General features: G+C 29.7%; 2 protein-coding genes across 2 annotated transcripts; both read right to left on the bottom strand.

Annotated features, from left to right (window-relative positions):
- Positions 1–67,721: 67,721 nt before the first annotated feature.
- LOC129966433 (transcriptional regulator ERG homolog) lies at positions 67,722–227,713 on the bottom strand. The gene is made up of 6 exons (XM_056080857.1): positions 227,650–227,713; positions 223,015–223,095; positions 134,055–134,105; positions 105,164–105,244; positions 75,190–75,237; positions 67,722–70,566 (listed from the first exon to the last, which is right to left on the bottom strand). Exons 1-6 carry the CDS (start codon positions 227,711–227,713, stop codon positions 70,025–70,027), a joined length of 867 nt encoding a protein of 288 aa, XP_055936832.1. The 3' UTR covers positions 67,722–70,024.
- Positions 227,714–227,832: 119 nt separating this feature from the next.
- On the bottom strand, positions 227,833–247,094 carry LOC129966432 (uncharacterized). The gene is made up of 3 exons (XM_056080856.1): positions 246,799–247,094; positions 244,984–245,276; positions 227,833–228,083 (listed from the first exon to the last, which is right to left on the bottom strand). Exons 1-3 carry the CDS (start codon positions 247,092–247,094, stop codon positions 227,833–227,835), a joined length of 840 nt encoding a protein of 279 aa, XP_055936831.1.
- Positions 247,095–255,950: the final 8,856 nt, after the last annotated feature.

The raw sequence follows: 255,950 nt of genomic DNA, 5'->3' as shown, positions 1-255,950 counted from the left end.
GCTATATCAAGCGATTTACAGATATTTCTGTCTACAAGCATTATCATGTTAGTTTAAACTATAAGGTCAGGCAGGATAATTGCTGGCAAGAAGTAATTGGGAATGATGACTACAGTACACAGGACCGGTTATTTAACCGGTTGGACCAATTGCTTCCAAATGAGTCTCCCATTAAAGTGCATTTGATTCTCAGCTCAGTTCCGTGGTATTACCAGAGTTGATAAAGATAAAAGCCTTGCATGCATTTTCAGAAGGTGCAAAATTGAATGAATGAATTTAAAGGTCACACTTTTTCTTATTTTGTAGCAATCTTCAATAAGTTCAACCTAGCGAGGTTGACGAATTTCCACATTTTAAATCTTCATCAAGCAGAAAAATAATAACTTTTTTTTTTGCATTAAGATATTTTAACACGAGGGAAACACGTGAGGAATCTGATGATGATGATTTTAACTCTTTTGAACAAGAATGACAGATTGTGAAGATGAAAGGCGTAGCTTATATTTAATCATCCTTGGTTGATTTTTCAACAAATATATATTTTTTGATAAATTGTGCTGAAGATACCAGAATGATTTTTTTTTTCATACTCTTCAGAATCGATGGAGTTGACTCTGATTAACTGAATGTTACTGTTAGTCACCGTCACCATTGAAAAGCACCAATTTGAATAAATTGATGTTTGTGGTTAGTGATTAATGATAGTTTGCGATTTTCGATAGTCAGACAAAAACTATGCTACCAGATCTAGTCATTAAGTAGAGATTTTTTTTAAATTTATTATTTTTTATAGGTAATGTAAATATTAAAAAAAATAATAATAAGTTGAATGAAATATTGAACGCTCTACTTACAGTAGGAGTTCTATTTTCTCATATACAATTGAATTATGAGTTTTTACTCATTTTAAAGTACCTTTTTATACATCTCAGATCATATACATCTGAGACACATCCTGTCTGAGATATTTATTGTTATTTTAATTCCTTAATTTAATAATATAAGGAACATGTAAAATATTGAAAGGTTCTTAAGTGGTTTTTGCAACTTAAATTACTTAATATCTTCACACAATTCATTATTTACAATTAAAAATTCGCTAATTCGATGCGCGAGGCAGACTCGTCATTGGATGTGAAGAGTTAAACTGAAGTCCGGTGAAGGCTATTTCGGTTTGGATCTCGCCTTTCTGGTCTGTAATCTGATACTGCTTTTGCACCTCCAAAATCGAAATTGCACCTCCAAACCTCCCCATCACATCAAAAGCAGAACGTTGTACTTCTACAGATTTCACGTATATTTGAAACAGTAGAAGCTTGGTAATATCGGTGCTCAAACAAATAATCCTCTAGTCACAAACATCAGATCCTATTGTTAGGTGAAAACCCTATATCATTAGCGATGGTAAAGAAGTTTGATATCGTTGAAAGGATCATAATTGTCATTCATAATCTCGGACGATACTTTTCTACCCTATGAGGAGGAGGAGGATTAAGGAAGCATGGAATGCGTGAGGAACAAGATGTGGGTGTTTATGTGTCTCCGCACCAGCTAACACTTATGAAGAATAAATGTATTTTATATGCTATTTTCACATAATTTTGGTATTAAAGTTTTTTTTTTTTTTTTCGTTCTATAGATGAAAACAATTCATTTTATCGTTAACATGTTATTTGCTCTTTTTTGCAGAAATCTAAAAGAATATATAATTACGTCTACTTATTTGATGATGTCGTGCCCGCGTTACCACGGAAAGGGGATGCAGTAGCTTCTGAGGGTAAAGACCCCTGAGCAACCCTGAAGTCTGACTTCTAGCTCATATGAAGATGACACACACACACATTCACTTGCACAACTCTTTTTACAGGGGGTGGGGGGCACATTCACACACCTCACTGATAGAACGCAGATGAAGAACAACCATGCCTGAACCGGGATTCGAACCCGGGACGCTCAGATCACAGAGAAGATGCGCCCCCCTTATGCCAGGACGCCGGCACATCTACTTATTTTTACTGAAAGAAAGAAGTACGTGTGCAGCATTAAGAAAGTTTAAAATCTATTGTCATTCATTTCCATTTTATCAGTTGTGCTATTCAGCTAGACCTGTGTTATTAATTCATCGGATCGGTTTAGTAAAATAAAAATTTGAGTTAGTCGTGAATATTTAGGTAACAGTATATTGTTCTCTTTTCTTTAATATTTATGATATTTAATCTCTTTTTTTCAAATTCTCATTTAAAATAACCTTGAAAAGCATTTCCTGTAGTGCAAAGGATTTTATTTTTTTATATTTTCTCCTCTTCCCATTATTAGTTCGAAAACAGGCGGAAATGGCAAACGTAAATCTGTATGTTAAGGTTTATTAATCTGTTATTTTATTTCGAATTTTTTAAAAAAAGCTGCTGAAAGTTTCATGGCACTATGGATGAATATGTGAAGCCTCTAAGGTCCTTGATTCCCTTTGGAAACGCGTCAAATGCTGTTTGTCATCAGAGTATTTAATTCACTAACGAGTGGTTCAGAATTAAAATAGACGTCTTATTACATTTGACGAAGAAAAGGCGTGGGAAAACAGATTGGCGTAAAACAAACAGAGAAATCTTACATGCAATTGATGCAAACCTGAGGAAGCCAGATGATGTGAAGTGCCAAACACATCGCCAAACAAATTGCCAAATGATGTGAAGAATGAAAACAAATTGAATTGAAGTTTCTCTTCGATTTCTTTCTCTGATTCTCTGCTACCAAATCATAATGTTACGGCTGACATTTACATAATATTTTAGTTAAAGTAAATAATTTTATAGTCTATTAATATTGGAACTTCCATTACGAAAGCACCGATAATGGGCATGCAATTATAGAAAGGCATCATAATAGAATGGACATCCATTGTTTTTCGGAATCCTGGATAATACTGTACGGCGCCTTCTTATAAAGTAAGACAATAACTATCCTTTTTTTCCATCTTTTTTCCACTCTTTAACATAGCTCTATAATTTATTAGATAAAAATGAACTGCACAGCAAGATAAAACTTTAAATTTTGAACAATTCTTCACGTTCAAGTCCATTTGAGAATGTCAGAGACGTTTCCGAAATTATATTATTCAAATTATTGTGGAACTTAAGAGCACCTATTTATTCAGATATAATTATTTTTCTATTGCTTGTATTTCTCATTACATCATTTATATTTGTAAGATATAATGATAGCTTCTCAAAATGAAATATTGATGGATGTAATCCAAAATTACTAATTTGTAGTAAGTCACCCAACTAATCATTCTTTTCCATAGTTTTGACTAAAAAAATTTACTTTTAAATTTGTCAAGTACGGATTCTGAATTCAGAAAACAAAAGACTAGCAATTGTTACTCAAGAGAATTTGATGTAGTAAAAGTAACTTTGTTGAAAGGAATGAAAAATTTCAATGTGTCTCAAAATTTGTATACTCTCAAATTTTGCTCAACATTTCTCAATAAGGCTGGAACAATGCAAATATATCATATATTTTTTTCACACTTAAAAATCAGAAATTCAATGGCTTTTGAATTTATACTTTCCAAAATAATTTGTTGTATCTCAAATATTGTTGTCTGAACTACAATTGCCAAGTTATCAAAGACATTGATATATAGTTGGTTTGTATTCATTAATTTCATTAAATCAAACTTCAGGTTGATACTTCATTATTCTTAAGCGATATTCGCATGTCCCAAAAATGGAATTGCCCCATCTTCCACCATGACATGATTTTTTTTTTTTTTTTTTTGCATTTTTGCATTTAGTTTAACTTTATTTACATCCTGCGAAATAAGAAATAGTGAAAGAAAAGTAAAAAAAACAAAAATGCCAACAAGTTCCAGAAGGACTGATGTTGGCAAGAAACAGTAAGAGATTTCTTTATCTTACATTATTTTTCGTAAAAAATACTCATGCATTTTCCCTTTGTCAGAAACAATTTAATTAGTTGTTGAAATGTCACAAATTCAAATCTTGCATACTTTAAAATGTATTTGAGACATTAGTGGTCAGTTAAAGAGTAGATTGTAAAGTGACCTAAAAGATATCTACAGGGGAAAAAAAAACACATCTTGCAACACTTGCATTCACTTTTTATTTTATGCATGAACGAAAGACGAATCTTTTTCGAACGAACATCGAACCCAATACCCGCGTACAAACATTCCACAAACTAACTCTCGAACCGGAGCCTCCAAACAATTTTGGAAGCGATGGAATGAAACACCTCGACTGGCTGAAAAGAAAAGACAAATCCTTTCCAACGAAAAGCTGACCAGAAAACACGTGACCCGCTCCTTAATCAAAAGCATCGTCTGCCTCCCCCACCCCCGGAAGCCAAGTTGCGCATGCAGAATGTCTTCCCACCTAATGGATCCACTTCCGGTGACACACTGTCGCCGGAAGCACCGCCATCTTACCTTTCTTAGCCTCGAGCCCAAAAGTCTCCCGCCTCTGTGTACGGAGCGATGTCTGATTTTAAACACAACCTTATCCGCTTTTGTTCACGGCTCGAGTTTTCCGTCGGAAACGGTTTGACTGTTTTACAGGCAACTCAATTCCTCACCGGTCGACTTAAAACTGCTCGGGATAATAGAAAGAGGTCTCTCCTCTGTTTCGAGTTGTGTTTCTGTGTTTTCTTAAGGGACTTCTTGGAGGAATTGAAAGAGCAGGGCACGAAGTTTTTCCTTCTTCCTCCACAAACATTAAATGCAAGGCTTCCGACCAGAACCTTAACTAGACGCGACGGAGAAAATAAAATTCTTCTACGTTCCACTTTGGAGAAAGAGAGGCTGATTTATCGGAATTCACTTTGTCGTATGAGAAATGAAAACAGAGCAATCGCTAAGTGCAAAGAAACGCGCCTGCATTTTTTAAGGCTTATCTAGATTGTTTTCTTGAGGCGCGACTTAAAAAGACTCGAGGAATTTAAAAATGAAGTGATGAACGGCAACAAGCAGATATTATATTAAGTTGAAGGGAAACGTTTTTGATAATGTAATCCACTGGGCCGAATTATCAAACAAGCAAAGAGGTTATCTGCTTATGGGTCTCACAACATTAAAGGGGGGGGGGTAGCAAAATTCCAGTAGATTATTTTAAAAGATATTTTCTGAATATATTGTGCTTTTATTTAGTTTATAAGGACTGCGAACACTTAAAATAGATCCGGATTAAAATCAAATACCGTTTAAATGTCTATACATATAAAACGTTAACGTAATTGGCACAGAAATCGCTCTTATTACATACTAGTCGCCTTTAGTGACCACTTGGTTCGCCAGGAGTAATGCTTAAAGTTAAAATTTTCAATTAAATATTTATATATCTTGCACTCTTAATAGCTTCTTCAGTAAAATATTTTTAAGCTTCAAATTTTGATAAAACTCATACTATTAGAAGCCTTAAGATATTCAACACATTTTACTATATGTCTCTTCTTACATTTCTGTCTGCTAACATAAGGTTTAAATTTGAAATAGAATACATTAAACTTAATACATAAATACGAAAACATTTTTGTTGGAACCAAACATATTTTTTAAAACTATGTCAATAGAAAATCGAATCCTTATTATAATCTTAGCATTATAATCTTATGTGTAATTTTTTTATATTTTATGCAATATTTCCGAGAATTATTCAACAAAAATTTTTCTAATTCATCACAAAATTCAATTTTACCTTTTAAAAGATTCAAAGGCCTAAATAATGTTTTATTTTATTTCATTCAAAAGATGTACTTCTGAAAACAATGATGAAGTCTAAATTTTAAACAGTCCTTTGATCTTATAAATAAAATTATCCAATAAAATTATCTTGACAGTCTAGCGTTTCAATCTTCTGAGGTCATGCCTGACCGAGTTATGAAGCTTTGAATATCATTATTTTAGGACAGTCAACAATTTCATTACATTAGGCAATCAGTCGCGAGAAAAAATCTTCAAGAAATAGTGCGTATTTATACAGATTTTCAACATTTCATAACTCAATAAGTTTTAATTACAAAAGAGTGGAACTTTTTATCTTTAACTTTTAATGACTCAAAGAATATTTTATTAAATATATCTAAAAATCTAAAATCTAAAAATCTAATCTAAAAATCTAAAAATTTAAAATTCGCATTCATCATTTAATAAAATTGGGCTTAATTAAAGCGGATATCCTATTTATATCAAACTATGTATGCCTTAAATAAAACATAATTACTATAATTAATAGCTATCTAAGATCCTCACAGGAAACTTTTTCTCGTATTTTTTTTAACAGTAAATATCACATCTCATATTTATTCCATTTCATACAAATATGATCTATTGCCCTTTCCTAGGTTTAGTTTGCAGTAAGAGTTAACTTAATCTTTCAATTTGAATTTTTGTCAACGTGATGGCAACATGCTGATAAAAGTAACTACAACAAATTATTTCACGTTATGCGAAATAAATTGCTGGAGGATATGTTAAAAATATTTTTAGAAAAAATAGAAGCAAATTATAAGTTAAAACATTGATATCATTGATAAAATTGTTTTTTGATCTTTAAGATGATGTCAAAAAAAAAAAAAATCAGTTTTGTACTGTAATATTTCAGACCGTATCGCAGAAAAACACCAGAATTTTGCTTAATTTTTAATTAATTAAAATTCATAAAAATCACTCTAAGATGCACATTCCTATCCTCCATAGTATATGTGAGCTAAGTTCGGTAATTGTAGGTCATATGATCTGACGCGCAGAACGTCAAAACATGCACACGCACAAAAACACACATGCATCTGATAATCAGCCTTGGAGAAATTGGCACTGTTTGGAGCGTTTTCTTTAAAACCGTGGATGGAAAGTCTAAAATCGTACGTTTTCATAGAATAATGATAATCAAGTTATCATAAATCTGTCAGTTTTAGTGATTGATTCAGCTGAATGGAGTGAAACTTTTTTTATTTAAAATATTAGTTTCCCAAAAATAATTCGTTAAATGTAACCCACACAGCAGATGAACTATGTAAAAATTCAAAATCTGTAATTCATCAAAACATTTATTAATGAAAACTATATTTATTGTTTTTCACTTCATTTAAACTTCATTCCTTCATTTAAACCATTTTGTTAGCAGGTGTATGTTTATTACTAAAGGTTTACAAATTAGCCGTTTTACCCGGATTTGAATGCATATTCTGTAAATATTAAACCGTGCTTGTCTTAAATAAAGTAGATTTAATGCATTAATAATATAGATAATGTAAAAGATCATAGAAAACTTTGTCTTGCATTTATTTTTTAAAAAATGTCATATTTCATATTTATTTTATTTTATGTAGACACATTATGAAAATTATACTTTTCTAGTTTTAATTTGCAGTAATGGTTAACTTATTTTTTAAAGGAGCTTCTGTCAATGTGATGACATTCGGTGATGAAAGGGAATTTTTTCCCATGCGCATGTAACGTGCCCATCTAGATTAAATTTTATTTTTATTTTCTGCAAAATAAATTGTTGGAAATTTAATTAATAGATTTTTTTAAAAATTCATTAAAAATAAGAATTTAATTTAGAGGTTAAAACATTGATATCATTGAAACTATTGTTCTTTGAGCTTTAACCCTTATCGTGGCAAGATTGCTTTTTTGAAGAAAAGCAAAAAAAAAAAAAAAAAAAAATGTATATAGGTAGCTTCTTTACGCTATAAAAATCATCAAAAAATAAATAAAAAACGTCTAGAAATGTCATGTGTTTAATAAAACCAAGCTAAAAATTATTTTATAGTGGTAGTATATTTTTATAAAGTTGTATGTATGGTATACTATACAAAATGAACATAAGGGTTAAGAAGATGTAAAAATAATTTTTGTCCAATAATATTTTTGGAAGTTATCGCGAAAAAATGTCGAAATTTCTATTAATTTTGATTAATTAAAATTATAATTAAAAACTTTAAAAAATATCTCCAATGTGCTCATTTTTGACCTCCAAGATATACATACATGTGCCACATTTGGTAGCTGTAGGTCAAATGGTCTCTGCTATAGAGCGTCAATACACACATATGTCACGTAGAACTATAGTATAGAACTCAAAGACACACACAAGAGGTAGAGCTAAACCAATTTATTAACTGAACTCTGAACACAGTAACTGACAAATCTTCTGCTTTTATACAAGCAGAGAAAGTTCCAGAATACTCTTCTGGACACAGTAAGAAAAGTCCAGAACACTTGTCTGGTAAACTAAAGAAATGTCCAGTATCTTCTGGAACATGAAATAAAGGAAAACATAAAATGAAGTAATTCAGTATTTACACATACTACTAATCGCATTGTCTCTAGCGGTATTCGAACACAGGTCTCTTGATCATGAGACCAGTGCCATGACCATTCGGCCATGGAGATTCGACTGTCTTTTTTCAATGAGGCAAAGATATAGAAAATAAAATAGTCGAAATTGCTGGAAAATAAGCCGAAAATATTTTTTGAAAGTTAATTAAAAATAGAAAACAATTTCAGCAACAAAATAATCTTTGTCATTGAAGAGATGATTTTTTGAAATTAAAAAGGATGTAAAAATTAAATTTGTGTTGTAATAGATTCAGAAGTTATCGCAGAAAAAAACCAAAAATTTGTTTAAATTTCATTAATTAAAATTTCTGATTGCTAAATAATAAATAACAATAATGAATTAATTATAATAAATAACAATAAACTTTCTCCAAAGTATATATAAGTCAATTTTAGTAGTTTAAGATCAAAGGTTTTGACCTGAAGAGCACTCACAACACATTTATCTTTATTATAAGTAGCGATAAAGATTATATAACTTTACATTCTGAATTCAATATAATTCTTTGATTTAATATTATATCAATGTATTTATATTCAATAATATTACTTAAAATTATTGCTTGAGTTTTAAATTCTTTTCAACTATAAACTGAAAGCGTTTCTGGCTTTCATCAAATGTTAAATGAAAACATGTTAGAGAGAATAAAAGAAAATTGCTTGTTGTTACCATAATTACTCTTTTAAAATTTTTAAATCGTCATTTTCAAATGAGGATCGCATTTTTATTATTGAAGCTTGTTATTTATAAGGTGAAAATGCAACACTGTTTCTGCGGAATTGATCATTCAAGTGGAACATTCAAAAAGCGATTTAAGACATTAGCAGGGATTTTTAAAATTGAATTGACACCATTCAATAAGCAATTCTTCCTCCTGGTCCGTTAATCAGATAAATATTAGGTTGTAGATGTGCTTAGAAGAAAATATGGATTCAAGATGCATCATTGTATGAAACATTGACTCTTTCTTTGCCGGGAAGCATGTTTCACTACCAGATACAAAAGCTAGCACTGAAATAAACTCTACTGTGAGATTTGGAGAAGTCAATAAGTATATATTTTTTTTTGGAACAAGATGTGATAAAATAAATTTATAACGTTATTTCATACACATGAATTTTAAAAAAATGCGACATTGTAATTAATATGGTAAAAATTCGAAAAAATTCCACGGCTTCAAAATGCGAAAATACTTATAAGTATGATTTATTATTATTCTGTTCATTTTAATGATTTGAAATCAAAAATTTATATTTTCATCCCATCAATTTCACTTTCACTCATTGTCAAAAAATTGATTTTCTCAAAATCGGATAAATTAGTGCCGAATTTTTATGATTCGAAATTCTATTAAAGTATAAACTTGTAACCAATCAAAAGATGCAATTCAAGACAAATGAAACCTGAAAAAAAAATTATTGCAAAACGAAAAGAAGGGATAAAAAAAGAACAAAATGGAGGAAAAAAAATCTGAAACTTAAAAAACCACTTAAAATCTGAAACTTAAAAACACTTTAAGCTTTTTATAATTCATTTTGTGAAGAATCATAAAACTGTCAATTCATAAAACTGTCTCAGTATAAGAAATTTCATAGAAGCTTTTAAAGGATTGCACGAAATAAAACTTGTATTAAAATAATAATGCTTATAGCCTGGATACTATCTACAAATTGCATGCTGAGACATATGGGATGCAAAAAATATCCTTAACGCCATACTAATTAGGATCTAGGGTTGATTAATTTACTTAGAGCTGCGAGATTTGCCAGGTGGTTACTTTTTGGATAGTAGGTACTCGGTAAGAAAGACATTTTCAAAATATTTTCTAGAATTTTAATTAAAAATTTATCGTGAATAATTTTCCTCGATAACCTAGATGCATGATATAGAACAAAATTATTTCCATACCAGTGAAAAAAATTAACTTTTTAGTGATTTTTAATTTATTTCCATGCAGTTTATTGTAATACCTTTTTTGTTGTATTTGATTTGTGTACATGCGCGTTGTAATGACATTAAATATGTTTTTTGGTGCGCACATTATCTTTACTATGATTAGAGGTAAATTTAAAAAAACATATTAGGAAGAAAGACGAATCAAGTCTAAAACATCATTTTGCTACAGTTATCTTACTATTTTACCTTGCTGTAATGCTTTGAGTTAGAGGTTCAATTTCTTTCTTTCTTTTTATTGTTTAAATTATTTTTCAATTCCTTTAATTTTTCATTTTCCTTTATACTTTCAGCAATGTAAAAAGATGTTTCAGAGAGCTGAAAAAACTTTTTCATTCCGAAAATAAAAGACACGTTAAAGATGCTCTGTTTGGAATATCTGTTCCATTAAGACTCACTTCAACTCATAGCAAATGATAAGAGCGGTTTCATCACATATACGGTCCCTCAAAAAGATGAGGGGAAAAAAAAGGGTATGAAGAAGAACACCTAAACTGTAATTTCTCTCTGTTTCATTTCATCCCTCTCCCAAATCCAACATTTCAGCGTTTTTTATACCCTAACCGTAAGACGATGAGGGCGAAAAAGAAAAAAAAAAAAGTCATTCATATCTTTTTTCATTCGCGTGTCGAGCCAGTTTCGCTCGTGTTTGCTTGCTGTCTCGATTTACACCCTTCTCTGTGTCGGTCCGTTTTACTTCAATATTGTTCGCCAGCCTGTTCCACACCTCTTTTGATAGTGTTTGACTAGGCCTAGGGGTCAAGTGTCGGTAAACAGCGAAGGGTTTTAAATTCTTTTTCATCCCCTCCCGAGACTTGCTTCCTCCGTTTCTTGTGCTCTTCTCACTTTTTTTTCTTCTCCCCCCTCCCCTTGGTACCATTTTGTACCAAGATATCAATTGACTTTCTCCTCGTGTGTTCTTTACTCGCGTGTTTTGAGGCGGAGACTGCGCGTATATTGCATCGTGGTAATAGTGAGATAGATTTTTTTTTTATTTATGTGTATTAATATAAAGTGGTTCTCGTCTTTTTCAATCTAATCATGAGCCAATGTGAAGAACAAATTGTGACGATGACCGTAGTTTGTGAAGTACCAGGCATTTGAAAATAATGTAGATATATATTTTTTTAATTAGCGGGGTGGTCTCTCCAAAATTTTCTCGCATACTTTCTAATAAATTTGGCAAGCCAGAGAACGCCTTGCATGGCATTGGTATGCAATCGTTACGAAATATTTTTTGGGGTGAATTTAGCATTTTTCCAGAATATATCATGTCAGACTTGGTGAGTTTTTTGGCGATTAAACCTTGGCATGCTTTAATAATATTCAAAAATCGAATTTGTGTTTTATGAACATTTTCCTCAACCGATTAGAACAAAAAATTGACACAAAACTGCACTTGTAGTCACAAAATCCAACATCAAATTCGATGTATTTAAGTCATTACGTTTTCGAATTATTGCGTTTTACATTCCAGAAAGTTCAGACAGACAGACAACCAAGTCGTACTTGTATTAGGCTCAAAATTTGATAGTTCTCTACACTGGCGAGGATAAAACTGTGTACCGAATCTTATCTATCTAGCTCTCTTCGTTTTGTAGCTATCGTGTTAACTTATATTCGAACAGCCGGATTTCCTCTGAAAAATTTTTACTCACAATTTGATAGAAATGTGCAAACTTGGTGTAAAATTCATATAACAAGATTATTTTTAATAGCACAAAAAGGTTTGAGTTATCTTTGTCACACACAGACAGACAGATATTTTCCACAGAAATGTGTTTTTTGAACTCAAGGTGGTCTAAAACATGGAGATTCGTTAAAATCTCGAGCTCGAGTGTTATGATGATTGCTATACTTTCTCTATACTACATGTACGAGAAAGTTAAAAAAATCTGTTGGATTAAAAACATTTTGTAAGGAAAACATTCTATATATATCATTTTTTTCTTTTTGAGAAAGTGAAGTAAAATAATTCACATTCATAAAAATTCATATATTAAGTGAATTAATTTTTTCATATTCTTCTTCTGAAAGTTCCGAATTTGAATTCTTATTCATAATTCGGAATGTGAGATCGAAATTTGCAAGTAAATACTTCAGATATCAGAGAGCAAAATCTGGAAATAATTTGTGATTCAATTTATTTGATAAATCCAAAAATATTAGAATTATGAAATATCCATTTATTACGTAGCCCTTTCTAGGGCCGTTGGAAGTATGCTTTCCACCAAATTTATCAATCTTTGTATGAAATTATGTAGGTTGGCATAAGTTCTGACGAATTTTTTTTAGAAAGACAGAAACTTAGATGCTTTAGTTCTTTATCTTACACAAAATGCCATTTCTTGATTTGTTACTTAATTATTAATTAACCAAATTAATTAATGAATCAAATTAAATTTATCTAATAAGCTAAATGAATCCCTTTTCTTATTCTTAATTCCAGTCTAAAAATATTTTAACATAATATGACTAGAAAAAAATGGACCTTTAAAGGGTTAATAAAGTAAGCATGACGATGCCTAAACAAACAGCCAGAAGTGGTTCCCCTACAAAAGTAATTTTCTCGCATATCTTTAATGAGGGTTAATTTGTGTTTTAAATAATTTTTCCCCCAAACCAATTGTAGGCAACAATTGACACAGAACTACAGTTACAGTCACAAAATCACATACCAAATATTATATATTTAAGTCATTGCATTTTTAAGTTGTTGAGTTTACATGCTTCTGAAAATACAGAGCGACAGACGTTCACTCTCTCTTCGGATTTGACTCAAAATTTGATATGCGTCTACAATATAGATAATAAATCTATGTACCAATTTTTATACCTGCATCTCTTTTTGTTTTGTAGTTATTGAGCTCCCATGTACTCGAACATTCTGCTTTCTTGGCTATGAATTTCGTTCAAAATTTGATAAAAATCTATAAATTAGGGCATAAGTATATATACCAAATTTCATTCGTCTAGTTCAAATGAGTTTTCTTTGTCCCAGATAGACAGACAGGCAAACATTTTTCAAAAATGGGTTTTTCGAACTCAGGAAGATCTAAAACATGGAGGATCGTCAAACTTTTGTGTTTTGACGAATGCTATACTTTCTCCATGCCTTTTATACACGAAAGTAAAAATTAGAAATGATTGAGTAAAATTTTTATATCTTTTAAACAATACTTTTTTCTTATTACATCTTAATAAGAAAAGCAATTTATTTATTAAGATTTAATAAAGTTGCTCAACAGTAATAAATCTTATGGTTACCAAAACACTCAAATTAACCTTTCCAAATTAATCTTACAAGCTCTCTTGAGGCAACTGCTGAGAATGAACTCGTAACCGAGACTGAAATTTGACGGACGGGTTGACGAATTTCCATTTCCACTCCCCGTCGCAATAAGGGAAGCAAAAGTGTAGAAAGCTTATTAGGTGGCACAACTGACCCGGGATTTAATATCGCCGCATTCGCACCGATATGTTGACGCTCACAGCGGCATTAGCATGTAATTATACCCGCGGGGTTCTCCGCACCTCTGCGCATTCTGGACTAAGTCAAAAATCGAGGCCTGCAGTCGGGTCTGTAATTGGCTATGTTAAGCAAACAGGGAAGTATCAATAACAGCAATTAATCCTTTTGGATAATATGGTATTCAATGAAAAATGGATAAATAATGCGAGAAACATGTCCAAATTTCAGAACCAGAAAGAATTGTTATAAAATTTGAGGTTTAAAAAATTTATTTTAAAATAACCTTTTTATTTATTTTAATATCCTTGAATGGGAAATATTCATACAGAAAGCATTGCTATTGTCAGAATATTCGTTCAAGGTTTTTAATAAATTTTGGCATTTTAGATTTAATTCTAAAATAAAAATAAAAGTGTATGGTTGTCTGTTTATCCGTGAGTATGCAAATTTAATTCTTCAAAAACAATGAATTAGATTAATGGAACTTGACATGTGGTTCTCACATCAAAATTTTAATCATGTTTCGAGTATTAGAGAAAACTTTGGCTACACTCGATTTTCTTTTGTTTTACTATGAAATAAAAAGAATCGGTAGTTTTTCAAGTTATTTCAGAATGTGCGTTGATATTGGAACTAAATAAAAATGTGATATGAAATTTTAATTATCGAGTAGGTTTTTTTCTTGCATTGTCACTTCAATCTTAAAAAAAAAAAATGTTATCAGAAGAGATATACTAGAAAATGAGGAGGTAACTGTAATACATTTTTAGGTAGATTCCTATAGGAAGACTATCTATTGCATTGGTTCTCATGACAAAAATTTCTGCATTTTTTTACCGATCATAGTCCCTAAAAACCAAAACTACACCGGAGCCTGTTTAGTTTGTTCTCCTTTCCGCATTTTAGCACTCAATTTGAAAATTTTGCATGACTTTTAATTTTTTGCTATGGTGATTACACAGAAAAAGTTTTGTGGTTTTAGGTTAATTAGGAGAAATTTTACAATTAAATATATCTAAAATGTCAGCTGGTGTGATTTCGACAAGGCAATTTATCATTATAAATAACTTACGTTCAACAAACGATTGCTCAGAGTAAAACAAACTTCCCAAACTACTATCGCACATTTGTTTGACCTTGAATGGAGTGTTATTGGGTTCACAGCGCAAATCAATCAATTATACTAACTTTGTTGTGTCTAAGTGTTTTGTTACAGAGCATTTGCTTATCTGCTCATAAAAAAAATTCCATTCTGTTTTCGAGCCTTGTGCAGAGCAGACACCCTGAAACGATACCTCGTAGAAAAAGTCTCATCCATGATGAAATGGCTAATTTATTGCTAGAACTTTCTGAGAATGAATCGGATGGTGGTGAGCTGTCTTGTTCTGATTTAGATTCCGATGAAGACATAAGATTGCGTGAAAGTGACTGCGAAGAATCTGAAGAAATAATTTGTTTTGTTACAGTTTTTTATGATATAAAGGGTCATAATATATGATAATTACATGAAATAATATTAAAGAGTTTTAAAACTAAATCCTACTGAACAGTAGTCCTGCAATTATTTAATTATTACAATTTTTTCAATATTTGCAATTGTTTCGAAATCCAGGACTAATTAGTCTTTCCCATGCCCTAATTCTATCATTAAAATTTATATTTATCTATCAATAAAAATTTAGGTTCCCAGTTTTGAAAAAAAAATGAAATAAAACTTCTAGGTTTCTTTTATTTCCAGAGTTAAATGCTCGTGAAGTACAGATTAAAATCTTGAATAAAAGTAATTAAATAAAAACAAAGGAGTAGAAAAATTGAATGGCAACATTATATAAAAACGATCAGCTTACAAATTTCAAGAAGCTGCGCATTTTTTAGTTTATATATATATATAATGATATTTTAAACTTTAATTTCAACTTAATTAATTTCCAAGATTTTATTTTAATTTATCCCATAGTAACTTCATTCTAAAATATTCTCTTATTTCGTGATCCAATTCCACTTTCTCTACTTAATTCATTCAAGAGACGCTTCATAAAATTGCTTAATCAGCTAAACGCCGATACTTTCACACGCTCGGCGTGAAGGGGTAAAAAATGTCCAGTAAGTACATTCTCTCTTAAAAGATCCCTGTGTTTCCCTTACATGTGATTTACATGCTTCAGAAATCCCTATCAGAATCTTATTAATATATTAGCACAATGAAGAAATATTTTCCCTATCAAAATCTAAGGTTATAAAAGGCGAGGGATAATTTATTTCGGCCTTTTTTCCCCACTTCGGCTTTTCTGCTGCTCTGTGGCGGACGTCTTGGCTGCGTCCGCCACATAGCAGCAGAAAGCAGACAGAGCACGTCCGTCCATATATATATATATATATATATATATATATATATATATATTAAATAAACCTCATTATTCCAGTGCTTTTTTTAATTTGATGATGTTTTGGTTTGACGTATGCCGCATTATTGAAATTATACTATTTTAAAAATATTGTAATAATAAAGTACAGCCATTATGGCCAAATGGTGTGAATCGGTGTTTAAAAATGCCTCGAAAATATGTATTCTCAAACTGGATTTAGTAAAAATGATAGATTCAGGACAAAGTTCTATATTTTGTAACTATCATCGGATCTGTAATTTGTAACTACTTTTCATAGTGTTGTGAACGCCATGGTATTCGTGACCTTATCTACGGTCCACAATTTTATGCGGGAAAAGGGGGAGGAAATTAATTGGAGGATATTCTGGAATGTTTCGGGAAGACCTTTTCCCTCATAAAATTTTATCTAAGAATTGAAAGGAATTTAAAAATAACAATTTAGATGAAAAGAAATTTACCTGTGCCTTCTAGCTTGCTGAAAACATTATTTTTTAGAAGCAATTGTTGCGAAAGTGTGATGTTATCCAAAATACTTTCTTTTAGAAATTTTCATATTAAAAACAATAACGAGGCCTAAAAAGCGTTAGCTGAAAAGTACTGTAATTATAATGCATTTCATTCCCCTTCATTTTTAATGCTGAAAAACAACAGCAGAATTTAATAATTATTTTTTTTTTCACATCTAAAATAAAGAGAAGTATAATTCGAAAATTCCCCCAAAGCACAATAATTTAATTTAAAACTCGAAGTTTTTGATTAATACTTCAGAAAAACCTCAAAAAATATAAACTAACCATGAAAAGATAAAAGTTCATATTTTCGTAATGAAGTAGTGATTTTAAAAACGGCAAAAAAAAAAAAGATGGAGTGAACAATTTGCGTTTCCTCGAAACACTGCTTTTTTTTTCTCACGTTATTTAATTTTCTTGTAGAACTAACTTCATGAAATATCATGTTCTAATAAACTACGAAAAAATGTTCTTCAATTTCTTTGAAAGTATTTATTTAAAGTAGAAGGTTTTACCCAATAATAGCTTCTTATATTTTAATAACAGCAGCGCATGAATTTTGATATTAAAGAAAGTCAAACTCTGAAAACTAAGTATTAAAATTAAAAAAAAAGTTTTTAGGAAAGGGCCTTTGATTAATTACTAACATGTAGAAAATATTTGTTTTTCTTTTAGAATTAAAAATAGAAAAATCAAGACAAAAAGCTTGAGAGGCTAATATAAACTATATTCTTAAGTATAAACTAAATAAATGGAAATTTTCAACATGTTCATTATTTATCTTAATTTTTAATGAATGATGAAGAATTTTTTTTATTTGATCTGTATTGTTTAATTTTTTTATACTGCTTTTTGCGCCTTTCACCTTATGATTTTTATTTAAAAAATATTTTCTGTATTTTAATATGCTTAAAAACTGTGGTTTAGAAAAATGTTTTCTTACTACCCTTTAATATTTAGTTAATGGTATATTCTATAATTCATTATTATGATTATAATGGAACCTTGTAATCAGCATTTCTTAAATTCATTATCAGATAGAATTTTTCGTTTTGTATCACAATTAAATAAAAGGAAGCGATTAATAGGCTCTAGAATTATTAAGATACTAGCCGCCTTTGGCGACCAGCCGGTTCGCCAATCTTAATGCTCTTTAAAATTTTAATAATTAACTATTTTATGTAATTCCTACTTTAATAGCTTCTCCATTAAAATATTTTAAAACTTCACATTTCAATTCACTCAGAATATTATAAAGGCCTTCAGTCATTACGTAATCTTTATCTCTCCAATTTTCTGTTAGCTCCCGTAGAATTTATGCTTTAAATTAAAGTGGAAAGGATTAATCTGCAATTAATACAATAATATTTTTTACTGATACAAAGCATTTTTTTTTGTAATATGATTACTGAAAACAGAGTCACTGAGCATTTAAACCTTATGGGCACTAAAGAATATCTTTCTTAATTTATGTCATATCTCAAGAATTTGTCAACAAAATTTTTTCAGATTTATCTTGAGCAGGTATATTAATTAACAATGTTAAATTTTAAATGCATCAAACACTAAGAAAATAAACAGAATCGTTTAAAATAATCGGTCGAAAACAGGTTTAAAAAAATTACTTAAAAAATGATGAACTTAAACTAACATAGATGCAATTTAATTACAAAAGCATACAACTAACCCAAAATAATTTAAATCCTTCCGTTGAAATGTAAACAATCAGAATACAATGCGCATGCGTGAATTTTTTTACGCCAGTTGGGGTAACGCTATGTAGATTAGAAATTTTTAATTTCCTTTAATCTGTTTTATTTTAATTCAAAAGTACTTCAGAATGAATCTGAAAGATCGATTAATTAACAATGTTTAATGTTAAAAGCATAAAACATTGAGAAAATAAACAGAATCGTTTGAAATGATCGGCCGAAAAATGTTAGCCCTAGCCTCATTGCTGTTGGGGAAAAAAAAAAAAAAAAAAAAAAAAAAAAAAAAACCTTGAAGCCTTACTCATTTGGAGGTGGGGAAAATGGAAGATTTTTTGGCGGGAAAGTTAGTTTTTAATTAATAATTAAATTCTAATTAAAAATTCGAAAAAAGGAGCCCCAGGTGCACATTCCCAACCTCCAAGGTGTACACGTACCAAATTTGGTAGCTGTAGGTCAAATGGTCTTTTCTGTAGAGCGCCAACACACACACACACACACACACATTGAGCTTTATATATAAGTATAGATTATACTATCACTTAAAACACATAACTGTTGAAAATTATCCCAAGATTCTAACAATGAAATGAAATAAAAATCCATCGTTTAATTTTTTATTTACAGTTATGAAACTATTCTAGTTGAATAAAAATATGTAATAAACAGTAAATTAAATTTTTAAAAATGGATGAAGTTCAAATTTCGGAAAATTTCAGATGAAACTTGAAGTCCTTTTCGAGGAAAATAAAATTAAAAAAAATATAATTACAAAACTTTAGTTCATCTGCAAAGATTTTTAAAGTACACTGTACAAATTTTACAATATCCAGAATTTTCGAAAAATACCCAATAATTTTAGAATTTAACATGCCTCTTTTAAAGACTGTAATTGCATAAATTTATTAGTGCCAATTAAGATAACTAGGAATTAATTTTGCATAACGAATTCTGGAGGGTTCGTTAAACAACGTCTATTTTTCCAAATTTATTTATTAATAAACTAGTTTTAGAGTAATCATCATAACTACTCTGGTATGTTCCCAATTATTTCAGAATAAATAAAGTAATTAAAAATGCATATTTTGGTTTCTAATCACCATAACAAACTGATATATTTGTGTTGATAAGAAACTATTGCTTATTGCCTTAGAATTTATTTTCTCGCACTTTTGCAAATTCCCAACCTGAACTGATTTATATTCAAATCTATTTTTCATAATATAAGCATACAAAATTTGGACAAAAGGGGCTTTAATGATGAAAATTTGATCGTGATAGATCGAAGGATAACATAATTGAATGGTATTGATACCCATTTCTCGACCAAACATATTAGATTACAAGATAACTTAAAAACTGCAATCCGTTTCAAGCCGACATCCTGGCCTAGTGGTAGCGTGTGTTCCCCATGTTCTAGACGTCTCAGGTTCGAGTTCTGGGTTGGGCATGTTTTTTCTCTTCCTTGGTTCTTCCTGTGAGGTGCGTGAATGAACCCCCTTCCCCCATTATAAAAAGGGGTTGTGCAAGCGATTTGAGCTAGAAGTCAGACTTCTGCCCTCGGGTGCTCAGGGGTCTTTATCCTCAGAAGCTACTGCGCAAATTTTGGCTTAAATAATCATACGACAAAAAAAAAGAAAAAAAAAAAAAGAATCGGACTGTAAAATATGGTAAACAACGCGTTATAACCAGAAGCTTATCCGGGCAAATTCAAATTATCGATTTTTTTTTTTTCATCGCAATTCAAACAACTTCATTTTTATGTGCTTATTATACCTTTAATAATGGTAACAGACAAAATAATGAGAAAGTTAAAGATATTTGATTGGATTCGGCCCACCATTCGATAAAACCCACAATGCCTTTCGCAAGAAATGCACCAGGAGTATTTGCAAGCGATTACGGTCCACCTTTCCGTGAGTGACACTGGTGAGCACCGTTGATCACGTGTCACCCGAAGAGCCCTATAGATGTGTGCCTAAGATCGGTCTTGCTCGTTTTCAAAAACTCTGCAAACAGTCCCTGGAAAAGAGCCCCACTTTTTCGCTCCTCTGGTCCGCTGACCTCCCCCCACTCCAGGTTTTCAATCCCCCTCTTCAGAGGGACTCACTCCTGATCTGTATTCTCGAAACGCTCGCTCGCTGGAGTGTTGAGGCAGCTTGGGGTGACGTGTAGAGGGTTTGCGGATAGAAGTAATGTTCTGAACGAGCACAGATTGACTCGAATTGTGTGGAATGACTCTGAGAGAGCTAATTTTGCTATAATGTATTCTAAAGAATAGAAACGTCTCTTGAAAACTGAAAGTTCCTTGAAGAAAATTTTGGAATTGTCAGGGTTGGTTTTGACGTTAGTGATGCCGCAGCACTGGGGAAGATTTTCTATCAAATAAATTATTTTATTATTTTTTCCAGCAAAAAAATGTTTATTTTTTATTTTTTATTTATTTAATTATTTTTACATAATTTGAGTTCAGATTCTGTAAATGAAATGAAATGTGAAATTAGGTTTGATATTATAACTTTAGAAATTAACTCATTCGACAGAATTATGATTTTTGAGCTGTATGTTAATAATCTATATTAGTGGCATTTGACATATGCTTGAAGGAGATGCACAGTTTGTTCTTTGAGAAAAAATCTTACCAAATGAATGAGCTAAATTTCCTTTCTATCAAATTTTTTTTACGTAGTTCAAAAGTTTTGAAAAAAAGAAAAACACAATTTTAGATATATTTTTAAGTATTTAAATAGCTTTTCCATTTTTTCTTGACTAGTAAAAACCGAACGGAATTAAGAGACAGTCTGTACCTGAAAATTTCCCACAAAATATTCGAATTGGGAAAATATGTTCCGCTACAGAGATTCTTCCTTTATAAGTGGTAATTCTTTTATTATGTAGTTTTGGCCAATGAATAACCCCATTTAATTATAAATAAAAATTAACTCAAATCATAAGTCATGTTGCAATTACTCTATTCCGCCTCTATCCTACTTGCCTCTCGTGGAGGCTCGTCTCATCATCCGTAGAAGGTAACTCGACCCTACACCATTACTTAACCCACCCAGGATGGCGCGAACCAACTACCGTATCGGACGCTTCTCATCTTCATTTTTTCAAGTTGGCCTACGATGTGACTAACTTAGATAATATTTTGTAAACAAATTTCGATTAACTATTATTTCTTAATGTCATTTTCTTATAATTTAAAACAAATTTCTTCTAAATTATAGTTGAAAGCTAAAACTTGCTCTGAAAGTTTTAGTGATCTCAAAATTGTTCTACACTATCCCATTTGGGATAGAGGGGTCGCACCATTTGGAACTAAAGATTTAAATAAATTATCCTGAATTAGCTTTGAACCTTACCCTTGTAATACTGTGCTTTAAAACTGTATGACATGAAACTAATATTCCTTCTCAACATACTGTCACTCATATGAAGAAAACGTTTCCTTCGTACAAGTTATTATGTAATTTTAATGGTAACAAGGTTTGAGTCTAATCGATTGAAAATATTTCCTCAATGGGCTTTTTTTTCACTTCTATTTAGTAGGAAAACATTTTTATGAAAATTGTACTTCTTTTACAATATATATGGAATGATGAAAATCTTGTAGCTGCATAAATAATTTCGTAGACATACAAATACACTTCGGATATTTTATATAATATTTCTTTTATAGATAAAATTAACCCTCTTTTTAGATCATGGCTAAAATGTTGACCTTCCGTATAAATGAGAGAAAGTTGTCCCAGGAGATATGCAAAGTGAAGTGACACGCTTAAAAAAAGAATAGAGTTAGTCGAAGGGGTGGACGAGCCTTCACTCAGTCAGATTTCCCTAGAGTTCCGTTCCTCTGTCACTTTCATTTACGCAGAATATTGAGAAGCAATTTAATTAATAGAAAGAGATAAATTTTTGTTATTCCTTTTATTCTTTTACAGTTCGTTCAAGAAAGCAGACACAATTCATTGGTTTTTTTGGTAGTTTTGTTTAAGATTTTTAAGAGCTTTTTTTTTTATCTCATAAAGCGTAATATTTGGTTTAGTTTCATGGAGCATAATCGATTTATTTTCCATTAAGCGGAACTCAAGGCTAATGCGCCATTTATAAATTAAACTAAGTCAGATATTTAATCGATTATTTATTTGAGAGAAATAAAATAATTTTTTTTTGTTAGAGAAGTTCCTTAAAAGAAAAAATTACATTTTTGGTGGATTTTTCTTTAAAAAAAAAACGATGACTTAAAGAGAAAAAAAATATGAGGTTATTTCTATAGGGACAGCAATTTTATTTTGTGTTCCACCCGTGGAACAGATTTCGCTTTGATTTTAACAATTGTTATTTAGAAAATCAGTTGGAAGCACTGAAAAATTATTGTGCTATATTTGGTCACACTTAAAATTAATGTTGTTAGCATTCTCCAAAAAAGCATACTTATTAGAGAAATTTATTTTTGATGCAAATATATTAAGGCTCCATTTAATGTGAAATAGAACGAAGAATGTTTTAAAAGTATCATGAAGTGAAACATAAAAGAATGTGAACTGTTATCCGATTTCATTCATATCATAGATTTAAAAAAAAAGAACATTATTATATGATATCCTAAATTACAGTTATGACAATGTTTCATGCTTTTTTCCTTTAATATCTTTAAATAATTATTCATTCTATCTTTTTGTTTTATTCTTTTACTTTCATATTCTTAACTTCTTTAGTTCAAATTTTAAAAGTAAAGAAGTTGACGATTCTTATTTTATACAACAGATGCTCTTTTCTTCTTTTTTCTTCTTGGAAAATAGTTTGCACATCCAAAGGAAATATTTTTAAATTTTTTCCCTTGCTCATGCTGCTGTTTAAAACGAATCTTCAATTTAATTTTGTCGTTTACCCTTGAATTATCTCATCTCAACAAAGTAAAGCAAAGCATTAGTTGTCTTCTTTTTTTTTTCCTATTAGTATCACTTGATTTAGAGGATTTAATTGCATATTGTCTAAGTAAATTAAGATCTCATGATAGAATGAATTATTTAAAGATCAGAAACGTCTGAAGAAGTGAAGAAATTTATTAAATTATTTAAAGGTCAGAAAGATCTGAAAAAGTGAAATTTTTTTACTCTGTAAAAAGAGATATTTAGATAAAAGACTATCGGAAATGGGTAAGAAAATCAATATTTTAATTGTTTACATTCATTATATTTCATCAGTATAAGCGTTTTTGTTTGCCACTATTTCTGATAAGATACAATTAGGGATTGCAATATCGGATCAAAATTTCAATACCCGTATTCGGTATTTTTTAGATCTTAATACCGGGATTCCGGTTTTAATACCGGTATTATAAATTTTAGAAAAAGAAAGAAAACACAGGCTTTTCTTTGTTTTACTTGCCAGTTTTATTAGAGAATGTAAATATCACAAAAAATAATTTGTAACTTATAAATTATAAAAGTATATAAAGAATCACAAAAGTGTAAAGGAACATCTTATTTATTTAAATCACAAAAAAAGTGTAAATATTACTATTTAGTCTGTGGTACTATTATAAATTTTTGAAATGTGATCTTAAAAAACATAATGCATCAATTGTACTGTCATTAAGTCTGAAAAGTAATTTTGTGCAAAAATTACTAGCTGTCAAAAACGCTCTTTCGACATCTACGCTAGTTGGTGGTACTGTTAGCAATTCCGCGATATACTTTTTCCAAATATTCACCTCTAAATCCCTTATCTTCAAATAAGTCGATTTCTCATCGGATGGTTTTGGATATAGCTGATTTCTGTATTGTATTTTGGTTCGTTGAAACTTTTTTATTTATCGCTAATTCTAATTTTTGTTCAAGAGACAATTCCTTTTCACTATCGATATTAGTGTCATCATAATCTTCGATAACTGAACCGAATTCTTCTGAATGTAGATAGGTTTGTGGGTAAAAAAAAATAGTACAAATTTAATCAGAATTGAATTGGTTCTTTTTTTTTTCATTTTCATTTTTAAAATCATTAGAATTATGTAAATACCATAAGACATTTTCTATTTCGGTATGCCTTTCTTCTGTGCGATTTTTCAGTGTAATATATAATTCTTCATATAGTGATGTGTGCTGCTCTTTCAATGACTCCACAGCATGAAATTTATTGTTGCATTAGCTGTTAGTAAATTAGAATCTCTCCGACATAATGCCTCAATAGTCAGTTTTATTAGAAGTGGAGCTGATATAGTTCTGGAATAGTCGAATTCACTATCTGAAAAATTAATTTACAGGTTTAAGTCGATTATTGCTTTTTGGATTGGATTTCTCAGTTTCAAAAATCGTTCCATCATTAGGAGTAAACTGTAACGTGTTTTAGAATCTAATATTAACATATATTCTGTTTTATTTTCAATTAATATATATTTTAGTAATATGTCATTTTTTATAGGGGAACATTTAAGTATCTTAACAATTTTTCGAACTTTATAAATTATAGGAAGCAATTCTTGATGGGTAAATATTTCATTCTCATTAGCAATATCTTCTGCAACAATTACATTGTCATTATCTTCATTCTCAATATCACTCTCACTCTTACTCTCTTTAAAGTTGGAATTCGAAGTTTCTATATCCATAGTATTTGGATTCTTCAGTTCTTTATTTTTTTATATAATACATCTATTACTCCTAATTGAATTCCATGAGTATAGAACAATTGCTGATTTGCACCAATCAACTTTCCACATTTTTCAATAACTGTTGTTCCATCAGTCGTTATGGATAGAATATCTCCTTTCAGGGATAATCCATGTTTCGCTAATTTAGATTTAAGCCATTAATTAGCTAATTAATTTCGCCCTTAGGGAGACATAAAAACAAAAACATATACTGTTTTGCTATGTTCCCGATCCCTGAACATATAGTGGAGACAATTTTAAAAATTTCTAGTAAATTCCGAAAAAACAGTATTTAAACTTGTAAATACCGGAATTACAAAACTGGTAAATCAAAATACCGGCATTCGGTATCCCGGTATTGCAATCTCTATATGCAATTAATAATACACATTAAACCGTATCCGAGAAAGTTTCGGGGGGGGGGAACGTCCCGATAATTTCTATTTATTTTCAGAAATTTCCAAGGAAAAACTGACATGTTAATTCTGTATAAAAAGCAGCAATGCTAATTCCATGATTTACTCTTTTCAATTAAGTTTCAGTGATTCAAAAGTGGAAATGCATACCATAGTGAAGATGAAAACATAATTCACATTTTCTGTTAAATTTTTGCTCTCATTTATATTTTCCCCTACGATAAAGGATTATCGAACATACAAAGCATAAACCTGATTATAATACTTAAAATGCATTGCCATTTTACATTTGGGAATATAATCATTCCGATTCAAAACCTACATCTGAAATTATCCGATTCTAACAAACGCCAATGAAATTTTGCAAAATTTATTTTAGCCTCCCCCTTTCCGAATTCATATTCTAAGTCATAGAATAGCTTGCAATCTGTCAAAGTTTTACTACATCTTAAGATTAACTAAAAAGCAATTCGTCAATCTTTTAAATTTCCATTTTCAACCATCACCAAAAGCTTTTTTTCTACAACAATATAAGTTACAACAGCGCTTAAAATAGAGTATTATGCTTTGTTTTCTGGTATTGTGAAACAATATAAATAATATAACACTGATTCCTTAACTTACAGAAACAATGTAATTTTAAACAGTGAGAGTCTTTTAAGCAGTATCTTTGTTAAAGGATCATTTTTATACTCGGAAACTGTTCGAAGTGTTGAGTTTGAATTTGAGCTCTTGAAAAACGTATTTTTATTGTGGAATAACATTTTTCCGTTCTTAGAAATGGGTGTGCTGGAATATGCATCTGTGGGCACATTCATGTGGATTTATTATCGTGTTTTTGTAATGAATGACAGGATTTCTTGCTTTTTGTTCGTTCCGTATATTCTGATATTGAAAAATTTTCTGATGGATGAATTGAACAAAAGGTACATTGGTTGTCAAACAGCAATGGATCATGAGCCATTTAATGCCAAGATTGATACTGCGACCTCTATGGATGAAGCTATCTTGCAACCTGACGAGGGAGCATTTGATTCCTATTCCAGTATAGACGAAGCTGCAGCCCTTCATCAACCAGAGTCAACTGCCACCAAAATCAACATAAACCCATTCACTAACCCATTTTTCGATTTTATGATCTTTGATAACCCTCTGGCACATCTTGATGCGACTGAACAAGATGAAATGACCATCTGTGCCGAGTGGATTCTGAAACATCAATCATTTTTCAAAAAATAAATGCAGCTAGGAAGACTTCATTGAAGTATCCACAATAGCAATCTTTGAAATATATTTGATCACCGCTTCAAGACATCTCTCCATCCAAAGACAAAAGATATCCTTCAACCTTAACTAAATACAACAGGAAAATATCTTGGAACTTTCTAAAGTTATGAACAATCAAAAGCTCCTAATCGTCATAAGAAATCTCTTACTTCAAAATAACTTTTTGCATTTAACCTTCCAAGCTTGTTGATTGAAAAAGGGAAAAAACAGTTCCTCAAAAGAGAAAAGAAATCCAGTCATGGATATATTTTTTGTACATAGTGTATATAGTGTTCTTGTATATATTTTTTGTTATTTGTATATATTTATATTTACTCTGCGGACCTTTTTTTATCTGTACAAATACTTATATTTATTGATCCTCATGATGGACATTCTTGTAACCGGACTTGACTTTATGACCGCATGTGGTTACCCTACTAGTGACTTTATGTATTCCTGTATGGTGATTGAATGTAAACGAACTTTGACGAGACTTTGCCGAAGACTGAGATTGTTGGCCTGCTACCATAAGATCAAACGTACTGAACATAGCATCGTTGCTTGAAGACATGTCATTTTGGACTCTTATCAATAGGCGCATTCAATAGTATTTAATTTTATTCTTATTTCGTCCCCTCAACCCTCAAAATAAAATAGGCTCAACACAAAAATTGTCTCTCTTATTGTGTTTATTTTCTTTAATATTTATAGTTAAGTAAATTATGAATTGATTGCGGATTTTATATATATATTTTTCAAATAATATTTCAGATGTTTCATTTATAAAAGAAAGAAACATTATTTTGGCCGGGATAGCCTGGTTAGTAGGGCTTCGGATTCGCGTCCTTTAGGATGCGAGTTAGAACTCCGCCGGCCGAAGATTCCCCGCGTACTTGGTGGCTGACTCGCGTTAAATCTGTCGTGGTCACAAAGTCCTCCATGTCGAGAGTAATACCACTGGGGGTACTGGATCAGGGGTGATCGTTCTCTGATTCAGGTCTAAATGACGATCTGTAGTTGAGTGAATGAAAAAGGCGTGAATGAAGTCCGCTCCGTAAAAAGGGTTGTGACGTGTGTGTAGCTAAATCGTTCTCTTGGTCCTAGATGGCGCTACTATAGAAACAAGAGGCTCTCCCCCTCAGGCTTAAATCGGCTGTCTTCAAACAGCGGGCTTGTCCATGGCAAGTGCCATAAGAAACAACAGAAACATTATTTACTTTTACCTTCACTCACATCTCCGTAGAGAAACTTGTGATCGTGAATACCTATGCGCGTAGTAAAGATATAAGCGTTTTTTATTTACTCTCACAAACTAATGTTTTACAAAATAAGTATTTTCAAATTACTTTTTTGATGAAAGTTACATAATAAAATAAATATATATATATAAAATATTCAGAAGAATACTAGTTTTCATGTATTTTTCTGAATATATGAATCAGATCTGTTATATATTCACCCAACCAGCTATTAATTTGCACTTACTTACTTTCTTTTAGATATTTTCAGAAAAATTTGAATTAGACTTTGTATCTGAAATAGCATCGATATAAAGCTTTTCTTTTTTAATTATGTGAAAATGAAGCCGAGACCTTATCGCCAGACCACCTCTGCCCTGTTGATTAGTGGCGAACTTCCAATTAATTCATGACTTTAAAAAGCGTTCGTTCTAAACAGAAAGTGTATTTATTCTGCGGTATTATCGTACAGCTTCTCCGAATTCAGCAATGGAGAAAAAAAAAATTAATCTTTAATCTGGGGAAAAAAAAATTAAGCATATATATTTTTTTCTTAAATTTTTGAAAAAAAAAAAAAAAAAACATACATCTTTCATTTTTATTATCTTTTTTGACTAGCGTCATAACAAATTTTGTGAACGATATTTATTTAACTTTAATTTCATTATTTATTAAATTGCCTTATGAACACCTTAATAATATCTGCGCATTTTTTCAAAATTAACACAACATTGCTTTTTCTTAGAGAAGACCAGACTTTAAGTACATAAAAATTCTCTAGAATTATTTTTTAATTTTTAGCATAAAGTTCTTTATTATATTTGCATTTATTAATTTTCTCTTTTTTAATTTGCAGCTGTTCTCTATTGTCACCTTTTTTTTACTCAAGTCCGAACGGCATTCAAGGAATTAAGGAACATTTGAAGTTGCTCTGTTCGTCCTCTAGCTGGTGTAGTGTGGAAATTTCTAGAGGGGAATGCCATCTCAGGTGTTGTCGCTCAGGTCGAAGAATTACGAAAGCCGTCCCAAAATAGCCCCAATGTTGCTTTAAAACGGGACGTTAATATAAATAAACTAAACTAAGTTGCTCTGCAATGAATTTATGTCAAAGTCAACAGCCGTAGCAGTCGCGTGTTGTTCTTCGGATTAAGCTCACTGGTTCGATTTCTTAGGTATTTTCTACTTCCTCTGTTTTTTTTAAATAATTAATTTAAATGATAAAGTTCATGCCTACGCAAGCAATTAAAAAAGGATAAAAAATATATGAAATTTTTTTTTAATATTAACTTTGATTGCGAAATGATCCTGAAGTCCAAGCGGGAAAAATTTTCTCTCTTAAAGCTGGAGTGATTGAGAACTGAGAGTAGAAAGGTGCAAAAATGCAGCCGCACTTCCAAAGGAAATGAAAATTTCCTCTTCACAAGTGCCGTAAACTCGAATTTACTGTCCTGACTGGCTGAAACACAGCGAGTCGTTTGGAAAACTTCCGGATTTCGAATAAATTCGCCCGCCTGGTCTGAATTCCACGACGAGCCTTTGTGAAGCCCTCTTTTCCAACTGCAACCGCACCGTTCCTAACGACATGTCTGCCAAAAGGACGAACAGGAGTTGCTCGAATTTTATGATAAGCTACTTCATTACAGCGACTTCTGGAACGCAAACCCTTTCCGCCCTCCCCTCGACTATTCGAGATAGGACCACCCCTCCCTTCCCTTCCAGTCCATGGAGTTGCGATTGTAATTTAGAGTGTGGAACTTGTCGAGGGATGTTGTAGGTGTATGTGTCGTCTGAAGCGCCGTTAGAAATCAAATTAAGTGCTGAACTAATATCAGTGCTATTCTTCTCTAGAGTGGAGGAATGTAATAGAAAAGAATGCAATCGGAGGTTATTTCGCATAAAAGGTTGAGAAAGAACTTCGAATTCTAATAATTCTAACCGGGAGTATTAATCTACGAATCCAGCATTTCCATTCCTTCTCTTTATATTACTGTTTAGAATAAACTGTAAAGAACTTTTTTTTTTTTTTATCATGCCTTTCTATGAACTGATGAAACAAATGGGATGAAGTCTTTTTTGTTGTTAAAATGTATGTTTGATTTAATAAATACACCTATTTTCATTGATTTTATTGATACTTTCACAATGTAAACTTAATCAATCTTTGTATTGTGCCAACAACAAAGTATTCGCTAGATATCCTAAAATTTAAAGCAAATATTCTTAATATTTTATCTGCCTTAGCAAGACATTTTACTCAAAAGGAGAATGATTAAAATGTAACTTTTTCGTTACTTTATAACATTATTTAACCACAAACGGAAGTCATCAACGGAGTCAACGTTCCAACTTAATTAAATAATGATTTAATGTCGCCTTTTCATTATTTTATAATATTATTTGAACACAAAAGGAAGTGTGTTGTCTAAATTTAACTAGCTTCGTTAAAAATATATTAGGTAAAATAATGAGATTTCATTGTTTAATGTAATGTTAAAAAGTAGGAAAGAATTATGGTTTGAGTTAATGCCATTCTCAAGACACAAGTTTTGGAATGAATCATTTTCGTTACTTTGCAATGTTATTTCTGTCATTACATTCTTCGTTTGGAATGTAATATTTAGAATATATTGCTTTTACTGCCTAAATCATATTTCGACGAAGTGACCCAAAATACAAAATAGATTTATAAGTATGGTATCGTTAAATTAATAATAGATAAAGAAGATTATGTTAAAAAACAATTTTAAAAAGCATGTTAGGATAGTAATATACTAGCAGCAGATACTTTGTTTATCCGTTTTTTTTGCATGACAACAAAATGTGCATCATCTAATAAACATTCTGAGATACAATATAAGGTACGTTATCTCTTTCTATAATTATTCCACATTTTTTGTAACAATTATTTTTGCTCAGTGATAAATTTGTTGAACCTATAAAATGACTCATGATTTATATAGGAGATTCAGGTCAGTTTTCAGCATTCAGTTATTTTAACGAGAGTTAAAATAACTGACAATTTAGAGAGTTTAACTGACAGTTTTTTCAGTTATTTATTGACAGAAATCTTTATTTCTTGAATAATGGTTATTTTTATGCAAAACTATAAATTTTTTTGACCATTATTAATAGTTAGTTAATAATGTATTGTATTAAAAAATTTCGCATGAATTCTAAAATCTTTTCTGCTTAAGAAATACGTGATATATCCAATAAAAGCAATTTATCATTTTCAAATACATTAATGGTCAGAATACTGCAAAGCATTAATATTACAATAGCAATTATTTTATCGGTCCGGCATATCTTATTTTGAGTCGAAAATTGTTAATTTCCTTAGAATAGGCAATCTTTGAAAAAATATTAAATATAAAAATGAATTTGACCTTTTGTTTCAATTAAAAGATGATGGTGTATGTAATGGGATAATGTCTGTTATGTGTCTCATTTCTCAAACGTCAAACATAATTAAGTTTATAATACAAAATTCAGATGCATGTTGTTTTAGTCTTGGTTGTGATATCGTGTATCGTTTATTCTTGATTTTTTTAAAATTAAAACTTAAACGAATTTTGAATTGTATGATGAAATATTTCTCAAATACTCATTTTTAAAGACAACTTTGTTTTATTTATTCATATACGAATGACATGTACTTTAGTGAAAGTTAAAATTGCTGGTTTCATTAAATCTATAGAGGGCAAAAGAACCAGAAAAATAAAAAGCGTTGCTATCTGAAATTGCTCATTTATTTCTATATTATGTTATTTTTTATTTCTGTTTTCTACTTTATTTTAACAATCAACTTCATAAACAGCACCGATTTGATTAAGAGATTTAGAGGAGTTTGGAGTTATAAATTATACTATTTTTTCATAAAAATTGTTATTTTCAATAATTTTTAGATTAAAAAAAATTATTTTTTGAAATATTCCTGAAATCAGAGTATGGGCTCATAAATTCGAACACATTAAAGTACCAATGTAAAATGAATTTTATTTTTGAAATCAAGGAAATTTTTTTCAAATGTGGTACATACTATTTTTATTTGTTTTTCATAATTATGACTTTGCATCGTGAAAGTCACCTCACTATTATTTCTCTTCTCTATATTTATCACTTGTAATTTATACACAAGAAAGACATTTCATTAAATATGCATTTATTAATGCATTCTTCAGTCCCTGCAAAATCCAGATTATTTTTATATCACTTGGTAAATTGCGGCTCATTTTTCTTCCAGCAACAAAATAAATACACACACGAGGGGAAAAAAAAAAGAAAAAAAAAAAGGAGCAATCTTTCCAATTCTCTGTCTCGCCTAATTCATACCGATTGTTCATCCGCAGCAAAAAAGCAAAACATCCAAAAAATAAAGGAACACAGACAAAAAACAAATAAAGCAAAGTAAAAAGAAAATAAGAAAAAAAAAAGAGGAAGGTACCGAAAAGCAGCATCTCCTGCTCGTTGAATGGCGAATTCATATTTATACTGTCATCTTTCGCAGCCCACTATTTACCCCTGGATTCGAATTAACGAGGCAGGCGTGATGACAGCCAACACAATAAGGCCTGATAAATGGCGTCGGGTGTCCATCCCTCCCCTTCCATTGGCACTCCCTCTCCGCCCTTTCTTTCACTGCGCCCCTGCGAGAGATAGGGGAGCGCCTTAAAAGCACCTAGGGGCGGTGAAACAGATTCCAGGCGGTGGCGGGGGAAGGAAATGGTAGTGAGTTCTTCTTAGGGAAGGATGTAAGGTTTTGAAACGCGGAAGACGAGATATTGGTTCAACCTCCGAGTAGGAAAATGATAAATTCGGAGAGTGAGCAGTAGGTGATGCGATGAATGGGAAAGGGCTTAGCTTAATCTGGAGTTATAGTCATTTCAGCCTTCTTTTTTCTTAGTTTTTAGATATAAAAATCGTCTTTTGGAATGGAAACATATTTCTCTAATTTTACATAATTTTGGATAAGTATTTTTTTATTTAACCTTTTCTTTTTTTAAATCTAAAATTAATTCCAAAATTCACCAGGAAATTTTGTTCTCTTTCCCAGCTCTTTTTCCAGATGTCTGTTAGGAAGTCAGTCTTATTGAAAATAAGAGAAATTTTTTCTCTTTTGATAAATTTGATATGTATAAAAAGCAATATTTGTAAATTTATGTCAAATACTTCTTTTGCGAAAGAAGTTATTGGATATATGCAATAAAATAATTTCTCATTAAAAATTTTAAAAAATTGTCTCATTGTTTTTTACTGTAAGCTTGACTGTGATGCACTATAAGTTTAATAATGCTGAAAGAGTTTTTGATGAGAGTTATATTTCCATATGTAAGTGGGTATGCAATGTGAAATATTCAATGAATAAGGAATGGAATGTTTCAGTCATCTGTCTATGGTCTTATCATTTTTTTTAAACTGAAGTGTTGGATCATTTGAGTCTTTCTCAACTACCTATGTAATTTCTACTATTGGAATACATTACTTTGGAATACTTACTTTTACTTTCTATACATTACTTTGGAATTATATATTTTTAATAGGCTCAATAACTGATTGAAATAACTCTATAAAACAATTTTCTCTCTATCTTTCTTGGGATCATCTACAGAAAATGTATTTTATAGTCTTCACTTCGCCTTGGCAACATATTTTTTAAAAGAAGAAAAACTCGGCTGATTTATTGAAGGGTGCTTTTTTTTACATTTACTTTTCTAATTTTGCAATAGTAATAAAAGTTTTGGCATATAACAGTACTTGAGTTATCGCACTGACGTTCCAAACGTTTATTCACATTTTCAAAATATTACATTCACAATATAGTTGTTTGTTTTAAAACTACAAAAATTAGTTTGTGCACGATTTTATTCGAATATTTATTTTAAAGTTCTAATAAAGATTTATTTGCACCATGGGCTCAGATTAAAAAGAATGTATTATCACAGCTATCACATTTTCAGTAACAGTCTGGATCGAATAACCTTTACAATTAGTCAAAAAGAGAACTAGAGAATTGAAGTATTGTTTAAAATCCACTCATTTCTAAACTTCATGGATATCGAGAAATTGTAGTTATTAACTTAGACAAAATACCATATAGAGGAATATTGCTTTTTATGTAGTTTCATTAGTCCAAAATTTACTATTTCTGTCAAGATTTTGGAATGGGTGATGAAATTTGATTTAGATTAAGTTAATATTTTTTTGTCTTGTAATTTCTTTGGGTTAATGATTCTTTAATTTCTTATTTGTTAAAAAAAGCGTTAACGAGCAAATAAAAAATTTGGGTTTCGGCCATTACTTTTTCATACACAAAGAGAAAAAAAATGCAAAAAATTTGAGTTCGATTTTTTAAATCAGTTTACTTATTTTAGATATACTCGAGTCCAACGAAATTTTTAAAAAATAATGTCTGTCTGAAAAGACAGCCAAGAAGATAGATGGAACTTGGTATATGGCTTCATCACCAAAGTTGAAGATACGTTGTTACGGAAAATAATCCAAAAATCCATTTGTACGGTTTAAAGTTCAGCAGACTCAGTAACAAATAAAAACGTTTTATTTTATTTGAAAACACCGGCAATTAGAAAAGCACACATACACCCAAAGTCTATGCAAGGTTTATACTTTCAATAAATAGCTGCAAACAACCGTAACAACACAATGAGAATTCAAAGGTAAGCTTCTCAACAACAGATCAGCAACAAGCAACAACAACTTAACAACTCGCAGATCAACAAATCATCCTCTCACCTTATTTATTGCTCCCAATTGATTCTACACTGATAGATTTCAGCTTTGTTTCTGGTTTTTTATAATTTACGTGACAGGGCAAAAACGCCTCAGGGAAAAATTGCTGAAATTCGAGTTCAAATGGACATATCGCTAAGATACTTGTAGTTTCTGGGATTTTTTATTTTGTCGCCAATTATGTCACCAAATTGCTATATGATTGTCAAATTTGTCACGCAGGCCCGTGGCCACTAACACACATTCATTTAGTTGCCATTATTATTTCTTAAAAACTGTCTTCCTACCAGCTGACTTATTGTGCAAGGAATCGACATTACGAATTTGTAAAAATATATTCACTTTACATCAAAACTGCAGATCTATATCAAATTTATGAACCAAAGTGAAGAAGTTCAAAATTTTCATTTTGTTTTCTTCAATTTATACGGATTTCCTATTTTTGAAAGTTTGATGTATGGGAGGTGACTAGGGATTGCAATACCGGTATACCGGGATACCGAATACCGGTATTTTGAGTCATTTGTATAATTTCGTAATACCGGTATTCACAAGTTTAAATACCGGTTTTTCGGTATTTACTAGAAATTTTTAAAATTGTGTCCACTGTATGTTCAGGGATCGCGAACATAGCAAAATAGTATACGTTTTTGCTTTTATGTCTCCATAACGGACGAAATTAATTAGCTAATGAATGGCTTAATTAATTGCTTAAATCTAAATTAGCGAAACATGGGTTATCCCCGAAAGAGGATATTGTATCCATAACGACTGATGGAGCAACAATTATGAAAAAAATTGGAAAGTTGATTGGTGCAAATCAGCAGTTGTGCTATGCACATGGAATTCAATTAGGAGTAATAGATGTATAATACCAAAAAAATAAAGAACAGAAGAATCCAAATACTGTGGATATAGAAATTTCGGATTCCAACTTTGAAAAGAGTAAGAGTGAGAATGATATTGACAATGAAGATAATGACAATGTAATTGTTGAAGAAGATATTGCTAATGAGGATGAAATATTAACCTATCAAGAATTGCTTCCTATAATTTATAAAGTTCGAAAAATTGTTCAGATATTTAAACGTTCCCCTATAAAAATGATATATTACTAAAATATATACTAACTGAAAATAAAACAGAATATATGTTAATATTAGATTCTAAAACACGTTGGAACAGTTTACTCCTAATGATGGAACGATTTTTGAAACTGGGAAATCCAATAAAAAAAGCAATAATCGACTTAAACCTGTAAATTTTTTCAGATAGTAAATTCGACTTAATATCCAGAGCTATGTCAGCTCTACTTCCAAGAAAACTGACTATTGAGGCATTATGTCGGAGAGATTTTAATTTATTAACAGCTAATGCTTAATGCAACAATAAATTTCATGTTGCAGTCACTGAAAGAACAGCACACATCACTATCTGAAGAATTATATATTACATTGAAAAATCTCACAGAAGAAAGGCATACCGAAATAGAAAATGTCTTATGGTATTTACATAATTATAATGATTTTAAAAATGAAAACGAAAAAGAAGAAAAGAAAATAACCAATTCAAATCTGATTAAGTTTAGAGTAAATTTTCTTAAAATTTTTTTATCCACAAACCTATCCACATTCAGAAGAATTCGGTTCAATTATCGAAGATTATGATGTCACTACTGTCGATAGTGAAAAGGATTGTCTCTTGAACAAAAATTAGAATTAGCGATAAATAAAATTTCAACGAACCAAAAATACAATACAGAAATCAGTTATATCCAAAACAGTCCGACGGGAAATCGATTTATTTGAAGATGAGGGATTTAGAGGTAAATACTTGGAAAAAGTATATCGCGCATTGCTAACAGTACCACCAACAACCGTAGATGCCGAAAGAGCGTTTTCAACAGCTGGTAATTTTTACACAAAATTACTTTTCAGTCTTCATGACAGTACAATTGATGCATTATGTTTTTTAAGATCACATTTCAAAAATTTGTAATAGTACCACAGACTGAATAGTGATGTTGACACTTTTTTTGTGATTTAAATAAATAAGATGTTTCTTTACTTTTTGTGATTATATACTGTTATAATTTATAAGTTACAAATTATTTTTGTGATATTTACACTCTCTAACAAAACTGGCAAATAAAACAAAGAAACACCTGTGTTTTCTTTCTTTTTCGAAAATTTCTAATACCGGTATTAAAACCGGTATCCCGGTATTAAGATTTAAAAAATACCGAATACCGGTATTGAAATTTTGGTCCGGTATTGCAATCCCTAGAGGTGACATGTATTGTATACATACATATATATATTCTGGTAATCTAATATTTATCTTCTATAGAAGAAACATTCTAAATGCACTTAATTGTAAGTAATTAACAATTTAAAAGAACAGCTAATTGAAAGAAGTTTTCCTATAAATTTTGTTCGAAAAATAACTCAAACATTGATTTTCGTTATAGCTGCATTTTTTTTATCTTTCAGTAATCTACTAAAATGATTGGTAACACTAGACATGCAAAATTATTTTTGATGCATTTAATTGTTTGAATTGTTTTTATTTTCTTCCATTTCTTGTGCATAAATAGTTAAAGCTGCTTATTCTTCCCCGCCCCCACTTTTTAATGTTTTATGTACATCCAACTTTGTATTTAAAATGTATGTTTATTAGCATATGTTTTAAAATTTAGGATTTTTTAAAATGGTATTTTTTAAGGGATAATTTCCTACATTTTAAGCTTTTATTTGCTGTCGTTATGCAGGAAAAAAACTTTTTAAGTATCACTGGGATATTTTCCGATTTTATAAGCAATAATCCTTGATAGACTTCCCATGCATTAACAAATAAATAAATAAATAAATAAAATAACAAAGATAACAAATAAAAGAAAAGTTAAACTATTTGAGTACAAAAATTTGGCATATACTAGTTAACAATTTTCAAGCAATATCAACTGAAAATAAACAAGTATCTGCCTTTAATAAAGGCATATAATTATATGTTAACAAAACATTTTACATAAAAAAAAATATGGGATAACTATATGATCTAACTCCTACATCTAAAATATGGGGAATAATACATAGGAATTAATATATAACGTTGAGAATTTGAACGTCTTATATTAGAAAATCACATCATATCATTGAAAAGGTGTTATCTGTAGCTGTTCATTGTTTTATTGACAATTCCTATTTAATTGATATGTTTTTATTTAAGTCATGTAATATTTGGATACTTAAGGAGCATGTCAGAGATTTATATGAATTGTATTAGTAACATTCATCTTCTTCTGTTATGGAGATTGCCATTCAAGGATTTTGAAATGGTAAGAAGAGACAAGAGAGCAGGGGGTCAGTCTTTGCTTATTGAGAAGCTGGACACAAAAAGTTTGATTTTTGGAGTACAAATTCGAGGGGAGAATGCTTCCGGTGCTTATATTTACTTTTCAGATTCCTTTCGTCAACATCTGATAAAGATAAATCGATTATCAAATGGTTGTGAAATAATTATGAAAGTGACTCTCAACGCTTCCATTCTAATAAAAACGACCTCTAGAAAGACGGAAAAAAAGGGCACATTCTGCTTTAAAAAGACAACTTCGAGGTCTCTCTCATGCAAGCACTACTCTCGGTTTTATTGTCACTTTCCTGCAGCGCAGTGTGAAAGGGAAAGAGCTATCTGTTAAAGTGGCTTCTTTGCGGTTTCGCTGAACATCACCATCCGACGAGTGACACCGCAACCGCTTCAAAAGGGTGATAACGAGCTGAGTTTGTATTCACTCGTCGAAGCTATCGAGTTAGGCGCGGGGATTTACAAAATCAGAACATGAACATTGCTGGGGGTTGAAGGTGGGGTGCATCACAATGGAAGGAGGGAGGGGAGTGAACACTTGTTCGCTCCGGTGGAGAGATGTTGCTGGAATTAGGAAGGACAATCGCGGGGAATGGACTCCTGGGAGTTGGGGTGTGACACGGAGGGTTTTTTTGCCAACTGAAATGAGTGTTTCATTAATAGAATATCAGCTGGAAGTTACACTTGGGACATGTGAGCATCAAATTTAGATATTTGTCTGATTAATATTGTAGGGTTTGCCAGTGGTAATACCCTCTTTTTTTTTCACTCCCTTTAAAAGTTTTATTCTATGCATCGAATAATTCATTCTAGAATTTAGGGCCCTAATTGCAGAGGTTCGGATTCATAAGCCAAATATTTGGTTTCAGTTTTGATTCCAACCAAGACCTACAGTGCGTGAGAACTTGATGCACGTTTTATTTGTCTGGAGAGATTCACTTTTTTTTTCATAAGTTTGATGTAAAAATTTGAAAAATAAAATTCCGTGTCAAAAACAAGTTGATCATTTCTGTGACCAAGAGCCTTTGCTCCTTTTAAAAGTCATAACTAAACTAAAGAAAATTATAATCTAATTAATTATGACAACAAATTAAGCAATATTTTAATTTATGATTTTCTGCATTATTACATTATTCAACAAACGAAAAGATTTTTCTGTGAATCCTTTCAGACACTCTTTCAAAAAATATAAAGGTGCTTCGAATATGGTTTTGAAAACATTTTAGCCATTTTACGAAAGCATCCAAATTTTTCAAATTTTGAATATGTACAACAAAACTGTTGCCAATGATCAGTATGGAGGATTATTTTTTTTTGTCTTAAACAGATATACTCTATAATATTCAAACTAGATGAGGAAAAGTTTGTCATATTTGTTATCTTAATATAATTAAAAATCATTACGGTTGTCTATGCATACATATATGTTTATATGTTTCGCATCTCCTCTTAATCAATTCGATCGAATTTAACCGAATTTTGAATACTTATTGTTTAAGGCAAGAGAAAGAATATTATCAGCTTTTCAGGATACAAAAATAAAATATATCTTCATTTAATTAGAAATTAATCAGAATTTTCTTTATTTTTTTACATTAACTTCAAGGAAAATTATTCCAAACGAAATATTTTTAAATCGTCTAAAAATACAAATTTTACCACTTCATTGAAATGGTATTTTACCATTTCTGCACAATATTTCTGTGTTCTGTTGTGAATTATGGCACTTTACAAGCCTGCTAACAGTTATCTGTTAGCGATTTAAGTCAAATGAGCGTCTCTTGTTTTTCCAGTAGCGCCATCTAGGGCCATGAGCCCGATTTAACTACTCATGCATCACAATCCTTTTTGCGGGGCGGACTTCATTCTTACATTTCATTCCCTCATCTACAGATAGTAATTTAGACCTGCATCAGAGAACGATTACCTCTGAACCAGTACCCCCAGTGGTATTACTCTCGACGTGGAGGACTTTGTGATTATGACAGATTTATAATAGATGGAACATGGAAAGTATTCGGCCTCCGGGGGTTCGAGCTAACAACCTAAGGGATGTGAGTCCAACGCCCTACCAACAAGGTTATCCCGGCATGTATAATATTTCTTCCTATTGTTATTAACTTTAAAAAAATTAAACGCATAAAAATTATTTAATTTTAAATTTCTATTTTGTAAATATTTTTTTATATTTTATTGCATATAATTTTTAACTAGTCTCTCATGCTTTTCAAACCAATTATTCAAAATAATGCATAAAATTAGTCATCTGTGTTTGGCAATCGCTCAAACACAGACCAGGAAAGCAAAATTCTTGCGAACAAATGAAACGGAAATTCGACGAGAGAAGGTTTCTGCTCTCGTTGGTTACTAATTTTAGATTTTTTTTCCTCCACAGAAACTTCTAAAAAAATTATTTCGAAAAAAAAAATTACAAAATTTTAATAAAAAATCCCTTTTTGTCGATAATTTTTTTCTTTTGTGCCATTTTTTCTCAATAGTCTTTAGAAAATTTAACGCAGACGATTTTGAAATAAGGAAATTTTTAGGTATTATTCTTTTAATGGACAAAGCGAAGACTTTGAATTGTTCTACCACTATTTTTTCAAATTTCTCTTTTATTTCAATACACATGTTTTGGAATTGGGTATTGTATAATATAATATTCTATACAAAAATAGTTTGCGTTTAAAGCATTGTACAAGAAAGGATTTTAATCCCCAGAAACGCTAGGTATGTCAAATATTTGGATGATAAAAATTTAATTTTTTCCCTTTCTCTTCTAAACGTTAAGAAATTTAGATACATGGTATTGTTTATTAATACATTCATTGCCATGGTTCAAACCTTACATCCGGACTACCTGCCTATTTAGATGACCCCTTCTTTGCTATCTCTTAATTATAGTAGAGAAAGGATCATTTAATTAGATAAATATTTCCGTACATTTAGAAGGTAGGCTTGAGCCACAGATGATGTTCACGGCAATGAACGTGTCAAGCTGCGAAATGCTGTTTGCTACTGCTGCGACCATAACTGCTTTTAAAAAATGAAAGCTAATGAAGATTATAATATTGGATGAATTTTTAAACACAAGGACATAATAAGGTGAGATTGATTCCCTCTATTTATATTCATTAAATAGAAAGAGCTTTTAAAATAACTTTTAAATTTTAATATTTTGTGTGCAAAATATCTAAAAAGAATTCTATCTATATAATCTTGTATCGATTGGAGAAAAGTTTAGCCTTTATAGAAATTTTTTGAGATATTTAAAGATGGAAAATTCATTTGAAAGAATTATTTTAGCAATTACTGAAATAATTAAAAGAAACCCAATTTACTGCTTTTTTAGTTAAATACATTTAACTAATAAATAGTCTTAGTACAATGACCGTGTTAGTAAGATGATTTCTGGGCAAAAAAAGTGGCTCAATGTTTGCAAAAGCAATTAATAATCAATATAATGACAGACCATCTCATTTAAGATTGGTTAGTCCGTGGTTCAAATAGCTGGTCCATGGTTTGGTTTTTTTCCCAAAGACTGGAGTTCTTTTATTTAAATTGTAATATCTTGTTAATTTAAGACATAGAAAGTTCTAGATCTTTCTTAAATAATAAATTAGATTGTTCTCGAACATTCTATATGTGTATAAAAACTGGGTCCCATCAATGATGGGTAAGTTCTCAGTCTTTTGCTGTTGCGAGTTGCTTCGTTCTAACAAATCTAATTGTTTGTTTAAACTAACGGTTAAGTTCTTTGCATCTTCGTGACAATATTATTAATGATTCCATTATCAGCTATTCGTATCCTTTGCTTTAATAATTGAAATAATTAGTCCTTCGTAAGATATGTAACTATTGTCAATGAATGGAAAAAATTCTTTCAAAACTTGACATTCGTAGCAAGAAAAATAAGCCATATTAAATACTGATACTATTAATAATAGCCACTTAAATAACCAGTTAATTCGCAATTCAAATAGCTTATTTGTTTCTTCATAGTAATACTATATGCGATAAGTCCAAGCTATACACAATCATAGTAAATGTTATTATTATCAGAACTTTTGGCTAATCAACAGGAAATAAAACAAGAATTTACGGCAAAGGTACGAAAATAATTATAGGAAATATTCAACTTTCGTTATTTTGATAATAAAAGTTACTTATGAGTTTCTTCGGGAAAAGTCTCATTCGTACGACTTAACTCCACGAAATTAAATGTCATAACATGTTTTTACAGAGATCGCATTTCATTGCAACCAAAACAAAACCTGAATTTCAAAATATTTGCAATACATAAACCGAAAAGTTCAGATTCATCCTAAAACGACATAACAGCCATTACTTTTTAAAAAAAAAACAGGGTCGAAGTCTTGAAATCTTCGATATTAAAATGATATCAATGCTGCCAACCATCACGATATTAAAAGTTGTTACCAATTGACAATAATAAACGTTCCTTCTTCTTCGATACCTCTCACTGTAACCGCATACATCCCAGCTCGAAATCTTAAATATTTCCGATGTTAAGTGCTCAAACACCAAAAAGACACACCAGCAACAGAGCATATAAATATATTTGCTCCTCTAAGATACACAGAGATAAACTAATACATCCTCTCCCCTCCCCAAATCCTCAGAAAATCTTTCCCGACGAAAACTTCTCAAAATTCAGTTTTGAATTTTAAAAGGATGTAGGGGCAATAAAATCTACCACCGGGCGTTTACGAGGAGTAATCTATGTATATTTAAATATTGACGTGAGCCTTCGCCCTTCCCACAGAATAAATTGAAAGATTTTTGCAAATCTTCCCCTGTGTAATTGGCCCCAGGCTATTGAAAAGAGTAACTCGCAAATTTATTTTCCGAAAAGTTTAAGGATATTAAATATCAAGTGAGCTTTATGAAAAGTTGCGGATAAGTTTTTATTTTTGCTTCTATCGCGCGAACCTCTTTTACGTTTACACCACTTTAAAGGCGTTATTAGCAAATATTGAGATCTGTAAAGCGATATTGATAGGGATGGAAAGTGGTTTTGTGTGTGTATTTTTTAAAGTACAAATATGATATGTAAAATGTCTTGATTTACAGTTCTAGATGTTTTGCAAATGCTTAAAGTCTGTCTATTTAATATGTCGCATAGGTACTTCACATGCAAATGAGTTTTTACAAAAAGAAATGCATTGGAGTAGACGTTATTTATTACAGCTTTTCTACGACTTTAACCTAAAATGTAACGCATAAAAAAGAAAATCTAAACTATGATTTTACTGAAAAGAAGATATTATATCCATAGCCTTCGTTTTTCTTAAGTTTAAGTATTTTATTCACTCAAAAATTACCTGCTATAAGTTTTTTAAAAAAAGATTCACGTTGTAAAAGGCTTAAAATGCATAAATGCTGCTTTAAAGTAGATTTGTATAGCCTATTTTTCTATTAAAATGTTTTCTTTATCTCAAATTTACTCATTTCTCTACGATTGGATATTATTCCATTCTATCGATTCAGCTTCAAATGAATATTTTAGTGCAAATCTGTCTAATTTGTGTGGTATAAAGATTAGTTTTATGAAATAAGAGAAGGCCTTCTTAATTGAACACCTTAAACTTTTTTAAAGTACCGTGAGACATAATTTTAATAAAAACGTAGTAGAATTTATTTATATAAAAAACACATAACTACTTTTAAAGAAATAAAAAAAAGTTAATTAAAATTATATTATTGGTCCGGTTAGATATTCTGGGCTTCTCAAGTTGGATATTAATTTTTTTGAAACAGAATTAAAGTAAAAGTAGTTTTTGATTCTCAAATTGCCAACAGCACACTATGTATGAATTTAACTCGAACATTTCATGCACATCATCTGTTCTTTTCTTCCTTTGTTTCCGCATAGATGATATAATACCCCAAAACCCTAATTTTTAAATTAGTATTTGATGTCTTTCATTTTCCTTTATTATGCTTTTTACTTCTCTCGTCTACGAAGTACAGAGAAACTATAGTGATTGTCAAAAAATTCGAACTCGAGATTTTGACAAATGTTCACATTTTAGATCTTACTGAGTGTAAAAAATTTATGTTTGACATTATAATCTTTATTAGTTAGTTTGTCTATCTGTAAATACGATAACTCAAAAGCCATGAAGTGTTGAGGAAGACAGATGAAATTTGGTGCATGGACTTACGACCAAATTTTTGGATTTCTATAAAATTTTGTATGAAATTCATTCAGAGGACGCCTCTGTCTGGCTGCTAGAGCACAAGTGAAATCGACAACTATAAAACGCAAAGAGCTATGTAGATAAAATTTGGTATATACAGATTTAGCATCTAAAAATATGGATTTTTATTAAATTTTGAACCAAGTTAAACGATGGAGCTTAGTCGTCTGTGCTTTTGCAAGAATGTAAACACAATGACTTAAATAAATGAAATTCCGCATATCATTGTGTGATTGCAACTATAGTTCCGTGTCCAATTTTGGTGCCAATCGGGCGGCAAAAAGGCATCCATAATGCGTATTTTCCTGATGAATTCAATAAAAAGGCTAGATTCATACCAAAGATCGACATTTCGTAATTATAATTCAACCATGCTATGCAAGGTATTCATAGAGTTTTATCTTTTTTGAATACATTCTATGTAATGGGAGTCTATTTTGCATGCATATTATGTCAAAATGCTGATTCTGTGATTTACATTCAAAACCAAACTTAATGGATTTTTGCCACATATGTGTGCCCGCTATTTAAAAAAAAATTTCGTCATGAATTTGTAGTGAAGGCTTATAATCCAGATAACGGGTACGAAACACAAGCAATTGCTTTTGTCTTGGGGTCTTGTTACTCGGCTGCGAACCACAAGGTTCCAGGTTCTAACCTCGCTCAAAACCACCCTCTGGAAATTTAATGTCTTCTTTTTACAGTAGAATGGAAGTTTGAGTAAATGAATTCTGGTCATGCGCCTTTTCATCATCTTATTACTGCCATTGTGTTTCTTTAAAGCTAAACGCTAATATAATACTCCATATTAGAAAAGAAAGGGGGACATGAAGTCATAGCATAATATAAATCAACGTGAAGTTGTATTATGATATAAAGTTGTATTATAATATAGCATAATATAAATCAACGTGAAGTTGTATTTTTCTTGAGTTTGTAAGCTTCCATGAATTGATTCCATGCAAAGGGTGATATATAAGGCATTTTTATTGAATATGCTAGGAGGATGGAAAACAAATTCAGTATTACCATGGTGAAATGATAAAATGATGCACTTTTGAAGAAATGCATTTTTTTTCTATAAAATGTAACGATTCAAAAGTATATTTTATGGGGAAACAAAGTTAGTCAGTGAGAACAAAGCAATTAGATCAGTATTTTATAATTAAGCCACTAAATACAAAACATGTTAAAATATTTAAAATGAAGATCAAAATCTGTGACAAGAGTGGATTCATAACATACCAATACCTAAAACGAAATATAATTTTAAAACTCTTTTCGAGAATCGAAATTATTTTGATTAAGCATTAATTACATATTCTCATCTTAATTGGAATAATATAATGATATTCCCGATGATGCCTATAGTTTGCATTTAAAATTCATCGTTCTAGCTTTGTAAGATTTACGAAGTTAGTTTCAAATTTGACCTCACCGACAAGATACATCCTGAAGACATTCCTTCAACATAAAAGTCGTTAGAATGGTTATGTACGCATCAATGAAACGACTGCAAATGCGAACATAACCTCCTGAAAAAAAAAAGATTTTAAAAGAAGTTGTTAGCCAGTTCCTTCTACGAACAACCATTTCCTGAATTTTTCTGCTGAACTCTACTGCAAGGAGTAAAAGAAAAAAAAATGCTGAAAAGCATTTAAACGAAACCGAGAGGAAAGAGGAAGAGCGTTCGGCAAACATAATTGTTTCCTCTAGAGTCCTGCACTTGGTCATAAAATCTGATTTGTTGACTACTTTTGATTGTGACAACTATCAGATCATCACATTCAAAATGGAAGTTCTTCCATTCATTGTGTAGAAGCGAGAAGAATGTAAAATGCCACATAAAGGAAAAGTGGAATGTTTTGGGAATGGAAAGGAGTGAGGGTAACTGTGACATCTTGTTTTGTACGATTGTTGAATTTCCCTTTTCGCTATCTTCTTTTTCTTAGGTCCCCCTCCCTTGACAACAAGTAGCCATAGCGTTTGCTTTCTGCAACAACGCATAATAGATATGCTGCATTTTCTCGCTATTTGGAAGAATGAAACGCTTAGGATTTATAGAGATGCTTCTTTTTCTCTCGTTTCTATCTCCTTCGGAACATAATTTGTTTTGGAATTTGTTGCAAAAGAGTATTTTCTGCTTTATGATCACATGCTTTTTAGCTTATTTCCTAAATTTAGAGTGTAATTTTTTTTGTGATAACTAAACAAATGCTGTGTAAATAAAGAATTGAATTTTACTAATCTATTATACTTGGGATCCAGTAAAATTATTTTAATGTCATCATAAATATTATTATAGAGCAGTTAAAGAAACCGCTCTTATTTTTCATTAATCAGATAATATTCTAACATTTAGTATAGTTTAAAAAATTAAATGCCTTCTTGAAATCCATGAAATTAATTTTTTGAAATTTTATTCAAACTATATAAGCAATCTGAAAATTCTTGAGGTTTTTAAATGCTAATAACAATATACTTTAATTACTTACTTGTTTTTAAATAAATTAATTCTTTGTTTTATATCCGTTGTTGATTATCTAACAGAGTCTGTATCTGAAATAATTCTATAGGGAACATTAAGACAAATCTCAGATTTATAGTTTTGCTTGTTATTTCTTCAAATCTGTGGCAAATTTGTATTCTAAGAAACCCTTCAATTTTGGAGGTAGTGCACATTGTGCAATACAAAACTTTTCAGTATTGCACAATGTTTTACTGAAAATTTTCTTACAAAGACTTTGAATTTAGGCTTGAAATGGATATAAAGGACAATTTAATCAGGTATGAATTCTAAAGTCAATGATAATAAATAATTTTTGAAAAATCATTCTTTAACAATATCTATTTTGCCTTCTTTATCGTTAATTGATGTTAGTATATTTTCCACTTTTTGCATATTTATAATTAAATTTCCATACTACACTTTGTTTTTCTCATAATGAAATGATAGCTGTTGGCAAAAGTTCGATTTTAAAGCATTCAAGGCCCGATTCTGATATAGAGACTTAGCGTCAAAAGGTTCTTAAATCTATCGCTAAAAGAACAGAGAATCAAACGTTCTCAATTTGAACGTGAATGTTTGCACAAAAGTATTGGAGCAATATTCATTAGATAGAGGTTGAAAATTTCCAGTTCGTTCTCTTATATTTTATTATGTTCGAACAAAACCTTTTTATTTAACAGACGTAACTAATCAAAACTTTCCGCATGTTGAAACGCGAGTGGCTATCATTTGTATCTGATGCGCTTCATCTTATTCTTTCATATTTTTAGTCGCTTTGTGTGAAAGTCACTTTGTGATCTTATTTTGAAATTTCTATGACAGCAGAGAATTCCAGAAGATAATGGAACACTTCTTATATATGTGTATCTTTTAATGGAATAAATAATTTATAAGGTAATAAAACATACATTTCGGAAAAAGAAAATGTTTTTTTTTTTTTTTTTTTTTTTTTTTTAATTTAATGATTTTGACTTGCTGAGCTTATCGGTTTTTTTAAAGGCTTTTCCATCTAAAGATATTTTAATTCATCTATCATAAGCAATATGGCTGCCATCGGAAACACGTGATCGCCGCGTCATCTGAGGCAGTCGGTAGAACGGCTGATCGGTTTTGAAAAGGTCACCGAAAAATTCTTTAAGAGATTCTCTGGACTGTTCTATATTCCCCCGCCCAGCCGATGTTCCGCCTTTGATTTTCTGGGGAACTGAAATGAAGTGAATTCAACTACTGAAGATAACTTTTCTGGGAAGAGTTTCTGAGGAGGGAGTCTTTTGTGAATGGATGTTCTCGAAGCGTTCTGGAATTGTTTCTGATTTCAGTTACTTCTTGGGATCAAATGAATTTGTTCTTCAGTTTTAAACGAAAGTCAATGAAGAATTTAATATATTTCAGGAATGAAAGATATTTATTTACGTTAAGTTAAAAAAAATTTTTCTCCTGAGAGTGCTGGAAAAGAATTATGTTTGCAATCTCTAAGGGAGAATGAGTGAAAAAAAATCATTTCATAAATTATATCAATAAGTGATGTAATAAATTAAAAAATTAACCAACAAAATTTCAGAATTTATTGATTTGAAATCATTATAAAAATATCAATTCTCATTATATATACTCATTTGGTAAAAATTGCAAAGCAAATTTCATATCATTCATCCTTTAGTGCGTATGAAGCCTATTCTGTCAATGCATGAATTTGATGTTATACTTCTCCGCATTGGCCATATTCTCTTCACGCAGACACTCTGTGTTTGACGAACAACTACCCACTGTTTTTACCGCAGCACATATTTTAACTCAATGTTAAGCGTTTTTAATCCTCATCGATTACGTTTCTTTGGCAGTTTATCTTTAATCATTCATGACGTAATTGGAGAATATTTCCATCCATTTTTTAAGAATTTCTTAAAAACCATTGGCATTCTCCATTTAGTTACAAATTTTCATGAAAATTTTGAATGACACCTGAGCTGGCGTCCCTTCTCAAAACTTCCACACCACACCAGCGGGTAGACGTTTATCACCGACGTATTAAACATGAACCAAACCCGCTTACACGACAGTTCTTCGGTGGAAGCGAGTCTCAAACCTGAAACCCTCCGATTCCAAAGCCGGGACCTTACAACCAGGCCGCCGCGGCCTCATAAAGTAAAGGATAAATTAAAAAGGGTAATTTTCGTTCGAAGTTGTGTGCGGTCAAAAGAAGTTTACAGAATTGTTAGACATAAAAAATAGGTATTACTTGCTAGTTAATAAATATGCAGATATTTTGAACTTGGTGGCATACATATAAGTGCCATAAGAAAATAAAAAATAAAATAAAAAGCCAACGAAAAAAAATGTTTTCTTTATGCAGTTGATTTATGCTTTTTCTTTCTTTGATAGAAAAATTTATGCTTTTAGTTACTTGTATAGAATAAGTATCATAACTGTAAAAAAATTGGACATTTAAATTTTGATAAATCTATATTTCAAACCTTCCGAAAATCATATTTTTTTTGAAACTATATTTGTTTATCTGCGAACTCCACAAATTAAAAACGATTTGAACTAAACGGATGAAATTTGGTACTTCGCTTTTGTTTTGTTACAAATACATGAATTTTTTTCATATTTTGAAAGAAACCTATTAATAGGAAGCTTGTCTTTCTGTGTATATAAAATACGATAATTACAGAGCAAAAAGAGCTAGATTGATAAAATTTGTCGCAAAATTTTGGCATCTAAAGTATATATCCGTATCCAGTTTTGAATTTAATTGATCAGACCATCTGTCGTTCTGTACATTCGCAAACATGTGAAAGTGATAGTTCAATTACGCACCAACTTCAGCACCGAAGTGAAGATTCGTGAGATTAGTTAAATGCAAGTAGAAGTGCTCTTACTTTTGAAATTATTTAAAGACGGGAAAAAATTGAATTTATCTTATATATTTTTATATAATAGAATGGAAAATACTTAAAGTCGGAAAAAAAATTGATTTTATCTCATATATTTTTATACGATAGAATGGAAATTATTTAAAGACGTGAAAAAAATTGATTTTATCTCATATATTTTTATATCATAGAATGGAAATTATTTAAAAAAAGTGAAAAAAATTGAATTTATTTCATACATTTTTATATGATAAAATGGAAAATAATTAAAGACATGAAAAAATTGAATTTATCTCATATATTTTTATATGATAAAATATTTGCAATTGTAATTTTTTGCAGAACAATTAAATGCTTTTGGGAAATCAAGAATTAGATTTTACGTATATAAATGAAAGGATAAAAAAAATAGGTTACAAATACATATACATTCCTTTTTTGGTAGTACGAAAATATTATATTTTGTTAAATCCTCTGAGAATTCATGATATTTATAATTTAAGAAAAGAATAAATTTGAATTTCTTAGTTTAGTTATAATTTAATAAATTTTTTTTATAGATGGAACAAAATTTTATTTTTAATGAGAATTTTTACTATTTTTCTACAGTTTTTTCGAAATTAAAACGTATGTTGAAATAAATATTATTTTCAGAATACAAAATATTTTAGATGATTGAAGCCTTTTTCAGTGACGAAAGAAAAATGTAGATTTAATTTTTTATTCAAAACCTGACTATTCTAAAATCAACAAATTTCAATACCTTTAGAATTTTTTGGTATTTAACTTGTGGAACTGGATTGTATGCGAAATGAGCTCTATAGAAGTGTATTTTCCAAATTATGTCTCAAGAGTTCCCAGCCTTTATTGAAATTATTATAAAAGAACAAATCTTTGTTTCTTTTAAATTTCTCAACATCCGGTGCATTAACATTTAATTTTTATATTTTCATGAATTCATTTGTTTACTTTCATGTTTAGAGGAATAGTTTCTTCTAAATAGTCTCTGTCGTTGCTTAATAAACCAAAAATCACCGACTTTAAACATTTGTATCTGTATGGCAGTCATATCTTTGTTCGTAATTATTTTTAAAGAATTCTCTAAAGCAGGGGAAAGAAGTCAAGAAAAGAAGGGTTTTTTTTTCATTTAAAGCAGAAGGGAAAAAAATCTATGACTTCAAAGAGTTTCATTTCTTTAAAATGGAAATATCAGTTACTTTTAATTTTCTGTTAAAAAACGTCTTTTCTATTTACAGCAAGAGCAAAGAGACTTTTCTTTTACATATCTTCTTTTATTTTTTTCCCCTCTCTCCTGCTTCTTCTTTGCAGAGTTTTTCTAGCGCTATTTCCGCATTAAAATTCAGTAAAAAGGACCTTTAAACGCAGTTGTAAGATAGCAAAATTAAAAAGGCAAAATGAGGATGATAGAAGAAGAGGAAAAGAAAAAAAAAATTGTAGAAAGGCGGGGAAGAGAGTAAAAAATTAAGAAAATGAAAAATACGCCAAGTCTGTTAAAAATGAAAAATGTTTTGTGTGTAAAACAGTTTTTTATTAAAGCGAGATGAAAGAGAAGCTTAAAATAAATAACAAAGATAAAAAGCAAAGAAGGTTTGAGGAGAAGAAAAAAACATTATGAAAAAAAGAAAAAAAGTCGACAGGAATAGGAGATAATTTTCAGTTCGTAAGAAACAAACGTACATTCGTTTAAGAAGAAAAAAAAAGTTAAAAATCAAGAGAAAAATAAGGCAAAAAATGAAATGAAAAGAAAGGAGAAAAAAGAAGCTAAAAAAAAAGATCAAAGCCGTTTTTTGAAACATTAGCGATGCTTGAGTCATTTATATCTATTGAAGTGTTGAAGAAGGGAGGGGGGGATTCGAGATGTTGGAGGGGCGAATAGATGAACAGAGTGGGGCGGGGCAAGGATGACGTCACAGTTGAAAGTGAAGAAAGGGATCCAGGGTTATTTATTGAAATGATAAGTCTCAAAATCCGCCATTTCGGCACTTAACTTCTAATACAAGGGGGAAAAAACTCACATGCTGAAATTCTGAACTGTTTTGTAGTATGATTTTTAAATCTGATGACTTAAAAAATTTTTGTTTAAATTTTAATTTCGTGTAAAGTATGGAATCCTTTATTAAAGATTCTACATATTTGAAGAAACTACTATAATAAAATTATAAATTCAGCTTAATTGTATTAAAACTATAATTTCACCGAATTTCTCCATAATTTGCAGATTAATATAGCCATGCATTGTTAGTTCTTGAGATAATGTATTTTTTAAAAATTTTTGATATACATTTCTATAAACTGAAGTTAATGTAAAATATTGAACGGTACTATTCAGAGAACCAGTCATTTAAAATGGATTTTTGACACTTTCTTATAAAATTTTTATTTAATGAATGTTTTTTGTTAAATGTATTAATTGTTTAGAAATAGATGCTATTATTTCTTTTATTTTGTAATCCTTTATTTATATAGAATTGTCTGTAAGATATTATTACTTATGTTCAATATAAATATAAATGTGCCTTGGATTGTATTTAGTTATTATATGATTGAATATGCTTTGTTCCTTCAAATATCTTGTCAACCTGCTAAAATATATCGTGGATACTACATTGAAGAAATATTACTATAGAAAAAAAAACCTTTAACATTTTTCTTACTTGCGATACTCTTTTGTGCTGTATCCAAAGAAATTTATTTTCGTGCACGAGATTGTTCAGCTGTTCTACTAATAACTTATGAAGATTTCTTACTCTCATTGGATTAATCATTGTGTAGATAATTTTGTTTCATAAAAAAACATATGAACTATGCACAAAACGTAATAAAATGTGTTAGGTAGATGTATTTATAATGAGGAAAGACAAGAATAAATAACTCATTATGAAGTTAAAATAAAGAACAGAATTAACCTTGCAGTTGCTTAAAAATATCTTTTACCGTATTCTTAAAAATTCTACCTACTTCCTCTAATCTTTCAATTCCAAACGTACCTTCTCTAATATTCACATTTCCAAAAGAAGTTTTAGAATTTACTCTTATGTAATTTAAATAAAAGAAGAATTAAAATTTTTATTCCCGGCAATATTATTTAACATTCCGTATATTTTTCACAAGGGATTTCACGTGATTTTCTATATATAAAGCTGAAAGGAAGAATTTACGGTCAAAGCATACAAGATGTGAAACGGATGGCGAAGAAAAATAATAACCATATGAGGATTCAAATGCAGCTCTAAGAAATTTTATTCAACAGAAAAAATAAATAAAAATAAAGAGCCAAATCAAGGTTGCAAAAACAAGGATAGACATTACTTGAAAGCGTTTGATGTTATTCAATGTTATGAAATTATTATTATCATTATAACATAAACGTTTATGGCCATTTGCTATTATCTCTTATGTTTTATCACGCTTTATTGCTGTCTTTTTTTTCGAAGATGGTGCATTCAGAATATCTGCTGAGTCTGACTTTTATAAAGAGAAGTTTTTATAAATAATATATCTCTTTGTTAAACAAGACATTTCGTAAATCAATTCAATAGAACTTTACCAGTTTTTGCAAAATCAATAAGGTGTAACTTTTTATTTCTTTTTTAATGTTTCTCCTGACTGAAACAACACATACATTAAAGAGCTTTGATCCGTCTTTGTCAGAGATCGGTTGCAGAATGAAATATAAACGAAAGATGTTAGCGAAATATTCAAGAGAGCGCATCATTTTGGTAAATATGAAAAGCTATTTAAAACATAAAAAAAAGTTCTTTCATAGTTCTATTATTCCGTATGTGGACACAATATTGCATATAAAATAGTGATGAAACCTGAGTATGAATTTCGAGCATCTTCCTTTACACCGACTGGATTGTGATAGTAATGCTGAGATCACATATCAAATTCAGTTTGTTTAAATAGATACATACTCGACAAACTATCAACTCTTTGACTGATTGGATCCAAAATATGATAAAAATCTACAATACTAGTAATAACATATACACTTAATTTCATGCCAATTTGTACTAATTTAAGTGAATTCACCTAAATTTGTATTAATTTAAGTGAATTCTCTTAATTTCATTCTAATTTAAGCTAATTCAAGTGAGTTTTAAATTTGAATTTCTCTTAATTTCATTGCAATTTTAGAAAATTTAAGAGAATTTTAAATTACAGTTTGAGTTTGCTCTTCATTTCCTTCCAATTTGAGCTAATTTAAGTGGGTTTTAAATTCGAATTTCTCTTAATTTCATTTCAATTTGAGAAAATTTAAGGGAGTTTCAAATTTAAGTTTGAATTGCTTTTAATTTCCTTCCAATTTGAGCTAATTTAAGCAATTTTAAATTCTAATTTGAGTAACTCTTAATTTCATTCCAATTTGAGCTAGTTTAAGTTACTTTTAAATTCCATTTTAAATTACTTCTAATTTCATTCTAATTTGAGCTTCTTTAGGTGAATTTTAAATTCCAATTTCAGTTATTCTTGTTTTCACCCCAATTCTTTTTGAGTTAATATATTCACAGACCAAGAGATAGATCAAAGCATAGATATAAAATTTCAAAATTGTGTTTTCTGTAGTCAGGGCGGTTTGAAACATAGAAATTCTTCATAATTTCGAAGTAGAATTTTTAGGCGATAATGGTGCTTTTCTTTTAATGTAATTAGTATGGGATAAAGTTAAAATGGACGCAGATTAATACACGGGGGCTGTCAATTAGAAACCACTGCAGAAATTCCTATCTTTGAAGTTTTCTGATTTATGTTTAGTTCATGGCTTTTTTTTTAAATTCTTGGTTGATTGGATTGATAAATACAGTTCATGTTTTAAAATTAGATTTGTATCAATGCTCACAAAAATATAATCAACTGTTTACCACCGAGACCAGTGTATAAAAAAAAGAGCATAAATTATATGTGGATATTATACCTTTTCTAAATATATTTACAGGATAAATTTAGCATTCCGTAGCTCTTTAAGCATGTACACATTTTTGTTTTGACTGAAAACTTGATATCTGTGACAATATTTCTGCTTAAGAAACGAAATGTTTTTAAATACAATAATAATGGTACGCAGTACAGTAAAATCTAGACAATGAATTACTTGTGTTTTACTGTACTGTTTCTCAAAACAATTCACTGGCATTAAATATGCATTTAATATGCCAATCTGTTTTTTAAAAAATATTATAAGTTGTTGTTAATTTTTTTCCTACAATCCAAAATTATAGTTTATTTTTTATAGTTGATTATATAAAATTAGTAGTAAAGTGTTTTCAATACATTTTGTATTATAATTTATATCATCTTTTTGCGTAAGTTATGTTTCAATAGTTACTGAGTCAAAATCTTTGCTTCAAATAGTCTAATTGCTTAATTAAACAAAGGGAACCTTTATTAATTCGTCACAAAATATAAAAAAAAATAATGAAAAAAATAATAACAATAAAATAAAATGTTAAAAAAAAAACACGTTATTTTCCCGACGGTATTTTTCAGCAAATGTTTGGCTATTACGGTCTTAGCTGTGATATATTAACAATATAACCATCTGTTTTTTTTACCCGAGGAGGCTTTGATTAAACTACATATTGTTTAGACAGTTGTCGACAGAAAAATTGTTTTACAAACTCTGGAAATCAGATTTTTTTTTAACTTTTAGGATAGCAGTAGAATTTGTAAGCAAAAATTCCATTGAAATAATGAAGAAATTAAAAAATTTTTTTGGCTATCAATTCCAAATGATCAATAAAAAAATATCTTTGTCTTATCACTTGTCAAAAAAATTTATTTGATATTTTTTGATTATTAATATTGATATAAAAATTAAATACAATGTTTTCCCCCTTCTTCTGTCTATTTAAATAAACATACTTCTTTTATTGAAATGCATTCTTTTAATGAATTAAAACATTTACAACTTTATAACTTTTTTTAAAGAGGGGATAAGAGGGTATACAGAGCTATTTTTTGCAATTAGAAGAACTTTCCTTTTTCTCCCTTCATTAAATGTATTCTTTGCTGTTATTAAGCATGACTTACATCATTGATTTCGTAGAATATCATAAAAACGCATTGGAACTAGGGATTGCAATACCGGTATACCGGGATACCGAATACCGGTATTTTGAGTCATTTGTATAATTTCGTAATACCGGTATTCACAAGTTTAAATACCGGTTTTTCGGTATTTACTAGAAATTTTTAAAATTGTGTCCACTGTATGTTCAGGGATCGCGAACATAGCAAAATAGTATACGTTTTTGCTTTTATGTCTCCATAACGGACGAAATTAATTAGCTAATGAATGGCTTAATTAATTGCTTAAATCTAAATTAGCGAAACATGGGTTATCCCCGAAAGAGGATATTGTATCCATAACGACTGATGGAGCAACAATTATGAAAAAAATTGGAAAGTTGATTGGTGCAAATCAGCAGTTGTGCTATGCACATGGAATTCAATTAGGAGTAATAGATGTATAATACCAAAAAAATAAAGAACAGAAGAATCCAAATACTGTGGATATAGAAATTTCGGATTCCAACTTTGAAAAGAGTAAGAGTGAGAATGATATTGACAATGAAGATAATGACAATGTAATTGTTGAAGAAGATATTGCTAATGAGGATGAAATATTAACCTATCAAGAATTGCTTCCTATAATTTATAAAGTTCGAAAAATTGTTCAGATATTTAAACGTTCCCCTATAAAAATGATATATTACTAAAATATATACTAACTGAAAATAAAACAGAATATATGTTAATATTAGATTCTAAAACACGTTGGAACAGTTTACTCCTAATGATGGAACGATTTTTGAAACTGGGAAATCCAATAAAAAAAGCAATAATCGACTTAAACCTGTAAATTTTTTCAGATAGTAAATTCGACTTAATATCCAGAGCTATGTCAGCTCTACTTCCAAGAAAACTGACTATTGAGGCATTATGTCGGAGAGATTTTAATTTATTAACAGCTAATGCTTAATGCAACAATAAATTTCATGTTGCAGTCACTGAAAGAACAGCACACATCACTATCTGAAGAATTATATATTACATTGAAAAATCTCACAGAAGAAAGGCATACCGAAATAGAAAATGTCTTATGGTATTTACATAATTATAATGATTTTAAAAATGAAAACGAAAAAGAAGAAAAGAAAATAACCAATTCAAATCTGATTAAGTTTAGAGTAAATTTTCTTAAAATTTTTTTATCCACAAACCTATCCACATTCAGAAGAATTCGGTTCAATTATCGAAGATTATGATGTCACTACTGTCGATAGTGAAAAGGATTGTCTCTTGAACAAAAATTAGAATTAGCGATAAATAAAATTTCAACGAACCAAAAATACAATACAGAAATCAGTTATATCCAAAACAGTCCGACGGGAAATCGATTTATTTGAAGATGAGGGATTTAGAGGTAAATACTTGGAAAAAGTATATCGCGCATTGCTAACAGTACCACCAACAACCGTAGATGCCGAAAGAGCGTTTTCAACAGCTGGTAATTTTTACACAAAATTACTTTTCAGTCTTCATGACAGTACAATTGATGCATTATGTTTTTTAAGATCACATTTCAAAAATTTGTAATAGTACCACAGACTGAATAGTGATGTTGACACTTTTTTTGTGATTTAAATAAATAAGATGTTTCTTTACTTTTTGTGATTATATACTGTTATAATTTATAAGTTACAAATTATTTTTGTGATATTTACACTCTCTAACAAAACTGGCAAATAAAACAAAGAAACACCTGTGTTTTCTTTCTTTTTCGAAAATTTCTAATACCGGTATTAAAACCGGTATCCCGGTATTAAGATTTAAAAAATACCGAATACCGGTATTGAAATTTTGGTCCGGTATTGCAATCCCTAATTGGAACATCTAATGTACTTAAAATTATAATGAAAACTTTAAAAATTCTCCTAACAATTATATCTTGTTTCTTCTCATCCGGTTAGAAACCGATTTATTCGAAATTCTATCTACTAAAATAAAATGTTAAAAATGGGACAGAATTTTTTTCCGCAGAAATTAATTTTAGGTGACTATTTTATAATACACTTATGACATTTCGAACATATAAGAAATCAACGAACGGACAATTCGTCATTCAGTAGCAAACAGATTGGTAATTTTCAAATAATCTTTTTATTTGATGGTATCCATTTGGTGACAGATTTCACTGTTATAGCTCATTTTAAAAATTATTTACCGATGTCTTTGTATTATAAAAAATAATATTGTAATTTCATAAAATCGCTCAAATGTGAGTTATTTGGCAATTTTTTTCGGTTCGTAATGATCTTCTTAATAGTTTGAATATGTGGCAAAATTGCGTGTAATATATCTTGTTGCAAATCGTTAGTTGTAAAAAACACTGCAAAATATTTTACATTTTTTAAAATTTTGCTGTGTGTAAAATATATTTAAAAATAAATATATTTGAAATTATGTTCATTGCTAATTTCAGAACAACGAGCACATAGAATATTTTTGCACATTTTATTCAATTGGAAAAATGACAATGAAATTATTAATGGGCCAAGATGAATATTCAGATAATTTACAGAGGCTAGGAATAAAATTTTTGCTGATAATTTCACTTGCTGAAGAAAATTTGAAATTTGCCTTATTTGAATAGAGGCAATGAGGCTATATACCAAGGTTTCTATCAAAAGATGAAGCACGTTGTAGATACATGATTGTATCTATTTCTTAGACGATGCCCCAAAATTCAAAATAAATGTTGTGTAACCTGATATCAAAACATTAATGAAATATACATTTTTTGAAAGAAAAATAACATTTATAGTAAAAAAAAAAAGAGAAGCGGGATTTGAAAGTTAAAACTAAATTTTTTAAAAATATAAAATAACGTTTTAATTCGAGAATTTAGACTGTATATTCAGTACTGATTTGTAATTAATTTTTTCTAGTTCAGAATTCTTATGGGAAGCTTTCAAGTATTAAAAAACCAAATTTCCAGAAATTACAAATTTGTATTAAAATCAAAATTATTATTCTATTATCACTGAAAATATCAACATGGTAATAGGTTATTATTAGATATCATAGGAATGGCATGGGAAATCAATTTTATTAAAACAACGCAGGAAGAGCTTTGAAGGAACAAGAAAACGCTACTTGAATAGCATTAAATTTGAATAAAATAACAGTTGAACAGATTTTTTAAAAAAATATTTTGAATAAAAGTTGAATTTAAATTTTAACTTAAGTTGAATTTAAAAGTTTTGGAAATAAGGTTAGGAAGAAGAATTGAATAAAAGTTGAACTTAAAAGTTTAGGATAATTTTAGACATGGAGACATTTAAATAACCGACAACATTTTCTGATTGAAAAAAATTATATTTTCTGACAATTTATAGAAATTTACGATTAAACTTTTTATTATGAGCTATGGCTTACTGATTTTGGTGATTTTGGCTAGAGCTGCTGTTATTATTGTTGAAAAATGTAACTGTAATTTATTTGCCCACTTTCAAAGAAAAGAAACTATGAAGTCGATCTTGTTGATCCAGTATTTAACATATGAATTTATTAAACATTTATGTTTCCAGTACTATATCAGCCATTCTAAGTTTAGGTAAAGAAATAAGGAATATCATTCTGCTATTCCTTCGGTCGGTCCCTAAAACTTTTTGTTTGAAAAATTTCTTTCATTTAATGATTGTAAATTTAATGTCTATAATTTGCCATTATTTTACCAAGAACTTTCAATGAAATTCAGTTTTATTTAAGGAAAAAATATTATAAATATCGCTATTGCATGAATTTTTACTGCAACATATTATATTATTTGGATCTGATTGGAATTTTGCATGATAGTTTGATTGTTTCAATTTTTTCTAATACAAATCCTTGGTAATTCTCAAAATATTATACATTACTTCTTTGAATGAATCCTGTAAAGTACATCCATTTCGATTTTATGCGCACTGTAAGTAAATGAAACTTCAAGTAAAAATTTTTATATTTCGGTTTTTATAAATATATGATTGTTTTTGGAAGTTGGAACAAAAGTATTTGAAGCATTCTTCATCATGTGTCAAAGATATAAGAAGCTATTTCATAATTCTTATTTAATGTGTAATAGCAAGAGTATGAATTTTACCTGCAGAACGAAGTTTTTGTAAATATCACTCTTTTAATCCGAATTTTTGTAATACACGGATGCAAATAAGTCTTTTTGCCATTGGCTCAACTGGTCCGTGAACAAAGTAGATAATGGGACAAATTAATTTGAACAAGTTAATTTTGCATAGCTCGATTACTCACTGAAAAGAAGACTTGATACTTGGATCCCACCCCCCCACCCCCCTCCACTGACCATCCAATTGTCTTCATCATTCTTTATTTTCTACAGAATTAGAGATTTTTTTTTTAAAATTTTTTCTCAAAATGAATTGGATGCTTCAACAATGACTGAAGTGACTTTATTACTATGAATAACAAAATTACATCGAGGCTTGTTTTTGTGGAATCTATAAGTAGGTACCACTCGTCATAGCAATGTTTGAATCTTAAATTGTCCAATAAATAAAGATCAATGCATTAATAAATTCCCTCTGTGGTGATTGCCATAAATTCCAGTGTTGTTTGGTGGGACAAAAACTAATTCCAAATGATGATAGAAAATCTGATTCGAACAAGCCAATTTATTGTTTTTAAAAGTTACATATTGTGAATGCTGAATTAGAAAAATGATTGCTACTACACAAGCGTTTATAAACAATTTAAATTGACGACACTTACGCTATCTACATTCACAAACTTTTGCCTCACTCTCTGTTCATAAATAAATAGAATGGCAATTTCTCTTGACGCTTATAGCATGGAAATAATATTTCCGCAAAATAATAATAATAATAATTTGAAAGATAATTTAGAAAGGAAATTTTTAAATAATCTGGGAAAAGAAATTTTCCTTAATAAATTATGATTGAAAATTTATCTTTGAGAAGAAAGTTTTTTAAAGCATTTTTTTCCATTATCAGCATAAATCAATCAATCAATAGAAACAGCCATTAAACTGCTTGCAATTTATTTTCAGATGTTTGAGTCACCTTTCATTTTAAAACTGACCATTTTATTTGGTCCCCCACACATACAAAACGTTGATAATTCACTCAAAAAATTTTGTCCATAGAAAATTTTTAAAATTTGGTTTAATTAAATAATTTTAGCTTTTAAACATTAGTTGACATTACGTAAAACTGAATTTGAAATATAATAAAGATATTGCTGCTATCTAAGAATGAAATTTAAATGAGATTAAATTTCATTCCTAGAAAATTAAATCGCAATTCTAGAAATTTAAATCGCAATCTTCTTAGGATAATCTGTTTATTATGTAAAGGACAACGATTTAATTCGAAAAAAATTTAGAGAGTTTTCTCTTTTTTAATTTGGAGATGTATGTATTTCAAATTCATTAGAAATTGTGTGTTGCGGTTGTTCGATCTAATAATGAATTATTAATATTTTTATCATTAACGTTTTATTCACTGAAGTTATACCAAGTTTCAATATTTCTTAACCATAAGCGAGATATACCTTAACTTTATTTCTTGACCATAACTGAGTTAAGCCTTAGAATCATGCGCAGAAAGGTCCCGTGTGAAGTCTTAGATGTCCTATTTGACCATGAACATAATGGCTGACTCTTACAGGTTGTTTAGAGCCAACTGAAACTCAGCAGATTAAGAAAACAATAACAATATTAGTGGAATATTTTAGAAAACCATGTGCATTAAGGAATAAAGAAGTAACTTTGGAGATTAAATCAATCAATTGCCAAAGGTTAGAGAGGGCGATTAGAGAGGAACTGATCAGTGTGGTTGAGCGGATGTCAGAGTAGGTGGATCTGTCTATTATGGCCTTGAATGAACATATTATACCTCTTATACTAACGAATTTTTTAAAACTTTAAATAGAGAATTTTATAAATGTTTTTGTTGATTGGATTCATTTTTGGTTGATCGAAAAATTGATTTATCAAATTCGAGATTGATTATAAATACTTTCCTTCATAAAAAAATTATCACAAGAGAATCGATTTAAATGTAAATTTTTTTCTATTGAACAGTTGTGTTCTTAAATTATTCCTATATCAACATATAAAGCAATTAATATAGAAAGAGAAATTTTATATTCGTTTATAAACAAAATGGCGTAAATGAAGGAAAAAGTTCAACGTGTTCTTTAGTTCCATGAATTCAAATCTGCCATTACTGCTCTCTATCAATTTTGGAGTCACATAAAGGACAGAGCATCTGCAACGCCAGTTGAAGATATCGATACAATCAAAGTTCAGAACACAGATGCTGTGTTTATTGTGAAGTCGAAATAGTGGACAATATTTGATTAGAATTGGAATATAACCTTGATATTCTTCGAACTAATTAGGGCACTCATAACAAATTATTAACATAAGTGCTTTTATTAAAAGCTTTATTAGTGTCTTTACGATATAAGAAAATAAGCATTCACCAAATTATAATAATTTTTTATAATGAAAAATTTTGTGCTGACTCTTATATCGACGATATTGGTTGTGCTACATCAGACTTCTGTTATTTACTCGTCTTCATATAGTTTTTAATTACTTATTTTTTATTTCTTTGCTCGCATAAAATCACTCTTTTCTATACACAAACTTCCGATGCTAAAATAAGACTTAAACCACTTGAGTTGCTCTTCTTTTTGCGCTAAGTATCAGCCATTCATTAAACTTCCTGCAAACAAATAACATCTCTTGAAGCGTTTTATGAAATATTGGAGCTATCACTTGGAGTGACCAAATATGTCAGAACTTTTCCACAATAGCGAATGGGTTCCCGGCGAATCAATTACTCCCCTCCCTTCTTTTATGTGCCCCTCACTCTTTATGTTTTTATTTTTTCCCTTCTTAACCTCCTCCTTACTGTCATTAGCAATGCAAAATAACGGCTCCAGAAGAATTCATGCAAAGTAAATACAACCGGAAATCAATAAATGTGTGCGAAGCCTTAAAGACAAATCTTCTCCGATAGAAATAATATATAAAAAAAAGGTTGAGTTTTTCCTCCTCGGTCTTTCATTTTTTTAAAAAAAAGCAGCTTCAGTCGATCCAAATTTTAACGGTTTAGTGAAATTTCCTCGTGTTAAAATTTGCTCTCCATTTATTTTTATGTTTTCAGTTCGCTTCCTGTATAGTCTCCTCGTCGAATGGCGGGGCTTTTCTCGGGACTTCGTTTTCTCGAATTGGAAAATTCAAATTGATTTAAAGTGTCAAAAGAAAAATCGTTGCCACTGGCAACGGTAGCAAGATTTCTTAAAAGAGGTGGCTGGTGTGTTTCTAAAATACTTTTGTGGGACATTCATAATTTTCATGTTAATGAATCTATGAGATATATTTAAGTTTTCTTTTAATACAGGATTAAACCAAGAACGAAGAGTTTGAAACTAGATAAAAAATGGCAAGGAAAATAATTGATCTTTTGATTTTTTTGGGTTTTTTTTTATTCAAAAGATAGCAAATTACGCTATGGATAAAAAAAGCAGAAACAGGATAAAATAATCTTACTATATATATATACTAGTCGCCTTTGACGATCAGCTGGTTCACCAGGAGTAATGCTCTCTAAAATGTTCAATTAAATATTTACGTACCTTAGGTTCTTAATAGCTCCTTCATCAAAATATTTCTAAGCTTCAAATTTTGATAGTCCTATAATTCATACTATTATAGACGCCTTACTATATTCAGTACATTGAGCTATATATCTCACCAATTTTCTATCAGCTCTCATAAGATTCAAAGGTGATTTTGAAATGGCAGAGATAAATCTACAATAAATACAAAAATTTTTTTATTTGAAACCAAACATATTTTTTAAAAATATGGCTAAAGAAAATCGTATCCTTTGTCTTTCAACCTTATGTGCCAAGCAGAACATTTTTTAAATAATTTATATAATATTTTCACGAATTATTCAATAAAAAATTTCTGATTCATAAAATTCAGATTTACCTTAAAAATATTTAAATGTGGTAAATAATATTTATTTTATTTCAATCCATAAATGTAGTTCTGAACATGGTTATGAAGTCTAAATTTTGTACAGTCTTTCTATCCTATAATTCATATTCAGTAAAATTATTTTTAAAATCTAACATTTCAGTCTTTTGAGATCAAGACTGATCGAATTATAAAACTACGAATATCATTAATTTATGACATCCAACAATTACATTGTTTTAGACAATCAGTTTTAGAGAAGTTCCAACTCCTTAATGGTACAATCAAAAATATCGATGGAGAGATCTTTTTTTTTTCCAAGCATTTTTTTTAAATACAGGCATTCAGATTTAAGATTTTTATGAATCTCCACGTTTCAGACATTCATGGGTTCGAAAAGCACATTTTTAGAAAATTTCCGTCTGTACGCCTCTGTCAAAGATAACTCAAAAGTCCTTTGAGCTAGACGGTTAAAATTTGGTATATGGTCTTTACACTAAATTTGTCTTCCCCGTGTTCTGGGCGTCCTGAGTTCGAGTCCCGGTACGGGCATGGTTGTTCTTCCTCCGTTCTATCTGTGAGATGTGTGAATGTGCCCCCCTGTAAAAAGGGGTTGTGCAAGCGAATGAGATGTGTGAGTAGCTAATACGTACTCTTGGTCCTAGTTGGCGCTACTAAAAACAAGAGACGCTCCCTTGGCTTAAAATCGCTGACTTCGTCAGTGAGCTTGTGCATGGCAAGTGCCATTATAAACAACAACAACACTAAATATGAGATTTCTATTAAATTTTGTGTAAAATCTATTCAGAGGTTGTCCGTCTGTCCGCCTGTTTGAATATAAGTTAAGCGATAAAACAAAACGGAATAACTAGATAGATAAAATTCGGTACATAGATTTGATATGTATAGTGTAGACACTCTTCAAATTTTGAACCAAATACAGTTACGGGCTGACTGTCTGTCGGTCTGTAATTTCAGAAATATGTAAACGAAATAATTCAAAACCGCAAGGACTTAAATATATCAAATTTGGTATGGGATTTTGTGATGACAAGTGCAGTTTTGTGTATATCGTTTGGAAAAAACATATATAAAGCACAAATTTCCCTTTTGCATGTCAAGTTTGCATGCAAGCATGTCAAGGATTCATCGCCAAATAACTCGTCAAAAATCACACAATAAATACAGTAAAGCCTAAATTCAAACCAAAAAGTTAATATTTCGTAACTATTGCACGCCAATGCCACATAAGGAGTTCTCTGGCATGACAAGTTCATTAGGTAGTATGCCAGAAAGTTTTGGAAAGATGACTCCTTCTGGTTTGCACAAATATTTTGAAATTTTGGAAAACACATTAACAGGAAAGTAAGAAATGTACTGTGGATTCCAGAGATTCTTGAAATTTTGAACAAAATTATATTCTGATTTGAAAACAGTTTTTGAACAGAAAAATAAATGCTCACTTTCAAGAAAAATGTAATTTTTTGCCTTGAAATGGAAACGCTTCAAAAATGCATTTCTTGGAAGAAAAGAAAATGATACGATTTCTTCTGGAGAAAATGTGAAAGATCGAACTTTCACTTCAATGTTCAGTAAAATATAGTTTTGGTATTAAATTTCCATATCAAAGTATTTTTATAAAATTTATTTTTATTCTCTGAATTCCTATTCATTTGAAGTGAAGGAATTTTGATAACTTGTTAAGATTTTCACCGTGAACAGTGCGTCATAAAAAAGATTTTACCGCATTGCTTGGGATATATCTCTTCAATTCAACTCTTTACATTAACTTCATTTTAACTAAATTACTTACTGTGCTATATCATTCCTTTTTTGTAATTATAAGAACTTCATTGATAATGAAACTATTCTTCTTAATCATGAAATATCGTATTCGTAGGAGTTAATGAAGCAGTCCCCCCCCAAATCCCCATTTGGATCATAAGGGCACTGGAATGACGGCATTATTTTCCTTCTCCAACTTTTTATATTTTTCTCAAACTATTAAATAAATTTAAAAAGAACTACTGTTGAAAGAAACTCCTCATTTTTAATTTTTATAACCTTATTTGAGAAAAATTAAAAATATATTTTAAAAATTGGCATCTGTATACATTTCAAATGATTTATGAATGGTTTGAAAGATTTTTTAAATATATTTTCGGAGATTCTCTTGCACAAGTCATATGCCTATACGGAAGATTATTTAAGCAGTTTTGTCGGGGTCTTTGTTTATTAACATTCTGACCGTTCGTCAAATATAAAGACTTTAAAAGTTCGATTTTACATGGAATTTTGCTAAAATGTTATCTTTTCCTAAAAATATTAAAAATTTCACATTTATCACTTTTATTTTAATAGCTATCCGAATAAGGGATTCTAATTATGGTTAAAAATTTATGAATGCATATATATACAATTTAGTAATTTGTCGTACGTTTGAAATACTTGTACAGGGATTTGTGGTTTTAAGACTGCTTAAAAATTGTAATGTATTTTGCATATATTTGTAAGTTTTGCATATAATATATCGATATCTGCGATTAATTTTTTTTATCAAACCTTTTGAAACTATTAGTATAAAATCTAAAACCATTTCACTTAAAACTGGTAGCATAAATTTCTTCTTTTGGAAAAAAAATCTGCTAAAATTTCGAGAATTTGATCATAAGAAATATTGAAAGAAGCAATAATAGAAGTTCCCTGCCAAAATATTCATTTAGCACTTTACCTTTATTGGAAACATAAATCTTCTTCTTAAGTTTGTTCATAATTTTTTTTTGACAGCGAATATGTATATAAACAGCGAAAAATTTTTATAATCATCAAAATTAAAAAAAAACTGATAAATGCAGCGAAAACTCAATCTTGAATGTTTTAAAGATTCTTAATTTAAGATTCTTTATAATTTATCTTTAGATTATCTTGCCATTATATTTTTTTATAAACTTCTCAGGTATTGTAAAAGAATTGTATAAATAAGGTTTATAATTATTTTTTATCTTCCGTTTTAATTATTTTTGATATTTGGCAGTAGTTTTATACAATTACTTTTGATAATAAGTAAGTTTTAAACTTTCTGACGTAATTTCATTTTTATTTGGACTAAATTTTGAAATAATGAACTCAGAAACAAGTAACCGTTTAGAAGCCAGTTTATATTAGGATAATTTGTCAAAACGGTTCTATTATGAATTCCAAACTACGTATTTAATTTTATGGTCGAAGTATTATATAAGAAATGCTATAAAAGGTATAATATGTTTTTTTTTTTAGTTTTTACTTTTTATCCAAACGATGGTTTTTCTAATCAGTTATTTAATATGTTTACACTTTAATGGTCACTTCTATGTTTCAGTCACAATAGCTTTTATGTTGTAATTTGGGTTTTTTTCTTTACAACCAAGTTAGAAAGAACCGTTTTTAAAATTGGCTAATTAGTCGGTAGGTGGAATTTTTTTTTAAGAAAAAAGGAACAAAAATTCCCCTGCAATTATGAAAGTTTTTCAGGAGAGAACAAAGACTTTTTGTACGTCTTGTTGTTAATTGACTTAGAAAAGCCGCAAGAACATGTTTCATTAATTATTCTCGAAACATTAAGCTCTGAAAACTTTATGAGTTACTTTAATGACCATTTCAAGAAATGGTGAAACAATTAGCGTGGTTGGGGAAAAAATAACGTACTATTCACTATTCTTCGTGGAAACACTATATTTTTATTCTAAGTAGTACACATTACATAAAAAACAAAGGAAAGTATGCTAAAGTTAATTTATAGGAAACTAATTTTCAAGTCTTTAAAAAAAAAGGGAGTATGATCCAATACTTTTTTCTTATAATTATATTTTAATTGGCAACGGATGCGGAAAGCGGTTACGTAAGCTACTAAAATTCAGAGAAAATGAAACCAAGAAAGATATTGATTAAAAATGCAAACATTTCAAATCACTTTATTAGACAACATGTTACAAGGTCTTTAGTTTTGATGACCAGAAGCAAAACTCTTTTCTAAAGAATAAAAGGAAAATTCATGACTAGATCATCCTTGCAGAAAATTCACTTAGAAATGCCATAATTGTATTTGGAACAATTTCTTTTATTCATGTTCGTTAAGCCAATATCTTTATATTTTTTCTTATAAAACACGCAAGCTTTCTTGTAAAAATAAAAATTTTATATTCATTAAAATTTAGTTCATATTAAGAAAATAGGTTTGAATTTCGTATTTGGTATATTCTTTTTCGATTTGTTAATGTTACATTTGCCATGAGATTATTGTTCTTAAGCTTGGATTTCTTGTAGGCAAAACATATCTTTCAATTCAGCAGAAATATTGTTCTTAAGCTTGTATTTCTTATAGGCAAAATATATCTTTCAATTCAGCAGAATGAAGCAGGGCATTTTCCTATTCATTCATTCCGTCGAAGCTCTATGGAGCAACATTGTTTTTTTAATTTATACTATCATTTTGTTGTATTAATTTTTTATATTGAAATGTTGCTACCAAAATGATTCTGAATTGTAAAATTATCGAATCAATTCTGTCCTGTCATTTAGTATTTCGTAAATTTTATTTACATGGTAAAATAATTAATTAGGTTTAAATGCTCATTAAATGTAAATGCACAGTAATATGAAGCACAAATTAAAAAATTATAAAGGTATATTGCAATCTGTGTAAGCATATTATGATGATTTTGAATACAATAAGAACCGTTTGTTGAAAAATAAGTGACTATGTTATAAATTGCTTCCTTTCGGTGCTCAGAAATGTACTTATAAAAAAAAATCGCATTTAATAATGGCATTCCTAAGAAATTTTCGCTAAATTGCAACGGAAACAAACAAATAAAATAATAATAATAAAACAATATTTCAACAAATTGAATAAATAATGAAATATTGACATAAAACATTATTTGCTTTGAACATGAAGACTTAAAAATGATATGTAAATAAAAAAACATATAAAATAGGTAAAATATAACATTTTAAATTCTAATAAAGTCTGATACAATTTAAATTATACAAGTCTCTCCACCCTGTTCATTTTCTTACAATTTTTTGAACAAGATGCAAATATTTCGATACAGATTCATATTACTTTCTAGGGATTTTATATTATTGGCTTCATGGCTAACACCGACACCTCTAATATCCATTTTCATAGACTTTAATCTTTGTACAGGAAAGGTATTCACTCGGTACAGCCATAGCGCACAAAGTGTATTGCAGTTTTTCATCGTTGTAGTTATCGGGAGCCTCAAAAGTTTTTGAGAATCTAAATGAATCAAGGGATGTCTCAGTCTTTGTAAACCGAATCCAACAAGTGATTGGAAGGATTAAATCTTGATGTAGTCTCTTGATTAAGAATCTGACGTTTCTAAATATTTTAATAACCAATGGTGATAATTAAATGGAATTTTTTGAATATAGATTTCATCATTAATTGCAACCTGTTTTTTTATGTCATATTAGCTGAAAAGCAGTTAATATAACTGTCTTGAACAGGTTCGCGTGAATTTAGGGGGAAAAAACTGTATATTAAATAATAGTGATTGATGATTTCGACATGCATTATGAAATATTTTTGGACAGTTTAAGGGGAATAAGAAACACCGATATTTAGAGTAACAGTGTTCGATATGAGGTAGTAGAAACTTTTCGCTGTTCTGAAGACGAGAAACCTGTCAAAAGAAAACTGTAAATTGTTCCCTATTATAAGATATTTGGCAGATGTAAGAGTGTTTAAAGGTCTAATGGCCTAACGAAGTTTAGAACGAATTGAAATAAAAGAATGTTTTAGCCTCGAGTTGAACTGATTCCTTTGTAAAATGGAATTAAAGTCATTTTGAAGATATTTAGCCAAGATGAAATCCAATGAACCATTTGTTGATTCTGTTAACACTCAGTAGTCCAGTTTCTCCAGAGTTAGTGTCTCTTATCACTACTACATTTGTGTGCTTCGAATCTATCTTAATTGATCTGTACAGCATATGTATATTTTATGACCGATTAGTCTTTCGGAATGTAAAATGCAGTCACCTCTAATTTTGATATTGATAGTATCAGGCTTTGCTGATGCAATAGTTTGAGCGGCAAGTTGAACATCATTTTTAAAAAAACTCAAAAAAATAGTCATTCTTACACAATGGACCACCGTAGTACTGAACTCTTTAAGTGCTCTCTGGCAAGTACAGCTCGGGTTTCACCAAGGGACTTGGCGCCCATTCTGACTGCATCCACTCTGGCACCACAGCTAGGTCCTGGCTTCGTCGTCATGCATAGTGGGGGTACGACCCAATGTGTGATGTCACATGTCCTGGATGGTGTGGCATCGTGTGAGTGGATGCCGCCGCAATGTTCGAATACAGATTGGCACTCGGATTGGTCCAGTATGAGGTGGGGGCAGGGAATATGCTACCCGTTGTCGACGGTATACCCGTGTGATGGCCTACGAAGTTCAGTTTGGGGCTGTGATGGTAACCGGACATGAAAAGATCCGACTGGTATTTATAAGTAGGATCGGCTGCAGTAGGTTGAGTTGCCTGGGCGAGTCCCTGGAAGTCAAACTTGTAGGCGTATCGTTTTCCGTGCACCTTGGTCATGATATTCTTATCATAGTAATAACGCAAGGCTCGACTGAGTTTGTCGTAATTCATATTGGGCTTGCTCTTTCGCTCGCCCCAACGCCTGGCAACCTCGTCGGGATCGGTTAGTTTGAATTCGCCGTTAGTGCCTTCCCACGTTATACAATTAGCATTGCTGCTGTCTGATAGAAGCTCCAAAAGGAATTGCCACAGCTGGATCTGTCCGCTTCCTGAAAATTGGAGAAATAAAAGTTTATTTTATTTTATAATTACTTTTTGGAATTATTCCGTACAATATCTTATTTGGTATTTGAAAGTTTTATTTTAAATTAATTTCTTGAAAGATCAAATATTTATTCTAACAAAAAATGCTGTATGATATGAACTGCATTTGAGGGTTTGTTAGTTGGAAAGAAACGCTTTTTAAATTGTGTTGGAAAGTCTTATTTTATATATAAAATGTTGATAAAATTACTATCTAAATGAACTTATTTTTTAATGCAAGTATCCTCATTTTAAATATCATTAATAAGGATTTATTCATTCACTGAAAAATAGGCAGTTATTGATTACTTTGTAATACTATTATTGCAAATTATTTTCTTCATAATATTGCATTAAGTATAATTTTCGTACAGCATATTAATGCAGATATTGAGCAATTACTGAATAATGCCCACATTCTATCATGAATAAAGTCAATATAGGTCAAAATCATCGAAAAATTTATTACATAATAGCTTTTTCTCACTTTATATAAAATTATTATCAATTTCGCATAACATAATACCACTGCATGCCCCTGCAATCATAACTTTAAAATTGTTTAAGCAGTGTCGTGAACATGAAGTGGGATATAAATCACAATCCCTAAGGGAGTGATTTTTCTTAATTCTCGCCAGAGTACCAGCGTCAAAATTTAATAGTTTAAAATATATAATTTGATATATATTTATGAGTATCGGATAGGTAAGGCGTGGCTAATCTTCTGTGTTACAAAATTTTACAGAATATGTTTTTATGTAAATATTACTAACAGAATGACCAATTATTTATATTTCCTTAAATTTGATGTATCAAAAGATAACGTGGAAAAGGATTCAACACCCTGAAAGAAAAGACAAACAGTGATTTGAAGTAATGTAAGTTAGCATAAATGCAAAAAAAAAAAAAAAAAAAAAATTGCAAAATAATAATTGATGCTTTTTTTTTGAAGAATTACGAGATATTCTATGATAATGAAAGATTTGAGCAAATACTTTTATTGGTTATTACTGAATTCCAATTTTAAACCATTGGGAAACCATTACTATAGTTCTGGAGGAAATCATGAAGTACAAAATTCAACTTGATCATTTTAAAACAATAATTTGAATTACTGAATTTAAAGGACTAGCTACAACATTAAATATGGCTGTTTCAACAAAGCCACTATAATTTCTTAGATTAGTCGCTTATTCCATGTAGAATAATTACAAAACATGTGGGTCATATGTACATGATGCAAAATAAATAAATAAATAAAAATTTAAAAAAAAAACGAAACAGAAAGGAAATGTGAGCTTTCTGCCTGTTATGGGCCTTTTCCATGATAAGAGCGTAATTATGAACATTTTTACATGGATAATCTGAAAAATAAGTGTGATTTGAATATGTTAGTGATGAAACGCTTGAATCAATATATCTCTTTCAATTCGTATTATAATTTTAGATTCATAGCAAGAGAGGGTGGTTAATCGAAAGAAATAACGCTTTTTTCTTTCAAGGAATTTAAGCACTAAAAGGTGCGACAAAAAAAATCGAAGAAAGTATAAAGTATTGCATCGATATAAGGAAATAGATGTAAATTCAGAAAATCTAGATCGAAACCATGTATAGACTCCACCGATGAAGACACTGCAGTTTTGGTTCCAGCAACACCCCCTTGACCTTTTAATGCATACACGAAACCCCCTCTTCCCTCTCCCACCAACGAACAGAAAAGAGCAGAACGGGGATTGGGGAGTGGGGTGGACGAAACAAAGCTTAGGCCTAATGACATGGAGCCCAGCGAAAATTGCTGCAGCGACATCACGAAGGCAAGGACACGTGACGACATGTAGAGACAATTAGCTGCCATCAGCCACCCACCCCTTCTGCTTTCTGTCGGAAGATAAGACAAAAGGGGGGCGGAGAGCCCAGAAAAGAACGCACAGGGGTGGAGGAAAAGTCTTCTGCAGTATCTATAAAAGGGGATCTTTTCACTGTGGGGGGAGAACCTTTTGGACGCAGCAGAGAGGAAAGAGCATTAGAGCCAAGACGCTGCGGCTTATTTAATTCCCAGGTTGGAAGTAGAGATCATTTTCTGTTTTGACTCCTGGACACATCCAGCTTTTGTTTCCTAGGAATGTAATTTGCCTCGAATTGCGATTTAAACCTCTCGTTTTGTTTGAGAAGTTTCAAGAAGTTGTTTAAGGTAATGAAACGTTTTACAGGTTAAGGTGGATGTTCATTTACGCTGCGATGGGAATGCTTTTGATGGAAGAAGTTCAAAGGGGACGGCGTGTCCAGCGAGTCGTGAAAGACTTTCTTTACCGCATTAGGTGAAGAAATTAATTTGGAGTGCTTCATAATGTGGTGTTTCATGTCGTTTGTCGTCACGTCACGATTCATTTATGGAATGAGTAAAGCATAAGATGTGACATTTTGAAAATGAAAATGGTCTGATTAAAAACACTCAAAATAGAAATGGAGTGGATCAACTTACATTCTGTTACAATCTAGGAACAAGAAAGTTCCTAAAATTTACCTTTAGGTAATACTCGTAATATTCAAGCTTTATAGAAAAGAAATCAAAAACTGTTTGTCATGTCACATCAGCATGTTATTTTAAATTTAACTTCTTAATTTAATGGAAATCTTCTAAAAATCATGGAAATTGCAATATAAAAATCTAAATGGACAACGATCAAATGTAAATGAGAATCCCAAGAGATAAGCGCTTCTTCTTTTGTGGTTTATCAGAATGAGACATCTTGTTCACCATTATTTTGTAGCATCATCTTCTCTTTTTTTTAAATATCACTTCTACATAGTTAACAAAATATTATAGAGAAGCCTAATTTTTCTCAATTTGAAGCAAACATCAGTCTAAATGGAAAACAGAATAGACAAGCTTTTCTGGGATATTTTGTAAAAAAAAAGATTTCTAAATGAACAGGGTTTATAAGTTAACTCATGAAACTTTGGATGCTTTATATCTATTTAAAGTTACAGATTTATAATAAATAAAATTTATTGTTGTTCTTCTAATTTTTCATTATCGTACAAATTAATTTGGACAAACACAAAAATTTCCACATATATAGCTTAATCTGTATAAGTCTATTTACACGCATGGTATGGCAATTTAGTGGAAAATATTTTCTCAGATACCTTTAATGTAACCAGTATATATTTCGAGCTGGATTAAATCAACCTTAAAGGTTTATGCAGTTCTTACGAAATGAAACATTTATGACAATTTTTTTTTAAAGTTCAGATTTTGCTCATATTTTCTTCACAAAGTGTGACAAATTTTCGAAGAGATTTACATCTGGAGAGTTATCAGGTCAATACAAAACTGATAATTTCCTTTCTGGCAGGAAGGAAGATCTTGTTGAAATGCAGCAACGAATTCAACAGAGAACTTCATTGAAAGACTCAGATTTATCTTTTAGTATTGAAATTTATTTTTTGGAATTCGTCATTCCCTCCACTAGTACTGATCTGATCGGGCAAATTCTCCAGATGTGAAATAACCTACAAAACATCTTCTTTTAAGGATGCTTAACGGTTTGATTAAGCTGTTATTCTCCGTTCGATTCTCCAGCGATTCACTTAACAAATTTTAATCTCAACCCTTGCATGAAAATGTGCCTCGCCTCTGAATATAACCTTATTTAATTCAAGACTGATTTTTTCCCGACTTAATACAAATGTTTTCTTTTTAATTCAGGTGTTAATAACATTTTTTTAATCCTTTGCCTATCTCCTTTCTTTAATATGTCTTGAGCCAAGAGTAACCACTTTTTTTTTGTGTGGATGTATTTTACTATTTTGGACAAGAAATTTATCTATCCGAAATATTATCTTACATTTGTACTCACATTTTCTTTTTTATTTTCTAGAAAGTGCTCCAAACTTATTTTGTCGATAAATAATCTTAGAAATATTAGATTTTCGAACTGCTGCAGCGACATTCCTCGCAGTGATACAGTCATTCTGACTGGGGATAACAATTCTAATTCTATTCTTTGGAATAATGTATTTTTTCATACATTTGATAATTAGACAATTAGCACAATCAATCTATTTTAACAGCATCTGAAACACAACGTATTCAAAAATGGTCAACTTGGTTGTCAAAAATGGCCATGATCACTTTGTTAAATTTGTTTAAACTAATTAAAGCCAAACCTACTTTTGTAACAGAATATAGTCGAAACCATTTTCAAACAAGAAATCCCATTAAAAGAGTGAGTTGTATAAAAAATGAATTCTGTTCCAATCAAGTTACCTATTACTGTAGAATTTTATTTCATCAGCACTATATACTTTACTAAATAAAAATAGTCTCAATATCTCATAAATAATTAATTTAAAAATTTCTTAGAACCATAATGTCGTATTATCTGTCAAATCATCAGATGTTTCTTTTTTTCTTCTTCATAACACATATGTATGTATAATACTTCTATCTGTTGGTGTCATAAGGTGTATTTTGCACTGAGCTTGACATTAAATAGTTTTACTATTGTTTTATTATTAACAAAACAATTATTGTAAAATAGTTCAAGAACAAATAAAACCATTCATAAAAATTTTATTCTTACCTGAAGTTGCTAGCCGACTGCTTGTTGGACCAAACATCTGATAGGGATCTAGAAATAAATAAATAAGTATTCTAATTTCATGCACTTAAGACATTCAATAAATTATAAAAGTAATGTTTCATAACTGATTCATTTATTCAATGACTTTTTCAAAACAAAGCTGTAGTAAATTATGCGTACACTTATTTAGATATACAGATTTCAATCATCTTAAGCGTTACTTTTAACTAAACGATGAAAAATAGTTTCCACTTGATAATTTAAAATAAAATCAGTGTTGAATCAAAATTTCTTAATAATGGTGTGTAAATTTGAAAAAGCAATGTGCCAAGTTTGATATTATCCAATCGCATCTTAAAAATGCGTGATCCGTTCCAAATAATTCTAATAAAATTTCAAAATCAGCCGTTAATTCAGTGAAAATAAAAATAAAATTTATGAAATTTCCAGAGGTGCAGGAACAATTGCGATAAATTATTAAAAGTGAAGCACGCTGCCATTAAAATTGGGATTCGGTATCCTGAAGATGAAAGATAAATTTTAGTCCCAGATTACACTTTGAAATTCAAGGATGCTACTATCAATAGTAACGAATCTAAGTTCATTTTCTATGAAGAGTATTATGACATTTCAAGAAATGTATTTACTTTTTAAACTGCAGAAAGGAAGAATTGCCAATAATTTGCTGTGTAAAAGCTCTGAAGGAAACAAACTTGACATGTTTCAATTTTTTTAACTTTTGGAAGATTCCATAAAAGCAGTATAATGAATTTTTATTTGAATTTAAATTGGAATTAAGTGATATTTTAATTCTTTTATGAAACATTTCAAAACAATTACATCACTGTTGCTGCATTAGGTCTTAAAATTGTTTTAAAGGGGCAAAAGTTTAAAAAAATTACATAATTACAAACAATGCAGAAATTTGTAAAATTTTTCAAACATATTAAATGCAACATGTTTTGATTGATAGTACGGCTGTACAAATAGAATTCTGTCAAAAATGTCTTTCATAACAGTAGTGTGTCGAGTTTATATTATATTGAATTCCTTCTTACAGCTGCCAAATATTATTTGAAGTCACTAAGTTACTGTTACCAAATTTATAAGCAGGTTATTTAACTTTATATATTTCAACTTGTCATTTAAGTAAAATAATAAATCTCATTCAGATTTTAAGAATTTTTCTTTCCAGTTTTTCCGAATGAATAATTTTAAAAATATACAATGAATTTAAATGAGTCCAGTCACATGAAACAATAACAACATAATATTTTGTTGTTTGTAAAGAGTCTCTATTTTGTCATTCTATTTTCGCAAAGATTTTAATTAGGTAATTTAATTATAAAACGTGCATCAAAATAATATTTTGATAAGCTTTATTATTTCTTTAGAACACTAATTTAATGTATAATATTTCTTTCCCTTCCCTCCCGATTTTATTGCTGTTGTCATACACTGAGTAAAAAAAGCAAAAGGGCACTAGATTTTTTTTTTAAATATAAGGATTTCTTATTTTTATTTTTACTGCAATTATTTTTATAAGAATCGTTTTTTAGATTTTTCATCGAAAAAATATTAGTATCATTACCATGATATTCAAAAATAAAATATAAATGACAACAAAAACTGTTTTTTTTTCATTTGAAACCGTGTAAAAAAGTAGGACAGTTATAGAAAGAACAAAATATAAGCGGGTTTAGTAAGGAATACTCTTTTCATTAGCTTTTATGACTTTGAACACTCTGTTTCGAAGTGAATCATACAAAGATTGGATTTCTGTTTGACAAAAATTACCCCATGAGGTATTTAATGCCACCCGAAGTTCATAGAGCGATCCAAACTGCTTCCCACCAGTGTATACTCGATGAACAAGCATTGCCCAGATTATTTCTACTGTATTCAGATCGGGGCTTTCAGCTGGCCATAGTAAACCCTGCACATTATTTGCAGCGAATCAATTTTTAACTCCACTGGCAGTACGGATTGAGGCTGCATCTTGCTGAAACATCCACAGTTTTCCTTCGAATCCGCAGCCATAAGGAAGAAGCTCAGAATTCAGAACATTAATGTAGTCTGTATGATTCTGCCCACAATTGATAAGACCAAATTTGTTCTTCCTCCATAACCAACTGCTAACCAAACCATCAAACTTTCTCCTCCCATTTATCTAGTTGAATGATATTGTCCTGCATTCTTCAGACAATGCCAGTAGCATTGATAACCGTCTGGACCCTCTGAGTTAAAAGTTTTTTCATCTGAAAATATCACAGAAGTCCATTTTGTGATCCATGACATGTGTTCCTTAGCCCAAGACAAACTATTATTAATATGTGTTTGTTTCTACTTAGGATGATACCTCCATTTTTTTCAAACGAATCTTTTGGATCTTTAGATGTAGTTGTATACTATTTGCTTGGACACATAAGACTTGCTTGATTCCGAGCTTTTGCAACGCTTCCACTATTCTTTTTAAGCTCATGTGCAAGTTTTCTTTCACCACGAGGCGTTAACTTTTTAAGCCTACCACTCTTCTTTCTTATTCCGTTTCTGTTTGGATTTTTAATAAAGTTAGAAATTGTATTGGGACTGACGTGCAGTACACGAGCGATCACTCTACTATCTTTACCTTCATTTTTATATGCAAAAATTTGACTGTTTTGAAAATCATTTGAGAGTATACCTCTAGGCATTCTGAAATTAAAGCATCAGTGAAATTTTTTTTAAAAAATACGTTTTCTTGAGAAAAAACAGTTTCAAAAAAGTATATACTTATTCTTCTAGTGCACATTCCACCAAACAAAAAAATGTAGTAAGTGTCCTTCTACTTTTTTTCATACTGCAAATCATACATTCTCGTCTTTCTAATTATAAATAGTGGTAGCTATTTCATTTTTACATGAAAATAAAGTAAACACTGTTAAATAAAACCTACACAAGAATCTATTAGCCAGGATAAAAATATAAAAGGAAATTTACAGAAAACCACTGCCCTTCTACTTTTTTTACGAAGTTTATAATATTCTTATATTCTCGGTTTAGTAAAAAATATAAGTAATTAATAAAGCCAGATAAATCGATTTTTTAAGACATAAAGGACTAGTCGATTTTTAATCAGAAAATTTTGATCATAATCTAATTATTTTAATCATAATTTTTCAATCATAATTTAATCGATTTTTAAGAATTAAGATCGATTTTTTAAGACCTACCTGGCCAGATATTTGATAATTCATTAAATCAATTAACATCTCGAAATTTCGTTTAAGCCTTTCTCAAGATTTGAGAGACAAATCAAAGTAGACATGAAAAGCAAACGTGAAATAGCTTGATTGAACAAATCAAGGTAGACATGGAAAGCAAACATGAATAGTTTGATTGAACATGTGATCTAACTAACGACTTCTTCATTACAAAAATATCTTTTTATACTCGCGGGGATGCGAAAAATTTATATCTCCACCATCCTTACTCTAGATGCAAAGTATCAAACACCGCGAGCAAATGCGAAACTTAATTAATCACACTATCCCTCCATTAACGACATCCCTCTGGCTGTGGGCAATTCATGTCAAATATAAGAAAACTCTTCTAAAAAGCGTATGAAGAGATTAAATAAGAATTCCTTCCCATTTCCATCGCTTTGAAGCGGAGAAATAACACGGAGTTTCCCAAATCCAATAATCTGCGTGCTCGGACGAGTCCAAACATAGGCAGATATGTATCAATATGCGGGTCGAGGGGGGAGGGAGGCCTGCGTGTCCTAAGGGCAGGGCCTGACATGTCTGATATTAATACTCGTGTGCGGTTGAAGAGCGGAGCATCAATATTAGTCATATGCTCCATGTCAGATTGGTATAACGAGACCGTATGTTTACTTGGCCCGATGGATCATCCTATGAAGGATGGGGTGGGGTGGGGGACGATTTTCTGCGTGAGGCCTGATTCGCAGTGACATTTTTTTTAGACCTTTGTCTTTGATGTTGAATAATTCAAAAGTTAAAAGTTAGAAAAAAAGAGTTTTATTTTTAAATTTTATTTTATATAGATTTGAATTATTTTTTAAAAAATGATGTAGTTAAAAAAAAAATGTCCGTTTGTTTTTTCGAATTTTAAAAAATAAACTGATTTGCTTAAATGCGATATAACAGTTTTTTATTTTTATTATCCCTTAAAATTATGTCAGATAAATGAAACAAGAATGATTCATATTAAGAGAGTTAACATTTTATGACAAAACAGGAAATATATGCTTACCTTATCTATATAATGCCATGAAATATGTATTACAGTGCACCTAATATCTTTAAAATGATTTAATAATTTCCTGATTATCAAAAGAAATAACAACCTGCTCTAATCACAATGTAAAATTTTGGTATTATCATAAAATAAATTCAATAATAGAACATTCAATATCCAATTAAATAATTACAAAAATTGGTTATCATTGTAAGGTTTTGATTTTTTTTTCAATTAGATTTTCATTTTTAGATAATTTTTTTAAATCGAAATTTCTAATTTTTTGATGAATTTTATATTAAGGTACGATGAACTATTTAAAATCCCATAGGTGATTCCTATATGCTCTTTCACTCACTTAAAACACAAATCATTTCAAATAAGACCATGAGAAATATATTCTTAATTGTAATTTTAATTAATAAATTCAATGACATCATGTTAAATATATAATTAGATAACTACAAAAATTTGTTATCATCGTAATATTTTGATTTTTTTCGAATTATATTTTAGTTTTTAAATAAATTTTTTCATCAAAAATTTTAATTATTTGGTGAATTTTATATTATGCTATGATAAACTATCTAAAAACCCATAGGCGATTCCTATGTGTTCCTTAAATAAGTTGAGAATCTCCTGTTGACTGAGAAAGAATATTGGATTAAAAAATATTTTGTTATATCAAAAGATGAGTGCCCGTTAAGACATAGATAACTTCAATTTAGGTCGTAAGAAATAATTGTATTTTCAAAAAATATCGATTAATTTTTATTTATTTATTTTGTCATTAGCCCAATTGAAATAACAGTTGCCATGATGAAAATTTTACCCAGTAAGGCGGCAACTTTTCGAGACGAAAGAGTAGGAAACAAAATTTCTGTTAACTGTTTTTCTTATTATTTGCTTACAAGAAAGGAAAAACAACCTTTACAGTTTCGCCAATATAAATTCGCCAACAGTTTCGCCAATTATTTGCCTCTAATGCATGTATGGTTATGGTCTCATTTTGAATCTTGATTCGCTTCATTTTTGATCATTTTTATCCCGAAATCGCGAAGATGACCGAAATTTCTTCCGATTCCTCAAATGAAAGATGACGGCGACCCGTTTATAAATTTTTCTTCCACTTCCGCTCATTAGGGCGCGCAGTTCTTAAGGGAAAGTCTCGCTTGTCATTGGGAGAAATCCAATCAAGTCGTCGTAAGTATTCACTTCCGGGCGTGTTTATTCGATAGAGCGCGCAGTGAGGGGCGGAACAAAAGAAGAGAAATGGGAGCATTGTAAACAAACGTCGTCGCCACATTAAGCATTTTTGACTAATGATTCCGCGATCTTGCTCGAAAGAACGATCGAAGGACATAACTCACGCAGATGCGTGTGCCACTATGAAGATCATTAACAATCCTCATCGTACTCTTTTTAGAACGCGGAGCGAACATTCTTCTAGAATATTTCTATCCCTTTTGCGCATTCTACTGTCTATATATTATTGAACTTGAGATATTTTTCTTGCCTCATGTAATCACAAAATGAAATGTATAGATGAAACCACGTTAGACAATTCAATCATTAAACAATTCTTTTAAAAACCGAAATAATAGAGAATAAATAAAATATATAACGGTTCAAAAACAGCCCCCTCTGTTCTATTATAGCAATAAATTATTCTTTTTTTTTTGCAATTTAACTTGAATTCATATGCCTCTAAATAATCACTTTTGAAAATGATTTTAGTATTGTTAACTACAAAAGCATTTTGTTACCAAAAAGGCATTTTATATTTTGCGTTGTGTTTTCTTTTGAGACACTTTTAAGTATTACTACAGAATATAAATTGCTATAGAATATTTAGTCTGATCATTTATCATTAATTTTGTTGCTATTAAACATTTCAAGATTTAATGAGAAGGGGAGTAGGATGTAGATTTCAATTTAATCACATGGCACTAAGCGAGTCAACCTTTTGCATTGGAATGCTTCCTCTTAGGCACCATTTAAGACTGTTAATAATTTTGCATTTTATTTATTTATTTTTTATAATTAAAAGCATCTACAGAGTGGTAAGAAGATGTAGATGAATTTTTTGGGGAAATTCAACTAAAAATAAATATATATTTACTTTTCTTGGCAATAAACAAGTCCTTTCATTGAGTGAATAATTAGGCATTGAATTACTTTTCCAAATGCATGCATATTATGCACACTGTAACAGTATGTTCTAAAAGAAGTTATCAAAAGGGTTAAACTGTCCTTGAGGGCTGTTTGGAGGTAAAACTTCTTTATTTGTATCTTCAGGGAAGAAAACTAATTTATCTTTAAAACAATCAATATATTTCAGAGTATTAATTTTTGCAAAGGCATACATTCAATCCACATTTTCTTTTTAAAGTGCGTGTTAATAGATGCCTCCCCTTTGGTTTTATTTCCATTTTCTTCTCTCGTGCATTGGCTAGACAGCTCACTTCTGAAGTTTTGATAAGGGACTCAAACTTCCACATTTTAAATTTATAAATGTTAATAATTTAAATAACTCTATTACCAGATATATGATTTGAAATTAAAAAAATAATGCAGTAATATTTTCTTTTAAATATATCATAAAACCAAACGATAAAGAATTTTAGAAGAATTTTTTTATTTATCTCATTAACATTTATTATATAAATACATGGCTATGTTAAGACATAATTTAAAATTATGTTATGCTAAGATATGAATTTTATTTTGTCCACCATTTTCGGCAATTATCGATTAATTTTAAAATAATTGTAAACATTTAAACTGCAACAAGAGATATGAATTAAAGAGAATAGGATAAATTTAGATGAAATGTAAATATCATTCAGATTCTTAGCGCCTGCTAAATTGAATATTTATAAATTTATTATATTTATACATATTATTACTGCGGGAGGTTTGATAACTTAAAATTGGGGATTTTTATCTAATTCTATTTAATTGGTATTCCATTTTTTTAACGATGGATATATCTGATCGTATTTTCATAGGCTTTCTAATGTAATAGGATTTTGAATTTTTGTTTTCGATTATAACTTTTTAATATTTTTTAAACTTAATTATGAATTATTCCATTAATTTGATTAAATTTTGATTCAAACAATATTACTGCCTTGTGATGAATTTGAGGGATAAAAACTGATTTGAGGATTCAATAACATTTACATTATGAAATATTAAAATTAAAAAATAGAAAAAAGTTAAAATGAAGAAAAAAATTATAAATTAGTAAGCTTGTTTCTATTTAATCGATTAAAAGTGCTAATTAATTGTAAAAGCGTTTCTAATAAATTTATTCATTTTGCGAATAAAGCTATTCGAATGCTCAGCTATAATTTCAATAATCGGATAATTTTTCTCTTATAAATGCCTTTTCTTTTCCTGCAATATATCTGCAGATTTCTTTTATATCTTCTTTTTTTTTTTTCAAATAAAAGAAAAAACAAACAAACAAACAAAAGTAAATATTTAAGGTTTTTTTTTTAAATTTCTTATTTTACAATTCTATGAAAGAGGCTGTTTTAGGTTCTAATACTTCTTACAATGAATATAATTTAGTATTGATTATATATGTTTACTTGTACTGATACTGATAATGATCTAGTAAAAGTATTTAATGTATGAGCAAAAAAAAAGATTTTCAAAAATTGCATGTCTCATAAATACATATTGAAGGTAAATAGTCACTTGCCTGATCCTTATCAGCTTTATTTGGATAATGTAGCTCGAGGAATTCACAAAACTACTCAGTCGATGGCAAAGAAAAATAGTTAACATGACCTCCCATTATCTCTTTCAAGTGGAGATTCGTCGATGGAATATGGGCTTGAGGGCCAAATCTCGGTCCCTTCAGGCTCCGAGTAACGAAGCAGAAAACACATTTAGCGATTCTTCGCTTTTTTCCCTTTTTTTCTCCCCCCCCCCCCCCCATCAATGTCGTCAAGGTTCCGGATGCGAGTCATGAATCATTTCTTCTTTCTTAATGACTGTTATTGTTTTTGGCTATACCGCATCAATAAGGAGTAAAGTTTGATTTCTAAGTTAAGGTGCACTAGAAACTAAATGCAATTTTATTAATTATATTGTATGACAATAGATTATTTTGAATTGATTGACATTGAATAAATTGATAGTTAAATGAGATAATAAAAAAAGTCAAATGAAAGCATCAGTTCTGTATAAATTCAATTTTCTAATTAGTAATACTTTAAATCGATTATTCTTTCATTATTATTTCATATCCAAATTGTTTTTGGATAGTAATCGATAAGCTACAGAGGTTCGATACATCTCAGATCAAAATGTGTACTTTCATTTCATAAAAAATTACATTTCAAAAAATAATCAGGCATATAAGAAATACAAATCGGTTAAAACATATTTATTCATTAAAATTAAAGGTGCAAATTTCCTCCGTATTCAAATATTAGAAAAAAAGGGCCGCGAGCCGCGGTGGCCTGGTGGTAAGGTCTCGGCTTCGGAACTGGAGCATTGCAAGCTTGAGACCGGATTCTACCGAAGAATCATCGCCTAAGTGAGTATGGTGCACGTTAAATCTGTCGGGGCCAAACGACCTCCCGTTGATGTAGTGTGGAAAGAGTGCCAGCTCAGGTGTCGTTTTCGTCATCATATCGCGTTTCAAAATGAAGAGGTCCGTTTCAAAATAGCCCTAGTGTTGCTTTAAAACAGGACGTTACTATAACTAAACTAAACTAGAAAAAAATCCCCAAAATGAAAAGTCCAGATCACGAGAGAGAAACAGAGTAAAGTGAGTCATATTTTTCTATTACTGCTGTTTCTAATTATTATTGTTATTTCTAAGTTGATTATTTTAAATATACAAATTTATTGAAAATGCTCAAATAAAGAAGCGTACAAAAATTCTCTTCCTTAAATTCCTCCAGTAAATCCATCAAGAAATGAATCTAAAAGGAAATAAGAGCAGTTTAAGTTATTTCTTAATTAAAAATTTTCTGCTGATTTGACTGATAAAATTATTACAGTTTTGTAAAAAGATATCAATTAATTACAGAAAGGAAAATATTGCGCTGGTTCGTTTGATATTTCAATAAAGCAATTTCATGTGTGTATAAAAAGTCTGAACGAACCTGCGGAAATAGGAAAGAAAAATGTGAAAATTTGTATGTTTTATTATTATTCGCAATACAATTTTTCTAATACTACTATTTCTGAAGCAAAAATTTCTCTTATTGTACAGTAATTACTTTTCTCTCCTCAAATAGATTGGACATTCAAAAGAATTTTTGTTTCCTGAAAGAATCTACTTCCGAATTAATCTAAATCCGAATTAAAAGTTTAGTTTTATTAAAGCCCCATTTTAAAGCAACACTAGGGCTATTTTGGGACGGACCTCGTAATTTTGAACCAGGGTCAGATGATGAGGACGACGATTGAGCTGGCATCCCTTCTCCATACCAGCGGGAGGACGTTTGACCCGGACGGATTTAACGTGCAACAGATCCACTTACACGACGGTTTTTTGGTGGAATTGGGTCACGAACCTGAAACCCTCCGGTTCCAAACCGAGACCTTACTACCAGGCCACCGCGGCCCTCCGAATTAAAAGAATTTGACAATATCTAACTTCAGATTAGATTACCAAATAATGAAAAGATACAGGGATGTCATAATTCCTAAAAACCTAATTTAAATAAAAATACAAAAGAATATAATAAAGAATAAATGGTACACATATTCTTCATTTCTAAGTCATTTCTAGTATATTCTGATCAAATTATGACAATAATTTTTGTCAAAATGAATTTTTGTTATCCTTTAAATCAACCGAATACATGGCGATTTTTATTTTTAAAAAACTATTTTTACGTTGACATATGTAAGAAACAGACATATGAGGCATTATAAAAAATAAATAAATAACTTAAATTCCAAATGTTCCAAATTTTTGAACTAAACATTATAAAAGACAACGCATCTATATCAGATAAGAAAATAAATTAAGAATATATCAGAAAATATTTTTAAAAAATGGACAATGTAAATTTCCCTGCATGATTAAACAAAAATAAAAATGATGTCTGTTATTGTTTTCTGTGTCTTTTACTTTTAAATCGAATAAATGAAAGTTCAAAATTCATTAAACTTTGGAAAATTTAAAATAGAAACTCTTTTTTCTTTTAATTCTTTTATCTATTTTTTTTATTTAACCCCCGCACATGGACAAAGCAACCTTAATAGCGTAATTATTAAAAATGAAATCGTGTTAAAACATATTTTACATATTTTTTAAACATCTTATTGAAATGAAAATATCTTCGTTCTGATAGTTATTTTATTTTCCGATAAAAATAATATATTGCTAACACTCTTCGCATGAAGTTCTGGCATTTAGTCTCTTATTTCCACTAAGTCTTTGAATATCATTAATCGACCGACGGTCTCTCGCTAAATTCCCAAACTTCTGATTCACGTGCGAGAGTGACAGAAAAAAAAATAATAATGTTAGAAAAAAACTCTTCTTTCTCCCTCAACACCACGAGATAATTACTTTCCAATCGAATTTCGCAATTATCGCAACAATAATTCGATCGAGGGGTGAGCGAAGGAGAAAGGAAAAATCAGGAAAAATGTGGCAGCCACCTCTTTTGGACATACATCACCCATTGGCTGACGAATATTGAGAGGGGGTAGGAGGTGAAAGCAGAACTGCTTGATGTTGAAAGGTCGCTCGGCTACTCTGGATTTAAAGAGGTCTAAGTCAAAAGGGAGATTTAATTTTAATAGTTAATTTCTTATGGTTAATCTAAGCTCCTAAGAATTGAATTTCTGGTTAGGTTCGATTTTAATTATTATTTTTCTTTTGGTTGCCTAGTTATATCCAGAATGTTTCTGCTCGAATTTTATAAAATAAACTTTTTGATTTTGATTAATTTCATATTTCTTAATGTAACATTAATTGTCATTCTTTATTTGTTAATTTAAAAAATATACTTATAAGCTATCTTTTCAGAAACAGTATTGTTTTTTTATGTAAAGTTATTTAAATTTTCAACGTTTTTTCCCTGTACAAGTAATTTTTATTTTTCTCATTTTTATAAATTAGCTGAGTATTCTAAAAAAAGAATTGCACTAAAATCGTCTAAGTAAAACATATTCAAAGGAGTTCCATTTCCTGAATTTTTTTTATCTTTAATTAAATTTATTCTATAATTATATATATTCTATAATTTATAGGCATCAAAATGTGAAAGGATATGGGTTAATTGTACTTTATGTTGTATATAACAAGTAGTAATAAGTAAATTATAAAGAAAAAATATGTAATAAAATGTTCTTATATTTGTTTTTTAAATATTACTTTAAAGACTTGGTTTCAGTTATCATTTCATCACCAAAAGACTCTATATAAAATATATCCAGGTACAAATGCAATTCAAAGGGAATCAAATAATATAGCACTGTTTTAAGAAATTTGCAACATAAATAAATGGACTTCAGATACTTGTCATTGACCAAAAATCTGAAATTTCATACAAGTATGTTCTGATTCGAATTATTTTATTAATTATTTTGTCAAACTCTTTGAAGCAGGATTCAATAAATGTAAAAATTATGCATAGTCAGTCGATTTCCAAGCTGTTTCATACATAATTTTTTTTAAAGTACGGTTAATTAAATGTGAAGATAATTGGGCTATAGGCTGATAATTGACTTTTCCCCCCCTGAGGATGGTATTTAACTTCTTTCCTAGTATGGGGAAATTATTGGCCTATAAAATACCTATTTTATTACGAGTTTCATGTATTTTTTTTAATTATCAAAAAAATTCCAGAAACTGATTTAATTATAAACTTAAAATGTGTTTATATGAATTGATTTTACTCTTTTGATTGCTTCACTTATCAGAAAGATGTAATAAGAATGACGTCTACTAATGTTTAAAAAATAATTAAAATATCTTTAATTTTTTTTTTTTTTTTTTGTAATTTTTCCTTTGCTTAAAAACATATGAATAACAAAGAAAGAATATATTTACTTTTTCAAGATCTATAATACAACATTTTAAAAATTAGAATTTTTTTTATTAGAGATATCATTATCATTTTAAATATAGCATTCGAAACACAACCTTGCATCAGATTTATTTATTAAAGATAGTTTTCAAAGAATATTTTCATATCTCTGATCATTCATATTTTTTTTATTAGATATCTCCTTTTCAAAACACCACTCACGGTATTTAACTTTAAAAAAAAAGAGTTCGAATAGTTACTGTGCTAAATGAAATGTTAATATAGGTTTGTATGACATGAAAAAATATGTAAAATGGTTATTAAAAAAGAAACATTTTATTCCTTAGCATATTCTTAGTTAATAACTATGTATATAATTCTTATTGGGAACAGTTTTCTTTTTTCCTTATCCTGATTTCCATTTGAATTGTGATAAAATGAAGGGAAAAAAATGAATCAATTGTCACCCTTGTTTGTAAGAAGCATTATATCGAGGAAGGAACATATTTTGTGATATCAAAGCAGTCACTTGATTTTTAGATGGCCCAAGAATGAATAAGATTATTTTTTGCTTATCCCATTTAATTTTTTTTAATGTCAATCTCTATAATTAAAATTAACATCCAGACTCTTAGATTCTATAATTTTAGAAAGAATCTTATGTTCCTTGACATATCTTCCACACAATCTATTCATTTTTTCTTTGAATTCATCAGCATTCATATGAATTTGTAATCTGTTTTAAAATACAGAGTTCTGTGCATACATATTTTGTTTACTATTTTTCATGCAAGTAATTGATTTGGTTTGAAAATTTCCTGTTTTAATTACTTTATAATTTACCTTATTCCTCTTTTGTTGCGATAACTTGGATATTTTTGATTATATTCATTACAATGGTCCTAACCAGATGTACGTGGAATTCCTTAGATTCAGAAATTTTTTTATCAATTAAATGTATCTGCAATGGCCCAAAACGTTGGTAAAATGGCCCAAACGTTACTGATTCAATAAGTTTCTGTTTTATTTGAGAAGCTTGTATTTTTAAAATGAAATTACCCGTTCATAAAGCTGATGAGATGACTTCTTCACTTTATTTATATAGTACTTAACATAATAATAATTTAAATTTAAAAAAATTCAAAAATTCAAAAAATAATATGATGCTTAACATTTTGTTTTTCTAATCTACTTTCACCCTTTAAATGGCCATTTTTTTCTAGTCATATTATGTTAAAATAATTTTATGCTTGAAATTAGAATAAGAAAAGGGATTCCTTTATTAGATAAATTTAATTTGATTCATTGGTTAATTTGGTTAATTAATAATTAAGTAACAAATCAAGGCATCATTTTGTGTAAGATAAAGGACTGAAGCATCTAAGTTTCGGTGTTTGTGAAAAAAAATTGTCTGAACTTATACCAACCTACATAATTTCATACAAAGATCGATAAATTTGGTGGGAAGCATACTTCCCACGGCCCTAGAAAGGGTTAAAGAGTAACAAAACACGTTATTTATTCTTATTAACCCTTAGCACTCGGTTGTCTCTTCTCAGGCACCATTCAAGACGGTGGATCATTTTGACTTTTATTTATTTATTTAATTTTAATCGTTAAAATTGTCTATAGAATCGCACAAAGATGTAGATTCATTTTTTCAGGGAAATTCAACTTAAAATCATTCTATGTATTTATTTTTTAGTGTAATAAATAAATTCATGTACGTGAAGTGAATGATTATTCAACTAATTACTTTTTCGAGTGCAAAAGGGTAATACATATTATTATCCTTATAGTTATATATATCATTATCCTTAAGACTACATCTAATTAATCCAAAAGAATTTTCTGAAGTTTGATATTTATGATTAAGTAACCGTGACAAATTATTCTACAGATACAGCAGGATGATCTATCAGATGAGATATTTAAAATATATAAGATATTCTGCCCATTCCAGAAGAAGAAAAAATAGTCGGTATGTCTGCAACTTTCGCACGAATGAGTATTCCGCAATACCCCCCATTCCGTGAGAGACGAATTTAATCTGATGCAGACGTCTCGAAAACCCCCAGAGACCCACTTCTGGGCCGCACATATCACGCGGGAGGTCATCAAAACCTGAAGCCGGCACCCAGCAATAGTGTCGTGTGAGAGAGCGAAATCGTCATTTCGCGAGCGAGCGAGAGAGGTAAACAGTTTCCAGGAGGACAGAGGGAGAAAATTTTCTGCCGAGGAAAGTGAAATTGCCTCCATCCTCCTAAAAGAGATTGATAATATTATTCCTTCTAACAAACTCTTTTAGCCGGGGCCTTTTCTCGGCAACGATGCTGGCAGTCGACGCAAAATAGAAGCCGTCTGAAGCAATTTCCGTTCCAGGGCACCCCGGCGCCCCACCCTTCTCCTTGGAAGAGAGAAGGCCTCCACGCAAAAATCATCATTCACTTAATTATGAGAGTTCGCTACCCTAAATGCTTTGGGCATTCAGAGTCGGAAAATCAATTTACGGAGGGTGCCCAGGTGGAGGACAGGTGCGGAGGAAGGGGGGAGGCTGAGAGAGGAACCGCCTCTTTCGAAGCGTAAGTTCGTTAAGTTCTTAATCTCAGGTGCATCGGCTGGAACTGTTGCAAGTTCCAAGGCACAAGTAGAAAGTTCGGCGAATGAAACAAATAAATGGAATGATGCGGTAGATATCGCTCGTTCCGTGCTCAGTGAGAGGTTGAATGGCATCGGAAAATAATGATTTGAAATTATAAAAATGATTCGAGAAATAAAACTTAAAATGTTCGCTTGGAAAGAGTTATTCGTGAAAAATGCTTGAAGATGAGATATAGTTTTCTGTAAGAAACTCATTGAAATTTGCTGTTTAAAAGGCATTGTAAGATTCTTGGTAAAGATTAGTAAGATAATGGAGGGCAATTCCAATTTTTTACCCAATGTGACAGTTGATTACTATTATATTTACAGTTCAAAGTTCTAAACATTTGTTTCTGTTACGCAAAGTGGTCAGCGGCTAGTAATCAATGACATAGAAAACAAACTAAAAATAGACCGTTAAAATAACTAAATTAAATTGAGTTGATTTTCACAATCTGTCAAGTTAAAAATTTAAAGGAATTACGAATTTCCAGTCAGAGGCATCGTAGCATAATAACATTTCAAGATTGAATCATCTATATTCGTATTATTTTAAAGCTTTGCTCTAAATTATAGAGCAATAACAACGCACACACGAAGAATTAGAAACGCGCACACTTAAATCATTGAAACAACGAAAAATATTCTAATAATTACTTTAAGTATTTCAAAAATTTATTACAGAAGAATATAATGGAAATAAAATCATGTCATAACTCAAAATTTACAGAGTTTACACAGAAGAAATAAAATTTTAAAATATGCATTTTAACATTTTTTTTAATTAAAGGTTTTTTAGAAGTGTAAAGGAAAATTTGTGACTTCTATTAGACGTATTGAACAAAAACATTTTACTCATTCTAGATAAGTAAGTATGTATACATAAGTATAAAATTTTATTTTATAAGATTGGAAACTTGATGTTATTGTAGAATCTTTTGTCTATTTGCAGCGTTCTTAGTTTAGATAAATGCGTTTTAGAACGTATTTTATAATAACTTTCAATGTAACTTATGCATTTGGATATATTACATATTATACTATACGTTATCTAATATTAATAAACATTTATCTTGTAAATGTTTCTTTTAAATATTAATGAAGAAAAATATTACCTTGAGAAATTATTATGATGAGAAATATTACCTTGAGAAATTATTATGAAGAGAAATATTACCTTGCTTTTAAGACCCATAATTTATATTTTAAATCTGGGCAAATTTATTTTTGGTCAATAGCTCTTACCAAAACAGACAAATGAATTGTAGTTTTTTTATCAATAAATTTACCTCCAAATGCGTTATAAGTTCCGAAAAGTTCATAGAAATAACTATGATCATTTTCAACATTTGATAATTATTTTATCTGAAAATGTATCTAAATGCAGGATACTCTTTTCAAAATATGGAAATTTCCTAGTAGCATTGTTGAAATTTTATAATTCTTTCAGAAAAAAAGGGAAAAGCTTTTAAAACCGTTTTATTGGATCTAATTAGTGAAAAACTTATTTTTAAAAGTAACGATGAATAAAAGAAAACCAATTTTTATCCGTATTAAACACAAGATATTAAACAGAATCAAAATAGATTTTGATTTCAACCATAAGAACATCTAATCTTCATGGCAGTGTTAAATATTCTTTGATCTTCTAGTTCCGTATGTGGTTGAGAACAGCAGAAAGATATTCTTAATTTGAATGTTATTTTAAAATTATTTTATTATTTTGAATCAATTGTTTGTAGCCGATGCTCTTATTTCATCAGTGATCTGATTATCTAAACCTTTCAGACTAAGCATTCATATCAAAGAGGAAAATAAAGACTGCTGATGTATCATGCAATCTTAGGTTACTCTTAGATGAATGAACTAGTCTAAGAAGTGCAAAAATGTGATATTTTGGAGGATTTCTAATGAGCAATTAGAACACATAAAAAGATAAGCTATGAAAATCACAACCAGACTGTTTATGTTTTGTGTTATGATACACCCCTAATGTACATTTTGTCTACCCCATTGTTATGTGGTGCACGTTGAAAGTAGGACACTATTATATCCTCCGCCTTCAGTAAAACCATGGTAGAATAAATATAACCACTTTAGTTTAGGTGAGATCTCAATGACTAAGCGATTAAATCTTTGCTAAATCAAAACTCTAAATATATTTAAAATTAAATCTTTAAATTTTTTTTATAGTTTTATATACCTTTCAATTAATGCAAGGAGTCTTTTAAGAAATACGCTTATTCAAATGATATTTTAAATAAAGAAATCAGTGGCCAATAAGAAAAACCGATTTACTTAGATGCACCGTTGATAAAACTTGCTTACCATTTTTTTTATACTTTAAGAGTTTTTCTAAAATTGTGTCCTTTTAAAGGTAATAATCATTTTACTTTCTTGTATATGAAGTATGCGAACAAAAATTATTGTATAATCTTCAAAAAATTCGAAAGTCAAAATTTTGACGAAACTCCAAATTTCAGAACTCTTTGAATTCAAAAAAACATAATTTTGGAATTATGTTTGCATATATCTTTCTATCTGTCTGTCTATCAGCCTGTCTATGAACACTTCACTCAGAAAATTTTGAGCGAAACATATAAAATTTGATATGCGATCCTTACAAAAGTTAAAGGTCGGATTAACCAGGTTGGTAGAGCCATGGACTTGTGTGTCATAGGTTGTGAGTTCGAACCGTGTGTGTGGTGGCTGGCGCATGTATAAATCAGTCGTGGTCCCAAAGTTCTTCTTATCGTGAGTAATACCACTGGGATACTGGATCAGGGGTGATCGTTCTCTGATTCAGGTTTAAATTATGATCTGTGGATGAGTGAATGAAGTGCGCCCCTTAAAAAGGGTTGTGACGCGTGAGTAACTAAGTCGTACTCTTGGCTCTACTTAGCGCTACTTGCTACTATTGCAAACAAGAGACGCTCACTCGGCTTAAATCGCTAACAGACAACTGTCAGCGGGCTTGTAAAGTGCCATAAATCACAACACAAAATTTGTAGATTTCTGTCAAATTTTGAACGAAATTCATGCAGAGGAAATTTTTCTGTGTTGTTGTACAAATTTAAGATAACACAATAAGTTAACAAAAATAGATGAGCTAGATGGGTAAAATTTGGTACAGAGATTTAAAATATGAAGTGTAGGTGTGTATCAAGTGTAGTGCCAAATCTGTCAAGAGGTTGACCATCTCTTGATCAACCTCTTCTGAATACATATGCATGCGTTAATTCAAAATCAAAACAAGGTAGATAAATAATATTAGCTCATGTTTTCAGAATCTAAAGAGTGAATATTTATAAAATTTTAAACTTAAACCTGTATAATTATTGACGGTCTAACAATCTGTAAATTTGCATACATGTAAACGAGATAATTCAAAGTTGCAATCACTTAAACAGATGGAATTTATAGTATTTTGCAATTATTATATCATTTCTTGCAAAAGTTGGTTATTTTTCTCAATATTAATTCAAAAGAATTGAAATAAAGATACTTTTTCGATCTGGACATTGGTCCATATTCGGAAATTCTTCCTTAACAAAATTTGTCTCCGTAATCGCGAAGCGTATGTGACTATCTCATTTCGAAAAGAAAAAAAAAATGTATCTGTTTTGAATATTCTGTTAAGTTATTTTTATTTTACTGAACCTTCTAGTCTCTCCTAGCGTCAATATTTTAAGGACAGACTCCCGTTACGGACCTTTCAAAGATCACTGTCGTGAAGTAGGATCCGAAGAAATGAAAAGATCTCAACAGAGATCACAGTCAGAGGGCGAAAAAAAGTGGAGAGATGGGAGAAATTTAGGGGATGGAGGACGGAGGAGTGGTGTCAGAGAGAGAGGGAGGGAGGATGGAAGAAAGAGAGAGAGTTCCGCACGTTCGCCGGCAAAAGAGTGCGGAAGAGCGCAGAAGTGCGGATTAGAGCGGTTGCGGAAATTGCGGAAAAGCTGCAGCGACGCGCCCCGACAGATCTAATAGCGGACGACTTCCGATACCAGGATCCTCCCTTTTTTATCTTCACGCCCTCCCCCTTCCCTCGTACATTTCTTTCTCGCCCCAGGACCTGCGAGACTTTTCAATTCGCAGACATATTTATCACATCTGCAACGTGGGATGGAATCTTAAGCAATGAGCGAAAGTGTGCAGACGGCATTCAGAAATGCTTATTCGAACTGCTTTGAGTGCCACCGGAAAATAAAGGTTGTCTGAAAGGTCACTGTCTATTCGTCTTTTATCTGTGAAGTCTGCTGCTAATTCTAAAAAAAAGGATTATTTTTCTCCTGTATTAGGTTTGCATTTAATAGTGTTAAATAGAAAAAGCGTATATAAATTTCTTTAGCAAAATCTAAACGCCTTCAGATGTATCTTTTCGCTTGAATAATTTAAAGAATTAATTAAAAAATTAGGATAAATAAAAATCAAACTGATCTCACCTTAAATTATACCTTTTAAATTAGTTTTAAATATCTGAAAACTGTGAGATAAGTCATCAGTTTATTTAATCTAAGGTCTACATTAGCATAGTCGCTGATTTTAAAAATTCTTTGGAATCAAAAATGATGAATGCCTAATCAACGTTTTATACCAATACTCATTATAGATTATTTATTATTTTTTGTAAGTTTTTTTTCAGTGGTTAATGACTGGTCCAAACATTAATGCAAAAATTATCTAATTTTTTAGAAAAATAATAAAATATAATGTTTTTTAGTAGAAAATAAACAATGAAAATTGAATCGTAAGTTTGAAAGACGCAAAATATTATCTGTATCAGATAATTAAAAAAAAGATTATCCATAAACAGTGTTTAGTAAAAAGATATCAAGCATTATTATTTTCTCATACTTGGAAAAATTCAGCTTGCTTACATTTAATAAAGAAAAAAGATAAGAAATGAACTCAGAAACGTATAATGTAACACGAAAACATGCCGTTGAAAATTATTTACTCATTATTTCTAAACTGTCAAATTTTTAGGGGAGTTGATAAAGAAACAGGTAATATTTGTCAATATCACTTGAATGAGGTAAAAGACGACAACAAAATGTACGTAACAAACTTAGAAAAACAGTCACTTATCCTGCCATCTTCAGTTTAAATTACTACTAGCAATAATATATTCAATGCACTGTATTGTTGCAATTGAATGGCAGTAACAACTCACTTGGACTCTTATCCCAAGTATGGTTTGAGTATAGTGACCAAAGTAGTTAATGATTAACATTCATATCCTTTCATAGGATATTCATATTAAAATGGTATAAAAATCTAAAGTTATTGAAAATTAAACACACACACACACACACACACACAGGATATTCATTTTAAAATGGTATGAAAATCTAAAGCCTATTGAAAATTTAAACACACACACACACACACACACACACACACACACACGCGCGCGCGCCAACTTGAATATTCATTAATCAAGAATTCAATTGTACCAAGGTAAAGAAATTTCTCCAGTAAATATCAATTTCCTTGGCGGATATTAAAGTTGTTGTTTGTTTTAAATAAGAATAACATAAGGTGAAATTTGTTTTATGCAAAAGTTCAAATTAAAATCAGCTGAAGATAGCATTTAAGAAAACTTTTGTCGTAGGGAGAACAGAGGGAAGAAAAGATAGAGATATACGGGATGTTTGATGGTAAAATGTTGACTGAAGGTGGTAAAATCTGTAAGTTGAGATGGGGAAATGGGAAATTATAAGAGATTATTCATGCTGAAAACTCCTTTATGCGCTCTTTTGAACTATTTAGAACAACACCAGACGCTTTTCATGTTTACTATGTTACCAGCATAGGGATAACAGAGCGGAAACACCAGCATTCCATAAATTACCTAGAAACAGAATGCTGGGCGTTTTAGTCAGTTTATGAAATATGAGTATTATGTACTTTCTATGGTATTGTGTACAATACTTAGACATTCTATAGAATACTATTAATAAATACTTAAATAGAATACTATTGATACTAATTAATCAAAATATGAAGAAAAGATTATGTTTTTGCTATTATTTAAATAGTTTTAACCGTTTAAGAACAATGAATGAATAAAATATAATTTTCGTCATCTTTAATATAACTGTCATAGAAAAAGATTTTTTGAGGATACTTCGCGCATACTTGTGCATCTCTGATTTCCCTTTAAACACGCACATCAGGTAACAGAAAAAGAAATCTCTTTGTTAAACTAGTCATTATCCTATTGGTTTAATCTACCATCAAATATAATGCCAATCTTGGCTTTTGAAACAGGCGTTTTTGCATCGGACCTGCATTTTATATTTCGCTGCTTTAATATTTCTCATTCTATAGAATACCCAAGAAATACGTGAAATATTTAATCGTTTCATACATTACCGGTCAATTCTCGGTATTCTATGAAATACTGGCGTTCTATAGAATGCTAGATTTCATATATTGAAGGTGATAACCACATTATAAAGCACTGTTCTTTTGATGCTTTTTGGTAAAAATATTTTGATTATTTTTTTGGTTTTTTTTAAACATATTTAATCATCAATGCGCATTCAAGTAACAAAAAATTGTGATAGATCAAAGAAAGGCAAGCATAATTAAGTAGAAGATATAAATGAACAAAGTGCAATTGTAATTAAATCAGAATAAACTATAGATGAATGGACAGCAAAAACTGATCTGCAGCTGAAATTTTGATCAGAAGCATTCCTTTTACCTTACATAAAACGGAACCATTCATTAAATGTCTATTTGGGTGCAAAATCTGAGAACAGATTCGTAAATATATCCAGAGGAAATAAAATACATGAGCACTTATGCCAATATTTTAAAAAATGCACATAATATTTAATCTTTTGATAAATTCAAAGAGCTCACATTTTTAACAACGCCTTTAAGGAAACTGCATGAATGTTAACAACCGCATTGCGGTGCGGCTGAATGCGGCCTCTTTTCGAAAGCAGAGCTGCCTGGAACAAAATAAACCAAAACGGAGAGAAGAGAATTCATTGCGTGGTGGGAAAATATATCTCGCAGCTGTACAAAACATAAATTATTCCATCCAGCAGGCGAATCTGGGGAATATTTCACCCGTAGAAAGGAGTCTGAAATTGGTCTGAATGCAGTTAGGGAACATTGTTAGGGGAGACTTTTCACCACGAGGACCGCAGGGAAATTTTCAAAAAGAGACAGTCTCGCAAATCTTTGGGCATCTCTGTCACGTTCTTCCACCAAGAATGAGAGGATTTCGAGCCCAAAAGAAAACTCACTTTTAAGCAGAACTTGCGAAAATAGAGAGAAAAATAAATTGTAGCAGAATTTGCTCCTTTGCTGTTTTTGAAGGACTCTGTCTTTCTCTCAGATGCGTTAGCAGGAGAAAAAAAAGTTAACATTCTTCACAAGTTATATGAAGCTGCAAAAGAATTTCAAACAGTAGAAAACACTTCAACAAGGATGGTTCGCGAATACTCAGCATGACTTTGATCGATGCCTGTACAGAGTAATGTTGCGCCTTTATTACAGCCCGAATGAAAGAATAGATTGGTGCAAGTAAAATTAAAATAGGGTTGAAACTTACATTTTATATTGCATTGTTGTATAATAAGCAAACAGGGATTATAATCATATGCTTTTTATTATTAGGTTAGAGTATAATATTAAAAATTTTCAATGTTGTCGAATTTTACAAATTTGAGATATTTCTGCAACTAAATCATGAGTAGTTTGATTTTAATTAAAATTCTTTTTTGCTTATCAATCGAATTTAATTTGATATCGCATATAAAAAACTTTTTTTATTACAGTCAGTCACCCCGTTACCACAGAACTAAACCGTACAAACAGGACGTATTGTGACTGGCTGTTATGCGCATTCACTATCCAGCTTCCGCATAGGAGCACAACGGCCAATAAAAGTTCAAAGAATCTTCACATTGTTGATAAAAGGTTAGAAATATTTTCTATTATTTTTAATGCATTTAAATTTTCAGGGTATTGTAATATTTTGTTAACATTAACGGTATCAATAATGAGTTTTCCTCTACTTTTATTGAGTTCGACACATTCTGTTATGCAGTGCTAAACCGGGCTTACTTCCCCACAGATATATAGTTGTTGTCTCCTTCCGAATCTGCAGAAGTATTCAGGAAATCTTCTATGTCCTGGTGTAATTCACACTAACATCAAATGAAATATTCTTTTCATTATTTTTGGTTCCGGTATGAATTCATTTGTTATGCGTTCTTTGCAAGGCATTACCCATCTATCCTACCACTCCATAGTCATCTCTCTTCTCATTTGCTTCTTTAATATTTCGAATGACTTTGGGACTCCAACAAATCAAAAGCTATTGCTATTTTTTCTATTTGTTGACTATGAAATTAAATTCGAAAACTTGCTTATTTATTTTTCAGATTAGTCATACTTTCATTTAAATCGCATTAATATGTTCTGTGAAAACCCTGAATCTGAAATAATTTAATTTTATGGTTGTATTCAATCGGATGTTAATAATAACTCCGTTGTAGATTTTATAATTGATCAATTATTTTCTATTATAAATAGCCGATTAAAATTTCGAAACTTCAGAAAAGACATTATTACGAAAAGTCACTTAATATTTAGAATTCAAAGTACTTGAGCATTTACTAAAAAATGAATTGCGAAAATCAAAATTTCAAGAATTTTCATTGCATTACAACATAAAAGCCATTTAATTATTAAAATTTTAAATAATATCAGAAACTGACAAGTTGACCATTTGACATTTCACATTTGCAATATAAAATAATATTGTAATTTAAAGTATACTTCCTTTCAGTTTTGCATGAATAGCTTATTTTTCAACAAATTGAAAACTGCTTAATAAACAGCTTAGTAAAAAAAAATCAAAATTTATAAATATTAATAATAGTGTTAAAATAGTAAGAAGTTACAGCACGTATTTTCTCGTTATAAATGCATGAACCTTTATTGTTATTGGGCTTTTTTTGTTATTTCTCATAAATTTTTATGCCTGAGAAATAAAACTGTTATTTCATTTTGAATTTGCAATTCATGCATTTTTTTTCATAGAATGGTGTTTTTTTAAATCGTTTATTTCATAAAACAAATTCAAAACTCCTGCTCTTGTCCAGCCTTCTACTTGTATTTTCCGCGATTACTTTTTAAATCACTTCCTCCTCGCTACCTTTTTGTGAAATCCCACCAAATCCACAAAAAACAATAATCTTTTTTCCCCAAATCCTCTTCCACCATCCACTCTCGATATACATAAAAAAAAAAAAGGAAGAGAGTGGTCACCCGAGATGTGGTCATTGGGCACTTAGGTGATTTTACAGTCGGCTGGTTTTCGGACTAAGGGGATTGGAGTGGCTTGCAATGTTTTTATCTATAAGCCTTTTTTTTCCTACTGTCGATGCTCGGCCCCATCAATATGCATCGAAATCCTCGGCTAATGAAGTGTTACCTTTAAGAAAGCTTTATCGCAATATTGGCGACATTTTCTGTTGGACAAAACAAAAGTTATTTAAATCATGTTGATCAACTGCGATTAAATCCTTGCTGCAAAAAGCAATAAAGACATTACATAGACGATATTGAAAATAGATCAAAAGGGTGATATAAAATATGTTAAAATTCCTCAAATGAATGAAACAAGAATTTTCTTAACTCAAAGTGACTATCACTTTTTTCAGTTTTATTTCTGTGCTTCATTTTCTTTTTGATAAATATAGTTAGAATCTTTCACTTGAGGTGTATAATTATAATTTTTTTTAATGTTTCTTAAAGTATTTTGGTTTTTACTCATGTCAATTAAAACCAGATATATTAAACAAAAAATGTAATTTAGCAATAATGATGCTCGTAAAAAATATTTAACCTTTTGAACTGCAGTTGTTTTCAGTCAGCACAATTCAAGCAGATAATTGATCTGTCTTAACTTTAATATGAAAGATTGATATAGAATCTTATGGGGTTTTTTTTTCATACAAAAACTTTTCATAAATAAAATTTTTCATAAAAAGCATTAGCTTTCAATAATTTTAGGCTGGTGCATCTCTTAATTGTCTGTTTGCTCTAGGAAGTTCAGGAAGACCGGACTAATGGTTTCTGTTAAAGTGTTAATATTGCTGTAACGCACTTTCGTATAAAACTGGTAATTAAAATTATGATTATTATTTACTTAAAATATTTTTTAAAAAATTTCACATTAGAAAGTACTTGTTCATTAAAAAAAATTAGTCACATTGATAATTAATATATATATATATATATATATGTGTGTGTGTGTGTGTGTGTTAGCTTATTTTGGTTGAAGCAGAATGCAGGTTTGACAAGCAATGAAGAGACTTAGTATTTTTAATTTCGTTTTATTCTCTCCCGGGATACAGGCATCATTTATTCACAAGAAGGCGTAGAGCGGCACAAAAGCAGAAGTAAGAAAGAGTGCGAAACAAATGATCACTTGTCTTATATAACATGGGATTTCCGGCCACGCGCCAATTCAATACACGTGATGACCTTTGACAAGGGCAACGAAGGGATCACTTTCATTTGATACGTAGAAGTAATTCCGCAGTAATTTTTACACAGCTTCAGTTGAATTAATTAAACAGGAAGTGGAATTGTATCAGGAAATAAGTGAATGAAATTACTATGGGCTAAATTAAGATAAATCTTTGGAAATTAATTTAGATTAAATTATATATATATATATATATATATATATATATATATATATATATATATATATATATATATATATATATATATATATATATATATATATATATATATATATATATATATATATATATATATATATAACTTTAAAGTGATGTGATATTTATTTTAAGCGATAATTTATGTCATATCATACTTTCATATCATACTTTTTTATGATTCCAGCAAAAGTAAGCCTATGACATTTTCATAAAATGTTAGAAAACATTTGGAAATAAAAGTTGGAAAACATTTTCTAAGTGAATATCATTTATAACTTAAATTTGATGTTCTAAGTCCCAATCTATTCTGTAGACAATTTTATTTAATTTTACATCATAGAGCATCACAAATTTCAGAGAACCTGTAAATATTTCCCCAGGGGGTCTCAGACTGTTGGCGACCATTATGGCGCTTAGCCCTTTTTGGCGACGGCTATAAGGATAAACAACCCTGCTGCGGACCTTGTATGGGATTATGTCGGGAGTAAGAGTTACTTAATTCGAGAGTTCCCCTCGCAAACACAAACGATCACACGGAGATCATGACCTCATGGGATCTTCCGAACGTGACGCGAACACCAACAGGGTGAGGGAGATGTCTAATTTGCTAATAAAAAAGAGAGAGAGGCTTTGATTTTTTTTAAACTACTTTTCACAGTTAAATTGGTAGCACGTTTTTACAGAATATTACAGTCTAGAGTTATGGATGAATCAGAATCTTATAGAAAATTCTTAGGGTATAGTGGGCCATTACTTTCTAAAGGCGTTTTTAAAAGTTCTGTTTAAAGAAATAAGATAAAAAGTTTAGCAATAAGAGGAAATCCTGCTTCAAGTGTTGAAGAAATGTATCGGAAATAAAGATGAATATGCACGAATGCATAAAAATGCATTTCGTGCTGAAGATGAATTTATAGAGCCTAGAAGTTTATTAGAGAAACAACGGGAGGAAAAATATTTTTAATGTTTTAATGTGTTTTTGGATACTATATATTATTCATTAGCATTACAGGAGAAACTAACGAATTTAGAGTTACCAAATTTAGTACTTGATACTTGGTTAGAGTTTATAAAAACCTAAGTACCAAATTTATATTTAAGGCTATCAAATTTGACCCTTAGTTTCTTGTTTAGAGTTTATAATGAAGCAAGCTTTTATCAAAATTTTAATTAGAATTCTTAGTGGTTAGAATTCTAATTAAAAATTAAATGAAGTTTTAACATTCTTCCTTAATATCTTCGAAGAAAATTTTATCACAAAAATTCATTTTTACATTCCTTTAAAATTTAATAAATAACTTTTCATTTATATCATCTTTTTGATACAATGCTTTAGCTAATGTTAATAAAGTTTTAAAATTATTTAAAGCATATTTTAGGAAAGTATTTTTCATTGCTTTAATTATTGCATTAATATACATAGGTGGGTTGCGATGATAACAAATTCATTCTTTTATGTGAGCATTTTATTTTTTATATAATTAAAAAAAAATTTTAAAAAAAATTAAATAAACGATGCGATAATAATTTCTGTCTTATATTTGATTTCTCAGAGTCGCAAAAGCCAGAAATTCCAAGCTAAAATCGTGTGTTTAGCATTCTTCCAAAACCATCCAAATATGAATAGAGTAATTTAAATTTCAATCGAGATATCTTTCAGAAATATGAATAAAGCACAATACAGCTTTTGTCAAATCTCATAAACAATTATTCGCGGCAATTTAAAAGTTGATTATCAATTTAAAGAATGTAAAAAATGATTAAAGTTAAAAGAGCTAGGTTTTATGCGGAGAGATTTCCAGCCAGAAAATTGTGATTCTTAGTACGCATTGAAATGTGATGTAAAAAGTTTGAGAATGTATGAATTTTTTCTTGTTTTATAGCGTTGAATAGAGGCTTCTAACACTCAAACAATCTTTTTTATTCTCTTTTCTAAATTGTTTATTTGGTTCTTGATTTTCCTTTTTGGCCATTTTATTATAAAGTAATATTTTCTACTTAATAGGAATTATTTTAGTTGAATTTTTCAGTATTTTTTTGATTGATTAATATCTACTTTAACTATTTAATAAAGAAGTTTCAAATTAATGAAAGACAGATAAAGTTTATTTTGTATTTAAAAAAATCATCTTCTTTCAGATCTACAGAACTACTTTCTGCAATGTTTGATTCAGTTAACAAGTTATTAATACGCTCACATAAATATAAATAATTTTTTCTTCTCGATGGACGAAGTCTTTTAAACATTGGTACCATTTCGTAAGCAAATTTTTGATTGCTCTTAAACATTGCATTCAAATGATTCTTAGACTTTCATATATAATTTGCAAAATTCTGTTTTTAATTAAGTGAGACATATAGGCCGTCACTACCTTAATTTGCAATACTTCCAGCAATTCTCTGTTTTCCGCAAATTTTAAAAAAGTATTATGCAAATATTTGAATTGTTCAAAAGACTTTCAGAATAAATTTTAGGGTTCAAATTCCGGTCACGGATAATGTGATGCTTATGCTTTATCAGATTTTTTAAATAATCACGTATAATATAAAAACCGTCGAATAAATTTTTCTGTCAAAAAAGTATCTAAAATATTCCGTATCATTCCTTTTTGAAGTTGTTTGTTGTATAAATTACATGTCGAACTAGTTCCAGGAACAAAGAGATACATAAAGGATTTTCTCAAAGAAACCCACTAGTGCATCTAAAACAAACGAAGAAATGTAATTCAATTAAAAGTTTAGAGCACTCTAACTAATTAACTGTTTTTGTACAGTGTATTCGTCACGGAAAGAATACAACATTTTGCGTTATTACGAGTTTGTTCGTCAGGAGTAATAAGTAGTAGTATTGCTAAATTTTTGCGACACAGTTTAGATGCGCATTTTCCGAAGAAGCCGAAACAATTAATTGGTTAATCAATTTAAATAGAATGCCGCGCTAACTTGTCAATCAGAATCTTGACTTCCTTATCAAAGGATGGTAAAAATTATTAAATAATAATTAAAATTGATATAGATTGAGAAAGATTTTCTCTCACGAAGAGTAGTTATATTAGTTCAGAAGCTATATTAATCTTGTCCGTGATTGTATGATCTCAGAGAGTGATGTTAGTCTAATGGTTGGAATTCAATCCGAAATCAGTTAAAGAGAGGATAATCTAAACTGAATAAATTAAATCTTCAATTATAGAAAGTTTATTCTTAGTTATCTTTATAATCTTAAACATCTCAGAGACTTTGAAGGTTAAAAATGTATTCAGATACAGTTTTAGATCAATATCAGTTTTTCAATTTAGAGATACAATCAGGTAAAGAGACTAACATATAACCCGTAATTAAATAAGTTAACATGAAAATAAGACTGAAATCTCACACCACGCTTTTTAAATATAGATATTCGAATTCATCAGAGTTAATAAAAAGCATCTTATCTTATATATGAAGTGAAACCAAAATTCTCTTCTAAAATTAATGTCCCGGGGAAAAATAGAAGCAATCTTTTTTTTTTATCTCAATATCACTAATACTTTTTAAAAAGGATATAAAATACAAAAATGATTTTAATTTAATTTTTAAAAATTGGTATTAATCATGGTTAAAATATTTTATAATTCTTCTGACGTATCGGGGGAAACCGATCTTTTGTTAAAATAAGCTATATTCGAAAAATAAAATTTTAATTAATACATTTATAGTTATCATAATTGTGTCTTTGAAATATCACCAAAACAACATGGAAAAATTCGGGAATTTAACATGAATTTCAATTCAACCTTTTTAAATTATAGTCTATTAGCAGTTAAAATATAATTGTAGCCGGCGTCCTGGCCTAGGGATCGCTCGTCTTCCCCGTGTTCTAGGCGTTCCGGGTTCGAGTCCTGTTTCGGGCATGGCTGTTTTCTTCCTTGTGTTCTCTCTGTGGGGTGCGTGAATGAGCCCCTGTAAGAATAGGTTGTGCAAGCGAGTGTGTGTGTGTGCTATCTTCATTTGAACTAGAAATCAGACTTCTGCCCTCGGGTACTCAGGGATCTTTACCCTCAGAAGCTACTGCGCAAAAATTTGGCTTAAAATAGTCACACAACAAAAAAAAATATATAATTGTATTGAATTCAATATTTCTATGATCTATTAATTCAATGCTATACAGTTAAGTGAAATTCTAAAGCACTTGCAGACAAATATCAGCTCTTATTATAACACGTTGAAACACTTTAAAACTTTCTTATGATAACGCAAGTTGAAAACTAATATAAAGATATAATAGAGGTATGAAAAAATGTTCAACTTGTTAAATAAAAAAAATAACCTTCAGATACTAATATATCTTTTATGAATCTCTAGGAATATTTCTCTTACCTTGCATGTTTCGTATATGAGGATGTGTGTGAGCATCTAACGAGGATTTCGTCATCCCTCCGATTGCATTGTGAGGATAACCTGGGAAAGAAAAAGAGATTATATTAAAGAGATAATATTCATAAAGAAAAATCAAAACTTCTGATATCCTCTGAATATTAAAATTTAAAAGGCTGATTAAAACTATTCTTAATAGAAATTATATGGCTTAGTGTTGAATCAATGAAGTGTCATCTCCTCCAGTTTTGCACAATTATATCACAATATTTTGCTTCGAAATAAAAATCATAAGAGAGTGAAAATAACTGAATGTGTATTTGGAATTCAATTTTATGGCTAACTAGATTTACACATTTCAATAAATGTTTCAATGAAAATGAGCATGAGGTTATTCTTCAAGAAAAAAAAACATTTCCCAGTAAATCATGATGAATTCATTAACAAGATGCAATGGTAAGCTAGAACTAACATATTGTTAGCCAAAACACTGACACGAATCCGAAAATGGAATTCATTCAGATAAATATCCGTATTTTATCTCATTTAAATATGATAACGGGCTTCTTCATCTATCCTCAACAATTAAATATTTGTCATCTGATTTTTTTTTCTATATTTTTCGATCGCATTTTCTCTCCCTTCCTCCCCAATCGCTGTGCGCGTGCTATCGCTTGCCCTTTTCTACGGTCATTCAGCGGTCCATGCAAAGCAGTTAGGCACACTCAATATCAGCGCCCATATCGTTCTGTCCGCTCGATTAACCGCGAGTCTCTGATGATGGGAGCTCATTATTCGGAGAAAAGAAGGGACCTGGATAAAATTCGGGTCTATTAACCCTCGGCTAAAAGGCTGTCACGAGGGAATCGTAGGCACGTGCTCCATCGTATGCGGTTCACTGGTTCGGGGGCGAGCGTGGATTAAAGTCCAGATTAGAGAGGTATTTAAAATGTAAGTGTTTGTGTAATCGATTGGGGAATATTCTTGTGAAATGAGAGTTAGGATGACAGAGATTAATCTAATAATAATGAACAGCTTTTCCCTTATTTACAAAATACATGGATTATTTTAGGAATTTAAATTAGTTATTATTTCGAGATTGATTTAAAAGACTCGTATAGATGTATTCGAATTACAGTGAGTTTGGTAGAATTAATTTATTAGTTCAATCACCAATTGTTTTCTGAACGAAATGCGAAGTAAGTTCTAAATGATATGACCAAATGACAGACGAGATATGGCCAAGAAAATAAGAATATTTAAAAGAGTTCTGCAGCCAGCATTTTATAATGCATAATAAAAACAGATTTAAACTAATTTCCATTATAGATGATGATAAATTTAAATGTAGAAAAAGTCAGGTATTCTAATAAAAATGTCTAGAGTAATCAAATATTAAATTTAAAAAATGGATCTTTAAAAGCTAAAAAGTTTTTGTTATAGAAGTCTTATCTTATCCATTACTAAAGTTTTAAAACTATAGAATTAAAATTTGTTGCCAATCATGGTTACAAATTGGAATATTATAATATATTTTACAAATTATTTATTATATTACATTATTCATATATTATATTATATTTATATATTATAATATATTTTACAAATTATTGTTACAAATTGCATGATTAAAAATTGTAATAAATCTAAGTGAACTAAAATATACCATAATAATAAGATATATGGCATGCTGATGAAACTGGAACGCTGTCACCAAAGAGAAAGATCTTCTGTGTAAAATTTGTATATCCAATGCTTTAGAGGATTATTAAAAAAAATCTTTCTTTTTTTTAATTATTTGTTGATATCATTAATGGTTCATAAAATAGAAAAATATGAAGAATGTGAATACATAAAAACAAAAGCCCTATTGCCAATTGAAATTAAGCACCCCATTTAGATATAAATTTACAGAAACCCTAGGAAGAAGTTCTTGTATTATCATATACCCTAACTGCCCTCAGAAAACTGCCAACTTTACTTTCACAGCCAAAGATATATGAAACTAGAAAAAAAAAAAGAAAAGAAAAGAAAAGAAAGAAACGTATTGTACGTACAGTACATAAATCCAGTCGACTTCAAAACTCAACTTGTCATAATATATGCGATGTTTCTCATGTAACTATGAATCTATTTCACTACGAATATGTTATATAGCAAAGAAATTCATTTTCTCACTGAGAAATAAAACTAAAACACAATTTTAAATTAATATTATGTATATTCAAGAGTCAGTTTACATGCTCAAATTAGGTTTTTTAGATTCTACTATAACTATCATTTAGTAAATATCTTCACATAACTATTCGAAAATTAACAGAATTTTTGAACGAGAATAGATTCTAGAGGATACAGGGCCCATGATTAATTACTAAGCCACAAAATAGTATGTTAATGTAATTTAATAGCAGATTTTCATATGGGCGAATCTTTACTGAAAAAAGAATACATTAGTACTCTAATTCTTAAGATTCTAAGATTAAGAACTCTTAAGATTAAGAACTCTTAAGATTAAGAATTCTTAAGATTAAGAATTCTAATTCATTAGATGATATCATCTTAATTTCGTTAAGATGATATCATCTAATGAATAAATCTTCCACTTCGCAGAACGCATGAATCGTTGCGAAGAATGTTTTAGAAATTAATATTGTTTAAAGCGTATTTCTGCTCAGTTGTTCAGTGTATTTTCGTCGTAGGGAAATCTGTATGTTTAAAATTAAGTAATGGCTAAAATTATATATACTCGGAGCATCTTTTATTTTGTACTACAATTATGATATTGTAACAATAGTGTACACCCAAAATATATATATATAATGCTTGCCCACTGCTTTTGATTCGACAAAACTCCTGAAAAGCAGTAAAGTGCAAAGAAAGAGCAAACACGAGCTAACGGCGCATTTATATAAGCGATCCTGTTCGTGCTGTGTGTGATCTGTTCATGAATCACGTGACTAGGAGGGGAATCGCGTGAGAAAGACAAACAAGGAGCCACATCCGAGAAGAAACACCTCGCCGGGAACACGAGACCTGCTAGATGGCTTTTCCACTGAAAGCATCTTATGAAGGAAGAAACTGTTGTACAGAAAAAGGGGTTTAGTTCTTACTATTTTTGGTTTTCTAGTTAACGGACTGACAAGTAAAGTCGACCAAAAAAGCTGCTTGTTATTCAAATTATTAATCGCTCATTAAAACCAAAACTTTCTATCTACTAAGAAAATTGGACTCTAAAAGTATCCATAATTTTTATTTATGCATGGGATTGCCTTCTTATTAAAATTTGTATAAACTCGATTATTTGAAATATTTCAATCATAAATTTATATTCTCCAAATTTAACTGATTCGAAGATTGGTAAGACTTTTCTAAGTAATAGGTTTTATAAAATGTTACTACTTAATGAAGGGGTTGTTGAATTACGAACTATTGAAATTTAGGCTTCCTAATCTTAATATAATTAAAAATCACTGTGCCTGTGTATGTTTTATATTTCTTAAAATAGGCCAAACTCATCCTAATTTTACGCATTTATTTTTAAGACAAGAAAGAATATAATGAACTATTGAAAGCTTAAAAAGTAATTAAATATTATAAATTAGATATTAATCAAAATTTTATCCTTTTGAGACAGTAACTTCAGGGAAAATTATTCGAAAGGAAATATTTTTTTAAACATCTAAAAATTCAAAATTTTAACTTTTTCATGATGTTAGTTTCATTTCTTCATAATATTTATTTCAACCATTGTATTCAATTTTTTAAAAAAACTATGATTTTGCGTCGCTTTGCTAATAATTTCTGTTTTATTTTAATGCACATCTTTTAACAATGCCTTTATTAATTTTAAGATAATGATTTAATGACTACAAGAAAACAAATGTCCGTCGCTTAAATTCAGACAAAGACCAGAAAAAATAAAACTTTTGAAAGCAAATGAAATATTTTTTATTGTTAAAGTAAAAAGAATATATACGAAGAAGTTTTGCAGTAATACATTAGCAAAGTTCTGAAAATAAACTAAAAGCAGACGATTAATAATTTCAGTCAGAAACAATCCTTAATCTGGTTTATTTTTATGATTTTATTAATGGAAAATTAACTAATTCTTACAAAATGATTCTTTAAAACCCTTTTTATACTTCGGAATTTGTGAAAAAAAATTGAAAGACTAATGTGACAAATAGTAATAACAATATTCCAATATTAATAATAATATTCATTTTTCATTTTCAAAGGTTTCTCATTATGAGAAACTTTAAAAAAAAAAAAAGACGAAGTAAAACTGATGGTTGTTAATGAAAAATTTGAAGATGTAAAATAAATACAAGTTCCAATGTAAATGTGATTGACATACATTTAATCTCCTGATATTTTACTTTTTTAATTATCTTATTATATAATACTTCCTTTTTCGAGATTATATTGACTTGTTGATTCAGTTAAGAATCCATAGAGCACTTGATGTGTTTGTAGATTACATGTGATTTACATTGCGAATTATAATCGTTCTGTGCTTGATAAATTTGAGAAACATCGTCTATTTCTATCTAAAGTATGGGCATGGTAATTACAGAAAGTATATTTCGCTAGATTTTGATATTTTGTAAATTGTAGAGATGCGAAGTTTTCAAATATCTATTTAATAGACTGTACTTCATTGTCTAAAGATTTGTTCTTAAGCTTTTATTAAAAATATTTTAGTGGATTGTACATCATTTGTTTAAAGATTTGTTCCCAGATTTTGTTAAAAAAACTCTTTTGACAGACTGTGCCTCATCGTTTAAACACTTGTTCTCAAGATTTTTGTTAAAAATTTTTTAGCGGATTGCACCTCATCGTCTAAAAACTTTTTCTCGAGATTTTGCTGAATAATTGTGGTTTATTTGTTGATTTGTGAATAGTAAAATGAATTATGGCGATGAAACTTAGGGCCAATTTATATCATGAATTGCCAATTCGTGCACATGCGAGCGTACCAATTTAAATACATGACGAGATATATATCGACATTTGATGCATTTGAAATTTGATCTTTACTTCAACTTTTGGATCTCTCAAAGCGAAAATGTCCAATTTAAACTCGGGTTTCTTTGAAACAGAATATAAAAAGCGGCTGTCGGTATACCTATACGAGGAAAAAAAATTTCACTCGAAAACACCTCAGCCTGAAAATTCAAAACAGATTTGTGAAATGAAACACCTTCGAAGCTATCGTGTTGCCCTGTCTGGAAAGTTAACAATGGGAACAAAGGTAAACTTACAGAAATCGCATTTTGAAGTTAACAGTTTAATGTGAAGAAAAAATAAAAGGCATTTAATCTGGCATTTGTGCCTATTTAGAGAATACTCTAAAAATATATTATTACTGTTTTTATTCACTATCGGGTAATTAAGGAAGTCGAGAAAATTAATAATATTCTACAAAATATTAATTATCTACATCAAAAAAATGTTTATAAGAACATTTACAGCTACTTTTGTATTTATAAAAAAAAAGCTGTTGCCTGTTCTTTTCATTTAAAATCATTTGAGCTTTCTCGCAGTAGTGAATAATCAATCAAAACTGATATAAAATATGAAATGGATTCTAAAATCTCGACTTCAAATCTGGAAATGAAACGAATTTTCCATAAGAAACGATGTCGGAATCCCTTATGTGTTCTTTAAAAGGCAGATTTGTATTTAACTGTATAAAATAGTTCAAAGCCAATCTTTACAAAATTTCATCAATTATATTTCAATCATATAACAGAAAAATAAAATAATTAAAATGAAATCTACGATCGCAAATTTCAAGTTATCATATGAGAACATTATTATTTTTTAAGTCATTATTTGTCTTAATTAATTTAAGTCATTAACCAGTTTAAACAGGTTTGAAGCAATCACGAGCCTTCTCTATAGGTCTCTCTCTCTCTCTCTCTCTCTATATATATATATATATATATATATATATATATATATATATAATTTTTTTAAACTTTCATTTTTGATTCTTCTAGCTGACAGACAAAGTTTTGGAGCTCGACCGATTTTGAGATGAAATAACAGCTATGTTGTCATAGTTCTAAGTCAACCTTTTAAAAACGCATCGACTGTCAAAGAAGCATACGCAATAATAAAGCAACACTGGTAAAAGCAGGTCAACTTTTTTAAAAAACGCATCTGCTTTCAAAGAAGCATACGCAATAATAAAGCAACACTGGTAAAAGCAGGTCAACTTTTTTAAAAAACGCATCTGCTTTCAAAGAAGCATACACAATAATAATGCAATACTGGTAAAAGCAGGTAAAAAAATATATGCGATTAAAAAATGATGATGAAAATTGTCATTTATGCTTTAATTCCTTGTCAACGCGATTTCGAGCTTCAAAGCCCCCTAACCAAAACAACATTATGTTCTCACATGAAAATAGTGATAGTAAAAGCAAGCTCTTTACTTATGAATTTACTAATAATATAATGCCGAATCAAGATTTTTACTAATCATATAATACAGAATTTTTTTAAAAGATCAACTTTTATAATTTAGTCTTTATATATAAAGAACATATATGCTTAAAAATAAAGGTATTTATTATTTTAGATACGTAAATACACTCCAACTCAGTATTCATAGTTGAATGAAAAAACTACAACATTGCAATTCATATGCAAATATGTTACTTCTAGTGAAATTTTACTGAATTCAAATTTTTATTTCCTCCAAATTTGTATTTATACTTCAGCCTGATTTTAAAAAGTCAATTTGATCTTAAGTTTTCTGATTTTTCAAATTTTCTTTATAATAAGACCAGTCATGGTATTATAAATTTTAAAAAATGAAGAAGAACATAAAGATTCTTATTAACTTTAAGGTCAGTTTTAGTTTTTGAAGTAAATATAATAAAACTTATAATGCGTAGCCATTCGAATAATAATTTCGAATAAATAATAGCGTAAATGAAATGAAGGAAAAATATCGGGATTAAAATTGGTAAAATACAGTGACATTACTTTTCTAGTATACATATGTACATGCAATAGATAAATCTATGAAACTTTAAAAGTGTTACTACGACATTTCCGTACTAATTAAACTCTCGGTTTCGTTTTAAAATGGACAAACAATAACTTAACATAGATTCAATTTTTACTTTTCTCATATTATACATCTAATAATAGTGAAGCATAAAGTTAATTCGATATTAAATGAACTGATGAAGTAGCCACAACCTAAGAATCTGAATTTGATCGAAATTCGTCCTTTCTCCCAGTCCATACCACTAAAAAACTCATCTCTTCCAAAGAGGGAATGTTTCAACGCCAAAACCGGCTATTTGGCATCGTTCCAGTGGGAAGTTCCGAGACAAAACCGAACAAAAAGAGTCGTCACCGAGCAAAGGTATGGCGGGCAAATTCATAATCGTCCTTTCTCCTTTTCTGAATATTGAAAATTTTCGCCTTTCCACGAGTGCTACATTATACTCGCATTGTTCGTCAAACAGCAATTCCATTTCCTTCTCCGCCATTATTCGTCACCCAGGCAAAATGGCCAGCCATAACCGGTCAGCGCCTCGTCGCCAAAGTCCCGCTGCCTTTTTGGCTTCAATTCCTTATCGCTATAACCAGTTTCCCCTTATATATTTACTCGAATTGACGGAAACATTCGCCAAGTCTTCATGGCTTTTGAAGCGGCCACCACAAATTGAATTGCCCGACGCATCCGGTACCATTTTGGGCGGACTCTTTTATTACGCCGGTCCGCGTGAGTTTTAACGAGCGCGCAATGATATTTCTCTGTGATTAGAACAAACCTATGGGTGGGTAGGAAGAGAGAACCTTGCTGGAATTTTAATGATGATTCACCCCAATGGACTAATTTCGTTAAACTTTTCTCACTCTCTACAGTTTGGATTTGTTTAAGGGAAAGCTCAAATTTCAGTGGGAATATCCTTTTACAAATTATACGCCGTTGCTTCATTAAGACGTTTATTTGAATAATATGATTAGGGAGTGAGCAGCCGACTATCGGCCCTTCGTTAATTATGGGGATTTGCTTAATTGGCGCCGTCTTTGTGGAGGCCTTTCTTAATTAGTTCAGTTCTATTCCGTGTTCTCTCGTTCGAATTGTTAATCATATTAGTTGCTCTTGACGCAGAGATGCCAAGGTGCTAATGCAAATATTGTTGATGAACTTTTAATTACCTGTTTCGTAACTGTAATCACCACGTCTGCTTCATTAGGATTCGAACGGGAAGGCTTAATTAGGGATTCGAATATCAGGCACAAATACCATTTCGAATTATTCGAAGCGGGAGCGTATTGTTTTGAAAGACAACAAATCAAAACTTTATAATTCCGTTGATTTGCTCATTGGATGCATTAACTAGGATTACTTCTAATTAAATAATGCTGAGAGTTGATTGTAAATTATTGCGCGGATCGTAAGAGAAGTTGCAATCTGAGTATTTTTAGTGTTATTTGCATTAATAAAGGCAAAGATTTGATGCCCAATTGATTATTACTTTTGGAATTTTTGTTTGCAGTTCTTGTGTTATGTGATTATTACCTATTTCGATCGCAATGGAAGAACATTTTTACTTGATTTGTAGATAATGCTAAATATCAAATGCAGCTATAGTTTCTTCAGTCATTTCAGAAGATTCTCATTAATTTTAATTCTACGTATATTTATTCACCGATTGCTTATTTAAATAGATTTCTCTATCCTTTCACCTGAATGGGCTGTTTCAAAGCTTTTTGTTTGTTACCTGAAACTAAATTTCAGAAGCGTTTCACAGATATTCGTTTATTGAGATATCTAGTTTCATAAAATAAAATAAAGGGAATTTCTTGTCTAGGGAATCATAAAATTAAATTCCAGTGTTACCCTACATGCAGTTTTTACAATCAAGCGCGGAGTCGATCAGAAGAAAAAAACTTTCATAATTATTCCTAAAAAATGATTTAGAACAGAAGTAATGTTTAGTAGGAAGATGAAACTTTATTTCATAAAATTTATGTCTAATATAATCGCTAAAATATCTGAAATTTTGTTTTATCATGCGCAACAGAGAACCCTGTTGATATAAATTTCAAATGTATTTAAAAACCTGTTTCTCAAATGAATACAGAAGAAAAATGCATTGAAAATCAAAATTATTCTGCTTCTCATAAAATGCAACTTTCATTGTATTTTATTTTCTCACTCTTTTGTATGATTACCAAAATTATCGTATTTTAGACTGAATAGGTTTAAAGATCATTCGCTTAAAATTTCTACTGACGCTTCTTACACGAATTTATTCATTAACAAAAATAGTAATTTCGATTACTTCTTTCTTATGAGAACATATTTAGAATTATAAAACAGCCACTTTTGATAATTAACTTGGTTTGCTGAGAATACTAATTATTTAATTTTAAACTAAACCCTTTATAGAAGACTTTGCAGTTATGTTTCCTAAACAAAGTTAGATTAAACTTCAACTTAAATTAGAATTTAAGTTGTCTTATTTTAATGGATTTACACTTTCTCTGTTTAATGCGAGCCTGCCTAATGAAGTTATGATATATGTTGTCACACATAAAACGCAACTGGAAGCGCCCTCTTGTTTTATGTTGGCGATGGCGATGTTTTAACCTCACTTTCCTTTTAATTTTGCTAATTTTGCAGTAATATAAAACTAATAGAATATAAAACTAAAGCGGCACATTTATTTGTAATATATGAGCATGCCAACAAATTGCTAGCTGAATTGAAGATTAATTCAAAACTTTTTTAAATTATAGCATGTATTATTATGTAGCATATTTTAAAATGTAATACTTATCAAATTAGAGGACTTTGTTTATAGATTGACACACAATGAATAGTAAAATAAAATAAGTAAGTGAAACTCCATTACGACTTTGCCACATGAAAAAAAAAATCTTTTCGTTTGTAACAAGAGATAAAAACTTGTAGAAAAAAAGAAAACACTTTAATTTCATTGCAATGTTAGAAAGTATTGTTATCAATATTGCTAAAAATGTATCAAAATTGTGTAAGAAATAGCCTTTTTTATATAAAAATTCGGTATCTTTAAAAAGACAATGTTTTGAATTTTGAAAGGGAGTAAAATAATTTTGATGTAATAATATTCCGGAGATTATAAACGAAACAAAAACCAAAATTTTTTTTTTCATTTTTAATTAATTTTATATTAAAAAATCGCTTAGAAGGGCACATTTCTGGCCTCCAAAGTATGTCTCAGTAAAATTTTGGGGCTCCCAGTTTGCCCTGAAGAGCCCCAAAATACACAAAAACACACATTCGTCTTTATTATTAGTAGAGATCGTTTGTAATTTAAAAAGTGACATAGTGAATAAAAACTATTAAGAAATGTGAAAAAAAAATTGAAACGCATTAAATGGCTAAAGAAATTCAGACCAAAAAAGAATTTTGTAATGGCGAGCTAAATTTACTATTCATTTATACCGAATATATTAATCATTTGTATTGAGTAAATTATTCATTTATAATGGGAATCAACTCTACCGTGTGAAACTTTACTTAACATCCCATCTGTTATATTTAATTTATTTTTTAATTTTAATTTTCCAATTTTTGACAAACGGTAATAAGTAAGTTTATTTGATGATTGTTTCTAAAACTTAATTTTCGTATTCATTTAATATCTTACAAAAGAAAAAAGGATATAAAATAATAGCACATTGTAAGACCATATGAAATTACATATCAGGCATGCGCATTTATGCCTTTCCTCCATCAGCAGTGTCACTCAAATTTATTGTTGTTTTTTCTTTTGGCACTTGCCATGGACAAGCTTGCTGACGAAATCAGCAATTTTAAGCCGAGGGTGCGTCTCTTGTTATTTTAGTAGCGCCAACTAAGGCCAAGAGTACGTCTTAGCTACTCACGCATCACATTCGCTTGCACAGCCCCAATTTACAGGGGGGCACATTCACACATCTCACAGATAGAACAGATAAAGAAAAACCATGCCCGAACCGAGGACGCCCATATCAAGAGGAAGACGCGTTACCCCTATGCCAGGACGCCGGCACTCAAACTTATTCTAATACAAAGTCAAAGTTAACAAACTAACACTTAAAAACTGCAAGATGGTGAGGTATTAAATATCTATCACAATGAGAAGTATGTATTTTAATGGATAACTATGAAAATCAAGTTAATTATATGATATTTAATTGAAAGCAAATACTATTTCTGTCGAAGCTGGTCATCAAAGGTGGCTAATTAAACAATCTTAAAAATCTTTATATATATATATATATATATATATATATATATATATATATATATATAATATTAATAAAAACTAAGTGAGTAATAAATGTGTCACCAACATTGGTAATTGTGTTAATCTTGGTGTAAAGACGTAGAGAAGATATCTCCACATATAAAGCAATCAAATATATAAAATAACAATAAAATTACAGAAGATACATTAGATGTGGTGAACGTGGATAAATTCAAGAGGATTTCTTAATATATATATATATATATATATCGTATATTTTAAAATGTTTGTAAGACATGTGAATGAAGAAGAGGAAATAAATGAATAATCGAACATAGGAATAATTCTTCAAAATTTTAGAAATGTACTTGGTTTTTGTTGTAAAGAAATGACAAAAGTATATTTTAGAATGAAAAAAATAACAGTAATAAAAGGATATAGATTTAAGAAAGAGATATAAAAAGATGGAATTAAAACGAAACGTTGTGAATCTTGTTACATTGCAATAGTTCTTTATTAAAAATCAAGTTTATTTGAAATCCTTTTAACTGTATCCTTTCATGGCACGAACGGTCATCTTTCTTCAGGATATTGGTGACCCGGCATCCATTGGTGATGTGAGCAGATGCAAGCTGGTGAATTACAAGTAAATATATGTATTTTTGGATACAGGAGCTTTTGCACTGTAAGTAATGATATTTTATTTGCTAAAGGAATATTTGGTGTCTCCCCCCTATTTGTGAACAGTTTTTTTTTGTTGTTGTTGTTTTGTATATATGCACAACTGGGTAATAATTAATGATGACCATAAGATCTCTGCTGCATTCTATAATCAATAACATTCAAACTTTTACTTTTTGAAATGCTTTCTATTTTATAAACATCAAAGTGAATTAGAAAGAATTCAATTCAACTGTTAAAATCCAATTCCTCTCCGTTTCAAACGTGCATTTTTAATACTGATATTGACAATACTTTTTCGGTCGTTAATTCAGCCATCGGGTGTGAAGTCCTGATCAGTCCACACCAAGCAATCCGTGACCAAAAAATGAGCTTAAAATTTCATAAAAAGCTCTGTTGATATGTGGTTTGGAGGAAAATGAAGACTGCGGCATTGCTATCGGATGACAATGTACCCCGAACAAATAGCACGCCTCCACACCCTATTGACTTTGATCAGCGAAACTCCGTGTTTTTTCATCCCTTTGGGGGCCTTTCATTGTGGGCCCGCGGAAGGGCAAACACCAAACGTTAATGACTCAGTAAATAAGGTTCGTCGGACCGCCTCCCAGCGTCAATATGTCGAGTTACGCTCAACACCCTACATCTCCCCCCCCCCTCGCTATTACGAGTCTTTGGGAGGGGGGCAAAGTGTCTCCTATCACTAAAACACTGTTGCTTTTAGCTTTTTGGAGTGGAAATTTGCATGAATAACAATGATTGATTTTAAAATTTTGTAACTATTATTTATAAAAAATTGTGATGTTCTTGTTATATTATTATTGATCTTATTTTGATAATACCTCAAAAAATTATAAGCATTTTATTTCAGCATTTATTCAGGATTGGAATGAGAAAAAATTGCATTTCGGAAAATGAAATTTGAAATTTTCATCTAGGAATTATGAAATTGTTTTCGAAAAGTGTAAACAATTCGAAGAAGATAATACTATATCTATTCGCAAACGATAATAAATGGCAGTTTTAGTTCCAAACTTTTAAGTAAAGTGGCAGTATATAGAAGAAAATTGACTTAAGAAACATTATTATCAATCTCATACAAATAGAATGTAGTGACTTTTTTAAAATTATTTTTAAATAATAGTTTATTAAAAAAAGTGAGATTTTAACATATTCATTGCCATCATTTACGCCTGTGATTCGAATCATTCTGTAATTAGATAAACCCTTTTATCTTTACTATCTTATTGCAGTAGACAAGAATTCATCTAATTAAATGATGTGCGAACAAATTTGAGAGCAGTTGTGAATCACATTCGTATCGTGAATGATGAATGACACTAATCATTCATCATTCAGCTAACATTAAAAATGAAATTTATTTAGACGATTACTTTATCTCATTTTCACCATTGAATATTTATTTAAATTTAAAAATTTTTTTATTAGAATAAAAAATAGTTAAATATTTTGAAAATATGAAGCATTCATTTAAAATATTGTTCCAATTTTTTTTTCTAAAGAGTCGGCTTTATTTGTCGATTTAAATGCAATCAAAAGAAGGGTTTAAAAAAATACGTAAGCGCAACATATATCTAGAAATAGAAATCTCAAACAAAACAGATGATTTTTTAGGCTTTATAAAGATGAATGCAATAAAAGGACATAATTAAGGGGACGAAGGGAGGTTATTTTGATATTAATATGCATATATTTCATTTCATACTGGATACTTTTTCCCCAAAGGATCCTTTATTACATGTGCTTATTTCAAAATTTTCCTTTGAAGCACAAAATTTAATTTCTAATTTTGTTTGAAACTACTTAGAGTAACCGGTAAAAAAGTCAATATTACTTTCAAGAAATTTTAAAGCGGATGGTGCATTTACCAACAAAGTTATTAATTGCTGTTAAATATTATATATATGTCCGTAACTTAAAAATAAACATATATATTATAATGGTGCTTTGAACGCTATATTTTATAGAATCTTTTCAGAAAAGAAGAAGGTGTGAATCCAAATAAAAAAAATAAAGCATAAAAAATAATCTCCAACATTTTTTAGAACCTATATAACATTTTTTTAGTTTACCCACAGATAGGAAAAGTATGCGGATTATTTAAGCAGATGAGTTCTAGATATTTTTCTGATATACAAGTAAACATTGATGGCATAAATAAATAGATATAATAGTGGCGGAATGTGAGTTTCTTTGATAATTTTGAAAAAGTTGCAAATTTTAATAACTGTGACTGGACTTCGAAATTTCTGATTGATTCTGGAGAAACTGTGGTCAGGCGTATGTTCAGCCGGCAATCAATGGCGAGATTTTTTTTTTAGCGATCAAATCCCTGAATATGATGAATTTATACCTAGCTACAGTATGCAACATCCCATTATTTTATTATATAAATATGTTTCCTACACTCAATAGCTTAGTTATTTCCATGCTATACTCTACATTAGTACTGCACTTAATATTAATACATAGAAAAATCAAACTTTTAAAAATTAACACTTAGTTGAAGTTCCTATTATCGTGATTTTAAGTAGCAGATTTTAAACTCTGTAAATGTTGCTTAACAGCTGATGAATGCCTCTTGCAGAGAAATCATATGCACCGACTTCATAGCCACTTGAGACCCCAAGTTCATTTCAATGGACGTTTGTATTTCTTTCATGAAAATTAATTTTCTATTCAAAGTTCTTAAATTCACAGTTTTATTCAAAGTCCAGTTCTTTGAATATGCTATAATTTATAGCAAAAAACAAAAGAAGTTTCCTGTTTTGTGAAATTAGTGTTATCGTCTAGGTGAAGACGGCTTTTGGTGGGAAAAAGCCAGTAGAATAAGTTGGTTCTTGTGTTTTATTTATATCTCTGTGTAAATTTAAATATCATGGACTAATATTTATAAGATTTAAAGGAGAAACTAAAATGAATGTTTTGATTTCAATTTTAATATTTTTTTGAACAACTTATTCATTTTTGCTCGTGTTTCATAAGTTAATTTTAACTGATCCAATTTCATGCCATTTTTGAGTTTTAAAACGATAATTTTTTTATATATACAAATAGTTATTTCTTATTCTTTTTAAATCAATATATAAATTCATAATTATATAAAGTTAATTCTAATTTGAACAAATTTTTATTAGAAATATTTGAAAATCGGTAGTATTTGGATGTAGATAAAAATGCTACACAAATTTTAGAAGCTACGCATTTTTTTCCATTATCTCATCCCGAATCACTGTGAAACAAGATAACGCATCTTTTTTATAAAACGTAAAAATAAATTCAAACTTATTTTTTTTTATTGCAGAAGTTTTTATTCATATTTTGAAAATTAGGCATCCTTTTTCTAAGATTAAAATCCAATGGCCACTCGAATGGGCAAGTTGAAACAAAAACAAATAAAAAAAAGGATAAATTAATTATATATAATATTATGTAATCTTATAAAAAGTATTTATCTGAATTTTTATGAAGTTGAAAATCATTTTTGTGTGTGTGTCTCAAGAGGATACTGAAAATCAACTTAAAATCCAGAATTAGCAAGCACTTATTTGTAATTGAAATAAAAAGCTAAACCAAAATAAAAATCACTAAAAATTAAATAAATAAATAATTAGAAATAATTTTAAAAAATCGAAATATAGAACAATGATTAGTTTTTTTTTCCTGATGAGCACAAACCCTAATTTAGTGAAGATAACGGTTTCTCACAAACAGTTTGGACTTAATATATCTACAATACATTTTTACATGTTATTTCACTCTTTTATATGATATCACGCTTGTTTAAGATTACACACAACAACAGCACCACCGAAACAAAAGTAAACTTTTTAAATCTGATTTTTGAAACAACAAAACAAATATACAAGAGATAAAATAAAAGTTTTATGAAATTAATATATCAATTCTTTTTTAGAAGATAACTCAAGAAAAAAAATGAATTATTCATTAGCATCATTTTCAAAATCAAAATCATAATTTTTCGAATTCGACCATCTCATTTTCAATCCCAACATTCCATTCCTCTCCCTCTTCCTATATCCACGCCTAACAACTTGATGCTCACCCACACTAAGGTGTCATCTCGCCATTGATCACTTTTCCTCCCGACTTAAAAGACGATCTTCTCCAACAGAAAAGGGCGAACGGCCCGGGGGCCCTTCCTCCCACCCTCAGTATATGAACGATGGAGGGAGCGACGCATCTTTTTAAAAGCGCCTTTGAGACACTATATCGGGTGGGAGGGTCCACTTGCACGAGGGGTGGCTGAGAGATGGGCGCATATGGAGACTATTTGTTTTCGTTATTCAAAATGCTCCAACAATATTTTTAGAACGAGATTATAAGATATTTTCACGCGCTATCGAATGTATTACAAAATGGAGGGAAGGAAGTAGTTTGTAATTGATTTTCAGAGAAAAATTGTATCAATAAGTAAAAGATTTTTCATTTTGTAGACATTTATTTTTTCTGTATGCATAAAACAAATGCAAAACAAGGAAGTTTTATCTTCGGCATAGACTGAAAGGTAGAAAATTATAACGTTTAATAATATCTAGAATTTTTTTGTTCTTTTATATTTTGTCAGGCATAAAAAATGCTTGTTAGAATTCTAAAAAAATATAATTGTTCATCTCATATTAAAATTCAATCAAAAAAAATAAGAGCAAACTAATTGCATAACTTAAATTTTGTAAAATGATGTACTATGTAGAATGAATACTTGCCATTAGTTTAGCATAAATATTTGTGAAATTATTTCAAGGAAAAATTGTTCAGGGGCAAAAATTGTTGTCCTTATTTGCTAAACTAAATGCAAGACACAAAGCTCTGATATCTAAAATCTAAGAAAATGAAAATATACAAATTAAGAAAAAATACTGATTTAAATGGAATGAAGCAATTCCATCAGTCAGTCTTGACCTTTCTCCTATCATAGAAGTGTGGTTTCTATGACGACGATGCTACATTAAATGCAGTTTTTATATGTGTGAATATTTTAAAAACATTGTTTGATTTATTGCAAGTTATTATATAGAGAAATATTATTATATTCCGAAATATTCTGACTCTCATAATGAATTTTTCCTCAAATTAATCTAATAGATTTTAGATGAATAAAATGTATTGTATTTATATCAGATTCTCTAAAAGCTAAAGACTTAGAAGACGATTAGAATTAATAGTTAATGACATCATTATATTTTTCTTTTTCTATTTTGTCTTTTTCATTTCCTTTTTCCCTAGATTTTACATGTTTCTTATTTTTACTTTTTTATTATCAACTGTTTGATTCCATTGTTTGACAAATCGAAGGACATAAGAATAAATTAGTCGGCTGCCGGTTGTTGATTTTGTCATTTGGTGCCTGGCATTTTCTTGGGTGCTTTCCTACTGGAAAATTATTTCGTAGTGAATCATCTTTTTCTTTTTTTATTTCAGCTGAGTTTCAATTTTAGGATTTAGATCTTGCATATATGTATCATCTTCTCTGTGATAGGAACCTTACACTTATTAAAACTTATTCAACTTAATAAAACTGCAGATCTATTCAATCTTTTGGCACCCATTAATGACTCACTCCTCCTGCTGGTTTTGAACGAAAAGATTTCTAAATCACAAGCAATGATAGCAACCATTAATAAATAAAATGTAATATATTTGTATATGCATCTGTTGGTTTTCTATAGAGCCTAACTCTTGATCCAAAATTACAAAATTTGGCTTAAAAATACTTTGAAAAATGGAAGCGTGCACTTCAAAAAAAAATTCAAAGCTGAATTAGAATTTTAATTAATAAAAAAATGAATGAACTTTTGGCATAAGTTTCAAAAAATATTTTTGAATAAATATTTTTAAAACATTTATTTAATATACAATTATATAATATTTTTTACTCCATTTGAGATTTCAAATAAATATCTTTTTAGTGTTATCTATATAATTTAACAATTTTTTGAAAAAAAAAAATTATACGTAATTTGCAAAGATACTTTTTATTGTTATTTTGATATTTAAGCTGTTTTTATATTCATTAAATTTTAACATATGTTTTCAGAGTTAAAATTTGAGGAATGAGATTTTATTTATATTTCCCTTTAAGTAGAATACCCCACACTACAATAGTCAGTTTTAATAGAATCAGTTGATTATTTTACATCAAGAAAGCAAAATTACAACATCGTATAAAGTAACATGCACTTAAATGTTAGATGGTGTGATCAATTGTGTTTCCTTGAGATTGCAATGCCTCGTGTGTATACTCTATTAGGCAACTTCAGGTATTCAAAAGAACATAAGTGTACTAAAATTACACAACCTAAATATATATCAGAGCTATGCTGTTTGAAAGGGCTGTATTAAGAGAATCGTGAATACTGATTTATCCATATATTAAAATTAAATAGAATCAGGATTCTCCTGTAAACGAGCTGCTCAACAAGGGCATTTATTAATCTATAAACAGCTTTATTTCTATTATTCACCGTGTCAGCTTAGCCTGTCATTTACTATAGGTGTAGTGAAAAAAGTCAATCATCTTGTATTTTTAATCGGAATACAAAATGTTAAAAACAGATGGAACAGATTTTTTTTTCGGTATTACTCAGAGCACACCGTTTTTTTAAAAAATAAGATAATTGTTACAAGAAATGAATTATCAATGGGTTTAATTTTTTACACACCATAAGATATTGATTTCATAAAGTAATATGTGTTTTATGTATGTCTTAAAAGTGAATTTTTCTCCGATACTATTATTTTAAAGCGAGTCTTGTAAAACACAGTTTCATCAGACTGATCAGGGGCTTTGAAAAAAAAATCAAAATTATACATTTTTTTAAAGATTTCTGTTTATTTTAAAGTGACATTTGAGAGAAAAAGAAAAGAAAAATTGACATAGACAATAGTCAATTCCAACATAAATTTTTGTGAGGATTTCATTTGGGCATGAAGTTGATCATTCATATCATTGTTTTATTTTAATAATTGTCATATGATGTTATTGATTAAATTCTTGCTAACAAATGAATTAATTCATAAGAATAATTTTAAATATATAATCTTTAACAGTGATGAATATTTTCTAACGCTAACGTAACATATTCGCCTCAAAAAAAACACGTCTATCTTTAATAAATAAAATAGTTTAATTTTGATTAAAAATTAACTAAAATTAAGTCATGTCAAACAAAATGAAGTTTCTGATTAACAGTTACACCTATTTTAAAAGCCAGCTCTTTAATAAAATAACAGCTTTGTCTATTATATCTGATAGAAATACCTAACTATTAATTTTTTTAAAATCTGGCTTGTAATGCATATCACATCCCTCATTAGAGCCAAATATATGTTAATGACAAAAATCTGACATGTATCAAGTTTAAGGCACGATAATTCAAAAGTTACATCAGCATATGCCTCAGCGTTAATGTATAGATAAATTTTCTCATAATTTACAACCTAAATGTATATGAATATGTCATCATTGAAGTCAAATTACGATATCGTGTCTGTTTCTAACAGAACATCCAAACTCTATTGATTCCAATTCGGGGCACTGTTCAGGAAATAAAAATTCACCCCATTCCCCAAACTCCGATAATTTCCATTTCCTTTATTACCGGCACAAATTATCTCAGTTTCCTCCATGGAAAAAAAAATCGAAAGACAACCCATAATCTTTCAGATGATATTAATGACTGTTGGCAACATATAAAGATTTATTTAAACATTTTTCCCCTTGTTGTCTATCCGTTTTTCAGCAGGACTATCCTCGGCATCGACCCTGGGGAAGTTTCCAGGATCGGGATCTTATCCGGAATTTTTTTTCCCGATTCCTGGAGTGCGACATCTCTCAGTTCCTCTCGGCACTTCCGCTTCCTACTCTCATCACAGAGATTTGTTACGTGGTTCCTGATTGGTTGATTCTACTCCTCCAATCGGTAGCCTGCCAATAAGACACGTCGCGTTTTCTTAGAATGATTTGTCTTGTTTCAAAGAGTAAGCCTTTTCCACTGAGCTGCTATTCATCATTCAGTTGACATGTTTTAATAATAAAAGGGAAATAATTCAATAATAATAGGCAAATAATAGACTGAGGATGTGCTTTTCACAGTTTTCATTGTGTTCATTTGAGATATCTGAACTTTGATCAAACTATTTTTTAGTATATAAGGTATACTGAGAAAAACAGTTTAGACAGATCAATAGATGAATAAATTAAAAAATTTTATATTAAAGTCTCTAAAACAGATATTTGATTATACAAATATGTTTAGATATTTTTTTATACTTTTGCATAACAGATATTTATTTAAAACAGTTAACAGATATTTTATTATACAAATATCTGTTTTGATATTTGTTTGTACTTTTGTATAACAGATATTTATTTATAACAGTTAACAGATATTTGTTTAAACAAATATCTGTTTAATGTAAGCAGATATTTGTTTATACTTTTGTAAATATAAAAAGAATGATTCATAAAAAGAATACCTTAAACCAATTTATCTCTTCTATTATTATCATATTCCAACCAAAAGATGTATATGATATATCTAAAAAGTACATATAATTTATACCTTCTATTAGGTTCAATATGAATCAGAATTACATATAACTTATAAAACTCTATTTAAAGTTTCATTTCTAAGTATAGCGAGTTCAAGGATTCTTTAATATATTCTTCAAGGAAATACAACTCAGTCATTTAATTTGCTTTCAAAATTCAATGTAAATTTCAATAAAATTCTGAAATGATGTTGCTTTGCAAAATATAACCGATATTTAAATTGCAAAAAAAAAAAAAAAAAAAAACTGTTTTCCCAGAAATATAAGAATATTAAAATAAATATAAGATAATTGAAATTAAATTTAAAAAATTTGAGTTCGCCATTAAATATTATTTTATTGCTTTGCATTTCAAAACAATAGGAAATTTATATTATTGCGTTTGATAAAAAATTATCTATAATTTTGATTACGAGTAAATGCCAATTTTGATTACGAGTAAATTATGCTTAAATATACTTCAGATACAAACAAATAACAGTTGACCAGAATTAAAATTTATCCCAAAAATTAGGGTACCTCTAATTTTTAAGTAAACATGCTAGTCATTTAGTATTAATAGTATAATCTTTATTTATCTGTTAAATTTGAAGCAAAAATTTCTGAAATTTCAAGTAACTTTTTGAAATAAGTTCAGTGAAGTTAAATGATTATAAGAATTTTTTTTTGGAATACTTTATTTTTAATTAATACTATACTTTAAGAGTATAACTCACTATCAATAAAGGTGAAAGTAGAAAAAATTACGTCACAACATTCTCATAATGGCTTTATCATCTTATGTAGTATAAATCGTAGATATTTACAATTTTAAAATTTTAAGAAAAACGAATTAAGAATTTTCATTAAAAAGGAGACGTCAATTTTTTTTTTCCTTTTCTGTCAAGTTTAATGTAATTTATGAAATGTATTCGCTTCAAAGAGCGAGATATTAGTTTCTTCAATCACTAGAAACGTCAAGCATTTGGAGTAAACCAGTTTGAGTCTTGAGAAGTCCTTACAGAATAATATTCAAACATTTTAAAAATTACATTCTAGTAAAAAGTTTTTTCTTTTTACTTTAGCCTGTGAATTTGTAAAGTTGCTTTACCTTATCAATTGATGAAGAATTTTATTATATTCGAAATTTAATTTCTTATATCAGTGAAACCCGCTTCTGATGTTATTTGACTTACAATGTGGTTGTGAATGTAGGGAAACTACATTTACAGAAATGTAAATCTGTATTTCCATTCATGAATTTGAAAACTGATCAACGCAGTGTAATAATTTTCGAACTTTAAGACCGTCTTCTCTTTTGAACATATGTTTTAATTTTTAAATCATCCTCCATTACAATTACATTAATGATGCTATTTTATTCCATTAAGACAATAATTTTAAAAGAATTTTTTTGGGGCATTTTAAATACAAAACAAATTAAATACAATTATTATTGCTATTTATTTCCCAATGGAATTTCTTTGAAAAATATTTCTTGATAATTTCACATAGGGTTTTTATTAGAATAGTTATTAAGCATTATGATTTATTCAGATTTATTTTATTGATATCTTTTTATTCACTATCAGCACACAAGATGAGATTGTGTTTCCTCTTTCTGAATCGCATTTATTCAGTTGATTCATTAAAAAAATTATTCTATGTAATTTTTTACTCACTTTTCGGAATTTTCTATCCGTACTATTCGGGATTTAATTTCATATATTCGATTTACTAATATATTTGTACAGTTACTTTTTGAATTGACATATTAGTAAAATTAATTTTAATTCACTCTGATTCAGTAAGGCCAACTTATAAAAGCTTTTGGGGAATTTTTTAAAAAAAATCATCAATAGAAATTAAATTTATGATTAGCGAAAGTTTCATTTAACATTTTATTAAGATCAGAAAAATCGAATAATAGTACTTATAAGCTTGATTATTTCATGAAATTTAAAAGCAATATCACCCGGCTTTCATGCTGTAGCCTTTAATGTATTCAATTTGTATATAACACTTTTTGTTTATTTTCTCAAATTTCCTATATTCGTTAAGAAACTTTTGACAACAAGTTAGTTAACCAGCATTATTTTTTTTTCTATTAAATCTTTTGCGCAGAGTTTAATTTAAACGATTACCCCAAGAAAATTTTAAAGCATCAAGTTGTGACAAAAATGAAGGCCGTGTTATTTTGATACCTGATATCTGTTCTGTTCATTGTATATACGAGTCATCTTAATAGAGTCACATCCTATAATACAATAATGCTATTAAAAATGTAACTTACGTGATAATCTATCTTGTAACTTATAGAACTTTTTACTTATAGAAATGGTTTTTGTGGTTTACTTTTTCTCATCATATATTCCACAATTCCTCTGTTCTCTTGAAAAGTGTAAATGTGGAGGAAAACTACTTCACTTTCATGAAATTTCTGATGAGAAAATTTGATATTCAAGCCAGTTGCTTTGTATTTAAATTTAAACAAGTTTAATTGCATTAAGTTAACGTTTATCTTTAATTCATTTTGTTTGTTTCAGAATAAAACTAATGACTGTCTTATGATGAAATTTGCGTAGTTGCCTTTCTTCAGCCCAATGTTTTCTTTTTGTTATTGTTTATTACTTTTAATAATGAATTAAAACTTAATTATTATTATTCCTTTAAACATTGGCACATATTTATAAAGTAAAAAAATTTAGATTTGAGTAATATTATTTTTATTAGCAGTTGTAGTTTCTTTTTCTCAATCGAATAAAAAGATTCTGTCGTTTCTTAAACTAATAGGCAAACCACTCGTTCCGTTCAATTTCTATAGCGTTTTTATAAGGTTCTAGTTTATGAATTGCAATGAGGATTTAAGTCTCTTCGAATATCAAATTCTATTACTAAACAATTTAATTTGTTTTAGATTATTTTAACAGTCTTACTTAATTTCATTCCACTGTATTGAATTAAAATTTTCCCCATTGAATTATTAAACTTCAATCCTGGAAAGATAACACAAACAGAAATTAATAACGAAAAAAAAAACTTGTAAATAATCTTCTCTGAAACATTTAAAACCATTTGCGAACTGATTATATCAAGAATAATTGAACAAATAAAAGTGATGCAACGAATTTTTGAAAAAAAAATCAGATGTATTTAATTTTGAAAAGATAGCAAAGCAATTATACATTTACATTGCATCATTCACTTTCTATTTGCTCCGGTAGAATGTTTCTTTCATAACGCATAAAACTTCATTTACCCCTTCTCCACAAGCAACAAAGATATTCTTCAATTCAAAAATGGATTTTAACATCTCCTTCATAAACAGCATCGAACCGTACCTAATGCATCCAAAGAATTTCGCAAATTTCATTTACGATTTTCCCGTGATTCAATTGTTCCTCATTACCGAAATTGGAGGTAACTCTTTTAACGAGCTCCATCAATCCGAGCGGTTTATCAAAAGGAAGCGGCAAATATTCGTCTGCGGGCGCGAACACACCCCTTTTCTCAATCCCATTGCTACTCAGGAGCGTCTCGCAGACAATGGTAAATAAACCGAATTTGCTGGCACAGTGGGACTCACACCTGCGGCTTTTTCGCCCCCCCCCCCTTCCTTCTCATCCCCCAACCAGCCTCGTTCGTGAAGTTGTATACAGGGAAATTCAGAATCAGGATTTTAGTATCTAGAAATACTGGGAATACATGATCAGCAATTATCCATGCAGTGCCTAATCTCACAAAGGCACACATGATTACTTTATCATAACTTTGCATGCATGTTCACCTACGTGTATGTAGATATCTGAAGATTATAGATATCAGCTCAGATACCGTCCCAGTTTTCTGACATATCTGACTACAATATAATATTCGTTCTTAAAAGTTCTGTTCCGATTGCTATTAAAATTTTGTTTACTTTGAGACTGCTGCAGAATGATGGGTTTCAAATCATTTTCTGTTTCCGAGTCATGTCGGCATCTTGGGAAATGAGAGGGCAGACTTGGCTGCAAAATCTGCATTGATTTTTTTATGCATGGCTCTTCCCTTTTATAATGTCAAAAGGTCCATCGTTCATCACTTCTAACTGGCAAAAGGTATGGGATTTGCAGATCGCAAATAAATTGCAACGGACATTAAACGGACATTAAAACGGACATTGCTTTGTGACCTGTTCATCCTATACATGAGATGGATGTTAAATTGACTCGTCTCCGTATAGGGCATACGCGCCAGTCGGCCACAACAAATCCTGTCGATACTGCTACGTTCAGTGGTGGCGGGGTGGTCGGCTGTACGCAAGAAGAAGAAGGGCATACGCGCTTCACCCATAAACATCTCATATTTGGAGAAAATACGCCTATGTGCAATAGTTGCAACGTTCCTTTTACTGTTCATCATGTGTTAATTGAATGTCCAGTTTTTCATTCTTATCGTGCTCGTTTTTTTACCTCGGCATCTTTGACATTACAAGACCTGGTGGGTGAAAAATACCACCCAATTATTTTTAATTTTTTAAAAGCTATTGGTTTTTTCACTTGCATTTAGCATCTTTTTTCTCCTATTGTGTTATTAAAGATTAAATGAATTACTTCTTTGTATTGAATTCTTATGAATCATGGTTTTAAATTTTAAGATTCTAATCGTATTTGTTTCATCATTTTTCATGTGTTTTTATATTTACACCCCTGATCTTGTTTTTTAATAAATGAATGTTTTATAAACCTTTTTATAATTTTACGATTTGATTGGCGCAGCATAGCCAAGCATGGCTCTTGCGCCAGAAACCAACACAAAACAAAACAAACAAACTTAAAAGTTATGGTCAAACGATGCGTTGATTAAGTAATCGATTTCATATACGAATTAAGTTCAAGTCTAAGCGACATGGCTGGAAAGCTATTTGTTCAAGACTGGACCGAATTAAAGGTTTGTTATTTTTATTATTCTGATTTCATTAAATCTTTCTAGGAGATTTGTCCTGTCATTAAAGTGAGCTTCTGGGAGTTTGGATTGAAGGCTGTCATTACCGAAGTTGTCTAATCACATTTTAAAATTATGATATGTGTCTCAAAATAACCTCCATGTTTTTTTTTCAGAACATTAGTTTAATGAAACTAAAAGAAGTTAATAAAATAATTAACTAATCTAAAAAGAACTAATCATGAAATTTACAACTCGGCAAATTCATAGGGGCAGATCATAACATTACGGTGTCGCAAGATTCAGCACTCTATTTAGTTTATCAGTATTAATTTGATTACTACGTTGAATTGTTTGCTATGCTCCGTTCTCATTTCTTTGTTAATAATTTTCATGATTTTAAACAAGTAGATTGAAGAGAAAAAAATTGTTTTGAGAAATTCTAATGAATTAAGAAAATCCCTTATTTGTTTTTGGATAATTATTTTTATTTGATTGATTGCTGTGTAAAATAATTTTTCTAACCAAATTCACTTCTAAAAACCAAATGAATTTAAAGTGATGTACTAAACTATTTCAATACAATAATATTATGAATCGCCTATTTAGATTTTTTAATATTAAACTAATTGTATAATTTTCTTTAAAAATTCAAAGATTAAAAAGCTGCAAATAATCCTCAATAATTCTTAGTTGAACTAAGATACTCACATGATGTGGTAATATTAATTGATTTTTATATGTATATCGCTCATTACTTAGTAAAATTAATTGGTTCAATTCTTTGCATGCATAAATTTCAGCCAATAAAATTCTATTTCTATTTATTCAGATGATATTAATTTGATTTCTTTACCATATTACTATACTAGTAGAAAATGCTATAATTATTCAAAAATTAAACCACGAGATTTTGATGATTTTCCATATCTGGAGAAATTATAATTTTGTGCTTATTTTTGAATATAATAACTAAAAAACGCATACATTGGACGAATAAAATTTGACATGAAAGCTAATCATCTTGTAGATTTGAATCAAAAATTGTAATCAATCAATCTATTATCCTGTACTTTCATTCGCTTTGATACTGACTTAAAAATGCAATAAGTAAAATAGATGAAACTCGGTTTGTTACTGTAAAGCTAAGCTTGTAGTTTTTTTTTTCTAGAATTTTGACCAAATCTACCGAAGAGTTGACTGACTTGTGATTAATCTATTCGCATGAATGTGAAAAAGATAATTAAAAATGCAGCAAGCTAGAATGCTGAATTATAGTATTTGACCTTTTCTAAAAGCCTGTGAAAACATTTGAACTCAAATCATTCGATGGAGAAAGATTCTAGAAACAGTCGATTCTTTTCTCTGTATAAAATCCTACGCCGAAAAGGCGGTATAAGTGACAAAATAGAAATTCAAGAGAAGAATACGCCTGCTGTTTAAAACTAGATAATTATGTTTTCTTTTTATTGTAGACTATATATAATATTTTCTTTGTAACACACTACATCAAAATGTATTTCAAAAACGTTATTTGCAAAAATTTTCAATGCCATTTCTAGAGAAATTCTAATTTGAAAAAAGGAATTGATCAATTTATTAAATTTAGAAAATTAAACTCCAACTATCCAACCAACTAAAATTAAACTATCGACTCTATGTTGATATCAGAAAACAGGCATGACTGTAATTTAAATGGAGAATCATGACCTTAATACAACAACGGGTCTTTAGTAAAAGAATTAAGAACAAAAAGATTTTCATAGGATCTTTTTTCATAACCTTCCACGATTGCAAACACAAGTAACTCAAAAGTCATCTTGGCTTAAAAGCTTTCATTAAAATGTACCATAAATAAAGTTTCTCAATTAAAATTATTTTTAACTTTTACTAGCTAAGGCTCTTTTATCGTATATTGTGTTTCAATTTTGCAGTAAAAAAAATCGTCTGAGGAAAACGTGGTCATGAAATTTTATCCCATCTGAAAAAAGTTCTGGAATGTAAGAAGTTTATGAAATCGTTCTCTCAGCTGATAAATTTTGAAGCAAATTTTACTTATTAAAATGATATAGCATTTTGTCACTCTTTTATAGATATGCATGATTTATGCTGAATAAAAAAGTTCCTATGAAATCTCTTTTAAATTGTAGAAAATTTCCATATAACAAAAAAGCATATCATGAATCGCCTTCATATATTCTTGCCTCATTATGCTTATTATTAATTTCTATTCAAACTTGGTAAGGAGACTGCACGATGCATCAGCTTTATTTTAACTCACGCTGCTAATTAATACCTCGGCAAACAAGAATGTCTGCGCGCATGTTAGACAGCAAGACCTACGTTCGAGGTTATCATCGGCATTTGATGGAATTAGACTGGTGTACCATTTCGTACCACAAATTAACCAATGTGCTTACACACGTTGATATCGGATCCTCAAACATGAGGTAGAAGTTTGAGGTAGAATTGCGTTAAACATGATTATAATTTATTGAAATAATAATTACATCATTATATTAAGAATTAATTTGCAAAAATAGGAAGCTTAATATTGTCAATATATCTGATTGCAAGATGAAGCGATTTAAGAACCATGATTCACTGGCTTTATGGTTTCATCATAACTTACTTCCATCCTTCTAATGGGCAATAAGTTGTTTTTTTTCATCGAAATCAAGGGGCAGCTGCCATGATACATTATAAAAAGTCGTGCATTTATTGACGTTTAAAACTGTCCTCTAAACCTATGACATAGAAATGAGTTGCACGACCTAAAATATGGATTGGGCTTGAAAAAAAATTATATCCAGATATACTGTTCAACACAAAGGTAAAAAATGATTTAATCTAAAAGACGAAGAAAAAAAACATTGTGGTATACGCTACCGAATTAAATCAGAAAGTCTAAAAGTAACAGACCAGCCCATCTAAACCGTCAACAGAATCGGTTGCTTCGGGTATTCTATGACCTCCATATAGCTTGCAACAAATTTTACACTCCATTAAAGAATTATAAAAGTTTCAAATATCCATGTTGCATCAACCGTAATCACATGGCTGCCATCATTATATTTCATGCCCTCGTAATTTAATAGTCTATTTTCTTAAACGACTTCGATGTGTGTGTGTGCGCGCGCCTTTGTTAAAAATCCTGACTAAAAAAAATTGTTAACAGCTTATTTTCTTAGATAGCAATATAAATAAATAAAAGTTAAAAACGGGATCCTACTGGTAAATTTTTGATTTAGAATTAGTGGTTAAAGGCTATTGACAATCTAACGTATTCCCGCTGGAATGGCATGGTAGTTTGGTAAGTAGTTTCACTCTTGTTCTTTGAATACGGCTTAAAATTGAATATGGCTTTGAATATGGCTCCATCTCAAATTGGTGTCAGTACAGATTTCAGAAAAGATTTTAATTTAAAGCATCGATCAAAAATCAGAAGCGAAAAGAGTGCTTACCTTGTGCTTGTGTGGGCGAGGGAGAACCCCAGGCACCTTTATAAGCAGGCTCTACAATAAAGAAAAAAGAATTGTGAACACTCAGGTATATTAATACACAATTTTAGCCTTGAAGGAAGAAAATACTAAATATTATAGATATATACAATACGTTATTAAAAACATACAAAGTTGAAACATAATTATTGTTAATAAACTGAAAATATCATCAAGCAGTTAATAGCTTGATTATAAAAATCATATAAAACTGAAGCATAATTGTTCTTAATAAATTTAAAATATGATCAAAGAATGAATAGCGGGGACTACATAGACGAGAGTTGGGAAATTAATAGTGGAAACCTATAATTATAGCCGGAACAACATTGGAATCACTTTCAGTTGTTTATAGCCCTTCAGTGTAGCTACTTGCTTTCTGTGTAATTTGTTTCCAGTGATGTAACAGAATGTCTGATGTTGATGGTTCAGAGAGAATCGTCTACAGCTGTGAAGAATTTCTATAACATTTCAGAAATCGCTTCTGATTTTGTTTATGTCTCTCGTTTGGCTAAGAATTGATTTAATCGAATTTAAACCCACGTGATCACAAATCGGTTTTAAAGAAGAATAAAATACTTTGTGAAATTCGCTGCTGACAGTAACAAAGATTCTTAGATTAATAGACCACTATATCCAAACAATCAATAGAATCTATACTATTTCAGTTATTAAGAAACATCGCTGCAAACAAGCTACACACATTGTTGGTAACTATACCGAAGACCTATAAATACCCACACTAATACCAATTTTGTATCGATGTCACTTATATGGTTGCCAATATTAAATTTCTAATTCATGTAAAAATGCAAATAAGTTTGTGAGTAGCATACTATTTATCAATAAATTATTGATGGAAATCTTATTTGTGGGGTGCGATAATATTTTTGAGTCTAACGGCTTTTAATGATTTCAGTTTGAAAAGAAACTGTAAGCCAGTATGACCAGATGTGGAATAGTTATATGTAATACTTCTGTCAATTGTGTTAATCGTATCATACAATCTAAAAAGAGATTTTATATCAGAAATCGAATATAATTTGTTGCATAAAATTATATTAAAGGTTTCTTGTAGCTGAAGTTTTGCTTTCTTATTGTATTACATTGCATTTTTAATTAAAATTTTTTAATAACTCTTAGGATTAATTATTATGTCATATACTCAAAAATTCAAAACTGAATGTGATTATATTGATCATATTTATAAAATTTCAAAAACAAGTTTTGTTTCAGTTGTAAATGAGTTAGTTTAAATTTACTTAATTTTTGGTTTCATTTTTTTTTCGATGATAGAAAGAATTTAAAAGGGGCGTAGCCCAATTGAAATATTTTCGGAATCAATAATCTGTTGGGTAAATCAGCTGGTCGCAAAAGGCGGCAGGTATAAAATATTTAAATCTAATTAAAAAACGCAAAAGCAAGTTGTTAATTAAATAATCGAGTTGAACAACTAATAATTAATTGAAAATAAAGCTCAATTGACTACTGATATATAGAAATAAAACAATCATATTTCCCTTTGCATAGCAGAATACAATATTTTTCTCGTCTTTTCCCTGGTTTGTAATTGTTGTCCACTCTTTTCATATTAATTTTTTGTTCATTTTTTGTAATTTTTTGTTGTTTTGAAAATCATATTTTTTTTTCGTCTCTGCTCTCATAGATAAGCTGAATTGAAGAATGTTTCTTAAATGTATTTGATTATATGATTCACTAGATTTATTATTAGATTAAAAATATAAATTTACAAAAAAAAAAAATAGGAAATGTCAATTTATTTTTTTTAAAAAAAAGATAAAATTTACAAGAAGCTTGGAAAATTCTACATCAAAGCTTTTGTGAATATTGAATTCTGGAAAAAAAAATGTCTCGAATGTTTATAAGCTGTGAATTCTTGTTCTCATAGAACAAATGCAAATTTGAACCATGCCAACAATTTGGCTAAAATAATAAAAGTTCAATTACATTTCATGGAGGAAATTTACTTAAAAATGTTTCCAATCTGCTAAAAAACCTAATAACAGCAAATTTACAAAACAACAGAAAAGCAAAAATACCACTAAATAACTATACATACTTATATTTAAAAAAGAACACAGATATTATTTAAATATAAATAACCGAAGAATCCTTTATTTCCGATGAAAGGATACGCTCTTTATGAAGATTTAATTGCACAAACCTAGTCACAATTCTATTATTCAATAAAAGCAATTTTTTTTTTATATTTGAGAATTCTGAATATGTACCCTTTTAGAATTTTGCTTTCATTGAATAAAGGTTTCTTGTCTAAAAATTGATTTTTTATGAATTATATACTAATCACTTTTGACGATAAACTTGTTCAACAAGATTTTTATACATATTTTTACATTTAAATCTTTTAAGTATAATTTAACCTTCTCAATGAAGTATTTTCAAATTTGAAATTTTGATAGCCATGTAAGTTACATTAAATTAGAACCTTTTATTTACCTTTATTAACCTTTTATTACCATTTCATTCATTAAGCTATACCTATGTCTACTACCTCAGCCTGTGATCTCACAAAAATTCAAACTTTATTCCGAAACATAAGAAGATAAAATTTCAGCTTGCTAAATAGGAGCTTACAACGAAAATATACAAGGATAAATAGTGAAATCTTCCATTTTGTATTTTTTGTATAATATCGAATATATCATAATTTTTGTAATGTCTTTGAAAACTTTCGCTTATTGATTTAAAAAAAAAGCAGCAACGAGATGCAATAAAGAAAAGATGAAGAAAATGGCAAGCTTAAAAAATGGTAATATACTATTATGTATTCAGATATATTACAGATAAGAGCAATTGTGCTCTGTAGCACTCAAATTAATTTTTTATTTAAATACTTATTTTCATTAATTTTTTACCATTACATTATTTTTAAGTTTATTCCTCCATATCATTATTATTGCAAAACTAATGACTAAAGAAAAATCAAAGTAGTGCTTTAAAAAGAAGACTATTCATTGTAAACAAACAAGCAAATCTTCATGCATCGGCAATCAAAAGCGAAGATAAAGTATTTTTAGAAACAATAAAAGCGATTCAAATTTCTTTACAACAATAAAAAGCACTGTTGTAAATTTTATTTTTAAAATATTTTTAAAAAAACATTAAATTAGAGAAAAAAAATTATGTGGCAACAAAACTGGTAATATAAAAAGATAATATTTTGAAGATTTAGAAGCTTTGAAACTCTTACAATATACTTTCCAAAGCTATCATGCTGCAACACGAAAATTACATTTATTTTTATTTAACTAAGATTTTATAAAAAAAATTCCCAACTTATAATTTCACTTTCCCAACCTATAAAGTTCTTTTGCGGAAAATTTTCTCGTTCTAAATTCAGAAGTATATCATGTAGAACTCGAATATACACACATAATTCTTTATTATTATTAGAAATAAAGACGGTATATCTAAATAAGCTATGATTATTTTTCGTTGTCTATTTTAATTTATCAATAGCGGATTGAAATTAAAATAGGAAATATTTTAATAGAATAAAATAGATGGATGACAAAAAAAAAGGACTGAATTCTAGTTTCCTTTAGTAACATCAAATTGTACGGTATTGAATAAAAATATAGATTATTTCAAAAATAAGATTACTTCATTTACATATTACAATGTAAATGAATATTACTTACTAAATAATAATCTATATAAATATATAGATTATTATTTAGAAGGCTTAACAAAGTGTAAAAATTTTACTATCAAAGCCATGAATAAAACATAATAAGTCCATTTTTTGTTCAGTTATCGTTTCAGAGACTTTGAACCATAAAAATTCACAAGAATATTCCAATGAAAAATGAAGCGTCTTAATAATCTTTCATATTTTACCATTTGCGAAAAATTCTTTCAAAATGACGTCCATTCCACCATCGCTGTTATTGCTGCTCTACAACTTGACTATCAAAACAGTAATGAACTCAATATCCAAGTTTCAAAAATTCCAGTGACGATGAGATTTGTCACAAAGCAGAGCAAACATTAATTGTGCATCCTTAGGAAAAATCAAAAACACAGTACGAAGAGTGAAAAGAGAAAGAGAAAAGAAGAAATAAAAAATCTGTTCTGAACGAGTTCCCTAATGAAAAACCGAAACTGTTTTTGTGTCGCGTAGAATAAGAAGGAAGTTCGCGAAATTTGCTCAAAAGCGATGGTTTGTCAAAAAATATTGCACAATTTCCCCCTTTTTCTCTGCATTGAGAATTTCCTGACGACCGAATCCTCTGTACTGAAGAACGCTTTATTAAACTCCGAGCGATAACATCGATTTTTTCTTCTTTCTGATACTAATATGCATAGATATGAAATGCGTACGATGCTTTCCACGAGCCAACTTGTTGTGAGAATGTTTCTGAGGAGCTCTCTAAAATCTTTTCTTATTTCGTATTCCAAGAAAGAATTGAGATTGTATTATTTTTATAGATATCTTTTGAATTTGAAAGTCTTGGTATTAACTTTGAAAAAGAAAATTAATATTTGCTTTTTAGATTTGCATTGGGGGGTGAATTTCAAATGAATTACTGGTTCCATGTCTCATCGCTTGAATTCGTTTTCAGTTAACAAATGAAAGTTTAAAGCTTTTTTATAAGTTGCAGCTCAAAACTTTCTATTAATCAAACGACCATGATATATTCATTAGTTTTAAAAAGTTGAAAAAATGTTTCTTAAAATTTCGCATCAGACGGAAAACCAATTTTAAATGAACTTTATATTAAAATATTTATTTTCAATTTTTATTTCTTTATAAATGTGGGTGTCATATTTAAATGGTTGAAAGTATCTGTAATCTGCCTGAAAAATTTTAATTTTGCTTTTGTTTTTCTTTTATCTGTTATTATGTCAAACGATGACGAAGAAATTGACTCCACCTGAAGGAATATTCTGTATGAATTAAAATAACATGTATAATTTTGAGACTTGTTTTTTTATATGCAGATTAATATTTATATTAAATGTATTTATGGATTTGAGATTTTCAAATTTATAAGTAATATATTTCTCTCTAAGTAGAGAGAAGAGTAAAGAGTCTCTAAGTAGACAGAAGTATGGTAGAAATATACTTCTACCGTACTTAGTATGGTAGAGAGTATACTTCTCTCTAACCATATGTCAACAGAGGCTATTAAAAATAATAGCCAGTGTTTTTTATCATGATTTTAAACAGTGCTGATTAAAATTATAATTTTTTTTCAAGCATTAGCTGATTACATCGTAAATTTTAGCGATTTTATTAGAATAAGAAACAAATAATCATATACCACATTTTCTTAAGCATGTAAATTCAATATCAATTCTTTAATAAAGAAATAAATATGCTTAGAAAATAGGAAAATGTATATCAATTGATTACTAGCGTATGGATTTAAATGGAAAATTCTTTTTTCTTGAATCCATGAATTCTAATTTTCCATCTATTTTTTAATGCAGCTTGAAAGAAGAATTTAAGGAGAGGAAAACGAATTTTTCAATTAATTGAATGACAGGAATATTAATCAAAATCTTCCATAATTAAAATAATTGTTAATTTAAAATTACATTGATATGCACACAGCGCAAAATTTTCTAATTTGAAATAGATAATAAAATAAAGTTTAAAAAAATTTACTTAAAAAAATAAGGGTGAATTTGGATTCCCGTTTCATTAAGCTCTCTGACATTATTTGCTAAAAATATAAGAATGAATTCTTTTAGACTGTAAATTCATAGCTTTACTTTGACTTATATACACATACACACACACGCACACAAAAAGACTGAAACAATACGAAACTATCCTAAATATCTAATATTTATAATACCATTTGCTGCTGAAGTAAGTAACTGTGTGAAATGTAAATAATAATACCAAGAATTTGTAAAGAATTGCAATGAAGCAACTTTCCAGCATCCGTTTCATTTTTTTAAAAAGAAAATAATGATAAAGGTTGATCGCAATTCTATCAGCAATCGTGAAAATGGATGGATCACTTTTTATATCAGAAAGAATGGCTTTAATTTTTGGAAGAAAAAAAATAAGATACAGAAGCTTTAAATGTGTGTAATGCTGAATAGATGTTTGTGATATACTTTTTACTTTTCTTGGAAATTCAATTAAATAAGGAACTAAATAAGTACTAATACAATATTTTATGTGCCATGATAAAGGAATTAAATCGAATAGGTTGTCAATTACAATTAATAATGATGATATGTAAATAAATAGAAACTCTGTTTTTATATTATACCTTTCTCTCATTTCCAAAGTTTATATATATAGCAAATAATTCATAAGAATTTGCACCTCAAAAATAATGAAGAATTTCCATCTAAATTCATAATGAAAGTGGATGTATGTGTGTTTGTCTGTGTATGTAGGTGTTCTACAGGTGAGACCATTTGTCCTAGAATTACCAAACTTGGAAAATAAATACTTTAAAGGGTAAAAAAAAACGCACCTCAGAGAGATTTTTTTAAATTTTACTTAGGACTTTAATTAATTAAAAATTAAACAAAATTTTAAAAATCTTAAAATTAAAAAAAAATCTAATTATCATGTTACTGATAGCTATTATTTTCCTATATAAGTTTGTTTTCGATTTTTAATCAATTTTTAACAAATATTTTTCAACAATATAATTTCGTTCAAAATAAAAATAAAATTTGACTTGCACGAGCTCGTTATATATACAGGAAAAAAATCAGCTTTTATCAATGTGTTGTCATTACATTGACAAAAGCTTAAACTAAAAAATTAAATAAGTTCTTATTTGTAATTACATCTAGGAAAGTGTAATAGTACATGATTGGATGAAATAAAATAAATATTAAATATGATATTTTCTAGGAAAACAAATACAAGAAAAAGATTCTGAGATTTTTAAAATATCTATGTGATGTGAAGGTATGTGAAGAACTATTTGTTCTATAATTTTATAACGCTAAATTATTTAAAACAAAAATTATTTAATATATACAGGATATCTACTCTTATTCCAATAATTTATTTCAAACTGCTAATATTAGCAAACACATCCATTAAGAAAAATGGTGTAAATGAGATAAAAAAGAAAATTATATTTCATGTAGTTTGAATCAATCGATGTTCTAAACACTATAGAATTTTTATTTTCTATACAAACCCTCGGTCCTAGGAGTAATATTTAATCAATATTCTTGAGTCAATTACATTTTAAATAAAAAAATATCTAATATTTGCTACAAAAAAACACTAATTGAACAATGAAAATTTGAATATCACAGCTTTATTAAATTTCGATGTAATAAAGCGCACTATTTTACATCATTCCAATGAACGCAATACTAAAGATTAATACGAGTATTTGTTTCTGTATGCATGTCTTTCTACTATACAGGGCAATTGGCACTCTCTCTCGTTTGACCTATAACAATTAAATTTAGCACATATATATTTTGAAAGAAAGAAAATTGGACATTTTTCTAGCAAATTTTAAATAAAAATTAAATGAAATTTTGATATTTTAATGCAATATATCCTAAAATATTACAGTAAAAAAAATAATTTTCGCATCATCTTAAAATTAAAAATAAAAAAAAAACGATATTTTCAATTATACCAATTTAGTTGCTGTATCATTTTAATATATTTTTAATTAATCTTTAAACTTATTTTAAACATATTTTACAATATATTTCATCCCTTGCAAAGAAACTCAAATTGTTTTCACTTTTCATACAAATATTTCATGCTGATCATTCTTCCATTGTTGATAATAAATATATGAAATCACGAGGTATAATCTTCATATATATATATTTTGAAATTTGTTGTACTTACAATTAAGACTTAAATTTACAAGTAAACAACGATAGAATATTTTAAAGTTCCTCCATTTTTAAACGCAGCGACTCGTTCCTCTAATGTAATAGAATGCAATATATATATATATATATATATATATATATATATATATTAATCAAGGAAAGGGGAGATCTGAGGATTATTCATTTGAATTTTTAATGCAGTTATACGCATGCAGTTTTAATAATGGATAATTCTGTTTTATATTTTTATATTTTAAATAAATATGTTCAGATTCAATAACAAAGTTTTTGTATTATTTAAAGTTGAAACATTTGTGGTTTTTCGGAGAATAGCTTATATTTTAGGAGAGAAGACAAAAATATTGCAAAGATTCATTGCACAAATAATGGAATAATGCAACGTTTTAAAAATAATGTATTTTACGTATTTAAATGTTTATTAATAGTACGTGTTTATTAAATTTAAAATTTAAAAATTCTTTCCTTAGGAAGCAAGTTAATAAAATTTTTAATTGAAAATTTCAGTAATGGCTAATCCCGGCAAACCAGTTGGTCGCCAAAGGCGGTTAGAACACAATGAAAAGATGTACAGAAAATCCAAAAATCTGTTGCATTGCTTCGAAGCAAGAGAATGACATCACATAAAGTAATACAAAGTTTCATCACAGAAGTAAAGTTAAAAATAGAAAAAGTGAAAAAAAATAGGATTTTTTGATCTTATGACAATAGAATCGTATAAATTAAATAAAAAAAAATAAAAACAATTGTAAGAAAATGTATTTTAAACGATTTTTAAATATTTATTTAAAGCAACAGAGCTTCTGAAAGTACATTAATGGGGAACTCTTTATTAATATTTTCTCTCTAGACAAGGATTTTCTTTCATTTTATATTTTCCTATTCGATCTGTGTCATAATTTTTTAAAAAAATTTTTAAGTAATTCTAGAAATTTGCTAAATCGTTCTTTTTAATTTGTTTAAATTTAACCATAAATTTCAAAACTTGATAATGAACTTTTTTATATGCAATTAATACATTTATGCATTAGTTATGTCCAAAATGTTGTTGTATTTTTCTTAAAAATATTTAAATATTTGTTTGATTCTATATGGTTTCTTATATATAGATATGATATATCTGCAAAGCAGCTTATGAGAATAAGAAATAACTTTCAAACTTAGGAATAAGAAAGCATGTGGGAAAAAATATTTGATCGTCGCGTTATCTAATTTTTTAAAATATCCTATATTCTCTTAAGACTTTGAATGAATTTCAATCAATGAACTACCTTTCATCATTGATTTTACATTTCCTTACATAGTTGATTTCCTTTATTTTTTACGTGTTTGTTACTCCAATTTCAAAAACAAATATATTTTCCGTCAGTTTTCAAACTCTGCATTTATTCAAAAGCTGTTTTTACTTTTATAAATATTTTGCTTTAAAAAAATATTGATCAAAAAACATTTTGCTTTATAGGGAAAAAAAAATGCGAAATTATTTTTTTCTTATAAACATTTTTAATAAATTTAAGATTTTGAAAAAAAAATTAGAATTCATTTAAATGATAATTATGTATTTATTTTGAAACATATTAAAGGTTTTCTCAATTCTGGATTTATGCATTTCAAAAATAATATATTTAACATTTGTTTGATTGCGATGTTGGAATGATTTAAGTTTAATTATTTTTTAAAAATACATTCATACTTCTAGATCTAAAAATAATTTACTTCTTGCAAAATTAAACGACACTTTCAATTTTTATATACAAAATGGGAAACATTACTTAGACCTAAAGTTAATAATTATGGTTAATACTTATACAAATTTTGAATGAATACTAAATAATCTATAATATGCATCTTTTTTTTTTCTGCTGAAACTAATTGCAGTAAAAACATAATAATCGCATAAAAAGTTTTCTAGTGAATTATTAGAACAGATGTTTTATTATACAAATAATTTTATATTTAAATTGTATAAATATAAAATAACAATGTCAAATATGTTTAACGTGCATTATAATTTTAGGTATTGCTTCATTATAATTAAAGGTATCACTTTAATACTAATAGATATTATTTATTTTTTCTTGTAATCTTTTTAATTGTTTAGATTGTTGCAGCTGCAAAATGATATGAGGATTCTTATGATATTAGATAGAAATTCGTAAAGTTTTACATATTTTTTTTAAGGAATAGAATGAATTGTATATAAATATTATCTGAAAATTCAAGTCAATACAATTCCATGCTATTTTCACGCTAATTCAATGGTTTTAAATTCTAAACAAAGGTTCTATCCTGCTTTTTAAGAAACAATCAAATGAAAAATATTTTACACAAGCATAATTAAAAGATTTATTGAAAAAATTGATATTAAAATTGGTTTGAATTGGTGTGAAGAAGTCTTAATTTTAATAAGAAAACTATTCACACTATAAAATAAACTTACTTTTGAAATTTGTATAAAGAATTAAAAGGGAACATTTTATCAAAATATTTCCATCATATATATATTATTCATTATGTTGTATATTTTAATCTTGGTTTGTATTTTGTAATCTTTATATTATAATATATTTTAATCTTTATTTTTATTTTATAATTTTTACTTTATATATCTTATTTTATCAAAATATTTCATTTCATTAAATGTATAAATAAAATAACCTTTCTTTGAACGTTTTTAAATATTTAACTTTATTAATGGTAATAATTAAGATACATAAAAATGAATTTTATATGTAATGTTTATGAATGGGCCTTCAGTTATGTTTTTATTTAACACATATATAATATATCAGGATATGCATTCTATACATAATTTCACTGATACAAATATCATCATTAGCTACTTCAGAAATTTGATATCAATATTTTTAACAAGCAAGGACTGAAAAGAGGAATTCTTTTCTTTGAGGGTGGGTGATAAACAGAATTTTAATAGATTTTGATAACTTCTTGATCATACTCATAATATTCATAAAATTTTATCCCAAAGCAAAAATAATTCTAGCTTCAATTCAAAAATTATTCTAGCAAAAACAAAATGTAAATTAAGGATACTTTTTTTCCTTCCATTTTCTATGAAATTTAAATTAATGTTATCAACATTAGAAAAGATAAAACAAATTTAACAAATTCATTCATAAAAGAAAAAGTCCCAATAAAAAATGAACACCAACATTAATAACGACAAAAAAAAATGCTACAGAAGTAAAAAGAGCTTATGTAATTTTATCGTTTTTATAATAGTGTTTTGATCATTATTGAAAATTGTAATAAATAATAATAAGGAAACAAATTTGATTTTAAGAATACATTAGAATATTAAATTATTTAGCTGATTAAAAATCATTTGAAGCTCTTAATTTATTTAGCACAAAAGTTAAGCAAAAGTCAAAGTTGACAGGAAAGTTGTACGAGATTCACAAGAAATCTCTATTTCTATGTTTTAACGTATCACATATCATAGACAAAATAAAAGCAGCATAAAAATAACCATTTCCAAATAAACAATAAATCACTTTTCTTTTATAAATTTCCATTTATTCAGAAAAAGTTTTTAAAATAATAATAATATAATTTAGTAATTTGACGAAATGGAAGACATACTTGATATATAAGAGTAAGAACTTTTAATTTTCATCAATGGATCATACAGATTTTTGATAATAATGTGTTAATATTAAGAAATTGTTTTCCGGCAATGGATATTTATTATATATTACAGGACAAATAAAATTTTAAAGTACTTTTTATGACTTTTTATAAAATTTTTACATTGCTTTATATATATATTCCTTATTATGACTTCTAAAGCATAATCTTAATTCTTCTTTTGGGACTTAGTATCGTTTTTGAATCAATGAAAATACAAATATATATAACAATGTTTCAATAAAATCTCATATTAGCTTATTTTAGAATAAACTTAACATATTTTACAGACGTAAAGAAAAAAAAGGGGGGGGCAAATAATCATAAAAGCAAAACATAATTGGGAGAATATCTCCCCCCCCCCATTATTGAAACAAATTCATTATTACATTCAGAAAACTAAATTCTCAAATTAACTCTGTTATAGAGAAGTTAAATAATTTTAGCTGGAACATAAGTCACGTATGGGGCAGTGGTTTGAGCAACTGAGGTTTGTTTACCTGTGAACAGCATTGGCAGATTGGCTACAGGCGAAGTGCTTCCGTAGAATTCGGTCTTTCCTTGCATCCACAGCCGATAGACGTCCGCCGTGGTGGCCCCGTAGCGGCAGGGCAGTTGGTGGGGACAATCTCCGTCGCGAGCCACGCTGCTCTCCCGCTCTTTGGCGCCCACGCCCCCCGTGCAACGCAGCTTCACCTCCCCTTCAATGGTGACCGGTGCGGAGGAACGACTGTCTCGCGACCACGCTCATTTCCCTTTTTTCAAACAGTTATTTCTTTTATTGCAGGCAAAGAATGTCAATGGAATATTTTACTTTTGATGAATAGTAAAATTATCGACTAACTTCAGTTCATTTTTCTTTCTTGTCATCAGCTGAATAGTTTCAATTTTCTCAAATTTTTATTTGTGGAAGTAGCAGCTTTGTTCAATCAATTCTAAAATATTTAATTTTTAAATATCATTGTTAGAGCTCAAAATAACTTCTGAGTGTTTCTTTTGTTCGTAAGAGAACAAATGAAAAGTTTATAATATGAAACGATTTCTTCACAAATTTTGCAAATAATGACAAATTGTTTCTACCTTGATTAATTTTCGGTTTGCGTGAAATCCTCCAATAGAATATTTTTGCTGAAGATATTTAGTCTGTAAGAAAGAACACTCGTCATCTTTCAGAGAATACAAAATTTCATAAGGATGTCGATATGCTTCTCAAGTACTAAATTAAATAGTATAAAAAAATTAATGAATGAAGATAAAAATAACTGCTTCGCTTCTCTATGAGATCATTTTAAGCAGTTGAAAACATTCAACAGCTAGTCATTTTATAAACAAAGAGCTCATCGTTTAAGTAAACTTTTACCAAAAGAAAGGATAGACTGCTTCTGTATCTTAATGACGCGTAAACTCAATGTTCTGCATGTGCTTACATAGGTCATCCAGTTCAACAGGTGTTTTTCATCCTTTGCAGCAATAAGACTAAGAAAGGTTTGTCTTCATTTCCACGCAATCAAGATTGGGGCTGATAAAAATGTCAGATCTTGACTTGTTGAAGATATTAATACAACTCTGCTTTGACATGCTGCGGTGCCATTGAAAGGTTGGATCGTCTGCAGCCGGTGTGGTCCACGGAAGGAACACTAGTGTGAGGCCAGACGAGCACGCTTTTCAAGTGGGGAATCGATCCTCCCCCCGATCGCTACTACTTCTAAATGCCCTACTAATCGCGTCGTACCCCGCGACCGCAACCGCGCGCTCCCAGAATCGACCAATGGGAGCTCGGAACGTCCGATACGCGTGTCAAGTATGTGTTGTTCCCCTCCACCCCCTTCCGCCAATCAGAAGGCCGGGATTTCTGCTGGTGGCAAGGCCCAAGAAATGCTAATGAATTGTAGCTGGCTTCCTTCCCTTCAGGAAAAGGGGGTCTTCCTCGTGCGGGGAGATCCCGGATACCCCTGGATTTCCTCAATCTAAGAACTCCCCCCCCCGTCATGTTTGCGTGGGAGTAGGGTTTTTCTCTTTCTGTGTAAGTGTTCTTTTTTTGTGTGTGCCATCACCTAGGCCTGCTAGGCATGAAAGTGTTGTGGAGCTTTTTGACAGAGTGAAAGAGACGGATCTTTGAGGAGGAGGTGGTTATTTATGTTAGAAAAGGGGTGCTTGGGGAGGTGGAGACTTTTTGAACGGTACACTAGGAGCTTGACTTAAGTTTCCGAGGTGAGTCAAACTGGCAATACCGACCTCACTTAAGATCCATTTCACAGAAGAAATGTTTCCCCTCTTTTAATCAATCTACTTTTAATTGTTTCAAAGCCAACTGGTTCAACCCAAATATAAAAAAAAACGACAACAACTTTACATTATAAAAATAAAACCAGAAAATGTTAATCTGACTAGGTTTAAAAATTTTTGTATATAATCTTATACAGAAAACTATGAGGGGAAAAAAACTTTCAGATGACCTTCTCAAATCTGGTCAAATAGACAGCTTCATAAAAGGGTCATTCTTTTTCAAATGCTACCAATATATTTGTCCTTCCTTATTTATCAACATATTTTAAAATATCTATATATAAATTATTCAAATATTAAATGGACTAATTTAAAAAAATAGACTAAAAATTCTAATAATTAAGAATATTTAATATAAATTTAACTTTTATAGATGCATTGAAAATGTTAAAAATTTTTACAAGGGTGTACAAATATGATAGTGACTTCTTTATATATACATGCAATAAAACTGTTAAATGTATAGTCTAGAAGTTCTGCCTCAAGTCATGGCTTATTCTTTTTCATGATTAGGCAGAGTGTTCAATTTCTTAGCTACTTTAATTATTATTATTATTATTAATGTTTAAACTATGTCCTAGGCTCATCATAGCGACATAAATCACTGGAAAAACTAACGTGTATATATATATAATTACTCGTAAAAGAAGAAAAAATTTTTAAACAGAGTATGAAATGGGCGATCGACACCTCAGTCGCTCATCAGGGGATGTAATTAAAATAAACAATAAAAGCAATTACCATATTTTTTGCAAACTGCATCAAACGATTAAGTGAAAAGATACATCTTCATACCAAATGCTATAATAGACTAATGTTGTAAGATGGAATAATTAGAATTTACGATTTATTTTCACAGCGTTCCTTGAATTGCAGCTTTTTGGGTACTCGTTTCATACTTGCTTCTTATTTTTTATATATGTTTCTGATCCTTTTCTTCTTTTCTTTGGTTTTCTTAAGACTTTTTCTGTTTTATTTTTGTTCTTATATTTTTACTTGTGTTTCTTACTTTTGTTTATGTATTACTGTTTTTTTTTTTTTTTGTATATTACTTTGTCGATATATACATAGTCAAAATTTCAATAATACATTGCCTCAATAAAATTCAAACTATTATCAGGGCTTTATAAGCACTAAATCAGTAATAAATCCTGTAGTAAAAATAAATCAGCGCGTCAAATGATTTATTTTTTCCCATTATTGAAAACTGAGAAAGAAATACTATTCATTAACTGTAAAGTTCACAAGCGGAATCAGAAAGTCAGTTCTAAAACTGTGAAAGGCTTAGTGTATTTAGAATATAGATTACCTATAGAGTAACATTTTTAATTGCATTGTCATTGGATTCGAGCAACGCCATCGAGAAAACTTGTGCACACAATAAACAGAGCACATAAAGCTATAGGTATTATGCCTTAGTGTTATACTTTTCATTGCTTATTATGATATTAGATTACGATAGATAATTTTTTAAGTCTTTTGACTAGCATATTTCTTCTCAGTAGCATTCAGTAGTATGCTGTAAGGCACATAAGCCTTAGTGTCATTTTTATGTTGAAATTAAATGCCTATTTTGCATAAAAAGTGAAGAGCGAAGCTAACGCAAACAGCACGTAACTACGGACTAGAACGACACAGATAGTTTCTTGATTCTGTTAGGAATGCTCAAATCTTTCAACATCTTTCATACTAATATTTTGTTACTGACAATAAACTGAATAAATACGTCTACTAAAATAAAATTGTTTAAATGCCTGTTAGCATTTGAACTTCAAAAATACTATGTTATGCTATAAAATACTTTACTATATCCATAGTTAAAGAGCTATGGATATCTAATTAAGCATAATAATTCAATTGATATCAACATACGTTATTATATTGCAGATGGTCAAGCTGCTACCGAAGTTATTAGTATAAAGCTTATAGCGTAGAAGTGAAACAGCGGAAATTGTTACATAGAAGCATTACTCTTTCTCAATTCACAGCACATACGTCCCAAATACATTCTTTCTATTAAATCCAAAAAGTAGATGATATCTAAAATGCTCAGTTGTTCATTTTGTATTCTATATTAACGGCTAAAAAATATTAAAAATCGAAATGCAATATATTGTAGAACATTATATTTTCTTTAAAGTATTATAAAACATTTTACGAATAATCTCTATGCGCATTTTTAGATTCAGAGGGAAAAATCTCGTGAATATTAATAATTCATAGATTCCATTTTTTATGTAAATCTACTAAAATTACAAGAAAAATTATATAAAGAAGAAATTATCATTTGAATATATTGGTTTGTTATTTGCTCATATCCTGCAATATTTAATAAGATTAATCAAAACACTCATTGGTTTTCTTTTCATTTTTTTAAATACAAATTGCTAAATTCGTTCCCAGGTTTTCAGATTTTGATCTCAACTAATCTCTATCATTGGCTTTAATTCTTCAAAAGAAACAGGTTCAATGCAGCCGATTACTTTTATAATTGGAATATGTTTCGGAAAGCATGTAATTTCATAAATTATTCGAAAATATGTATTTAAAATTTATTTAAATACAAATGTCGATATCAGTTAAATTCAGAATATCGCCACAATATTTCTTTTATTTCCAGTTAAATTTAATTTTTTTTTTGACTCAAATAATCTGTACTAACGAAATGTGATTGGAAATAATGTAACTCGGAAAATTATTATATAGTGACGTACACTACATTAATATGACTTTCATTAAGTAAATTAAATTTATTTTCCCATTTTTTTATATTAAATATATTAATGCTAGTTGTAAGGACCAATCCTTTGTATTCGCATCTTTCAATGCTAGATTACCATAACTTACGGTATCTAAACTTGGTTCCAGTTCCTTCTAAATACCGAATCAACGATTTCTTACCTATTTATTTCCTCATTTCTAACATATAAAAAGTCGAGCCAATTATTTGATGATCACTTTCTACTATTTTGTGTTCACTGTCGATACACGCAGCCAACATTCAAAATGGTGATGCCTTGAAATTAATTTAAGTTCAAATAAATCATATATAATCTTTAAAATCATTGTTTATACTTTCCATAATCTTGAATTTAAAAAACTTAGTGAATTCTAAAATAAAAGACATTTAAGGCCTTTTAAAATAATGGTATCGCCAATTTCATTACTTGCATATACAATTGTATAAAATTTTCATATTTATGATAAATGTAAGATGAAAAAAATCATGTATTTTTAAGAACTCTCTGCTGGAAATTTTCACCCATTTTATCTCCAGAAAATATTGTTCTCATCTCATTTCTTTTCTTTTTTTAATTCAACAATTTAAAAGCATTTAAAAGATTATTTCCACATCTTAATATACACTTCTCTGCACAAAAGGATTCAGCGAGCGGTTTGAGAAACCGCATCCTTTTATTCCCAGTGACGTCTGCTCAAACAGAAGGTCTGGACTGCAAACAAACAATTAAAGCCCTTCGGGGTAACCAGGCTTTTACCTCGGTCTCCTATTTAGTTGAACAAACAGAACGATGCTGGCTTCTTGCAAACTCAGAGCTGTCAGGAAAACGTCCTCCAGCCATTCTGAAACCCGAGAACTGCAGTCTTTGCTGTTCTATTTCAGACTGAATGAAAGTATTGGATGGAAGTAACTGGATCTGTATCGATTGCAATTCATTAGATGTGGACTTTGATCGTTTATTTGAAATTATTTTATTGGAATTTTTATTGATATATATACTTTTGTTTGTGTGTATTTTTATGAACATAATTTAGCATTTATTATGTCACAAAATTAATGTCATTTGTAAATATCTGCTTATTTTTAAAATTTTGATAATAGTTTTTACTGAAATTTAAAGTCGATTTGCATAGCTAAAATTATTGCCTTCATTAAATTATTACTTCTGAGATAAGCTGCTGATTCCTTACGTCTAAAATCAATTTTTAAATTTTGTGTACATTTTGCAATAATCTTTGCATTATTTGTTCTATTTTCGCTACTGTGCAACAAAGTTAAACATTATTAGATATATTCTTCTTACTGAAATCACTTATATATTATAAGAATACAGGATTTTTAAAGTTAAAAAGAGACTGAGTGAAACCTGTGAGATGATTTATGATTCAGCTCCAAGTTGCATACTCCGAGTTAAAAATTCTTTGAATCTTTCAAATAATTAATGATTTTGGAAACTACGATTCCTCTTCTTATCAATAAATTAAATGTTTATTTATTTTAGAATAACATCCATGCAGAATTTGGGAAATTTATTGTATAAATTATGTTATAAATTTGTCTGTTAAATAACTTTAAAATCACCCGCCTCTAACTTTTAGATAATTGGTTACGCAAACATTGTCAGGAGAATATTTATCTAAGTTGATGCTTTTTTTGGATCATGTTATATGTATCGTATAATAATATATGAATCTTTATGTCATCGTGTTTAAATTAAATGTATGTTTTTCATACATATTGTTTATCTCTGGATTGTTTTGATATAACTGTTGTGTTTTGAACGTCTTTAAAGAAAATGTTTCAAAAAAGAAAATAAAGTTTTTTTTTTTTTCAAAAAATTAGCATTTTTATTTTCTGATAACAATTTAAATTACCTAGTAACTGCTTCAGCTTCTTTAAATAATGAAATCGTCAAACTGCCATCTGTAAGCATTTCGATTAATATCGAATGCCATAATTTTTTTATATATTATTTACAATCACATCATCTGAATTATTTTCTTACTGTTGCCTAAATTATTTATTAAAAAAAATTAAAATTTATTCAATTTGTAGTACTATAATTCAGAAAATAAATTCTGCTTTCGCATTTTCCTTTTTTTTTTTTTTTTCCTTTTTTTTTTTTTTTTGAAAAAATTCATTGAATCTTGCACTTTCACAATTCATGTTTTAATCAATTAAACATTCACAAAAATAACATTTGTATATATTTCGAATTATAGATACAAAAAAAAATTGTGCTGACTGGGACAGCATTGTAAATTCTGCTTGAATAATAGACTTTCCTGATTTTAAAATACATACTATATGGATAAAACATGTGTTTGTCTCTGTGTGTGTGGGCATGCATGCGTGTGTATTATTTCTTGATAAATTATATAAGAACAGCATTGTATGATATAGCCTCTATAATGAAAATGAAATAAATTGGTAGATATTTTAGTTTTCAACTACAAAAGATCTGAATACCATTAAGAGAGAACGGAAAAGAAGGTTGCCATCTTTAGTGTAGACATTGGTAAGTAGGGAAATCTCATAAGTAAAGCATCGTTCAATGATTACAGAAATGCCTGGATTAAATCTCATCATACCCCATCAAAATGAGCATTTGAATTTGATTTATATTTTCACTCTCTTTTCATATAAGGTAATCATTTTAACTGTAGGTTCGATGCAAAATAAAGACCCGAGCCCATGACACAGGAGTCTTTATTATGTTTCTATGCTATTGCACTATTAAGTTTCATCCAATTTAGAAAGCTCTTTCTGAATCAAATGAAGCCCATGCTTAGATTTGTTCAATAACATTTTATTGCTTAGAGGATAGGAGACGTGCCTGAGCGCCTGAGGAGATATGTCTGCTCGGCATCATCAAAATCACAAATTCACTTTCATTACACTCTATCATCTCTTCACCCTCACTGCACTTCTCCATCACAATCCCGATTACTCTTCGTCGGCCGACCCCTTTCTTTCTGCGAGACACCCCCTGCAGGAGTTAAAATATTTGCTCTATCTCTTGTGCCGGGGCGGATACAGAGCATTAGTTTTCGTCCGGAGGACCCCTTGACCGATGGTCAGTGACTTCCGCGCGCTGACCCCATTGAATTTCCGGTGACTCCCCTCTTTGATGCCGTAACTTCATTTCCATGTGTATGGGGATGAGTGACCCATTACGAGATGGACGGTGGTCAAGAAAGATGAATACAGAGAGAAAGGCTTAATGACGCAGAAGTTTTCGGAGATTCGCATTAGCGTTGTTTGTTGTGGAGAGCAGTGTATTATGGCCGGCAAGGGCGAATGGAATGGGGAATGTATTCGCAAAGAGTTGGGAGAAGATCAAAAATATCATTTGATTTGGGAAAGTTTTCTTTTATTCAGCTATTTTTTTGAATAGTTTTTTTTTTAATGTTTGGAGACTCTTTAAAGACCATATCGGTGATTAAATTATTATGTGAGGCGAGATAAAGAAAATAATCAGTACTAATTTCATAACGAAAAATAAAAGTATTAAAAACAATATAAAAAATTTAATTCTATTAATATTTCTCCCTTTTCAAAAGAAAAAAAACTCTACTATTTAACATTATTTTTTATTTTATTTTCAGTAATAAAAAAATGAAATCAGCATTATGAATTATGTTCACTCTTATTCTCATAACTTTCAAACAAACAATAAATTTACGATAATAAACTACTCATATTTGAAGGTCAAATATTAGTTATTTTTAAATTTCTAATGCTGTAGTAACTTTTTTTAACAGAAAATTAATAAGCTTCTTTTTACAGGTTGCTACCAGGTCAAGTAGTTGTGTAGTTCTGCATTGCACATTCTTTCCTTGTAATATATCTTACGAAATTATTTGCTTTTCTTAAATAAACTACAATGCTTTGCAAAACAAATGTAGTATCAGTATATATATAAAAAAATTATTTGGAAAAGTTCATAATTAAATAATTTGCGAAATATAACTGTAAAAATAAATAACACTGTATTACAGGCCTATAGATACAATGTTATTGAAATCCACAAATCCACTTCTAAGTGAAATGTAGACTAATGTTATGAATCATTTTGTGTTCTCACGATGGAGAAGTAGTACAACAGATATGAAAAAGAAATGGTGTAAGGTGTTTCTCGAAACTCATTCTGCTGTGAAAATACAACTAAATTTCTTTAAAGAACATCTAAAAAGTGCCCTAAAAACTTGATATTTTTTGCTCTGTATTTGGTGTATTCGGTGAGAATACACCAAATACCGTTATATCCAATAATTTTTAATCCAAATACCTTTATATCCTTTCAGAATAGCAAAGGAATTTAATGGAACATTTGTGAAAAAAAGTAAACTTCGTGTGTTTTTCTATCTTATAATCTTGTATACTCTTATATTTGGTTGGATAACTTCATATAATAAAATATTATTTTTGCCCAATCAATTTGAGCTCACATTGAACTAATTAAAGAATGTAATAAGATGAAATTAAATGATATAAAATCTTAGCATTCATTCGAATGGTCAGCTGAGATTAGTTTAACAGCAAATATTATAGACTCTATTTATTCATTAAACCGGCATCATATTCTTTTCTTTATCACCAGCTTGTAAATAAGCCAATAATTTCCTTACAAGAATGCTGAATCATTTGTTTGAATGAGCGTGTCTTTTAATTTCTCTCCAGAAATCTTACATATTAATTAAAAAACATTCTATTTGTGAGAACGTGTGTTCTCATCACCAAATTCATTTCATTTTATTTTTCTTCCTCACGCACACGAGGCTCAGAAAACATCCGACTCCAGCTCCAGACTTGACTGAAACTTTCTACCTATCTTCGAGACACGTCCAGTCCACCCACCCTTCATGATCCGCTATCGCAAACAACCGAAATCGACTCTTTACCTCTTCGACTCTCCATTTAAATCGCTCTCGCTCGTTAGTTTCCATTCACCGACGAGACAAAAGAATACTTCTCTCTCTTTTTTTTTTCATTGTTCATCTTCAGCTCCGTGCTCGACTCTGCCACTCGGCGCTTTGCCGGTCCCGCCAAGAGGACTTTTGAGGGCTCTACTGAATGCGCTTTCAAGAATAGGAGAGAGGAAGGGGATGGGCACGCGACCAGACAGAATGCAAAATGCTGGGCACGTGCAGCTCAGAGTAGGATTCTGCTGGTAATGACTAGTGGTTGAGCAACATTCATATGAAAAAATTATGGTGTTTGCAGTCTTTAGTTATAGCTTCAATAAACGTGGAATTAAAATAATTCATTTCAGGATGAGCCCTTAGCCTATAAGAAACAATTAAGAAGACAACTGAATTATAAGTCAATTAATTTTATGATTAAGTAAGCTGATATATGCTTGTGTTCATACGAATTCTGTCCACTGGCATTTCCAAATAATATTAATCAAATTTTCAAGTACAAAACTAAATTAAAATAATGCAAAGCAAAATTTGATATGCGAAGGACTTCTTCTTGTATACAGCCGATCATCCCGCCACCATTGAATGAAGCAATATTAACAGAATTTGTTATGGCCAACAATATAAGTGAAGGGTTGATGGATGACAGAAGATATGATTCATTGCTTCAGAAAATATTTGAAATACTGAAAAAGGACTAAAGTTTACAATGAATATTCCCTCTCATGCACATGATATGCTTCCAAAACAACTTGTAAACAAGAAAATAAAAAAATAAGATTTAGGAGTGCATGAAGTATAAATCATACAAAGAAGTTTGCAGCTAACCTGCAAAAAAAGTATTAATAATAAAATTTCAAAAATTTGGCAAATAATACAATAGTTGCACAAATAATTAATGTTTGCATTATAAACATCTATTATACGATGTTTGAAAGTCGCATTTGCTAAGTAACTGCTAAGTAAATTTGTTGAATCTCTCTATAAGTTGTAACGCAAATTATTGAATCTAAAATGACAAAGTGTTATTGAGAAATAATTCTATAAAATTGTGCTAAAAAGGTTGGAAATGTATTTATTGAAAACTATTAATTCCTATCAAAATGCTTATTTATAACTGAATGCCTAAAGATTTAAATTGTGAAATGATTTATTAGCATATTTTTATAAAAAAACAATTCCGTTTTGTTTTAATACAAATATTTTTGTGTTTTTAAAACAGAATGGCATAGAATTGTCCTTTGAAATTGAAATTTTTTAAATTCATTTTTTATCAGCTAACTGCTTTGTTTTCCTCTTTCTTCAATAGAAAGGAACTTTTTGATTTGAAAATGCTTCCGAACTTTCATGTATTTCTGATTCAATTAACGATAATAGAAAATATTTTGTTTCAGAAGAATAATTTTTTCTTTTCATTTTTCTCTATTAAGTAAGTAACATGTCTCTTTCACTTCTTAATTTACATATGCAAAGAAAATCAAAGAAAACGATATATCAACAATTCATAAGAGAATAGTTTGCGAAGGAATGGGTTGTAAAATACATTTCATTTAATGTCAATGTAAAAATTTCATGGTATGAATATAAATCTAAAGACAAATAAAATCAAGATTGATGAAGTGAAAAGAAATTTTGGGGGAATTTCAAACATCTTAATATCTTTTCAATCACTCAGTGAGGTCATGCAAACTATCATGAAGAGGATGATATATTTAAGTTTCAAAATTTCTGCAATGTAATCAACAATTATATTATTCTGCTCTCTCAGATGTAATTACCTTGTGCAAAACTAATCAAATTTAATGTCAAAAATGCCCGAATATTAAAATTTATTACGTTACTAAACTGTCTACTATGAAAGAACTTTGTCGGCATATAAGGGACGCCTTTATACGCAAGGTCTTTTTGTACACACATGGTGAATTTGTCAAACATAATAATTTGGTTTGCTTTTTAAGTTGTTTCCCTGCAATAATTGGTTGTTTCCTCCTTACTCTTAGTCTCTGCAATGTGCCGGCATTTTCAAACTTCAAATACCCTTCCAAATATGTATTTTTTTTTTTTTTGTAATGATTACATTTGAATGAAGAAAAACAAAATGTTGCTCTTTAAGTTTTTCTCTCTTTTGTTACTATAACCCTAACTGTGAAAGGTGATTTGCAGCTTTTTAACATCATTCTTTAATGCATTTCTTAAAATAGTTTCATTCAAAGCTCATTCCGCTTATTTAATCGATATGATCACAAATCGATAGATTTTTTCTTCTTCTATACACTGTTACCTTGTGACTCACTGAAAAAGATCCCCATGTAATGCGGCTCTTTGACTTTGCTAATTGATGATCTGTTGTGAAAAATGACTTTTTTGTAGACATATCTTAAAAATTTATCATATTATTTTAGAGGCCATCTATATAAGATCAATCCTGCAGAATTATGCCGAAACTTTCTTCTCGCTTTTCAAATGAGATATATATATAAAGAGTTTGAAAAAATACAAGAATAGTAGTAGATCAGAAGGTTGCGTGTTCATATCACGTCCGGGTCATCAATGTTGCTATTGGTGATAGCGAGGACCGAACTCGCAATGTTTCGGTTATTAGAAGCGTAACATGCCCACAAGACAAGAGTAATCACTCATGTCTCGTAGTTGTTATCGGGCTTATAAAGCGTCACCACAGTATCGATTGTGTTGTGTGAATGCTTTATTTATGAGATTTCTATTCTCATAGGTCAAAAATTAAAATTCATCAACAGTGAATATCAACGCTACATTGATTGGGAAATACACTTTTTAGTTAACTGCGTCATAGTTTTTAAAAAAATTTCTTCAGAAATCAGAAATATAATTATAATCTTTCTCATACCTATCAATTACATATGTTCAATTCAGAAAAAAAAATTCCTGAATTTACAAAAAGAAATTTAAGTACCAGTATTTGAGTTCATGTTATTTTTTAAAGTTTATAAAGTTATTCCTTACCTCGCTGTAAGGTAAATCTGGCTTCACAACTCTTATTATAGTGACATATGATAATATTTAGAATCTTGTTACGTTGGGATATTAAAACATTTATGTTACCGGCTGTGAAAACATAATTGTTTATTTGCCTATTTCAAATATAACTCACCTACTTATTATATGCGAAATAAATATTAAGTTTTCTTTACCAAATATATTTTAATATGTTGATAACCTCGTGACTCGCTTATGTTTTACACCTACTATTTAATTGGATCTAATCATTTATCTAATTAGATTGGCCTTTCTTTTCTATAGTAAGATATAGCAAAGAAGAAGCATCTAATTAGATACATTGTCCTTGTTGGATGTATTTGTAATTTTAATTATAATTGTCTTTATTTTATTAGTTCTGTTCTCGTGTTGTTTTTTTCCTCTGTGTTGTCTCAGTATTTTTTTTATTATCATTTAAATGTATGACATTGTATCTGGCAACCAATTTAATGTTCAATTTGTATTATGTTCGTGGCAACGGCTGTTATGTTGTTTTTTATAGGCTTGAGCCGCATTCTGAAGCAGATGTTCTGTGAAACTTTTATTCTAAATGGAAATTAAACTTGTTTGTACCTTTAGAAGCTTTTAATTTGATCTGTAATGATCAGTCCTAAATCGCTTCATTGAGCGCGCTCAGCATTCGATTTAGTTCAAAGTCTCAGAAAATAAGTCTAGAACTGTATGTTGATTTGAAAACTACCTTAAAAATACTAAAACCTATTTTAATGATTAGATTGTGAACAGTCAGTTTGTGCCCTCAAAACTGTGAAAAGGGAAGATTTCCCTCAAAATTAGCATAAAGGAAAGACTGTTGTATATTTATTTCTTTTCCGTTCATCTTTTATTTAAAAACGAACGAGCGATTCTTTCATAAAAGTCAGCACTCTTCTTTGTGAACGGATTTATTATTTCTGCAGCCCTCATTAGAAGAAAGAAACGAGCAGAGGAAATAATTGCCTGCGGACAATATTTGGTTGCTGTTTCTTGTTTCAAGGTAAGTTTCCCCAAGATCGGTGTAATTAAGATTTCGAGTGAACAGATAAAGTTTCTAAATGGTTGGTTTTCTAAACATTTATGGTAAAACTTCATTTAACAAAAGATCTAAGAATGGCTTTCAAGATATTCATATTTTAGAGGTACAGATTATGTCTGCTCGTATTATCAAGAAAATCTGAATTTATGTTTCTATGTTATGTTTAATTTTTTTCAGATACTTATGCTCATCTGCTTTTATTTCGGTTTAATGTCATTTTTGATTGGAATTCGTGATTTGGTTGAATTATTTTGCTATGTATTGTGAAGTCACCAATGTTCATTAAGCTTTTTAGTTCAATCGATAAAACTGTAAGAAAACGCATAAGAATAGATTTATATTTCTTCTTTATTATAAATTTTAATTGAAAAATATTTATTAAAATCTCCTTTTATCTTGAATTTTCTGAAGTAATGAATTGTATAAATGGTGTTTGAATTTAGCAATATGATGTTTAATTGTTTTGAATGTTTTTTTTTCCATATTGGATGTTTAAAGATCGCACTTTTTCGCAAAATACAATTTTAAAGTATTTAGTATTAAGCAGGATAAACCAGCTTAATGGTACTTGAATGATAAAAAATCCTGAATTTAAATTTTTTTCTGTATGGTACATCAATTCCCATATTCAATCATCAGTAAAAAAATCACGTAGTATCTTTCTCTCAGGGAGTATCTAGATGAAAAAGTAGAATTATAAGGTATTCCCGTACTCTTGGCCTAAACTTTAAAAATTATAGAATGTATTGAATCTAACAATAGTTTGGGCATAGACCATGCAGTCACAAACTAAGCCTATTTTCAGATACCAAGCATATTCTCGTTATTAGATGCATTCTTGGGAGAAAAAAAAGAATATTCCAACATTCTTGGCCTAAACTTTTGGAAGTGACAAAATGTGTTGAATTTAACAATATTTTGGATGTAGACTAAGTGTTCTCAAAATTCAGCATATTGTGAAAAATCGGGCACAATGGGTCAGAGGATTCATTGTATAAGATTTTTAACACCTATAACCTTCCTACATAATTTTTTTTTTAAATTTTTATTATCTTTTTATTAAAACTCGAAAAAATGATGTTATTTTTATTCCTCTGTACCTGGTATCCTAAATCCTAAACAATGTTTATTTCAATATACAGGAGCAAATATAGTGGTTTGTTTTGGATATCCAACACACAACTTAAATCAATAAAATTGATGTTATTATGTATTTTCCCACATTATTATACATCTTATTATCATGCATCTTTTCCACATTTTGATACGGTTACTTTTGATAACAATTCAAAAAGACTATATGAGTTGTTAATTATCAGGGAATATGATAAAAAACTTTATTGTTTTTATAGAATTTCAGCATGGATTTTAAATTTTACAAAAATTGTTATACCACAAATAATTATAAAGTTAGTTGCGATGGCATGTCTCTGCTTCAGTACTGGAGGATCCAAAAACTAAAATCCAATTATTTTAAAACAACTGTCATACTTTGAGTTTGGTCCAAGTTATTTACGTCTTTCAGTATCAAAATTCTTAGTGCTAATTTGGCGAAGAAGTTTAGCAAGGGAATTCTATTTACTTTATTATGGCACAAAATGACAATTTCTGTCTCAAAAATAGCCCTTCGGTTGCTTCAAAAGGGATGCAGATAAAACTAAATTTTTAATATATATAACCATTTCCTTTTTATATCTTTTGTTGCTTAGTCAGTAGGAGTAAGATAAATACAGTACTGTAAATTTGCAATAAAGAATTCGCACCATCAAGCATCCATTTTCAACAGTTTGTATACTTCTAATTTTGTCCTTAAACCTCGATTTTCCCATTGGCTAAACAGGCAATATCATCGAATATTGAGATTAATTCCGTCGTATTCAACAGAGCCTATCATCCAAAATATGCAGTTTAATAATTTCTCCAATCAGATCGAAACTCCCCCCTCTTCCATTAGCTCTCGAGTCTGGGGAGGGATGCTCTCCCCACTTATTAAGAGTGTTTGACTTGCAGGCCTCCCCCCTCATCTGACCAGGGCACAAGAGGTGTGTACACAAGAACTGTTGCGCCGTTCCGCTCCTATCCGACACGTGCAGGTGGGCCTTTTGTAGGGTCTGGACACAGCATTTGCAGGTTGTTTAAACTGGTAAAGGAGTACAGTCTTTAAAAGAGGGTAATGTTCAACAGAGAACAGCCCTTTTTATCAGTATAGTTCGGTTCAACAATTATACGAAGGGATCGTTCATTAAAAAAGGCTCCTTTAATAGGAATATTCACTACTTTTTTGTGTACAAAATATAGAGAAAATTCTGTAATCATCAAAAATTTCGAACTCGAAGTTTTGAATCACCATATTTTTAGATCTTGCTGAGTTCAAGAAACATATTTTCGAAAAATCCTGTCTGTCTGTGACAAAGATAACTCAAAAACACTTTGCAACTCAAAGAAATGATAATGGTGAAACACATCAAATTTGGTATATGTTCTTTAAGCCAAATGTGTAGATTTCTATCAAGTTTTAAGTAAAATCCGTCCAAAGGAAGTGAAGTCTGTCTGTCCGGCTGTTCAAATATAGGTTTACACGATAATTATAAAACTAATAGGGTTAGATAGATAAAATTCGGTACGCAGATTTGAGATCTATAGTATAGACAACTATCACTACTGAGTCAAATCCAACAACGGGATGATTGTCTGTCGGTCTTTAGAAACATAAAAGAGTAATTACTCAAAAACGTATTGACTTAAATATATCAAATTTGTTATGGGATTTTGTGGCTATAAATGCGTTTTTGTGTCAAATTTTTGTTTCAATCGATTCAAAAAAACGCTCCAAGGCACAAATTCGATTTTCTGATACCACTAACTGCATGCCAGGGATTAGCAGCCAAAAAACTCGCCAATCTGTTGTACGCCAATGTCGTGCAAGGCGTTCTCTATAATAACAGCTTTATTAAAGAGTATGCGAGAAAGTTTTGGAGAGACCATTATCTCTGATTTTTATTACAGTTGAACAAGGTTAACCCACAAATAAAGGCGAAAAATAATAATTCAATTTTTTGAATAAATTGAATTTAAGAAACCTGGATTTAAATTAAGTATACAAGAAGACTCTTCTAAAAATTTCATCGAAGTTTTATTTTTAATAAATAAGAATTTTAATAATGATAATGAACAAACAACTAGTTATTTTTGTACATAAACTGATACTAATCATAATATAAATGTTAAATAATTTTGAAAGAATATAAAATTATTAAATAAAAATTATAGTTAAATATATAATTTTAATAAAAACAACTCGCCAGTTTTTAATAAAACTATAGTGCTATAAAATCTCAAAGAAAAGAAGGCGATTCGCAACTAAGATGCTTAAACTGAACAGTATTTTCATCAGTTTCTGATTAGTTATAAAATAGCGGAGTCCTGCAATTTGTTGTATATACGTCTCATCTTTGATAAAATCTTTGTGCTTTTTGTAGAGAGAGCGAGAGATAAACAAAACCTTTAATAATCCTTTGGCAATCCATTCATTGTAGTATTACTGATGATCTTATTTATGCTAGCTGTAAAATTTGCCTTTTTTCGACTAAGTAAAAAAGATTGTGGTCTGAAAATGCATTAAGTACAAGGTGAAATTTTTCAGAGATACAGAAAGGAACTTTTGAATACTTCAAGAGATATATTTTAACCGATGTCCAAGCTGATTTAAGAAATCTTGCTTGTATATTTATCCACGTCAGTTCTCTTTGATTTGATCTTTTAACCAAAGAAAAAAAAACGCTAAATATATTTTCCTTATATATTTAATAATTACATATTTAGATTCGTTTCATATAGGTTTGATTCGTTAAAAACTATAAATTGAATTGTGAAATTAAAATTTGCTTCCAATACAATACAAATGAATTAAAGTTTTAAAAGTTATTCACCCACAAACGTGGAAAAGACAAGATACAGAAACACTTAATTTACAAAAACAATTCGGGTATTAATATATATATATATATTTTTAAGTTTTGATTAAGAAGGAAGACCAAAACTTGAGATGAATAACTGCCAATAAAAAGACTTAAAAACTATTGAGATACAAACTGCAAAACTTTAGATAAAAACAGGACTGCAAGGATTGAAATTCTGAGAAAGGTCAGGGCCCTCTCACGAGCTGTCGCGACATTGCGAAGGAGTTTTCATTCAAAATTAATTACATATTTTTATTATTTTGATAATAAGAAGAGGGAGAAAAAAATGAATTTTTACGATGAATTCAAATTAACTATATGTTATGTCAACAGGAATTACGCCAATAAGAGTCGCATTTATAAAGATATAATAATTTATTTTAAGTTATAGATGATAATTGTTTGATTTAGTAAGAATTCAGTTCTATTTTCACTGCAGAATTAAATAAGCAGTTAAGGATATAAATATATATATATAAGCAGTTAAAGATGCATATTAAAGATGCAAATTTAATAAATACATTAAATTTGCTGAAATTAATTATTTTTGATTTGCCCATTGCCCATTTTTAATATATATAATTCATAATTATTATTAAAGGATATTTATAATTAATACTATTTCATAATATAAATTATAAACGTTATGAAAATTTGAATCCTTGTTTCTTCTCAATTTCAGTAACAGCGATGGAGTAAGGAATCAAAATTTAAACTAATCAATTAAATGACAATTTAGTTCTGAAGATATCAAATTAGTTTATCATCAAAAAATTCAACACAAATGTAGAAAAGTTCAAATTTCAGGAGCATCTGGCAGTGAGTGAAAAAAATCGATTACGGAATTTCATTTTTAAAACCCAAGCATACATGCACGAAAAAAGTTTTAAAAAATTATCATAAAAATTCAGTGAAATGTTTTTAGACATTGCATAAATATTAATGATAAAACAGTCTTTGTAACAATTTTTAGTTTATGTAGTGTCTGCTGTTTTAAATTCCATAATAATCTATTCAATTATCTCTAGTCATTGCATTTTGTGTAATTACTTCGGGAAATTACTTTGGTCATTATAGTAGAAATTCCATGAAAATAAATCTTATACAACTAAAGTTTATTAATTTTGTACGCTTCAAAACATATTTGTAGTCTGAAACATGCTTACTATCATTTGGGGCTCATTATAATCGAAAACGGTTTTTGCACCATAAAATCTCATATTTAGTCACTCATTATTGTTTGGATTTGTGTTTCTTGATAAGCAACTGTTCAGAAAAAAATCTCTTATTAGCACAATTACAATCTTGGAAAAAGAATGAAATTTATTAAACAGAAATCATTCACTTATTTTCATAACCGGCCATCTCTTCATAGTCACGACATCTTTATACAAAGTTTTATGCTTCCTTCCTTTCTTTTAAAACATAAAGTCCGAAACAGCAATAAAAATAAGATCTCAAAAACATATTTTATGCGATTGGCTCAGATATATCGTAATAAATCTTTACCATCATAGAGAGCCAATACTATTCCATTCTATCGAGTCTCTATCTTTTAATACCCTCTAGAGGACTATAAATCTGTGTTCTCTTTCAGATGCGACTCATCCAAAGGCTACTTTCCACCCAAGCCAGATAAGAGGGACGAAAATTCGAATTTTCGAACAGAATCTTGATCTTAGTCTCCCCCTCAACGCCCCCTCACGTCCCCACTCGTCGAATGGAAATCGAAGGAACCCACAGCCAGAGGTTTTGACAAAACGGCCTATCTACTGGTTCATAGATTTTGACCAGAATACACCATCTCCTATTTTATTCCCCCTTATATTTTCTTCTGCTCCTCTCTCTCCCTTCACTTCTCTTCACCTCTCGGCTCAAAAGAACATCATGTCCGGATTTCCACCCCAGCCCTCGCTCATCCCCCCTTTTTCTGGGTTCTTTCATTCCTTGTGGCCCCCGGGCAGTGGTTCTCCCCCTCCCTCTGCCTTTCGTCCGTCTGTCCGCCTCATATCCTGATGCACTTCCTGGAAACGCGTTCTCATCTTACTGTATACTGGCTTTTTTTCTTTCCTCCCAGCCTCCTTTACTCTTGGTCTTCTTTTCTCTCCCTCTTTCCTGCCTCCGAGAATCCCTTTTTTTGCTCTTGCGCCTCCTTCTCCATCCCAGGGCATGTCTTTGTTGTGGGCGCTCTCGCAGAGTGGGATTCGGGACAAACCACCGGGGCTAATATCGCGGGTCACTTTCCATGAGAAGAAGACGATCAACAGAATGGGAGGGTGGATCGTACATAAATTATTGGTTCGGCCTTGTTGCTATATATCGTCTGACGTGAGTCTCATACCTTCAGATAATATTACCTTCTTTTTGTAAGGGGAATTATTACATATTAAGTAAAATAAATAGTAATTATGAATTTGCAGTGTCAATTCTAAAGATGCAAGACTATTTGCTTCTAAATTTCATACACTGTGTGATATTCAATACAAGCATTTGTAAGAATTAGCTATCATTTCAGGTATATTGATATTCTCTTTAGATGCTATATAATCAGATATATTTTTTTTAAATTTCCTTATTGAGTTTATAATAGATACAATAGACTTAAACCTTAACTTATTATAGAGAAGCGAAGATCATTTTACCCAAAACGGGTATAGAGATCAGTCTAATACTGTAAAAGTCAGAATTTAACATCAGAGTATAAAGAATTGCAGGAACAAATCATTTTAGTTCTTTTTTATATATTAATTTTACAAATTTATACTTGGCTTTCATAATATTTTCAGTGAGATATATGCCTCTATAATAACAAACAAAATAGCAGTAACTAGTAAATACTCTTTGAAAGTAAACAATATTTTCTGAGTCTAACTATCAGAATTTCTTTATAAGCAAATTAAAAAGTTATGTTCCTTTTTTACTTAAACGTTACCTTGAAAAACAGTTATTTGCTTTACAAAAAAATTGTAATGTAGTACAAATAGAGCTGTGTGAAACGCAGTACTACAAGAAAAGGAAAACAAACTTTAAAGATTATAAAAAAGGCTTTTAAAGATTTCAGTTTTCAATTATTTGCATTATTAATTCTAATAATGGAAAGGGCATTCATTTTTTGATTTGAGACGTTTAAAATTATGAATGCCACGTAATATTTTAATATATTTTTAACTTATATGAATCATTTAATTGTAGATTATAAAAAAATATTCACTATAAAATAAGCTTAAAGCTTAAAAAAAATGTCTTTTTTTTTTGCTTAATTTAACTCGAAAATGTAATAGATTTTAATTAGCATTAAATAAGGCTTTCTTCACCATCATAGTCAGGCACTTAGAGTATCTTTTTAGTAAGACAACTTTTCATTCAGAATTTTTTTAGAGTATTTTTTGTTCTTTTTTGCAAATAATCTTTTTATTTTGTCTATTTCTTTTCTTTGTCTATTTTGTCTATTTGGCTTTCTAACCTTTTGTTCATTTTTAGACCAATTATTTCTTTTCATACACCACGTGATTTTTGCGACGTGTGAGTTTCTCATCCTGAGTTTCTTGAAATGCCAGTTAAGAAATGCTTATTTCTGTCAAATATATTTTAGAAATAATGAATGAACCGCGTGATTTCAAAAGTCATCCTGCCACTGGGACGACATCTGAGTCCTACTCTCACTTCAAACTTCTCACAGCATAAGGAAAAGATTGGGGCTGATTCCGACATATTCCGTTGGAAGACATGGGTCCATTTGTATGGCGTTTCGGACTTGGAACTATTTATCCCCCCCCCCCCCAAAAAAAAGCTTAGTCTTTACAAAAGGGCCAATATAGACCTTCGACTATCAAAGATGGAATGCCCTCAAATATGACACCCTCTCAGATCCATATTTGAAAAAAAAATTGTAAACTTACTCCATTCAGGATTTTTCTGTATTTTGAATTATATTGAAGTTGGATCATGTTCAAGCCTGTCGTGTTATGTGGAAATTTCTTTTTCTCAAAACTATATTAGAGTGAAATTAATATAGGAGGGCTTACTATACTGTAATACTATTTGAGGAGTGCTATGTTATACCGTAGTATTATTTCATAACTCGTTTGTAACTATAATATTGTTTCGGCTTAAGTCTGATGTACAAATGCATGATTTTTTTCTTTTATTACACATTTGCATTTTATATTGAATAAGTGAAGGGGAATGGGAGTATTTAAAATATGTGTGCAAACATTTTTTGCTTAAAATTATAAACGCATTTTAAGTAAAAATATGTGTTAGTTAAAATGCAATATTAATAAGTTTTTAATAGAATCAATTCAATTTCTTCGCTGTCGTTTCAGCTGGTTGGACGAAAAATTTAACAAACTGATTATTTTATTTATTTTTTTTAATTTGATAAAAGAGATATTGTAGAAAATTTCAAAATATATATGTTTCAAAAAATAATTAAAAATATTCTTTAGCAATAAAGTAGCAGTTTTAAAAAATAGTAAAAAATGAATAACGCTGTTAAAAGTATAAAAAAAATGAAAGGAGTATCAAATGTGGAAGACATACATCAATATCAAAGCTAAATTACCACCTCTGACAAAAAAAAATTTACACTGAAATTACAACTCTGAAAAAAACCATCAAAGAGTTTTGATTTATTTCTTTTCATAAAAAAAAATTCAACATTTTAAAAGCTGAATTTTGCTTACATTCCCAAAGTTTCATGGTGCTTGCCATGGTGCAGAAAAGTTTTGGAGTTTTGGCATGGGTCGCAAATGAAAACCCTTAGTATCAAGAAATTTAATGTTTTTTTTAGTTGAAAACAGAATAAAATTTTACTGTCATTAATTTTTTTCTCTTTCCTTCAATGTCCGAATTCTTTTATGAATTGTTGTATTTTTTTTAATTCTAATAGATAAATAAGAGTTCAAAAGTAGTACTTCTAGGATCTAAATATAAAATATTCTAATATTAAAATAGAACATAAAACAATCTGAACAAGGCTCCCATTAAAAGAGTTTTTCAAAAACTGGAAACAAGATAAAATTGCAAATCAATCAGGAAGTGTATAAATACATTTTGGAATAATTGCTTGCTAAAGAAATGTTAATTATTTTTTAGAAAAAAAACATTAGCTCGTAGAAAAAATGTTTTTATAAGCATTTTTTTTCTTGATTTGGAAGTATAATATCTAATTGGTGTGTAATTTCTGTAAAATATTTTGACGAAAAAAAAATTTTAAAATGACTAAAAATTTATTTGTAATCAATCTTCTATTTATATGAAATTTTGAAAAATGAAATAATAAAATTGTGATTCATTAAGTTTTTTTTAGTAAAGTTTTAAAAGTATTAATATATAGCATATAACTTATATGAAATATATCATTTATAAACTATATAATTAATTTTATGAAATTAGTATGATATTAGAGATAAAAGTTATATAAAAATATTTACACAATTAGTTGTATATTTTAAATATATAATTTCGTATCCTTTCATGCAACATTTATTAAAATAATAGTTTTTAATTACAGTATTTCAAATTCTAATGATAAAAAAAAAGACTTTCTGGTTAACTTCAGAATTGATTTTGAAGTTTATTACCATATTTTGCTCAGACGTGAAATAAATTTGAAAGATCTTATAATACAGTACTCGCCCTCAACAGTTCTTTATTTGTAAATCAAGCATTTCTATATATGTCAATGATTGTTAAAAAAATAATAATTATCATATTGGTGATAATGTAAGGAACTACGCATCTAAAACATGAAATGGCGGTCATTATTTTTAATTTATCATAATAGCTCTCATCATTGTGAGAGGTAATTTAATTGAAAAAAAAATAATGATGCCAGTTGCTGGTTTTCTTACAAATTTAATACAAAAAAGTGCAATAAAATATTTCAACTCGTTGTCGAATATATACTTTCATCCATTTTGCTCATAATTATTTTAATTTTATTTAGCACAAGTAACTCAATACAAATTTCAATATGGCAATCTCTAATGTAGTTTTTGGAAATTAATTATTCAAAAGTGATTTCTTCATAGACTATAGCAAGAATATTTTTAGAAGCAAGATATTTGCAAAAGAATAATTTCTTTATATAACGATCTTTTTTGGCATTTCAAATTTATTACCATTTCGACCAGGTTAATGTACCATATTTTAAATTAGTAGCCGGCTTTCCTATGAAATTTATTTATTGGACCCATTCTGAAGTAATTTTTCGAAACATTGTCTGATAATCGAATACAAGTCATTTTTATGCTTTTTGTTTCAATTAAATCTTTCCACTTTACGTTCTTCAACCAAAGATGCAAATAATTTATATTCATCTGTAAAAGAAAAATTCATTGATAAATTTTGATGATATAGTACCGGATGGAAAATTGCAAAATAAAAATAATCATGGGTTATAGAAATGTTTTATATGTTGAAATTTATTAAATTTATAAAATTACAAATTTATAAATTTGTAATTTTATAAATTTAATAAATTTCAATTTTGAATTTGTTTTATATATGTGGGCAAATCATACTAGTCACATGCTAGTTAAGCATATCTCTAACAACATAGTTCCTTCAATACCCAGTTGACTTCAAACCCAGTCAAAATGGGTAAGTGTTCTAGAAGAAGACATAAAATTGCATAAACTGGCTATGTTGATACGAACTTAGTAAATATCAGATCAATTAAATTACAATTGTCACTGAGATCCAGCCAAGACCGGATCAACTTATTGAGATAATTAATGAGTAAAACCAATAAAAAAAATATTCTAGAAAAAGGCCAGAAATTGCTTGAATTGATAGGATTTTAATGAATATCAAATCAAATAAGTGGCAACTGTGGCTGAAATTCTTCCAATACAGGATAAACTTGTCGAAATGGTTAATAAATGAAAGTTCTAGATGAAGGTTTGAAATCAGTAGAATTGACTGTATTAATAGAATTTTGAACTGACTGTGTTGATAGGAGTTTAGTAAATATTAGATTAATTAAGTTGCATTTGTCGCTGAGATTCGGAAAAAATGGGATAAATGAATTAAAATGGTTAATGGATAAATGTTCTAGATTAAGGCCTAAAATTGGTTGATCTGACTATGTTGATAGGAGTTTAGTAAGTATGAAATCAATTAAATGGTAACTATAGCTGAAATCCAACCAAATCGGGGTACATTTATTGAGATGGTTAGGTTCCACTACTGATTGTGATGGTGAAAAAAGAACCAAACGGAACTTCAGCTTGTGGACGCCCCCCGATCGCTGGCAAAATGAGGCGCTCGGAGATAGGCCGTATCGCCGGGAGCCTTTTTCCTGGACTCGAGCTCGGCCTATCAAGAGTCCTCTAATCGTCTATCTGGACACGGGTATCTCTCTTCTCTTCCATCGGACGGATCAAAAAACGCCTCCTCCACTCCACATTAGCCCCCTCCGCCCCGCCAGAAGAGATTGAAATTTATTGCTGCCCGCTGATGACGATTCTTCTCGCCACCCAAGTTAGATTAGGTTAATCTATTCGCCCACAGAGGTACTTTTCATCGAAAGGGAATTGTTTACATAAGCCAGGCGGATTCTTTCCAGGGTGTTTTTGTACCTTCGCAAGAGTGCACTCGTCCATATTTTAAGCTATGCATAGTTAAGGATAAATAAATAGATATAAAGATGAAGTTCAGTCAAAGAAATTTGCAATCAAATTTTATTTCATAAAACATAATTTAATAAGATATAAATCTTGTTAGCATCCGTTTCAATCTGTCCTAAATGGAACATTTTTTTTAAATTGCAGATGTTATTTTTAAATTAATATATCTTTAATATTATTTTCGACTTGTACTGAGAGTAGATAAAGATGTATAAATCTTTTTGTTTTTTCCAAAGTTTCTTTAAAAACAATCTTTATATTTTTCATGTATAAAATTTATATTGTATAGTCACAATTCAAACAAGGTTTAATAGTGAAATAATGCTTGGCTGAATTGGAAATATGTATAAAATTTATATTTTAAAGCCACAATTCAAACAAGGTTTAACATTGAAATAATGTTTGATCATATTAGAAATCTGCTAAAAAGTACTTGAAAACGTTTACTAGACGACGAAGATTAAATTTCTCTAAGTTCATGTTCCTTCTACTACCTTTAACGAGAACCAGTCAACCATATTTTAAATTAAATTCATAAGAACTTCTATCAATATATTACAACAGAAAAATTATCAGAGTTTTGTCTCTGTTATTAGCATTGGATTATTTATAATGTGATAGTTATGGGTTATTAATAATAACTTTTATAAAATTTTAAATAACATGCTATATACTTAATTAAAATGATATGTTATAACAATATGTATTCAAATAATATATTATTGTTAAACGATTATAAAATTTCAATAAATTTATATATTTTAATATCTTTAAATTATAAATTTTATTTCAATAAATTTGTCGGCATTTTAATAAATAACGTGGCATTTTTGAAAAAAACATTTGAATCTAAATTTTTCGTAGTTTGATTGAAAATTATTAAACTGGCATGAAGATCATGTTCTATATTAATAAATATATCAAAATTATTTCCAAGCATTTACATTACCAACTGAAAATCATACAATGCAAAGTTGTGGCTTTAAATGGTTTTTTTAGATGGTGGCGTGGTATGAATGGAATGAAATGCATATGGCGTATTGTAACAGCCGCTTTAAAGATTTACTTTTTATCATTTCAAAACGCATATCTTCTTTAAGGATTTGAAGTATAACAGAAATGTTTTCTTAAACATCATTCAGATACCTGATCTATTTTTTTTATCCCTCATTCTTTGAAAAATTCTCAATTTACAATTTTATACTGGTTTTTAATATATCAAATGGTTCTTGATCATAAACTTATTTTCCAATAAATTGTTTCTATCCTGCTTAAGAAATTTGACTGTTAGTTGACATTAAAGATAACCTTGAAATGATTTATTCGATTCCAGTTTTTTCAACTAAAATGTATTTAGTCTGGAATTGCATCCGTTTGTTTCGTATAAAAATACAATCGCTTTCTCTCAAAAACTTTAGATCGATTGTCTTTTGACATAATACTCTGTCAAAAGAGGAGGATCTGTCGGAAACATCTTTTCTAGTTCCTTTTCCGCCCCCTCATTTTGTTCTTAAAGTATCTATTTCCTTTTTGACTCTGAAAATATCCTTTCAAATGACACTCCAGACTGTTCAGAGACTTTTTGAAAAAGAAACCGACCTATCGTGATTGGAAATCAAAAGACTTTCTTTTAGAAAGCTCGAACGTGGTGAAATGTTAGTTTTCTACTAAAATATAGAAAAATGTTTTTTACCAGCTTACATGGATAAATATATTAAAGTTTTATGTTGCTTAGAATTACTGTTAATGTCGTTCTTAATACAGAGTACATTAGAACTATTTGATAATATTCTTCTTACAGTAGTTGTTGCTTAATGTTATCATTTTGAGATTAAGAATTTTGATAACATTAACTTATTGATAACAATAATCGAATTCGGTAAGATCAATTATGTTTTTATCGCGCAAAGAGAAACGAAGAGCAATGAAAAATCACGAACCACAGGTTTCTGTAATTTATTTCAACAACAATTAAAATTATTTAATTGTTGCTCATTAACAATTATTCAACGATTCTCTTATATATTGCCAGCACTTATATTGTTTTATTACTGCGGATTTCAAAGCATCAAGTGCTAGACCTATTTTGGCGTTCGTTGACGGATTTTCTTCAACATTTTTATGCCTATTCGAATCATTAACGTTTATTGCTCATAAAAAGATCACGGAAAAAATTTTACGGATCATGGAATTTCAAAATTTTAGAAAGTTGAGGTTGTGAAATTCTTATCTGCGCCGTAGTGTTTGCATTTGCTCCTTTTAGGTAAACTTTTATACCTGTAAAGAATTTCAATTTTATATTTAACACTAAAATTATTTGTCTTTTTTTTAAATTTTATTTTCAAAATTCAATCACAGATAATATTTATTAATGTTCTATAGAACTGCTTTCAAATTACATCTAATCAGTTTAAACCAATCCAAATCACTCTAATGTAAACAAATAAAAGTGAACTCCATACCATACAGAAAATTGATCCCAGAAAATTCTTTATAAATGTTTAAGAAATTCCGTGAAGTCCAATTATTAACACTGGTTGAAAATAAAAAATCGGTCAATTATTTATTTCGAATATATATTTGATAATATTAAGCTATGCAATGGTCATATTAAACGAATACCTTTGTAACATTGGAAATCCTTCTTTCCAGACCATTCGTTTCATAATATAAAAGAGTGACAACATTAGGCATTATCTCAGTAAGATTGCCACGATTACATTATTTGTGCCATAGCAATGGCAATAGCCATGATGTCCATGATTCATTTTAATTGTAGACGATAAACAGGAGACAAGGGCAATATCTCGGGTAGCACCATTTTCTCAGAACTTCCTCTCCAAACCAGCCAAAGTATATTATGGTGAAATATCAAATGACTTTTTGTTGATAAATACTTTTTTCTTTGAATGAAAGTAAAATAACAAATCGTAAGAAGGTTAGTTTGTCCAGATAGCAAAAATAAATTTAGAAACAAACAATGAAAAAAAAAGACGTTTCCTTGTTCGTCAGCGATAACGTCAGATTTACTCGCAGTTAAAAGGTTTTTTTCAAATCAAATATGCATTCTAAATGCCCCCTAAAACAGCAAAATAATGCTTACCTATAAACATTCTTTTTAATAAAAATGTCTAAAAATTATTTTCTATATTTTGAGATAATAATCTTGAAAGTTTCGCATTTATAATATAAAATAAAATTATGTATCAGCTGAAAATCCCTGCAATGAAAACTTTCTCTGCTAACAAATTATTGCATAGAGAAGTCATTCCCGAATTTTTTATGATGACATATGCTAAAAATGTCACTGTATTATTCTTCAGATTAAACATCTTTCGAATAACGTTATATGGCAATTGTGATATCTCTGCATATTTGTTCTCTGTCACTTTAAATCATGCTTTACTGCAAGAGATCGGAGTTAAAGAATAAAAACAAAATCCACGCTGTTTGAGAGAAAGGCAAACCCTAAAAATTACTCTTATATCGTACATTTTTGGAAAAGAAACGCTTATCATTTTTTTTTTAAACAAAGTCATAACTTACTGTAATTCCCTATTTCTCATGACCTTACATTAAAAGGAACGAAATCTAAATTTCATCATTTAAAGAGATTATATTGTAAGCAGTTTGTATTTCAATAGGATAAGCTGTAGGATTCAATAGGGATTCCCTAAAGCTGTACATTCTAAGAATAGCACACATTAATTTTGTAATTATTTCAAAATATTATAGATCTGAATATTTAATTAATGCAAATATAATTATTGCCTTTAATAGAAAAGGTTTTGTGTGTAGATTTCAAATATAAATATTAAAGAGTCAGATTTCTTGCTTACAAAAAGAAAAAGAAAAAAAAAAGGGAAAAAGTTGCTGCCTTTGTTAATGAATTGTTTTTACCACGTCTTTTAAATCTGTTTAAGATAGTATATGTTAAATAAGAGGGGAAAAGTATTCAATAAATATTCGACTTGAAGTAACTGCTTCGTACTTGAGATAAAAATTTTATTTAACTTTTTTTAAATAATTGCCAGTAAATTATGATAAAAATTAGTATATTATATAAAAGAAATAATTATGCTATAATTTTATCCCTTATCATTGGATGCTGAAGTTTTAATTATGAATATGCTTAATAATGACATAAACCTCCAAAATTTGTAATAATGTAAAGAAATATAACATCTCGAGAAATGTTTCCATTTTTGTTGTCAATCAACTCTTAAGAATCGCCCATCTTTTTTGCTGTGTAAGTCTACATTCAATTATCGTTATAATTGTTTTTAAAATTATGCATGTCGCTAAACGGGATTTAATTTAGTTAAAAGGAAATAAATTTAGTTAAATTATTTAATATAATCGAGATGGTAAAGAAAAAAGTTTCGTCTCTTATATATATAAAAAAAAAATGGTATTTGCCCTTACCAGGCAGTCATAATACGAAACAGAAATGCTACATTAAAAATTATTAAATTTAATTATTTAGGTCTCTTAGACCTAAGATTCCAGGGTGTTGACTTAACTTCAAGAATTCTTCTACTGCTCTCCCCATCGGTAAATATTGCAGCTGAAATTGTGACAATATTGTCTCGAGAAATTTATTTTCGAATTTTTAAATATTTTAAACGAAAGAATGAGAGAAAAGAAAAAAATCTGAGGAACATTTTGCATTGTAACAATCGATACATGATGTTTATAAATTTAATAGTGGCAACTATGCAATGACAGGCGATAAAGCCCAGGTATTATTTTGAAATGTTGACAATATTTTGATGTACTTATCAACATTGTATACGGAATATTTTCAGAGATATAAAAGTCAAAAGTTGTCTAAAGTCTTTACATTTTTGCTGGTTGTATGAATGGAGCATCTTTTAGAGGTTTTTCTTCTTCCTATTATCTTTGGAATCCAGTGATTGATTTGTTAGCTTGTTGGGATTCGATAATACTCTACCATCTTCTATACTCATCTGATTAAAGATTATTATAGATTATTATTTATTCTAAAGATGTATTTCAAGTTACTTTGGAGGGAAGCATTTATATCAAGCTGTTCCAGAGATTCTTAATTTGTGGACCAGGTTATAAATAGTACTAGTATTGTTTCAATTATTCGACGACTTTCACGTCGTTAGAAACAAGTTGCATACAGTACTAATGATTACATTAGTAGATTAAATTCACAATTATTCTTATGTTGTATCAGTATACGTACATTACGATGTATCAGCTGTTATAACTTGGTTGCCATTATAAAATTTACAATTGTTGAGCGTCAATTATTTGCATGAGTTTGCAGTTTTTAAGCATGCAATCTATGAAACATAAAATAGGTTATAATAAATAAAGAAAAATTTATTCGTGTGAATTCATCGATTATTGATGGTATACAATGAATGGATTTAAAGACGTAATCGAAGAAAAAAATGGGAAATTGTAACTAGTGATGAAGCCATATCTTCAAAGTTGATACTTTCTGAAATCCAAAATTTCTGTATTTGTAAGATGACATCTCATTTTACTTTACAAATTTTTGTGAGAACAAATAAATTATTCAAAAATGATATAAATTTAAAATTTTAAACTATTTTGAGTCTAATCTTTTCTTGGTGAAACTTATTATTACATTTACACTGTTATTACCATTATCAATCTATTTAATCTTGTTAGATAAAATACAAAAGTAGTTTATTGAATAGAAAATTCCATATTGGCAAATATTTTCTAAATAATTTTTTGAGTAATGTAAGACACATTAAATTCTTTGCGCAGTATAGGACGTTCACTTCCTGCTAACAGTTCCTAATTCATAATTGTTAATGTGTTGTAAATTCTTTATAATAAAAGAATTAATTGTCTGAAAAAATTAATGATATTGTCTACATCAAAATCTCTTACTAATCTTAATAAATTACAAATTGTTGGGAAAGTAAAAACTAAATGCAATCACTCTGAGAATTTAACCACCTCTATCCACATAAACGCAAAATAAAGTTGAACTTTGAGATGTTTTTTTTTCATGGTTTTTAAATTAAGAAGAACAAAAATAACGAACGAAAAGATGTCGAAGTATTAGATTAATAAATGAATAGTAAATATTTGAAAGTTGCATTTCTTACTTCCCTAATGATGTTATTTAAAAATAAATAACTATGCAAGCAAAAATTACTAACTATGCACGTATTTAAAAATAAGTAACTACACGCGTATGCATCTATAACTGACTATTCCCTACTCTGTCTGGTTATCTGGATTGTGAATAGTAGAATAAATTCAAAAACGATCCATGTATCAAGGTCTCTGTACATCCATGTTAGAACCCTTAGGACCCTAGCGGGTTTACAAATCCCAGAAATCAGATTTTATTCTGTATTGGGAAAATGTCCTACTTTTGCAGGGGTTGACGTAGAAAGAAGCAATTTTACATAGGATTTAAAATTTTAATTATGCAAAAAGGGTGAATGTATTCTCCGTGCATGTCTCTACGAAACTATGTACGATTTTTACTGCAAAGAAATTTTCTAAATTTTCCAAAAAACAGAGTGCGATTTTGCATGTGCAATTTTCTGCTGTTCTAAATATCAATAAAAATTCTCTTACCAAATTAAAAAAGATTTGAATTTTTTTATCAAAATTTAAAAAAAAACTTAGTATAAGTTAGATGTTCTCCCATGATGACCAACTTCTAGAAAAAATGTAAGACTTTGGTAAGAGAAACATTTATTCAACGAAAGATTTGCAATCATAACTAGAACATGACGGTAATTAAGGATATATATTGTAATTTGTTTGGCGGAAATAAAATAATTTAATTGATTAATAAACAAGCGCAAACTTGAATCTAGATATACAAATTAAAAACTTACAGAAAAAATACAGAAAACACGAATTAGCATTCGTAAAAATAAATTACTACATTACCCAACGAGTAAACGATATAGTACTCTGTACAGAAACATCAAGTAACAAAAAAATTACAATTTGAAATACAATCAATTTATTAAAATTAAAAAAAAGGGAAGAAATAAAATAAGAACTCTTTGTGAAGCCATGTTTAATTCAGTTCATGCTTATCTCTTTTACATAACAGAAACAAAAAAAGCACGCTTTCTCTATTTTATATTCACCTCCTTGTTTACCACTAAGATTTTCTGTTCAAAATTCCACAACCCTTCCTAAAAATTGCATTCCCAACCTCTGAGAAGATTTTTCTTTCTGCAATCAGGACTTTCTTCCCCGCTTGAAAGCATTTCAAATGGAGAATCAATCTACTATCGCGACTCCATGTTTTCGTTTTCTCTCCCTCTCTCTTCATTCCTATCCCCCGTGCGTTGTTTGCCAACCCTTAGGTTACTGAGATTGTTGCAGTCGTTATTTTCAACAGCGAATCCCTTGATTACTCCCTGGTTCGGTTTCCAGTCCCCTACCCCCTCTTTTTTTAGATTTACGCAGCAAGCGACTCTTGTGAGGAAATTGTTGTCGTTGTGTGTGCGCGCTACAAGAATTGGACTGAAAAATAAACAAGACGACAACAGAAACCCAGGCTTAAGTATTGTATATAAAAATGACACTGTTTTCTTCGACGCTTGATGATGTATGTCCCCCCCCCAGGCCAGACTTGACTTCTGTATCCTAAATACAATGTGTCCCAGATGTTGATGGTGTGTTGGATTTAAATTTTTAGGCCGAACTCAGAAGGTTTAAGTGAAAAGTTTCTTTGAATTTTCAGTTCAAATTTTGTACCAAAAATAGAAAAATAATGCTCGACTAAAATTCTTGCAATCTTAAATCGCATGCAGAAATTAATACTTCAAACAATACATTTTTTTAAAAAAAAATAAAATATTATAAAGTTATGCTAGATGTCACAGCTAACATCATGAAAGGGATTATCAATAAATTAGAATAGTTAGTATTAGGAAGCTTTGTGGGCGTAAAAATTAAGAATCAATTGAATTGTAATACCTTTAATCAATATCTCTTTTGCTTTTCGTCCATTTAACTGCATTTCTTAATGTGTTTCTAAACTTTAAAAAGTAAATCTAAAATCGATTCATTCTCATGAATTGCTTTTTTTAATAACATTGCTTTTGAACTATTTTAAACATGCTTTATTTATAAGTGAGATATTGATATTAATAGTTCTATCAAACAAGCGAAATAGAAGAAGAAATATTTAAAAATTGTGACAATTATTTATAATTTAAATATTTTTTGGATATCAAAATACAAATTTTTTTTAAATAATCCATTTATAATTGGCAGTAACTGATATAAAAATTCTGCGTTATTCTCAATAAAATTCTAAAAACTACAAAGTATTTATTTGCCTTTATTTATAAATGAATTCCAATCATAATATATTTCGAATAAATAATTACATTTCAATAACCTAGGTTTGAACATTAACCATCTTCAACATTGCATAATCCTAAATTATTATATTTATGCAAATTAAATATTCCTAATTTTCAAGAAAAATAATGAATTTCCAAATGTAATTATTAATAGTATCCCCTTCAAAATCAAGTAATAAATAGCAATAGTTCAAACATTACCTTTTATTGGCAATTAACTATTTCTAACATTTCTAAAAATTGCTATAAATCAAAATAGTCAAAAAAAAATAATGTATAACTCTCTTTAAATATTTCTTTGCCTAGTTGCTAGAGTAAATTAATTTCTTAACCGCATCAAATAGTTACATTTAAAGAATTAAGAATACTCAGTACTATTCGTACTAATGTATCAAAGACAAAATCATACATATGTCATACAAAAACAAATCTAATAAGAGAAATTAAAAGAATTTCCATAAGAAAATTTTTAAAAAATCTTATAAGAAAAATATGAAAAATTCTTATTAAAAATTTTTTCGTTTGATTATCAGAAGTAGTTCTTTCGCAAAAGGCTGTGAAGTTCTTAAAAGTAAATTGATAAGTATACATTAAAATTTGAGATCCTTCGTCAGTTTTTTTAATTACAAAAAAGAAAATTAATACTGGATTATAGTTAATTGCACTAATCATATAAGAAAAACAACAATTATAAGGAATAATCCATATTAAACACTTTAAAGGTTTCATATACCTCAAATTCTTCCGAATAAAAGAATTTCCAAAATAATTTTATAAAATATTTTTTCATTCATTACTGACACTTTTCATTTAATTTCAATGTGAACATTTTATTTATGTATTACAGCCCTACTTTGAAAAAAAATTCATATTTACAATACATTTTTCTATTTAAAAAAAATTCTGAATATTTTAATAAATAATTAGTAAACAATTTATTCGACATTTCTTTGATTTGAAAAGTACTTTTTGATTAATAATTTTAAATTACTATTTTTAATTATTTTCTACTACTCCTTACAAACATTTATATAGATTTACAAGATTACTGCAGTTAAAAAGGAAATGTGTATATTTAGAGTTAATTCTTAGCATTTAAACTACTGTGGTCAATCTTTTTTAAAAAGCTTTATAACAATTTTCTTTTTGTTACAATTGCATGCAAGTTTTGTTTATAAATTTTTTCATTCAAAAAGTGTTTTTTTATTACTTATGGGCACTTTTTTTATTTTATTGTATACACTGTGAAATAAAATAATATTGTACCAACAAAATAAATGAATGATTACGCAATATACTTTAAATATGCAGTGAACTTAATTTTGGAATCCATTGGAAGTATCGTAATGGAAAAAACTTAATGTCGTAAAACAAATACAGAAAATAATATTATATAAAACTTCTTATAATAATAATAATATAAATAATACTTAAAAATAATATAAAATGTCATATTACACTTGGAATGCGATTTGTTATATATAAATAACCAATGTAAAATTAGAAATATTTTGATAACGAAACTAAATAGTTTCGGAATCGCAACTAAAAATTATTTCTTATTCAAACTAAAACCAAAATTACTGGTTTGAGTCTTATTATATGGTTATTTTATGTTATTTTTGTTATTGTATTTTTACTTATTAGTGGATGTATTCTTCTAATTTATTGTTTTGTATTTTCCTTTCTGTTAAAATGGTATATCTCTTAGGCCCAGTTTCAGGGGATTTTCGGGTCACGAGGAATCGTTATTAGACTGTTTAGTCTAAATTCCTTCACAGGGAAAAAAAATCCCTTTTTTTTAATCCCTGCCTGAGGGTGACCCTTGAAAAAGTCTTCAGGCCGGATTCTTTTTCCTTTTTTTTTTATTTTGTTTAATTTTGATTTTGTCTTATTAACTTGGTTTATATATATATATATAATATAATTTGTTATTCTTATTTTTTTTAATTTCTTCATATATTTTAACCTAATACTCTTTTTATGATGCATCTAAAAAGAGTATTATTTTATTTTCTGGAAGTTAGTTATGTAAAGCGCAAATAGAGTTATGCATGTTTGTATATTTCCTTCCTCTTTGAAAGGAATATATATATATATATAAATATTTGAACATACCAAAAAATTACCGAGCACCTAGATCAGAATCTAAGAAATCGTTAAAGAAAAACGTGGTAACTCAAAGATGCAGTGAGTTAAATATATTAAATTTGGTATGGAATTTTTTGACTACAAATGAAGCTTTTTAACAAATTTTTATTTCAATAGATTGGGAAAAACACGTCTAAAATACAAATTAGATTTTCAGATGTTACTAACCGCATGCCAGGGCTTAATAGCCAAATAACTCGCCAAGAATGACACAATAGATTCAGTAAAGATGCTAAATTCACGCCAAATGTTAATATTTCTCAACTATTGTACGTCAGTGCAAAGCGTACTAAGGTATAATACCTGTATTAGAAAGCATGCGAGACAGTTTTATGGAGACCACTCCCGTTTGTTTTCTAAATAGTCGCATTTCTTAAAAAGCATTAAATGCACATAATATTTAATCATTAATGACTTATGCTTGTCAAAAAAGTGTAAACTAACTCCTCGTACAATTACTGGAAAACTCAGTAGATTTTTCCTGAAACGAAACCTATTGAGGTCCCCAGAAGCCGAGGTTGTGCTCACACGCCCCCAGCTTGCGATAGTAGAGCAAAATCAATTGACCTCCCGAATCGAAACAAACCCCCATGTGTATATAAAACAAATTCAATAACAAAATAGGGGAGAAAAAAAAGAGGCAGAGAAAAATAGATGAAAAAAGAAGGGAGAACAAAAGTCGAGGCGGCATTTTCGTGCAATCGCTTTGTCAATTTGCGACGCTGTTCGGCACGAAATTGGAAGCAAATTGAGCTGGGATTTCCTCCTCTGTCGAACGTGATTACCCACCCCGGCCCAGTCCTAACGAATTTTTGTCCAACGAACCCCTCGGCCCGCAAAAATCACCACCCCGATGACTTTTTGGGAATGCTGAGAGTTTGGGTGGTATCAGTGTAGTTTCTAAAAGTGCAGCAAAACTAGAATTGTTTCCTTTGTTCGATACCACAATAAAGAAGCTTCTAAAAATAGATATTTTTAGTAGTAAATTGAAAAGCTGAATTTCTTTTATTAAAAATCTGGAGGGAGAAAAAAAAACTACAAAAAATGAAGTGTAAAAATAAATACTCTTATTAAATATAATAGCACATTCATACTATATTTTAATTTTTATGAATGTTAGGAATTTTTTTTATTATAATATTCTCTGCAGTTTAATTCCCTTGTCACTTTCATCAATTTAATATACTGACGAAAGGAAATCTCTTATTTCTTGTATTTTTTCCCCTTTTTAATTAATAAATTATTTTTTAAAACATTATAAAAACTTTTAATAAATTTTTCTGAAATTCTAGAGTTAGTTAAACCCACATTTGAAATCAAAAGTTTATTAAAATGAATAGCCAAGTAGGCATCTATGCAGAACTTCAGAATTCTGACACAACAGGAAAGGATTAGAAAATCAATGAAGCATTGCAAGCGTTAAACAAATCCATTAAAAGCATATAGAATTGCAAGCTTTTGAATTTTTAAGCGATGAAAAGTTATCGTGAGCTGCAATTAAATTACCATGGTAATATAATTTTATAATTAATTTAACATAAATAATTCTATAATCCTAATTTAGAGTTTATTAAACATTTATTTTTATATACAGAAACTTTTTTAAATTGAACACAAGACATTATTAAAAATTTTAAAAATACAATTTATATGGATTTGTTTATTTTGAAATTGTAATGCATTAAGTAACCGAAATTCCTGAAAGGATATAATTTTTACAATTAGATAAGTTTTAATTAAATCTTTAATTAAGAACTTAAACATAACCGCATTCATTTTTTAAATAGTTTTATTTGATTAATTGCTATATTCGCATTTCAATACAATAGTAAACAATGCTTTCTTTTAAAAATTAAGATACACGTTTTAAAAAAATTTTCTGCCGATATTTATAAATGATGAGAAAAAAATTGAAAATTTTGAAATGCTGTTTGACAATGTAATCTCCATAATACTCTAGCGCGAATAAACTTCTAAATATTTTTACTATAAAAGTATAAAAATGTTTCTGATAAAAATTTCTTAAAAATAAACTGCAACTGCAAATTTACTTCTGTAGCGACGCATTGTATTGCGGGGAATTTTAAAATAGTAGTGATCTTATTAAAGAGATTATAAAGAGAGGGTTAAAAGTAGTGAGTGGATTGAATTCTTTATGCGTTCAATTCTTTTGCTGCTTTACACTGAACTCTATTGTTGCTGTTTGATTGCCGATTTTTTTTTTTTTTTTTTTTTTTTTTTTTTTTTTTGCTAGTGTGTCACTGATCTTTGAGAGTAGTGCCTTTAGGCATGCTTAGATTGTATTTTAGTACCTGTGTTTTAGAGCTTTCTTGTAGAATAAAGCATCGGTAGATGTATGTTATTGAGCTTGCTGGACCTATTACTGTATACCCAAAGACGGATTTCCGGTAATAATATACACTTTAGCACCAAGTAAACATAAATAAGCCAATGTTATTGTTGGAAACATAAATATTAAGCAAAATGAGTTTAAAGAAAATATCTAATTTCAGCAATTAATAACAATTATCAGCCAATTAATTTTATGGATTGAAAGCAACCCATCACCATTTTTTACTTTCTCGTATAGCAATCGTATTGTAATCGTCAAACAAAATCCAACTCGAGATTTTGACGAATCTGAGCGTTTCAAACCTCTCTGAGTTCGAAAAACATGTTTTACTAAAAAATGTTTCATCTGTCTGTCTGTCTGTCTAACTTGACAAAGTTAACTCAAAAACGCTTTAAGCTAGACGGGTGAAATTTAGTATATGTAGTCCTTATTTTTAGTATATGTATAAATTAAGTATACATCATATTTATAGATTTCTATCAAATTTTGAGCAAAATATGTTCAGAGTAAGTCTATCTGTCCGTCTGTTCAAATACAATTTAACACGATAACTACAAAATGAAGAGAATCACAGATTTAACATCGACATTGCAGATACCCTTCAAATTTTGAGCTAAAAACAACAAGAGATTGGCCATCTGATGTCTGTATTTCCCGAAACATGCAAACGCGATAACTCAAAACCCAATGACTTAAGTATATCAAATTTGTGGTGTGATTTTGTGACTACAAATGTGGTGCATATCTATGCCAAATTATTGTTCCAATCGGTTGGGGAAAACGTATCTGAAACACAAATTCAATATTCGGATACTTTTAACTGCACACCCGTGATGGATCGCCAAAATCTAATTATTTATAACACGATGGACACAGTAATTGTGCTTTAACCCTTTCTAGGGTCGTGGAAAGTATGCTTCCCACCAAATTTATCAATCTTTGTATGAAATTATGTAGGTTGGCATAAGTTCTGACAAATTTTTTTAGAAAGACAGAAACTTAGATGCTTCAGTTCTTTATCTCAGACAAAATGATGTGTCTTGATTTGTTACTTAATTATTAATTAACCAAATTAATTAATTAATCAAATTAAATTGATCTAATAAGCTAAATGAATTCCTTTTTTTATTCTAAATTCAAGCCTAAAATTATTTTAACATAATGACTAGAAAAAAATGGCCCTTTAAAGGGTTAAATTTGTTTTCTGATTTTTAATTATAACAACTAAACGTGCTTTCAAAAATATACCTAATATTGTCACAAACGTATGAATAAAAATTCTCAAATCGTATGAATAAAAATTGTCAAATCGTATGAATAAAGTTACTGTACCAACAGAAAATTTTTATGAAGTATATTTTAAATTATTTCGAAAAATTGATTAAAATGGGTAAAGGTAACTGTGGTAAAAAAATGATATAATTGAAAAAAAATCCTTCTGTTTTAAATTTTTTAAGATTATTTTAATACCCTAAATAAAATGAAGCTGTTCAGTAATAAAGCTTCTATTTCGATGACTTCATGGGTAGGAGACGTTCAGAAACAAGTTAGAAATTAATTTTTTACGAAGAAGTTTTATCATGTTTCTTCAGTAATTTGAGGGTATATTGTTAGATGAAAATCAATTTTATAAATCTTTATATTGAAAACATTAATTCAAAATATTAGCTTGCCAATGATACCTTTTTATTTCCAAGAATAATTTTTTTTTCTAATTTTAATCATTTTTTTTAAATATTTTTATTTTGTAAGGATATTTTTCATTATTTTAATTACAATGTTTATATGTCCACGCATTGTGACTAATAAATACATTTGTTAAGTTGTGGTTTGTTTCGTTTTTTAGCACACGTTATCATAGTTATAATTTGAAATAACTATTTTTAGAAATGATTTAAAAACAGCTTAGATATTATTATACTGGGAAGTTTCGAATCTGAAACTCGAATCTACATAAAAAAATTTGTTTTAGTAAGAACTACTTATATTAGACATTTGTTTGAAAATTTTCAATTCAAATTACAAAATATTTAAGATTTTTCTTTTATCGATTATCTTCTTGTAATCTATATATAATCGATCTTTTCTAAGATACTCCAGAATTGTTTCCTTTTTTTTATTATTATTATCATGAAAAGAATTAAAGTCTGTAAGATCATGTCAAATGGCATAATTCTCAAGAAACGTTTCCAGTTATCTGCTTAATTGGACAACTTTTCATCATTAGCAACCTAGTTTTCACATAAAATGTTCTTGGTTTTTATATCTTTCACTATAACTTGCATCGTTTTTCAGAAATTTTTTATATTTGAAACTTCTATGCCATGAGAACAATCATTTCACATTTCTGCTTTTATTATCTTGTGAATAAAAATGAGTGAAATAAGAGAACAATTTTTAAACCAAAAATATCAGTATAATTAATAAATCAGCAGCAATCAAATCAATAAAAGGATAATAATTCAAAATCAGCAATACAATTTACTTTTAAACGTATTCAGAAAAGTTTTTAAACAAATAAGAAAAATTCATTCAATATTTTTTTTTACAGAATACATCACAAGTAGAGATATTTTCGAATAAGTAAGAGTCGCGATAATTATTCGCATATTATCACTAGTGTCATAAGCTATGGACATGTATAACTAAAGAAAAGAAAGTGCAGGCCATATTTTAACATTATTTTAAAAGGATTTTTCAATTTGGCGACGAATTTCCGAATTAGCCACGCTTTACTGTATTTCATTTCTCTCTGAGGAATTACAATTTTCGTCCCAGTAAGTATTTTCAGCAAACCACACACATCTGAAGAACATACCACCCAAACATAACTGTTTCTTTCCTCCCATTCTTCTCTGTTCTAACAAGAGAAGCGCCTCGTGAAAAAGAATTTCGTTTTTTAACTCTCCGGATAGCATCGCTCTTGGATCAACAACTGCAGTGCGAAAGGAGCCGCTTTCTCCCCTTACAAGGGCGCCATCAATCGAATCATGTCACATTTCCTATCTTTCCTGTATCGATGAGGAAGAGCACAAAAGCGCGCCTTTTGGCACGAGCCCCACCCCCACCCCCCGTCATCCCCACTGAGAGACAGGGAAGAGGAATTTCAGAGGTGCCTTTTTTTCTTTTATGAGGGTGCGTCATTTCGTGGAGACCTCTGCTTGTTTGGAAAGAATTCGAGGATATTTTCTCCATGAAAAAGCGCAGATGATTTTTTTTTCTCACTCCTAAAAGAACCAATTTTATTTTATTATGAACTAGCTGGGCTTTTCAACTGATTGTAGTCAGATGTACATAAAAAAGTATTATTTTGTCTAAAATATTATTTCGAGACCTCTGTCTTAGATTTTCACGAATGCTTAAAAACTATTACGGAAAAATAATCTTATATTCACCTGTCCGTGTAGATGTGAATACAATAATTCAAGAAATAATGCAAGAAAATCAATGTACAAAATTCAGCGTTTGGTCTTTATACCTAAAGCTGAAGACCAGCTTCAAATTTCGAATTATGGTTTTCTAATTTTAAGATTGTTTAGTTTTAAAAAAAAAGGAAGAAAAAAATCTATCTCGGTAAGCTGGAAGGCAAAGGTAGATTTCTTGACATCTAATTTAGTATCTGGCAACAAATTGTTGATATTAGAAGCGGTCAATATCTGGTTTGTATTAGTGAGGCGCTAATTTGGTCCATTTTTCAATATTAAAACAGTTATAATGAAATGAAAATTTCACTTCCCCCAACATTTCTACACCCTTAGAGTTAGATGGCCATTTACGAATTGGTCCCAGATTTTTACATTTCTAATAACATATTCCAAGCCAGTTAAAATTTACTCTAGTTATCCTGTTCGCAAGATAAACTTTTGAACGAAAGGTGGGATTATCGATTGAAAACATAAAAATTACTCAAGGAAAAAGCATCAGTGATAATTCGTCAAAGAAGAGATCATTTCGATAATTGTCAAAGCACATTTAGTAATTTTTTTGAAAGTATTCTGTTGCTTACTATACAAAAAAATTATTTTTTATAAGAGAACGTAAGAGAGTAGAGTCAATTTTTCATAAGAAACAAGTTATAAGAGAAATGTATGAAAAAGCTGAAAAAACATTTGCAATTTATTTTTTCAACTTTGAAATCACAATTTTCATTTGTTGATGAAGCAGTTAAAAGGATTTAGATGCATAATATGCCGTAAGAAAAACCATCGCGTAGAAGCAAATTATGAATTTGAATTCAGATACACACTTATCTATTATTATTTAAAACGCCGATTGATCAAGTCTATAGTTTATCCCCCACCCAAAAAAATTATCTACTTTTTTGCATCCAGAATAATTATTTTCAGCACTCAAATACGATCTAATTCTTCTCTTGGCGCAATTCTACCCTTCTAATTTTACCCTTTAGATGTCATTGCTAAACCTGGCATCTAAACCTTTTCTCCACTTCGGATTGATTTTTCTCCACTTCAGATTGACCATGAACTCTCATGTATTCTTCTTGCCATGAGTATTTAATCCAATGCGCTGTGTTCACCTTTGAATTGATTAAATAAAATACTTACAACAATAGATGATTAAACATTTTACATTTTGATATTTAAGGACATCTTCTAATCGCCTCAAGATGGAAGACACGAAATGAAAAATACAAATTAATGGTCAATTTACATTATTGTAAAAGAAGAAAAAAATGCTTGTCATATCTAATGAAATCTGATTCATTCGGAAAAAGATGGGTATCGTTACCGAAAACTACAAAATCTATTTTTCTGTCAAACAAACCATTAAACCGCCTCTGCCAACGCATTCTGACTTTCGAAACAACCCATCCCCAACCTTCCTCGCATCCCGTTTTCCCTCCCCTCTCGAACGAGGGGGTGGGGTGTAAACAGGGAGCAGATTCGACACGGGCTGTAATTTCTGCATAGGCTTCCTGTCAACCGGACAAAGTGTTGTTGTGATAAATGCGAATGGGACAGAGTGGGACAAAACCGCCCGGCCCGGGATCTCTCATTATCCATAATCCCGGGACATGTCGCGGCGCGTGGGAAAAATGCAATCAGAGCATGCGTGGATTGCTCGCTTCTATGGGATGCCCCACAATGCATCATTAAGTGTTACACACGGAATCCAAGTGAACATGCGTTTCTCATGCGTGCTTGGGAAAGGACATCGTACGACAAGACATCAAACAAAACGCTGTCAATTGAAAAATGCCTCTTTTATCTGACATTTGTTTTCTCTGAGTACATCCAATCTGTGCATTAAAAAAAAAATGCTTGGAATTGTATTGACCGAAAAGAAGGGAAATGTATGATATGTTTTGAAACGTATTCCAAAAATAAGTTATTATAATGATACAAATACAATAATAAATAGTTAATATAAAGTTAAATGTATAGAAATAAGTAGTAACAGAAATAAGTAGTGAATTGATTCGTTTTTTTAAGCAGTGAAATGCACATAAAGGAATCTGAAAAGGCTTCTACAATGTACGTTCAAAACGTCCTACAATGTTTTGCCAATTTAAATGCATTCAAATTGGCAAAAGAAATAAAATGAAATGCTATAATTTCTAGTTAGTGCGAGGTTTGATGATCGATATAAAAAATTCATTAAACGATTTACATAAAATTGCATCATTCTGGCTTTCCAACCACTTTTAAGTAAATAGTTTTCCCTAAGAGGTGCGAAACTATAACCTCATTCTCTTGTGGCTTTTGTAAATAGCTTTTTTCTGGAATTGATTATTTCATAACAAAGTATTAAAATGTTTTTTAAGTGTTTAGATTTATGAAATGTAATTTCTCAGGAAATTATTTCTTAAAATTTACTTTCAATGTGCAGTTAATATAGTGGCTTATTTTATGAATCATATCGTTTTGTTTTTACTTTCTCTGCAATTCCGCATTTTTATATGTGGCACACATCCAAAGGACTGCGATATTTTGGCTGTAATTATTTCCAGAAAAATTTGTAAAATATCAAATTTAAGTAAATTTGCATTGTTTGATTCAGATATATTGTCTATTAAATTAACCAAATTTATAATTACTAGCATCTAAAAGAAAACAAAAATATTAAAACTTAAAAAAAAAATGGCTCGATAAAATCTAGTGATTGTTTGAAATAAGTGTAGAATTATCACGTGATAGTCTTATTCCCTCTGATCTGATAAGTTGAAAGACAGAATAGGAAATCACTGATAAGAAGTTGAGTCATTATCTAAATTAAAGTTTTTACTTATCAAATTGATTCGTTTTGGTTTTTCACTTTTTTTTTTTACTTATCATATTTATTCTGTATCGAAACCTTCTAAAAAAACTTCATTTACTCAATTTATACAGGATGTTTAAAAATGAATATCCCAATTTTACAGAGTTATTAAAAGAATACAAAACCAAGTATAAACTTTTTGTTAATCAGAAATTAAAATAACAATTGAAAATAAATTTAACTCAGTTATAAATGTTCGTTATAAGGCCCTTCAAAAATACAAACAAAATGAAGGCGATACGATAACTCAACCCACGCTCTTTCAGCATCCTCTCATTTGATGCCTTCAAAGCCTGCAGCTGAAACTTGTCTTAATTTTATCAACGTCATTTGGTAGCGGTGGAACAAACAACTGCTGTTCGACGTAGCCCCCCCTCCCCCCCCAAAAAAATCAAGCATCGCCATACAAGCCTATCTGCATGTTTCAAAGCTTCACATTAGACATGGAGATAGGCATTGTACTGCTTCAATATTCTTCGTATTTCTGAATGGGTTCACATGAAACACATACAACCGCTGTCTTAACTTTTTGCTGCTTAAATTTTAAGTTGTTATTTTTGATTTCCGATGAAAAGCAAGACTATACTTTGTTTTGTTTCTTTTAATGGACTTGCGAATTCGGGATATTTATTTATAAGCAGCCTATATTTAGTTCAGGTCGAAAACTGCATATGAATATTTCTGAACACGTTTGAATGATGTAAACTTCCAAAAGCTAACGATTCCATTCTATGGTTTTAATATTCATTCGCATAAATTAAAAAAATATCCGAGTAGACTTTTTAGGGAAAAAAATAAAAAGGATCCCAAAATAAAAAAAAAATTTTAAAAAATGAACATATGATGCAATAAATTATTGGCAGTAACAGCATCAACCTTGTTCCTAAGACAATATCATGCTTTTTTGTAATAATATAGTTTTATGGAGGTGAAATATGTTGTGTTTGGTTTAAGTTATCCATCTTGATGAGGCGATTTAGAAAAATATCAAACTTATTCACAACACAGTCACTCATATATATAACTATATACATAAAGACATGTTTGGATATTCAGTTGATTCCAATCAATAAAGAAATCACCCAGTAAGACAGTAAACTGAATATACAAAATTCAAAACAAGAGTTGAGTTGTCTCTGACATTCAAATCTGATTTTGTCCAATATGATAAGTTTCCACCACAGTTTCAATTTTTATTTATCTTCATTTAGCAATAAAATAGACAGATAAAAGTTTTAATTATTTGTATTACTTATTTATTATTTAAAGACAAAGATAAATCATTTTTAGAAGCAAAATTGAGCAATATATGTTGCCACAGAGATCTTTAGAATGAAAAATATTGCTCCTTTTAAACCATTGTAACATTTTAATATTTATGTGAAAAACGAGTAACACCGTTACACTTTCCCACGTTGCCAACGAGAAATTACAGAAGCGGAAGTCCGTTCCCAATTATTCTCGAGGTGGAACACGCACCCCTTTCACTTCCTTGTCAATCAACGCACCAAAAATAACCGCGGACATTTTTATGTGGGCAATAACATGTTCTTACAAAACTCTTCTGCCGTGTAATGTGAATCAGAACCCTCTGATTACTGGTGACAACCAGCAGGATCAAAACAAGTTTCAGTCGTTTCGACTGTATTTTGTACAAACCGTATTCTGTTGTGATGTATTTGCAATACTTTCGATACAGCAACAGAATACAAGATTTCAAAAAACTAAAGCGCTTTTTGCTATTTTTTAAAGAGAATAGTGATATAAGAACGAAGAATCATTTTAATGCTCCGAAAAGATAAATATATGATTTAATTTACAAAAAGTTTAGATTTTTCAAAAACCGAATGTTCGTTTCCGTTTAATTAAATTTTTTTCTGACGTTTTAGAATTTAGTATCACTTACTTTTCTTTAATGTTTCAGGAACAAGATTTTCCTGTTATCTTCTGATGGGAATTAAATATAACCAAAATATTTATAGGATAAATTTTTTACACACTTTTTATTAGATATTGTTATAATAAATTCCATTATCTCAGTTTAGTCACTTGTGCCTGATGAACTTATATATAAATCTACCCATAAGTGTTATAATTTCCAATAATTTTATGTGATAAATACATGTGTGTGTGTGTGATCTATTATACCACATAAAATATAATTTAAAATAGTGAATTTTATTTTAAATTTTTTTAAAGTATCATTATAATTTTTAAGTATTATTATATATATACATTATGGTATATATGTATATATATTTTAAGTATTATGATATAGATACTTATCATAATATATATATAATGATAAATTTTATCTTTTTTGTGATGACAAAGTTTTATAAACTAATTCCTAAATATGATTTATAAAATTTCCTTCTTTTGTCGCAATATTTAATATAAAATACGATGCATTTTCTCTACAAAAAGTAGTACGACTGATAAAAGGCATTCATTTTTATAGATTTTCCGAGTATTTTTTTCAGTTAAATATTTTCCATCAATTCGTTAAAAACAATTAAGGATAAATAAAAAAAATAATAAAAAGGAATCACTCAGTATCAAACGTCTTAAAATTATCACCAAGAACAAACATAAAAAAAATATATATATACAATTTATTTGCATCCTTAAAATTATTTATTTTCTTACAATTAAAAACTAAGAAAGTACCTTAATTGCAACTTTTGAATTGCGTGGGCGTTTGGTTTTTCCGTACTTCTGAAGATTTAATTTGGTAATTCTAATTATTCAACTTTAAGCGCCGCAGTATCATGTGGAATTCAACAGTCAAAAGCAATTACTTGCTCAATTACATTCCAGTACGATCCATTTTTCAAATATAATGTAAAGAATTCGTTCCCAGATTGCATTTTTTTCTGTTTGCTGCATTCACTACAGGAGATTGTTTTTATTTAAACAAAGAGCCTTTAAAAGCTGTTAAAAAATCGGGCAGTCCGCATAAATTTGAAGAAGAAAGCTATGATTTCAATGATAAAAGCAGAACCTTTTTTCTTAATTATGAGCTAAAAGAATGAATATAACTGCGATTTAGTGACACAATCCTCTAATGTTTTAGAGTTCCTAATTTTCTCTTCTTTTAAATCCACGATTTCAGTTCAAACTAGAATAAGATAATTCACTTATGTTCTCAAGCAAATTTGTAATTTAAAGTTTTTTTGTTTGTTTCATTTTCTTACATTTGATTATTGCTTACGAACAAAATCTGATGCTGGGAAAGAAACTATTATTTTTAAACTTTTAAAGGAAATTACGATAACATTATTGTTTAACTAGTTTTAGAATTGCAATTCCATTAAAATTTGTGAGGCTTTTTATTTAATGTAAACGAAAGAAGTGACGTAATTTTTATGAAAAACTTCAACATTTTACAAATTATGATCGTTGTTCAGACATTCCAAATCATTTGTTATGAATACTTTTGCATTAGAAAAAAGGAATACAGTGCCATCTATTAGCGACCGCTAAAACTAAATGCTCCTTCTTTAAATATTTCTTCAGCATGTTTACTTTCATTTAAGGGGAAGTTATTATGTACGAAAATTCCTTGAGTATTTTTAAATAATTTTTCCCATTCTTTTCCACGATAAAAGGGTCTCTGTTTAGTTTGATTCTCATAAATTTAAAATAAAGTTAATGTTTTTTTATTATTATTTTACCTCTTTTATCTATGACATGTCGAAATATAAAAGAAAAGCAGTATCTTTCTAAAAATTAGAAATGATTGAACACCTTAAATAAAATACTTAAATACTTTTCCTTTCCTTCTCATTTTCAAATTATTCATTTTATCATGATTTTCTTTAAAATGCTCATAGAATTACTAGCAATTCCAATAAATGGGATTGCTTGCGCCATCTATGAAAGACAACTGAAAACAAAAGAAATGTGCATGAATTACAACTATTTCGACAAAATGACGAATTAGTTGATGAAAGAATATTAATTCAATCGAAGCAGTCATAAAATTTTAATGAAAATTTTATTTTTTATGATATGATAATTTGTTGCTAATCGTGGATATATTCGACCATTTTGTTCATATTTTAATTAAGAAAGTCATTTTTTTTATTTCAAGTTACATAATTAATTATTGTGTATTTCACGCTTTATGAAATACCAAAAAAGTTTCCTTATATCTGTCCAATTACTTATAAACTTTAAAATTCTAAAAAATATGCTTTTATATTGTTTATAAAATTTCAGTGTGTTAGATACAGTTTGTTGAGCAAATTAAAACACTTCTGAAAATTTATCCAATTCATTTTCATTCTCTGTCTATAGGAGGATTACAAAAATAAATGTCGTCTTTAATTAGGAATTTTCATATATAATAACAGTTACTTCGAAAAGAAACCAAATTTAATTATAGGATTTTCTTAAATGTAATAATGTTTATTGAAGTAGTGTTTTATTAACAAAAGATTTTGATACCCTTTTCTGGAATTCGAGTTAGAATATTTACTCTCATATTACAGTGAAATGAAATTTGTTTCTGTTCATTCAGTTGTTGAGATCAGATCGGAGAATACATTCCTATTTATCGTCCTTTCTCCAAACTTCTATACCACATCAACGTGAGATCCTTTGATATACAGTGGAGATTTAAAATTCCATATACATGAAGGATTTTTAGAGTAAGCAAGGCCCGCAATGCATTGAGAAAGATCTTATACCAGATAACTATGCCTTAAGTCTTACATAAAGCTCGAATGCATTTACAATGACATCGTACTGTTATTTGAGATAAAGTTGTAGTGTATTAAAGGGCTCGTAATATTTTGCTATGATTAATGATGAGCACATTAACCCTTTCCACTCGGATCGCTCTTCTCAAGAACCATTCTAGATCGTATATCATTTTGAAATGTTATTTATTTATTTTATTTTTATTGCCAAAAATATCTACAGAATGGTTAGGAGATGATAAATTTTTTGAGGAAGTTGAAGATAAAGCAATTATATACATTTATTTTTCAGAGCAATTGCCAAGTTCTTGCATTAGATGAATAATTATACTTCGGATTACCTTTTCGAGTGCAAAGGATTGAGGAAATGAATAGGATATTTCTTAAGATCAGACTTAGAAATGTTAAAAGATATTTATTTATATTTTATTCTGAAATTCCAAGGATTAGAAATTTAGTTCAGTTTATGATTCTCAAAGTTATAGAGGGTTGAAACTTTAATTATCTCGACTAAGTTTTACATATGTATTATAAAATCTCTCTGTCCTGTTTGTCTTTTGTTATTTTTTAAAAGCAGATCCCAGATTTTTTGAGATTTAAGCATTAGAATAAACCGACAAGCTTACTGATACAGAAGTAATTTCTAGATAAATTTCATTCAAAATTTAGCATTTTCTTCCTTGTATATTGAGTTAAATATTTGCTAAATTATTTACAAACAATAATTTTCTCCAAATTCTAATTTAATTTTTTAAAAAATTAAATTATCTATTGGTACAAGATATTGATTTCACAATGTTTTTTTCAATGCCGAACAGTAATGTGAGGGTATAGTAACAATTCTGTTGGAATTGGTGCTATAGAGTCTATTTCGTGCTAATAGGGTTTATAACAATCACATCTTAATTTATTAAAGGATTTAGATTTTTAAAAAAGGAGGAATAAGATTTTGTTTTATTTGAATCATAATCGTCTAAAGAAAAGACAAATAGATTTTTTTTAAAAAAATTAAAAATTAAGAATAATTGTAAACTTAATTTCAAAAAAAAAAAAAGAGGGATGGTTTTTGGGAATGCATCATGTTTTGTACAGGGTGCGGCCATTGAAAGTGTTCACCATACGTTTTCTTTCACTTCTTGCACTTTGACCATCATTGCCATCTTTGAAACGATAGATTGCGTCAGACACTGTTTGCCGAGGCGCATTAAGGAAACGAACGACTTCGTACTGTTGTTTTCCTTGCTTAATCGACTCTAAAATAGCAGATCTTTTGCTTCGCATTGTACAAAAATAAAAAATAGAAACCAATACATAAACTAAAAGGTACATTATAAAATATATATTTTATAATTGAAGAATAGACAAACAGGAATGAATAAATATTAAAAAGAAATTAATTAATTTCTGTTCGATGATGTAATAACATTGTCCGATTTTTTTTTCCGCACCCTGTAAATGTTCTCATGTTTAAATCTACGCGAGGACTGTTGAGAACTGAAGCAATATATTTTTTTTTTTCATGAAGGTTAGATGGACTAGAAAGTAACTAAGTATTACACGATTTTCAGACTTTCGTATGAATTGAGGGACGTTTGATTTAAGATAATGGATTTAGCTTGTATTAAACCCATATGCATTCGAATGAAATGGACATAGAATTTAAGATTTTTGGTTTCAAAAATGGTATAGTGGAAGGCATAGAGTTCGTGTTTCTAATGCACCTTTTACGAATGGTGGGTGAACTAGAAAAAGCAACTCTAAAACACAGCAAAAACGCTCGTATTAATAATTGGAAATCCATCGAACGAAGTGTGGATTCTTTTATATACGACTACAGTGCATGCGAATATACTTTTGACTAGGCTCTTGCTGTATGGCGCGAAATTTGAAAAGGGGGAGTACATTCTGGAAGTGTCATCGCGGTTATTCAATTTATAATCAAGGCTATTAGGATTTTCATAGCATTGCTTAAAAATGGTATGCAATGCTAAAGGATTTAAATGAAGACTGTGTTTTACTTAAAAGAAATTATTAGGTTAAACTTGCCCAATTAATTTAATGCGTGAAAAATTGAATAAAAGATTTAGTTAAATTTCACGATGAAAAATTAAAAATAATTTGATAAAATCTAAAGATGTATCTCTACTTTAAGCTTTCATTCAATGTCTGAAATGTGCAATTTTTTTTGTTTGAAATACTAAGATATTCGTATAGTAATAAAACAATATATAAAAAAAATTATAAAGCTCATAAATATACGGATTATTAAGAAAGACGGAAAGAAATTTTCTCTTAATTTCAGATTCATAATTTATCGGAATTTTATTCAAAATAGCACTTTTGATACGTTTAATATAAATAATAATATCTATTGAAAGGACTACCTATTCCGTTTATCTATATTTTTAAAAGGTTCTTTCTCTCTCTCTCTCTCTCTCATATATATAATTTTTATATTGGGAACTTATATATATTTATAAATTTGCAATAACTTCTTTACCATCATAAAAGTCTTCTTGTAAGTGTAAAAATATAACTTTTTTTTTTCATTTTTCAAGATAAAAAAAATTTAAATTATTTTAACTTTATGGCCGAATACTTGCATTTACGCTATTAAAAATCGTGATATAATAATTTTTAATGACAGCTTAAAACAATGATTAAAAATAACAGTCATGTAGAAATATAAATATATACATATTCTCTAATTTGTATCGTATTCATATAAATTATGCGAAAACAAAGATATGTATTACTAAAAAAAGTATTTGTATCAAAAATAAATTTTTGTTAACATTTTAAAGAATTTTGTACTCGACTATGGAATCAATCCATGTAAATATTCCCCGGAGGGGTTTTGTACAAACAAATCATGTCTTTACAACCCTGAATCTAGTCACTTCGATTCAAACCATTTTCCCATGACACTCACCATTACAACTCCATAAAAGAACAGTCTTGATTCACACACACTTCATCACACACATCACTCGAATTGGATCCGCAAAACCCCCTTGAACAACAATCACTTCACTCGATTAAAAGTCAGGGACCATCAAAAATCACACTCTCTATTTACGGCATCGGTTACCCTTCAACGGGTACCAGCCCTGATTTTTTTATCGTTTGTTACACCCCCCTTTCAAATTGACATGAAACGTATTCATGATGTTCCGTCCAATCAAACCTCATTGATAGTGACACGCGTGGTCATGGGAATACGGGGGAGAGGAGATGACAAAGGGAGGGTGCACGCATCGCCGGTCATCCCTCGTGCCGGAAGTGGGAGCATCAGAATCGTTTGGCCGACCTCCCGGATTCGATTACTCCTCGCCCATCAAGGGAGGGTCGAGTAATAAAGTCGCTGCACAAATCGCAATTTCTTAGAATGATATATAATATGGAGACTAGTCGTAAAATATGATACAAGAAGGTTTACAATTTTAAAAAGTAGGATTGGGAACTTTAGATATAAAAACTGTGTTACAGCATTGAGGAAAATAAATGAATGAAAAAAAGTAAAGGAAAAAGAAAAGGGTCTCCCAATATCTTAGGCAAAGTTTGGGCTGGGGAGGTGGGGGGGGGGATAGTACAAATCTTCTTGCTTCATTACAAAAATATGATATAATGTTAACTTTTATGGAGCAATTTTTTTTTCATGTGCTATGTCAAAAATACAAATACGTAAATATATGTTTATTTACTCGGGAAAGGAGAAATTTAAATTCCCCATCGTCAGTCTCGTATTTATTATATGAAGCAATATATTTTGGCATCTTTTCTACAGTTATAAAATCTAAATTTCATCAACTCATTTTAAGAAGCATAATGAAAAACCGAAATCATTGAAACTAAAATCGATTGAGGATATATTCGCTATAAAAAGTCACCTAGATCGATCTGATTAAACCTTTTCATAAATTGATTTTATTTACTCCTTTTTTACTTTCTCGTATATGTAGTATAGAGAAAGTATAGTAATTGTCAAGAAAATACACACTCTATTTTGAGTAAAATCTGTACAGAGGAAGTCCGTCTGTGTGGCTATTCGAATATTAGCCCAACAAAGATAGCTAGATATATAAAATTAGGTGCACAGATTTAACATCTATGATGCAGAAATCTATCCAATTTTGAGGCAAATCCAACAAGGGATTGACTGTCTGTTGGTCTATCTTTCTGAAACATATAAACGCGATAACACAAAAACACAATGACTTAAATATATCAAATTTGGTATAGGATTTCGTGAAATTAAGTGTAATTTTGTGTCAAATTTTGGTTTCAATCGGTCGAGGAAAACGTGTCTAAAACGCAAATTTGATTTTCTATTTTTTTTATATACAATTTACCCATTTATACATTAATCGCCAAATAACTCGCCAAGGATGACACGATAGATACAGTAAAAATGCTAAATTCATGCCAAAATTTAATATTTCCTAACTATTGTACATCAATGCCATGTAAAGCATTCTCTGGTATGACAGTTTGTGCGAGAAAGTTTTGATGAGACCACTCCCTCTGGTTACTTTATCGTGTACCAATTATGGAATGTAAAACTATTACATTTCAATTTGATAAATTCCTAACTCCCTAAGGCAGCAGCTAACTCCCTAAAATAGCAGTCTTTGTAATTATGTCCTTCTATTTGCCTATGGCAAATGAAATTTGCTGTGTGTCCTTACATTAAAGTTATAAATAAGTATATGCTGGATGAATACTATCAACAGGAAGTCTGTTTCTCTTTGTGCATATGAACGTACCTCGGAAACTCACCAAGCAAGATGGACGAAAGCTGGCATCGTCAGAATTGTAAATGTTGTTGTTTCTTATGGCACTTGCCATGGACAAGCCCGCTGTTACGAAGGCAGCGATTTAAGCCTGTAGGGGAGCGCCTCTTGTTTTTTTAATAGCGCCAACTAGGGCCAAGAGTACGACTTTGCTACTCAAGCGTCACTCATTCGCTTGCACAACCCCTTTTTACAGGAGGGCCTATTCATACATCTCACAGATAGAACAAAGGAAGAACAACCATGCCCGAACCGGGGAACGAACCCAGAACGCCCAGATCACGGGGAAGACGCGCTACCTTTATGCCAGGACGCCGGCATTGTAAATGGGAAGTACATTTCTTATCAAATTCGTCAACTGGTTCATTATTTGTCTGTCGTTCCATTCGTGTGCATGTAAACATGGTAATTAAAAAAAACGCCGATAAACTAGGTAAATAAAATTTAGAGTGAAATTTAACCATCAAATTGTTGATATATCAAAGCATATACTCATTTCTCTTGATTGCAGAACATTACAGATCAATACTTATGCATCATATTACTAAAAGGACGACTTCTGCTAGTTTGTGGATATGTTGATTTATATTGTTTTTGAAAATAAATGTAGAATTTATATAAATGTGTTTTATTTCAGTTTCATTATTTTATTACAACCATAGCAATATCATGCTTGAAATAGGTTATTTTTGCTTCGACCCAGCAGAATTAATCTTCATGGCATACACATTTTATTAGAAATGATGCCAAGAAAATGAATCTCGCCTTTTAAATGATGTTACATATGCCAATAAAATGAAATTACAATTTCTAATTTTACAAAAAAAAAAAAAAAAACATTAGCAATAAAATTATTTGCAAAAACTTTGTACTATCAGTTGCTGTCATCATAATAGTGATTACGACGCCAAAATGGTAGACTTCATCCACGAAAGATACGCCATCGAAGCTTTCGACGATGAGGATAGAACGATGGAAACAAGATGTTTTTCTGCCACTCAGGGGTATGAGGAGAGGGGAGGGGAGGCTGATACGCTTAATTCATCAGGGAACGGCTGGGTGGACCAGTTGCCCTCTGACCCTCCTGGCAAGAGCTCTATTCTTTTGATTGAGAAGTCAAATGTAATAGAACGGAGTGGGGTGGGAGGATTTTCAGTGTTAGTTCGAACAAGAGCAGGGAGTTGGCGCATTAGTTCCAATACTTTGTTATGTTTTTGGCAACATTTTTGTAAAAAATTTTGCTGGATGGAGTGCTTTGTTTTGATAAACTACTGGAGCTAGTTATTATATTGCAAGTCAATAATTGTTGTGTTTTTGTCAGTTGAAGATATTTTAGTGAACAGAGAAAAAAATTAATCTAATTAGCATTCATTGTACAATATATATAAATTGACGGAAGTGTCATGGTTGACAATTTTTTAAGAAAGGAATAAGAATCAAAATAAATTTTTCTTATTTAAAAAGAAATTTTTATGCAACCATTTTCTTTAATTATAGTAAAAAAAAAATTAAAAATCATGCATAAATTTTCTATGTCATATTTCTATAAATATTTGGTAATTTGCTGTATTAATATAGTGTTTAAATAATGCTATTATATTATTTCAAGAACTGTACTATGTAATTTCTTTAAAATGTGATAGAGATATTAAATTCTCTTGTAGCAACAATTAAGACCGGCCTATTTCTAACGGTTTAGAAATAAACTATAGGGTCACAATTAAATTGGTAGCCGTTTATATTCTCTTAGAAAAACGTTATCAATTTAAATGCAGTGTAGAATTAAAATTAGTCATAAAATAAAAATCTCATAAAAAATTCAAACGATTTTTTTCTCTTCGAGCATTGCAAATAACTCAATTGCAACAATCTTTTGCATTTAACAAAATTCTGTTCTGAACGTAAAATGAATAATAATGCATTTATACTTCTTATTATGCAGGTAATCTTAGCTTATGTGATACCTTTTTTAGATTATTCCTACCCTCCCCCTTTTCTTAAGCATTAAATCTGAGCTGCGCTTCGATTTAACAACGAATCGGCACGCCACTATCATTACGTCTGAGATCTCAGAAGATGACTACTGCTCGTTCCGCGCCCTTTTTATATCCTTCCGTGTGGCAACACCACTTCTTCGAGTCAGCGGTCATTTCCTGGAGTGACGCCATATTGGCGATGGCAGAGTCTGACTGACAGATTTGTCTTTTCATAAGCCGGCCTTTTTTTTCTTTCTTTTCATCTTTTTCTTTTTTATTATTATTATTATTGCAGGAAGGAACATTAGTTTCCGAGAAGGAAATAGAATGGTTCTTTGCCAAATAGTATGGATTATCTCCACAGGTATTACAGATAAAAAGAATTTCCTGCGAGCTGTAAGGTAACGCACGTTTCTGTGTCAATCATACATTTGCAGCAGCTATTGTGAAGCCTAAGGAGGATAGTTTTCGACACGAGTAGGCTTATATATTTTGTCCTTCATGTAAACGTGGAAGACCCGTGCATTTTCCTTATAATCTGATGCTATAGAATTTTTTATAGTTTATCCATCTTAAGAAATTAAATGAGGTTAAGAATATTTAGTTAAGGAAAGTGACATTTAGAGGCAAGCTTCTACAGCACAAAATTTCAAGGATAAACTTTAAAAAATGTTCAGTTTCTTTATATGCTTTGGATTAATATTAATTAAAAAGAAGTGTAAATCCGGGCTTATACTATTAATTAAACACCTGTGTGTAAGGCTGGGATAGCCTGGTTGGTAGGGAGTTGGTTTCGCATCTTTTGGGTTGTGGGTTCAAACCCCGCCGGCCGAAGTACATGGTGGCTGGTGCACATATAAATCTGTCGTAGCCAAAAAGTTCTCCAAGTCTAGACAATACCACTGGGGGTACAGAATCAGAGGTGTTTGTTCTCCGATTCAGGCCTAAATTACAATCTGTGAATGAAATGTATGAATGTCCGCCCCGTGAAAACGGCTGTGACGCCTGAGTAGCTAAGACGTACTCTAGGCCCTAGATGGTGCTACTGAAACAAGAGACGCTAAAACTCGGCTTAAAATCGCTGACTTCGTCAGAAGACTTGTCTATGACAATTGCCATAAGCAACAACAACAAAACAGCTGAATTTAGATTTGGATTATAATCAAGACGTGGCCTGAAAATCTCACGCCATTAGCTGTCACGTTCGCCATTGTTGATAAGGTAGCGAATTTCGATCGAAGACGTCCAATTTGGACCCCATGCTAAAACTTTTCGAATAAAGTAGCAAAAGTTTATCGCTTTTATCCTGTTAACAAATTTTATACTCTTTAAAATTATACAAGAAGAATTTAATTACCTCTCCTGGCCTCAGCACAGTAAAACTATATTTTAAATTGCTGGATCGCAATTTTAATATTCTATTTTGTTGGATTCCAGGAAACGTTGGTATCCCTGGGAACGATCAAGCTGATGTTGCCGCAAAAACAGCTAATTCAAATGAAGAAATCTTTGTTCCGTTTCAAGACTTAAATCAAATTTTAAAGCAAGGTTCGCTTCGTATATGGCAGAATACTTGGGACTCGCAACTTGATAATAAATTGAATTCCATCCAACCATTTATTCCTGGGTTTAAGAATGACTCTCTCAGCCGTAGAATGAGTGCTGTATTAACAAGGCTTCGCATAGGTCATACTCATTTTACTCACAAACATTTACTTCATTCAGACACAGCTTCAATTTGTGCAAAATGTAGTATTGTAATTTCAGTTCGACATATCATATGTGAATGCCCTAAATACCGCTTTCTAAGAATAAAATATTTCGGCAGTGATTATCCAAATTTGAAAGATATAATTAGCGAACCTTTCCATATTAATGTATTTTCATTTTTACTTGACATCAATTTCATGCATAATGTCTAATTTCCGTTTTCACTTTGTTATTTTAACTTCACGTCCCCTTACTGAAATGAGTATATTTTTTGTATTTTAAGATAACTCGAGTTTGGCACAGCTTGGCCGGTATTAGCCCTTGAGCCATAAAAAAACAATCAAATCAAATCAAATCAACCTCTTCTGGCTCCGGGCAGCATGATCCATATTGTTTCTTTAGAGAAAGTTGCTTTTGCAGCTACAATACTTGTTAAGGTCATCAACAAATCATTAGTAGATTTATATATTATTCTTTATACAGAACACACGCAAGCGTTTCATGTGTTTATCAGGATGTTTATTCTCAGAACCTTTAAATAGGCGCATCTCTAAAATAATGCCTCATTTACTACTTTTTTCTTTATAGAACGCAGTATGGGTTCCGCAAAATTACTGAGAAAAGCTTATTGATTTCCCGCGCTACATTTGAGTATTTTCCTTAGATATGAACGAAACTCTCAAAAAAATATATCAATGTTTTTGATTCTGCAATTTTAAATAAAAAAATGTTTCTTTCTTATTTCGATTTATTATCTGATATTTTAATTTTTTTTCATTTCGAAGGAAAATATTAGTTTATTTTTCTTATTATCAATCGTACTGATTACTCTTACTTAATCATTTCATTTTTTATGAGAATTTGTTTTTTGCTTCCAACTTTCCTCTTATTCATTCATAAGACTTATCTTAAAGAATCGATTGATTCTATCTGTAATGTGTCAAGTAAAAGCAATTTAATTTCCTTCTCGTAGATGTTGAGAAGATTGAATTTAAAGAGATTTGGGGATATGAGCGAAACAGAAATGACTGTACAAATAACATCGTGCAACAAATTAATCGCCAAATTCTACACTCGGCTACTCTTTTTTTTTTTTTTTTTTAACAAACACCTGTTAGAAGCAGATATATTTAAAGCCCAACAGAAAAGATTGTCTGTATACTTCTATGGCTCTAATTCAAATTATAGACATGTGAATACACCTGTTATGTTATGATTGTCATACGCATTAAGCCATTAGTATGAATCCATGGTTGTAGTAAACTCTCTCGTGACGGTGAACTCTCAAATAACCACAAAAAAGATTACAGTTGAAGAATAATTCCTTATGTATCCAAAGATTGATTTTGATAATATTTATCATCTCTTGGATCAATGAGACGCTTTGGCAATCAACCCAAAAAGTGATTATATTATGAGCAGTAGATAGTATATTTAAGATATTATATCACCTGAATAGCATTCTTTAATTAGCAAGTATATTTATATTCTCACAAGCCATTACAGAAATTTATTACAATACTTTTGCCATTTGGCATGATTTATATTTATATTAACCTCTTACGTAACGCGTCTAGCGCGTTCAAGTGAAACTTCTGCAGGGCAGCCGTAACGCTCTTCAAGCGTTCTTCAACATTTTAAAACTTTTAAAACGCTTTGTAAATGTGTACTTCTTTGAATTTTTATTTTTGTTTGTTCTGATCTGTATAGAGATATCTGTACTAATAATTTATAATATACAGAGTATATATACTATTATAATACAGTTAGTATACAGAGATATATACTAATCTGTACAGAGAAAACAACACTACATGCGGCGAAAAACAAGTACCCCAGAGGAGAAATTTTCGAGAACAGGAGAAAATGGCGGAAAGGTTAATTTTTGTTGATGAAATTTTTAATGAATACTTTTTGTATTTGACCCTAGAAAACAATCGCATATTTTTTTATTAATAATCACAGTGAGATTAATTTAATCGTTGATTTGTTTTCTCAAATCAAATGAATTGCCATTTAAAATTTTAAATTCTGCTGCCTTATAACACAATACACAGATTTAAAAAAAAATTGCAAAGGAATAACTACAACTTTGTACTATCCAATGTTTTTAATTTTTTAGGGAAATTTTCAAACTTTAAAAATTAATGATGAGAAGTTCAGAAGGAGTTGTGGAAATAACTTCAAAATCAAAGAATCCAGAATGAATACTTGAAAATTAAAAACAATAATGGCACATTTCATTTTGTTTCTGATATCATTTACTCAATTCATTAATAAGTAATAAACTATTACATGTATTTCAGAATTAAATTTTTTTTATGATATAAGTAATCTATTATTTAACCCTTTAAAAGGTCATTTTTTTCTAGTCATATTATGTTAAAATATTTTTAGGCTTAAAATTAGAATAAGAAAAGGGATTCATTTAGCTTATTAGATAAATTTAATTTGATTAATTAATTAATTTGGTTAATTAATAATTAATTAACATATCAAGACACATCATTTTGTGTGATATAAAGAACTGAAGCATCTAAGTTTCTGTCTTTCTAAAAAAATTTGTCAGAACTTATGCCAACCTACATAAATTCATATAAAGATTGATAAATTTGGTGGGAAGCATACTTCCCACGGTCTTAGAAAGGGTTAATGGCAGATGTTTCAACAGAAACTGGGTAAAAATCGGGTAGATGGAACCGATTGAATTACAGCTTTTGAGATTGAAGCATAAAAAGGATAGTTTAAAAAAACGATGAACGAAAGGAATTAAAAAAAACTTTTTGTAATCTAGAAGACAAATGCAGATTCATTTTATTAGGGATATAAGGAAAAGAAAATTTCGCCATTTTCTCTTCTACTCTGATGAGAATAGAGTTTGAGGATGAAACTGAGTGCCGGAACACTGCATCTTCTAATAACTTCCCAAATACATTTGAGCAGTTATTTGAACATCATTTTTCATCATAAACACAACAGTTTGAAGATCATTTTCACCCTCTAACGTTTAAGCATTTGTAGCTATCAAAAACTTTCAATACAAAAATTGTTTCGTTTCAAAGTTGAATGTTTTGCCCCGTTTACTATTAGAAAACTTTTTCCACTTCAATTTTTCCAATAACAAAAATTATACATAAAAGAAATTGAATAATTTAACAAAATCCAAAATAAAAAAATTAGTTAGAGAGAAATTTAATTCAAAATAAGCTTTTCTTAACTAGTCTTGCCTCCAGATAAAGAACCTGAAAATAGCGATTGTGAATTAAATTCTACAACCAAATATTTTTTTACATGATTCATCTGCTGATGTTAATCCACTTTTTAAGTTTTTTTCCCCTTCCTGGTTATCTATACTTATAATAAAGCTCAATGTGTGTGTGTGTGTGTGTTGGCGCTCTACAGGCCAGACCGTTTGACATACAGCTACCAAATTTGATACATGTATACCTTGGAGGTTGGGAATGTGCACCTGGGGTTTCTTTTTTCGAATTTTTAATTAGAATTTTAATTATTAATTAAAAACTAACTTTCCCGCCAAAAAAATCTTCTATTATCCCCAGCGCCAAACGAGAAAGGCTTCAGTTTTTTTTTTCTCCCAACAGTAATGAGGCTAGGGTTAAAATTTTTCGGCTGATTATTTCAATCGGTTCTGTTTATTTTCTTAATGTTTGATGCATTTAAAATTAAACATTGTTAATGAATCAATCTTTCAGATTCATTCTGAAGTACTTTTGAATTAAAATAAAACAGAATAAAGGAAATTAAAAATTTCTAATCCGCATAGCGTTACCCCAACTGGCGTAGAAAAAATCACGTATTTGCGTTACGTAACCGGCGAAGAAAATTCACGCATGCGCATTCTGTTCTGATTGTTGCCATGACAACGTTATCAATGGATGATTTAAATTATTTTTGGGTTAGTTGCATGCTTTTGTAAGTAAATTGTATTTATGTTAGTTATATATTTTTTGTATATGCTTATAGTTTTAAGTACATCGTTTTTTAAGTAGTTTTTTTAAAACCTGTTTTCAACCGTTTATTTTAAACGATTCGTTTTATTTTCTTAGTGTTTGATGCATTTAAATTTAAACATTGTTAATTAATCGATCTGCTCATAATGAATCTAAGAAAATTTTGTTGACCAACTCTTGAGATATTACATAAATTAAAAAAGATATTCTTTAGTGCCCATAAAGTTTAAACGCTGAGTGACTCTATTTTCAGTAATCAGATTATAAAAAAATGCTTTGTTTCAGTAAAAAATATTGTTATATTAATTGAAGATAAATTCTTTCCACTTTAATTTAAAGCATAAATTCTACCTGTGCTAACAGAAAATGAGAGAGATACATATTACGTTATGACTGAAGGCCTTTATAATATTATGAATGAATTATATGGTAATCAAAATTTGAAGTTTTAAAATATTTTGATGAAGAAGCTATTAAAGTAGAAATTGCATAAAATATTTAATTATTAAAATTTTAACGAACATTAAGATTGGCGAACCGGCTGGTCGCCAAAGGCGGCTAGTACAAGAATAAAAATTAAATTCTATGCTACCAATTTTTTTTTTGCTCTAAACTAGCGGAGTTATTTGTTATTTGAATTTTTAAAATCCTCATAGGATGCAATGCAAACGTTCACAACATTACTATACTTTAAACAGTCAGTAAATAAAAAATAAAAATTTTAATTGAGTTAAAATTAAATTCTAAACTTTTCTGACTATGCATTTTCCAACATTTTGATATGGTGAAAATCCAATTGCGTAAATATGAATTTTAACGAGAATCCCTCGAACGAATTGTGATGTGTCCTCAACGATCCAATGATAACGATATAAAAAGTATATGTTTATAAAATTGACTGAAATATTGGCGGAAGCATATTGTATGTTCTTTTTTTACAATAATTGTACACTGTTAAATTTGACAATTTTTTCAACAGAGAGAAATGAGGGAAACGTAAAATCGTAAGTATAATAAAAAAAGATGAAAAAAATTTAATAGAATCATTAAATATTATTTATTATTATTTAACGCTTTGTCGTCTTATCGTCTATGCGTAAGCAAAAGTAAATAAATATTTCACAAATAATAACTCTGAATAAAAGGATATAAAAATGCTGCTTAGCTGGATTTTACTCTATTATGATTTGATTGTACCGAGATGACTGTCATAATAAAACTTTTCATGCAATGTCGTTATAATTTACCTTTCCTAATGTGAGATAGATAAAATTAAAAAATAAGTTGCTAGATTTCCAAATTTTTAGGTAAATGAAAGAATCAAAGTGAAAAGAAAGTATATTGTGTAAAAGAATCATTACAAATTAATTTACTTCAATAAAAAATATCGCGAGATATTTCAAATAAATATGTGACAGATTGTATTTTAAGCTATTAGTCATTAGTTCAAGATCCATTAGCTATTACTATGGTATTTTTATGTTCTTTTGCATAAATTTTGGCCAGACGATATTTTTATAAATTTCGCTTTTTAACAATAATTGAATTCATTTACAATTCTAAAAATAAAAATTTCTGATCCTGACTTTAAAAAAAAAAAAAAAGTAACCAGTACGATATGTTGAAATATTAGTGTTCCGAAGTATATTCGCACTTTCCACTGAAGTGATTAAGTGAACCAAAAAGTTCTATTTTTTATGCTTGAAATCGATCTTGTAATAAATCAAAACTCCACCGGAAATACGTAATTTATTTTTGAAACGATTGAAGAACGCGAAACTTTATGATTATTTTTGTATTCGAGAGGGGGAAAAAAACACATCGATTCTCCTAGAATAACTTTCGAAATTTAAAAATCCATATTGTTATCAAAATAGATTAACGTGCATCGGGGCTTTCGAGTTCGAAATATACTTTTAAAAACTACGAGGTTTTATCGAATATTTTATTTCGGTTGTGTATGGCTTTTGGAATCTTCGAAATATTTTTTTTTGTTATTATTAATAATAAAATTTATATCATTCGTTGGTTCGAATATCGGAGATTCTTTTTTTTTTTCACCCCCAACTTTCATTTTCTGTCCCCCCCCCCACTCGTAATCCTTTTCCACTTCCTCTGTCAGACGACATTTTTGAAAACGTGCTGCCCCCTGGCGGCTGTCGACAACCTTCGGTTTTCAGAACCTAAAAGCAAAATGAGATAACCGAACAAAAGATGTCAGGAATTTTTTACTTGCTTTTTAATTCTAGCAACTCGGTGGGAATTTTTAAATTAAAGCTTTTGCGAAAAGGATCAGAAATAATAATAAAAAAACATTGCCAATAAAAAGAAAATGTGGCTTCGCTGCCTGCTTGGTTTGTTTTTATGCGGGCAGCATAGAGAATATTGGGAAAAATTCTGACACTGAGTTAATTACAATGAAAGTTCACAGCGCCCTCTCACACAAACGGTGGAGACCTTGTAATCGTTCATCACGTGTATTTTTTTTATAAGCTGTCTATGACAACGGTGGTCTCTCTTTTGTTTTAAGTTCACTCGCGTTACTCAGTATGCTGATACTGCTATAAATTTTAGTACACGATTTTTTTTTTTTTTTTTTCCATCACGGCGTCTTTTGTTAGAAGGGTTGCAGTGACTGGCGACAAGCGCAGTCTGAAAACATAATTAAGTGGCTTAGTATCTAGGAAAAAATGTTCAGATAGTTTTATTAATTGAGACTGAATACTGATAAATAATATTGCTTTTTATATCAAGCTGCGCATTTTCGAAGCAAACTCTTGTTGAAATATATAAGTAAAATTTGGTTGTTTAATGATAGATGTGATGTAATAAGTTTAATTTTTTCGACAAAATTGTTTAGAATAATTAAATTTTATATTTTATGCTATATTTAAACATAACAAAATGCATTAGATAAGATAAGAATCTATTGGGAGAAATGTATGACTTAACCAGATTAATTCAATTTACTGGATATTGGGAAACAGTCTACTATTTAGTAAGAATTAAGAAGAAATTAGAGCATTTGAGGGAGGGAATTACGCGTTTTATAGCGTTATTTTAAGGAAAGGGGCTATGCTTTTGATTTGATTTGTTTTACAATCTAAAAACAGCTAGTTATACATTTAATTGTTCAAATCTAATTGTTAATTGTATAGCCCATAACCTGAAAAAGAGTGTGAATATATTTTTACAATAAAAAAGAAACCGCTTTCTTAATTTGTAGCAGAGGCGGCGATAGCAGGGGGGCAATTGCCCCCCTGTCGGCAGCCTTTTGCCCCCCCCCCGTCGGCGAGAAATTCAGAGTTTCGTCGGCAAAAGTGTTCACCGTTTCATAATGGTTGTTGAGAGTTGATCATTATCGAATATGCTTATTTAAAATCCACCTTAAAGTTAATATAATGTAAACAGTTGAAATATCCAAGTAATGGTTAAAGTGTTTTGGTTATATTTGGCAAAATCAAGTGGGGTAGGTCAATAATATGCCGTATTTTGCAGACAATTTTTGATTGACCAAACTAAGAACTGAATGCAATGGATGTCGAAGACGTTACATTCGCAGATTTTAAGACATCTGATTCAAATGTCTGTCATTAAGCTTAGAATTTGTACTACTTTTGGTAATGTAACCGACAAGGTAACAAGTGAATAAGATATTGACAAGGTGATATTCTCATTTTGTTGGTAATTTTTGGTCTGTCGAATAAACTCAATGCTGTGAGTGCCGAAGATGTTAAATCTGCAGATTTTTCAGACATTTGATTAAAATGTCGTTCATCAAGCCTTTAATTTGCATTACTTTTGGCAATAGAACCGACAAGATGACATGTGTATAAAACATAAGACATGTCGTATTTTGTCAAAAAATTTTGATCGGTTCTGAGAATTCAATGCGAGGGGATGTCGACGAGTCCAAATTCACAGTCATATTATTTAAATGTCATAATGTTCATTCAGCATATAATTTATACTATATTTAGCTGAATAGTCAATAATCTGGCAAATGAATACGACGTCACATTTTTTCCGACTAATCTTTATCCTTCGGCTAAGATTTTGTCATAGATTATGAAAAAAAAAATTGTTTTCATCGGGCACTTCGATTACCTGCCAGTGGAATTATTAGAGAAATTGAAGCTTTTATATTATTCATGAATAGAACGATAGAGTTGTTTTCCATAATTCATCATTCAAATTCAAGTTCTAAAATTAATCATCATCTTATTCATATAATTACTACTTCCTCGGTAACGAATTGATAAATTTATTTTATTCATTTCACTATGAGAATTGCCTGACTAAAATCTAGTTAATGGTTAAACTAAATTAAAAAACAACAACAACACTGTTTTCTTTTGACACTCTTGTGAGTATGCATGCTAAGAAGAGTTATTTTGCTGTAACCAAATTATGTGAATTCATTATACACATAACATACATATACACTGGAGTAAGTAAATTGTATAATTGTAAATTAAATCCATTTAACAATAAAATATCTGTTTTCTTTTGCAATCTAATTTATCATGCTACAATTATTACACTAAAGAAATATTACCGACTGCAGTTGACGAAAAAAAAAATATTTTTGGTATGGCAGCTTTTTAGCTACACTACAAAAGTTTATCCAATTTATCCTAATTTTTTAAAAATAAATTATTACCTAAATGCTTAAGACTCTGCATTCAATATTATGACTATGTAATCGGAGAACGTATCATTTATATATACTTTTCTTTTAATTAATATTATCGGCAAAAAGTATATAATTTCAGACACTCCAAAACATTTAATAGACTTTGAATAAAGATTGTTTGATAAAAAGATGATTGAAATAGTTATTCTTAGAATATTCATAAATAACACGTCAATCCCTTGATATACGCATTTACTTAATTTCCTAATTAGATGGCAGATCTTATTTGGGACAATTATTGTTATCTTAATCCTCAGAAAAATATAAGGGCATTTGAGGTAATGATGCGTTTTCAAGTGATTTTAGCTTTTTAAATTACTTAATACTTACATTTAATTGCAGATTTAAAATTAAAAATTAAATAATTCCATACGCGAGTTAAACTCGCCATTGTATATGAAGGAGTTCAAAAAAGCTTATGCATGCAACTGAGGGGATAAAACACACCTATTGGTAGGAATATTAGCTTGTAATTACTTTGAATTAAGAAAGTACTTAATAGTACATAGAATAGTCAGAAAGTGCATAAATAAAAATGAAGATAGGTAAATTCATGTTTAAGATCTAATTTTTTTTCAAATAAAATGCATTGATTTTTTAAGCCTAAATATATATAGAAAAATAAATCCAAGGGGGATGTAACGTTTAAGCAGTCCATTTTTCATAAGAATATTTTTCATATCTTACATAAAATAATAAGTTTGTACATATATTTACAAAATGTTTCTCCGGCCTTCTTAAAAAACAAAATATTGTATCTTTTCTGTTTTCTATATTGTTCGTGTCCGAACTATAGTACATTTTTATTGAGTGCGCGCACTTATTCTCCTCGGATTCGAAACATATCTTAATTCTTGCTCGTTGTTGCAATTCTTACTTAACAAATATTTTAGGTAGGGGACTAAACAGAAAAATCGGTTTTTGAAGAAAACATCAAATATTTTTTATTTATTATTCTGTATTTCTAAAACAGTTACTTTTGAAAAACTTTTTGTTTCAACATTCATTTTATATAGCTTTTGATATAAAATAGTAAGAGTATGCATTTGTACATTTAGCATGACACGTCATTCTGGTACAATCTGTGTTTCTATCTATATACTACAATCTAGAGTAGAATATGACTATATTTTTTTTCTAAAATTAGATCGCAGAGAAATTAAATCTCAAGAGTCTCATAAAAAATAGACTCAAATGTTGACAATTTTTTAATGGTTAGTAAAAAAAAGTGAGAGACATTTTTTTTTTACAAATACCTTTATAAAGTTTTAACAATAAAAAAAGGATCAGCATCTGAATAAAAATGAATTAAATAATACTTGATTTTCTTTAATTAAATGTAAAATTAATTATTAAGAGTTATTTTGATGCCAAATTAGAGATATGGTGTTTGCCCCCCTGTCGGATTTGTCTTGCCCCCCCCCCCCGTCGGAAAATCTCTACCGCCACCTCTGATTTGTAGCAGCAAATACAAGAAAAAATATTAGCAAAATCCGCATTCCACGATATCCGATTATTTTAGAACTAAGAACTAGAAAATTAGAACTATCTCTTGGAGCAAATCTAAAAAAATGCATGAAAATGACTGAAACCTACGTTCTTTTTATATTTAATCTTGAAATGTTTTTTATTTAACCCTTTCAAGACCGACGGGACATTTAAAAGCATTTAAACCAATAAGAATTTTCTGAAATCGGTCTTGAAAGGGTTAAGAAAAAAGATAAAATAATACGAATGGTGAGAATGCTTAATTTCTTTCCGCTAATCGATAGCTGTTTGTAAAATAGCAAATTAAAGATCTATTTCACAAAATAAGCAACAGAAGATTATAAAGAGTTCAGGAATTGAAAATCTATTTAGAAAAAAAAAATCAGAACCATTGGATATTTCATACGAACAGTAAGTGATAACTGAAGTGTAAAAGTTGTTCGTTTCTGTCAATTGAAAATGCATGAGTTGATATTGAATAAAAAGCGAATACTATTCTTCGAAAATAGAGAAAATACAGAGAATCAACAGAAGGGTAATGTTCATTGCAAGTATTTCAGTTTAGATTTGTATATCATTTACATGACTCAAAACATATAAACACATTTTTTTTTTTAAAGAAAACCTTACTAGAGTGTAAATTTAGCTTTTCCAGTGTTAAGCGGAATTATTCTTTCAGCTATGAAACTTTAGAATATTAGATTTGTCCCCATATATTATGTTTGTGGCATAGAGTAAATTTTAATGCTTTTGTATACTAGTTGTATGAAAATATTAAAATAATATTTTCAATCTTTTTAATGCTTTTTGTCGACATTTCTAGACCTTTTTTTTAGTGGACATAATCTCGCTTTAGCAAATATAGTAATATAACGAGTATATTTCAAAGACACTTGACATAAATTAAAACGTTTGAAAATAAACGAAATAACTATTTTATTAATTTCAGTTTAAAAGCTTTTGATGCATAAATTGAATGCTATATTTTTGTAAAATCTTTTCCATTAAAATAAAATTAAATTAATTTTAAAAAAACCTGCAATTTTTATCTACTACTATTGGCGAATCAATTGATCGGCAGAGACAGATAGTAATAAAGATTATGTTTACAATAATCTACGAAGAACGCGTTTTATTTTTCAAAATCTACAAACCTAAGAATTAAACATATCCATGAATATTTATATCTTATGGAAAACTGCTTCTTAAATATTCTATAAATATTTATGAAAATAACCTTTCATTTTATTTTTTCTTAATAAAATATTTAGAAATTCACTTTTCTAAAGATAAATTTGTTGTACCTTCAAAGCGTTTGGTGTCTTACGAAATTATTTCATGTTGCAGATCTTAAAAGGTAAGCTTATTTAAGTAAAAATTTTAAAGGGATAAACGTTATTATTTTACTAATTGACATTGTAAATATTAAATTTCAGTGAAAGATCAATTTCTACTGATAGAAAAAAAAAATCAGTTTACTCGGAATTTGAAATTTAAATCTGTCATTCAAATAGGAAACGATTTGTTATAAGACTATTTTTTTTCTATGCATGTTAATAGCATATATATTCTTTGAAATGGAATAAAAAATTTCAATTTATTTTCAATAAACAGCATCTCATTTCTTAAGCAAAGTTTTTTGCAATATAAAATTAGCATCTTAATTTATCTGAGTACGTTCGAAATGAGATTTTTGAAAAAAACCATAAAGTAGCTATATCTTTAAATTTTTACATAAAATAGATTGAAAAACATCTATGAAATTAAACTGTAGCGGTTAAATTTTTGAAAGAGTTTTGAAAGTTCGAAAAAATATGATGATTTCTAGGGTAAAAATATGTAAAGATTTTTTTTTTTTTTAATTTATCGGATGATTTGTTCCAAATCTTGCAAATATCTTAAGAAGTATATTACCTAGAACCAAAAATAATCTGTATTTCTATTTAAATATTAGAGTTCAACTAATAGGTAATATAAAATTTTAAATTTTTTTTTTTTTGCATACTGAACGATTAAAACAACTATAGACTATTTCTAAATAAACAGAATGCATATTCTCTAATTCAGTAACTGCAGAATATATTCAGAAACTATTAATCCAAATCCGAACAAAATTTATGCATTAAATTTTAATTTATGCATTTTTGGCTTTAAAAAAACCCTTACTTTCTACCAAAATTTAAAATATGAGGAAAGGCATTTAAATGTTAAATAGTATTAAAACGCGTATTATGTAAATATAAAAATCAACGAAACTTTCCAAAGAAAGAACTTAAAAATAAAATTCAAAAGAGTTTTGAAGACTGTTTTGAAATTAAGAATGTTATTTGAAAAGATGTTATTTGATGTTCTTGCAAAAGATCAACTTTTCAATGTAATCACCTGCTTTAAAGTCAAAATAACAGTTTTAAGCTTAAAAAAACTTAACTTAAACAAAATTTAAATTACTGTTTATTATCATTATTTCCGAATTGTAAACTGAATAAACAAATGCTCTTGATACGAAGAGCACATAAAAGCGATTAATAGCCAAATGTTGTAACTTTTTCATCGCCAAACGCGTTCTTCTCGGCTAGTGAGCGGGGTCGCTTCAACTTCCGGAAGTGCGTTTTGTGCTCGTATATATCGTGACACGAAATAGCGGGGAGCAGAAAATGACACAACCTTCCACAATGCCTCCGAAGAAAAAAGAAAGAAAAAAATTGCAAAAATAAATTATTTTCCATCGACCTTCAATATCGGGTGGTCTGCCTTTGTGACGTGTATTAACGAGCGTTATCGTCTGCCTTTTGCGCGTTTTCAAAGTATTGCAAGCGGGTAAAAATTTTATCGTCTGACAAAGTCTGTTTTTCTAGATTTTTTTTCTTCCCCTTTTTCTTTCTTCGTTCTACTGTTTTTCGCTCCCTTCTTTTATTATAAGCGCGTGTTTTTTTTTTTTTTTTTTTTCTTTCTTTTTTACCCATCATAAACTCGATAATGTTTGTTGGTTTTGCCAAACTTGTATTTTTTTTCTTTGCTCTTTTATTTTTTCATTAATCCCTTGTTAAAAAAATTTCCCGCCCTTTTTTTAGGTCCTTGCTACACGATAGAGATATCCCCCCTCCCTTCATTCTCTCTTCTGATTTGTTCGAGCTTCACAAAGAACTGAAGACAGTTTTAATTCTGATAAAATAAGCAAGACTGTTTTTTTTCTTAACCCAGGAAGGATACATAGAAAAAAAAAAACTGCTTAAAAGTACGTAAACAAGACTCGCTGTCAGCTTTGTGTTTAGAACAATAAGAACGATGACGGCTTTTAAAAATAAATAACTTCTTTCAAATCTTGACACAATCACTGTCGAAGTCTGAAACCAACAAGTCATCAAATTTTCTGGAACTTCCTGTTTGCAGTGAAGCTTGATTGTTTACCCAGGACGTTTCCATGGGATGAAATATATATTGAAATACAGATTTCTTATAATGAGAGGAGCATATTTCGAAACTGTATTACCTATGCGGAAACACGTCATTCAGTTGTTCGTCGGAAATATCTCGACTTTTTAATGGCACACATCCTTTTAATTGTGTTAAAAAAATAATATGCAGATGAATAGGCGGATTCCCTCTAATATAATTTATACTTTTGTCACATTAGAATTTGCTGTTATTAGCTATATGCGTACACAAACAAATGCATAGAATTTGAAAAGAAACGCTTCGTTATCATGAAATAAATAATTTTAAATATATCTTTTTGACAATTTTATTTTATCTTTAAAAAAACTATTTTTAAGTCATTTATCTAATTTTTCCGCAATACCTAATATTATCAAATAATTCAAAGTAGGATTTTAATTTATTAATAAGTCTTAAAGAAAGAAAAAAAATCCGCTTGCTACACAATACTTAATTTAGAAGTTAATAGAAAATATAAGATACAATACTATATATCGCAATAAAGAAACTTATTACAATGGATATAGCTCAGTATGATCGCGATAAATGTTATTATTCGCTTTGTGTTATCAAAAACCGTTGGTTCCGAACCGATATATTCATATGAATTCAAAAATATTCTGTCGTGGCTGGTTCGTGAGTGCTTTGAAGAAATAGGCAAATAGAAAACTTAACAACAAATTTATTGCAGATTCGTTCGAGTTACTCTGCTCAGTAATTCCTTCTTCTCCAAGAGCAAACATTCGAATGACATCACTCTTTTAATTATACTCGCGCTAGTGGTCTAGCGCCATCTATTAACGTTTATTTCCTAACTCTTCAAAATCCAACCACTACATATTCCTTTAGTGGGATCAATATATTGTTTAATGTAATTAGTTTTGAAGAAGAAATTGACTAATATTTTTTTAATCAACGTTAATAAAAGACATTACGTGGAATTCCTTGCTCGTTTGTAAATCTGAGAATCCTTTTATTTATTTATTTATTGTCTGAACTAGAGTGATCTGGATTGAGTTGGTTAAATTAATCAGCTAGGTAACCGACCGGGTTTGAAATATGTTGAATAGACTTAAGCCGCTGTTGCTGCGATTGAATTGAAAAAGCAAAACAGAAAAAAAAAAAAAGGAACCGATTTAATGGTAAAGACAAGAATTAAATTCTTAACAGATGTTGAAAGTTTACCTAAAATTAGTGGATGCGATACTGCAAGGTAATTGAAAATATCATTACTTCTTTTTAATGAAATTCTGAAAAACCATGAGCATTTTGCAATTCTTTATAGGTGTATTCTTTTGCTATTCTCTTGAGATGATAAAAATACAGTATGTATTACCCAAACGGGCTATTGTTATAAATGGATTAATTTTATCAAAATTCTTGAGTCTCAAAGGGGACACATTAAAATGCAACTGTATATTTACCCATAAATGGCATCCCACAGCATCAAAAATATCTAAGTAATCTAACTTCTAATTACATAATACCATTTTTAGTGCTGTAATTTATTTTCATATTCAGTATGTTAATTGCGCAGTAAACAGAATCCATTTTCATTAGTTTTAAAAAGTGAAAAAAATTACCGATTTAAATATTTCGTGAAACAATGAAAATAATTTGAATTTCACTGTAACAATGAAAACTATTATTAAAAATGTTTTTTTCAAAATTGGAAAAAAAAATTAATAATTAAATTAGTATAATTAAAAAAAGAGATTCTTAATTTCAAAATCTGCTGAAAACGCATTTTGTGGATTCATATTTTTGTAAATTATTGAGGGATAACGTCAAAATCTCTCATAATTTTTAATAAAATAAAATTGAAATGATGTGTATATTATCCATCCCCAAATTGTACTTGCACTATTTAATAAAGTCATTATAGATAAAGTCTAACCAGTAGAGAGCCAGTACACACATTTTCTACATAATTTATCTCTTAGATGATCTCTATAACTAAAAAGTGAGAATATGTGTACATGTGTGTAATATTATAACCATTTAATATCCAAATAGAAATAGAGGAAATGCATGCCAATTATTATAAAATTTAGACACTAACATTCGTATACAAAAAGAAAAAGAATTCTTAAAGGAAATATTTTCGACTCATGTAATTATGTTATCAAATATGCGATATGTTATATGTAATGAAATATTTTTTCAATATGATTATTGCAAGAAGATTCAGTGATGGGAAAATACAAAGTAAATCCCGTCACCATTATTCATTTTTGCATAGTTCATGCAAATAGCTAGGTAAGAAACTAACAATATTACTATTTCCTCTGAGAATGCGATGTAAAATCATTTAATGGTTCTTGTAGTAGAAATATTAAAATTAACACTAAAAAATAATTAAATAACTTTAAACAATAATAACTTAATTAGTTAAATTAATTAATTTAATTAAAACCATCTTTGTTTATTGCTTAATTTTAAAAATCTAACAGAATATTCCAGCAATAACGAAATAAGTTTAAAACCATATTCTAGTACAATTTTATAAAACGTTTCTATTCCTCGTACACTTAAAGTTGCTCAAAATTCCCCACGAATCTCTCAAGCAAAGTCTCTTAAAATATCTTTCAGAAAACAACTCCAAATATTAATCCAATTCAACTACTTTAGTATTAGAAAAGTGTCAATACTCCAAAACCTCTCAATATCCTCTGAACAAAGTGAATCCCTCCTAACAATCCCTTTCCGTTGATTTGAAGTGAAATAATGCGCCCTTTATCACTTTCTCACACACCTTCAGGAAATTGGCCACAACACTCCCACCTAATTTTACAAAAGATAAATCCAAATTGAATTTCGCAGAGAACGAATTTTCTAAGGAACCAGACCTCCTTCACCACTTTATGCGAAACGAAATTGCGAAACAAGGCACAATCGATGAAGCATTCTACCTTAACGATTCAATACTTAATTTTGGACCTTATCAAACTTTGCGGCACCGACGATCCCAAACATGTTTTACAGTTAAACCACCTTATCATCTTCATTATCAGCCGCACCCCCTCCCCACACTCGGGCCGATTATGGCAGATAGCAATTCATTCTCATTGAAGAATCTTTTGGGCATGATAGTGGGGGGATTTATGCGCACTACAAAGTGGTTTGTTCTATCTTTTCACTGTCGAGGAGGGGAAAAGGGGGTGGCTATGGTAGGAGGTAGCAGATGATAGCATCTAGCGGGGAACATTCTCCCTCCCCCCTTTTCAATTAGCCGGCTGGGAGCAGCAGGTAATAGAGCGCAGTGGTGGTGATGACTTGATAGGGACGCCACAACTCAATCTAATGTAATCGCTTGTTTCCATTAGTGGTGACTGTTCGGTCAGTATTTGCCTGGACAGCTTCACAGGGGTAGATATAATTTTTAGTCAAATTTTGGCTCAAAGTATCACTTATACACTATAACTTTTTCTTTGGGTAATAGTCATTTAATTTATATCAGCGTTATCTATATATATATATATTATAAATTCTGTTCATTATTTTGTTTATGGCATTATCTTATTTGACACTAATATTAATAAATGTAATCTTAAAAGGCTGGTAAATTTTTAAATTTGAAGTGGGAGAAGGGGCGAAAATGTTAAACTTACTTTTCAACAAATTCTATCCAAAATGCATGCAAAAGTTTAGAAGCATATAAAACAGTTTTCAAAAACCGATATTGTTATATAAAATGAATACCTAAAGGAATGAAAAACTAAATATATTTGACATTTTCTTTTTTAATAAAATGCTATTTGCAGACTTTAGAATGTTTTCAGGTGCCTCACGTTTTCAGAAAATTATGTAAATTTCGTAACAAAAAATAATCAATAAAAAAAGTTTCAAATAATTTTAAACACAGCTCACACTTTACTTCGTAGCCTTCGATTCAATTTATTTTATATAATCGAACTTCTGCCAAAAAGAAACGAGCTTTGTCGCATCAATACAAGCAAATCTGTTCATCATCGCACATTTTGCCACCAGCGAGCTTGTTGCTGCAACCATTAGCGTGACCACTCCACCCGATTCAAATGGGTCACGTTCCGGAACGCGTTCACGTTTTGCGAGGGCCGAGGCACGTGCTAGCATTGGATCATCCTTTTCAAATTGGGCTCCTCCCGTGTCCACAACAGGCATTGTAATGATATCATTTCCTACACACTGATGACAGGGCACACTTTTTAGAGTGAGATCCCCCACTGTGGGAAAGTGGGACGTGAGTTGGAAGGCGAAAGATTTGCATGTTGTAGCCCGTTTCCGTGATCAAATGAGCAACAACGTGGGAAACGATGTTGTCATTTACTTGATAAGCTTCGTTTGCGCGTATTATGCTTAATTTGGTATTATTCCGGTATAATGGGTGATATCTTTTTTTAGTTGTTGCTGTTTCTTTCTGTTAGTACAACTGATCAACAAGCACACGGACTGGAAACTAGTTTGTATAGAGGTCGGAAGAAGGCTTTTGTTGCGCAGGCTTTATGAATTAGCGAGTCGTCTGAAGTCTATAAATGGAACTAATCTGTTTCAGATAATCTCCTAATTCCGCATACAATTGTTTATTTAGTACGGCATAATTGATTAAAAAACAGGACCTCTTTGATTTGTTCGTTTTTCAAGAAATAAAATAGAAAAAAAAAGAATATGGATAAAAGAATCTGTTTATCCTCATCTTTTACCAGCAGGAATCTGGAATTATCTTTTCAAGTGACTTTGTGCACAGCAATGTTATGATCATGATTGCTGGTTTACATTTGGAAAGACAAAGGCCTCATTAAGAATATAAAACAAAAGTTATTCATTTTTTTTAATAGTTACTCTTTTTTTTTTATTTGAGAACAGAAAATTGAATAAACATTTACTTTTAGAAAAAACAAAAAAAAAAAAAAATTAATAAAAAATTTAAAATACTTTATCATACTGAACAGTTTTTAAAATATTTCATGAATATTTAATTTATTTCAACGGCAAGGAAGCAAAATATCTTTTCCTGATTTCGAGTGAAGATCTCCTTTCAAAACCGGGGAGAAAAGAAATATATTTCCTTAAAAGTATTTTTTCAATATATTGATTGTTTATTTTCTAAGTGAAAAAAAACAAACACAAGGTGCTTTTTGATCTATAAAAATCAGCATTACGAATTGTTTTAAAAGAATATAATTATTACTCAGATGAAGCCAACAAATATTTTCATTTTTTTTAAATATCTGAAAGATGTATTGATAACATTCAAAGCATACATTTGTAAATATTACATGTATTCCTTTATAATTTTTATTCGAAACCTGTATGTGACAGAAATTTTAATCCTAATGGAAATTCCTGAATAGTAATTAAATAATTAATAGTAATGTAGTCTACCTTTTTTCTTCCAAATAAAACTGTCTTCATTAATTTATTTAAGATGAATGTTATTCTAAAAGGGGAAAAAAACCCGCTTTTTGCATTCCAAAATATTGCGCATTACAAAGGGGTAAACTTAATCAGCAGCTTCTTACAGAATGACTTGCTTTATTTATTAACTTTATTTTCTTCTGTTCAACTTGGAAGTCCACTCTACTATTTTTATTTTTTGGTAAAAAACGTCAAAAAATGAGTTACAAAAACAAGTGCGTATAAAAAATTTTTTATAAAATCTTTCAGATATGCGCAGTTCTAACATTATATCAACAATCCGAAACAAACATTTATACTTTCATCTAGATTGACTTTTGTATAACATTCCATTTCTTTGAAATCGATATTATTAAGTGTCAAGACACATAAAATATAGAATGATGGCGTTAAATAAATAGTCTTTTGCAAAGATAGATTTCATAGTGTAAATTAACTTTAAAAATAAAATTAGATAATCCTATTTACTAAATTGCGCATCCTTACAAAAATGAGTCTGAATATGGAACTTTCAAACTTACCAGACAGGACTTGTGAGGGGCCCGTCTGCGCCGATACTGGAGGCTTTTCCCTCGATGCAGGTGGCAAAGATGCTTCTGAAGCTGAAACAAAAGTAAAATATATTGGAAACGAAAAAACAAGTATGTTATGGCACAAAAAAATTAATGAATTCGTATCAAGCAATAATATAGGCGGAAATTCTTACTTTAAGAGTATTTAAATACTGAAAGACATTCTTTATAATAATTAGAAAGTAATTAATGGGTTGAAATTTTTTTCAAATGCATTTTTTTTATTTGAGATCAGAGTTAACCTTGAAAACTTTAATTATTTTGATTTATTTAATAGAAGTCCCCTTTATCTCGTTATTTAGAGTTAGAATTCAATGAATTAAATAATATAAGGCATAAATGAAATTTTGAGAGCTTCCAAGGTGGTGAAGTAATACGAAAATTTAAACGAAATACATATCTTCTGCAATAATATATCTGCACAATATTTGTTTTTTGTAAATATGATGTATTACTTTTTGACAAATAAAATTTTAATAATTTTTAACGAAAAAAATATATGTGGTTTTTAATTTACTTATATAAAAATGTTTTAAGAACAATATGGAATTGATTATATTTCTTTTTTAATGTATTATGTATATTCCAAAATTAAAATTCTTTGAAATTTATACACCTTAGGAGAAATTTCAGACTCAAATATAGAAAAAATATATAATTATTTATGCCTTTGATATGTGTTGAGTAATTCTGCATTTTGGAAGCAACTTCTAATATTAAGTATTATTTTATTTCAAAACAAAATTAAGATTAAGAGTGCTTAAATAGAATAAGTTTTAATTTAGTTTCTAGCATGCATAAGCATTTTATTTGTAAATCAAAGAAAATTCTAATTTGTCGCTGCCACTGAAATTATAAATACACTTTTTATCCCTTTTTTACCCCTTATTTTACACTTTTTCGATCCAAAGCCATTTCTGTAAAGCTTCCAACAAAATTATACTTGAGCTTCATGCGCTTTCATTTATTAATTATTTTTTCTTTTCTTTTCTTTTAATTTAATTAATTTCAGTAACAGAGTATAATGTCCTTATTTCTTGCAAATAAATTTTATAAAAACTCTTTTTTTATATTTCATATCAAGTTTGATAAGAATTCATTTGTGCATCAAAAGAAACAATAAACTGTATAAAAGGCACAAAATAAGAAATATAATTTTCATCCTTTCTTTTTTTGATAATAATGCATTTTTTACAATAAAATTTGGCTGACAAAAATGTCTTATCACTGCTAACAATTTCCCCATTTATTGAATGTGTTAGAAAGAATGGAACTTAATATAAAAAATAATGGAATTCTAACCTGTTATATACACTATATCCTTGATAATAAAAAAATCTACCGAACAGGAATCATTTTCTCAACATAAATGAAAATAATTCTGACACCATATAAGCTTAATCGAATATACATTTTCACCCTACTTATTTTCCAAACAGAGAAAAAAAAATTCTATAAATTTTCAAAATTCTGAAAATGAAGTTAGTTTTCGAGAAATGTGCAGCCTGATCTGGTGCTTTCAATTAATTCATTGGAAATTATCTATTTTATCGAAATTCAATCAAAAATATTAAGATATATTTTAAAAAATACAGAATCTTGACTGATATCCATGTTAAATACAGCATTTCTAATAATGCGATATGGAAATTTTTGCAACAAAAATATTTTTTTAAATAAATGCAACAGCAATTTTTGTAATAAGTAAGGTTATGGAATACAACACGAAATATAAATAATATGCGATTATTTCTTCTGATACTTAGATATTTTTTTGCTTCGTTTTACAGAGATAAATTTATTGTTTAAATACAATGAGAATTAAAAAAGCATTCAGTTTAGATCTGAAGTGACTTTCGAGCTGTTCCAAATAGTGTTAAAAACTTTTTTATAGAAGAATTTATTATTTTTAATGTTAATGTTTTTATTATTTATTAAGTTAATGGATAATTTTTTCAAACCAGGACCTTTAGAGTTAACACAACAGAATAACTTAATAAAAAAAAGTTGTCACATATTATTTGGACCTTAGAAATTGCATCATTTATTTACTGACGAGCTTTAACTTTTTTCTATTTATAATCCGAAGAAGTATTTCTCTTCCCTAGTTGGCAACATATTAATTTTGATTCAGCTGACGTGCATATTAAAATTAAATCGTTTGATGATTTGTATTATTTGTTAAAAATATTCCTAATTATTCAGTTTCATGTTGTTTTATTTTTCATACTTTGTAAAAAAATTATTATTGTTCTTACTCATATTAAATGAAAAAAATAGGCTTTCGTATATCCCAAGAATTTATTTAAGTTCACGGACACATATTTTAGATTCAAGTTTTCCTTCTTTATCCTTGAAAATGATCCACTTACAAATTTTGATAACGGAATAAAATCTTTGGTTTCTTTTTGTATACCAAATCTTTAATATGATTCGAAATAAATAAGTTACATTTTCAGGAGAGCAATTTGGATATTTATAAGTAGTAAATCGCATTCCAACCTCATTATCAATGACCTAAGTCTGTATTTGATAGCTGAATGATACTAACCCAGACATAGTTTTGCACTTTCATTACATAAATAAGAATTTCTGAAAATAGCTATTGCGCTTCATTTCAAAACAACGGCTAGGAAAATACTTTTTTTTTATGATACGCATTAGTGAGGCTCTGAGAAATTATTTCAGATCAAATTCTGTCTTAGTTAAAACTCACTTTATATTAGTAGAGTTTATGTTTTTAGAGTGGATGGTTTGTCTTTGTTGTTTTTATGGGGTATTCCTTTTATCTTTCTTTTCTATTAATATATTTATATTTTTTTATCCATTATAATCTAAAATATTCTATTCCCGAATTATTATTATTTTCTTCTTCTATTTCTATCTGATATTATTTTCTATTTAAATTTTTATATAATTAAGATGAAATTGTCTCTTTATTTGTTCATAGCCAAATCATTTTCAGAATATCTTGTATAAAGCATATTACAATAAAATCCTTAGTATTGTACTGCCACGAGTATTTTATCAAAATTAAAGCTAGTTGAACTTACATAAAAAATAAATATGATGGAGTTACAATGTTCTCTAGTTAATTTTTGGTTGGTCTATGTAATGCATTTTGATAGTTATTACTTCGTTCTGTAATAAAGTATAGAACATCTGTTCCAATACATCAATTGGGGTGTTTCTTTAATGCGTGGGAAAAAAACCACAACTGTATGTGATTTCGTTAACAACAAATTAAGCATTTTCAAATCAATACTTCAATCAATCTGAGTAGATTTAGATGAAAATCCAAGTAAGCAGCTATTGCACGAAATGAGCTATCAACTCTTTTTAGAAATGAATAGACATATCAAATGCCAATCGAAATATAAAAAAAAACTTTGAACATTAGATCGATAAATATATCTCCAATAAATATAAGTCGCATGAAAAAAATTAATTCATTTTGCTAAATATCCAAATTTTGTAAATTGTCAGGTAGGAATTTATCTGGATAAGCTTTTAATTAGAATTTAATTTCAAAAAGTAATAAAAATGTTTCCTCAATTCTCTAGTAGAGAAATGAAAACAAACAAACCGTCATTAAAACAAATTTATTAATATAAAATTTTACATGCATAAAAAAAACCCTAATTCCTTTCTTTATGCCATTTTTTTTTTTTTTTTTTTGTAAAACATTACGTCTTCTATATATGTGTGTGTGTGCGCTTGTTTGTGTGTGTGTGTTGGTTTGTCTGTGTGTGTGCTTTCGCTATACACAGCTATATATATTTTTTTAAAAACCTAATTCCTTTTTGTAAGCTACTTCATTTTTAATGGAAAGTGATTTCCCCTATATATATATATATATATATATATATATATATATATATATATATATATATATATATATATATATATATATGTAGCATATTTTGATTGAAGTAGAATGCAGGTTCGAAGCAGTGAAGAGACTTGGTATTTTTAATTTCGTTTTATTCTATTCCGAGTGGCAGGCAGGATTATATACAAGAAAACGCAGCGTGACCCAAAGCAGAAGTAAGAAAAGGGAAAAAAGAGCCAAACAGATGATCACTGGCCTTATATAACATTGGATTTCTGGCCAGGCGCCAATTCAATACACCTGTGACCTTTGACACCTTTTGAAGGGTAAAAGTATCACTTTCATTTAATAGTAGTACTGATGGCGCATTATTTTTACAAAGGGATTAATTAAACCGAGAGTGGAATTGGATCACGAAATAAGAGAATATTTTAGAATGAAGTTACTATGGGCTGAATTAAGATAAAATCTTGGAAATTAATTAAATTGAAATTAGAATTAAAATATCATTACATTTATATATGACATTATTTCGCCCTATATTTTCTCGCTCTTACTGGTGTGAAGCGGAAATTTGACGTGAAAGGTAACATCTGAGCTAATGCTCACGCTATCGAATCAAAATTCAAATATTGCTTCGAGATGATATGTGAATACAACTAAACAAAACGTCTCTTACTGATATTTTTTAGGCAGAAATGCTTCAATGCATGGTACTTAAAGTTTCGAAAATTCTTTTCCATTAATCGTACATCTGGGCTGAAATAGACGATAATTGAGAACTACTCGAATATTAGGAAATTCATTTACCACCATTATCCGAGCAGCTGTATCTTTAAAAATACAAACATCTCCCGAAATATCTTTCGGAATCGGATCATTAATCGACCTTTTCTCCTATCGAACCGGAAGGCCCCCCTCCACCCCGAGAGCACTTAAGGACGGTCCCGTTGCTTTTTCCAGGGGAAGAGATCGATGCACTTACTCTGTCGTAGGAAGTTGAGATGCGCGTACAGGACTTCCCCGTTGTACGGATTGGTCAAGCGGCTGAAGTCCTCGCGGGTCAGCTGACAAAGCTCCCGGCCAATGACGTTGAAGCGGGCAGCGTCCACCTCGTGCAGATTGTACTCCTTCACAGCCCACTCCAGCCATTGCTTCACGTGCTCCGGGTTCCACAACACAGGATCTAGGGGGAAGAAACAGTGCCTTGAGAGTAGGTGGACGTTAGAAACTCTCAATTTGCCTGCTAAAATACGAGAATTTTCAGACTAGAAATCGAATTAAATTATGGCATTTGAACTTAGAACTGAAATAGAAAAGTTTTTGATTCAAACTAAGCGATATGGATTTTTTTTTTTTTTTTTGTCCTTTAAATGCCCTAGTAATTTGACATTAAAATGCCGTCTATAATTAGAATTTTCAGTAATTGAACTAAATTATTGCAGTTGGAATTGAAAAAAGGAAGGTTTTTAAATTGAAATAGGAAGATTTTTAATTCGAACTAGACGATATTCGATTTTTTTTCTGCCCTTTAAATGTCCTAGAAATTAAAATGGCATTAAAAGGCTGTCTATAATTAAAATGTTCAAAAATTGAACTAAATTATTGAAATAGAAAGTTTTTAATTCGAACTAGACGATATTCAATTTTTTTTCTGTGCTTTGAATTTTCTAGTAATTTGGCATTAAAATGTCTGTAATTAGAATTTTCCGAAATCGAACTAAATTATTGCATTTGGAATAGAATAAGAAAGGGTTTTTTGTTCTTTAAATGTCTTAGTGACATTAAAATGCTGTCTATAATTAGATTTTTCAGAAATCGACTAAATTATTGCAGTTGTAATTAAAATAGGAAGGTTTTTAATTCAAACTGGATGATATTCGATTTTTTTTTTCTGTCCTTTAAATGTCCTAGTAATTTGGCATTAAAATGTTGTCTGTAATTAGAATTTTCAGAAATCGAAATAAATTATTACATTTGAATTTGGAATTGAAATAGGAAAGTTTTGGAATCGAACTTGGCGATATTCGAAATTTTCTTGGCGATATTCAAAAATTAGAGCTCACATAAATTAATTTAAAACAAAACTAAAAATTGCAATCGTTGTATGTGATTTTTTTATTTATTTATTCCCAACTGTTTTAGTCTGTTAAATACGTCCTCACCATGTGCTTTTGGTAATTGTGATTTTAATACCTTTAATTTTATTTTTTAATTCCCTTCAATAAGCTTCAGAACATGACTTTTACAAAATACAGCCAATCTAAAAACTCATAAAATTTTTACTGTTTTAAAAAGTATTTGATAATTTGAGATGTGAAAATGTAAATTTCATTATTTATTATACAGTTTTATTGTGCAATTATTATTTTCGAGGTGAAGTATAATGTTAGTTAAATTATTTTTTATTGAAATCACAATAAAATTGTTAAATATTTTCAAAGGATTCTAAATTCCTTTTGAATTTATAAACATCTATTTCCTCTTATTTTATTCAATTTCTCAGATCCTAACATATGAACAAATTGTTTGATCTTCATTCAGCAACCCAATATACTCCATTAAAACCACTGAGAAACATTGTTTATCAAAACATTAATGAAAAAAGCGTTTAACAAAAGTAATCGCTATTCATAATGCTATATTTTATCTCTCTGAAAACCAGCATGTCAATATTATTTTAATTTAACACCTTCTTGCGTACACATAATTTATGTGGTTGCACATATGCACGTATGAAATAAGAAATGTTATAATTGATATTCAAGATAAACAATGAAGGTATGGTTTTTCTCTCTTTTATAATAAACGTTTGAACTCTAACTGATTTTTTCTATACTATGTATAAATTTATTATTATTTTCTTAAAAAGAAACTTTGAAATTATTATAATGAATTTGCAATAGTAGGAATAAATGTGTATTATTTAAAAATGTTTGTGACTATCTCGGTTATACATTTTTTTCCATTTATACGTGGTTTTACTTCAATCCCTTGAAAGTCATATAAACGGTATTGTACTATGAAGTGAATTTGAAGGCCTCTCGGTATAAAAAATGAACTAGAATGGATAATGTCAGTTATTCTTGTGAGCCCATTCTTGATTCTGGAAACTCAGATTGCTCAAATGCTATCTTTCTATCTTTTATTTGGAGCTGTAAAGTGAATGCTTATTTATCTATTTTATTAATTTATGAATTATTTATATATATATATATATATATATTTCAAAATACTTATTTGGGCACAAAAATTGCATCAAAATATCAAGTTTATCGAAAAAATTGCATTTATCTCCATTCAATTCATGTTTCAGCTACAAATAAGTAATATCTTCGGTAAATAACGACCCCATGAACGCAAGATATTGTACGATATCTCCATAAGTTTGTTCGATATTCTCCAAATATCGAAGCATTTCTCGTAAACATACTGTTTCAACAAATATCTGAACAACAAGATTCTCAGGGAAATCTAGTTAAATATTTTTACCAGTGACTCCATCGGCTCTAGCATATGAAATTTCATGGAGGTTGATTTGAATAATTATTTGCAATTTCTAAGAAATATTTTCCAATGTTGCATCCATTTAAGCTCCCTCTCATTTATTTTTTGAATTTGTGTCTTATGACCATTCGTTTCTGTAAAAAATTTCTTCTTTTAATCTTGAAATTTATCTCAAGATTTCTGAAATATCCTGCAGTTACAGATGTTATTCGTAAATTCTTTATTCGTAAGATAATGATGTAATTATTAGAGAAAATCTCAAAGATGCTTCTTGCTTTGAAGAGACTTAACGGTTCAATCAAATACTCAAATTCCATTTCCTTCTTAATTTAATTACTTTCACAATTGATTTTAATTACTTGATAAATTAACAACAACAAAATGTTATTGCTTCTATGTATCAAGCAATTGCGTAATTGTGTGGAATATTGTTTGATGCCTTTCAAGCAATTGGTTTATCGAATTTGTTGTGGCAACAATGATATGTATCTATTTATTTGCTCAGCATCTCCAAGACAATTTTGTTAAATTCTATTGACGAATGATTGGCTAAACAAGACTCGTGTTCCACTTCAAAAATAAGTATATAAATAACAACAAAATGGAGATTTTATTCTTTGTGCACAGCAATGAATAAGAATCTCGTGATACATGCACCCTCCTCTCTTTTACCTCCTCTGATATAATAGAAACCCCAGCTCCATGGAAGTTCCAGGAAGTCTGAGACACGTGACAAGTGGCGTCACTTCCGCCACCAGACAAAAGTCAAACGCTCGCCATCTACCGGCGGGGAGGAAAATCAAAAGAATGGAGTTAGATAAGGAAAGAAAGGAGGGAAAAAAAATAAATAATAATGGTGGGAGGGAGGCAATGAGTGCCATTCGAGGCAGAAGAATTGATGCCGGGGGTGGTTCATTGTGTGGGTGCAAGAGCGCAGAAGGAAGACCCCCTTCCCTCCGCCCTAATTGTCATTCGGCTCAATTTATTCCCAATTCTCACTGCCGGATAAAGCACCGTCCACACGTGTGTGGACGATGCTCGTTTAGGGTCACCGGCGGAGGATTTTTAGTTGAACCGAAGAGAGACGGGAAGAACGAATGCTGCCTTTAGTCCGAACTGTTTTAATTGCCCGATTATGTAACAGGGGTTTCTTTTTTTTTTTTAACCCTTTTAAATAAAATGTAGATTTCCCATGTGTTGTTAGATATCAGTTCTACACTGAAGCATTTCTACATGGAAAATAATTATAAAATCCAACTTAAACCACCTATTTTTTTTGTGTGTGTGTGCGTGTGTGTGCGTCTATAATCATCCAGTTTGCATAAATATCTTTGCAATCACTCAGATTCTTGATCTTGTTTTCTCGATCGCCGAGTTTATATATCTCGGCTCGAGTTTATATATAAAATTATACTGTACGAATTAAAATATCGCAATCGACTACTCCGTCCGCCCTTAGCACACGGAAAAGGCAACGCTGCGACAATATTGGCCGGAACTATTGTTGATTTTTAAAAGCAACGGTACAATTCCTCTCGTACGTCCCGTCATCGGTAGATAGTAACCAACTCTACATCATTTCTGTGGACACCAGACAGCGAGAAACAATTACCGTATACCAGAAATTTCTCATCTCCATATCCGAGATACCCCCAGGGGCAACGAATTGTAATATAGAAGAAGTCCTCAAATAGTCTTGAGGACTGCAAAAATGAAAAAATTAATTCTACAATTTTTTTTTTTTTTTTTGCAGAGAAAAAAATAATTTAACAGCTGAATTAAAAAATAACACTTAAATGGTAAACAAACAATGTGCCTCTGTTAAGTAAAATGAAGACTATGAGATAGTTTTGACAGTCACGGCCAGACGACATCAAATATCGGGATAGAGTTTAATGACCCAAGGCAAACTATGTCCAAAATATAATATATGATAAAAATATATAAATAAAAATGAGAATAGAAAAAAGGAAGAATCAATAAATGTTGGAATAGAAACAATATTCTGCAAGGAATAGGAGAAAAAGTGAATGTGAGATATTATCTGTCGGGCACCAGATAATCTTTTATTTCGAGATAAAAAAAAATAATGCATTTTTAACATGCATTACATTGGTCAGAAGAGTTTTAATATGTGGTCCGAGGTAAGCAAACCTTATACTTTATAATTAAATGTTTCTCTAAATTGTTATAATAGTTGCATTTTTTAATTCTTCGACAAATACATTTTCCTTCTAGCAGAACTTACATAAATATACAAGAAAAAGAGTAATTTGTGTGTCATTCAATTTTTAAATGCTTTTCTTCGAAGTATATTAAATCAGCACTTCATTTGATTTATTAGAAATTTAAAAAAATATTTATTTATAAATAATCGTTTATAGTTAGTCATAAAAAAACTCAGTTCTATCGAATTAAACTCATTTTTTAATAAATTAATGAAATAAAGTGCAATCCACAAATAACATATGCTAAATTGTTAAATTTATATTACATGCAGTCTATTTTGCATCTAAAATAATGAAGATTATGAAGAGATTTTTGCAATCAGAAAAGGTAAAATGAAGGGAAATGTCTTTTATTAAATCTGGATGAGCACATTTCAAATAAATTCGCTGTAATGTTTAGCGAGAAATATAAGTAATCCTCATCATATTTGACTAGACAGCTCAGGATGGACCAGTGCCTCCCTCTGAATTCTGTTCCCCCGCATTCTATTTTTGAAACTTGTGCGCCAGTTTCTTTAGTTGTTTAGCAAGAAATATAAGCAGTCATTCATTGAAATAATTAGTTATTACTTTTACTTAACATCACTGAATTGCCTATTTTTAAATCAATAAAAGGTTTAAAAATGGAAGTATGTTAAATCTATTTCAAAGTTTTAAAAAAATTGTTTTGCCCAAATTTTTCAATTTTTTCCTGTTCTTGAACAACTTAAGTTGTTCCAGAACAGGTTCAAAATAAAAGCTTTTAGCGTTCAAAACGATTTCGATTTGATCAAATTTCTTAATTTTCTGTATGAGCAGTTTTATCTCAAGATACTACTTTGTTTACAAAATAATAATAATAATTTTAGTTTTCTAATTACTAAAAGTAGTGGGAAAAAAGATAGCTTTTATTGACCAAAAAAGGTGGAAATATAATTTTTAATCCTATCCTTCGTATCTGTCAGACACACAAATAGCTGAATGCATTTTAGAAAATAATTTGTCTAAATATGTATGATCTCACTTTTTTTTACACGAAATGTTTTCAATTATCCTATATTAATATGGATTGCTGCTGTTAAACAGTATGGAGTAGGAGAAAAAAAAAGTGGAAATATATATATTTTTTAATAAAATTTGAGGGCTTTGTCCCTTGCTCGCTTTCTTTCACCAACCCCGATGTTGTCCTATATTCTAAGCGACGTTCGTCAGTTCCAGTTAGCAAGTTTTAAACTCCACTGGCCTTTCGTTCAATGTTGGTAGTTTAAGCTTTCTATGATGAGAACATAATTATCCGATTCAAAATTCAAAACCCCACAACAAAGAGAATTTTATTTGTTTATATCTCCAATATCTAGATACTGAATCAATTTTTTACATTTTCCACCGATCAGCTTTTCTTTTGAAATTACCAGATTCTCGGTCGGTCTTTTTTCCCATTATTTCTTTATCTCATATCGTTTTACAACCCATTACTATTTAAAAAGCAATGCAGGCTTAACACATGTATTGCTTTGGTATTCAGACTGTTGCAAATCGAGAGACAAAAAATTTCCATTACTCGAAAAAGACAAACTGGAAGATTATTCATTAGTGTTGCCACAACCGTGTCTCTAAAAGTAGAATTAACAAATAATATTTGTTTAATTTCAATTGCTGTTAATTTGGTGTTAATTAAAGCTTTACTTTTCCTTTTTGTCGCCAATTCACCGCCAAGTGCAATATCAATACTTATTACGACGATTTAATAATTCCCATTAATTATATCAAACAAAACTGACAAAACCAACCTCGAATGTCATGGGTCAAGTGACTCACTATCTACCAGTCACACAAAGCGAATAAAATTCAATGTTTACTTCAAATTTTTTAAATAATAGATAGATACCCTGTATGTAAACTTGAGGTGGTTTACTCTCAGTGAGTTATAAGATTCTAATAAGTCACGCATGCGCAGAAGGAAGATTGCGCATGCGCTGAGAGAGCGGACAAGAGCTCGTCGAGACAATAGCAAGCCCTTGTCTCTATGGGACAAATACTTGTTACTGTATAGTTTCTGCCCATGTGTGGTCTTAATGGGTGGTTTGTAGCTGGTTAAGTGTAAACCTGCCATTACAATCATTCCTGATATTATGTATTTTAAAATTAATACAATAACTTATATAACCATCTAATTAATTATCAAAGCCGATCATAGTAAAAAAAAGTTGTGAGCTATATTAAAAAAACAAGTTGATTAGTTTATAAAACATTATGAGAACAAATTTCTTTACTGTAGATCGCTGTTTTCCAGCTAATATATCACGCAGTCTTATGCAAAACACCATGCCTATATTTGAGGTTTTGCAGTATTTCAAGATTGCCTTAATAAATATTTGGTTCAATCATACGAGCAATATTTTCATTGCTGATATTCATTACATATCATTTAAGGAAATAGCAATTCTTTTCCCTTTAACCCTTATAAGAATACAAACATATAGAAACACAAATGAAATTTTTGATTGGTCAGCACCCAGAAATGTCCACAAACATTAACGAAACATTAACAACGGCAATCATTAACATAACGGTCAATACAGCTTGGTGTCTTCAGAATATTTCTTTGATCATATCAATTTTTTAACTGAATTTTCACAACTTTTAAAGACTTTTTTATATATAATATTTGTAACAATATTTTTCATTGTTGAAATGAAATCTAAACCTTTTCAAATATTCTTAAAAAAATTTAATTCCATGTTTATCATCCAAATTTGAAAGCTAAAGAATGAAGATTCTGATTACTTTTTTCATATTTTAAGCGATTTCTTTAAGAATTTAAAATTTTAAAAATTTTATTTCATCAAACATTTTATAGAATGCTATCAACAAAGTATTTTAATATATTAAGCAATATATATTATGTGTGAAAAATCATAATTTGATTTTTATATTATTAGTATGTTCCAATTCACTTAATGTACTGTTAGATGTGCTCATAAAACAGTATAAAGTATTTGAGCCTATTCATTTTAATGTAGAAAATAATTTTTTTCAGTCAACTCTCATTCTATATGAAAAATAAAAAATAAAAATATTGCTTTTGAAAAACTCAATTAGTGTGACGTTAATTAATGCGTTGATAAGTGCAAATGAAATGTGGCGTCATTTAATCGGACTCTTAGGGAAGTTCATTTTGTGCAAAAATTAAAAAGAGTGTAAAGTTACTTAAATAACATAGTTTATACGTCTATTACAGTTTGGTATTTAAAAATATTTTTCGGTTTGAATAATTAATTTCAAATTATGTTTAAAAAATTTAATTAAAATTAAGCAAACCAAGATTATTTGCAACCCAGCTGATCGCTGAAAACGAAGCGTTTTCTGACAAAAATAATCAATAAAAATAAATTAATATAAAACCAAAATGGTGAATAATAAAGAAATAAATTGTATTCGAAAAAATATTGAGTAATGCATGCAGAATCTTTTGAGAAAAGCAATTAGCAATTAATTACTATTCTTTTCAGAATTTTTTTTCTTTCTTTTTTACTTTTTCTTTTCTGCTTACGTCGAATTATTGTTTCATTTAAATTCTCATTAAGAACGACATCAAATAAATTAATAACTCAGCAGCTCGTAAGTTATTTCATTCAGTGGGAATGCAATCTGCATTCGAGCAATTAGAAAAAAAAAGGGGGGGGGAGGAACATAAGCAATTCCAAATAAACAACATCCCAAAACCCACACCGGCGTAATTTTCTAATTAGAACATCCAAAAGACAATCAGTTTTTCGTTATCTTCGAACAAAATAAAATGATAGCATCGCACGGTTGAAAAGCGGCGCTTTCCAAATTAGGAAATCGCTAATTGTCTTCAAATCTCTTTTTTTCCTACTGCAGCGACGGTGGAAAGAAAGGCCGTATTATTATGCCAGGAAGCTGCATCTTTGCACGCTGTTGAACCTATTCCTGCGTCCGATGATTGGCTAGAGGCCTGCGTGACGACACTTTTCTTGGATTCATGACGGCTCTGATTGGTGGAATGGCGGAGATGACTTAGCATTAGCTTTCGATTTCGTGGAAACAAGGGATTTCCGCGATCTTTGCTCTATTCGAATTCGGAGTGGAGAAAGGAATATTCTGAAGAACATAAAAATAAATAAATATTTTTTTTTAATTTTTTGGGAAAGACAATGATTAATTTTCCGTTGCAAAGAGAAATTATTTATGAACAATTAATTAAAGCTACTGGAAATAAATTGACAATTGTTAAAATGATTATACGGAACATATAGTAGTTCCTTTACTATTGTAGTATATTCCTTACGAAACTGATGTATCTGTTTCCTTTAATAAATTAAAATTTATATTGCTCAGTTTATACAGTTTATAAATTTCTAAAATTTCGAGAATATATTTTTTAGAAAAAAAAGAAAAGAAAAAGAAAGGAAGAAAGGAAGGAAGAAAAAGAAAAAGATAGAAAATAAAAAAAAAATTTCGTTTTCGTCTTTGAACGTTAATATATTTAACAAGTGTCGATTTGTAGAACTGGGAAAGAATTTTGCAATCTTTGTCATTGTTTCGGTTTCAACTGATCATATTGTCTACAATTTCTGTAAATGCGTTGTTATGTTCTGCAAAGTTCATTAAACTAATATATTATTTACACTAATGCTCACTACAGTAACTCTTGTTTACAGTAATGTTAATGTTTACTCCAGCATGTTTCCAATTGTCTCAGAGAGTTTTGTGGTTTAATCCGGAAAGCATACTCTGATTTCTGCTGTTGTTTCTAAAGGCATTTGTCATAGACAAGTCCATTGACTACTTTCATTTCTGATCACCATAACAAACTTATTTAAAGAGATTATAGTTCACATGATGTGAAATTACTACTTATTGCCTTAGAATTTATTTTACTTAACGTTCCGAACTATCCCAAAATACCTTAGCTTTTTTTTGTTTTTCAATGAAAATGCAATTTATTTAATAGAATACTGCGTATAAATAATCATAATAATTTAATGTCTTCAATTTGGAGCAATTTATAATTATTCTATCTCTGATTTGGTCAGGAAGTCTAGAAATTATTTATTAAAACAGAAATAATTGAGAATTTTGAAGCATAATAGGAAAATCTAAGGCTTAGAAACACCCTTTAAAATTAGCATTTCAGTTTAATAGTTAAAAAAAGTTTCCGTTCCAAGTAGAACATTCAATCTTCAATTCAGATATTTAGATTTTTCCTGAACATTCAATTCAGATATTCAATCTTTTCATGTTTAAGTAGATTTTTTTTTCTATCAATATATATCTCAGATGTGTGTGTGCGTGTTTGTGCGCGCACCCGCCCTACCCTAAATACTTTTTTTTAATTCATAAATGAAAATACTGATTGAAGAAATTCAAGACTTCTCAGAATCAAGAATTATAATTATGTGATTAATTAGATAGATTAGATTTGGAATTAAATTTAGACATTTCTTTTTGTCTTCTTCGGAATTTTTTTAATTGATTTCTTTTAACCGATTCATTTCTTTCTTCAGTCATGAGAAAAAAAAAAATCGTTTTACAAATCACTGTTTCGAACTTAAAAAAGAAATGAAAACTGTCCAAATTCGAAACTGTTTCTTGTGAGACAATTTTCACGAGTTCATTTGTAATAAAACTTGAAGCAGAATCATAACGCTTTTAATTCACAATAAAAAACTTAATTTATCTCTCCTTTCCAAAACACAAATATAAAATTTGAATTAACATTAAATGTGAAATTTGAATTAACATTAAATGTGAAATTTGAATGAAAATAGTAATTGAATTTTGAAAAGAAAGAAAATTCTTATTATATTTAGTCTTTTGACTTGAAACTATACTATGCTTTCAAAAAATTACATTTAAAAATTTATAAAAATATTTCAGTATGAGTTAAAAAAATAGCCTTGGTATTTAGCCCATTTCATTCATTGTATTTTAACAATTCATGCAATACAATCGGAATTGAGTTTCATTCAATAAAAACTGCTTTCAAGAATTGAAATATCGAGACAAAAACTCTTTAAGATTGCAGTCGGAAGTATTATATTTTTAACCCTATTTAACACTTCTTCAAGCTCCGTGTGCTTGTGCCGGGTAAATAATTTAATCCTTTTAGCTCTCAATAATTCAACTTTCTTATATTAAAAATTTTCAAATTGAAATAACGAGTGTTTTGTTATTACTAATCGCTTTTCACAAGCATCTAGTTTATTAAGAATATTGATTGGACTATTTCAATTAAATCTATTATTCATAACTTAATATTCATACTTTCTTCGACAAAATGAAAGTCAAATTCGTGTAAAAACATTTAAATCTTCATAATTTTGCATTTATACTCTTTATTGTGTGCACGAACCCCTTAAACCAAGTTGATGATTACAATAAATTAAAAAAATAAAAATAAATAAATAATAAAAACAACGTATTTGTCCGCGTTATCTAACATCTGACTGCTTATTGTTATTGCTAAGGGAAGCAAATTATTGCGATCTAAAGTTTATTATTATTATTGTTGTTGTTATATGTATTACTTCTTTCTCTCTTGTCAAATCCTTTTTTCTCACCTAATATATCATTTACGGCAATGGTTAAAGTATCGGCTAATAAAAATGTTTACCAATTTCTGACATAACATGTTAAAAAATTTGTGTTTAAACTTATCGTTTATTTAATATTTTAAAGAAAATATTAAAAGCATCTTGGATATTACAGCGAATCGCCAGTCTAGTTTCCTAACGCACAATGTATTTATTGCAAGCATAGGAAGTTGAGCATAACAAGAAAGCATAGCATGAGAAAGCATAACAAATCATGCTTTCTCAAGGCTATATTAGGCTAAAAAAAAAAGGCTGTTTTCTTTTGAGTTGAATGTGGCAGTTATGGAGTTTGAGTTTTTATTCTTTCTTAAGAAGTTAATCTATAAAATCATGCAGTTTATGAGGTTTTTCTCAAAGCCATAGTAATATGACATAATTTTTGTATCAATTATCAAAAATAGCAAAAAAAATTTAGATAATTACATTTTAATATTCTGCATAAAGAAGTTTTGTAAATTAAAAAATTACGTTGACATTAATAAACTTACTTCTCTATTTCGTGTAACCATATTCCTAAGTATTAAATTTCAACAATTCAACAAAAGACTAAATCGTTTTTTCGTATTAATAGAGGCGAAGTTGGAATGTGCAATACTTTCGTATGGGTTACTCGAAATAATTATTTCTTTTGAACTTTTTTTGTTTATATTTGAGTCAATTCTTACAAACTTATTCGCGAATTGCATTTGTCAAAATAGGTTGAGCTCATTATAAAAGATTCTTGAAAATCAACCGAAATACTGTCAAACATTAGTAAGATGCTTCACAGTTTTAGAACGTGGATGCGTCCCCTTTAATAGTGTGCCATATGACGCCTGACTGTCTATGATTGGGAGCAATTAAGAGATTTGCTATATTTCTAGTGTATATCTGTTATGTTTAGTAAATATTTGTTTTATGATTTATGAATTACTTTTAAAACTGTATACTTTTATGAAAGTGCTTTATAATTTATATATTATACAATAGAGAAAAGATTTAAACTGTAAAGGCAAGTTTAGCTCCTTCACATACCATACATAAGCACAGATCCATATAGTAACTAATTATTACGCAAGTATATTTAAAGAACAATGGGTTATATGTATGCAGGAATTAAAAGATGAAAGTGGTAAATGATGGTAATACCAAAAATTCACGTTTTTAAGTGTCAAACGAACAGTGCGGTAAACATGAGTCTTTTGCCCTAAGCAGTTTTAAAAAGTGTATAAAGAGATTTCTAGTTCGATTTTCCACCATTTCTGCTTTTGGGGCATTCAACATTCGATACTTTTATTCTTTAATGCTAAAGAATTAACTATAAATATTCAAAGTTTCTAAAAGAGCATTCGCTTCTTTCCCGTTTATATATCAATTCCCTTTATACAAATGTAGGTATACATTAACTAACATACATTTGCAAATGTATTAATTTAGTACTAAAAAATATGATATCAGTTTTATTAATTTTTTAGATAAATATGAAAGAAAATAATTAATTTTGTATTAATAATTCTATTTTTAAGATATTTCAAAAAGCAAGAATTTATTTAAATATAAATAACGAGCTCTGGGGAAATTGTTTCGTTTTATAATTTCCCGAATTTACACAACACAGATAAGTCTTAAAAAAATGAACGTGCAGCATGCCGCATTTCAATATCCTGAAAATGATTTATTCTATAATAAAGGGCTTCATTATGGAGGACCTATTAGCTGTTAATTGAAATCTATGAAAAGCGACGTAAGGTGCTCGGGCGAAACAGACGGAACATTAAACATTTAACATTACCAGCAGGCTTCGACGAACGCGTTTGTAAAAGTAAATCGATCCTCCTAAATTGGCTCGCAAGCGTCAGTCAAAAACGATGGAAAGCCTGCTCTGTTACTCAAAACACCTGTACATTTGGACGCAGGTGTATACGTAATGATGACAGGAATAATTAACTTTCACAAATCAAAGAGCAGCTGTTTGCGAATACATTTAGTGTTTTATCAATTTTTCGTAATAACGTATAGCTTATTGACTTTCGTTTTATTTACTTTACCCATTTTTTAAAGTGCTTTGTTCGAAAATTTTAGATTATGCTGAATATATTCAAATGTGAATATTCCGTTTCCCTTTTCCTTGTTTATTTCTTTCAGTTAAAAATGATAGAAAAAAATCCGCCATAAACTGAAAGGTGATATAAAAATGAAAGATAAATTAAATTAATATATTTCTAAGGTTTAACTCCGATTTTTTTTTCATAATTAAAATTTCTCTGATATTTGTTACGTTTAAAAACTTTCAAATTGCTTTAAAATTAATAACTTCAGATCCAAAAAAGAACTATCCAATATCGTGAATTATTACTATTATTTTATTGTTATTTTAATAATAACAATGACAGTGTCAAACCAACGGTTGCATTGTCTCCTCGAATTTTTTTGTATACTTACACAGTATATATTATTGAAAAGGTCTCTTCGGCCACCTGAATTCAAGCTTTGATGCAGAGATGGACTTTTAACAGCAGGATCATATATTAAATCTATATATGTATATAAAAAGTTAACGTACGTGGCACAGAACGCACTCTTATTACTTATTGGCTATTGGCAACTGGCAACAGTTAAATTTAAACAAATCGCTATACAAACTTTTCAAACTGCTTTATTGAACGTTTCCACAGCTGCATTTGATTCAACGCTGTGCAAATTAATGAGGTTCAAAATGTTATGAGAAATGTTGTTGAGACGATTTGTCGTGTCTCCTTAAACTCCGATCAGTCAGAGGTTACAACAGATAAAATAATTCAAAACGTCAAAGATAAATTTTAATCAAAATTAAGTTCACCGTTGCTTGATGGGTAATCGCTATGATTTAACAATGGAAATTGTTGTTTATATCTTCGAAAAATATCATCTCATAATAATTTTGCATTATCTTAAAATTCAAAAAAAAAAAAAAAACTAGCAATTTAATTTCTGTACGATTTGTTTCTTTATTTTTAATACATTTTAAAAATTGAAAACACAGTAATAATGCTTGTAATGTTGTGTTTAAATGTAAACTCTTGCATCAAAATATTCAATTGTCTGCTTTCGCTAAAGTTAAAAATTAAGACCAAAATGGATATTTCTTTGGATATCAAATCGGAAATAAGGTTTTCATATCCGTTTTTATTTTGAACATATAAACTCTTTAATATCCATCCACGGTCATTTGTAGCAAATTAATTTATTTAAAGACATGGTTTTCAATCATAACAAATAGCAAGGTGAAATTTTTAAAACTGCATTCCATATTAGTCTTATAGTCTAAATTAAAAGCAATCTGGTTAACAGCTTAAAATGACAGTATTCTGGAGAACAAGCTGGTCGCCAAAGTCGGCTAGTTTAATTTAATTTGTTTAAATTGTAGTATCTTTTGGGTTATCACATTCAAACGTAAATGAATAGACATACAGAAAGTCCAACTTTGACGGGATTGCTCAAAATTTAGAGAGCATCAAATCTACAATTCTAATTCAAAAAGTGATATAAAAGCACATATAAATAACAAACACTAAAACTTATATTTCAAATGATGATTTTTAATTATCTTCCTAGTTATCTTTTCGAGTTAACATACTCACATGAATATGGTCAGACAGACTAACTTCTTTTTGGTGGAATTTTTATAAAATTTATATAGACATGCAATTTAGGTGTAAAAATAGCACACTGAATGCCATTCATCTAGCTCCTCCATTTTTGAATTATCATTCACACGGACAGCGAATAACTCGGAAACAAGGCTTTTCAATAATCCGAATTCTAGCAGTAATGTTATTGGGTATAGAGTCTCAGTCAATCAAAGAAGATATATTCTCTCAAAATTTAATAGTACACTTTCAGCTAAAAATCAATTATGCACTCAGAATTTAGAAATTCTATTGCAAAATAAATTATTATTATATAATTATATATTTATTTTCTAATATACGAAATATTCAAAGATAAATTTTTATGTTTTCCTTTAAATTCGACGAGATTTTGAGAACTATGCTTCAGGATTTGCTAAGTTCGAAAAACGTGTTCTGTTAGTCCGTAAACATGATGACTTGGGGAAAAAAGAATAATGCAATGAGAAGTCAAATTATCTTCCTTACGTATCTAGTGAAAACAAGAACACGCATAATTAAATAAATAAAAATAAGCATACATTTTTTTTTTCATTAAAACTGTTTTTCCTAATCAAATTTTCCCTCTAATCCATTAAAGAGAGTTACTCATATTTTGGTCTGTATATTTGGGAATATTTAATAATACTGTAATAACTAAAAAATGCTATGATTCAGACATGACATTTGGTGCATAGTCTTCCCAACGACATTGTAGGTTTTGACGCAAATTTTGTACCCAAAGTTGAAAAGAACACTCAAAATCAATATGGCTACGAATTTGGAATATCGCTTCCTTGCACAGTTAGTTCCATTGTTAAAAAGGCAGTTTTACAGATAGTTCTAAAATCCTGAATAAATGCCAGTACAATGAATGATATCCGGCCTTGGCAGCCATTTAGCTACGAATTAAGCGGTTTTTGATGCAAAAGCGAATGATCCTGTAACGTTTGGAATTTTGGCGATATATAGATTAGGAGTAAAGATATGATATCTTTCTAGAATCTTTTCGACCTATCACGGAATCTATAAGAAGCCTAGAGATTAAGATGAAGCGAGTCAGTTGCGAATGGCTGACGAACTAAGAGATATGAGAAGTCTTTAGTTAAGTCTTTCGCTTGCGAGTTCTCACTGAACACTTTGTGCTGTTAAGAATTTTTTATTATTGATTTAGTATTGCTGTTTACTGCAAGTGCAGATCTTGGGAACACTTTGAATATATTTTGTTGCAGGTGCGTTTGTATTTTCATATAGAATAAAACATCGTCATTTATTATTGAGCTTGTTAGACTTTTTACCGTACATTCACCGAACGGATTAGGGATATTTTAAGTAAAAATATGCACATTTCCTCATTAAACTAGGAGAGTCAAAATGTACCTTATTATGTTAGTATAGGAAAAATTCGGGAGAAGAATATTCCCGCTGGCTATGATTCAATTTTAAGTATCTAAAGTTGTTTAACTTATATTACCAATCGTACATACTATGCAAATTAACCACATCGTAAGATGGCATTTTAAAATCAATTGTCCTTCTCGTCGTGTTGTTGTTGTTTCTAATAGCACTTGCCATGGACAAGCTCGCTGACGAAGTCATCGATCGATTTTAAGCCAAGGGAGCGTCGCTTATTTTTAATAGCTCCAACTAGTAGAGGCCAAGAGTACGTCTTAGTTACTCATGCATGATCACGCCTTCTCGTTCGTATTGTCAAGCAGTGCTTTCTGAAAGACCGGCAATGATACAAGCTATTAAGAATATTCAAGCTTCATTAACTAACGAAAAAGTTAATTCCGAGAAAGAAAATAAGTTTCAAAAAATTATAAAAATTTTATTTTAATCCATAAAATATATTTTACAAATAGGCTTATAATAGTCATTCTCTATCACTATTCAATACCATTATAGTTTTACTATTTTGCGGATGAATCACCCTGAACTTTAACTAGACATCGTTACTCGGAAATGTGAACATAACAAGCTGTTGATTTAGGGTGTCTTGACCTGACTATTATGTACGTCCTACAGATTGTAGAATACATCTGAATATCGTATGTTTAAGATAATCTATATTTAATGATCTTTCCAAAAACAAACCAACTTCTAAAAGTATTAAAAGTACTCACCAGCAGGCACAACAACCCTTCGATCACCACCCTTCCCTTTGCTGGTCACCGTATCAACTTGGTGATTACTCCTGCTCGAAGAAGTCGAAGAGGATGAAGAATTGACGGGTGGTGGTGATGTCGTCCTCGGTGCCACTTCAACGCCTGGATGCTGTCCTTGGGTGCCGTTGTTGGTAGTGGTGCCATTTAGTGCAGTGGGCACTTCAGACTGCTGCTTACCGATGTCTGTCCCACCAACATAAGAACCGGGGAACAAGGTTGGAGGATTGCTGAAGGCACTGGCGCCCAGATATCTAGAGGGAAAAGGGAGGGAAACCTGTGAATGCTTGAAAATAAAATATATTTAACACTAAATCTAGAGCTGAAAATGTTCGTGTTGTCCAAAATCGGTAACAATTATGTTTTTTGTTACCGGACTTTTACATTATCGGTTAGGGAGTAGGCAAAGAGAAAGTATTGTAATCGTCAAAAAATGCGTGCTCGAAATTTTAACTTTTTTGAATCCGAAGAACACATTTTTATGATTTATGATTGTTTATGAATGTGATTATTCAAAAATGCTTTGAGCTAAATGGGTGAAATATGGTATATGGTCTTTACTGAAAATTTATAGATATCTCGTAAATTTTGAATGAAACACATTTAGAGGAAGTTTGTCTGCCCAAATACTGCAAAACGACGAGGGCTAAATGAATTAAATTTAATGCGCAGATTTAACGTCTAAAGTGTAGATATGTATTAAATTTGAAACTAAATCTTGTCAAGTGATTGACCATCTGTTAGTCTGTACTTGTACGGGTTTTTAAACGTGATAACTCAAAGATGCTATGATTTAATTATGTGAAATTTGTTGTATGATCTTGTGACTATGGTTATAGTTCTGTGTCAAATTTAAGCTTTAATCTATTGAAAATAAAAAGGCGTCCAAATATACATTCAGTTTTTCTGTTGGTTGTGTATCAAACACAGAATTAATGGTAAAAAATAGCCAAAGATCTAATAGGCTACTTCATAACTCGCTTATAGCAGATAATTAATAATATTTAAGTACATTTATTTGAGAATATGAAAGACATTTTCTGGCAAGCTGATTTATTTTCAAGACCTTAAATTTTTATTTTAATTATCTTATTTTTACTTTTTTTATTTCACTTTTGGAAAATTCCAAATATTATTTAGTACATAAATATATATATAATTTTCAAAACATTCAGAAAATATTGTTCCTTCTTTTCCTTTCTTAAAAAAGTAATTTTTTCGATTCTTAGTATCGAATTGACTGAGCTTTGGATTTTAATGCCTTCCTCTTAACTTTATTTGAAGTAATTGGTAACTATAACTTTTGGTACTATAAGAGTTTTAATCTTTACGGAACAAAAATACTGCAATTAAAGGAAAGCACGTTTTATAACAGTAATGAGGGCGCCAACGTTTTAATGGCACTTTGAAAACTGGAAACTGAAAGCCTCTGCAGTGCTGTGTGGCATCTGTCGACCTAGGCACTTAATCTAGGCAAGGAAGGCGGAATCATTCAAGAAAATGTAGAATTTGTTGTAAGCAGTCGCTATAAAGTATAAGAGAATAATGAAAAGGCCTTATTTATCTCAAAAAGAAATCACGGTACTTAAAGAATTATAATCTCCTATTTTTATTTATCTTAAAATTAACTCTTTGACTTAATATCTCAAATGTCATAAAGGGGTCATCAAAGATTCGAAATTATATGATCCGACTTAATTTTTGAAATTACTTGAATGCGATAGAATTCATATTGAAAAAATGATGAATAATGTTCAAGCCTAAAGCTGAAGTTACCTGTTCCTGAAGGTGGCCGCCAGTGCACTGTTGAATCCTCCCGGGTCAAGCACTCTGTTGGAGTCAGCTGTGGTGGCTGCCTTGGCCGCGCTGTCTTCAGATGCCATGTAGCACCTTCTGGCAGCGAAGCGGTAGGCACATCCGGCCGCCCAGTCTTCGGCAGTATTGCTGAGGCACTCTTCTATCTTCACCTGCACCGCCTGGCCGCAAGGAGGATGGGGCCCGGAGCGCCGGGTGGTCAGGTCACTCACTTGGGACAGCCCGAACGAGCAGCTGTTGGTGGCGGCGTCGTACATCCCTCTCCTATCGCATTAGGTGGTGGAAGTATTGCCAACTCTATGAAGATACAAAGAGTTGCTTATATTACACGCTTTCATTTAACTTGTCTCGTGTTCATAAAGGTTGATTTTTGTAATCAACTTTTTCTCTCTATTTTAACAAATAAGAGTTCTGATACTCTTACAGTTATGTTCTTCTGGTGGCAATTCAATATTTTAAAGTTTATTAAGTTTAGTTCGCAATTAATAGACTCATTTTTTGTTAAATTTAATTGCACCATATAGTTGTGAATTTGAAACGAGACTTTTTGTTTTAAACTCCATTATTTTTGATAAGAAAAAGTTTTATGTACTTTATAATAATTTAATAAAAGCAGGCTTTAAAAAACTTTCTTATATTTTTGCTTAAATCGATTAGAGGAATAGCAGTAGCAACAAAAATATAAGGACATACTCCAATATAATCACAAATATTGAACAAATTCACTCGAAATCGTTAACATGTTTTAATTATTATATAAGAAATTTTCATTCTTTGTAATCAAATCAAGAAAAACTAACTATCTCAGCTCCGTGGGTTTGAAACTGGGAAACCCTTTTTTCTAGGTGTTTTCAGAGATATTAACTATATATATCTACTGATAAAATATGAAAATTTTTGACAGTAGACCAGAACTTTTTTTTTATTTTATGAAACGCCCGTACATAGGCAAAAGTTCATGTACACGGATTGTCGAATGTTTTCTAATCTAACTGACAAATATTTGTAAAATTCCACACCATTGAATTTTGTCTTCAGAATCGCTATTAACTCCATTTGCATAGATGAGCTTCTGAATCTATGGTGAATATATATATATATATATATATATATATATATATATATATATATATATATATATATATATATATATATATATATATATATATATATAATGTTGTTGTTGTTTCTTATGGTACTTACTATGGACAAGCCCGCTGTTACGAAAAAAAAACGATTTTAAGCCGGTGGGGGAGCGTCTCTTGTTTTTATAGTAGCGCCATCTAGGGCCAAAGAATGACTCTGCTACACACACGTCACAGCCCTTTTTACGGAGCGGACTTCATTCACGCATTTTTCATTCACTCAACTACATATCGTCATTTAGACCTGAATCAGAGAACGATCACCCCTGATCCAGTATCCCCAGTGATATTACTCTCGACATGGAGGACTTTGTGATCGCGACGGATTTATAAGCGCGTCAGCCACCAAGCACGCGGGAATCTTCGGCCGGCGGGGTATGAACTCGCAACCTAAGGGACGTGAATCCAATGCTCTACCAACCAGGCTATCCCGGCCCATATATAATGTAAAAACATTTACTAAACAAAACTAACATTTTTGCCGTAATTTTGTAATTCTAATGTTTTGATTTATATTCTTCGTAACGTCGTTGTTTGCAAGTAATAATTATATATAATTTGAAATTTAAAAAATTAAACTATTTATTAACAACTTTGTTGCATTATATTACGTTTGCTGGTCAACATCCTTGACAGACATTAATATTGCAAAAGATATCCTTTCTATCTACATTTTTAAAACATCGCTGCGATTTAGGAAATGAGTCGCTCGTTTTCCTCTTTCAACTGTTGGTAATAATTAAATGTTTTAGCATTAATCAGATTCATTAAATTAGCAGTGATTTAGAAAGTAATTCATCGTAGCTTATTAAAATTTATTTAATAAAATATTAGAATAATAAAAAAATATGAGCCAACGGATAAGCATCGGTCGATAACGTTTAATTCCATTCCATCATACAAAGATGAGGTCATACGTGATAGAAAATATCTGCTTGTCAAAATAAGAAAGAATATATGACGCATGATTTTTATCATTATCAAAACATACCTTCTAAGGTATTCCCCCTACATTGTTCTATTGTCTTTCTTCTTTCTTTTAAATGATTTATTAAATCATTACTAAAATTATAGCATTTATTTACTTATAAAACTTTATATATATAAATATTATATTTACTTTTTTAAAGTTTTTATTTATGGCATTTTTGTCTTGAAGTACTCGTTTATTTGTTTCCAGTACATTAAGATGGAATTTTATAGATGATTACCATTTATTTACTAATTTTCTGAAAGTTTGGAAACTTTGTGGCAATATGACAATATTTTATCTTAATAATTTTAGAACTTAATTATCAATTAATCAATAAATTTTGCTTTCTAGTCATGGAATTGAGAATTAATTAATTATAAAATTTATTAATATTTTATGATGAATTAAAAATTGAGGAATAGGAGAAAAAATTTTAATAAAAAAATCTTCTGCTTAGTGCATCAATGAAAGTGTGTTTTATAAATTATATCTGTTAAATTTATTTAACAAGCAAACTTTACGACACGAAATGCACATAATGGCATATGGGATATGCCGTTAAGTGTATTGATGGAGTGCCACTGCATCATCTAGTATATGACTATCATCTTCATTGTGCTGTAATATTAACTCCTGTAAAATGTGCAATGGATTCCGAAATTCAATGGGAGCTGCTCACTTTATTAAGCATAAATTAGTTTTATTGTTTAACTAACATTTTTTAATTAGTTTTATCTAACCATTGGCAATAGTTTACCTTTGAAATACTTTAGTGGGAAAAAACGAATATTATGTATTCTTTTTGCTCAAATAGATCCAAAATTCAAGATCTATTTACACTTTTGATATAATCATATAACTTTCATCGGATACAAAATTTAATTTTCTGCCTTGTATTTTTAAAGTATTGTATTTAGATAAGCACAATGAATAAATAGACAAATGCTTCACAATCGCATTGATGCATTTAATCCAATTATCTACAGTTTAAAGAGGCGCAGATCGACTGCTTTATCGCCAAAATCCTATACTAAAATAATTTCATCATTCATCCAGGTTATTATTCTTTTGATTTGGATTTGGATTTCTGGCGCAAGATCCTGATTCAGAATATGCTGCGCAGAAAAAGCTTAAAATTTCCCAGCAAGGTAAAAAGTAGCTTAACGTTGTTGAAAATGAAACTGACTGTGTTCAATCTAGTCAAAAGTTAAAAGAGGATGGAAGTTAAAAAAATGACAGCTTAAATTTCATGGATGATATTCACATCTTTAACATAAAAGAAAATGTTTGGATGATGCGACTCGCCCAATAAAAAATGTAAGGTAAAATTGTTGGATTTAAAATGTTTATAACGAAGATCAATAAAACTTGCGCATTCTGTTAAAATGTGACGAACTGTTAAAATCACTCCACAATGACCACATACCGGGGGAGGCTCGGCAAAAAGTAGATATCTATGTGTCAAGCGAGTGTGACCAATGCGTAGTCGGGACAAAATTACATCATAGCGCCTGTTTAGTTTAGAAGACCATTTGGCCAACTGTGGTTTAACAAAATGAAGCTTTCTCTTATTATTCTTTTGAGTGATCGTATTCGAACACGCATGAAAAGTCACACTTAAAGTCAATTCATTCACGAATTTAATCCGAAGTCTCACGAATATATAAAATTCAAATAATAAAATGGCAGTCATTGCTTTGAAAGAAAGTATTTTTGCGATTCAATATCCTATGACACCAATTTTATTACCTTGAAAATATAAATATTTTTTAATCAAGAAATGTACTGAATAATTTTAAGTACTATAATTGTAATGGAAAAGCAGTTATAAGGGCAAAAAAAAAGGAACATAGGAATAATGACACATTCGAAAATTCTCATTTATGAAAGTTAATACTTAATTGGGTAAACTTTAGCATCAGTTACAGCCTTGCAACACCGTTCTATAGAGTTCACCAATGGTTTTAGTTTGTCAGCGGTTACGACATGATTGAGTTAGAGCTTTAATTATTTCGATGTTATAATTCGGGTTTCTTTTGTGATTTAATTTTCATTATCCGGCTCCATACATGTTCGATTGGTTTAAGGTCTGGGCTATTCCCATACCATTCCAGAAATGAAATAAGATTGTCTTGAAAGCAGGTTTACATACAGTGACAGGATGATATGGTGCTGAATCATGCTAAAATATAAGTTCTTCAATATGTGAGAAAAGATCATGTGAAGAAGACAGCAATTCCGGAACGAATATTTTACTATTGTATTTTTATGCGTTTATATTACTATTAATCGCATAAATTTTGCCCACTTCTTTTGCTGTTATAAAACTTCTGATCCTAACGGATTCAGACAGCTCTAAAATGTAGATGTTCAAAATCTTGAAGTTGGGCTTTTCTACGATTACAGTAATTTCACTTTGATACAACAATTTTACCAGCCAGAATATTAAAAATCATGGAATTAGAAGTAAATTCATGAGTGATATTACATAAAGATATCTCGTCTCATCATCTCGAAGTCGTCTGCTGCATCTGAATGACTCGGTCACCATGAATAGTAACGCGGGATTTATTTTCAGAAATAAAAAGGCCATCAAGGGTCCATGCACCAGCTTTTTCAATAGGAGGTACGTCTCGTCATCAAAAAGTTGCCTCAATAACTACACAAGTATTGTTGAATTCTTCAGGGAACATCACTGATTGACTACTTCAATCCACACATGGATAAAACTGAATGACCGGACCACCGCGCCAGTAACACTGGCAGAAATTGTGGTTGAGTGCTAAGGAAAATCACCGGCCAAGGTACAGGATGGGAGGAGCCAGATCCCCCACCTATTTCTGTACCCTCCAAGGTGGCGAGAACCAACCACCATGTCAGAAGCTTCTCATCCTCATTTCGAGGTGCCCCTCCGGGGGGCGAGTCTCCAGGGAAGATCAAGCCTCTTACTCACTCACTGATTTCTGGTCTCCATATTTGAGGCTGCTTCCCTGAAAGATAATAATCCTAACCTGAACATAACAATCCTAACCTGAAGTTAGCAATCCTAAGCTCTGAAAGATAACAATCCTACCCAAGTTCTGAAAAAGTCATCTAGTTGGTAAATCTAGTAGTCTCTTCACAAAACCCCACTTAACTCATTTTGAATAAAAACGCAACAGATATTTAATCATCCCTCAATCCATAATCGTATTTTCTTCCATCATTCCCTCTTTTTTTTTTTTCCCTCGCTATTCCCACGCCGAGGCAGAAGTCAAATTTCGTTTAAGGGTGGCAACGAAACAAATTGGCGGAGAGATGCGTTATTGACTCGCAACAAATTTACATCGGGTGCGGAAAGACAGCTCATATTTTAGAAGACGGCGTTGAATGGAGCCCTTAAGTGATGATGATGATCATGGGTCGACTGCGAAGAAAAATGGTGCCGACATGTTTCATTCACCCCCGCCCTTTCATTCACAAATAAGCTGCCTTTTGGAATTCCTGAAACTTTTAGAGGAAAGAAAAGGAGTGAATTGAAGATCGAGAAAGTGAAGCGGATTTCTTCTTCTTTGTGAAGAAAAAGCAGTTTATTTCAAATTGTTGCACGGAGTCTATTCAGAACTTTTACACTGTTTGAAGGATTGGAGTACAGACTTTTAGAGAGTGATAAGGGATTTGTTTGTGTACATTTGCCAATTCACGCATTAATTCTTGTGCAGAAATTTTCCGTTTGACATCTTGAAAAATAATTTTATGAACACAACAGTTAATAAAACGATATCGGTTTAATAAAGTGTACTTAAATAAAATCAGTTTTTCAATCTTCAGACAGAAGAACAATTTTTATATACATGGTGACGATGAATGATAATTTTATTTCAAGATCTATGGACTAGAAATTCATAGCAACAGTATAAGATTTAATTATGATGATGGTGAATAATAATTTTATTCTAAGATCTAATCTACGAATTAGAAATTCATAACAACGGTTTATGATTTAATTTTGGTGACGATGAATGACAATTTTATTTCAAGATCTATCTAGGAATTAGAAATTCATAGCAACAGTTTAAGATTTAATTCTGGTGACGGTGAATGACAATTTTATTTCAAGATCTAATCTACGAATTAGAAATTCATAACAACAGTTTATGATTTAATTCTGGTGACGGTGAATGATAATTTTATATCAAGATCTTATCTACGAATTAGAAATTCATAACAACGGTTTATGATTTCATTTTGATGACGGTAAATGATATTTCAAGGTCTAATCTATGAATTAGAAATTCATAACAACGATTAAAGATTTAATATTTTTTACTTACAGGATTAAATTTCATCTAAACCGTCCGTTAACTCTGAATTTTTTCGGAAATGTCAGATATGAATTGGGTTTAATTATGCTTGCTCAATAGTGCTTTACATAATTATTATACAAACTTACTCAAAGCAATAAGTTGATCGATCAATATTTTGATTAACTGACTCATAATTAATTCTGCTGCATATTTTTTTTACAAATTTCTTTTACTTTCGCATTGTTTCAGGGCAAATAGTATTGAAAGATTGAAGAGGTAGCACTTGCAAGGTTGATTAGTTCCAGATAGCTCTGATTTTTTTAATAGAGTTTCCTATTTAACCTAAAAACTAATCAAGCGTTTTACAATGGCTTTTTTTTTTTCTTTTTTATGTGAAAATCATCTGAATGGTCAAAACTAGCCGAATCATCATTATACAATTAAGATTTGGAAAACATGCTCACTTTTTCTCGGACAAATCATTAGTGGCATAAAACATCTGAAAATAAATTAGAGACTTGAAGTACATTGATGAAATTTTGGAACTGCGCACATATGATATCTCCAATTTTTCCTCCTAATCTTGGGGAAAATACAGAGATTCAATGCAAAAGTGTCTGTAATTTATGTCTTGACATCACTTATTGGCCGAAAGTAGTGGAGAATGTTGTATTCTTCATATGCGGGACGCATAAGAAAATAAAAATCTGAATGCATGTAGCATTCACGATCTTGCTTACAAATTTTATGCCTATGGAAGAGTTATAATAGGTTTATTATAAAGTACGCTAGAACATTTAGTGAAAACAATTCCCATTGGTTTTGAATTGCACCTGGAAACTAATCATCCAAATGCACTATTGAATAGCAGCAATAAACATCAAAAGCATGTGTATACTATATTCTTGTTTCATGGAGTTTTTTTAAAGATCAAGTATCACTAACAAGTAGGGATTGCAATACTGGTATACCGGGATACCGAATACCGGTATTTTGAGCCATTTGTACAATTTTGTAATACCGGTATTCAAAAGTTTAAATACCGGTTTTTCGGTATTTACTACAAATTTTTAAAATTTCTCCACTATATGTTCAGGTATCGCGAACATAGCAAAATAGCATGCGTTTTTGTTCTTATGTCTCCCTAACGGGCGAAATTAATTACTTAAATCTAAATTAGCGAAACATGGATTATCCCTGAAAGAAAATATTGCATCCTTAACGACTGACGGAATAACAATTATGAAAAAAGTTGATTGGTGCAAATCAGCAGTTGTGCTATGCCCATGGAATTGAATTAGGAGTAATAGATGTATTATACCAAAAAAATAAAGAACAGAAGAATCTAAATAATGTGGATATAGAAACGTCGGATTCCGACTTTGAAGAGAGTGAGAGTGATATTGACAATGAAGATAATGACAATGTAACTGTTGAAGACGATATTGCTAATGAGGATGAAATATTAACCTATCAAGAATTGCTTCCTATAATTTATAAAGTTCGAAAAATTGTTAAGATATTTAAACGTTTCCCTATAAAAAGTATATTTTACTAAAATATATACTAACTGAAAATAAAACAAAATATATGTTAATATTAGATTCTAAAACACGTTGGAATAGTTTACTCCTAATGATGGAACGATTTTTGAAACTGAGAAGTTCAATCCAAAAAGCAATAATCGACTTAAACATTTAAATTAATTTTTCAGATAGTGAATTCGACTTAGTATCCAGAACTATATCAGCTCTACTTCCAATAAAACTGACTATTGAGGCATTATGTCGAAGAGATTCTAATTTATTAACAGCTAATACAACAATAAATTTCATGTTGCAGTCACTGAAAGAACAGCACACATCACTATCTGAAGAAATAAATATTACATTGAAAAATCGCACTGAAGAAAGGCATACCGAAATAGAAAATGTCTTACGGTATTTACATAATTATAATGATTTTAAAAATGAAAATGAAAAAGAAGACAAGAAAATAACCAATTCAAATCTGATTAAGTTTAGAGTAAACTTTTAAAAAATTTTCACCCACAAACCTATCCACATTCAGAAGAATTCGGTTCAGTTACCGAAGATTATGATGACACTAATGTCGATAGTGAAAAGGAATTGTCTCTTGAACAAAAATTAGAATTAGCGATAAATAAAAAAAAAAAAATCAACGAACAAAAATACAATACAGAAATCAGCTATACCCAAAACCATCCGACGAGAAATTGATTTATTTGAAGATGAGGGATTTAGAGGTAAATACTTAACAAAGTATTCGCGCATTGCTAACAGTATAACTAACTAGCGTAGATGCCGAAAGAGCGTTTTCGGCAACTTTTACACAAAATTACTTTTCAGGCTTAATGACAGTACAATTGATGCATTATGTTTTTTAAGATCACATTTCAAAAATTTGTAATAGTATCACAGACTGAATAGTGATATTTACACTTTTTTTGTGAATTAAATAAATAAAATGTTTTTTTTACTTTTTTGTGGTTATATACTGTTATAATTTATAAGTTACAAATTATTTTTTGTGATATTTGCACTCTCTAACAAAACTGGCAAATAAAACAAAGAAACACGTGTGTTTTCTTTCTTTTTCTAAAATTTCTAATACCGGTATTAAAACCGGTATCCCGGTATTAAGATTTAAAAAATACCGAATACCGGTATTGAACTGTTGGTCCGGTAT

The sequence above is a fragment of the Argiope bruennichi genome, chromosome 4 (genome assembly GCF_947563725.1).
Source record: "Argiope bruennichi chromosome 4, qqArgBrue1.1, whole genome shotgun sequence".
Lineage (NCBI taxonomy): Eukaryota > Metazoa > Arthropoda > Arachnida > Araneae > Araneidae > Argiope > Argiope bruennichi.
Note: the sequence above shows the minus strand (reverse complement) of the source record. Positions and strands in the feature narration are given on the sequence as shown.

What these genes read in the sequence shown, in the direction of transcription:
- LOC129966433 (XM_056080857.1), bottom strand. Translation starts at nt 227,713, where the DNA reads ATGGTGGTAAATGAATTTCCTAATATTCGAGTAGTTCTCAATTATCGT. An exon ending in CCCCTCACAAGTCCTGTCTG is followed by an intron (nt 134,106 to 223,014) that starts GTAAGTTTGAAA and finishes TCTTTATTGTAG; the next exon opens with AGCCTGCTTATAAAGGTGCC. An exon ending in CAGTCGGCTAGCAACTTCAG is followed by an intron (nt 70,567 to 75,189) that starts GTAAGAATAAAA and finishes TCCAATTTTCAG; the next exon opens with GAAGCGGACAGATCCAGCTG.
- LOC129966432 (XM_056080856.1), bottom strand. Translation starts at nt 247,094, where the DNA reads ATGTACGACGCCGCCACCAACAGCTGCTCGTTCGGGCTGTCCCAAGTG. An exon ending in GCGGCCACCTTCAGGAACAG is followed by an intron (nt 245,277 to 246,798) that starts GTAACTTCAGCT and finishes TTTTCCCTCTAG; the next exon opens with ATATCTGGGCGCCAGTGCCT. An exon ending in AAGGGTTGTTGTGCCTGCTG is followed by an intron (nt 228,084 to 244,983) that starts GTGAGTACTTTT and finishes TCTTCCCCCTAG; the next exon opens with ATCCTGTGTTGTGGAACCCG.